This window comes from Equus asinus, chromosome 5 (assembly GCF_041296235.1).
Source record: "Equus asinus isolate D_3611 breed Donkey chromosome 5, EquAss-T2T_v2, whole genome shotgun sequence".
NCBI classification, from domain to species: Eukaryota; Metazoa; Chordata; class Mammalia; order Perissodactyla; family Equidae; genus Equus; species Equus asinus.
The window spans coordinates 13,663,267-13,951,624 of NC_091794.1; the positions used below are offsets into that span (position 1 = coordinate 13,663,267).

Here is a 288,358-nt window from a genome sequence, read left to right on the forward strand (position 1 = left end):
CCATCTCCTCGCCCGGCTCCGCTGACCCTTCCACCAAGCTGCCCTCCCAGAGAAGGGGGCAAGAAAAGCGCCCGTGCAAACGTGCCTCGGCGGGCTGGGGAGTGGCGCCGGGGAGAAGGGCGGCCTTCGGAGAGCACAGCCGTCCCGGGAAGAGGAAGGAGGAGAAAGCCCTCCTTTCAGCCCCCCGCGCCCCGGGCGAGGAGGGAGGCGACGAGTCTAGCAGGCTGCGTCCCAGAGCCTCCTAGACCTTTAGCATGGGCGACGGAAGGGCAGCCCCATCCGGCCTTCCCCTCCCCATCCCCCTGCCCGTCCCGGGCCCACGCCAGAGGGACAGAGCCCGCCCGGCGAGGCGAGCGGCAAGCACGCCGGGCCCGCCGCCCTCCGCCTCCGTCTGCGCCGGAGCCGCGGTGGACCCGCGAGGGGCGGAGTGGGCGAGACCATTGGAAGCGCTCGGGAGGGGGGACGAGGCAGGAACGAGGGGCGGGGCCTCCTAACCTATTCCAGATTTCCCCGTGCTGTCTAAAGCCCTGCGTTGGGAGAAACCCCGTTATCAAAGTGGAGAGAAGAGATTTCTTTTTGGAAAGGGGAGGAGCGTGTGTAGGAGGGCGGAGGGTGGGGGGTTGCCGCGGCCGGCACGCCGGGCTCAGACCGGAGCAGGGAGTTGCGTGGGGAGGGCGGGCGAGTCCCGGCGCCCGCTCGGAGGGTCGGCTGCCTCTCCCCCTCCCGCGCGGGCCGGGGTGGTGCGTTCCGAGTTCCCAGGAGTTCGAGGAGGGCGGGTGCCGGGGGGAGGGGAGTGGCGGCGGCGGCGGGCGGCTCCCGCCTCAGCCTCGGCAGTGGCGTCGGCGGCGGCGGAGTCGAGGCAGCCGCGAGTGCTCGGCTGAGAGGCAGCCGGCGGCGACGGCTCGAGAACTGGGAGTTGAGGGCGCGCGCGCCGGACCTTCCGCCGCCGCCGCGCTGCGGCCGCTTCTGCCGCCGCCCAGAGCCTGAGGCGCGGGGGCCGGCGGAGCCGGGGGAGCCGGGGGCGGGCGAGCGGGCCGGGGGGAGGGTGGGGGATGGCGCGGACCCCGGGGCCGGCTCCGCTGTGGCCCGGAGGCGGCAAAGCCCAACTTTCCTCCGCCGCTCCCCCCGGGGCCGGGCTCCTGCTGCCGCCCCCGACGCCGCCGCCGCTGCTGCTGCTGCTCTTCCCTCTGCTGCTCGTCTCCCGGCTCTGTGGTAGGTGCCCGCGGGCGGAGGGCGGCGCGGCCGGGGGGCCCGGGCGGCGCGGCGGCCGTGTTCGGCGGTTGGCTGCGCGAGCGGGCGCCGCGCACTTGGGGTGGAAACTTTTCGCCGCGCCCGGGGCGAGGCCGGGAGGGCCGGGGCCGCCGAGTGCGGGGCCGCCCGCTCCCGCCCCGCCCCTCCCCTCCGGCGCCGCGGGCCGAGCGGACGGCCGGGTTCGGCGGCGGTGCTTTCTGCCCGGACGCCGGCAGCTGCCTGCGCGGGCTCCTCCGGGGACCGTTACTTGTTCGCGGTGTCGCGGAGGCAGCCGAGAGCGCGGACTCGTGGGCCAGGGCCGAGGTGCCGGGATGCCCGGTGGCCGCCTCCTTTTTCCCCGGTGAAACTTGAGCTGTGAGCCCGGACACCTTTCGGGAGCGGAGCCCCAAGAACGAAGCCTTCGGGTCCCCGCCCCTCTTCGTCTGCCACCCGGGACAAGGCACCATGTTAGCCCCCTCCGCAGCATCCCCTCCGGCTCGCTTTGCTCGGTCCTCCGGCCCCGTCCGCCCGGGCAGCCCCGGATCGCTTTGCGTCGCTGCCTTCCAGTTTGCGGGACGTCTCTCCCCCTGCCCGTGTTTATTTTAGCGATCCCTGTTTGTCCTCAGGGCTTCGATTTCTGGGTGAAATACCTGATTGCATCGACTGTGCCCCGGCTGTTCTCGTCAAGACAAACCCCACGCCTCTTCCCCATCTCTTTCTTCCCTCCTGTTAGGTTACAGTTTTCCTGTCGCATTTGGGAGCTAGTCTGTAAGTTCTGTTCCTAGATACTTGAGACCTTGTTAAGGGTCGTATAAAAAAAATCTGCTTTTCGTGCAAGAGAGGTGTGGACGTAAGGGATCGTTAATGGAAGGCAGCGGTTTGGGAAAGTAAGACGGCCAGGCTTTGGGGCTTAGCTGTTTTTTGGTAACACCGAGAAACTGCAGGATATTAGTCATTTGGAGACTCTTTGGTGAGGAAGGTGGAGAAGCAAAACTTAAGCTCGCTCAAAGATTGGTTTGCTGCGACGTTTTTCTAGTACGTACAGCTGCTGTTGGATCTCAGTGTTTAGGGAAATCTTAAATGAAACCAGAAGTTTTCCCAGTATTTATTATAAAGAGAGGTGTGTGCGGATTTCTTGGATACTGTGGTTTAGAAGAAAGAGAATCCTGTTCCGGGTAGGTGTGTCAGCGTAGTTGGTTATGAGGGAGGCAAAGTTTTCAAGAGATTGAGTGCCCCTTGCAGGTTGAGAATTTCCACTTGCAGTTCGCCACCACGTTTCAAGCACTGTAATGAAAGTTTCTGATTTACGGAGTATAGAAGGATAAGTGGCATGTTATCTCATCTGCATTGTTTCTGCAGCGGCACTCCCCAGATGTTTGGTTCCACGGCACAGTTTTTAATGCTGTTACCTCTTTCAATTGATGCAGGATTCTGGACTGAATTTGTGTACTGTTCTTTTCCATTGGAGAGGATTGTGGATTACACTTGGGTGGGAGGAAAGATGGAGGGGGTGTTAACAAATTTACTATCCTGATTTAGATTGTGTTAAGGACTGAGAGAATATTATTTGTACCTCCAATAAGTACTTACTGGATAAGGCTTATCTAGCTAGGCAAAGCCCTATGGAAGACTGAAGCTTGGTAAGAAGGACAGCTCATACAGGGAACTCGAATTTGGGTAATGATTTCACAGTGATTGTGCACGTGAAGTGTTGATTACTTTTTGAAGGAAAACATTGGTTTTAACGTGGAAGAAGAAAAGAGTTTTATTTCAAGTAAAATTTCTTTAATATAATGTGCTGTTGGAGGGATGGACTTGATATTTTATTTTAGAGTCCTAAAAATTCAGTCAGTATAGGCAAATAGACTGCTTTAAAGAAGGTGTAAGTTGAAGTTATTAGGGTCAATTCTGCTTGTAGTTGTAGAGACAGACGCTAGCTTTGTGTTGCTGTGCACTGCTCGTTTGAAGAGCTTCCTTTTTTGGCGTGTAGTGTTATAACACCCTAATTTGTGAATCCTTATGACAAGTTTTTTTTCATGAACTTTTCTGTATTTTAGAATTCAGTCTTTGAGTAGGGTACAGTTGCGACTTATGGGTGCTTAGTAAGTGCGGAGACAGAGTTTTCTTCTTGTAACCTGTTTGTTGATCTAGTGTTCATAGCACTCGTTACACACCAAACTTACAAGGTTTGGCATGTACTAATGCTTGATTGAGTAGTCAGTTTTAGAGTCGAAGAGATTTTTAGGCTTCAAAGAGATGACTGTCTGATGATATGTTAATCAGAATGCTTTACTTCTTGTATCACATTCGGATTTTGTTTCTTTTTGCTTCTATTTTTGATATGCTGCTTACATTTAGCATTGCTTTAACTATGCTCCACTTCTACAATATCATCTGTTAGCACTGGATAATTTTTATATCATGTTAATTTGACTGTTAAAAAAAACCCCTCGCAACAGGTAGACTTGATATTCTGAAAGCTATAAAAAAATTACATAAGATTTGCTGTTTTGAGGGTGTATGTTATCTGCCTTATTTGAAGAACAGAACTTTTAAAATGAGAATTTTCCAGGTCAGTTTTTTTAAAAAAGTCTAAGAAATCCCTAGGTATAAAGGTCAGGGGGACTAGATTTACAATACCATGTGACTTGATAAACTTTTTTTAATTCTGGGATTCCATATTTCTTTATGATGGCAATAATCAATTCGTAAGTGATCAGATTTATCTCACTTTTCCTGTCATCGTTTTTCTTGAAGTAGAGCGTATTAGCAGGAATGTGGTATTGATGTAAGAGAAGATAGACTATTTGACCTGTGCAAGTTCCTGTTTGAATCTGGGATTCTACAACTCTTTCCATTTTTTCAGCAAGGTTTTTGTCTTAAGATGGATGTTTAGAAGATGATAGGAAAGAAGAGCTAGTATGATATTGAATCTTCGACAGCACTGTCAGTACTTTATCCCTACTACTGGATAGGCACTTTGGGACATGAAATGTAAATAAGGCAGAGTCCTGGCTTCAAGGAGCTTACAGCATTGTGCTAGACATAAAGGCAATAGATGACTATAGGACAGTTTGGTGTTTATGATAGACATCTGCTTGAGGTACTGTGGGTTGCCCCAAAGAGGGATGCATAACCTGTAAGGTAAAGATGTGAATGTGAACTGAGAAAAAAAATTACTTTTTAAAATAGGAATTGAGTCAGATCTTATTGAGATTAGACGTTGTGGTAGGTAGTACAAGTGTGTTCTCTCTCTCTCTGCCGTTTACCGTTTGATTCTGAAAAGACTGCCACTTAACTAGTTGTGTGGTGTTGGTGAGCAAACTTAAAGGTTCTCATCTTTTAAAAAACAGACAATATTATCATCTTGCCTATAGAGTTCTTGTGAGGATTAAATGAAAGAATAAAATATAAACATGTAGCAGAGTGCATGGAATATAGTAAATGTTCAAATGTTAGCATTTGTTATATTACACATTATAAATCAACCAGCCTTGTATTCATCATTCTTAAATTCTACCCTGATGTCTTGAATAATTGAATTTTCAAGTTTGAGTCTATAGCCCAGTCAGTACTCTTTAAATATTTGTTAAATTTACTTCAGCTAAATATACAGATGACTAGTTTTCAGGATATTAGGATACAGTGAAATTAACTCAATTGTGTAATTGTATAGGACCTAGTTGAATCTTCTCTTAATAAAGTAAAATGCATTTTAGGACTTGGCAGTGCCATAAGGTCGCTTAGAACACTAGTGATTATATTGAAAATATGGAATTGGAGAGGGGAGTCACAATTTTGCTTCTACTTTATCAAGTTACTCATAGTATCAGGTTGGGGCCTATAATATATTGCTCATATGAATCTTCTGCATCCTAAACAGATATGATTGGAAAGTGAACCAGATTTAAAAGCAAGCCAAAAATATCAAATCATCCTTTCTTGCATTTAGCTACAGCATCAGAAATAGGAATTGGAAAAAGCTGGGCAATTATATATTTGTGGTGTGTGTGTCTATTTATTGTCTTAGCTTGTTTATCTCCCTTCTGCTTACATGTATTTATATGTATTTAGTTTAGTGATTCAACAACTCTGATGCACATTTTGCATCTGTATAGTTAAGAAATAAAACTTATGGCTTATTACCTACTTTTTGAGATTATTTGAAGAGAAGCTGGCTGTGATACCCTTGTTAAAAAATAGAGTATTTTGATATTCGGTAATTTACCCCTTAAAAATTAGCGAATAAATAATATATTGCTATACCATATTCTCTAAGTCCTTGTAAAAATTGACAGTGAGGACTATATGATTTGCAAAAGATATGGCCTTCAATTAATAATGGCTATTAATATGTACTTGTAGGATAAAATCAAATAACCCTTAAGTCAGTAATGGAATGAATACTAAAGATGATTTTGTGTGCCAAGCACTCAGATCCAAAAGTCTAAGTGCCATTAATGTCATTCTTTTGATTACCTTTTATATGTTTACCTAAAATTGTCCGTAAAGTCTTAAACCTGTATCTTTTCCTGAATTTCATAAAACTTATGATTTTTATTTACAATAGGCTCTGAAATAGTTTAATCATTTATTTACATAAAATTTGTTGTGAATCTTTATCAAGGATGAGCTTTTTTTCCTAAATGACTCACTTGTTATAGCGTACGTCATTAATTTAAAATTTTAGTGAGAGCCTCCTCCTCTGAGTTTAGATACAGCCATATTGTAGGTACCATAGTGGTTTTAGAAAGGATATTGTACTGCGTACTTAAATTGTGAATTTTACACATGCTCTTTAATATAGCCTCCAGGGAGATTGTTTTTTCACCTGTCTGTTGACTGCCTGACATTCATTCTGCTTGTTGAGTAGGAAAGAACTGTTGCTTTGTGAGTAGATATTCATAAACTGGAATTTGAGGCTTCTGTAAAAACATACCAGCTCGTAACTGGATTAAGTGGCTAAGAATTAACAGTCTGCTTTTCAACACTTCAGATTGTTATTTTGTAGGTATAAGATAGTAAATTATACATGTGACTCTGTAGATAGGAGAGGTTATAATAGTTTTTCTTTTTTTTGTTAACTTTACTTCATTTTCTTTAACTTTAATGGTTAAAAAAAATCATACGTGTTCTTATTTTAAATAGGTTGCTGTTGTACACAGTAGAGGCTCTTTAGTTTCTCAGCCTAGGTTTCTTCAGAAGAAATAAAATTTAGAAGCGGGGAGGGGCTATAAATCATTATTCTCAGTTGGCCAGGATCAGGAAAGTAGGGTGTGTGGTAGATTCAGATCCTAGTTACCAGAGAATCTTTGTCAAAACAACATTCCACACCCCACTGTGGACTTACTGGATCAACAGTTTTTGAAACAGGAGTGGGGGGTGGAGCCTTGAGATTGGGGCATTGTGTTTTGAGAGACATCTTCAGATCAGGCTTTCTTTCCTTGACAGGTGCTATTTATTACAGCATTTTTAGTTCAAGAGCTTAGCAGCAAAATCAAATTTAGTCTAAACCAGCATTGTCCAATAGAAATATGGTGTGAGCCATTAACATAATTTTAAGTTACCTGATGTCACATTAAAAAAGTAATAAAAGAAGTGAAATTAATCTTAGCATATTTTACTTCAACACAGTGTATCCAAAATATTATAATTTCAGCATGCAATTGATATTAATGAACTATTTTACATTTTCTTTTTTAGTTAGTAAGTCTTCAAAATCTGGTGTATGTGTTTTACACTTACATATGGTTATTTGTACTAGCTATATTTCATGTGCTCAGTAGTCAAGTGGGGCTGGTGGCTGCCATATTGGACAATGCAGGTCTAAGCTAGTCATTGTCTCTGATAGCTTCTGCCCTTCTCTGGTCCTTACTCATAAGGCCTAAAATGACATTACTTTTCCTTCCTACCTAGTCCAAATCTGAAGTGCCCAGTTTAAGATTAATTTTCTCTTTGAAGCCCTCCCTCACCATTTCTTGCATACAGTGAGTGAGCTTTTCTTCTTTCTAAAGTAATTACTCTTTATATTTGTTATTTAGTATTTAATTATTAGTTTTTTCGTGATGTGTGCTCTTTGCGGTAAAGACCTTGCCTCAGGCTTCATTGTATGTATCATAGCATGTATCACAGAATAAACACAAATTATTTTTAAAGATATATAGATTTTAACATTGGCTTTCCTTCCCCACCCCCATTAATAACTATTTAAGGAATTGACCAAATTTGCTATACCATAAAATAATATCAAGAAATACTGGGTTTATGATTTTGTCTTCCAGATTGTAATAAAATAATAAAATAGAATAATAGCTGTAATAAATAAATACTAAAACTTTTCTGAGTTTGACTTCATTTACTGTCTGTTCATAGATATCTTTCAAATCCTTCGTCCCTGGAAGCCTACCCTTGTCTGTGTTTAACAATGTGACATGTAGTCATTAGTGGGAAAAACATGCAAATTCTATTCATTTTTGTGTTTTTAGGTTTAGAGCAGTTTGCCAAAGTGGTTCAATGGAAGACCAGTCTCAGAAAATTTGTTTTTTGAAGAAAGTACCATGGTTGAATACATTTACGAAGGGGAAAAAACTAACCATATAACCCCCTCATGGAAAGTCACTATGTATATTAGTTTTATTAGTGGTCTAAGAAATTCTGAAGTAAAATATCCTGTTTCACTAACTAATTAAATGCTTCTTTGTGTAATACCTGTTATATTGCAGAGGCTATGTTGTGCAGAACATACTATAGGAAATATATCCTTAGAGACATTTGTATACTTGGTATTATTTCTATCTTGACATTATTCCTATTTCTGCCTTCCAAAATAGGGGAAAATAAATATATTAAATAAATAGGTATATTTAATAAACTAGAGTAGGTTGACAGTTTTAAAAATGTTGTTTGATGAGATAGTTCTTCACTGGTTTTTCTTAAAATTATTTTTGCTGTCTTTAGTTCTGTCTCTTTATTCCCCATTGTCTTAATCATTTTGAATCTGAGGTATTTGCAAAATTGACTTTCTAGGAGGAATACAGTTCTTCCTCTTTGGTATTGCAGACTAGGCTATGTATCAGTCACCCCAAGATATGTGTAGTTTAAGCAGCTTCTTTGGGAAGTACCTCACTTTATGTAAAACACATCTCATTCTGGGTTTGAGTTTTAGGAACAAAGTGCGTAAATTTAAGATTTTTTGTAAGTTTGGTAAATTTTGTAATGGAAATATGTCACTGGTGTTATTGAGAAGGCATGAAAAAAACCAAGAGGCCAATATAAAAATAGATACACTCGGCTAGGACTCCAACTCAGCCTTTGAAAACATTGTATATAATTAAGAGTGTGCTTGACCCTTCTAATGGCTTCAATTCAGACAAAAAACAAAATTATCAATGAAACGTTAGCATTGATATACTGTGGTAAGATCAGTTTCATGTAGTAACAATTTTTGTGAGTTATCGGTGATAGACAAGGTTGTCGTTACTAAAACATCTTAGGCCACCACTTTTGAAACAAATTTGTATGATTTCTAATTTAGTCATATATACTGTGGGCTAGATTAAGATTCATTTCACAAGTGTCCTGTCACCGTGAACTCCAGACTCCCTTCTAATTTGATTTAGATTAGAAGTAATCATTCATGGTTGTAAGTTCAATTTAATACTAAGACAGTAAACTATCTAGTTTTTAAACTGCCTAGAGATTACCCCGGTTCCGGTATTTTAAATGCAAAATTTAAAAACTTCTTAATTTTTTTATATTTATTTTTTAGTTGAAGAGATTCAAGTGGGAGAAGGTACATAGGTAGAAGTTCCGTCCTCATTAAGGACACAGGGCTAGAACACCATAGCATTTTTCACTAAACCATGAGTCTGCTGTGCATGTGTTCATGGCTGTAGCATCTACTCTAAATCTCTGATTTCTGCTTGTTAAAAGAGGTGAAAAATTACTACCAACATAACATCCTTGGGGAACATATGCAAATACTGCAGTTATATTGAATATCAACTTTTATAGTAGTTTCCTTATTCCTATAAGCAATTCTGAGATTATAAACATGTAATTATTTTGATGATAGTTTCATTTGCCTAGTTCGTATTAAAACCTGAATGAACTTTAATATTGAAATAACAGTAAGGAACTCCTATTCTCTTTCAAGTTGTTATCTTCTGTTTGTTGTATTCGAGTAAAATGTCAAAAGATTTATTATTTTTTCTTTTAAAGCTAGGATAGCCCTTACAGTTGACTGACTGATTTTGAATAACAAAAAGAAGACATATCAACACTAGAATTAGTAATACTAATGAAAGCGTCTATTCTTTCTTAGCAAGAAATGAGTGTTGAATTAGACTGTTGACATTCTTTTCTGTATTTAAGTAGATTATTTTTACACTTTTCAATGAGAAAATGTTTTCAACTTCTAGATTAGTAAGAGTCAGCAATTACGGTGGCTATTTTGAAGCCATGCATTGTTTATCAAACTTATTTTTCCATTTGTATATGAAAGAATCTGAGCCTTAATACTTTTATTATTTTTATAACTGATAGTGAAAATGTTTGAATATATAAGTAGCTGGTGAAATTTGTATATAGCGTGCCCAAAAGTCTCTTGTCTTCTAAAAGCTTTAATCCTAACAGCATCTGTTAAAATATAAAAGCAAATCTGAAGTTCCCTAAGAGAAATAACACATTTGTCTTTGAGGATACTACTGTTGCTTTGCTGCCCTCTACCGTCTTCTAAAATAGTTACTCTAGATTTTTTTTCCCATCAGATGATTAAAATACTTCCTTGACCTGTGAGTGTTAAATTTCAGGAATGGGTTGAGTACTATTTATTGTTAAAATATGGTAGTGTTTTATTAGTCGTAACAGTTGATCTATCCTTGTAATGCAAAAAATAAAACGCTTAGAAATTGAAGCAGGGGATAGATTGGGGACTATTGAGTGTCAATCAGGAAACACGTTCCCTCTACATAGTGTATTTTTCATGTCTTTGATGATGTCTATGGGTTTATTGCTGTGGACCCTAAAACTGGGGGAGAAAGACCCAACATCCTCTCTGATTTGCTGAACTTGAAGCAGCCAACCAAGTGCTAGGTAGTATTGAAGGTACCACAGTGGAAAAAGACATGGTGGCTGCTCCCAAGCTTATAAACCCATTAGTAAGACTAGCTGCATGTTAGAATATATACGTAAAAAAAGATATTTGTAACAACATACCAAGTGATATGATTCAGCCTGTAAAAATCAGTGAGGCCTGGAAGAATCAAGGAGAGCTAATTAGAAGAGGTGAAACTTTTGAGCTATGTCTTAAAGAATAGATTAGAGTTCAGATAGGTAAAACAGGGTTATTGCAAAAGAGAAGAAAATGTTTATTAAAACACAAAGCCTCTGTTGTACAGAAGGGACTGTGCTCGGCCCCGTGGAGTCTTTGCCCTTAAGAAATGTACAATTTAATTGTTAGGAGATTGAAATTAGAAAATTGTGTATATGTGTGTTTGTTCTAAACCCAGTTTCTTAACCTCTCTGCCTGTTTTGTTTCCTATACAGTTGGCTAAATAATACTTCTTTTACAGAGTTGCTGTGAAAATGAAGTGAAGTACTAATTAAACTGCAATAAAGTGCTTTACAAATACAACTAACAATAATGCAAGGGAAATGAATTGTCTTAGAAATATAGACAAAGTTGTGGGATTATAGAAGAAGGAGCACTTTAACTGGGAATGGAGGAAGACTTGACACAGGACCTAATTTTCTAGCTGAACCTTGAAGGAAGAGTTTAGATTTCCACTTATGAGGGAAGGTCAATGACAAAGAAGGCATTCCAGGCTGAAAAGATCACTGACCTAAGGACTCTGTGGAAGGAATTAATGTTCCCAAATGGTTTAAGCATGAGCTTTATGGAAGGAACTCATGGATTTTTAAATACTTTGCTGATGCTGAGATTACACTGTGTGTGGTAGGCAGTGAGGAGCTTTTGAAGGCAGGTAACTAGTGAGTCTGTGATTTGAGAATATTGTATAGCTCTGACAGCAGTGTAAAAGATATATTGGAGATATGAGAAACAAGCAAAAGGGAAAACCATTGCAGTCATCCATGGGAAGAGTGGATTGTGGAGATAAATGGCAATTTGGCAGAAGAATTTGAAGAGAGGGTTGGATCTGAGAAGGAGATTACATGGTATTTGAATATTATTGTGGGTGGGGAAGGAAGATTGGATATGAACTTATGTTTCTCTGTTAAATGACTAGGAAAGGACAGTAAAAGGATTGATAAATCAATTCAGTAACTTTTTGGAGATATTTTAATTGCAGTGCTTCTGGGGCATATTTTAGATTTATGGTTGGAAATTTGTTATGAGAAAGTAGGGGATAAGATTTGGAATTGGGAATTAGGAGGATTTAGGTATTTGAATTAGATGAGCTGTTTGAGAGAGATAGGAGGCAGATGGGAAGGAGAGAAAGAAGGAGGGAGGAAGGGGAAGTGGAAAGGGGACTGGGAAAAATTTTCAAAGTTGAGGCATTTTGATTGGATAAGAGGGTGGGAAGAAGGGAAGAGAGAATCTGGGGAAAAAATCTTGGTAAAGAGACCACTACATTTAGTAGTGAAGAGGAGTGCCTTGATGACTCAGTAATTTGGTAAAAGTTGTTAGGAGAAAGAAGTCAAATTCCAACAAATTTACAAATGAGGGGATAGTGAAGAAGTAGTAGGGTAGAGCCTACTCTTGGGTAAGATGAGAGAGAGAAAGATGAGAGATTAATTTGAAGGGAAAGAATAATGTATCAGTTGTTATAGACTGAGTGTTTGTGCCGTGCCACAATCTGTATGTTGAAGTCCTAACTCTCAATGTGATGGTATTAAAAAGGGTTCTTTGGGAGGTAATTAGATTTAGATGAGGTCATGAGATTGGAACCCCCTTGATGGGGTTAGTGCCTTTATAAGAAGAGGAAGTGACACCAGAGCTTCCTCTCTCCACCATGTTGAGCACACAGCCAGAAGGCTGCCATCTGCAAGCCAGGAAGAGTTCTCACCAGAACCTGACCATGCTAGCACCCTGATCTTGGACTTCCTATCCTTTAAAACTGTGGGAAATAAATGTTTGTTGTTTAAGCCACCATAACAGCCTGAGCTAAGACATCCATCAAGGTACTTAATTACAAACATCAGAAACTTAACTTTGGTTAAAACAAAGCTTACTGAAGGATATTGGGTGGTTCAGGTAAAAATCAAGAACCAAAGAAGGGTAGGCATCTGGAACCATATCCAGAACCAAAGCCAAGATAATGTCAAAGGGCAGTCTGTCAAGGTCATTGCTTGCTGCCTGTTGAGACTGGGTATTATAGCTTTGCCTCTTACACTGGCATTGCTGCTCTTAGAAAATGGATATTATTGTTGTCGCCCAAGAGGATATATTTTCCCTGGGTGTCCACTAAAGAAAGTTGGAGAAAAGCTTTTCAAAAAATTTTTGTGGTGAGACTTCTCTGTCTTTGAGAGAGGAGTGGGAGAAGCACGTTGATATGGCAAGGTCCAGGAACAGAAAGTAAGTAGAAACATTAAAAACACAGCTGAGAGCTAGTCTTGGAAGAGCTGAGAGGCTCTTTTACTGGACAGAGAAAAAGAAAATGATAGGTGAAGATATAGAGATACTTCCATGTATAAGAGGGGAAGTTATGGAGAGGCTTTGATCTTTAGTGATTTAAGTGTTATATTTTCAGAATAAATGAATGTAGGGTGATGTTGAGACTCACTAGTAGAACCTTTGGGCAAAAATGGGGTAAGATATCAACTAAGAATGAATAAAATGATGGATCAGTATTGAAGGCATAAGATGAACTTGTAAAATATGAATGATGGTGTGGAGGTAGTAATAAGGTTTATATTGGTGGTGGTTAGTATTTAATTGAGCGCTGTGTCTGCCAGAGTTATCCTAAGTACTGTGAAAAACTATCTGATAAAAGAATAAAGTGTGTTTTTGGGGACCAGTTGTATTTATGTATTGAAAGAAATAGCATAGTGCCAAACTATGGAATGTCTTTGAATATGATGTAATAGCGTGTTATAGGAAGTTTGGGAAGAGAGAAATGATATAGAGAAAGTAGTATTTAGGAACTACTGATTTATCATAAGCAGGATAGTCTAGATGTAGAGTTATAAAAGCCTGAATTAGGATGGTAATGGTAAAAATGAAAGGGAAAAGTTTGAAAATGAGATAATTGAAAGGCAAAATAATACCTCTTGATCCCAGGATATGAGGAGTGGGGAAAATGAGTGTATTTGGAGTTTTTGCATTAGACAGATGGGAGAATAGTGTAAATACTGCTGAACATGAGGTTTAGGTAAGAATTAGTTATCACATGAAGGGTGTATTAATTTCCTAGGGCTACCATAACAAGATACCAAAAGCCGGGTGGCTTACACAACAACGGAAATTTCTCTCTCATAGTTCTGGAACCCAGAAGTCTGAAATCAAGGTGTCAGCAGGACCATGCTACCTCTGAGACTCTGGGTAGAATCCTTCTTTGCCTTATCCTAGCTTCTGGTGGTGGCCGTCAATCCATGGCAGTCCTTGGATTGCAGCTGCATCACTCCCATCTTTGCCTCTGTCATCACATGATGTTCTCCCTGTGTGTTTGTCATGACATGTTCATCATCTTATAAGGACAGCAGTCATATAGGATTAAGGCCACCCAACTCCAGAATAACTTCATCTTAACTCAGATCTTAATTATATCTGCAAAGACCATATTTCCAAATAAGTTCACAGGTGCTTAGAGTTAGGGCTTCAACATGTCTTTTAAGGGGGACACAACTCAACTCATAACAAAGGGATAATGATTTTGGTTTTGACTGTTGACTGTGAGATTTGAGGCTTAATGTAACTCAAAGTGCCAGGTAAATACAGCATTTGAAGATGTGAGGTATGAGCTGGTTTGAACAAGACTTGCGATATATATTCATGAAATACTGAAATTTTTTATTGACGTATATGCACACAAAAGTTTGTGTGCAGTAGTGTGCAGTCGCATGAACTATTATTAAATGAGCATATCCATGAACCGTCACGGAAATCTTTACCAGCACTCCAGAAGCCCCTCTTACACTCCTTCCAATCACAAATCCTTCTCTCTTCCTCACTAATAACTGCAATTCTGACTTCTAGCATCATAAATTAGTTTTACCTGTTTTTGATCTTTACCTAGTACGTCTTTGCTGATATTGTGAAATTCATCCATGTTGTTGCATGTGACAAACAGTAGCTTGTTCTTTTTTTTTATAGCACTTTGCAGCATTCTGTTTTATGACTGATCCATAATTTATCAGTTTTAATGTTGGGCGGACATTTGGGTTGTTTTCACTCTGAGGCTTTTATGAATAGTACTGCTATGAGTATCACTGTACCTCTCTTTTGGTGGTGAAATTGCTGGTTTATTTTTTGCATGTTTTTGTTGAAAAAGTTTTCCATCTATGCAGTCATGCCATCTGTGAATAACGAAAGCCTTTTTTCTCTCCAATCCTTGTGCTTTTCTTTTCTTTCCTTTGCTTATTTCACTGGGTAGGACCTCCACTATGATATTGAATTAAAGTGGTGACTGCAGGCATTGTTATCTCATTCCTGATCCCAGAGGTAAAAAGTGTTCAGCATTTCAAAATTAAGTGTGATGTTTGCTGTAGTTTTTTTTTTTTAATAGAACTCTTTTTTATCAGATTAGGAAAGTTTCTATTTCTGCTTTGCTAAGAATTTTTAGTATGAATGGTATTTAATTTTATCGAATATTTTATCTAAGTTTTGAGATGATCATATGATTTTTTTTCATTTTTTTATAATGTGAATTACATTTTAAAAAATGTTAAACCATCTTTGTGTTTCTGGAGTAATTCCAGTTTATTTTTGATGAATATTTCCTTTATTATATCACTGGATTCAGTTGACTGTTGTTTTCTTTATTTTTTCCCCATCTATGTTTATCAATTAAATTTGCCTGTAGTTTTCCTTTCTTATAATGCTCTTGCCAAGTTTTGGTATCAAGGTTATGCTGGACTTACAAAAAAAATTGAGAAATGTTTCATCTTTTTCTATCCAGTGCAAGAGTTTAAGATTGGTACTATTTTTCTTCTTTAACTGTTTGGTAGAATTCATAGATGTAAAGCCATCTGGGCCTGGAGTATTTTTTTTATGTATTTAAAAAAAATTCTTTGCTAAAGAATTTTTAGTTACAGATTGTTTTTTAATAAGTATGGTACTATTTAGATTTTCTTTCTTCTTGTGTCAGTTTTGGCACATCATGCTTTTGTAGGAATTTGTCAATTTTATGCTTTCAAATCTATTGACATCAACTTGTTCTTAATGTCCTATTACCTTTTCAAAGCCTGGAGGATCTCTAGTGATTCCCCCCCCTTTTCATTCCTTATATTCATATTTTGTGTCTTTGGTTTTTGGATTAGTCTTGCCAGGAGAACCCACCTTTGACTCCTTGTTAATCCTCTCTATTTTATGTTTGTTTTCTATTTCATTATTTTCTGTTCTATGTTTTCTTCTACTCTTTTTGGAGGGTTTATTTCCTATTTATTTTCTGTTTCTTGTGATGGTTAGATTATTGATTTTCAGCCTTTCTCTTTTTCTTATATATGCATTTAAGCCCATATATTTCCCTCTAATTGTGTAACTGCATTGCATGAGATAAATGTTCACAACATTCTTAAATTTCCATGTAATCTTTTTTTACTCTCGGATTATTTTGAAATTTATCACTTAACTAAATGTATGGAAATATTTTAGTTACCTTAGTTATGGATTTTTAGCTTAATTACATGGGTCAAAAAACTTGTGTCTGATTTCAGTTTTTGGATACAGCATGCAGTTAATTTTGATAATTCATGTATACTTAAAAAGAATGTACATTGCCCTTTTTGGGTTAATTGTTCTCTCTCTATATATATATCACATAGGTCAAGTTGGTTGCATTGTTCAAATCTTCTTTATCTCTTCTGATTTTTTTCCTGCTTTTTCAGTTAATAACTGAGAGGTGTATTAAAGTCATATACTATGATGTGGACTTGTCTGTTTTTTCTTTTGATTCTGTGAAGTTTTTTTTTAAAGATTGGCACCTGAGCCAACAACTGTTGCCAGTCATCTTTTTTTTAATTCTTCTCCCCAAAGCCTCCCAGTACATAGTTGTTTTTTCTAATTGTGAGTGCCTCTGGCTGTGCTATGTAGGATGTCGCCTCAGCGTGGCGTGCTGAGCGGTGCCATGTCGTCGTCCAGGATCTGAACCAGTGAAACCCCGGGCCGCAGAAGCAGAGCACATGAGCTTAACCACTGGGCCACAGGAGCGGCCCCAAGTGTGAAGTTTTGCCCTGTACATTTTAAGGCTAGGTTGTGAGATACAATCAAATTTGGAATTGGTATATCTTTCTGGGACTTGACCCTTTTATCATTATTAAATAGCCCTCTATCTCTAGTGGTACTTGTTGCCTTAAAGTCTAATTGTCTGCCTTTAGTATAGCTACATTAGGTTTATTTTGGTTAGTGTTTGCATTTCATCTTTTTCCCAACCTTCACTTTCAACCTTTCTGTGTCCTTAAATGTAAGATGTGTCTCTTGTAAGCAGCATGTAATTTTTAAATCCAGCCTGCTAAGTTTGTCTTTTATTTGACGTTTAGTTATCTATAATTAATTTAATCACTTTCATATTTGTTTGAATCCGCTATCTTACATTTTGCTTTCTGCTTGTCCCTATGTTCTTTGTTTTATTCATTGATTCGTTACTTTCCTTTGTATTAGTTATTTTTAATTCCATTTTTTCCCCTTTTTGAATTGTTAGTGTTATAGTCTTTTACTATTTATTTAGTGGCCACCTTAGAAATTATAAAATACATCCTTGACTTATTAAACACCGAATACAAATTAATAAATATATAATTTCTTCCCTGACAACGCATGGACCATCAAACCCTTCAGCTCTGTCCCCATTCTGCCATTAATGCGAGTGTGTTTGTGTGTGTGTGTATTCCTTAATACATTATTATTGTTTTATACAATAAATGTTCATTTAGTTTTCCCTATGTGTATTTACCTTTTCTGTAGTTCTTCATTTCTTTCTGCATCTTATAGTTTCCATCTGGAATCCTTTTTCTTCTGCCTGAAGAGCATCCTTTGTATTTTCTTTCTTTATTTTCTTTATTTTATTTTCATTATTTATTTTCATGAATCTGTTCATTAAAATTCTCTGAGTTTCTTTGCCTGAAATTTTTCTGTTTTCTTTTGAAATATATAACAGCTTTATTGATATAACTCACATACTGTACCCTTCACTGACTTAAAGTGTAAAATTCAGTGGTTTTTAGTATATTCACAGAATTGTGCAACCATCACTACAGTCAATTTTAAAACATTTTCCCCACTTCTACCCCCACAAAAGTAATTATTCTCCCATTTCCCCTCACTCCTCCCAATACCAGGCAACCATTAATTTACTTCATGTCTTTATAGATTTACCTGTTCTGTACCTTTCAAATAAATGTGTAGTCTTTTATGTCTGGTTTATTTCATTTAGCACAATGATTTCAAGGTTCATCCATGTTGTACATATGTTAGTACTTCATTCCTTTTTATTGCCAAACTATTCTGTTTTGTGGATATATCATGTTTTATTTATCTGTTCCTCAGTTGGTGGACATTTGGATTATTTCCACTTTTTGCCTATTATGAATAATGTTGCCATGTACGTTCATGTACAAGTTTTTTTGTGTGGACGTGTATTTTTTACTTCACTTGGGTATTTAACTAAGAGTGTAATTGCTGAGTCTTATGGTAGTTGTAACCTTTTGAGGGACTCGCAGTTTGTTTTCCAAAGTGGCCGTACTGTTATACGTTCCCACTGGCATTATAGGAGGCTTCTCCACATCCTTACAAATACTTCTTATTATCTGACTTTTTGATTGTAGCCATCCTGCTGGGTGTGAGGTGGTATGTCATTGTTGTTTTGATTTGCATTTCCCTAATGGCTAATAATGTTGAGCAAATTTTCATGTGCTTCTCGGCCATTTATATATCTTCTTTCCAGACATGTCTATTCAGATCCTTTACTCATTATTTAATTGTTTTATTTGTGTTTTTACTGAGTTGTAGAAGTTCTTTTTATAGTCTAGATACAAATACCTTAGATATATGACCTATAATATTTCCTTTCTGTCTGTAGCTGTATTTTCATTCTCTTCATGTCCATTTTAGCACAAAAGTTTTTAATTTTAATGAAGTCCAGTTTATTTCTTTTTTATCCTTTTGTTGCTTTTGGTGCCATATCTAAGAAGGCTTTGCCTAACATAAGTTCGTGAAAATTTGCTGCTGTATTTTCTTTTGGGGTCTTATAGTTTTAGCTCTTACATTTAGGTTTATGATCTATTTTGAATTAATTTTTGCACATGCTATGAGGAAGGAGTACAACTCGTTTTTTTAAATGTTGATACCCAGTTTTCCTAAGACCATTTGTTGAAAAGACTGTTCCTCCCCCGTTGAATTGTCTTGGCAGCCTTGTTGAAAATTAGTTGACCATAAATGTGATGGTTTATAACTGAACTCTCCGTACTGTTCCATTGATCTATATGTCTATCTTACGCTAGTTTCACACAGTTTTGGTTACTGTAGTTTAGCCACATATTTTTTATTACTGTAGTTTTGCAGAGTCTTGAAATTTGGAAGTGTTAGTCTTCCAACTTTGTTCTTTCTCTTGTTTGGTTATTCCTAAACCCTTTAATATTTGTATGAGTTTAAAGTGAACTTGTTATTTTCACCAATGATGCCACCTGGGATTTGGAGATTGTGTTGAATCTGTAGATCAATTTGGGGAATATTGTCATTTTAACAGTATTGAGTATTCTGATGCATGAACATGGGATGATTTCCCCTTACTTTAGATTTTCTTTAATTTCTTTCAATGTTTTATAATATACCGAGGATAATTTTTGTACTTCATTAAGTTTATTCATACTTATTTCTTTATGATGCTATTGTCAATAGAATTGTTTTCTTAATTTCATTTTCAATTGTTCATTGCTAATTTATTGACATATAGTTGAATTCTGTGTATTGGTCTTATATCCTGATAATTTGATAAACTCTTTTATTAACTCTAATGGTTTTTGTGGATGAATCTCTTAAGATTTTCTATATATAATATCATATTCTGTAAATAGAGATAGTTTTATTTCTTATCAATTTGGAAGCTTTTAATTTCACTATTAAGTATGATGCTAGCTCTGGATTTTTGTAGATACCATTTATTGGGTTGAGAGATCATTTGAATTGCTTTTTCTAATTGCCACGTGTTATATTAGGTACTATATTTCTTTGTGCTTTTAAACACATTCAGTTATGAATGTTTCCTGTAGCTTCCCATTAGCTTCACTTGTTACTTTCTAGAAGAGCTTAATTTCATGGGTAGAATTGGAGATTTTCCTGTGTACTTCCATTTCAGAATTATAAAAATCTTAAATAATGCTCTAACATCTGTGATTTGAGTGCTATATTATTATTAATAACTTCAAGATAAATCCCTGTTTATATTCAAAAGTAGTTTGGGTCTGTTCAGGAGACAAAAACTATGCAATAGGTTAATTAGGGAAAGTTTAACTTAAAGAATTATTAACTTTAGTAAGAGAAAAACTATACAGTATAAGGAGACTCTATGGTATGCTAGAGCTGAGGGAGTGTACCCAAGGGAGGACAAACTTGGAAGGGGCTCAGACTTTGTTGAGAAGGTGTAGTTTACCCCACCTGATAGTGGAGCAGGCTGGAACTCGTCTGGAGATATTAGGCAAGAAATAAGTTATCTTCTGGGAGTGCAGGTGGTGGTGAGTGTTTAGTGGGAGTTCTAGTGCTCGTGGGGGCATTAGACTTTTGAGAACATTTGAGCTGCCTGGGGTCTCTGGTTTCTGTGTTGTGAGGACTGAGGAATGGTTGTTGCCAGGCTGAGGCTACAAAGCTGTGGAGGGACTGAGTTCTGGGCTCATGGCTGGGGCTGGTTCTACCTGATATCCTTACACCTGCACTGGCTCTACCCAATGTCCTCACATCCAAACTGCCAACTGCTAATCTGCACTGGATGTGGCAGGAGAGCCTCTTCCTCCTGCAGTATCCTTTTAGCACCATCGTCTGAGAAAGTTTAACACCATGTTCACATTAAGTGGAAGTACTTAAAGGAATTTCGTTTATCACAGAGCATGTATGGAAGATGCATTTGGAATTGAGAGGCAATAAATCGATAACACGTGTACCTGCATAGCATAAAGGTACTTAATAGGAGTTCCTGCATAAGATTAGAAGCTAAGTATTATGTGTTTTGTTTATCTCTTAGGCTAATTGAAGTGGAAAATGTCTCTATTAATGCTTTTCTAGAAACTTTGAGAATTATAGATTCATGTAAATAAAACATTTTGATTTAAATATCTAGAAAGTATGTGGAATAAACAAAATATATGTAATTCTTTTCATATCTCTTCTAATCTGTTTTTTTGAGTGTTGTAACTTGCGTTAACATCTGACTTATATGAAATACTTATTTTTTAGGATGCTGATGTACTGCTTTAGGCTATCAAATTTTGATAATTACTATATTTCATCAAAATAAGAAGTTATTGATTAAGAGATACATTATGATTTTATATACCATTAAGGAATTAAAAAAGAAACTATGACAGTACTTTTCTATCACTTAGAATTTTTATTTTGTGTGTATTGCTTCTACTTATTGGGCTTTTATTTCATACTTATCAATATTTATAGGCATAGTTTTTTAAAATCATCATAACTTGTATGCATGCATGAAAAGCACAGTATAAGTGGAAAATCTGTTTAACGTATTCCTGTTGCTGCTTCACATTCAGAGTCCTACTTTGTATTGATTTTTGCCTCCGTGCCATGAACAGCTTTTCGATGCTGTCTTTCTTCAAAGATGTGTTATAGGGTCCCCAAGAACACTGTTAGATTCAGTAATTCTCTAAGAAGTAAGACTCACAGGACTCGGCATATAGTTGTACTCAAGGCTATGATATTATAGCAAAAGTTCCCACAGACAGCAAAGGGGCATAATGCAAAGTCTGGGGAAAACAGAGTCCCAGTTGAGTTAATAGGGTACTCTTAATTCCCCCAAGAATGACTTGCAACAATATGGATGAAATGTTGCCAACCGTGGAAGCTCATTAGAGACTCAGTGCATAGAATTTTATTGGACACTGATCACCTGATTACATAGGCACTCCCTCCCTAGCACATATGCAAATTCCAGATTCCCAGAAGGAAAGTAGATGTTCATCATAAACCATAGTGTTTATACAAACAGTTTAGGCACAGTGAGCCACTATTATCAATTAATGATGGGAACTTTCCCAAAATCTGAGTTCCTCACCAGCAGCCAAAGCCCATCCTTGCAGAAAGGCCTTTTCAAGGATAGCAGTTTATGGTTTCTGTGTTAACCCTTTAATACACAAAAGACCATCATCTCTGAGATTTTTTTTTTTTTTTTACAAGCCTCTAATATCCAGCCTGCAAGTTTCCATTTTGGTGCTTTCCTGATCTTACCAGAAGGAATTAGTGGAACATACAGTTCTTGTTGTGTTAAAGCTCATATCATAGGCTCCACACCATCAGCCATGCTGTCAGGAATTATAACCAAGTTTGCATATGCACAGGCCACCTGTACCCCAATTTTAGAGATGTGGAAAAAATCTGCATCTTGGAGTCAGTGGAAAAAAGTAACCTAAAATTTTCTTTTTTTGAGATTGCTTGCTGTATTGAAGAATTTAACCAGATTCAAAGAACAGTAAATGTTTACTGCTGAGAAGATTTTTATGGAAATTTTGGTGGAAGAGAGTAGCGTGGTTAGATTATAGTATAAATTTTGGGAGTCTAGCTTTGACCATCTTTTGTCCAGAATGTACAAGGACAAACTGTGCTGAAAACGACTCGAGACGTCTAGTCTGGCAACATTCAGACCCCGTCCTCTTCCACTTCCTCTTCCCCCTTCAACAATTTTACATGTATAAAAGTGAAACTGCTCAGAAGTTCTAAGCCCTGTACTTTGAAATTGTATTATAGTGCTTTCTCCCCACCCACTCCTCACTCTTTCAGTCAACGTTACTAGAATTGGACCTGGAGAACAGTTTGAAACCACTTTGCTAGTCCAGATTCTTCCTTTTCTAGATGAGGAGTCCGAGACCTATCAAGGTTATAATTGTGGTTTTTGTCCGTCTTAATTTGTAAAATTCTTCTCTAGATTTGGAACAGAGAAGAAAAATACAGTGATTCTGGGACTTTTGAGTGGTCTCTAAGTCTGAACATCTTCCCTGTTTCTGAATGTATTGTTACTACTCTTATTTTGGGCAGTTATTCTCTCATGCCTAGTTCAGTGCGGTAGCCTTCTCTCTATATTAGTTTCCTAGGGCTGCCATAACAAATTACCATAAACTTGGTGGCTTAAAACAACAAATTTATTCTCTCACACTTCTGGAGTACAGAAGTCCAAAATCCAGATGTCTGCAGGGTCAGTTTCCTTCCAGAAAGCTCTAGGGGAGATTCTGTTCCTTGCTTCTTCCATCTTCTGGTGGCTACAGATGTTCTTTGTCCTGTGGCTGCGTAACTCCAGTCTCTGTCTTTACATGGCCTTCTCTTCTGTCTTTCCTTTGTGTGTCACTTATAAGGATCTTTGTCATTGGATTTGGGGCCCACCTAGATGATCCAGGATATTCTCATCCTGAGATCTTCAATTTGATTACATCTGCAAAGACCGTTTTTTCAAATAAGGTCACATTCACAGGTTCACACTTCCTAATTGTTTTTTCTGTATCTGTGCTTTTTTCCACTGTCATATGTGAACCTTTGCTAGATAAATTTTCCTAGCTAATTTTTTGGCTTCTTATATTTTCACACTATGATATTCCTTATTTTTTCCCTCCTGCTTATTTACACTTTCCCTGACTTGGCTTTAAGCTCTTGAAGGGTAAGGAATGTTGCTTCCTCCTTGTCCTTCCTCAGCATAAAGCCTGGTCAGTATAGGGAGGTGTTAAATAAGTGTTAGTGAAAAAAATGGATGTGCAAACAAAGTGAATTAAGAATTTGCCTTTCTGGCTTCATCTCTTTTATTTTGTTACCAATTCTGGGATTTTTCTGACTTCTCCAAACTGTCCTTGCACTTTCTGTTTCTGTGAATCTCTTTGCTTTTGTTCTTTTTCCTACAGTGCCCTTTCTCTGCTTGGAAAAAACTTGCCTTGCCTAAGATCCAGCTTAAATTCCACTGTTCTTCCACAAATTTACCCAAATAAAATTAGAATCACTGGGTTAGGCTTAGCTGAAGGAAAATTTCCCTTTCAGAAGGAGCTTTTCTCACTTTACAACTCCTCTCATTCCTTCTCCCAAATCTCTGTAAGTTTGCACCTTTAACTAGCATGGCTCTTGGAAAGGTGATATATCCCAGTTTAGCTTGGAATGTCTAGGTTTGCAACTGTTATTCTGGCAATACTATCAGTAATGCTCCTGCACTTCCCTTTCACTCTAAAGAATATTTTGGCTTGGATAACAAATGATAGAATCACTCTACCCATAACATTCACTGCCTTGTGTGTCTTATTTTCTCTTCCAGATTCTCAGCTCTTGGAAGTCTCAGGCTATACTATTTTCTACCTTATGGTACCTAGTGCTTAATATTCAGTGAATGAAACTCAGTAAATATTTGAGGACTTACTATGTGCCATACATACTGTATTTTGTCCATATTAGCTCACTTCTTTTTTCAACCTAGACTTGTTTTGTAATATCTAATCCCTTCCCCCAGATGTTTTTCACTTAGACCGGCCTTGGGAAATCTTAACTCCAAATCAGTTCAGGTCTACACATTCCTTATGCTTCTCTCTTGACTACTCGTGGTGCTTGGGTAGAAAAAACCCGTATAACCACACAGATTGGTGCCACTTTGGAGTCAGGCTTTAACTTGAAATGGACCTCCAACAATCCTTCTAGCAATTCTTCCTTTGGTGTTTAATCAGTGCGTGCTCCCGTATTTGAATTTTTTCTTTTAAATTTTACTGAAACCTTGTTAATTAGCTGATAATAGTCCCATTTTATAGGTGATAAAACAGGCTCTCAAGTACCCAGGGTTACACTGCTAATAATTTAGACGTCTGTGTGTTCTTGAATCTAGGTTAGTCTGGCTCCAAAGTTCTTGCTTTTTTATTCCACCATGTTAGAGTTCACAATTTTAAGCCTCATTCTTGGGTCTGAGAAGTATTGTACTGCTGAACCATAAGCTCCATGTACTTGTTTAGAGATGTCTCTTTTAAAACAGTAAGTTTGAAATTTTTGGATTATTAATGCATATTGTATAAATTTTTATGTGGATCATTATAGAAGGCTTTCATTTATGAGAATAATAGATCAATGTCTTCGAAGCACTAGTTCTGTACAATGGCTACTTCATCTGAGAATATTTACATATTCATAGGCCTTCTGTTTTTATGTATCACTTGTAATAAGGTAAAAGTAAATTAAAGAATCAGAAGTAAATTCATTGTATGGTTAAAAAAATAATTCCATTGGTTGAAAATTGTTTACTGTTGATTGTAAATTTTACTGCTGAATAACAGTAAAGCCTAGGAGAATACAATTACTAGAGTATTTTGGGGAATAAATTTTATGATGGTGATTAAAACTCATAATTTTATTAGTGTTTAAAAATTGCCACAATTTCACAGGTTGAAATGGAATTCAAAGAGCAATTTGTTAGTAATTGTTAGGAAAACCCATTCTCCCAAGCATTTCACGTTTGGTGGAAGTAGTGCTAATTTGAGAACTACAGCTCCCCTTCACCTTTTATTTTGAAAATCACTAAGCTTTTGAATGTCTTCACTAATAAGGCTTCTAGGTTTTCTTTCTGTGAAACGTTTAGTATTTATTCATAATGTGCTCAGCATAATGAAGTTGGAAAGATTACTTTTCAAAACCAGGAGGCTTCTTTTCTGTGTTTTGCCACTAGCTATAGGATAAGGGCAGTTCACTTCACTGTGACTCTGTAAAATGAGGTAGATCAGATGTCCTGTAAGTTTTCCTCCTGATAGAAGATTTTGTGCTTCTGTTCTGAAAATTTGAAGGAATTGTGCTTTTAAGCATAAATTCAGCTAAAGAAGACCTTTATTGATGTTGGTTGGTTAAACCAAGATGTTTTCTTTATTTGAAATTAAAAGGTAGCGACTGAGAATATATAGTGGAAATGACATTTTAGAGCATTTTCTAAAGGCTGAAATTGATACTTAAAAATTAGTAAAGATGATATGTTACAGTGGGATGAAATTTATGGTTAGTGTTAATGTATAGGAAATACTGTAGTAGAAGTTTGCTATCTCTTGCATCTGTCATGCCCTGTATTGGTTTCATGTAAATCATTATTATAGAAAGCCTCTAGAACCTCCTCTCCTCTTATTCTCACATGAAATCCTTGCTTCCTATTTTAAGGAGCAAATAGAAGTAGGCAGAAAAGAACTTTCACTACCATATCTACCAACCTACCTATCTACTGGTAGACTCTGCCTGCTACAACTGATGCACAATGAACGGCCAATGGTATCCTTTCCAGTCCTGTCCCCTACTGTCTGTTCTCAAAGATACCACTTCAACAATTGTCCCCCCTTCTCCTGTAAACTTTCCTTTTCAATCAGCATAAAAATATGCTGTAATATCTCCCATTAAAAAAATACTCTCCCTGAGCCATCGTCTCTTTTGAGCTACTTTAATCAGCAAGTCTGATCTCTTTGCCTGCCTTTATAGTAAAAATCCTCACAAAAGTTACTTATGTGTTAAATGTTCTCTAATCCCTCTCCTACTCTCATTTTTTAATAAAACAGCTTTACTGAGTATAAGTGACATATAATAAGTTGCACATATTTAAGGTATACAATTTGGTAAATTTTAACAAAGGTATGCACCTGTTAAATCATCACTACAATGAAGGTAGTGAATGTTATCCATCACCCCTAAAAGTTTCCTTGTAAGTCCTCTGTAAATCATCTATCTCATCCCTTCTACCCCTCTTCCCTCAGGCAGGCACTGATTTGCTTTCTGTCACTATAAAGTAGTTTTTATTTTCTAGAGCTTTCTGTAAATGGACTCATACTCTATGTACTCTTTTTCTGTCTTTTTTTAATCATAAAATATTTTGAAATTCATCCATGTTGTTGCATGTGTAAGTTTATTTCCTTTTATTTCTGTGTAGCATTTGGGTTTATAAGTATTCCTTTCTAAATTTTTAAGTAGACTTTATTTTTTCAGAGCAGTTTTAGTTCACAGCAAAATTGAATGGAAAGTATGGAGAGTTCCCATATATACCATGGATCCCCTTCCCCACAGTGCCCCCCCTAAAATCCCCCACAGGAGTGGTACATTTGTTACAATCAGTGAACCTACCTTAACACATCATAATCATCCAAAGGACGTAGTTTACTTTAGGGTTCACTCTTGGTTTTGTACATTCTATTGGTTTTGACAAATGCATCTACCATTATAGTATCATACAGAGTAGTTTCATTCCCCTAAAAATTTTCTATTTTCCACCTATTCATTCCTCTTTGCCCTCTCACCCCTGGCAACCACTGATCTTTTTGCTATATCCATAGTTTTACCTTTTCCTCAGTATCATATTCAGTATATATAGATATATAGTCATTCAGTATATAGCCTTTACAGATTGGCTTTTTTAACTTAACCCTATGCATTTAAGGTTCCTCCATGTCTTTTCATGGCTTGATAGCTCATTTCTTTTTAGCACTGAATAATATTCCATTGTCTGGATGTACTACAATTTATTTATCCATTTGCCTGCTGAAGGACACCTTGGTTGCTTCCAAGTTTTGGCACTTAACGAGTAAAGCTGCTGTAAACATCCATGTGCAGATTTCTGTGTGGACATAAGTTTTCTGTTCATTTGGGTAAATAGAAGAGCACAATTGCTGAGCATAGGGTAAGAGTACATTTAGTTTTATAAGAAGCTGCCAAACTGTCTTCCTAAGTGAATGTACCGTTTTTCATTCCCACAGCAATGAATGGGAGTTCCTGTTGCTCCACATTCTTGTCAGCATTTGGTGTTGGTCAGTGTTTGGATTTTGGCTATTCTGATAGGTGTGTAATGGTATCTCATTGCTCTTTTACTTGTCACTTCCTTAATGGTATGATGTTAAGCATATTTCATACGCTTATTTACCATCTGTGTATCTTCTTTGGTGAGGTGCCTGTTAAGGTCTTTGACCCGTTTTTTAATCGAGTTGTTTTCTTTCTTATTGTTTAGTTTTAAAAGTTCTTTGTATATTTTGGGCAGTGGTCCTTTGCAAACATTTTCTCCCAGGCTGTGACTTGACTTCTCATTCCCTTGATGGTGTCTTTTGGAGAGGAGAAATTTTAATTTTGATGATGTCCAGGTTATCCATTATTTCTTTTGTGGATCCTGTCTTTGGTATTGTATTTAAAAAGTCATAATCATACCCAAGGTCATCTAGATTTTTTCCAATGTTATCTTCTAGGAGTTTTATAGTTTTGCATTTTACATTTTGGTCTGTGATCCATTTTGAGTTAATTTTTGTGAAGGGTGTAAAGTATGTGTCTAGATTCATATTTTTGCCCGTTGCTGTTGAGTTATTCCAACACCATTTGTTGAAAAGACTCTCTTTGCTCCATTTTATTGCCTTTGTCAAAGATCACTTGACTATAGTTGTATGAATCTATTTCTGGGCTCTCTATTCTGTTCTGTTGGTCTATTTGTTTATTCTTTTGCGAATGCCACACTGTCTTGATTATGTAGATTTATAGTTAAGTCTCGAAGTCATGTAGTGTGACTACTCTGACTTTGTTCTTCTTCTTCAATATTGTGTTGGCTATCCTGGGTGTTTTATTTCTCCGTATACCTTTTAGAATCAGTTTGTCGATATCCACAAAGTAACTTGCTGGTAATGTGTTGAATCTATAGATGGAGCTGGGAAGAACTGACATCTTGACAATATTCAGTCTTCTTATCTATGAACATGGAATATCTTACATTTATTTAGTTCTTTGATTTCTTTGATCAGTTCTGTAGTTTTACTCATATAGATCTTGTACATATTTTGTTTGATTTATACCTAAATATTTCATTTTTTGGGTGTTAATGTAAATGATGTTTTTAATTTTGAATTCTAGTTGTTCATTCCTAGTATATAGGAAAGTGATTATATCCTGCACCTTTGCTATAAGTGCTTATTAGTTTGAGCAGTTTTTCGTCAGTTGTCTTTGATTTTCTACATAGACAATCATGTCATCTGTGAACAAAGTTTTATTTCTCCCTTTCCAATCAGTATACCTTTTATTTCCTTTTCTTCTTTTTTCTTTAAGATTGGCACGTGAGCCATCTGTTGCCAATCTTCTTTTTTTTTTTCTTTCTTTTTCTCCCCAAACCCCCCCCAGTACATCAGTACATAGCTGTATATTCTAGACGTAGGTCCTTCTGGTTGTACTATGTGGGATGCCACCTCAGTGTGGCCTGATGAGCAGGGCCATGTCTGTACCCAGGATCTGAACTGGTGAAACCCTGGGCTGCTGAAGTGGAGCACACAAACTTAACCATTTGGCCATGGAGCTGACCCCTATTTCCTTTGCTTATCTTACTGCTTTAGCTTGAACTTCTATGATGTTGAAAAGATAGCATAGAGAGGACATCCCTGCCTTGTTCCTGATCTTATCACGAAGGCTTCTAGTTTCTCACCATTAAGTATGATGTTAGCTGTAGGTTTTTTTAAATAGATGTTCTTTATCAAATTGAAGAAGATCCCTTCTATTCCTGGTTGCATATTTTTTTTTATTGCTGAGTAGTATTTCATTGTATGGGTATGCCACAATTTATTTATTCATTCACCTGTTAATGGACATTTGGGTGGGTTCTGGTTTTTGGCTGTTACAATTAAAGCTGTTATGAACATTTGTGTACAAATCTTTATATAGACACACACTTTCTTTTTTAATGAGTAAAGACATAGGAGTGAAATGGGTGGTTGATACGGTGCTTGTATGAACTTGAAGAAATTGCCAAAGTGTCTTCCAATGTGGTGGTACCATTTTACAGTTCAGCCAGCAGTGTAGGAGAATTTTAGTTCCTCCACATTCTCTCCAACATTTGGTATTGTCAGCCTTTTTAATTTTAGCCACTCTATTGGATGTGTAGTGGTACCTTGTTTTGGTCTTAATTTGCAGTTCTCTAATGATGTTGAACATCTTTTCATGTATGATTTGGTGATGTATCTGTTCAGATCTTTTGCCCATTTTTTTTTTATTGGCTGTTTGTTTTCTTTTAATGAAGTTTTGAAAGTTCTTTATGTATTTTGGTTTCCAGTTCTTTATCAGATATAAATCCTTTATTAAATACATTTTGCAAAGATTTTTTTCCCATTAAGCAGCTTAAGTATATCTTTTTTTTTTTTTTTTGAGCAAGATTAGCCCTGAGCTAACATCTGCCGCCAGTCCTTCTCTTTTTGCTGAGGAAGATTGGCTCTGAACTAACAGCCAAGCCCATCTTCCTCTACTTTATATGTGGAATGCCTGCCACAGCATGGCTTGATAAGTCATGCACAGGTCCGTGCCTGGTATCTGAAATGGCGAACCCTGGGCTGCTGAAGTAGAGCACGTGAACTTAACCTCTACACCACCGGGCCGGCCCCTCTCAGCAAGTTGTATAGTTTTAACTGTACGGGTTTTTCATAGCTTGTATCAGATTTGTCTCTATTTCGTCTTTTTAAATTTTTGATGCTATTCTAAACAGCAGTGTTTTAAATTTCTTTCTCCAATTTGTTGCTACTAATACATAGAAATACAATTGATTTCTGTATTTTGATGTTAGGTCCTACGTAAGGACTACTTAGTGTTCTTGCTGAATACCCTTGTGTAGCTTTTTTATAGATTCTGTCATGTTTTCTACACAGATGAGTGTGTTTTATGCAAATAAAGACAATTTTATTCTTTTCTAATTGGATGCGTTTTATTTCTTTTTCTTGCCTCATTGTACTGGCTAGTACCAATGTTGGACAGAACTCAGGGAGACTGGCTGGCTGTTTAGGTTCTCTTTCCCTATGTTGAGGCTTTGGAATTGATTCCAGGTGGTAGGCTGAGGCTATTCATCAAGCTCACCTTGTGTGTTTACTGTCTCTCAGGGATCAGTATCCTTTTGTGCCTGTTGATCATTGTCTTGAAATGGTTGTTTCAAGCAGGAGGGTGAATCCTGTTACTCCTCCTTGGCTAGAAGTTGAAGTCTTTATAGGATTATAAATTCATTCCAATCAGACTTTTATCCTCACCACTCACTGAGACAGTTGTTAAATTTATTGATTACTTATCACTCCTTCTCTTTTTTGGCTTATTGGCAGCATTTGGAATAATTGATCACACTTTTTCTAGGTAGTTGCTTCACTGACTGTGCAGGATGCTTCTTGGTATTCTTCCTTCTTCCCTGGCTACTCTTTTGCTATCTTTTTTTTTGAATTTTACCCAACTTCCAAACCTTTAAATGTTTGAATGTGCACCATGGGTGCTTGTTCTTTATGCCATTAATACCTTGTAGATGGTTTCATTCAGTCTCATGACTATTATATGTTGGTTACTCTAAATTTGTATCTCTAGTCCGTCTCTTTCTCCAGAAGAGCATACTTTTACATATCTAGCTGCTTCTTCAGCGTATCCATATGGTTGTGCAATAGGCGTCACAAATTTAACAAGTCCAAAACTGTAAAACTGCACTTCTGAGCTCCTCTCTACCTCCACTTCTGAGCTCTACCGTCTGAGCTACCTCTAATCCTTAAAAATGCTCCATTTGCTAGTTGTCATTTTGGTAAGTGGTAACTCCATCATTCCACTTGCTCACACCAAAAACTTTGGAGTAATTTTGGCTTCTCTCTTTCTCTCTGACTCAATTTTTTGTTCCATCAACAAATCCTGTTTGCTCTGCTTTCAAAATATAGTTTAAACACTGTCACTTTGATTACCCTGGTGCAAAGCCCATCTCTCTCCTCCATTAACAAAATAGGTTCCTAACTGGTATCCTTTGTTTAGTACTTGCCTCCCTGTCATCTGTTCCCAACATAGCAGAGTGATCCTTTTAAAAGTTAGAATATGTCACGTTTCTGCTAAAAATTTTCTAGTGGTTTCTCATTTAGGATTAAAGTAAAATCTTACAATGACCTGTATAGGTCTGGTTCCCTCCTACCTCTGTGGCCTCATCTCCTATCATTCTTCCTCTCCTTTCACTCTAGGGACACTGAAAGGTTCTTTCCTCTCTCTCCCTCACTTGAAAAAAGTGCTTTAATGTCTTCTCAAAAAGGCCTTGTTTTATCACTTCTAGATCTAAAAGCTATGGTGCTACCCTAAGCAATTAGCGTCCCTCTTACCTTCCGTACTTTCCTCCATAGTTCTTACTTTCTGAGATGTCTTTTTATTTTCTTGTTAGTTCTTTTTCTCTGATTAAAATGTAAAGGAAATAAAGACAGGGACATCTGTTCAGTACTCTTCCCAGCACCTAGAACAGTGCCTGGCTCAAAGTACCCACCTAATACATACTGAGAAATGAATGCCCTGGGTTCTCTGAACCATTTTTGGTATGTGATTCAGGTTTCTCCTTAGAATATAGGATGTCCTATGATCCCAGACTTATCTTTTCTAGTTATAACATGACAGGAAGTTAGAGATTCTTTCATAGAACCCTAATAGAATTTGAATTTGCAGCTTATAAATAGTTTCACATTTTATTCTTTAATTCACTTGGCTCTGCTCTTCTATGCTTTTGTGTTTTGGGAATTTTGTTGAAAAGACTTTTTCAGTACATTTTCAAAGTTGACATGACGTAAACATTTATCAGTTTAAAACAGTTCAGATTAATTATTGAATGTGCTGGTGATAAATTTGATTCATCTAAAATGTGTTTATGCTGAAGTTGTTGAGGATACCTAGATGCTGTGATTTTACTAATTTTTTGAGAATGTATGCTTCAATTGTTGCTTCAAAAAGCTGTTTTAAATTCAGAGGGGTCTGAAAGGATCCATACCTCAGAGATCCTTGGAGGTTTCTAGTTGCACATAGAGTACAATAAATGTTTCATTTGTAGTATATTTGAATGTACCTCTTTGTAGATCCTGACATTTGAAAGATCCTTGGACCTAAAATGTCCAAGATGTCTGCCATTTCCTGTAGGTTGAGAAATCAAAGGTGATAAAAGATGGTATCAAAGTGTCAGAAAGGATAGTTTTAAAGATAGATTTGTGATGACTTCAACTACTTCTTGGTTCGTTCCTGGGAGTGAGAGAGGTAAGAAAGTTAACTGTTGCCACTTTATTCATACTTCCATTTCAAACACTTTAATATCATCTCTAATAGGAATCTCAAGTCTTTTTGTTTATTTTTGTTTTTAAATAACTCATAGAAGTTATAGTACATGAGTCATTATATTTTCTTTTTCTGACACAAGCTTCTTGTTGGATATATATTTCCAAATGATTTGTATCGTCTGGGCACTCTAAATCCTGACTGAGTGACTACTCAGATACACATGAAAGCTCCAAAGAGTTGTATTTTTGTAGTTGTAGTGTTTTCATGGGAGCTACAGTTAGGGGAACTTTCTCTCTGAAAGGATAATAAATTGGATTTAATTAATTAGTTAATGATACAAAACTTATGAATCAGATAGACACACAGAGCAGAAACAGAGCATCATATCTTATCATGTTTTTCCTTGGCCCCTTGAGTGTTCAGTAGCTGGGAACACGTTATGACAAAGTTAGGGTTTTGCCAGATATGATGGTTCAAGTCTTTGCTCTTCCTTAGACTCTTTATATTCTAGGCTTCTATCACCATTAATGAAGAACTTACTTCACATAATTTAGGTCTTTAGTAATAAACATTTATGTTTCCCCGAGACATGCTTCTGCTCTGCAGTCATACTCAGCTTCATATGGGAAAGTTCGGAGTGAGAGTAGGCGCAGTGTTTGGGATGCCTTGAGTAGTGAGGCATTCTAAGATTCTTTGGTCTAAGAACCACAATGGAAAATCCGTTATTCCACAGGGAAAATCATCTTCAGAAGTGATTTTTAACTTTTGAGTTTAGTTTAGGATTAGAAATGTATTAGACACTTTGTTTGCAAGCAACTGAAACCAACTCTGGCTTAACTAAAACACAGAAAAGGAGATAAATCATTAAAAGCTAATAGAATCTAACAGAGAACCAGACTATCAATATTTGAAGGGTAGTGTAAAGCCTTGCTCAGAGGTTTAAGGATTGAAACAACAAAAAACATTACACCAAAATTTACCTTTGCAATAAGCAAAAACTACTCAGAATATTTTTGTAGAAAGTAAAAAATCACTCATTACTTCCTAGAAATTAAAACAAAAAGTGAGTGTGAAAAACCTGATAGTTACATTAATATTTATTTGTTTACTAGTATAGTTGAACACATTAAAAATAACCATTTATAGTTTTTTGTAAATATCTAGTCAAACTCTTTGTTTACTAAGGGGTTAGTTTTTCTGGTCAAATCTGTCAACCTTTTGCTTGGTGTTTTTTCTGTCTTTGCTGATATGCTGAGAGAGTGGCTTTCACCATTTAAATGTTGCAGAATATTTTTTGTGTATTTTTGATTCAGTGGATCTGTTTTTTTCTCCTATCTCTAAATACTCCCTTGAGTAATAGTGGCCCACGAGGCCATGGTTTTCATAGGTGGAAAGGAGATAGAATTAGCACTATCCCTCCCGGGTTATTCTGATACTTAATGTCTTAGATCAGATTGCTATAACAAAAAACACTATAGTCTGGTTTAAACAACAGACATTTATGTCTCACTGTCCTGGAGGCTGAGAAGTTCAAGATCAAGGCATGAGCAGATTCAGTTTCTGGTAAGGACCCTCTTCCTGACTTGTAGGCATCCACCTTCTCACTTAATCCTCCCATGGTGGAGAGAAAGAGAGAAACAGTGAGAGAGTTCTAGTCTCCCTTTTCTTATAAGGACATTAATGCCGCCTGGGGGCCCCATTCTCATGACCTCATATAAACCTAATTGCCACATAAAGGCCCGTCTCCCAGATACCATCACTTCAGAGGTTTGGGCTTCAATATCTAAATTTTGGAGGGATACATTCAGTTCATAACACTATCCTTATCCTACCTCTTCTCCACTTCCACCTCAGGAGGAGAATTCTGTTTATTTTTGATTTGCTTTTATTACTAATATTACTTATTATAAATGATTCTCATGTCAAAGAATAGCACAAAGTAATAACTAAAAGTTCTTTTTTTAATCCTTAGTAATCCCACACCATAGGAGTAACTAATATTATCTGCCAGAATATGCAAAAAGTAACTGTCAGTATATGCACAGGTGTATGTGACTAATTTTTTACGTTTAGATCTTCAGTCAGTCCATCAGGATTTGTGTGTGTGTTAGTATAAAGCGAGGATCCATCTATTTCCAAATATTTAGCTGTTGTCCTTTCAGCATGTTTTGACTAATTCATTTTCCCACACATATAAAATACTAACTTTATACTATATGCCAGTATATGTGTTGATGTATTTGTGTACTTTCAGTTGTTTTAAGATACTAATAGTAAGCTTTTTATTATTTTTACTTTAGTATTTCCACTCCCTCCTTCTGGGCCATTGTTTTTGAATATTTCTTAGCTATTGTCCTTAGTCTAATTTAAAAAATTTTTATCAATTTTCACTGCAGTTACATTGAATTTGTTAATATGGGGAGATCTGATGTCTATGTGGTATTAAGTTTTCCTGTCCAGGAACATGACATATCTTCCATCCATTCAAGTCAGTTGCTTAGGTTTATAGGTTCTTTACAACTCTATTCATAGATGTTTTGAATAGTAATATTTTGCAAATATTGTCTTTTTCTGCAATAAATTTATAGACGTTATCACCTGTTATGATGTGTTAATTATATATTTTCTATACATTTTGCGTGTCTTCTAAGCAACTCTATTATTTCTTTTAATAGCCCTTTACCTGACCTTATTAGGGTTTTCAGGTAATAGGTTTTTCAAATAATAATTCTGTCTGTTCCTTTCTAATACTTATCCTTCCATTTCTCTCTTATCTCATTACACTAGAATGTCCAGTCTCAGTTGAACAATGATAATGATACTGCACCATCTTGTCTTGATCTTTCTTTAATAGCCATGCCTCCTTTTTCTGTTTTAGTGTTGTAATGGCCACTGATTTGAGAAGAATCTGTTATTAAGAAAGCTTTTCTTAGTTGTTAGGTTTTGTTTTTAAAAATCAGATAGTGAATGTTAAACTTTATTAAATGCCTTTTCAGCATCAAATGAGAAAGTCTTGTGAGCTTACAGTGTGATAAATAGTGTAAAACTATTCTTAAGTTCTTGGAATATCCTACTTGGTCATTGTGTCTTTTTCTTTAAATACAGACCTCAGTGTTATTTCATAATATTACATGCAATTTATAATTAATACTCATAAACTGCTCTTTCATTTGTGTATTTTCTGTTTTATTAGTAGGCTTATGATAACTTGCTAGAATAATTTAGAATACTTATGTATATATTTTATGTATCTTGGATTAATTTTAAAACAGTAATTATCTATACTTGAGAGCATGATGGTACATATTTTGGGCTTGATACTTTTGGGGGGCAATGATTCAAAAAAATATTTTTCTTCCATAGCTGTTAAATTTAGTAAGTGTGAATTGTCATTTTTTGTAATATCCTCAGTCATCTCTTGAATGGTAAAGTTTTCCCTCTTATTTATTTATTTATTTATTTTGTTGTGGTTTTTTTCCCTCCCAAAAAAGGTTCATGGAATAATATTGTATAGTATTTGTCATTGTTTAGAACTGTTTGAACATGTTTAAACATATTTTTCTTGATTATCTTTTAAGCGATACCCTTCTGCATTTTTGTATTTATTTAAAAATGTTATTACATAACTCTAAATTTTAAAGGTATTGTTTATGCAATTTCCATTTTTGGGTGTTTATATCAGTTGGCTTCTTAATCTGAGTATTTATTTTGTCAGGACACATATGTGAGTCATAAACTCTTCAAGAACTTGTTATGTATGTTCTAATATTGTCAGTGAGCAGCATCTTGCTTGACTTTAGTATTCATAAATGTTAGTCTTCTTTCCCTTAAAATGATTTAGATTTTGTCTGTTGCTTTTAGGAAGGAAATCAGTATTATAAGAGAATTTGATGTCATTTCATTTTAACTTTTGTTTGTGAAATTCTTTTTTTCTTCATGATGAAAAATGGAAAAAATTGATTTCACATTTATATATGTTTTTAAATTTTAATTAATTAATTAATTTATTTTTAATGAGGCTTCTTTGGGACTGCCATGCTTTTAGTCTCTTTTTCCCATACCATTTTGTCCAACTGGAGAGCACCTTAATTCAATGGGAGGTGGTGTTTTGGGTTTTTTTTAAAAGGTATGCTTTTTTTTTGGCGAGGAAGATTGGCTCTGAGTTAACATCTTTTGCCAGTCTTCCTCTTTTCTTCCCCCTTCCCACAGCACTAGCACATAGTTGTATATCTAGTTGTAACTCCTCCTAGTTCTTCTATGTGAGATACCACCACAGCATGGCCTGATGAGTGGTGTGTAGGTCACACCCAGGATATGAACTGGCAAACTCTTGGCTTCCGAAGTGGAACGTGGGAATTTAACCACTATGCCACCAGGCCAGTGCCAAGTGTTTTTTTAATTAATTATTTTTTGGCAGTTGATCTATCTTAAAGTTTTTTATAGAGATTTTTGGTAGAGGAATCCTCTAAAAGAGGATACTTTGGACAGATCCTACATGTATTAGTTATCTTTTGCTGAGTAAAAATTACTCTAAAACTCAGCAGCTTTAAAACTACTGTTTGTTATCTCTCAGTTTCTTTGGGTCAGGAATCCAGGCATGGCTCAGCTGGTCCTTTGCTTCAGTCTCTCACAAGGCTGCAGTCAAGGTGTCAGTAGGGCTGGGATCTCATCTGAAGACTTGACTGGGGAAGGATCTGCTTCCAGTCTTACTCTTGGTCCAGTCTAGTACTTTTCCCACTGCAGCAATATTGGCGGGTATTTGATCTATTTGAGAGTCACTCTTTGGGTCTTATATCTAGCCCCAGGAATATCTAGCATTTTTCAGTCCTTCTTGTTATTCAGTCATAAGTGTGTGTGTGTGTGTGTGTGTGCCCCTATAGGAGGGGAAAGGGAGGGAGGGGGGAAACAGTAAAGGAAGGAGAATGGTCATATGTTAGCATAACTTTTTTCCATTTTAAGACCTATACTTTTTTTTTTCCCATAGGTGCCTTAGCTGGACCAATTATTGTGGAGCCACATGTTACAGCAGTGTGGGGAAAGAATGTTTCATTGAAGTGTTTAATTGAAGTAAATGAGACTATAACGCAAATTTCATGGGAGAAGATACATGGCAAAAGTTCACAGACTGTTGCAGTTCATCATCCTCAATATGGATTCTCTGTTCAAGGAGAGTATCAGGGAAGAGTCTTGTTTAAAAACTATTCACTTAATGATGCAACAATTACTCTACATAACATAGGATTCTCTGATTCTGGAAAATACATATGCAAAGCTGTTACATTCCCCCTTGGAAATGCTCAGTCCTCTACAGTTGTAACTGTGTTAGGTAGGTATGCTTGAATTGTATGTTTTGGTGGTATTGGTGAGGATTATAATAAAAGTATTTTCAAGAATTTAAAATGATTGAAATTATATATAAATTTATGTTTAAAAGAATTCATATATGATTTTTCAAGTTGTCTTAAAATTCTGTGATTCTAGGCTCTCTTAAACAATGTCTGTATCTACCTGCCTATCTATATAATGCTATGTAGTTTTTAGCTATTTTTTCTTCATGAAAGATTGCTTTTTATTTTTAATAACTGCTGAGTTTCTTTGACATATTTATTTTCATTATTTTCTCTCAAATTTTCAACCTTTAAATAATCTTTCTCCTTTTTTTTTGAGGAAGATTAGCCCTGAGCTAACTGCTGCCAATCCTCCTCTTTTCTCTGAGGAAGACTGGCCCTGAGCTAACATCCGTGCCCATCTTCCTCTATTTTATATGTGGGACACCTACCACAGCATGACATGCGAAGTGGTGCCATCTCTGCACCCAGGATCCGAACTGGTGAACCCCGGGCCGCCGAAGTGGAACGTGTGCACTTAACTGCTGCGCCACTGGGCCTGCCCCACCCATTTTTTTTAAATGACTGTTGTCTTGGAGCCATTGACTCCTTCTGTTTGGTTTTTAAATCAATTTTATTTCTGCTGTTGTGGATTTGCATAGCTGTTTGAATCTTGGTCTCCTGCTCATAATGAGTGATCTTTTACCTCTTCCTCTCTGATAACTGTTAAAGTTTATGGTGGAATTTAAAATGAGCTTATTAGCATTAAGATAGCCTCTTGCAGTGAAAGGTAAACCAATTTGGAAATGCTGGTGAATACTTTTGGAATATTAGAACAAGAATTAAGGAGTAATAGCAATGTTAGCCATTTCCACCCGAAGTGAGACTCCTTTAGTGGGCAGGAGGAGGAAGATTGTGCCGAGTCTTCCTGTTGCCTGTCAGGGACTTTGTCAGGTCTGCTGATAGATCCCCATACTCAGTCCTTCTCCAGTTTTCTCCCAGATGTTATTCTCTAATGAACCTTTGTGATCCTCACATAGTCTCAGTGTCTGCTTCCAGAGAACCAAACAAGTACACAGCTCCTATCATCTAATGGTTTAATTTCCTGAAATGCAGGAAAGCAATTTTGTCCAAATTTGTTATGTTTTTTCATGTTGAGAGATATAATATAAAAATAGAAATAAAATTAAATATTTGAGGACTTTATATGTTTAAGACACTGCCCTAAGAGCTGTGGGGAAATATAACTTAATTTACGAATTTGGTACTTCTGAGAAACATTTTGATTGGAAAGCAAGGCATAAATATCTGAAATATCAAGTGCAGGCCATCAGGTTTTTTACCTGAGGTCGCAAAGTTCAGTGTCAAGAAAATAAAAGATAAATAGTTTGCATGTGGAAGAGAGCTCATGGGAATGAACTTATTTTTTGCTTTAAATTTTAGTAATTTTTCCTAAATTAATACAGTAACAATGGTTTAAAACTCGACTGTTTATAGTATAAGACGTCATGATTTTATCAGCACCTACTTCTCTAGCTTGATCCATTCCGTCCCTTGCTCCACCTCTCCTAACAACCAAAATTTTATGCTCATAACAGACTATTTGTAGTTCTCTTAACACCTGTCTGTGTTTTTACGTGTATTTTTCCTCCTACCTAGATTGCCACCTTTTCCTCCTGTCTCTCCCTGCATTCTTCTATTTAACTACTATTCATCAAACCACATCCTTTTGGAAACCATACTGGAAATATCTAGCCCCCACACAATTTGATGTTGTTTTGCTCTTTTGCTGTTGTATCTTGAGCATATTTTTGTTGCAGCAGTTACCATACTGTCTATTATGTTTTCTCCAGTATAAACACATGGTGGACTGCAACTCTGAGCTTTAAAACTTAACTTTATATTTCTAAAGCCTATGAGAGTTCCTGGTATGTAGCAGTCATACACTAAATGTTAAGTAGGGTGTAGGAATGGATTGGCAAACTTGGTAGTCTGGAAGTGTTTTCTAAAAAAACAGTTGAGCCAGTCCTTGAAAGGTGGGTAATTTTTGGGTAGGCACAAAGGAAGCAAGCATAGGGAGAGTAAGTGAGCCAATGCAGGGAGGCAGAAAACATTTATTAGGGCAGAATTTCTTCAGTGTTGGCATAGTTGAAATTTTGGTCTGGAATTCTTTGTGATGGTAAGCTGTTCTGTCCATTGTAGACTGTTTAGCAGTATCCATGGCCTCTACCCACTAGATGCTAGTAGCAATCCCATGGTTTTGACAACTTAGAATGTCTTCAGACATTGCTAAGTGTCCTCTGGGGGAGGGTGGAAGAGATCTTTAACTGTTGAGAAGCTTCGTTGGTGGAACTACTGAATAATTTGTTGATGGTTTAAAGGATTTATATAGAGTACAAGACTTGAAGGCTAGAAATGTAGAGTAGGACCACATTAAAGGAACTTGAATGTTAGGATGGGGAATTTGAGCTTTATGTTATGCAAACTTAGTATACAGTGTTGTGTTTCTTCTCACTTCCCTGCTTCTGCTCTCAGACTCTTGCTGTTTAAAATGTGGTTCATGAACAGCAGCGTTGGCATCACTTGGGAGCTTGTTAGAAATACAAAATTTCAGACTCCTCCTAGACTTATTAAATGATAAATCTACATTTTAGCAGGATCCCCACGTGATTTATATACACAGTAAAGCTTGAGAAACACTGCTTTGACCACCTTCTCACCTTGCTTAGAGGGATGCCTAACTCATAGTAGACCTGATTTAGGAAGTATTGAGATGAGAGTTGTGATTTAGGAAGATCAGTCTGATGTTTGGGTTTTTTTTGGTGAGGAAGATTGTCCTTGAGCTAATAACATCTGTTGCCAGTCTTCCTCTATTTTGTATGTGGGATGCTGCCACAGCATGGCTTGATGAGCAGTGTGTAGGTCCATGCTCCAAATTCAAAACTGTGAACCCTGGGCCTCCGAAGGAGAGCATGCGAACTTAACCCCTATGTCACTGGGCCAGCCCCCCAGTCTGGTGTTTCTGATGGATTGAAATGAAGAGGTCCTGAAATCATGATGTCTCAGCCATGAGGCCATGAAGGCTTGAAATTTTCTAATTTCTGCCACTTGAGTGAAGAAAGAAGCTATTACAAAGGAATAACTAGCAGGACTTTATAACTGACTGGATATAAGAAACAAGGGAAGTTTGAACAATAACAGGTTTTGAACCTTGGTGATTGAGTAAATCTTATTACCATTAATTTAAATAGGCCTGTCTGAATGAAAAACAGGTGTTGGGGATTGGGAGGATGAGATGGTGATGTTCAGCATTTGGTTTTTTAGTTTGAGGATATATAGGCAAAAAATACGAGGCAGGTGGTTAGAAACTGTGGAGTCAAGCCTTGTTTCAGAATTGGAGAAAATTAGGGATCATCAGGGAAGTAGTGTTTATCAGATAAAGGTTTTTAAGGGAGATACAAAAAGTAACTGAAGGCCTAGGGCTGAGTATTTTATTATGGAGAAGGTTGGAAGAAATAGAGATGAAGAGCTCAAAGAGAGCTTTCAGGAAACTTGGGCAAAGTCATATTATTTCTATCAAGAGAAAAAGTTTTTAAGATTACTCTAGCAGCTTTTTTCCACAGTGAGAGTTAAATGTTAGAGAAATTGAAGTGAGTGACCGTTTTTTCATTTCTCCTATGGATGATGCACATAGTATCATTCTAAATGCATAGCCCAGAAGTTAGCTCCTTACACCCTTAGGGAGTTAGTGCTTAATTCTTCTGGAACTGATTGGGAAGAACTGCGCTGAAGTAGCAAATTCTACCAAGTTAGTCAAAGACAATAGCAAGGAAAAGTATTGAGCCTGTAGATTAGGTGGTGATGTTAAAGTTTCAATGGAGTAGTAGTAATAGAAACCAAATTAAGGGAATGTGATTTAACAAAGAACTTTGGGAAAATTGAAGAACAAATGCCCCATAGTAAAAGAGTTGTTACACGATTGGTTACTTCCTCTTGATGGGATATTACATAGTTGTTAAAATTATGATTGAGAGGTATTGCTGCTTGAAAAACAAAGCCTCAAAGTTGTAGGCATGCCATGATTACATCTGTATAGAGACTAGAAATAGAAAAAGAGAAGGAAATGGAAGAATATGATGACTGCATTAGCATATCGGAGCTGTGGATAATTTTTCTCTGTTTTCCCAAATTTTAGTAATGTTACTTTTTCAATTAAAAAATAGACTTCTGTTGCTGGACGTGCTGGAGTAACTGGGATTGGACTTAGCCTCTCTCTCTAGGAACAAGACTACCAGGCAAATAAGAAACTTTTTGTTTTGAGGAAGATTAGCCCTGAGCTAACATCTGCTGCCAATCCTCCTCTTTTTGCTGAGGAAGACTGGCCCTGAGCTAACATCCGTGCCCATCTTCCCCTACTTTATACGTGGGACCCCTACCACAGTATGGCTTGACAAGTGTGCTTAGGTCTGCACCCGGAATCTAAACTGGAGAATCCTGGGCCGCCGAAGAAGTTAACCGAACTTAACTGCTGCACCACCAGGCCAGACCCAGCAGTTTTTAGTTGTTGGACAATAGGCACTGTAGGATTATGATCTCAAACAAGGTGAGTCCTACAGTTGCTTCAGCTCTCTCCTTAGCAGTTTCCAGGCTACTGCTCAGTGACAAGGAATTGGAGCAGCGCTTGGGGCCTCACTGAATTTAAGAGATTGGACTTCAGGAAGGACAGGTGATTAGAATTTGTGGCGTAGAATACTGGAAAGAGGGAGCATCAGAGAGATGGGGAGAGTGAGAGTGAGCGAGTGCTTTAGAGACATATAGAAGGGCTCTCTGAAGTCTTTAGTACTGATGTGTGTACATGTGAGAGGAGACTTTTGAGGTGGAAGAAGGAAGCAACGGAAAGCAGAAGACCTAACAATATCCTGGCGTTCATATAGGGCTGGGGAAACTTCGTGTTCCCTCCAATGAGAGTACACAGGGCATTGGATAGCATCTTAAGGGGAGGCAACAGCAAAACTGCTGGACAAGGAAGGGGGTGCAGAGAAGTTAACGAAATACTGAGGTATTTGAGAAAAGTAACTTTAGAAAGCCAATAAAATTGATAACCAGGAGATTGAGTCCCTTCAGAGGAAATAGGAATAATGTAATTTAAAATTGACTTGAAAATAAATTTTTAAGTTCCTCAAAGATAAAAGTTTCTATTACTAATGGCATAATTCGTTCAAACCAACTCACCCACAGGGGTTGAAATATTAAAAAACACCATTGAAAGCTTCAAAGAAATAACAACATAATAAGGAATATAACTAGAGCAAAATCTAAGGAGAGGATGAAAACGTAGAAATCAGCCTAGCACTGAAAGCTGAAAGGTGCATTCAACCTGAGGACATTTGACAATTCAGAAGAAACACTGGAGATGCTGAGCTAAGATTTTGGGAGCCTTGAGAAGTGAGAGAGGAAAATAAGTGCAATTCAGCTCAAGATGGGATTTCTAATAACCATTCTCATATTCACCTGGTACCTAAACGCTTATATTTTCAGAACAGTAGTAAACCAGAAGTAAATCAGCCTTCTCATGACTTCTAGGCCTAGTTTATACGACCCAACTAATCTGAACTTAAATTAAGGAGATGCTGGACTGGTTAGTGTTTTCAAGAGCTTGGCAGAAGAAAACACATCTTTTCTGAAGGAAAGGTACCTTTGTTCTAGACCTCAAATTTACTTCTACCTTAATTAGTCAAACATGGGCATGTAGTCTGCTTGAATAGCAGGCATACAAGTAAGGCATACCCCAGAAACAGTAGCCAGCACAAACAAGACAACACAAACAGACGTGCAAAGATATAAGATGTTGGAATTATCAGACACAGACTGTTAAACAACAATACTTGCCATTTGAATAAATAAGTCAATCTGTAAAATTTCTGTAGAGAACAAGAAACTATATACAAAAACATCACACAGCAGTTGGCCTCAAGTATTTCTTAGTATATGAAAGCAGTTAACATAAAAGGAAAATAAAAATTGATATGTTTCACTACATTTGAATTAAAAACTTCTGCTCATCAAAATATACCAGAGGGGCCTGGCCTGGTGGTGCAGCGGTTAAGTTTGCACATTCCGCCTTGGTGGCCCAGGGTTCACTGGTTCAGATCCCCAATGCGGACCTATGCACTGCTTGTCACACCATGCTGTGGCAGGCATCCCACATATAAGGTAGAGGAAGATGGGTGTGTATGTTAGCTCAGGGCCAGTCTTCCTCAGCAAAAAGAGGAGGATTGGTGGCAGATGTTAGCTCAGGGCTAATCTTTCTCAAAAAGGAACACACCATGGTGTAAAAAGACAAGCCCTAAACTGATAGGAGATACTTGCACCAGTTATAAATCAAAAAAGGACCCTCTTCCCAAATCAGTAAGAAAAAGCAATTGGCTTTAATAGTCATTTTTCTGAAGAAGAAATTCCAAATTGCCCATAAACATGAAAAGATCCTTAACCTCATTCATAATCTGAGAAATGAAAAAGTCTCAGTGATATGCCATTGCGTGCCTGCGAGACTGGCAAACATTGCGAAGTCTGACAATATCAGTTGTAGTGAGTATACAAACTAACAGGAACTCTAAGATTGGGAGTAGAAGGTACTTTGGAAAGCTTTTTGGTATTATCTGGTGAAGCTGAAAATAAACACAATAGTAGCACTGCCACTGCAAGGGATAAACTTGAGAAACTTTTGCTCAGAAGATACCAAGGTAAATGAATGAGAATGCTTTTAAAATTGTTTATACCAAACAGGAAACAACACCAGTATCTAACAGTAAAGAAATCGTACAGCAGTTAAAGCTAAGTGATCTAAAAATAAAAAGTAAAAAAAATGAGTTCCAAAATAAGAGACTAAGGCTAAATGTTGCCACCTAAATGAACTTCAAGAACACAAAGTTGAATCAAAGAAAAACTATACAAAAATACATGTAGTCTAAGTCCATTCATGTTAAGTTTATAAACAGGTAAAATGAAACTTGTTTAGGTTTGCATTTGTTGGTTGTAGAACTATCATGAAAAGTAAGCAAAAATTTATTTCTAACATCAGTAAGAATGGTGTCACACTTGGGCAGATCGGGTGTTAAGATCAAGAAGAGGCATATGAGGGACTTGGGAGGTGCCAGTATTCTTTATTAAGATGTATGGTGGTTACATGGATGTTTGCTGTAAATTATTCATTACATGGGTTGTATGCACTTTTTTTTATTTTATGATCATGCATCTTATAAAAGAGAAAATACATACAGAAAATATTAATATCCCTTCAAGTAAATTGTGAAACAAAAATAGTAGATACAAATCAAGAACACCTGGCATTGAAAGAACCAATTGGAAATCTTGGAAATGAAAAAAAGTCTTTGAGATAAAAACTTAATGCACAGAATAAACTATAGGCTTAAACCAAAGAATTCATGAAGTGAATACCAAGGAATTTATGCAGAAAGAAGCACATAAAATTTGCTAGAAAATGTGAAGAGAGAGCTAGGATATCTGGAGCGTAGATTGAGAGTGTCTAACATTATGGTTACTTTCCCTTGCTGAGGAGCTTTCTTTTACCAGAAAAAGGTAGGTGGCATGTACATTCCAATAAACGTAGCTCTTAATGATGTTACATTTTAACAGTGTAGGTCCATACTGGTAACGTATTTTAAAATGTATTTTTCTTTAAACATTTTTGCTGGAAAATGAAGCATTATATATTAAAGGTCCCCTTTTTTCCAGAGTAATAATATCTTTAATCTCATAATGGAACTTATCATCCAATTCACAGGAATTTTTTTGTATGTATTACTAATTTTGAGGAGAACTCATATATAACTGTAAAGAAAAGCATCTCCTTCCCAGAGAGAGCCGTCTTTGTAATGGTTCTATAGAAAGACGGCTTCTTGTTTGTCCTGGCTTATGATCTCTTGTTCCAAGAATCCAGTTGATGTTGACATTACCTAAAAAGCGTGTGTGTAAATTTTATAGGTAGTTACCTCTAAGTTTATGAAATATGGCTAGATGTGGCTTGGAAGGGTGTAAATATATTCTTAATTGAAATGTAACTAATTTTTTAAAATTTAAACAGTTGAACCCACTGTGAGCCTGATAAAAGGGCCAGATTCTTTAATTGATGGAGGAAACGAAACAGTAGCAGCCATTTGTATCGCAGCCACTGGAAAACCAGTTGCACATATTGACTGGGAAGGTGACCTTGGTGAAATGGAATCCACTACAACTTCTTTTCCAAATGAAACAGCAACAGTTGTCAGCCAATACAAGCTGTTTCCAACCAGATTTGCTAGAGGAAGACGAATTACTTGTGTTGTAAAACATCCAGCCTTGGAAAAGGACATCCGATATTCTTTCATATTAGATATACAGTGTAAGTAATGATAACGTTTGCTTTTTAAACGTCATGCATTTTAATTTTCTTCCTTTGATGTAATTGTATATCATACTTTTTAGTTTGAATATTTAGTATTCAGGTATTCTTATAGCTTTTCCTTGTTGACATTTTTTCTTAATTTTTAAAATATTTTTGTGGAAATTTCATTTAACCAGAACATTTTTTATCAGTTTGTAAAAAGAGAAAATGACTTTAAAACTGCTCTCCAACAAAATTATTTAACCCTATCCTATTTATTTACTTATTTTGGTGAGGAAGACTGGCCCTGAGCTAATATCTGTTGCCAATCCTCCCCTTTTTGCCTGAGGAAGATTGTTGCTGAGCTAACATCTGTGCTAGTCTTCTTCTATTTTGTATGTGGGACGCCACCACAGCATGGCTTGATGAACCATATGTAGGTCCATGCCTGGGATCCGAACCAGCAAACCCTGGGCTGCTGAAGTGCAGTGTGCAAAATCAACCGCTATGCCACTGGGCAGTCCCCAACTTTATCCTTTTTAGATCTTGAAAATAGACTGGACTTAAGTGAATTGTGGAAATTTATGCCTCAAAATGTGCATTACTTAGAGACAAATGACTCCTTCTCCGAGCCAATTAACTCAGCTATTGTTCAGTTATATTGACACTACCCATGAGGTTTTTAGCAAGAATATTTTACTTCCTAGGTGCATTTTAGTTAGTTTGAAAATTTGTAGTTTTTCAGTAATATTTCTAATCTGATTTTATTGACCATGTTATAACATTCTTATATAAGTAAAACAATATTTTAAAGACATCATTGAGATAATAACCATTATAGATAAGGTTCAAAGCTGACCCATCTTGTACTTTTATTTTTTTGTTAAGGGGTACTCTCTCATGTGTATGTGTGTGTATATATACTTTTCCCTTTTCTATAAAGTTTCTCAGTTTTTGATACATTCTTCGTGTAGCATTTTAAAATTTTAAACGAGAAAAAGTGGTGGTGCTGATAGCTTATAGCAAGGATAATGAAAATTAAGCAGATTAGAGAGAAAATTAGAAGTTTTTGGGTTCTGTTGTCATTTCCATCCATGAGCACATCATAAACCTAGGTAGATTTTTATAGGAGATGTTGTATTTTTTGTTGTTATTTGATATGACATGCCTGGAATTTTAAATTATAGATATTCATCACACTTGGTATGATAGTTTCTAAAGCTAATTCTAAGGATCTTTTTCAACATTTATAATGTTAAACCTGAGAAGTGATCTTATGTGAATGTTATTACCATTGTATTCTTCAGTTCAAATACCTTCCTTTCTCTGTACTTCTCTGGAGAATGCAAATTTTTCTTTTTCCTTTTCCTACTTTGCTTTCACAGACTTTTAACTTTTTCCTTTTTCTTGTAAAATTCAGATCCCAATTGTAAGTACTGTTAATATTTTTCTCGTATGTATTTTTTCCTTCCCTGTGTCTAATAATGACTGAAATTTTCAATTTGTATTATGTATATTTTTTGTTTACTTGAGTGCAATCCTAAGTATGTAAAAATATTTCTTCTAATGTAAGACTTTATAATTATGGCTTAGATTTATTGGCTTGCTCTTAAAATATTTTTAGAGTACTCATGACTTCTTTTCCTCTTTGTAATTGGGACCTGTAAAACATGTGAACAAAATTTAAGGTGATAAAATCTTACATCCAAAATTCACATCTCAAAATTTGGAAGTATTGTTTGGGGATACTTTAAAACCTATCCTCTCCTCCTTTTACAAGAAATTAAACTCACAGATATCTGTACTGTTCAGCAACATCTTTTTAGTACCAATTTTAAGTTACAAATGTGTTTAATTCTTGATTTTTATAAGAGGCAGGCATTTCTTTTTAAAATTACTAAGGAACCTTAGTAAAAGTTTAATTCTTTACCACTTTTCTGTAAACCTTGCTTGACAATATGTCAAGCTTCCCTGGCAGAGTTAAAGACTGACCTGGTCTGTCTCTAACTTCACATTTGGCCATGTACTATTATCTAGTTCACTATGTGGCTCGCAGAAAGAAGGAGGGTTCTTGCACCGTGAGTAAGTAACATTTCCTTGGGGAAGTCTTTTATGACTTTCCCCAACCCTATGCCCAGTGTAGATTAGGCTCTTTCTCTTTTTTCTTAACATCCTATTCTTTTCCTTCTTGGCCCTCATAACAGATGTTTAGTTAAATATTTTTAAAATGTCATCTTTCCTATTACTGTTAGAACATAGATTTTATGTTCTAGTCTAGAGTGTATATGTATAGCAAATGCCTAAAACAGTGCCTGTTACTTACTAGGAGCTAAATAATATGATGGTTGAATGAATGATTAGTGTTGGATTTGACAGTTTGAAGGCATAAATTTTTTTCCTGGTAGATATGGATAATTGCTTTTTAACTAGTTGTATTGTAAAAGACCTTTGGGTGCATTGAATGGATAACAGTTCATGTTTTAGAACAGTTGAGGCCTTGGATAATTTACTTTAGTTGTAATTATAGTCTTTGAAAGTTTGTGTCACATCTCTACATGTCCATAGAATATTAACTGTAGTATAAGAAATCTAATCTCTGTAATTGAATTGATATCTCTTAGGGGATATTTCCTTTCAGATTAAACATTTCTTTAAAGACAGTTTTATGTGGTGATTTGGTACTTAAATGCCAAGTCTCATTATCAAATTAAGTACGATAATGTATTTTCATTGTTCATATGTCTCTACATATGTCATAATAGGACTCTCGTTTTTTGCTTTTTCTCATTATAGGTTTGTGAATATTCTTACATTCAGCCTCTAATAACTAGAACTGTGCATGCTTATATAGTTGCCTAGTATTTGGGTACTCATTGTCCATTCATTCACTCATTCTTTTAGTCAACTAATATTTATTGAGTACTGTCTTCCACATTGGTTATGTATATTGAGAGAAGGAAAAATGATTTCTGTTCTTCTAAAGTTTAGTGTATTATGTTAATGCTTTATTATTGTATGTTGCATTTATCATTAACAAAAGATAATCTGCCTTGTCATGAATTTATTTTATAGATGCTCCTGAGGTTTCAGTAACAGGCTATGATGGAAATTGGTTTGTAGGAAGAAAAGGTGTTAATCTCAAGTGTAATGCTGATGCAAATCCACCACCCTTCAAATCTGTGTGGAGCAGGTAACAATGTTAGATACTTCTAAAGATAAATTATTGCAAAGTGAAAAATATTATTAAATCGTATTTAAAGTAATTTTTATCAGTGTAATACATGATAATAGTAATAGCTGAAAATTAAATTAAATGAAGAGTTTCTAAGTGTTCTTCTGTCCCACCTCTCCCCACCATCCTTCTCCCACAGTTCTATTCCTCAGAGGCTACTTTAGCAATTCCTTCTGGTAGTTACCATCATATGTCTTAAACCTAAGATTTACTAATTTTTAACACTATCAACTTATTATGATAAATGAAAATTTAATTTTGTCTCCCCCTTCACACACAAACATGCTCATATATATTCCAATGTTTCATAGCCCCAGTGAAATTAAGCTACTTTTAGTTCAACTCTGTAATCATTGTTTGCCTCCCAATGACAGATGAATATTATTTACTGAGAGCTAAGTAGTATACTGGAATTCTGTTTTCTTTTGTCTAAAGCTATTTGTTTTCCCTGAGGCTAATAATTGCTTCTTTTTACTTGTGTAGTTTACTGTCTGAGTATCCTTAATTCTCTTTACCTATTAAATTTCAAACTTATACTGAAGTTTTCCTTTGTATTTCTCAGTATTGGGGGGCTCTTCTCCAGTATAGAGACTTGTATCTGTCAACTGTGGATAATTTTCTTATTTTTCTTATTCTCTGTTCATTTTTCATAGCATCTTTTTCTTGTTTTATGCATGGTAGTGTCTTCTTGTTCCTTCCTAGGGATACTAGAGTTGTTTCCTCTGCGGAGAGTTTTTTCTGCTTTCTACCTACTGTCTCTTTTGTTCCTCCAAGGTTTTGGTGGTTTTTTGTGTGTGTTTGTTTTTGTTTTTGGTTTTTTTACTGAGGAAGATTGACCCTGAGCTAACATCTGTTGCCAATTTTCCTCTTTTTGCTTGAGGAAGATTGTTGATGAGCTAACATCTGTGCCAGTCTTCCTCTATTTTGTATGTGGGATGCCACAGCATGGCTCAGCAAGTGATGTGTTGGTCTGTGCCTGGGATCTGAACCCACAAACCCTGGGCCACTGAGGTAGAGCATGTGAACTTAACCCCTATGCTACTGGGCCAGCCCCTCAAGTTTTTTTGTTTGGTCTTTTATTTTGTAGATGTTCCTTAATTTCTCAGTGTCCAGTCATTTCACATTGATGTATTAAAATAAAATGCTGAGTGGAAACTGCCTCTATAATGAGGATTACTCATTAGTAGATTCTACTTAGAGTGATCAGGTAGAGAGCTCGTTATTTTCCTGGGGAAGCTTCAGATGGCACTTATGGAAGAGTGGAGGTCTTTTTTTCATGACCGTTCAGTTTATTTATTGAATTAACCTTCATTCTTTTGCTTAAAACATAAATGCCTGGTAACTGTACAGAGTTGGGAGGAGTCTATTGTCTTTTCAACTTTCAGCTAATCTTATTTCTAGCCCTCTGCCTCACTCTGGCCTTCTGCAGTACAGTGAGTCAAATTCCAAATCTTCCTTGTGTTCTTTGGACCAAATTGGCTGCTTTCTCATCTGTTTGCCTCCTGCAAGCACTTCTTCAGCCCAAAGCAGAACTTTTCAGCCTTGGCACTCTTGACATTTTGCACTGGGTAAATGTTTGTTGTGGGAGGCAGTGCTGTGAATTGTAGGACATTTAACAGCATCCCTGGTCTCTTGTTCTCTAGAGCAAGTAGCACTTTGCTCTCCCCGTCTCTCCCCCCGTCTCCCAGTTGTGGCAACCAAAAATGTCCCCAGACATGCTGCCAGCCAACAATGTCTCCAGATGTGCCAAACACCCCTCACAGACAAAATCACTCTTGATTGAGGAACACTGGCCTGAGGCGTAGATTGTTTTCTCCTTCTGCTTTCTGTCTTCTAAAAGTTTGTTGAAGCATCTTGTCTGATGAATCCTGCCTCCTGTTCTGTTTCTCCTCATGAGTTTTTAATAGCTTTTTAATTCCTTTACTCTTGTTTTAGGTGGGATTTTGTGGGAGCAGGGAAACAGTGTATTTGGTCAATCTATTGTCTTTAAGCAAAGGTACAATTTTAAAAATAGAGAGGGCCTTTTTCACTTACATTTTCTTAAAAGTGGGGAGCAGTTATTGGGTAAGATGTGTGATAGGGTATTTCTGAAAGTCTTAGAATTCTGAGTTCTCATCCTAGTGTCTGCAGTTGGAGATGTCTTTTTTGAGTAAGTTATTTAACCTCTCTAATCTTTTGTTCCTATTGATAATAGTACTTTATAGAATTTTTACTAAGGTAGAGAAAGTGGATATAAATCACATAACGTAGGTAAAAGCGTAGATGATGCTTAGCATGTCATTTGTTGTTGAGTTTAATGTGATGTTTAGATTTTTCTGCCTGTGGCTTATTTGAATGAACAACTTTAAAGGATTATAAGCCATGTTTATATTTCTCAGAAAGGGAATAGAATTTTGGGCCCAAAGTATAGAGATAATTGATAAGATATGTATGTTCACTCTTATCCTTCTAGAGAAAGAGTTCACCTTTTGAAAACTAATGCATGTAAAAATGTTCTTTCCAAAGTCCTCTTAAGAAGAAGTTTGTGTGTTTTTGTTTTTAGTTTTTAAACCATGTAAATATTACCTTTATCCTTCAATGCTAAATTAAAGTACTAACAACTGCATGGTAAATAGTAAGTTTCTATTGAATGGACGAGTGGATGAGCTTTTTGAAAACCTACTTATCTCAAACTATAGTAGTAGAGTGCCTGGGTTTACTTGACTTTTTATCCTCTTATCTTAAAAAATAACTTATGGACTTTAAAAACAGTTTCAAAATAAAGACCTGTTGGTGGTGTTTTTTTCTTTTTTCTGTACCCTAAGGTTGCAAAAATGATGTATAACAGTATAGTTAGTTCCATTGCAGTGAATGGCTTTAGAGTTCTTATAGTGAGATTTTATTCCTGTTATGGGTTATAGTAATGTTTATACTAGATAGAACCTCTTAGTAAAATTAGTATAGGCACTGTTTAAACAGAGCTACTATTGATACTAAAAGGTGCCTTGGTTTTTATTATTACAGATGCCCACCTTGCAAATGAAATTCTTTTATAGGAAAACCCTTCTTTGTGCTTTAGAAACTAACAATATTTGGATGGGGCACAGTATAGATTTGCTTAGTATTAAATGGTGCTCTTTAAATATGTTACAGCAGGTGCTAAAACATTATCATTTACTTAGATGACTTTTCTTTAAGAAAATTGTAGATATATCATGAATAGATCTGTAATTCACTGAGGATTATTTTAATTCCTTTGATATTTCAAATAATATACTTTTCTAATTTTCCAAGTTTTCTTTAAAATCACTGTTTTTTTCCTCTCCTTCCTTCCTATTCTAATATATTTGCCTAGCTATACTTAGATGAATGGATATTTTGAAAGAATGGATACTCTTAATGGACTTTATTAGTTCATCTTTATTAAAATGAAAATTCATAACTTATATGCTTTCATTTCATAGTGAATTTTACCTGAATGATGCTGGTTCTTTACTAACACTTCAAAAATATAATATCTTATTTAAATAGCTGTCAATGAATAGAGTCTTAAATATTTAAAATAATTTCATGCTTTTTAAAATCTAGGTTGGATGGACAGTGGCCTGATGGTTTATTGGCTTCAGACAATACTCTTCATTTTGTCCATCCACTGACTTTCAATTATTCCGGTGTTTATGTCTGTAAAGTGACCAATTCTCTTGGTCAAAGAAGTGATCAAAAGGTCATCTACATTTCAGGTAAGTTACTATCTACTTGAAAATGTGTTACTTAAATTATTCCTATAAGGACAATCATGACAATAATACTGTGACCTACGTGGTAATTTATACTTGTGAAGGTACAGATTCCTCAGGTTGGGGTTTTCCAAATAATCTAAAAGAGGTATATTAAAGTGTATATTTTAAGACCTATGTATATAGTTAATTTTTCAGTTAAATAGTATTAACTATTCCTTTTATAGGTAGTGTGTGCACTTTTCTAGGTTCTTTCATCTTTACACCAAGAACAGACATTAGGTTTGTTTGGTTGGTTGGTTGGTTTTGGTGGCTGCTCTACCCACAAGTGTCTGATAAGTAAAATGGGATATCAACTTTGATGACCTGGCTTATTAAATAACATTGTATGTTACTCAATATGGGACTATACCAGAGTAGGTTACTGAGAGGTGAAGTAGGAATGCTACCAAAAATGTTCTAATGAAATAAAATTCAAGCTGTTTCTTATTGTAAGTCCTTAAGCCACTAAGAACTTAGATTTTTCACATTCTGTTTGTTTCATTGTGAACATTTTTGTTAATTTGACTGAGTATAAATTTGGGTAGTCACAAAATTTAGTTAGAGCTAAAAATATTTTTTTTCTGGATGTAGCTATAAATAATAAATTATCAATGGAATGCTTATTTATAAAAATTTATAAAATATTTTGAGCATCTCCTACTGACTCTAAGAATGTAGCAATCTTCTTGTCTAATAAATGGAAAATTAAAGGAAAAAGGAAAAGAACCTTGAGAAATGCAGGTTTGTATGGTAGTTATAAAATAGTTAAGATTTTTATCTCTGTTCAAATCTAAAACTAACTAAACTACAGATTTTAGAGCAGTTTTAGATTTGCTTTAATGTTGTATGCTCAGTCATTATATGGTCACTCACTCTAAAAACAGTCTTCCTTATTCTTTCTTGTGGCACTTACCACCATTGGTAGTTGTGTGCATTTATTTACTTATTATCTCTTCTCATTAAACAGTTTTTGTTTGCTTTATTTACCGTCTTAGACTCAGCACTTACTTAGTACCTGGCACATGATAGGGACTCAAATATTTTTTTGTATGAATCTCACAAGAAGCTTAAAGCTGTCACATCCCAGCCTAGCCGTTTCTTCCAGCAGCAGTGCTTTAGTGGAAATCTGAATGAGATTAAAGAGTAATATATTAGTTTCCCTTTCTTCCCTTAGGAGTCTTTTATTGAAAAAAAGAATCTTAAATCCACAGGAGATGCATATTTAAAATGTAGTTACCTAAAGACTGCTTACTTTTTTGTTTTCTGTAGTACAAAGTTTGGTGTGAGATTTTACTTGTAATTCTTAGGCGCAATGTATTATAATTGTGTAATCATTTAAGTAAAGGCTCAGTTTGGGCATTCTTATATATACCGATTTCATTGGTGATATCCTAAATTTATACCTTTTGACATTCTGGGTCCACATCCCAGTACTCCTGACTTGTGTCTCTAACTGCCTGTTAATGGTCATTAACGCTATGTAGAAATATAATAGGCATTTATAACTTAACATTCAAAACTGAGGTCTTGATCTTTCTCCTGCCCCTTGCCACCAAACATCTTCCTCCAACAGTCTTCCTCCTTTCAGTTATTGGTAGCTCCATCCTTACATGTGCTCAGGGTATAATCCTTAATACTTATCTTTGATTTTTGATTTTTCTTTCATACCCCACCCAATCCATCAACAAATCGATGCCAGCTCTCCCATTATATTATATGCAGAACTTACCAGTTCTCCACTGCTAGCATTTTGGTCCAAGCCATCAGAAACCCTTTCTTCACTATTAGAACAGCCATTTAATCTTCCTACTTTCAGCCTGTTATCAAATGAGCAGGCAGAATGATCCTTTTAAAGCACATGTCAGATCATGTCACTTCTCTCCTCCAAACCTTCCATGGACTTCCCATTTTACCCACAGTGAAAACCGTATCTTTACAATGACTCATAAGGCTCTGTACATGGTCTGGTCCTAGGTTGTCTCTCTGCCCTCATCTCTTAGCTCCCTTGCTCACTTAACTTCCGCCACACCAGCCTCCTTGTTTTTCCTTGAACATAACAGGCACATTCCTACCTCAGAGTCTTTGCACTTGTTGTTTCTACTGTCTGGAATGCTCTTCAGATATCCTCATGGATCTTTCACTCGCTTCCTTTAGATCTTTGCTCACATACCACCTTCACGTCTGTATTTCAAATTCAAAACTTCTCCTTTACTACTTTCTGACCTCTTTCTCTGCCTTATTTTCTCTACAGTACTTATTGCCATGTGGTAGGCTATATATTTTATTTATATGCTTGTCTGTTCTTACCCCCACTAAAACATAAGTCCTAAGAGGACAGGATTATTATCTGCTTTAATTACTATATTCCCACCATCTGCAATAATGTTTAGCATGTAATAGGTATTCAGTAAACTTTTGTTGCATGAATGAATAAATTTGAGAAGAAAACAATCAGAAAAGAATTAAAAATCCGGAGTCTGCTTTTATGTTTATTTTCTTCGACAAAGGAACTAATGTAATACGGGTGGTGAACTTTACACATTTTTTTATCAACCTCTACTGGATCATGTAAGAGGGGAAATCAAATTTTGAGTAAATATGGTTTACTGAGAAAAATTACAGTTAATTACCACTAAGTACTTCAGAAAAAGATAGCATTATATGAGATAGTTTTCTTCAAGTAATCATCAAGAATTAGACTTTACCTTTCTATCCAAAGTCTTTAATATAGTACCTTATGCTGATTTTAGTTAATTTCTCTAAGAGCTTCTTGCAGTATATCAAGTATCCTAGATATAATGTTGCCTTTCTAAAATGACTAGTAAAGCCTCGTAGGCTTTTGTCAGAATAAAAGGCCATATCAAACCATTAGTCTTTTTTTTATTGTAACTTATATGTACTCTTTTTCCTCTAGGAAAAAATTTTACCTTAGTATTAAAATTGATATTTTAAAATTTCAGAAATGATTTTTAAAAATATTTATGAAAAGAATGTATCTTATGACTGGAGATTAAAAGTTCTGCTCAGAACAGAGTAGAGTTGGCAACTCTGTTTGAGAGAAATTGTTCATAATTTTATTACACATTGTCCCATATTGGTATGCATAGGATTTTGGGCAAGAGGTGATTGATTCAAGATTGCAGTACATATTCAACTTTAGTTGTTACTCATGGGTACGGTGGCTCTTTGTCCAGTACTAACCAACTGCTGTAAATTGTCGTTTTCTTGTTGCTTTTGGTATGTCTTTTTTTTCTTAACTGATACTTCTTCTCTTTGAGAATAGAGAAGCAAATTTTTACATATCACATAAGTTCCCCTGTGCCTAAAACTCAAAGTATATTCCTATGAAAATACTGAATTTTACATTGTTGATTTCACATCAAGGATCCAGACATAATATCAGACTTAAGAATCCACACTTACTTAGCAGTCCTTAAACTTTAAAATTCATAGATTTTGTTTATTTAAACAATTCATATAAAGTCTAAAAGAAAAAGAAATAATTGATTTAATTTCTTTCAACATAATATTTATTAGGCTGAAATATACTTTATAGCAACAGAGGCCTTACTGGACTATTTATTTTCCTATTTGACAGACCTCATTAATTTGAAAAAGAAACTTAAGAGTTCTTCATTTGGGTGTGGAGAATGCAGTCTACTAGTTCATTACATTTGTTATATACTCGTTTATCACATATTTAGCAAAGGATGTAAAAAAATATTGTTTGAAAAAATAAGGAATGCTGTTGGGAAGGATTTTAAGTGATGATAATTAAGTAGCTATTAGTGATTACAAAATAGTCCTCCTGCCACTTTACATGAATTGTGACTCTTACTGCAATTATCTTGGAGTACAGCAAGAATTAGAAAACATGAATCATTGTTGTATATGCATTGTTATATGTCCATTGCTTAAAATACAAAATAATAAAGTATTATCAGTAGTCCTTCTTTCATGGAATCATATTAGTAGTGAGGCTGTGCTATTTTTAACACTGGTTGAGAAGGGGATGGTAAGTTAAAAAGTTTCTAGAACCTCTGACAAAATTAAATAACAAGATTTTTAAATAGGTTTTTTTTTTTTTGGTTACTCTTTTTTTAGTTAGATTTTTCTCAAAGCTATACTTTGTTAAATCTGAGTTAAATAGACAGTAGACATCTATCTGTGTTCACATAGAGAACACTGCAAGTAAAAATAAGAAATGTCAGGGATTTTGTGTTTTTTTGAGGAAGATTAGCCTTGGGCTAACATCTGCTGCCAATCCTCCTCTTTTTGTTGCCCATCTCCCTCTATTTTTCTTTTCATTTCTTCTCCCTGAAACCCCCCAGTACATAGTTGGTGTATTTTAGATGTGGGTCCTTCTAGTTGTGGGATGTGGGATGCCACCTCAGCATGGCTTGATGAGCAGTGCTAGGTCCATGCCCAGGATCTAAACTGGTGAAACCCTGGGCCACCGAAGCAGAGTGCATGAACTTAACCACTTGGCCTCGGGGCCAGCCTTGAAATGTCAGTGATTTTTAGTTTTTTTTATTTTTAGGATACTTGGTAAAAATGTTCAGTTAGATATCTTAGACTTGGTGAAAACTCAGATGTATGCAATCTTCTGAGAAAAAATAGCATTTCATTAAGAGCTGTCAAAAACTCTTAAAATCTTATGTTCACAAAAATGTGTGAATTATGACTAATTACTTAGGTGATTTGTAGTTTTGTTTAAGCATGCCGATACCAGTATTGTAATCCTTTCTTCTTTGGGAATCATTGTAAAGTTGACATTTAATACTTAAAACTTGACTTTTCCGTAAGTCCTCTCCTTTCAGAAAATACAAAAATTGTCTTACAAATGATTGATTTTTAGTTTGTTTCCTTAATATTCTGGTTCTGTGAAGTTGGATTATATAAGGCTTTATACTTTTATACTAGAAATGATCCTACAATTCCACAATGGTTTTTTTAAAGATTGGTTTGGTCAGCTAGTGAATGTGTTTTCACAAATTAAAACTCTTCCTTGATTCACTTACTTACATAGAATCTGGTAACTAATATTCACTTCAAGGTGCTTGACAGGATTGCCTGTTATATTGGTTTAAGCTCACAGGAAATTAGTTATGCTGTGCTTGTTAAATTTTATACTGTACTTGCTAAATTTTTACCACATTCTATACATATGGCATTCCGTGATGAAACCTGTTTCAGTAAGTATTTTTCTTTAGCTTGTAATTTTAGAATAACTTACCCCATGTAGATTTAGTATTTTTCTAACAATCATTTTTTAAAAGCTCTATCAGTACCACTCATTTAAAAATTAATTATAGGAGGTTACCATTTGGGTCATTTATTTTTGTCTATGAAGAAATTCAAGATTTTTTAACTCATTCTTTCTTCAAACTCAAGAATTTTGTGTAACATGACCTACAAATACCACTTAATTGACAATTAACCAGTCTTTAATTTTTACTATTTATGTTTAGTTGCTTTTTAATATTAATGGCTATTTACTTTGTAACCTAGTGGCAATACACAGGATCATTTGCATCTAATATTCAAGTATTATTAGAATGTTCTCTCTAAAATATTAGCTACTCTTTTTGGAACTCGGTCCTAAAGCAATGTGACATTAAATTTTGCAAATATGGTTGAAATTCCTCAATTTCCTAAATGTTCATATATCCTGCCCGTGGGGTATAGACATGATGACGTTTTTGTAACACTTTATAACTTGTTTTTACTTTGTGTATTAGTCTCATTTGATAATAATCCATTTGGCTAACACAGTTTAAACATATGCTTTTATTTTGTAAATTGCTAAATAACGGTATGTATTACATATATCCTTTCTAAAAATTGAACAATTCTCTTTATTTAAGGAAAATATTTTTGAGAGAATTATTAAACCAACAGCTTATACTGTGGCCACTTAACAAGACTCTATAGTTTTTCATTCTTTTAAAGATTAAGTTCAGATCTTACAATAAACAATATTAGGTAAAGATGGATATTAAGAAAACATACTTTAATTTTTTCATTCTTTCATTTTATTTCCTAGTGCTACTGGCTAAGAAAATGTATGTTTGCATTATTTCATTTAATTTAGTTTTTTGGTGTGATAATTCTTAAGCCAGCTGTATATAGGACACTTAAGTAATACTCTTCATTAAAAAAAAGTATTCCTTGGAGTACAATATTATGCAAAAACTTGGAGTAGAATAATTTAGGATTTACACTGTAGGTAATTTTTCATTCCTTTTACTTCATTGGTAACTGTCAGTTTTGTTATTTTTAATAAAATGTGTAAGTAGCACTACATTCTAATCTTAAATCAAATTAAGAATGAAAAACTATTGTTACTATGAATATATATTCATTAACTGTGCTGTCTGTTCAACTTGCTCCTGGATCAGCCTGCATTGACATTCTTTGCTTTTCTGTGTCTTGTCTATCTTTACTGTTTCCATTAGATCCTCCTACTACTACCACCCTTCAGCCTACAGTTCAGTGGCATCCCTCAACTGCTGACATCGAGGATCTAGCAACAGAACCAAAAAAATTGCCCTTCCCATTGTCAACTTTGGCAACAATTAAGGATGACACAATTGGCACGATCATTGCTAGTGTAGTGGGTGGGGCTCTCTTCATAGTACTTGTAAGTGTTTTGGCTGGAATATTCTGCTATAGGAGAAGACGGACGTTTCGTGGAGACTATTTTGCCAAGAACTACATTCCACCATCAGATATGCAAAAAGAATCACAAATAGATGTTCTTCAACAAGATGAGCTTGATTCTTACCCAGACAGTGTAAAAAAAGAAAACAAAAATCCAGTGAACAATCTAATACGGAAAGACTATTTAGAAGAGCCTGAAAAAACACAGTGGAACAATGTAGAAAATCTCAATAGGTTTGAAAGACCAATGGGTTATTATGAAGATCAAAAAATGGAAATGAAGTTTGTCAGCGATGGACATTATGACGAAAATGAAGATGATTTAGTTTCACATGTAGATGGTTCCGTAATTTCCAGGAGGGAGTGGTATGTTTAGCAATCACTAAATGTGACTTAACAATGTATAATCTTTCATTCATACTAGTTGATCATTTTCAGATTGTTCATACTTTTTCTTGAGGAAGAATAAGCTTTTTCAACTTGATTTTCAAGCTTACTTTTTATATTCTAATTTGACAAATGAAAATGTAAAATCTGGGTTAAATGTATCTGAGCTGCTTTACAATTTTTTTTCAATGCTGTACTACTGTCTCAAGATTTAAATTTTAATGCAGAGTACTTTATTGGTCTGAGGCACACAGGTAAGAAGAAATGTCAGCATTAAATGTATGACTTTTTTTGGTACAAAAAATTAAAAAACAAAAGGAAACTACCTTGGCATTGTGTATTAAATGTTTACCTAAGACTATAATCTCAAGTATAATGTTTGTTAAACATATACCTCTCAAAATTTATCACCACTGAATACTACATCAAAATTGACTATAAACTAATTCAAGAAATGTTTATATATATTTTTAGTATACAAAAAATATTCAGCCTGGTGAAACACCTTTCCTTTTCAAACATTATTTTCTAAGTTTCTATACAAATGGAATCTTTACCTCTGCATTTTAATGAGCCTTGCCATAATTACTGTAGAGTGGCTTTTCAAAGATATTTTGTTGCACTAAAACTGTGGTAGTAAATGCAGTGAATGTGATGTGTGGAAGAGTATAATTAGCTGATCAATATTTTTGTCCAAAATACATGCAAGAGTAATAAAAATGCCTTTTAAACATAATTATTACAATTTCTTTCATCTCTGGAGGACAATTTTTACATTGTCATGTGAACATGGATTTTGGTGCATTAAGTGGTAATTTTGTTTTAATGCTTTATGTCCTAAATATAAGAATAATATGAAAAGATGGCACACAGTTTAGTACAGACAGGGCATTTCAGTATATGAAAAAACATGGGTAAACATGGGAGTACCAGTTTTAGAAATGAGACATATCAGCCAAGAATCTATACAAAGAATTTTCTAGACCATCTTGTTTTAGTCATTTAATGTTGATGTAGTTCAAACGGGTAAATATGCAGAAAAAAATAGAATAAACTTGGAAATTTGAGGTTTAAGAAGAAAAATCTGAATTATAGAACTCATCACTAACGCTTGCTGATGGATATTGGCAAATCATCCTGGTATTTTTTACTCCTAAGTGTATGTGTGTGTTTCAAGATTTTTGTTTTTCTGATTAAAACTGGAAACATCATGAGGTGTTTTACGTTTTTGCTTTTTACGTAATTAAGTATATCCTTTCCAGAAATCATGTAATTTTTGAGAAAGAAATGTCATCTAAATCTTCAAATGTAGATCTTCTTTGTAACGTAATTAAATTGCTTCTACAGTGAAGTCCCATAAAATTGTAATAATGACAACTATTTTGAAGCCCAAAGAACACCTTTTTTTCTGTAGATGATTCATTTGAAAAAAGGACTGTGTAGAATTGCCTTAGGTGTTTTGCCAGGAAATTGAAGTGGAGGTTAGTAGGAGAATCATAAATTAAATAAATTATTTTGTTAATAAAAAGGCAAAGTAGGTACTTTTTTTTAACCCTCCCAACCACCCCCCTCCTGATCCTTGTCAAAGCTAAAAAAATGTTTTAAAAGGCAAAGTTCTAACATGTTTATAGAATTTTGCGAGTAGTGAAGGCTTTATTCTAAATGATTATGACCTAGTTTTCTTTGTTTTAACTAGCAGTGTTTTGTGGAAATTAGAAACCTATTTTCTTTCTTTTCCCAAACACTTATTGTAAGACTATAATATGGGTTAAGGATACAGTTAAGTAAAGTTCACGATTATCTTGTTAAAAATATCTAGTTTTATATATAATTAACCACTGCTGTACAAATAATAAGACGCTTTGGTCCAAGTCATTGGAAGAAAACTTTCTTGATACTAACCTATGATTTGAAGTGGCTTTATTTTTTAAATTTAAATATCAACAGTAATATGGCCACAAGGAAGATGGGTCTAAAATTTTTTCCCTGAAAGATGTACATTTGTGTCTTTTTGATCAAAATTTCATCTTTAGAGCAATGATTTGAAATGCTATATTAATCCGAGCAGGCTAATCACATTTAGAATAGTATATAAATCTCAACTTGAGTATAATCTGAAGGAAATTAATGTATTTCAAGAATTGTATTTCAAAAATATAAATATTTACTTAGCGATAATGAACTTCCTTGTATATTGTGGTCATTGTGCAGTTAGATTATTTATTTATTTTTTGGTGGGAGAGGCTGACATGGAAAACTGCAAGTGAGTATTTGATGTATTCTGTATCCTTAATCGAAATCATTTGGCAAACTAAATTTCAAATTTTAAGAATCTGATACTGATACTTAAGACTTTCTGAAGCATTGCACTGTTAGAATTTTGTTTACTGTACATAGACTTGTTTGTAAACATCAATAGTCATATTAAATAAACATTTTGTTAATTAATTTTGAATATCAGTGATGTGCACAGCTAATTGATAGGTATATCAATTGTATATCCTGCTCTCAGAAAAGGTGGAAGAATAGTTTCCTTTTACTTTGGCCATGTTTATATTTATTTCTCTCATATTCTTTAAACTTTTTTCATTTTTGTATTCACTTTAGGGCTGTCTTTCACACTGGTTAAAATATTTCAATAATACAATGGAGATGAATGCAACTCTTATTTTTTCCTACCATTTTTAGTGAAATACATTGAAACTTTAATAGGGTAAGGACTAACTTTAAAGTGATACTTGAGAAGTAGTTTATAGTTGAAAGGTTCAGTATTTTACCATGTGCCTAAAAGGTTTCTATTTGATATCTAACATAAAAGAAACCATTAAGGTTTTTCAGTAGTAAATATTACTTTGGATAGCCATTTATAGGGAAGTTTTATAAAGATAACCCTGGCTAAATGTTTAGCATAAGGGGCTTTAGGAAATGCAATGTGTAAGTACAAAATTTGAAAGAAACGTAGCAATTTTATATTCAAAATCGTCTGATTTGAGTTTGATTCTCCTTTGGGTAAATATTGCTAAAACAAAGTATATGAACAAGTAAGAAGTTACTGATATGTGGAAGCAATCAATGTAAAATATAAGAAAGGAAGAAGTAGTACCTATATTGAATTTTTAATTCTAATAGGGGAATGATTTACAGACTGAATTGTTTTTCCTGTTTTCTTGTTAATTAGAAATGTATCATCCTTAAAAAGCTCCTTTCTCAAATTTTTGGTATGTTGAGTTTGAATTTAATTTTAATTTGTACCAGTGTTTTTTTGTTTCATTTTGTTTTTTTCATATTGAGTTACTTATCAGGTGGTAGCCCCAATAGCTGTGCAACAAATCTTTAAATAAAAGTTAAAAAAAATTCTTTAGAGGCATATTTCTGTAACAAGCCTTTGGCTCTGTATTGCCTTATTTGTCTTTGTTACGATATTTGCTGGAGTGGGTGAGTGAGTGAGTGAGTGTGTGTGTGTTTGTGTAAGTAACCTATTTTCATTAATGATGTTTTGTGGGAATTATAAGCCTATTTTATTTCTCTTCCCAAAAAAGACTATAGCAGGTTAAGGATAGAGTTAGATAAATTTTGAGGAAGCATCTAAGTTGACTTTTAGCCATTATAGAATTTGCTTTTAATTAACGGTTTGATTCCCATCTCTTACATACACATCATGAATAACATTCTCCAGAATCATGAATTATCTTGTCTCTCTAGCCCTAGCAGTTAAACCAAATTTTAAATATTTTTGCTGTGACTTTGACATAAGTCAAATTTTATATATTTCAGCCTGGAATTAACACATTTCATAAGATATTTTTTAGGTTGGCATTTAGTGTTTTTCACTTATTGCTTGTGAGCTGCTTTGATTAGAAATGCCATTGTTTGTAATTATGTTTTCCCTGTTTCCTATCTGTGATATTTAAAATTATTAAACATTTTTTCCCTAAACTTTAAATTATTTTAGAGCAAGCAGCAGTTTTTTAAAGTATATATAACGTAATTCGACTGGATTAACTTTGGTGTCTTTCTTGTTATGCCAGTAAAAGTTCATGCATGAAAGAATCACTGGAGTAGTGTACACAGTATACCAACTTTTTAAGGTTTTAAAAAATACTTTGTTTCTATTTTCTATTCCAGTAAACTTCACTTTTGTTTTTTTCAATACATAGCTACTTTGAGTTGAGTAGTGGTAGGTTTCCACCAAGAACTTGAAACAAAACATTGCTTGCAAAAGCTTTTGTGGGATTTACCCTTACACGGAGCATTTCTTTTCTTGAACCTTGATAATTTTTATTTTATCATGTTTATTTCAATTTAGAACGATAAAACTTGATTCAATTTTGAGGGGTCTTATTTCACTTGCCTTTTAGTTAATGGCTGCTGTTTATTCTGGCTGGGCACTATGGATGAAACAGAGTGAAATTGAATTTAGTGGAATAACTTCAAAATATAAATAATCCTAAAAACTTGAGAATAATTCAAGGCCTTATTTCCTTATATGCATAATATTTCTGTTGAGACATGATACCTAATTTCAGTCTCAGTTATGAGAAATATCTCAGGGAAAACCAAGTCTTGAATGGATGGGTTGATCTCAGAGCCAGAGGTTACTAGATCTTGTCCTTGGCCTCTCTTTTTAAAAAACATTCTAGGAGCCGGCTCCTTGGCCGAGTGGTTAAGTTCGTGCGCTCCGCTGCGGCGGCCCAGGGTTCGGATCCTGGGCGCGGACATGGCACCGCTTGTCAGGACACGTTGAGGCAGCGTCCCACGTCCCACAACTAGAAGGACCTGCAACTAAGATATACAACTGTGTACAGGGGGGTTTTGGGGAGATAAAGCATAAAAAAAAAAAAAAAAGATTGGCAACAGTTGTTAGCCCAGGTGCCAATCTTAAAAAAAACCAAAACAAAAAAACATTCTATTATGGAAGATTATACACAAGACAGAATTATGAAATGAACCTCTGTTTACTTCAGTTATTATCAACTCATGGTCAATCTTGTTTCATTTAAACTCGTACCCACATTATCCCTCCTGCCATTAGTTCATCTGTGAGTATATCAGTATGTAGCTCTAAAAGATAGGAAACGTTTAGAAAAAGTAACCACAGATTCATTATTACACCAAAAATTAGTAATTCCTTAACATCAAGTATCTAGTGAGTATTCAAATTTCTAACATACTTTTGCAGTTTTGACTAGAATCCAAATAAGATTCATAGGTTATGATTGGTTGAAATGCCTTAGTTATATGTTCTCCGCACTGCTGCCCCATGCCCCTGTTTTTCCCTTGCAATTTATTTGTTGAAGAAATGGCTTCATTTGTCCTACAGTTTCCCAGTTTCGATTGTGCGAATTGCATGTCTGTATTCTTTGTAAATTGATGGTGAGAGCTAGAGCCTTGACAAGATTAAGGTTTAATTTGGGGGGGCAAGATTACTTCTTAAGCTGAGGTATGTTCTTCCATCAGGAGGCACATAATGCCTGCTTTTCTTTTGTTATGGCAGCCATTTGATGCTCCAAGCCTAGATCTACTAACAGGGAACCTACTTAATGTCTAGATCTGTTAACTTTGTTCTTTTACCATACCATGTGCTTTGATTTCTGAATAATTATGTCCATGCTGGTCCTTTCTGAAATTCCCTTCCGTCCATTTTCCACACTGGGGAACCAGTCTGTATTCAAAATCCAGCTCAAATGGATAGCTTTATGAAACTTACCTTTCTCCTTTAGAATTAATAACTGCTGCCCGTATTCTTTTATGTCAACTTAGATCTACTCTACCATAACTTCACGCTTTATTCTCGTTTTGACTTATCTTCTGTAGGTCAGTGCTCTTCAAAAGTTTTGACTGTACGTATCAGTTAAAAATTAGTATGTACTCCTAATATGTACAAGTTTCTAAATTATATAAATGCTTCTATAGAAGATTGCTATGTACATTGTAAAATATTCAAAAATGAACATTTTAACATCTGATGAAATGCTATTTTAAAAATATTAATTTTTTTCTCACTAAAACAGAATTTGGGAAAACAATGTGATTGTACTTCATTTTAAAAGTTAACTTCTTTTCTCACTAAAACATTTTTGAGAAAACCACATCATCGAATTTGCTTCATTTGGTTTTTTAATTTTGGTTTTATAATTTTTGATTCAGTGATTCAAAGGTGTGATTCTAGTATACTTTGATAGTTGGCTTTTAGGTATGATAGCTACAGTGCTACCTCTCAAAAACAAGTAGATTCAAATGGAAGAAGTCCATTGTGGAGGCCTTAACAGTTTTCGTCCCAACTACTGTTTATAGAGCTTGTCTTCATGTTCAAGATGTTTGGTTTTTCGATATCCTGCTAATCCCAATGACCTCACTTCTCACATTAGCTACAATTTCAGCACAGTATGGGTTTAGCGTGAGGTTTATTGTTAATTAAGAGTGAATGTAAGTCTCTATTTTATTTGGCTTGCTAACGAATTTGAATTTTTTTGGTTGATGTCACATCTGATTAGATTGCCATGGTTTTACTTCATAATGTAACTGATAAAGTTTGTGTATTATTGGTGTTATCTTCATTCTGCCAGTTCTTTGCAAGAATGGTATTTACTAGGAAGGAATCCTTATTAGTATGTAGCACGGATTAGCACGGATACCCTCACTTGGTCCATGTGTCAGATGTTTACCTGTCTCAGGGCACCCATGTCATGCCTCCTTTACATTTTTTACTAAGTCTAGATAAGTTGTTAGTTCATTCAGCTGAGCTCTCATACATCACAATGTGTCACAAGATGCTGACTGTATTGAGAGGGAACAACCAAGTGAATTTGTAACTTTACTGGATTTCATTCTGGAACTATCCCACTCCACACTTCTTGTAGGATATTGTCGGTGTCCTGTGTGGCTGGACAACACCTGACACATGGACCAAGTGGGGCTGACAGTGCCAATCCATGTATTAATACTAGTACAACATTTATTTTTATTAAATGCCCTCTCCCCACCTTTTTTTAGATGTGATAATCTCTTCTTATACTTCATTGGAAAATTATGTATTTTTAAGGATTCTGTGACCCCACTTGGGGATTTTGCTCTTGATTGTGATGACAGGTACGATGTAAAATTCATCCTGCATTCCTAGCCCTTAGCACAAGGCCTGTTACATGTTAGGTTAATATTGGTCGTTTGTTGGATGAGAGGCTGAGGAGACTGACCTGACCCAAATGGAAGACTTTTAGTAAAAATAATGAGGTAAATATTTGGATGGTTATAAATAATTAGCTGTCATATTGAAAAGATAAGCATTAAAAGGGGCTGTTGAAAAATAAAAGATGGGATATATTTATGGGGAAAATTGGTAATACAGTGATATGTATTATGGGAGCAAATAAAAGGTGGGAAGATAAGTTTGTAGAGTGTCACATTAACCTATGAATCACGTGATGGCATCACTGAGGTTTTGGTGAAGGGAATGAAGAGAAAAAAGAGGATGAAACTTAACATTTCAATTAATTATTAAAACTCGTTTCAATGTAAGTGTGAAAAGAGACTGTAGATTTCTATACTCACCCATTTTGAATGATTTTAGCAAATTGATGTAAACAAGTATTTTAGGATATTTAATAGTATTTAATTTTTAAAAATATTGTCATGCCTCAGTTTCAGATATGAATTAGGTGAGCAAATGTTTGAATAGCTTTCACATATTTTTTTATTCATTTGTATCAGAGTAAGACTTTAATTCAGTTTAACATCTGTAATATTTATACATGCAAATATTTTTTAAAAAGTAATGAAAGTTATTTCTTACATCTGTACTGAGTTTTTTGGTATGATTTGTAACTGGTTTTTGAACATTTTCCACATGAGACTTATGCCTGGTACCTTTAATTGTGGTCAGTATACTATTGTATTGAGGAATGCTATTTTTCTGTTTTTGAAGGTGAGTTTCCAAAGTATGTGGGTTAATATAGCTGCTGTGATAACAGGAAGCTGTACTTCTGAGAGACACACACACCAACCCTTTAATGCTAAATATTTTAACGCTTTTGTCTTTTTGTTTTCTTCTGCTTGTAAGCATTTAATTAGATTTAGTAGAACATCTCTTTAGGTGATGATGTTGTTTCATGTCATTCACTCAGTAAACTAGCTTAACATTTAAAAATGCCAAATTTTTATATATTTGCTTACTTAACTTTTTTCTCCTTGTAGTGGTTTTATTGGGATATAGAATCTATGTAGCTTATGTGGACAGGGATGTGGGAAAGGCAATGCTGGGGCTCAATTCTCAATTTTCATCAAAGTTCTTTGACTTGAATGCAGGAAATTTCATCTCTTCCTTTGCGTGCTAGTGTTCATCACTTGTTACTACCCTTAGAATATTAATACTCTTAAGTATATTCTTTTTTATAAATTAGAAGAATCAGAAAAGGAAATATGAAATATATCCCTATATGTATTTAACATAATTAATTTGCCTGTATATAGATTATCCAATTGGTAAATAGATTCATACCTAACTTTTCTTCCAGTTGTTCATTTCAGTACTTTCTAACCTTTTCTGATACTGAGAAATGTGCAAAAAAGAGAGGATAAATAAGAATAAAGATTGAATGGAGCCAGGTGAAATAAATATGCGCAAATTAAGATAGAAGGAAGTGTTATGGGATATATATAGTCAAGTCTCAGTTATAGAATCCCAGAGCTAGGAATTATAAGGCTAACGGTAGTCTGCTGGATAAAGTAGACCATAATTAAATGTTTAAAAATACGTGTTTAGACTTCAGAATTACTTTAGGATATTAAAAATAGTATATATTCAGATTTGGGAATTACTATATTGAAAGCCTGTGATTCAGTTTATTACTTACAAAGCACTAACAAATTTAATATTATTGCTAAGATTAAATCAAAGGCTTTCTTGGAGGGAGTGTGAGATTTGATAAAGAATTTATAGTGATTTTGTACATTGAGGATCTTAATTTGGGCTAATTCAAAGAGCAACCTGAGTTTTTGAAAAATAATTTCACAAGTATTGCTATAAATATGACATTAACTTTGTCATTATCATCAAAAGAAGAACACTAAATTCTGTACACTTAGGCAAAAATGGTAGCTGCTGAGTGTAGAATAGAAGGATTACTCCTAAATCATCCCAGATCTCTTTTTCACATTTACAAGAGCAGAGTAATATTTGACTATCTTGAATTGCAAATCTTTTTGTCATCTATCACATATTCAAATGGAGATAGTAGCGATTAGAGAAATGAGCAAGAACAGGAAGATAAACCAGATGTGTATTGGCAAATGAGGGTACCCTCCTGAGTGACGGAACTGATTATATTGTTTAAAATAATTGTATATTTTACTATTTTTAGATTCTTTCGCTGTTTGAAAGGTTATTGAAATGGGTTACTTGCCATTCATTGGTATAAGATTTTTAGTCTAGAATGAGGCAATAAAATGGCCCATTAATAAACCCAGTATTGTTAGTTTGCTAAAGAATTTTTTTCTTTTTTTGAGGAAGATTGGCGCTGAGCTAACATCTGTGCCAATCCTCTTCCATTTTGTATGTGGGATGCTGCCACAGAGTGGCTTGACAAGCAATGGGTAAGTTTGTGCCCAGGATCTGAACCCACCAACCCCAGGCTGCCAAATCGGAGCACACGAACCTAACCACTGGTCCAACCCCTAAAGAAATTTTTATAATTGGAGAGAAAGTAAAACATTCTTTTAGCAATCTAAAACACCATGTAACTCACATTTTAATAAAAACAAGAGTTGGAGAATATTTCTAAATATGTGTTTAAATGGAAATATTATGATGCTAAGTAGGTGAAACATGTTTCAAAACTGATAGTGCTTTAATTTCGTTTAAATTTGCCACGTCTGGATCCCAACAGTAATTGCAATTATTTAAGAGTATATGTGAATGTCAATCTAAGTGAAAGCTGAGTTCTTTGTTACCAAATAGGGGGCCCAAAAGGAAGAGTCTACGTTAGATGTTGCAAAAAAACATTCTCTCCCAACAAGGGTGTAAGGGCGATGGTTCCTCTCCTACCCAACCTTGCTTTGTTTCACTCTGTGTTCTCCAGTACTCACTGATTGAATGACTGGGAAGAACATGTAGCTTTAGGACTGCAGTGTCTTCATTTAATAGAATGTTATATCTTTCCTATTGGATAGAAAGACAAAACAAAATCGTGTATATTAAAGGTACTTAGTAACTGCTGAGTCACCCCACAAAATTTAATTACTGGATTTAATGTGGCTGAAATTGTCAAAATAATACTTACACAGAAGGGTTGATCATTTTGTCATATCCATATACTTAGATTTGAAAATATATAGTTAGAATTTTAGTCAATTCCCTTATTTGAGGGTTCATAAAATAGGGTGACAGTTTTTCAGAATTGTGAGAATTGCTAACTGCTGAATATCTGTTTAAAATCCTTATAAAATTTGTGGGGCAGACTGGGAAAGAGAATGTGATGTTCAGAAATGATATAGTGTGTCTATAGCCAGGAGAAGGCAAAGAATTTCCATTTAATCTTATAGTAGAGACACTATCTTAAGTATGCTTTGTATCAAATGTGCATGAATTAAGAGAAATTATCTGCAACAAGTACTGTTTTAATACTATTTTTAAACCTCTTAAATTTTACGATGTTACTTTTGACTATATTGATTTGGTCTGGGATATGTTTTGTTTTCTCTTTTGCCCCTTTTTGAAGGTTTTTGGTTTCGGTAAGATAATTTATTTTATATTTAATAGAATAAAAATGGTAAATGTCTATATTGTTGGTTAACTCTATTAAAGAATACTGAAATTTTTTTGTTTGTCTTATCACCTTTTAGAGTAAGAACTTAAAATAGTTTTCTCTATCTCCTTTTCTCCTCCAGGCATTTTTGCCCATAGAGAATAGACTCCCTCATTGATATCTGACTAGGGATATTCTTTTCATAACTTGAAAAAAAGCAAAGCTGGAGTGCTAAGGTGACATCTTACAAGGAAGAAGGGTGTTAAACATAATGCTACAAAAAGTAATGAATCAAATTTGGGGTCCTCTGAACTTGCTGTTGGATAGCATACTTCAGTCAAATAGTCCTTGCACATTGTAGAAATTAGGGTAGCAAATTTAAGAATTCTTCTAAAAATTGTTTGAAAAGCCTAATTTTTGTTACTTTACAGATGTTCCATTTAAGCAGACATCTTCCATAGCCGTAGCTGGAGCTGTAATTGGAGCTGTCCTTGCCCTTTTCATCATTGCTATCTTTGTGACTGTGCTGCTGACTCCTCGAAAAAAGAGGCCATCCTATCTTGACAAAGTGTAGGTAACATTTTTGCCTGTGTTCAACTATGAATATTTAGTATGCATCAGTCTTTACATCTTTACAGCTACTCATATGTAAAGTGTCTGGGAGATAGAAGTAAAGGTACTGTGAGAGCTTTGTGAGATGACCACAGTTTCATCAGAATGTCTCAGACTACATGTAGGTAAATAAATGGTGTCGAGGAGCTACTGGAGACAAATATGGTAGACACCTTTTCCACCTACAGTATATTAGACATCTTTCCAAATGCTAACATAGTGACACTTCGTGTTGTCCTGCCTTCTGAATAAAAATGCTGGTCTTTGATGAAGTAGTTGAAAGATATAAAAAATCTTATAAGTTTAACTCTTCTTCAGATTGTATATGCCTATCTTACATATAGATACAACTTAACTTTCAACTGCTTAGAGTTATTAAATACATCAAGTTTTAAAGCTTTTTCCTTGAAGAATTTTGGTTTTGGTGATTTTTTTTCTGAGGAAGACTGGCCCTGAGTTAATATCTGTGCCAGTCTGCCACCACTTTATATGTGGGTCGCCACTGCACCATGGCTGACAAGTGGTGTGGGTCTGCGCCCAGGATCCAAACCCATGAACCCGGCCGCCGAAGTGGAGTGCACTGAACTTAACCACTATGCCACGGGGCCAGCCCCAAAATGTGCATCTTTTTTATTTAAAGAGAAAGCAATGTTTTTGGCCCAATCATTGAGATAGAATTATAAAGCAGAAATTACTCTTTACTATAGAATCAAAAGACCAAAGTTCCCAGTTCACTTAATTCCATCAACGGCTTTGTTGCTTCATCTGTGAAATGTGAATAGTACTTTTCCTACTTACCTCACATGGTTGTGATGAGAGCAGAATAAGATAATGTTTATGGACAGTGAAGTTCGATACAAATGGCGTTATTTCTTGTGTAGTTATTAATGTTTTTGTGTTAGAAACTAAGGCTGGCTCTCAAAGAATGTATTTCTTCTGTCTTCGTAAATGCTTTATGTGGATCTCTGCCTCCCTAATCTGGCACAGTGACAGCACTAATCTCTTAGGATTGAAGACACCTGAGTGTTATCTTAGCTCTGTCACCATCAAATGAGTGTATGACCTCAAACAAGTCACGTTGCCATAGGCCTCAGTTTTCTCCCCTAAATGACCGATGGCACATTGGAGCTATAAACTTGCTGTGATTTTTGTTCAATGAAAGGAGATAATTACTTTAAATACAAGGACTGTAAAGTGCTCTTTCAGTGCCATACCTGTAAGACTAGGGTGCTTTAATATTTCAAGAGTAAGTAGCATGTGGTTAACTTCATCTTAGTTCTCAAATTATCTCAGGTTTTTCTACAATTTCAAAAACATAATATACTAGTAGGCTAGGAAATCCCTATAATCATTTTATGTACTCTTTGAATTCTATTCATTTAAAATATTATTTCCTGCCCACCTTGAGAAGTTATAAGGCCACAGAGAATTTGTAATTACTTTGGCCTCTGTAGCTTTTATTCTCTTTATCCTTTAACATAGGTAACATTTCTGTTTGATTTACTAATCACAAGTACTAAAAGTTAGTTATATGTGATCTTCGAAAGTATGAGAATACATAAAAAATTATTTTCTAAAATGCAGAGAGCTAAAGGTTATATTTAATTCTTTTGTTGTAACTCAACAATGTTTAAAATATATGAAAATATTGTGTTTTTTAATAGATTAGGTCATTTTGGCAAAAATAAATGTGTTCCCGAAGGATGTAATGGTCCCTGTTTATTTCAAGTGGCAAGATTTATAATAGTCTGTAGATTGAAAATTTTAATTTGCATGATGAATAGTCTGAGAGTGACCATGGCTTTTGAAAATTAGTTTTGGAAGTATTTTCAAAATACAGTATAAACGTTTTTCATTATCTTTTTAAGATATAGCCTTTTAAATTGCTTTTATGACGCTTCGGAGGAAGGTGCCTTCCCTTACTCATTTGACTGTCTTTAAAGTGTTGATAAGCACAGTTAGATTTAAAAATGTGCAATACTGAAGTAAATTAGTATGTGCTAGATTACTTGCTTAATAATTTTCAAAAAATGCTTCTACTTTATTTGCTTCTTTAAAAATGAATCAGTTAGATTGGTCCTAAACACTGGAACCTTTAAAATCAATTTACTTTTTTTTTTCCATCTATGATAGGTTAATGGAAATATAAGAACTGAATTAAACATGTACTAATAAAAATATTAGTATGAGGAAAATGTCCTCAAAACTTGAGAACCTTAATTGTCCCTCCTTTTTTTCTTTTTTGCTAAATGTGGCAGTCACATTTTTTAACCTTTTTAATGCAGGATCGACCTTCCACCCACACATAAACCACCTGCTATGTATGAAGAACGATCCCCCACTTTGCCTCAAAAAGACCTTCTATATCAGGTAAATTTTCGTGAGTACACCTAAAATAGAATGAAATAAAATAGAAAATACTAAGCAATGTATATTATTTAGTCATTTTCCATTAAATATTGCATAATATTATATAATCATTTCTTTGAAACATTTAGGGGATCAAATTTTGTCTACAGATTGCTAAGAAAGGAAGTTATGGTTAATGTAGCTACGATACATCAACAGTGTATTTATTAGTATAATTTTTATTTTTTTGCTGAGGAAGATTGGCCCTGAATGACCATCTGTTGCCAATCTTCCTCTTTTTGCTTGAGGAATATTTGCCCTGAGCTAACATCTGTGCCAGTCTTCCTCTATTTTTTATGTGGGTCACTGCCACAGTATGTCCACCAACAGGTGGTGTAGGTCCATGCCTAAGAACCAAACCCAGGTAGCCGAAGCAGAGTGCACCAAACTTAACCACTAGGCCATGGGAATGGCCCTGGGAGTAGAAATTTTTACTAAAAGCATATGGCTGAAGACTTATTATTTTATTGACATACAGATTCATTGTAAAATATGCATTTTTATATAAAATAAAAGGTAGAAAAATTGAATTATTTTGTAGGGTATAATGAAGAGCTCTTTTTCCCTGGAGTACATATTTTTGTTTCTTTTCAGTATACTCAAGATCTAAATTTTAGCATTCCTTTATTTAGCAACAAAACATTTATATTCCAGTTTAAAAGTCTGGGTATGAATATTGGACCCCATATTAGATTTATGATAACTTTTAAAATTTCTTTTGGAATCATTTCACAGTAATTCATGTAAAAGTATTGTTTTCAAGGCATTTGTCTCATGTTCTACACCTAAAGTAATATGCTCTATTTGGGAAAGCTTAAGCCATCAGAATATTTGAATACTTTTATTAGCTTTTGTTTTTTGGTTTGTTTTTGTTATTTTTTTTCTCTATCACTCATGCAGTCTATTGGGGCTCAACCGTGTACTGGGGTTTATTACCTGTTGGAATATCCTATAATATGTTTCTCCTAAAATATTTCTTATATCTTCACCTTGAGTAAGGCAAATCATTTGCCCACCAATTAATTAATTTAATTTGCTAGAAAGACTCCAGTGGAATTTATCTGTTAAGGTGTTCTCCACTTCTGTTCCTTAGCTGAGCATATAGTCAGTCTACTGCTTGGGCACCGGGCAGGGAGGAGCATTCTCTGGCATGTGCATTCACTGATAATGGGCACCAGTTTTGCATCTTACACAAGTTTGGTGTCTTAGGAGTGAAGATGTACAATCTTTTCAAACCTCTTGTTTTCACCTAAACAGAGTAGACTCACCATCTCTTTTGGCAAATAAATGAGCTTAACAAGTAGTATGAAATGTCAACAAAATAATTAGCTAGAGTGCTTGTTAGTTGCTACAGAAGGATAGCTGGCTTCCTCCCTCCACAAAGCTGGTAATTAACCAGAGGATTTCTAGATTCATTTTTGGGAATTTTGTTAGAATGTTGTTAATAATTTTCTAGGACAACCCTAATTGCATATAATTTTATTCTTGTCTGTAAAATCAGTTGATTTTATAACTTGTTGTTACTTAATATTTTTAAATTAAATATGTATAGAAGCTTATGAATTGGAAAAAAATTATTTGGTCCAGATCAGGTATCCTGGGTTTTAGTTGAGAATATATGATTGCTGTATATGTAGGCACTGCTAAATAAACACAAAAGGAAGATTTTTCTTGAGTGCTTTGAGTTGACAGTGGTACAAACCGCAATTTTTAGTGTTGTTGGAGTCAGAGACGGCTTCCTCGATGGATGGATTTTGCAGGTAGGAATTTTGAAGCATGTGACTAAATTACTCAGTTGTGATTAGAGTAAATTTAATTTGTAGTAAATTGCATAATTGAAAGCATAAACCTAGATGGAAATGAAGAGTTATGTGGAAAAGTAATGGAAATTTTAGAAAGAACCTTGACGAGAGAACCCCTGCAATGGGATAACAGATATTGTTGGACTTTGGGAGTCAGAGACCATTTACTAACATTGTGACTTTTTCCTCATCTGTAAAATTAAGCAGGGGAAACACATAATTGTTTCCCTCTTCTAGCTATAAAACTGATTCTATAAAATGTTGTTAGGGTCAGCTAGTTGCTGTCATTTTCCTTAGGAGAGTCAGAACTTGAGTTGGAGATGAAATAATTCTTAATTCTATAAAGATTTTAAGAATAATTTAGGCTAAAATCATTATCCGTAAGTAAGATAATTTGTTAAGATTCATGCGTTATAATGTCTTATGTTAATATATGGCTGTTTGTGTTTTGATTAATGTTGTGATATAAACATGCAAAATATGTAGAACTGGTTACCAAGAAATCTGTAAGTGTGTAATTACTGTCTAATTAGCTTCATGCAGTGGTAACATGTTGTAATAGTAAATGCCTTCATAATGTTCCAGTTCACTAGAGAGCTTGTCAACTTTAAACTCACGAGGTAATTCCTACTTGAAGTCATCATCAGCCCTCACAGCCAGGCCTAGTGACCTAGTGAGCCAGGCTATGCCCCCAAGTGCCACCGTGGCTGAAAGGAAGACAGAACTACTGTTCTACCCATCAGTGTTCTATTCTTGGGAAACCACAGAAAGAAGCAGTGCCTCATGACCTACGTTTGTCCACCTTGCTTAACCATTGCTTTTATAGTAATAGTGCCAAAACTTATCCCTGAGAATTCTCCCTCTAAATATTAGTCAAGCAAATGAGGCCAGGTATTGTGAAGAGGCGGTTTCCTGGTATGAAACTACTACCATTCAGTTAGATGCATGGAGGCTTGCATACGTGTGAGGGAAATCAAAAGGTATGTCTTGACTGGAGGCAAAGAGTAATTAAGAAATACCACTGTTACTGGAACAAACGTGGGGCCCTTCTTGGGAGTTAAATCAAACTGCTGTAGAAGTAGTTGTCTCACAAAACAGAAATTTTATTTGTGGCATGCAGCAAAGAAAAATGGAGACTATAGGAAATAATTTCACAAAGCTATGGCTCCCCGAGCATGGGGAGGTGGGTACCTGTATCTGGGGTAGGAAATGAATATTCAAAGGGGACGTTTCATCATCGCATATAGAAGTGGGCATAGGCTTACATGCATAGTTTGAAATCATGCTTTTACATACATTGCATGATCTAAAAATGGCTGCTTTGCTCCTCCCACAGGAGGGGAATTTACAGTGTTAATGAGGGCAGATTACTTTGGTACAACTCTCAGCCTATCTGTGCAGGTGCCAGTGCTTGTGGCTGTGGTCTGGGTCGGCCTGATCCAGTTCAGCGCAGCTGGGTCCATGGCAGTTGTTGCTTAGAGCTTCTTCCTGGAATATAGCTGAAAACTGCATAAGCTCAAGGCCCCAAGGTGTTAGATAAAGGAACACCTGCACTTCACAAGAAGACGAGAAAATTAGCTCAAACATAAAAGTGAGATTTTTAAGCAGGGCAAGAGAAGCGATTTTTGAGCAGAGTAAGAGAAGCTGGTTAGGGTCCATGTCTGGTGACACCATTTGCTTGTCACATTACCGATGATAATCCTACAAAAGTGAGTCTTCATTTAGGAAATAAATATTAACTCGTAACATTGAAATGTATTTCACCTTTTTATTATGTTTTATTTTCTTAACATTATATAGGTAATAACATAAGTATATTTTTGGTATTAAAAAATCTAATACTACAGAAATTCATAGAGTTAACTGTGAAAGTCCTCTTTCATTCACCCATCCCCAAATATATCCTTCCCTTCCCCAGAGATCACCATTGTTAGGAGTTTAAATGTCCTCCAAGACTTTTTTCCATGAATTTATTTTCATGTGTACATCATCCATATTTACATTTACAGATATTTTTAAAAAACATAAATGTGTTTATAGAATACATATTGTCCTACAAATTACTTTTTCCTCTCTATTATAGACCAATATTTTTCAGAGTGGCCAGTGTTGCCATCTTTATCAAAATCCTATGGATTATTAAAATGAAGATTCTTGAACACAATTTCAGGTTTACTGAATCAGAATCTCCGGGGTTGGAGACAGTGGGCATTTTACTAGCTCACCAGGTGAATTTTAATGCACATTCAAGTTTTACAAGTGTTGCTGTGTCTCTATCTCATTCTTTTTTTTTTTTTTTTTTAAGATAGGCACCTGGGCACCTGAGCTAACAAGTGTTGCCAATCTTTTTTTTTTTCTGCTTTATCTCCCCAAACTCCGCCTGTACACAGTTGTATATCTTAGTTGCAGATCCTTCTAGTTGTGGGATGTGGGACGCTGCCTCAACGTGGCCTGATGAGCGGTGCCATGTCCGTGCCCAGGATCCCAACCCTAGGCCACCGCAGTGGAGCGCGCGAACTTAACCACTCGGCCATGGAGCCGGCCCCTCTGTCTCATTCTTAATGGCTGTAATAGTATACTATTGTGTTGATATACTACAAATTACCTAATGATTTTGCTAGGTTGTTTCTAATTTTTTCTATTATAATAATTGTTGCAATGAGGGTACTTTTCTATACTTTATTGTACACATGTATTTATAAAATATATGCAAAGAAATAGAATTACTGTGAACATTTTTTACATTTAAATAAGTGCCATATTGCTGGCCAAACTAACTGTATCAATTTGTATTCCCCAAAATAGCATATTAAAACCCATTTCCCTCTCTAATACTGTTTAGTAGAACTTTTTTTTGCCTGTTTGATAAAACTGGAAAAATAGCTCATTTAAAAGCTGTATAGATTCCTGGATGACGTTTCATAAATGATTGCCTATTTGTAGTTCTGTAAACTGCCTATTTACATCATTTTTTATATTTTCAGTTATTCTTTGAACTTGATAACTTTTTAGCAGCTGTTTGATGCGGACAGTAATCTTTTTTTTTTATAACCATCTCTTATTTTTTAACTTTATTGAGTATCTTATACTGAAAGTTTAAGTTTTTATGTAATCCAAATCTGTGTGTCTTTTTCCTTATAGTTTCTGGAAGTTGTATCTTGTCTATAACGACTTCCTCCCATTCCCCCTCTGTCCTTAATCTAGAGTGTTAAAAAAATCATTTAAAACTCTAATAGTTTTATGGGATTTTATTTTAAATAATCTGAAACTTATTTTTGTTTATGATGTAAGGTAATGACTATTTTTTCCCCCAGTGGAATAACCACTTGTCCCAAAACTATTGAATTCTTTCTCCATGATTTGAGAGCACTTTTATCCCAAAATAAATTCCCATATATATTGGGTGTATTTCTGAACTCTTAATTCTGTTACATTGCTCTCTGTTTCTTGTCCTAAACCAAGATACCAGTGCCGTCATTACTGTAGGTTTCTTGTATGGTTTGATATTCAGTGGAGCAAATTCCCTCATCCTCTGCTCTTCGTTTCCAAAATTTTCTTGGCTTTTCTTTTCCCTTTCAGCTTTAGAGCTGACTTCCCAGGTTCCATAAAAATCCTATTGAACTTACTAATTAATTTAGTGAGAATGACAACTTTATAATGTCAATTTTCCCTCTCCAGAAACCAGGTAAGCCTCTATTTCGTCTTTCTTTTATGTACTGGAATAGAGTGTTTTGTTTTTCTTTTTTTTTTTTGGTGTATGTTTTCCACATTTTTTTCTACATTTATTGTAGAATTTTAAGTATTTTAATTTTCAATGGGGTTCTCCCCATGCTACCCCCATGGCTTTTTCTAATGGGCTATTATTAGCATATTGAAATGCTATAGCTTTTTAATATGATCTTGTATCTAGCTTCTTTTCTCAAATTTCTTATTCATTCCAATAGTTTTTCAGTTTGTTTTCTTGAATTTTCTATATACATAATCTACTTGCTGCAAATGACAACAGTTATCTTTTTCATTCCTTGTTTATTGTGATTTTTAAATTTTTTTGCAATGATTGGGACCTCCAGCAGAGTGCTAAATGCTGACAGCTGTAGGGGGCTTCTTTATCTCATTCAGCTTCAAATCCACATGCAATATTCAACACTGATATAAAGTTTCTTTGTATTAAAATTTTGGACAACTTACTCTATGAGTAAGCTATTTGTAGCCTTGTATTGGAGGAGTTGTATACTCTAATGTGAAAAAATATTTACCAAACCAACTAAAATGATATAGAGAACATTTTCAGGAAAAAATATCTAATGAATACAGTTTGATTTCTGATATGAGAAAATCTGGACATAAATGTAAATCTTTTAGAATACCAGTGTTTCAGCCTAAAACAGCATTTATTCTTGGAAAGTCAGGTCTAGTAGATTCCTTGAAAAAGATACTGTTACTTGACTCTACTGAAGATCATAACAGGAATTTTAGTCAAGCAGCAATATCATAGGAAATGTGGCTTTTGAAGTTATTTTTGCAATGCTGACATATCATATTATTCGAAGTTTTGTTGTCTCTTGAAAAATGATGGGATTTTTTTTCCCCTTGATATCCACATTTGCAGAAGCAGTATCACATCTGTCAGATGACTTTTGGTAAATTTTTAATTTTTAGCAACCTTGAAAATGTTTTATGAACAGTATTTCAGATGTTGGAATACATAGATCAATTTTCATGATTTTAAAACATTTGTTTTAAATATATGTAAATATGTGTGTGTATTAATATTCTGTGTGATAAAATGGGATATATGCAAAGGGTGCTTATATGACCGAATTCCAAGCTGAACTAGCTGATTTTTTGAGCAGATACCATTTTTACTTAAAAGAATGGCTAACAAAATGTGGTCATTCAGGCTTGAGTATTTTGCAGACGTTTTCTCAAAAATCAATGAAATGAACCTGTCACTCAAAGCAAACAACTGATAGTATTTGTTGCCAATGAAAAAATTTGAAGTTCCAAGTAAAAATTCTAATTTTTATAAAACTGGCCTCTGCCATCATGAGATTGACATTGGTGGAGAAATTAATGAATATGATGTTTTTTATATTGAATAATGAAAGAAAAGTGCCAGTGTTTGGAAGATCTGCATAACTTAGCGAACCAGTAATTTCCAAATGACCAGTGCATGCTGTTACAAAATCGTGCATGGGTTAAATATCTATTCAAACTACAAGATAGATGTATGGATTTTCACATAACAAATATGAAAAGTTTATTGATATGTTTTCAGATTTCATGTAGCAACTAACCTTAAGAAACTGCCACTTGTCCAGTTTGGATGTAGTATCAAAGGAGAGTTTTCCTGATTATCTGAAAAGACAATTGATATATTCCTCCCTTTTCCAGCTGTGTATCTATATGAGGCCATTTTTTCTTCATATATTTCAACCAAAAAACATATTTCAACAGATTGAATGCTGTAGTAGATATGAAAGTCAAGCTTTCTTTTTTTGACTCAGCTATTAAAAATATTTGCAAAATGTAAAACAAAGCAATATAAGGCCACTCTTGTCACTAATGTTTATTTGGAAAACATGGTTATTGTTTTCATTTAAAAGATGCTATTTATATTACCATATTATGGATTTATTACTCTTTTTAAATGAATTATTTATAAATTCCTTAATTTTAATGTTTAATATGATAAATATAGATAGCTATTACCCACATAAATAAAAGTACTTTGGGTCCTCAAAATTTAAAAGTATGAAGGAGTGCTGAGGCCCCAAATTTGAGAACCTCTGCTGTAGACCATAAGCAGTGTGAAGGCAGGGGTCGTGTCGCCTTACTTAGTTTTGTAGTCCCAGTGAACAGCACAGTGCTTGGCATATTGTAGGCACCTGATAAAGGTTTATTGAATGAATAAGTGAAAGAATCAAGCCCTTCTTTATATTCTCTTTAGTCTGCAATCTGTTAAAATTTCTGCATTTCTTATTCTAGAATATCTATCCCAGAGGCTGTGTTTCAGTATATTTAACGTCAGTATATCTAATATCAGTGTATCAGATACCAATATATCAAGTATGAAAAAGAACAGAGAACAAGAGACTCTATAGAAATATTCCAAAATGTTAGCAATGCTTATCTGTGTATTAGAGTTCTCGGTGAATATTATGTTGTATTTTTCTGTAGTTTCTGACTTTTCTGCAGTGGTTTTTCTGCCCTCTGTCACTGGCCTTTTAGTATAGGAAAATATAGATCTGTTGAAAACCTGAATTATTGGACTGGAATGTTTAATCAGCCATACTGGCTATGGCAGTACTTCAGCAGAATTTACTGTCTGGAAAAATTATGATTTCCCCCCCCCCAATAATTCAGTATCATATAATTACCATCCTTTAATAAATTTTTGCAAGTGTTAATGGTAGAGTGTTGTGGAGGAAGAGTGTTTGTATCTTGAAAGTATAATCTGCCAGATAAATTTTTTTTATTGAGTTCATAGTAGTTTACAACATTGGGAAATTTCAGTTGTACATTATTAGTTGTCTGTCATAGTATAAGCACTCCCCTTCAACCCCTGTGCCCACCCTCCAGCCACCTTCCCCCGTAACCACTGAACTATTCTCTTTGTCCATGTGTTTGTTTCTCTTCCACATATGAGTGAAATCATATGGTATTTGTCTTTGTCTGGCTTATTTCGCTTAACATAATACCCTCCACTTCCATCCATGTTGTTGCTAATGGGACAATTTTGTATATTTATATACTACATCTTCTTTATCCAATGATTGGTCAATGGGCACTTGGGTTGCTTCCATGTCTTGGCTATTGTGAATAATGCTGCAATGAACATAAGGGTGCATAACTCACTTTGAATTGTTGATTTCAAGTTCTTTGGATAGATACCCAGTAGTAGGATAGCTGGGTCATATGGTATTTCTGTTTTTAGTTTTTTGAGGAGTCTCCATACTGTTTTCCATAGTGGCTGTACCAGTTTGCATTCCCAGCAGTTATGGGGGTTCCCTTTTTTCCACCTCTCCAACTTTTGTTATTTTTTGTCTTAGTGATTATAGCCATTTTAATGGGTGTAAGGTGATATCTTAGTGTAGTTTTGATTTGCATTTCCCTGATGATTAATGATGTTGAACATCTTTCCATGTGCCTTTTGGCCATCTGTATATCATCTTTAGAGAAGTGTCTGTTCATATCCTCTGCCCATTTTTTGATCAGGCTGTTTGGTCTTTTGTTGTTCAGTTGTGTGAGTTCTTTGTATATTATGGAGATTAACCCCTTGTTGGCTGTATGATTTGCAAATACTTTTCTCCCAATTGTTGGCTTCTCTTTTTGTTTCAATTCTGGTTTCATTTGCCTTGCAGAAGCTCCTTAATCCAATAAAGTCCCATTTGTTTCTTTTTTCCTTTGTTTCCCTTATCTGAGAAGACATCCTATTTGAAAAGATCCTTTTAAGATGGATGTCAAAGAGTGTACTACCTATATTTTCTTCCAGAAGTTTTATGATTTCAGGTCTTACCTTCAAGTCTGATCATTTTGAGTTTATTTTTGTGTGTGGCATAAGATAGTGGCTTTTGCATGTGACTCTCCAGTTTTCCCAGCACCATTTATTGAAGAGACTATCTTTTCTCCGTTGTATGTTCTTAGCACCTTTGTCAAAGATTAGCTATCCATAAATGTGTTGTTTTATTTCTGTGCTTTCAGTTGTGTTCCATTGATCTGTGTGCCTGTTTTTGTACCAGTACTATGCTGTTTTGATTACTGTAGCTTTGTAATACATTTTAAAGTCAGGGATTGTGATCCCTCCAACTTTGTTCTTTTTTTCTCAGGATTGCTTTAGCTATTGGGGTCTTCTGTTGCCCCATATGAATTTTAGGATTCTTGGTTGTTTCTGTGAAGAATGTCACTGGGATTCTGATTGGGATTGCATTGAATCTGTAGATTGCTTTGAGTAGTATGGATGTTTTAACTATGTTTATTCTTCTGATCCACGTACATGGAATATCTTTCCATTTCTTTATGTTGTCATCGATTTCTCTGAATGATGTATAATTTTAATTGTATAAGACTTTCACCTCCTTGGTTAAATTTATTCCCAGATATTTTATTCTTTTTGTTGTTCTTTTTGTTGTGATTGTAAATGGGATTGTATTCTTGAGTTCTCTTTCTGTTAGTTATTAGAGTATAGAAATGCAACTGATTTTTGTAAGTTGATTTTGTACCCTGCAACTTTACTGTAGATGTTGATTACTTCTAATAGTTTTCTGATGGATTCTTTAGGGTTTTCTATATATAAGCTCATGTCATCTTCAAACAGAAAGAGTTTCACTTCTTCATTTCCCACTGTGATTCTTTTTATTCCTTGTTCTTACCTGATTGCTCTGGCCAAAACCTCCAGTACTGTGTTGAATATGAGTGGTGGTAGTGGGCATCCTTGTCTTGTTCCTGTTGTCAGAGGGATGGCCTTCAGTTTTTGCCCATTGAGTATGATGTTGGCTGTGGGTTTGTCATATGTGGGCTCTATCATGTTGAGGTAATTTCCTTCTATCCCCTTTTTGTTAAGAGTTTTTATCATAAATGGCCTTTAGATCTTGTCAAATGCTTTCTCTCATCTGTTGAGATGATCATGTGGCTTTTACTCCTCATTTTGCTAATGTGGTGTATAACATTGATTGATTTGCAGATGTGGAACCATCCCTGTGTCCCTGGTATAAATCCCACTTGATCATTGTGTATGATCTTTTTGATGTATTGTTGTATTCGGGTTGCCAATATTTTGTTGAGGATTTTTGCACATTTGTTCATCAGCGATATTGGCCTGCTTTTTGGGGTTGTCCTTGTCAGGCTTTGGTATCAGGGTGATGTTGGCCTTGTAGAATGTGTTAGGAAGTGTTCTGTCTTCCCTAATTTTTTTTAATAGTTTGAGAAGGACAGGTATTAAATTCTCTGAATGTTTGGTAGAATTCACCAGGGAAGCTGTCTGGTCCTGGACTTTTATTTTTTGGGATGTTTTTGATTACTGTTTCAACCTCTTTACTTGATCTTGCTACAACAAATAGTAAATGTGATTATACTTTTGATAGATGTTGTTAAATTGTCCTATATCAATACTGTAATTTTTGCACTCCTATGAGTAATGCTTGAAAGTCCTTTTTTCTCCACATCCTCACCAACAGCATATGTATTCCACTTGATTATTGGTAGGATGATTGGTTAAAAACAGTGTATATATATATATTGTGCAATCTCATTATTAGTGAGTTTCAGCATCTTTTCCAGTGTTTAAAAGGCCATTTTTTTCTGCAAGCTGCCATTCTTTTGTGTTCTTACTTGTTGGACAAACTTATGGTGACCATATGAATGTTTTATAAGTGCGTATGAAATTTTTGTTTTGATTCTAGCACAAATAGTATGTACATTGCTCCTTGGTATCCAAATTTGTGGTACAGAAAGTTTAGTAAGATGAATCATATATTCTCATTCCTTTATGTTATAAAATAAGAAGATAAAAAATGGAAAACTGTTTTGTGACTAGAGCTCAAATGTTATCAAACTGTGTGGTTTTAGAAACATATGATGGTCCTACTTGTTATCAAGTTCTAGACGTAGAGATATGTCCTCCAGGTATCTTAATTTCAGTTACCAATCATGCCATATTTCATTTAAGGCTTTCTTGAAGCTGTTCACCCTACTGCTCTTTATAGTTCTGTAGATTCCATTATTTTTTCTCAAAACTCATATTCCAACACTTCACTGCCATTTTCCAATAATATTTTTAGATAAGCTGCTTTTGTTAATTATTACCGATGGCCTCATTTTCCTCCCAGGGTCTGAATATTTTAACATGTTTCCAGATTCTACCTGTAGTTATGGGCTTTGGGGTCAGGGAGAAGGGAGAGAGGAAGATGATAGAAGAGTTAACATTTTTCTCTCAAATTAGAGGAAACTGTATGACTGAGTGGGTTATTCAAGTAAATGAGCACTGAGTATTTCTCGCATGGTTTTGCCCTTGAATAGCAAAAAAGTATTTCAACTTGCATACGACCTCCAGTTGATGGGATGTGGCAATTAATAAGACAAAAAGTGAAAGAATTGTGGGGCTTTATTCTGGTCTGAGGAGGGAAAAAGTTTTGTGATCAACAAAACTTGGATGAAATAATGATTTATAAACTAATAATATTGAAATAATATATTCAACTGAAATATAGATGCAACATTTAAAGTATAAAGGATTGCCGTGTTTACTAAATCAACGTCCTTACTGATGGATCTTATAAAATGAGAAAAAAATAAACCTACTTTATAACGTTTTATAAGGATTAATAAATTACCATATGTTACGTTCTTAGAACAGTGCCTGACACATAGTAAGTACTATGTGTCTGGTGGTGTTATTATTGTTATTAAAAAAGAAGCTGTGTAATTCTTAATAAAAATATTAAAAAGACCAAGCAGTGAAATTATTTCATTAGAAGAATAAAACTGATACTACTTTGACTCACGTAAACTCAGCATGTATTTCTTTTGGAAATTATTGATGCTTTTATTATAAGTAGTGCTTGAAATGAAATTAAAATGTATGAGCCTCCATTTTTTGATTCATAGTGCTGTTTTATTTTTTTCACTGTCATTTATCAAACACATATTTCTTGAGTACTTAATATGTGCCAGTACTGGGAATACATAGTTAATGAAACAGACAAGAAAATATTGTCTTTCGGGAGCTTACATTTTAGTGATGAATAGACAAATGCCTATGATGATATCTTTTTTACTTTTTTAAAAAGAACTTTGTCGAACTATAATTAGCATACAGCAGACTGCATATTTAAAGTGTGAGTTTGATACATTTTACATATGATACACAAACATATGCATACCCTGGAAACAGCACCAAAATCAAGATAATGCACATACCCATCATTTTCAAAAGTTTCCTGGTGCCTCTTTGTAATCTTCCCCTTCCACATCCCCAGGGAACCAACCACTGATCTGCTTTCTGTCTATATGTATTAGTTTACATGTTCTTGAATTTTATATAATAGAGTCATACAATATGTTCTCTTTTTCGGTCTCACTTCTTTCACTCCATATAATGATTTTGAGATTCCTTCATGTTGTGTTGATCAATAGTTCATTCCTTTTAGATAGGTATATCTTGTAGATACGCTACATTTATTTACCTGTTGATGGACGTTTATGTTGTTTCCAGTTTTAAGCTATTGTAAAACAATGCTGCTATGAACATTTATATATAAGCATTTGTGTAAACATATGCTTTCATTTCTCTTGGGTAAATAAGTGAGGACTGGTGAGTCATAGGTAAATGTAACTTAGAAAAGTGTAGCTTTTTGAGAAAAGGCCAAACTGTCATCCTACATGGTTTTATCATTTATGTTCCCACTAGCAATGTATGAATTGCTCCATATCCTCACTACCATTTGTTATGATCGTACTTTTTAAATTTTAGGCACTCTGATAGGTGTGTGGTTGTATTTCATTATATTTTAATTTGCATTCTTTTCCTAGTTGCTAATATGTACAACAATTTTTTCACTTGCTGATTTGTCATCTGTTTATCTTCTTTGGTGAAATCTCTGATCATATATTTCCTGATTTTTTATTGGGTTTTTTTATTGTTGCATTTTGAGGGTTCTTTATGTATTTTGTGTTAGGGACTGCGTGTTTGCGTACCCCCCCAAATTCATATGTTGAAACCCCAATTCCAAGTGTGTTGGTATTTGAGAGGTAATTAGGTCATGAAGGTGGAGCCCTCATGGTAGGATTAGTGCCCTCATAAGAGGAGACAGGGGACAACTTATTTCTTTCTCTGCTCTCTGCCATGTGAGTATACAAAAAGACAGCCATTTGCAAACCAGGAAGAGGGCCCTCACCAAGAACCAAAATCTTAGACAAATATGAGGCTTAGATTTCCCAGCTTCCAGAACTGTAAGAAATAAGAATTTGTTCTTTAAACCACCAGTCCATGGCAATTTGTTATACAGCCCCACAGGAATAAGACATTTTGGATACAAGTCCTTTGTCAGATATGTGACTTGGAAATATTTTCTCCTGTTCTTTTGTTTGTCATTCTCTTAACAGGGATTTTTGAAGAGCAGAAGTTCTTAGTTTTGATGAAGTGCAGTTTGTATGATGACAATGTCATGCCATGCTTTCTTTCTGGAATGGGGGGAGTAATACCTATTTTTGGTAGTTGCTATTAGTGTGGTTAATATATCTTTATGATACATCATTTTCTTTATAAAATTCGTCACTAATTAGGAAATAGTTCAGACAGTATTTTTCTTGCTCACTAGAGTTCCTTTAGTATCTACTATCCTCAGAAGATGTAAAGAGTGTACGTAATTCTCATCTCACCTGAGAAATATAGAGATTAGGAAGACTTGGCCTCTCTAATAGTGTTTTGTGGCCTATGGCACTGAAGTAGCTATTATCTCTTTGTATGTTCTGTTCATCTCTTTATCACACAGTAATTAGCACAGAGAAGATGCTTAATAAAAATTTTAAATAGGACATAAGTAAGCAGTACATGAAGGAAAAATATTTTAGAGTCATGTTGTTAACTCTTGTTTTTAGTAGAATCAAATGAGATCTAACAATCTAGTTATAATTAAGAAGACTGGGATTCATTTATTTTGACTTGCTGTAAATTGTAGGACTACTCTATGAAAGTTTATTTTAGACTTACTGTATACATAAAAACCAGTACTGATCTGGGGAAACTGGAGTGATGATTTCTCGGCAATAAAGATTCTGAGTTTAATTGCATTTCAGTGTTTTTAGTGGTATTGCCTGCATCAGTGCATTAATTATGCGGTTTTTCAGAAGGGGTTTGGAATCCTCTGACCTCAATTCTCATTGCTGTTTCTGATTTGTAGCTGAACTGCTGGAGTGGGAGAGTTAGGACTGTCTTAAGAAAGAAAAAAAACTTAAGTTATGCAGTTGTTCCTTCAGAGCTATTTCTAATACTGATTGATTTATTTTATGCAGATTGAATGAACAAAAAGAGCTGGCTTCACCCTAGTCACAAATCTTCAATAACAAGGACAAAAAAATTAGATGATTAAATAAAAGATTAAATGTTGACCTTTTAAGATGTTCTGAGCAATCCAGAGAGGAGAACATCTTATTCACACCTTTACATAAGGCTTTTATAGTATAATTCCACTTGGTTCTATTTATGTTATAAACATATCGTCTTCTTTCTTCCTTTTGAATCCTTAGCACTAAGTTGTAAGAACTGATTAATTATAAAAATTACATACTATTTTAACTGAGATATGTGTGTTTGTGGTTCTTCTATTTTTCTATTAATTATAAGCTCTTTAGAAATGGAAACTATGACTACTACTGCCTTTGTAATGTTTCTCGGTACCTAATAAACTACCCTGTGTAGAGGCTACTCAGTAATTGTTGTTGAGTTGCAGTGATAATGGAATTAATTATTTATATATCACAGTTTTCCCAAGGTAGCTGAGAGTAATTCCAGGAATTTTGTGGAAGAGGGAAGACAGAATCTATATGCAGTGTCACCTCTTCCTCCTGTCTATATAATGCTTAGAAAATTTATTTTAAACAACTTGGAAATTTTATAGCCAGTCCATCATTGTTTTTGAACCAGATGATGTAACAAGGTGCCAATCTATACTATCTTATCATTTCCAAAGAATTATCACTATCAGCTCATGATAACTGGAAATGAACCTCAGCTCTTTTAACTTTATCACTAAAATATTTTTAAAGCACCTCATAAACCATGTTAAAAGCTGAAGCATTAACTCAGATGTAATGTTAAACTTTGGGGGAAACAACTGTTTTAATGGCTCAGTGCTAGTTGGGAACTCATGCAAAAAGGTATTATCCGAACTGCTAATTTACTTAAATTGTGTTTTTTGCCTTGATTTTTGAAGAGTTAAATTTAGATTATTCATACTTGAGATGCAATCAGAACATTAAATCTTGAGTGGTTTATGAGACCTCTGTTAAATTCACACCACCATCAGGGAACTGTAAGTCTTAATTAGGGGTGACTCTTGATTGACTCATGAGTAAGTAGAAGGAAAAGAAAAGTTAAATACAGTAAGCTAAGCACAGTGAAATTTCCTCCCAGATGTTAGAGGACCTAATAGCTTTCTTCATTTAAAAGTGCTCATGGTTTTCTGTATTGAGAGTGATTCCTTTTTAATACTAAAAGCAGTCTGGACAGAGAGCTGAGTTATTTTAAATGTTCAAAACAAAGCAACTAAATTGTTTTCAGAGAATAGACTGATTATTTGTGAATTAAATTTTACAGACATTATCAGTCTAATTTTACTTTGAATTTGGCTCTTAGTCTTGATTTTAGTCCTGGCAAATTGTTTTTTTGAAGTTCTTTTGACACGTTAAAAATTGGTAAAGGCCACATATAGACTTTTGAGAGAATAATGTAAATAATATATTACTTAAGATAAATGTTACCCATATGTCTAAACTTATAAAGTTCATTCAGTTACTCAGTGAATTGTAGTAAGCGTGACTGAGTGGGTTTTTTTTTTTTTTTTTTAGCCTCTTCTTTTAAAGTATGGAGATCTTCAGTTATAGAGATCTGGTTAAATTAAGCTGATGTAAATGGAGAGTTGCTTTAGGCTGCTACATTCATATTGTGACGTGTGCAATGACAGCGAGGCCTCCATATCTGCCAGTACCAGACTTCCTATCAGAGAATAATAGTAGAGATTAATAACACATTAATTTAGTAATATCATATTACCTGTTAACATGAAAACACTATGGGGAAACTATCTCAAGCTATTGATTATTATCAAAACCCTTATTATATATTGACACAGCAATCTTATATCCGAGAATTTCCAGGATGGTCCTGATTTCATATATTTGTGCCCTAGTGTCAGGATGTATATAAGTGCATCTACCCCAATTTGGAGACTGCTCTTTCTCTAAGAAACTCTCCAGCACTTCCCACTCTTATTCCTGTGCCTTTTCTCCAATTCCTTAATAGCCTCTTTCTCCATTTCTGATCATTCCAATTCAAAGTACTTTCTTCTCATAATTAAAACGGCTCCTATATCTTATCCTCCTTTAAAAAAAATCTCCATAAGGTAATTAGAAGAATATCTAATTAAGAATAAAATGTACCAATGTGAACTCTAGTAAAAGTATTGTTATTGTGATGGTCACTTGCCAAAGTATAAGTGGAAACCATAATCTTACTTGGAGAACTTTAAGAGGTAGAGAGTAACCTGGATTCTAATTTTGTGATTTGCTATGGATTATATGATTTATTTAATATTTCATTTTTATTCTCTGTTTCATAAAATGGTAGAGTAGCTAGAAAACAGCATAAGATTTTTCAGAAGAGCCAGAAAATTGATAATTGATCACTTCATTTAAAACAAGTTCATTTAACGACAGATTTACTGAATACTTACACTTTTGATGGTTTTAAAATCTATTCAGATGTCTTAAAATGAAATTAGAATGAACATTTTCAGTAAAATAAAATTTTAAGTTTGAAACCTTAAATTTGAAGAAAGCATGCTTGAGTGAACTAATTTAAACCTTTCTAAAGAGTGCATTGGTTTAAAAAAAACCTTCAACAATAAAGCACAGGCTGTAATTTTTTTAAATACTAGAAATTAAAAATTGGTTGGAAATACTAAATTAAATTCAAGATGCTTGTGGTTTAGAAATCTTTAAAATACCAAAACCTAAGAAATTTTTAAAAAAATCTAATAGATGGAAAAACATTCAAAAGGGTTTGTTTTGGGTAAAGTAGTTAGGACCACACTTCATCCTTGGTTGAGTTAACCTTAGTGGTTTCACCTAGAACCACTAAATCATTCCGTTTTCTTATACGAGTAGGAGTCTTTCACCCAGTCTGCCTTGGCAACTTGTCAGGTGAATTTCCATAGTTACCAAACTACCACAGTACAAATTTCCTGTTTCTAGCCGTGCTAGTAGACACAGTTACCACTCTCTTTCCCCAGAGACGTGATTTCACCTGGTTAAGTTTGATTGTGGCATGATTCCAAATTTGTTTTGTTGGTTCTTTGACACATACTATTCTCAAACCAAGAAGGTTGTCTCCTCGGTTTTATGTGCAGTAGTCTCCCTTGTTTGCTTTACTGGTATTTGTCTAATTAGGAATATATGCAGGACAAGGAATCAGCCTATTGCTGACTCAATGTTTTTTTTAATATATTGCTTGCTATTTGGGAATCTGATTCTGAAAAGAAATAAGCCCCCAAGTGACATAAGTGTTTCCTTGGGCATGTAAATTGAAAGGTTAATCTTATAATTCACTCTAAACAGCATTTTATTATTGAGGAATTAATAAGACCCATTATTTGGGGGGAAAAAACTTATCTGAAGTGGTACTTTAGTTTGCATCATTGAAGCTGCCTTACAAATATTTTGCAAAAATCGTTAGGCCTGTTAAAATCATTTCCATATTTACAAACATGTCACAACCCACTTTCTTTACCTTTGTGTGCTGATTACTAGCAAATACATGTGTAACACATTCAAGATCATCCTTTATATAAATTCTTTTAGACCTACTTCTTGTTTTTTAAGAGACCCAGCTTGAGATCATTTAGCATTTATGGTTACATAATTGTCTGTTTTTTCCACAAAGCCGAGCTCCATGATGACTTCCTATTGATCCTTGATTTGGGGAGTATGATTTTTCTTTGTAGTTTTAGAAAACAGAGCTAGGAACAGAAGGTGAAGGTCACAGGAATATAGATTTGAATACTCAGTATAAAGAAGACCTTACCAATAATTAGGTCTGTCTCATAATGGAGCTGATACCTCAGGAAGTGATACCTATTTCCTAACTGGCCTTCTTTAAAGGACTCAACTGTTGTCCTTTGTTGTATGTTATAGGAGGCTTTCCACATTGAGAATAAAGCTGAATTTTAAGGTCCCTTCTAGTCCTATCTCTTTTTTTCCCTAAGAGAATAATATAGGTGGTAGATTGAAAAATAACATTGGTGTTACTTGCGAACAATGTTCTACATAGATATCTTAATGTGATTCTGAGTGTAATATTTAACTACATAATTGATTAGATAGCTAATGAGTTACTAAAAACACACACATTAGTTAACTGACTCTTTTCTGTACGTGTTTTCACTGAGTTTAATTTTAAAATCTGTTCCCATTTCCAGATGTTATTGAGTCTTTATAAAAAGCAATTTGACATGAGCAAAAATTACTTTAAAATTTTTTTCACCCTTTTTTAAAGAAGAAAAAGATTTTCTTCTTAAAATGCAAATTATACATTGTTTTATGGTTGGTTTACAATTATCACTGTTTGCTCACATAGATCGTAAAGCTTAAAATACACTTTAAATGATACCTTTACAGTAGCTTTAACTACAATGAATATCAGATGAGATATAAAAGTTGCTAACTTGCAGAATATTTCATGCACATAAGTAACTTTGGAAGAATGAGAATTGTTAAAGTTCTTTAAAAGGAAATACTTAGCTTTATAATGATTCCTATTTTAAATTCATTGGCACTTTACATAAGGTAATAATCTCAGTTTCAAATGTTTGGTGGGCAGTAATTGTTTAGGCTATCAATTGTGTTTATTAAAAGAAATGCCATGTAAATGTATTTGTTTGAAACATTTGAAATTCCTTATTACTGATGTATTTGTTCCCATGGAAACCACCAATACTCCTTTAGAAAAATGATGTGAAACAGTGGCTCTACTTTTAGGTAGAACCTGAGAAATTGCAGGCTATATTCAAGAAACGCTAGTTAGAAAGTTGAAAAGTTTTCCTGTGGTTACTTCTTGCTGAGATATCAACTACATTTGAAATTGTAAAACCACGTGTGTTTGTTCACACACACACACACTCACTCCAAACAGATTAATTATACTAGAACACAAAAATATGGAATAAAAAAGAAAAAGAGTGATAAATTAGATCTCATTAAAGTTAAAAGTGTTTGATCTTCAAAAGACACCATTAAGAAAACAAAAGCAAACCACTGGCTGGGAGAAAATATTTGTAACACATATATCAGACAAAGGAATTGTATCCAGAGCAAATAAAGTAGTCTTACAACTCAGTGATAGGAAGACAGCAACCCAATTTTTAAAAATGGCCATAAGATTTCTATAGACTTTTCATCAAAGAAGATATGCTAATAGGCAATTAGCATATGAAAAGATGTTCAGTATCATTAGTTTTCAGAGAAGTACAGATTAAACCACAATGAAATGCCACTACATGCCCAAATTTGTTTAGTTTATATAAAAGCAATTTATGCTTAAATTTATTTTCCATTTTTGTTCTACTAGGTTAATTTTCATTATTATTTTTTGTCCTTATGCCTCAAAGTACTGTACATAGTTAGAAGTCCAAACATCAAAATTGTTCCCAGAGTGTTCCGTCACCTTCATCCGCATTACAGTTCTTATATACAAGGATTTATAGTGAATATGTGATATGGTTTTTGGCTCACCAACAATTAACTCGTTTATGTTTTTATTTCAAAGTCCTCCACAACTAAGTAGTCCTGTTCTTGATGGTAGTTTTTTTTTCCATAATAAACTATGATCCACAGTACGTAATTTGTTTAAAATGGAGAATGTGCTATTATGGGTTACCTGACTTGCAAAGGGAGAGAGTTGTCAGGGCAGCATATGGCAAATCTGAGTCATTGCCCTGGAGTTGGAAACACCATTTGAGGTTTCATATCCCAGACTCCCACAAAGGCAAAATTTCCTTCAACAATATCCCAAGAAGGCAGTCATCCAGCCTCAACTTAAAACACATGCATTAACAATTTCACTATTTCACAAGGCATTATATTTTATTTTTGATAGCCAAAATTGTAGAAAATTAGAAATCTAGCCTCCTTTCAAGCAAATTAGTCCTGATTCTGACTTCTGTAATTCTTAAAATTCTTTTAAGCTGCAACCATTCAGAACATATTTTTTTTTAAATCCTGATGCTTTTCATACATACCTCAACTGATTACAACAACCCTTCAGGAATTGTGGGGTAGCTTTTCAAATATTTAAAGTTCTCTAACTTGCTGTCACTATCTTTGAAAACCAACTTGAATGTTTTCAACTATTCCTTAGATGATGTAGTTTTATCTTCCCTCCCGGGTCCCTCTCATCTGAGTGAATTCTAGTTTAATATTTCTCATGAAATATGTTTTCTGGAACAAAATATGATACTGCAGAATGGTAAGTGCCAAATGAACTTAGACTGTAACCTCCTCTTGTCTACTCCCTGTACTTCTGTTGAAATGGTCCGCTTCCATTTGTGTATGTGTGCATGTTTGACAGCCAGCTATGAAGGATTGTCCTGTCAATCCAAACATCTTCCTTGCAGTTAAACTGATTTTCTTAACCTAATTATATTTCTCTCCAAAATTTAACCTTTATTTTAGATCAAAATTCCAACCTATTGTAAAGTTCTTGTTTAACTAATACAGTCAAAATTCAGAATTTTTGATTCTTAGTGCCCTGAGCTGGTGTGAGAAATAGGAAGCCAAAGTGATATGACTCCAGACAAGTAAAAGGAGATGGCAAGACCTGGTTGGATTATCAAAGTCAGTTATTGTAACATTCATGCCTCCATATTTCAAGTCAGTCCTGCTATGTTCCCCATGCTCTGCATCGACCCCTTTGTATGTGATTTTTTTTTTTTTACTTTATATAGTTTCCACTACGTAGATTTTTCAAATGATGGGCACATATTTTCTAACTTTAAAATTATTTCTAATCAAGGAATTAGAACTGACAGAAGAGAAAAGTTAGAATGGGGTATAGGGAGGAGCCATTGTTGAAAGGAGAAGTAGAGAAAGAATGAACTTGCATCTCTGGTAATTTTTTTTTTTTTTTAAAGATTGGCACCTGAGCTAACAACTGTTGCCAATCTTTTTATTTATTTATTTTTATTTTTTTCTGCTTTTTCTCCCCAAATCCCCCCATTATGTAGTTGTATATTTTTTTAGTTGTGGGTCTTTCTAGTTGTGGCATGTGGAATGCCACATCCATGTGGTCTGACCAGCAGTGCCGTGTCCGCCCCCAGGGTCCGAACCAGCGAAACCCCGAAACCCCCGGCTGCCAAAGGAGTGTGCGAACTTAATCACTCGGCCAAGGGGCAGCCCTACATCTCTGGTAATCTTGAAAGTGAGATTAACTGTGAGGGTGTGGAGTAAGTGGAGTAGAGAGAAATGTAAAACATTACGGATTCTAAAGTTTTTCAGACACGATCTGATGACATAGGGTATGTTATACTTATGAGCTAATTATAGACTTTCAAACAAAAATTGGTGTCTTAAGAGTTGTTAGTCTGGTACCACACCCACCTTTTTCTAGTGGGTAAGTGCTGCCACATGGCCTCTGCCACCCTAGGATGCCATTTTCTCCAATTCATTCAGAGAGCCCGGTTCATTGACAGCAGCCCCTGCTGTCATTCTTGGCCTGCAGAGAATAGCCACCTGAGAGCTCTTCAAGGATGCCGGAGCTCCCCTGGTGAATGCATTTCATACAGAGTTGGTCAAGAGAATGTTCTCAGGGCTCTTCTGAAGGGCACTATTAAGGAGTGGCTAAACAGGTCTTACATGGTAAATCTACCTTAACATTTGATCTCCTTAAGTCTTCGGATACTTTCCCCTACAGTATACCAAGGAAATTCTAGAATTTCACCTTCATTTAGTGTTGTCCACCTTTGGGCCTAGATTTCAGTCATCTAACCAAACTGTTAGAGCCACTACCAGCCACTCAAATTAGTATATTGAATCCAGAATCTTGAATTAGTACATTTGAATAAACAAATTTTGTTTGATTCAACATTATGTTCCTTCCACCTCATCCAAAACCCTTAGGTTCCCTTAATTCCATGTAGGTTCTTAAGGTTTCTGTTTCTATAGACTGACAAAATCTTGCAATTTTGGGGGCCACATTTCGTAGCCTAGTCTGGGGTAAATTGAAGTAGAAAATTAAACAGTTTCTTTTGTTAAAAAGAAAAAATCTCTCTATATCATGTGCAGCCAAAAGAAAATAGCACTTACAGCATGCTGCCTAGAAGTCTCCTTAGGTAAGTCTACCATTTCATTATGTTCTGATTTTTTTCCACATCATCACAGGCAATGCTGTTGCTAAACTTTATACCACTATGTAAGAGGCTTCAGCTTCAACAGCATTTTCCTAACTGCCCTTTAATCGTGCACCAAAAAGCTACCAAGTTTCTATTAGTTCTCTCTTCAAGGCCCTCCCAACTGTTGTCTGTAGCATGGTCCCAAAGCCACTGCCACGTGTTTTAGGTTTTGTTAACGCAGCATCTGACTTCCAGGTACCAAAACCTCTTGTTTTTCTATTGCTATATAACAGACCACCTAAACTTAGCGGTTTAACAAACAGCAACTATTCTGTTACTATCGTGTCCTGGGATTGACTAGGTGCCACTAGGTGGTTCTTGCTGAGGGTTTCTCACAAAGGTTTCAGTCAGATGGTGGCTGGGACAGTAAACATCTGAAAATTCACTCATTTGTCTGGCTCATGAGCTGGGAAGACTCAAAGAGCTGGTGGCTGAAACAGTTTATATTCCTGCGCACCAAGAATCTCTCTTTGATCTCTGTGCATGGTCTCTATAGCACAGTGGTGTCAGGGTAGCCAGACTTCTTACATGGCAGCTCAAGATCAAGGATGTAAGACAGGGTGACATAGACTCTACCTCTTGTGGGGGGAGTGGCAATGTTCTGGAAAAGCATGTGTGATTAGAAATAACATTGCAGCTATTTTTGGAAAAAAGTTTGCTTTCTCTGTGTGTTCTCTCACATCCAAAGCCTTTTGAAGCATGTAAATATAAAACTAAAAGGGAGGTAGATAGCAATGTAGGTAAGTAAAATTTTTGCAAGACTTGTCACTTTACAGTCTATGTACATTATATTTGCCACACATTGTTGGATGGTCACAACATTTTGTGACCAGTGAAAGACTCAAGGCAAAGATTTATTCCCATCACCCACAAATACTGTGACTGCTATGTAAGTATATGACTGTGTGTGTTAGTTTCTTAGGGCTGCCTTAACAAATTACAGGTGTACGTCATTTTATTACACTTCATTTGTTGGACTTAGATAAAATATTTTTACAAGTTAGTTTGTGGCAACCCTGCATCAAGCAGGTCTGTTGGCACCATTTTTCCAATAGCATTTGCTCACTTTGTGTCTCTATGTCACATTTTGGTAATTCTTGCAATATTTCAAACTTTTTCCTTATTATTATATTTGTTGTGGTGATATGTGATCAGTGATCTTTCATGTTACTATTGTAATTGTTTTGAGGTGCCATAAATGTGCCCATATAAATGCTGAACTAAATGTTGTGTGTATTCTGACTGCTCCACTGACCAGCCATTTGCCTGCCTGTCTCCTTCTCTTTGGGCCTACCTAGTCCCTGAGATGCAACAATATAGAAATTAGGCCAATTAATAACCCTACAATGGGCTCTAAGAGTTCAAGTGAAAGAAAGAGTCACACCTCTCTCACTTTAAAACAAAAGCTAGAAATGGTTGAGCTTAGTGAGGAGGGCATGTCAAAAGCTGAGATAGGCTGAAAGCTAGGCCTCTTGCACCAAAAGTTAGCCAAGTGTGAATGCAAAGGAAAAGTTCTTGAAGGAAATTAAAAGTGCTACTCCAGTGAACACACGGATGATAAGAAAGCACAACAGTCTTATTGCTGATATGGAGAAAGTTTTAGTGGTCTAGATGGAAGATCAAACCAGCCACCACATTCCCTTAAGCCAAAGCCTAATCCAGAGCAAGCCCCAACTTTCTTCAGTTCTTTGAAGGCTCAGAGAGGTGAGGAAGTTGCAGAAGAAAAGTTTGAAGCTAGCAGAGGTTGGTTCATGAGGTTTAAGGAAAGTGTCTCTATGACATAAAAGTGCAAGGTGAAGCAGCAAGTGCTGATGCAGAAGCTGCAGCAAGTTGTCCAGAAGATCTAGCTAAGATAACTGAATAAAGGTGGCTACACAAAAACAATAGATTTTCAGTGTATATTAAACAGGCTTATATTGGAAGAAGATGCCATCTAGGACTTTCATAGCTAGAGAGGACAGGTCAATGCCTGGCTTCAAAGCTTCAAAGGACAAGCTGACTCTCTTGCTAGGGGCTACTGCAGTTGATGACTTTAAGTTGAAGCCAGTGCTCACTTACCATTCCAAAAATCCTAGGGCCCTTAAAAATTATGCTAAATATACTCTGCCTGTGCTCTATATATGGAACAACAAGGCGTGGATGACTGCACATGTGTTTACAACATGGTTTACTGAATATTTTAAGCCCACTGTTGAGACCTATTGCTCAGAAAAAAAACTTCCTTTCAAAATACTACTGCTCATTGACAGTGCAGTTGGTCACCCAGGAGCTCTGATGGAGATGCACAACAAGATTAATGTTGTTTTCATGCTGCTAATGCAGTGTCCATTCTGCAACCCATGGATCATAGAGTAATTTTGACTTTCAAGGCTTATTATTTAAGAAATACATTTTGTAAGTCTATAGCTGCCATAGAGAGTGATTCCTCTGATGGATCTGGGCAAAGTAAATCAAAAACCTTCTGGAAAAGATTCACCATTCTAGATGCCATTAAGAAGATTCATGATTCATCGGAAGAGTTCAAAATATCAACATTAACAGGAGTTTGGGAGAAGTTGATTCCTGTCCTCATGGATGACTTTGAGGCGTACAAAACTTCAATGGAGGAAGTAACTGCAGATGTGGTGGAAATAGCAAGAGAACTAGAATTAGAAGTGGAATCTGAAGATGTGACTGAATTGCTGCAATCTCATAATAAACTTTAATGGATGAGGAATTGCTTCTTATGGATGAGCAAAGAAAGTGGGTTCTAAAGATGGAATCTACTCCTGGTGAAGATGCTATGAAGGTTGTTGAAATGACAAAGGATTTAGAGTATTACGTAACATTAGTTGATAAAACAGTGGCAGGGTTTGAGAGGATTGACTCCAATTTTGAAGGAGTTCTACTGTGGGTAAATGGTATCAAACAGCATCGCCTGCTACAGAGAAATCATACGTGAAAGGAAGAGGCAATTGATGCAAACTTCCTCGTTGTCTTATTTTAACAGCCACTCCAACCTTCAGTAACCATCACCCTGGTCAGGCAGCAGCCATCAACATTGAGGCAAGATCCTCCACCAGCAAAGAGACAACAATTTGGGGAAGGATCAGATGATGGTTAGCATTTTTTAGCAATGAAGTATTTTTTAGTTAAGGTGTGTACATTTTTTTAGACATAATGCTATTACACCATTAGTAGACTACAGTATAGTGTAAACATAACTTTTATATGCACTGGAAAACCAAAAATTCATGTGACTTCATTGTGATATTTGCTTTATTGTGGTGGTCTGGAACTGAACCCAAAATATCTCCAGGGTATGCCTGTACCACAAACTGGGTGACTTAAGACAAGGGAAATTTATTTTCTCACAGTTTTGGAGGCACAAGTCCCAAATTAAGGTGTCTGCGGCTCTGAAGAAGAATCAGTTCCATACCTCTCTCCTAGCTTCCTGTGTTTATCAGCAATACTTGACATTCCTCTTCACGTGAGGTTCTCGTCTCTGTGTCCAAACTTCTGTCTTCTTGCAAGGGTACCAGTCATTGGATTTGGGCCCACCCTAATCCGGTATGACCTCATTTTAACTTGATTACATCAGCAAAGACCCTATTTCCAAATAAAGTCTCATGCAGAGGTACCAGGAATTAAGACTTGAACATATCTTTTTGGGAGACACAATTCAACCCACCACACCATGTCACTCAAGCACTGAACTTATGGCAAAAGAAGATTTAAATGACGGGACGTTTCATGCATATTTCATCTTTTATTGACAACATTTTTACTATTAAAACAATTAAGCTTAACTTTAATCAGGAAGCAGATAACTCTTTTAAAGCATTATTTTTACTGTCCATATGCCAATGGAGTTTTTCAGCCAAAAGGAGCTATTCACATAATTTGTTAGATCTTTACTACTTAGAGAATGATAGAGATTTCTTCAAAATGGCTTTCCTAAAAGACCCTGAATAACATACAATAGAGAAAATGTTTGAAACTAACCCATATTGCCTGTTTATTGTGAAGAATTGACTGACTAGCATGGCAGAGAGCAGAGGAAGCCTTTGAAATTCTGGTTTTTCCAGAGGGCTAATTTGGATGCTTCACACATGCTTGTGAAATTAAAAAAAACTTGCACAAATAAGTAACTTGGCTACTTCGAATGAACATCACTACCTCCTAATCTTGTTAGATGCACAATGGGAGACTTAAGTTATGGAATAATAAATTAGTAATGATTGAGATACTGTATATTTCAGAAACAATATTTGGGAAATTGCCTGGCCTGAGTTATAGACAAAAGTGTTCAATAAAATAATTTTAAAAACTCTTCTGATACTGAAATTAATTCTGTATCTATATCTATATATGTAACTATATGTATCACATGTAAATATATAATTAAAATATGTATGTTCATGTAAGATTTTTTAGGTGGCCTTATTTTCTTTCACATTTATTTATTTTTCAGCTTTATTGAGGTAAAATTGACAAATAAAATTGTAAGATATTTAAAATGTACAACATGATGACTTGATACTCGTGTACATTGTGAGAGGATTTCCCCATGGAGTTAATTAACACATCCGTCACCTCATGTGTTTACCTTTTCTTTTTGTTTGTTTGAACACTTATGTTCTATTCTCTTAGCAAATTTCAATTATTGATAAAATATTATCAACTATAGTCACCATGTTATACATTAGATCCTTAGACCGTATTCATCTTATAACTGAGAGTTTGTACTCTGTTACCCACCCACTCCCCGTTTCCCCCAGACCCCAGCCTTTGGCAACCACTACCATTCTACTGTCTGTTTCTATGAGTTTGACTTTTTAAATTTTTTTTATTTTTTTAGATTCCACATATAAGTGATACCATGCAGTATTTGTCTTTGTCTGTCTGGCTTATTGCATTTTGCTTGATGCCCTCCAGCTTCCTTCATGTTGTCACAGATGACGGAATTTCCTATTTTTTTTTTTTAAAGATTAGCACCTGAGCTAACATCTGTTGCCAATCCTTTTTTTTTTTCTTATTCTTCTCCCAAAAGCCCCCCCAGTACATAGTTGTATATTCTAGTTGCAGGTCCTTCTACTTGTGCCATGTGGGATGCCACCTCAGCATGGCCTGATGAACAATGCTAGGTCTGTGCTCAGGAACTGAACCAGCAAAACCCTGGGCTGCCAAGGCGGAATGGACGCACTTAACCACTTGGCCTGGGGCTAGCCTCCTTTTTGGGGGGGGGGGGGGTAGGGTGTCCTTTTTAAGGGCTGAATAGTATTCCATTGTATATATATACCACATCTTCTTCATTCATCTGTTCATGGGCACTTAGGTTATTTCCTTACCTTGGTTATTATAAATAATGCTGCAGTGAACACAGGAGTACAGGTATCTCTTCAAGATAATGATTTTGTTTCCTTTAGATATAGACGCAGAAGTGGGATTGCTGGATTATATGGTTACCATTCTATTTTTAATTTCTTGAGTAACCTCTAAACTGTTTTCCATAGTAGCTGCACCAGTTTACACTCCCAGGAACAGTACACAAGGGTTCGCTTTTCTCCACATCCTCACCAGCATTTGTTATCTCTTGTCTTTTTTATAATAGCCATGCTAACAGGTGTTGTTTTTTGCTATTGAATTGTATGAATTTCATGTATATTTTAGATATTAACCGCTTGTCAAATATGTGGTTTTCAAATATTTTCTCCCATACCATGCGTTGCCTTTTCATTTTGTTGGTGGTTTCCTTTTCTGTGCAGAAGCTTTTTAGTTTGACGTAGTCCCATTTATTTATTTTTGCTTTAATTCCCTTTGCTTTCGGTGTCAAATCCAAAAAGTTACTGCCAAGACCAATGTCAAGGAGCTTATCCCCTATGTTTTCTTCTGTGAATTTTATTGTTCCAGGTCTTACACTCAAGTCCCTAATCCATTTTGAGTTAATTTTTGTACATGGTGTAAGATAGTGATTCAGTTTCATTCTTTTGTATGTGGCTGGCTAGTTTTCTCAGCATCAACTGTTGAAGAGACTGTCCTTTCCCCACTAGATATTTTTGGTTCCTTTGTTGAAAATTAATTGACCATATATGCACCAATTTATTTCTGGACTCTCTATTCTATTTCATTAATCTGTATGTCTGTTTTTATGCCAGTACCATAATGGTTTGATCACTGCAGCTTTGTAAGATAGTTTGAAATCAGAAAGTGTGATGCCTCCAGCTTTGTTCTTCTTTCTCAAGTTTGCTTTGGCTATTAAGGGTCTTTTGTAGCTCCATTGAAATTTAGAAGCCAGCCCTGGTGGTCTAGTGGTTAAGACTCAGTGCTCTCACTGCCACAGCCCAGGTTTATTTCCCAGTCAGAGAACCACACCACCTATCTTTTGGTTGTCATACTATGGTGGCTGCATGTTGCTGTGATGTTGAAAGTTATTCCACCAGTATTTCAAACACCTGCAGGGTCACCCATGGTGGACAGGTTTCAGCAGGGCTTCCAGACTAGGAAGGACCTGGCCAGCCACTTCCAAAAGAATTGGCCGTGAACACCTTATGAATAGCAGCAGAGCACTGCCTGATATAGCAACTGAAGGTGAGAGAATGGCACAAAAAGACTTGGCAGGGTTCCACTCTGCTGTGTACAGGGTCACCAGGAGTCGGTATTGACTCAATGACTCTAACAGCTATCAAATTTTAGAATTGTTTGCTCTATTTCTGTGAAAAATGTCTTTGGAATTTTGATAGGGATTATTTTTAATCTATGGATGGCTTGGGATAGTAGGAACACCTTAACAATATTAATTCTTCTGATCCGTGAATATGGGATAACTTTCCATTCATGTCTTTAATTTTTTCATCAATATCTTAGTTTTAGGTATATGGACCTTTCACTTCCTTTGTTAAGCTTTTTCCTACAATTTTAATGCTATTGCAAATAGAATTGTTTTCTTTATTTCTTTTTCAGGTCGTTTCTTGTTAGTGTATAGAAATACAGCTGATTTTTATATGTTGTATTTATTAGTTGTAACAGTTTTTTGGTGGCATCTTTAGGATTTTCTATACACAAGATCATGTCATTAGCAAACAGATAGTTTTACCTCTTCCTTTCCAATTTGAATGCCTTTTATTTATTTTTGTTGCCTAAATGCATTGGCTGGGACTTCTCATACACTGTTGAATATGAGTGATGAGAGTGGGTACACTTATCTTGTTCCTGATCTTATTACTTTATGTTTTTTATGTCATGATATACATCTTTTTATATTATGTATCCAGTAAGAAATTATTGTAGCTAAACTATTTTTAATACTTTTATCCTTTAACCTTTATATTGGAGTTAATTGGTTAATATACCACCATATTACAGTAGTAGAGTATTCTGAATCTGACTATATACTTATCTTTACCAGCGTTGTTTATTTTTATATGTTTTCGTGTTGGTAATTAAGATCCTTTCACTTCAACTTGAAAAACTCCTTTTGGCATTTCTTGTGAGGCAGATCTGGTGGTGATGAGCTCCCTGAGTTTTTGTTTGGGAAAGTCTTTATCTCACCTTCATTTCTGAAAGACAACTTTGCTAGCTAAAGTACTCTTGATTGGCATTTTTTTTTCTTTCAGCGCTTTGAATATATCATTCCACTCCTGGCCTGCAAAGGTTCTGCTGAGAAATCCACTCAAGGCATTATGAGAGTCAGCTTGTATGAAAGAAATTTTTTTCTCTGCTGCTTTTTAAATTCTCTCTTTGTCTTTGATTTTAGATAGTTTTATTATAATGTGACATGGAGAAAATTGTTTTGGATTGAAATTATGCAGTGACTTATTACCTTCATGAACTTGGATGTCCAAATCTCTCCCCAGGTTTGGAAAGTTATCAACCATTATTTCTTTAATAAGCTTTCTGCCCCTTTCTCACTATCTTTTCGGTCTGGGACTCAGTGATGCATAGGTTTCTCTTAATGGTGTCTGATAAGTCCCAGAGGCTTTCTCCATTCCTTTTTCTTTTTTATTTTTTTTCTCTTCTGAGTGGATAATTTAAAATTATCTGCCTTCGAGCTCACTAATTCTTTTTTCTGCTTCGTCCAGTCTGTTGTTGAAGCTCTCTTTCAAACTATTCACTTCATTCATTGTATTCTTTAGCTCCAAAATTTCCTTTTGGTTCTTTTTTATGTTTTCTGTCTCTTTCTTGAACTTCTCATTGTGTCTTTGTATTGTTTTCCTGGTGCTGTTAAATTTTTTATCTGTGTTCTATTGTAGCTCTCTATCTTTAGAAGAATTATTTTGAATTCTTTGTCTTGCAATTCCTTGATCTCCATTTCTTTGGGGCCAGTTACTGGAGGTTTGCTTTGCTCCTTTCGTGAGGTCATGTGTCTCTGAATCTTCGTGATCCATGTAGCCTTGCAGAGGTGTCTGCATATTTCAAGAAGCAGTCTCTTCTAGACTTTATGGACTAACTTCAGTAAGGGAAGACTTTCACCTGCAAATGGGGGACATGCTGGAGCATGCTGTGACCCTTAGTCTATGCAGGATGCCAAGTGTGGGGGCATGTGGCAGCATTGGGTCTGGCAATGGCTTCAAGGACTGTTGAGGTCCTCAGCAGCACCTCTAGGTCCAGCAGCTAGGGACCAGAGCAGGCAGCAGTGGTGGCCAGAGACAGTGATGTGCACACACTAGGCTGCAGGGCAAGCTGCAGGTGCCTGTATAGTGGCAGGAGCTGGTCACACACAAACATGGTGGTCAGGGCCAGCTGTAGTCACACTGGGAGCTTCAGGGGCCCTGGCTGTCAGCATGCTTTACGGTGGCTGCTGGGTCTCACTTCAGGCATGCACATGGCAGTGGAGGCTAGTGATGAGAGTTGGGCTGGGAGTTGCAGGTGAGTCCAATGACACAGGCCAGTGATTTGAGATAGAGCTGAATCTGGACCCATAAGCAGCTGTGGGGGCATTGGCTGTCAGCGTTTACTTCCATGACTACAAGGTCTTGGCACAGGCACACACCTAGCAGTGGAGGCTAGTGATGGGTGTCAGGCTGGCTATGTGCAAATGCACAGCTAGAGAGACTAGCCGCAAGTGCACACGTGGTGGTGGGGGTCAACTATGGTGGTCTAGGCTGGTATCTTGCACTTGTGCAGCTGCAGGGCCCTAGGATGGCTGCCAGAGAGGATCCTAGGCTGTGTTGGGGGTAGGGGAGGGTGGGAATGGGAAGGACTCAGGCCACAGTGTCTGCATACCCTAATACTTTGGGTTGAAAACTGGTAAAATCTGCAGGAGTTCTGTGTTGGCTGTTGGTTTCTTCAGTGGCAAAAGCTACTGGGGTCTGCCGCAGAGCAGGTCACTAGGAACTGTGATTGCTCCCACTGCAGGGGTCATATTGTAGCCTCCTGCTCTACTTCCTTGTTCCTGTTCATCTCAATAAGTCTCAGCTTTGCTCCTCCCTGAGTGGGATGAAACCAAAGTAGATCCTTTGTTTAGTGCCCCAAAAGGCTGGGGAAGCTAGTCATTTGCCCCATGCTCCCTTTCCGGGGAAAGGAGCTCTTTCTAGCTGGGAAGTTCCCTCTTAGCCCTGAGTGGTGCTGTCCTGGGGGACCAGACGATGCAGCAAAATGAAGCTGTTCTTCCTTCCCTTTTTGTGCAGTTATTCTCAGGTATTTTGTTCCGCTGTGTGGCTGAAGTTTCTTAAGTGGACCCCCAAGCCCTCCCAGAGCTGTTTTTGTCTGTGGATAGCTGCCTAATTGTGTATCTTTGTTGGGGGGATGGAGGCTGGGCTCTCCTACTTTGCCATCTTGGTGATATCATTCCCCAAAGTGCTTAATTTTTTAAAATCAAAATTTGGCATCAAACATGATACAGCGTGATATTGCAGTATTGTCATAAGCACTTTTTTCTCCTTAGCAAATTGTGCTCTGGACTAAGTAAAATGCACTAACATAGAAAATTAGTAGATTATAAGCATGGTTAACAGAGCCTGTTTTGAAGTTGTTTATGATTTTATATTTGCTTAACTTCTAAGGTATAATGTGAAGCTATTAACGTCTCCATTAAAACCCTCAATAATAGGTGCATGTGGCTAGATACTGGAAAGACGCCTAGAGTCTTGAACTAAGAATTAGGGAGACAGTTTTACATTCAGCTGCAGTGATTAACTTGTAAATACAAATTTTCATACACGTAGAAGCATATCTGTTAGATGCATCCGTAAGAAGTAAAAATTAATGGGGATATGGATTTTTATTTTGATGGTTATTGCCAACAAATTTATGCTTTATACCAATGTACGCTGCCACCAACAGTGTATGAGAGGAAAGCCTGTCTTTTAGTTCATTTATTAGCTAGTTCTGCATTTAACAAAATTACTGCTGTACCGTGTCAGGACCCTAAGTGCTATACTGGTGAGCTGAAAGTGCTCTCCTGCATCCACTTTTTCCTGTCTTCAAAGTGTCAGCTCTTATCCTTTGCTATATTGGATAAATTTGGCTTTGTATATCTTAAATGAAATTGTCTATTTTTTAACTTTTTCGCTTCTTTCCCTTATTTAATATTGAAGAATAAATCCCCACTCTTTTCTTCGTTATTGGGCGTAGGGATGCAGAAAGGGGAAAGGGAGAGGGAGACAGTAGTGAGTAGGGAAGGAGGAGGGAAAGTTTAACTGCATTATTGTTTTTTAATAATATCTACTATTTATTGAGCACCACTTACATGCCAGGTACCATTGTAAGTATTTCACCGGAATTATTTCATTTAATCCCTTATAGTCACCTTCTCAGGCAGGAATTATTATTTTTCCCATTCTATAGATGAGGAAACTAAGGCTTTGAGGAGTTAAGTACTTATTTTCCCAAGGTCATTTCTAGTAAAGGGCTTCTAGGTTTGGGCTCTTCTATTCCCTGCTGCCTCCCAACTGAGAGAACATATATTAACACTAACTAAGTGGAGCTTACATTTAGTTAGCATTTGTTAAATGTGAGGCATTGTCCTAAGTGCTTCGTACATATTAAATCGTGTAGTCCTCATAACAACCTTGTGAGGCACATGCTAGTATTATCTTCATCTTTCACATGAGCAAACTGAAGCTCAGAGCATCAAAATTTTACCATTGTCACCCAGCGATGAGCCAGGATTAGAACCCATGCAGTCTAGCTCGAGAGTCCACACTGTATTGCAAATATTGGAAAGATTGCTGGCCTGAGAGTCAAGAAACGTAGATCTGGATTTGTGTCCCAGCTCTGCCATGAGTGAATCCTTGGGGAGATCCCTTTACCTCTCTGGAACTCTCTTCCTTTATATGAGAAAGAGAGCATTTGTTTCTGGATAATTCCTGAGGCCCTTCTTGCACTAACATTTTAGAATTCCTCAGATGAAAAGGGCTAAGCAAGTCTGCTGCTTCTGATTCATCAATTATTAAGGACCATCTTAGACTTTAGTAGCTGTGTTATCCCACAGCCTCTGGGATTGTACCCAGAAGATGCTCAGCTGCTGAAATTAAATATCTCATCCTTTCCAACACATCAGATGCCTTTGCATCTGTATAGAACAGGGCTCCATACTCCAGTACATATTGCCATTTGAGAGCTATTTATAAGGAGATATCATATGACCCCACTGCGCATGGGTGGAACCTCGTAAGGAAAAATCTCTTAAATTAAAAACAGTTGAAATCTCTATATACATACAAACATATATGTCATCTCCTGGTAAGTTAAAAAAAAAAAGTTTAGCTACAATGTGAAATGCATGTACTTTCTCAGAACAACTCACCTCATCATCCAGCTTGCCCTGTTAAAGGTCTGCTGCACAGATTTGTAGCCAAGTACTTGAGGTAGATTTGTTTTTTCAGCATTTCACAGAATAGGGAAGCATTCAGACGTTTTGCTGGCATTAATCATCAAAATATTCTGAGCCTTCTCTTCTTCTTTTGAACTAAATGCAGATTCAACTAAAATGATATTTTAAAATAAATAAGTTGAGGTCTTTGTACAGTTACACCTTTTTCTTTTGGACAGTTGCCGTATTTTATGACTTTCCTCTTTGAGTTCTGCAAGTTGATTTTCAGCCCTACAGTCTTGGTGCTTACCTTTTTTCCTTGTGTGTGTGGCAGCTGCCTCTTTCCCTGACCCTCGTCCTTCCTTCCTCTAGTGCCTGTTGCCACTGTCCCCCCCCAGCTACACATGCACTCAGGCATGTGCACGCATGCACTCCTACACATAATGTGTCATTCTGGGCCTTTGTTACTTTGTTGCAGAAGACTAAATGATGCTAAGTTAAAATACATATTCATAAATGAACATGAGCTTGAAATGTCACAAACATTTAAATCTAGATGAGGAAAGGTGGAAATAAAAACAAGATCCTTTCCATCTACTTCTACGCATTTAAAAAGCCTAAAGTTAGCCTGGGTTCTATTTCACAGAAAAGAAATTTGTATTACCTAACTTCTTTATGTACTTATTTAAAAAAAATTATGTTTCCCCAAACCATACTAAGTATAAGATGGTGTGGTATTCAGAATTAGTTTTAGAAGGAGGAAATTAAAGTGGGTCTTCAGGTTCAATTACCGAACATGATAAGAAGTAAAATTTTCATCCTTAGTGGTGCTGTGATGTCTGTTAGAGAATTCTCCACCCACAAATTGTTATTAGGAGGATATCGTTCCTGTTGGCCTGTTTTCTTTGATCTGCCATGCACCATGCACATTGGTCAGAGGCCTCATTTGTTTCCTGAACACAGTTGAGCAGCCAGACTTACTGTGAAATCCCGCAGATGTCTTTCTCTGAACCTTTGTCTGTTCTACCTGTATTGCTGAGTTTCCCCAAATCCTTTTGAACTAAAATGAGATTCTAGCAAAGCACTCTGAGCTGCTTTGGAGGAAAAGTGATAGATTTTTGCAGCTTTTGAAGCCACTTACATTGAGTATGTTCTTTCTCTCTTCTCCTCCAAGTAGCCTACACAGAAATGCAATATATTTTTTTTTTACAAACCAGGCTACGATCAAAAGCAAACGTTATGCCTTTTCCTTTAATACACACATGGTGCTCACTCTCTTTGATGTGTTCCCCATTCAGGGTCTGTTAGGAAAACATGACTCCTCGTCCAAGTGCATGCCACTCTTCTTTAATGCAATGTGCTTCATCGCTGGGAACAAGCAAGGGCTATTTCTGAACCTGCAGCTGCTCCTCATCTTCACATGAGCAGCAGTGTTTTCCTCCATGTGATAACATTTAACCCCTCCCGTTGGGTTGCATCTTGTCATTTTCTGGCCTCGAGCAGCTTTCACCTCTTCTGGGTCTTTCACCTGCAATCATGCATGGTCCTTTCAATCAGAATTCCTTGATTCAGCTCTGATTTGCCTTTGTCTTTTATTAGGGCGCATGAAGTCTTACCCAGCTTTCTCCGTGCAGCAGCCTTATCCCTACTCCTCCTCTTCCCCAACCTCACAATTAGTTCAATGTCTGTAACTTGAGCTGCTTACTCACCACCTGGAGATTTTATAGTCTTTGTCTTCTTCTCAAGAACAATCCTTTCCCCCCTTAGCCAGCCCCTATAATATACTCCCTCCTACATTTGAGGCAGTATTCCTTTCTCCTTTCATTGTACTTTTGAAAAATCTACATTCTGTTTTCCTGGATGGAATGTGTCTGTTCTCACGATTCAACTCAATCTATAGTTATAATCTCTGATCCACACTGCTATTCTTTTCACAGACAAATAGATCTTCTGTCCCATAAACCTCTAATGAAGTGTATAGCCTACATTTATTCTTTTTTCCTCTTATTCTCTCTTTGTGTACATGCTTGCATCTGCACACTTGACTTAGGCCTATAGATCTGTTGGTGTTTTCTGTGTTCTCTCATTTTCCCTGCTCTGCTCCCTACTATTGGTAGTCAAATCCTGCATTCTCCTGCACTCTGACAGCCTGGCCACACTTACCATCATCATCATCATCATCATCATTATTGATCAGATTAATATTTCTCAGCCCCTACTTTCACTGCATTGCTCCCATAACCTAGGATCTGGGTGGCTCTGAAGGCTTGGGACTCTCAGCCTGGCGCTCTGTGATCGGACCCCACCACACCTAGCCCAGTACCTCAGTGTGGTCTCGCGAGTCCTCCCATCCCACCAATACGGTCTGGGTCCTCGCTAATATTGTTTAACCTCTGCCTCTCCGTAGCTTATCTTGATTGTTCTAGCCTCTGAACTCTGGTTGTTCGTGTGATATATATTACAGGTCCACAATCTATTGTCTACCTTTCTAAAAATCTCTGAGCACCTGAAGTTTTTCCTAACTCATTTTGCATCAAAATCTGACCTATACTGCTGACTCTCATGTGGTTATACGTAGTCACTTCTTTCTTCACTTAATGTGAATACTCATTTTCCACTGCAGAAGTATTTATATGTTTGATTATGAAGTTGTATACCAGACCCTGCTGGAGATGTTTTATAAATATATGAAATAAGTACCTATCACATTTCTGCAAATCTGAAAAGTTCTGAATTCCAAAATACATCTGTTCCTAAAAGTTTTAGATAAGAAATTGTGGACCTGTAGTGATTTGGGCATATAATCAGATCAGATCACCAGGTGGTTATATGCACACAGTGTGCTGGATACCATGGTAGGAAGGTAGGCTTCCCACTTTTAAGGAGCTTGCATTCAAACTGCCATGCTTTGTTGTTTAACTGTTTGGAAGAGAAGCCATATGAAACAAGACAAAATTGCTGGAGAGAAGGGGCCCCTGAGTTCTTTTGCATCTCCATTAGTAGAGTATTGCTGATGATGAGGTTATTTCAGAAGACAGACTATTAATTTCTGGTCCATTTAGAGGAGATTAAGTTCATCTCTGTAGAGTTCCATTCTCATAGAGAGCAGAACCAAAAAATTTCCCATCAGATCTCAAGCCAGATGTCCCAAGCATGGTGGCACTTCTCAGAAATGCTGTCTGAGCTAACTAACTGCACGGGACTGAGGAAAGGGCTGCTGTGGCTTGAGTGGTACCTTCCAATCGTTCCTAAGGAAGGCTTTCTAGATGTGATCAATTCCAGCCAGGGTCATCCTCAGCCTAAGGCCATTCCAGCTGGGGTAAGGCATAGATAACGTATGTCACCTTAAATACTGTTAATATTTAATTAATCTACATGCTTTTGAATTGATATTTTTAAGATTTTATTCATTTTCTACTGTAGCCCCGAAAGTCCGCATTTAGTTCTTTGTTTTAAATAATAGAAATGTTCATGTCATAGCAGAATGACTGATTCCCCTCACTATCAAGTGAAGGAGTGTCATCTTGCAGTGGCATTTATGAATCCCAGACTAAGTAGATGACCTCTTGTTTATAGTTGTTAGCCAATTGTAGCAGCAAATAGGAAATACCCAACCTCTGTTTGGCCATTTAAATTATGTGTGCATGAAGAGAAAGTGCTATTTTAACTGTTGTTTAGTTTTAGTAAGCCATGTTTCTTGCCTCTTAGAGGAGTAGCATCTAATATGAGCATATCACCATGTAAACATTCAATACTGACACTGTAGGGTAAATTGAAGACATAAAAAAGATCTTTGACTCATTTTATTAGCTAAGCAACTTATCTCCACTGGAAGGATTCCCTTCCTCTTGTATCATCTGCCTCACTTTCCTCCTCAGACCACTGACACTCTGAACCTTCATTCCAGTCCCTGATGCATCCTGGTTGTGCTTAACTTGTGAGCTGGAGTCCAGCCCAAGCTGCCTTCATGCAAGTTGCTTAAGACTTCAGTGTCTGGATGCAGGGAATTGCCAAATGGATTACAGTCACTTCTCTAATTCAAACAAAACTGCCTACTTTGGGGTTTATATTTACAAAATTGGTGTCCCTGAAGGTTAATGTTAGCTTTCCAGAGTGGGTGATTCCTCTTTCTTTCTTTCTGCTTTACTGTTATTAGGTTATCTTCCTTCAGAATGAGAAATAGTGTATGCCGTCTATATTTTCTTTTTTCCCTTCAGAAAAATGGTGAAAAATACCATTCAATTAAATTTAAGACCCCAAAGAAAAATACATGTAATTATTAACTAAATATGTTCAAGGAATTCCTTAGATGGTTTGTGGAATAGTATCCATTAAGCAAATGGATAAAGACCTTTCCATATTTCATTTTCTACCTTTTAGTTACATCCTCAATAGAAAAAGTAGATTATTGGTAAAGGAAATGATTCCTGTATTATCTCATCTTTCAACAGGAAGGAACATAAGGGTAGTGGTGTTCTATGTTTTGTATATTGCCTTTTGTTTCACCATCTAAAATATCTTTAGTATTAAAGATTTTAGGAGGCTCTTTTTAGTTTTTTTTTATCCTTTTTGCTAACAATAACATAAATTATTAACCACAGAGAAATTCTTACCAGAATATCTTTTTCCAGGGCTATGAGTTAAGGAACTTAGATGCTGAATTAAATATGAGATTTGGGAAGGTCCATATTAATAGTATCTAGAGAAATTAGAGGTTGGATCTTATTTTAGCGTGTAAAATTTTGACCGTTGCAACAACTGAGCCAGAAATGGGATGATTTTTGTCATGTTTTCTCCAAGGTAGTACATGGTAGTATGATGAATCATATTTTTGCACGTCTTAGAGTACAATTTTGCATGGCTTGAAGTACAATACTGTGCTTGACACAGAAGAGGCAATTAACATCTTTTTTGAGGGTGTTTGGGTATGTGGATGAAGTTACATTAACAGCTCTGAACTAAAGGTTTACCTTGTGGTCTCTTTTGGAGATAAAGTGGTATGAGTGGGTAATCTGGTACAGGATTAGGACAAGGGGTTGAAGAGCAAAGATGCCCATTGTGACAAGGACAGCATAGCATTCTGATGTTAAAATGTGAAGGTATTTATTAGTTGCATAAAATGGCACCTATGAATGCATAATCATTTGATTTGTGCCCTGGAAATGGGTAGGTTTATGATTGGGGACATCTTAGCATTATATATAGATGTCTAGTTTGCTTGCAAATAATTTTACATCACCTTTATCATCTGTCTGCTTTAACTGGATACTTTGCATATATATTTACAATTTAGGTGAAGTATCACTTTCTTGTGTATTTTAATGTGAGGATTAAGTGAGACCAAAACCAAGATAAGAAATTTCATTAAAACGTGTCATATCAAATTTCACTTTGAAAAATTAAAATGTAGAATGTATACTCAGTAGAAGTAATAAATTTTATTTACCAATGATAGGAAGGAGCACTGTCCTCCTTTGGGATAAGACGTTTTCAGCAACAACTAGGCTGTTGTAATTCTATGGTGACTTGAGAAAAATCCAATGCTACCTTGTGGGATAAAATATCTAATCTTATAAATAAACCATGGTTTAAGCCTACATTTGAAAAGTTTGCATTCAGGGCATTCTGTAGTCATTTCTTCTTGTAACTGTCTCATTGCAATCTTTAATATTATAAATTAGGGGACTAGACATTACATTTTAAGGTACTAACTGTATCACTGCAGGGTATAAACAAACAATAAAACAGGAGGGAAAATGCCCTCTAAATTGATTTTTTTTAAGTATTATCCAATGGCAAATGACCATGTGTTCAGCCCTGGGCTGGGGCAGATAAAAACACTCTGAGAGGCTGAAACTGCTCAAGAAAAGCCTTGCCTTTGTTTTCCTTTAGCTGAGGCTGGAGCTCAAGCAGGAGGTGCAGTAACTTAGGCCATAGCTGCTCTTTGACCAGTTCAGATAACTCAGGGCAGATGGCAAAGCTGGCAAGTGTGGAGTATCACCAGTCTGTCTACTCAGTGTTATGCCTTCTCCCCTCTCAAATGCTCATTGTCTTCCTGCTTTTCAGTCCTCTTGTGCAGTTAAATTAGGAAGAGATTGGATATACTCAAGATAGGCAGTCTTGTGTGATGGTTTAAGGTACAGACTTTGGAATTACATAAACATGAGTTTGAATCTTAGCTCTATGAACTTGGGAACGTTGCTTCTTCCCTCTAAGCCTCAGCTTCCTCATCTTTATTATGTGAACAGCAATAACATTACCTCAAGCAGATAGTATAAGAATATGAGCACATCTAAAGCATCTTGTACAACGCCTACCTTATGGGGCAGGGAGTAGAAGAGTCTGTCCTTACAAGCTACAATTGTTCTTTTGCCTAAGCTGTGCCTAATAATGTCTGTTTTAACCATGTTGGCATTATTGAGCCAGCTTCTATGCTCCCTTTCTCTCTGACTTCCTTTAATCCAGACCCTCTCCTCCAGCCTTTCTTTACAAGATTCCTGAGTAGCAAAGATCTAGAACCTATTTTCATGGTGTTCACTCCCTTCTCAGGAACCATTTCAGATCTAACTGCCTTGTTCCTTACAGTTAGGAATTCAGACTCCAAGGTTTCCAGTCCAACTGTCACAGGTTTTCCAACATACTCCAGCTCCCAAGACCTCTGTGGGGATCACTGACTAAGAGTAGGAGTCAGAACAGGTCCCGTGCATGGATAGTACGTCAGCAAGTGTTCAGTGAGCATCTACTCTGTGATAGCCCATGTGAGGTTTAGGGGAAACCTCCTTGTCACCCTTTTAGGGGTTAACAGGAAAGGATTTTTAGGATGGGATGCACAGGCAGAACACAGAAGTGAACCTCACTTCTCAGACATTGGGAGAGAGCAGTTGGAAGCAAATTAATCTCAAGTCTTGTGAATAAGATCCAGGCAGACCTTATACATTTAACCTGTATAATGTGCTGTGGCAATCTGCATTGATTATGATTGATTGTAGATACCAGAGAACTAAGAATTAACTGAAAAATAATAAGGAAACATTTCTAAATCTAAAAGATAAAGGTTGATTAATAGCATAGTACCTCCCTTGACATTCATAGAGGATACCTATATACCTGTTTTATAAAAGTCATATATAAGAGTTGAGAATAACAATGATACAGTGAAAGGTGGACGTTGAGTGGTTGTTAAGCTCATTAACTAGCTAAATCACACTAGCCCATCACAAAAACCTCCTAGGTCTTGATTCAAAGTTGTGTCTCAAGAAATTACAAAGTACAACCTGTCATAACCTTTTTAAACTCACTCATAAATGGTTAAAACCAGCAGTATTAAATTCATGAATGCCAGTGGTCTACTATAGTAATAAGAGATAGTCATGTGAATAGCTTACCCTTATGGGTAATTATCATGGAGAAATGAAACAATTATGTCATTAAACAAGTACCTAATTAATGTTGTAAATTTTACCTGATTAGAACACGATCTTTATAGTTGTTGCTCAGGCAATGTGGTCGGCCACTCTCACAACTATTTAAAAAAATGAAAGGGAAAATTGACCTTTGGTTCACAGTTTTAATAACGTTTTATAACTTCTTTCAGAGAGGTACTTAATAGATAGGAATGTAATATCTTTATGCCTTGAGGAATCCATACTTTGTGAATTATGTCTGGTAGCCATTTCTTTGTGTTACTCCTTCAGTGTGGTGAAATCATCTCTATAGATTAGGAACTCAGTCACTAGAACACAAATAAGCAGCTGGATTGTATAGCCGAGAAACTCCTGCATCAAGGACAATCTGTCACAAAGTATTTGTAGAGAATTTATATGTGCATCATGACAGGTTCCAGACTATGTCATTGCCTCTCATTCTACGCCACCTCCCCACACATGCTTCTCCAAAAGGGAGTAACTGTGATGAAATGGAAAGGCGTAGTTTTAATAAAACTTCTTTACTCAGGTGAATTTACACAATATTGTGCCCCATTTTAAGTGCACAGTTTGATAAGCTTTGCCAAATGTACACATTGATGTAAACACTACCCCAATCAAAAACATTTCTGTCACCTAACAATTTTCGTACACACTCTCCACCACCACCACTTGCCCCCGGCCCCACGCACCTCTCCTGCCTCAGGCAACCACTTATGTGATTTCTATCACAATGTATTAGTTAGGCCTTTTTTAAAGAACTTCACCTGAAGGGAATCACTGTGTGCTCCTTTGTCTCCAATTTCTTTTGTTTAGCATAATGCTTTTGAGATCCATGTTGTTGTATGAATAAATTTCTTTTCATTGCTGAGTAGTATCCCGTTTTATAAATAGTTTATAATTTGTTTATTCATTCAACTGTAGAGGACTGTTTTGGTTTAATGTTTTGGGATATTATGAATAAAAATCTTTAGTTTTCCTTTTTTATAATATCTTTGTCTGGTTTTGGTATCAGGGTGATGATAGTCTCATAAAAGAAGTTAGAAAATGTTCTCTTTTCTCTCATTTGCTGAAAGAATTTAAGAACACTATTAGTCCTTTAAATGATAGGATTTACTAGTGTTTCCATCTGGGCCTGGAGTTTCTCTGTGGAAAGGATTTTCATTGTGTCTTTCAAGACATTTGTCCGTTTCATCTTGATTGTCAAAATTAATTGGCATCAGATTGTTCATAACACACCTTTTTTATCGTTCCAACTTTTATAAGATCAGTTATAATGTTGCCTTTTTCGTTTTGATATTGGTTTGTGTTTCTCTTTTTTTCTTGCTAGGATGTTTCCAATTTTATTAGCTTTTCAAGAACCAGCTTTTGGTTTCATTAATTTTGTTCAATGTTTGTCCATTATTTATTTATTGATTTTTCACTCTTTATTATTTCTTTCTACTTCCTTTGGATTTAATTTGCTCTTCTTTTTTCAGCTTCTTAAAGAAGAATCTTAGATCCTTAATCTGAGATCTCTCTTCTTTCCTAATACAAGTATTTATAGCTATACATTTTTCTTTAAGTAGTTCTTTGAAATCCTGCAAAGTTTGGTATGTTATAATTTCATTATCATTCAATTCAAAATATTTTCTAAATTCCCGTGTTATTTCTTCTTTGGCCATTGAGTTATTTAGAAGTATGTTGTTTAATTTCCAAACATTTTGCAGTTTTCCAAATATGTTTTTATTATCAATTGCTCACTGATTCTGTTATGGTTAGAAAATATATCTGTAGAATTTAACTCCTTTTAAATATATTGAGATTTCTATTATTGCCCAGCATACACTCTATCTTACTGAATGTTGCGCGTGCACTGGAACCAATCTATGCTCTGCTGTTGTTGAGTGTGGTACTCTGTGAATGTCAGTTAGGTCCCGTTGGTTGATAGTATTTTTACACATAATGATTTTCAGTTTACGTATCTACCAGTTACTGAGACAGGAGTGTTATTTCCAACTATATTTGTGAACGTGCCTATTTCTCCTTTCAGTTAGTTATTCATGTGTTTTTGTAGCTCTCTGAGTGGGTACATAACACATTTAGGATTGTTACGTCCTGTCATTTTGATAAGTAGATCCTTTTATCATTATGAACAATTCTTCTTTATCTCTGGTAATTTTCCTTGTCCTGAAGTCATTCTGTCTGATATTAAGAAAGCTGCTCCAATTTTTAACCATTTTTTTATGATTTGTGTTTTTATGGTACATGTTTTCCATCCTCCGACTTTTAGACCATCTATATCTTTATATTTAAGATGCGTTTCACATAGATAACATCTAGATGAGTATTGCTTTTAAAAAAGACTGGGTAAACCCAATCTGAAAATCCCTGGCTTTAATTCCTATGTTTAGTCTATTCTTATTTATATATTTATTGCTATGGTTGGGCTTAAGTTCACCATCTTGTTATTTGTTTTCTATTTGTTCCGTCAGTTCTTTGTTCCTTTCCTCCTCTTTTCTTGTCTTCTTTTAAATCAACTGAGTATTTTTAGTATTTTTTTATCTCCTCTATTGAATTATTTAGCTATACCTATTTATTCTACTTTTTTAGTGATCTCTCTGGGGTTTAGTATATGCATTGTTAACTTAGCCCTGTCTGCCTTAATATAACATTATACTACTTCATGTATCATGTGAGAACCTTAACGTATACTTCTATTTCTTGCCCCCCTCCTTATTATTCTTATACATTTTATTTATGTCTTAGACTGTAATGTATCTTTTTTAAAACTTTAAAACTTCATGAAGTTTTGTTTGGAATCAATTTTCCTTAACTTGAAGAACTTTCCCATAACATTATTTATGGTATGGGTCGGCTGACAACTTCTCTTAGCTTTTGTTTGTCAGCAAATTTATTTATTTCACCTTAACTTTTGAATATTTTTGTGGGATATAGAATTCTAGTTTGACTTTATTTTTTCATTCAGTGCTTTAAAATTGTAGCTGCATCCTCTTCTGAACTTCTCGTTTTTTCTTTTTTTGTGTGAGGAAGATTGTCACTGAGCTAACATTGGTGCCAGTCTTCCTCTACTTTGTATATGGAATGCCACCACAGCAGGGCTTGATGAGCGGTGTGTAGGTCCACGCCCAGGATCTGAACCCGTGAACCCTGGGCCACCAAAGCAGAGTGCTCAAACTTAACCACTACACCACTGGGCTGGCCCCCTGACCTTCATTTTTTTCAGACGAGGAGCCAGTGATAATTATCTTTGTTTCTCTAATATGTACTCTATCTTATTTTTTCCTCTGGCTACATCTTGGATTTTCTTTATCATTGGTTTTGAGCAATTTGATTTTGAAATGTGTTGGAGTAGTTTTCTTTGTGTTTACCGTGGTTGGGGTTCATTGAGCTTCTTAGAACTATAGGTTTATATTTTACATCAAATTTGGAAAAATTTTAACAATTCTTTGAATATTTTTTCCTACCTTTCCTTCCTTTTGTGATTCCAATTACGCAAAAGGTAGATTTCTGGATATCATCCCACAGATCTCTAAGGCTATATTCAATTTTTTTCAGCCTTTTCCCTTCTGTTCTTTGTATGGATAGTTTCTGTCTTCACGTGCACTGATCTGTTCTTTTGCAGAGTCTATAAAGGCCATGTAGTGACTTTTTTATTTCAGACATTGTATTTTTTCAGTTATAGAAGTTCTCTTTGGTTCTTTCTCATAGTTTTCAATTATCATATTCTCATATTTTCTTTTATATCCTTAAACATGTTTATAATAGCTGTTTCTAAATTCTTGTCTACTAATTCCATCATACTTGTCATTTCAAGGTTTGTTTCTATTGACTTTTTTTTTCCCCTTGTTCAATGCATTTACTTGGATGCTGGGCATTGTGAATGTTACATTGTCAATCATTTGAATTTTGCTATCATTCCTTGGTAAGAGTTTGGTTATTTTCTGGCAGTCAATTAATTTACTTTAAGGTCAACTTGATATTCTGGAAGCTTCTTTTTAAGCTTTGTTAAGGTAGTTCTAGAATATTCTATCCCCTAGAGCTACTTTAGCCTTACTCCTAACGCATGACCCAGGGTCTTTCCTGAATGTCTGGTGTTCAATGAGAATTGTCCTTCTCTTTAGTACCCTGTCCCACAGACTGCAGCCACCTCAGCTTGTTGGAAAGCTGAACTCTGTCTCCTCACCTCAGGCAGACCCTGTGCTCTTCTTGGGTTTTCCTTTTCCTGAATCAGCAGAAAAGTCAGGGCCATCAGAGGATCACTGTGTGTATGTGTGTTTGTGCACGTGTGTATATGTGTGCATGTGTTCCCATTCTCTGAAATCCCACTCCTTTGCAGCACAGTTTTCTAGTGTCTGAAAACAGTTGTTTCATATATTTTGTATAGATTTTGACTAATTTATGTCAGGAGGGCAAGTCTGGTATTAGTTCTCCATCATGACTGGAAGCAGAAGTAAAAATGTATCACTTGTCAGTATAAGGAAGCATCAGAGCAAGATGTGTCAATAGGATGAAACCCTTTAAAATGCCGTGTGGGGGCATAATGGGAAGAAAGAGAGAATGCCAACAGATGCAGATGTTGTATAAAATAGACCAGGAAAAGGACACTGAAGGTTGTGGAGCAAGAACTCAGCTCAGAGAAAATGACTGGGTGTCCTGTGACCCAGTAATTCCAGAAACTTTTCTATTTAGAGTTTAATAGAAAGTAATTTCAACATGATTCCTAGGTATTAAGCTGAAACTCTGATGCAGGGAAAAAACAAAAGAAACATGATTCCCCCAGTCACCCGTGGAATTGAAAGAATAACAAAAGCACAAATAGAAGCAAACTAAAAAGGAAGGAGTCACACCAAGTATTGTATTACCAAGGGTTCAGAGTTTCTTGACAGGTATAAGAGGGCAATGTGTAGTAATTTGCTCCATTTGTAAGAGACTGGCCAAGATTTTAGGTAGAATCAAAGTAATTCAGTAATATATTCATTATTCATGCATTCTTCATATAATCTATACTCTAAGGTTCTCTGGTTCCATAAAAAATAGTGAGCTCACATTAAAATATTTGATTATGTCTGGTATGCAGTGGAAAAGTTACCCAAGGATGTGACAGGGAAGCTTAGCAAATGCTTGAATTGGGAAGGCATCCGTGGAGGAGAGACCAATTACACACTAGGTGTGAGGGTGTAGGGTACTTGGTATATCTTCACTTACAGCCTTAGGCACTGAGGGAAGAGGAGGGCCTTCAGCAAGTAATGAGTTAGAGGTATCTTGTTAAGCTGAGGTTTCAAAAGGTAAGTTAAGGACCTTTTGTAATTTAAGAAATTGAGGTTTTAATAAATATTATCTTTTCATTTCTCTCTTAAGATGACAGATGCTTGAACATGTTTGTATGCCAGGAGGAAGGAATCCATGGCAAAAAAAAAAGTAAGAGAGCAAGAGAGTTGAAAGTGAAGAGAGTAACATGGAAGTTCTTGTAGATGGGGGAGTGATGTGCAGTAATTAAAAGGAGTCTTGCTTTCTCCAGGCTTAAGAAAATTCTGGAAAAGACATATGTCAGTCGGGGCGAGGAATTAGAGGGAACATGTTAGGGAAAAGGTTGGGAAGGCGGGAGAGTATGTTTAAAAAGAACAATGTTTAAGATTTATAAATCACAACAAAAGAGTTGGGGCAAAAGTGATTGCCCCAAAGGTTGCCCCATGGTTCCAAGGAAGGAAGTACAGAGCATTTTGAGGATGAAATCATGAAACAAGATGGAAGACCAAAAGGACTCAGATTTGGTGATGGGGTTAATGGATCCAAATGGAACTCTCATTTGCAGTTTTTACATTGCCAGAGCAAGCAGAGTATCCAGAGTTACTGTAGACCTCCTGACAATAGCCACTTCAAATCTTGCTTCTGTCATCACCGAAAATAAACCTTAACAACTCGGAAAGCTCTGCTTATGGAATTTTAAAATATTATCTAAATGGAAACAGGTTAAGATATAATACATAGTAGAGAGTGGAGGTTTTGGTTTATTTATATGAGTCAGAGAAGGTAAAATATTTGTTAAGATAACATCCAATAACACTTGAAAAGCTAGTGTTGTTAGCACCTTGGAAGCCAGGAGTGAGAGTCTGTGTGACTTTGCTAAGTCAGAAAAGTGAATATGGGTTGTAGCTCAATAGAAATTACTGCAAGATAGGCCCTGAAAGTAGGGAAATTGAAATATGTATTAGAGACTCAGAGCAGCCGGAAACTTTCTAGGAAAAAAATGCAAAAATAGTAGAATAATATATGCCGTGTATCCAAAAAGTATTATAGGTTGATTCAGTATTTATATATTAAGCACCAAACGTGAGGTGTTTATTATGCAAGACACTTTTCTACATACTGTGGTCATTAACTTCTTTTAAAAATCAGAATATGCGTGCTCACTTCGGCAGCACATATACTAAAATTGGAACGATACAGAGACAATTAGCATGGCCCCTGTGCAAGGATGACATGCAAATTCGTGAAGTGTTCCATATTTAAAACAAAAATCAGAATATGCAACACTTTAGGTAGTTTATGGATTAGCAGAAAGAGAGCACGTGTACCCAGTCACTGTTAAATTAAGTTCCTTATGTATCTTGTCAGAAATTGGATGGCCTCACAGTGCAGAGGCAAGCGCAGCACACTTTTCCGTTGCCCCCATCCCTAATGCAGGCCTGTCCCTAGGATATATGGCACTCCTGTGTATCTAAACAATTTGAATAAATGCTCTATTACAAAACTCATGAGGTCTTGTGAGGTATAGTGGTTATAGATGAAGGTTTATGATATTGCATAGAGAAGAGGAACTTAGGCTTTTGCTTGTTGTCCAGTAAGTGCCCGTGAAGATCGTTCATAGTGTCCTGGCACCACTTCTTCCTGTTCAGGTCTAGGAACTCTCTCTTCTTGTCATTATTGTCAAATGTACCACTTTTGGCTAATTTTGTATCTCTTATCATGAGAAAAAGGTAACAATGCTATTATTACTCACAAAGCCATGGCTCTTTGAAGTCTCTTTATATTGAAACAAAATAGATTTTCCTGCCTCTATAATTCCCTGATGCTACTGATTTAATCCTGGTTGTATTGTTACTCATGACGCTGCATCATCCATTGTGTCCTCCCGGAATACTGGCTTCTAAGCACTCAAAGCTTGTTACTGTGTTTCGTTGATAATGATCAAATGCAAATCTTACCTAGAGTGCTCAGAAAAATTTATTTTCTGCTCGTTAAATTTACCATTTGGAATTTTATAGTATAATCATAGGAAAGCACGCATTCCAACCAAGTCTTCTCTTGAACTCTTGAGATCGTAATCACTGTTTCTAGACTGTGATCTCCTTTAGTGTTGCCTGCAACCCTGCTTCCCCCTCACTGCCACAGCGGGGAGGAAGGCAGCAGCTCCTTCTGCAGAGAAGCTTCTCACTGCCCTGCGTCTTGTCAAATTAGCTACAGTGATGCTGTAGCATCCTTCCTTAGTTACCTGTATGAATGGAGAAGGGGAACAGCAGCAGGGGTAATCTAACACGGCAAAGAAACAATGCTAATTTTAATTTTAGGTATTTTTCTTCCAAGTCTGTTTTCCTTAGACCAGGAACAGCTACATAATTTGTGAGGCTCCATGCAAAGTGAAAATGCAGGGCCTCTTGTTTAAAAATTAAGACTGTCAAGATGGCAATACTGGGTTCCTAGATCAGGGGTGAGTGGAAGGCTCGCCCTCACTGAGACGTGTCCTCCAGCCACCTGCCAGCTGTGCCATGATGTACAGGGTACACACTCCTGACCCCAACCTCCTTTGTACCAGTGCTCAGGGCCCTGCCAGGGCAGAGGGCAGCTATAGTCACTGGACAGGGAGGGCGGGGAAGGCCAGGGTGGCCTGGGACACCAGAATGGGGGAGTGGTGGCCAAGAACCAAATCAAAGACAAGCAGCAGGAGGCAGGATGCCCTTGCACTGAGGCTACAAGTTCCCGAGGAATGTTGCATTGTTCCATTATACCACTTTCAAAACACTAATTCACAATAAAATTAAGAAATCTAAGATAGAACCACAGAGCATTAAACCCCAAAGTGCGACCCTTCTTAGCACTAGGTCCTGTGTGACTAGTCACATGTCCATGAAGCTGGCCCTGCCTTGGACTTTTACCATTGGGCACTGTCAGTATCGACTGGTCATGTGGAAAGCACCCTAGAATTAGGCAGAATACAACAGGAGGAATGAATTTCTCACAGGTAATTTATAATTTGGATGATGCTGACGTGGGATATCAAGAATTGGTAATTTAGATTTCAGTAAATTCATTAGTTTACTACTGACTTCTTACTATTGCAGAACCACAGGCTAGGGTATGGGGATGGAGCAGGAGGGCCAAGAAAGGCCCACTGTTTACTGGACTTGAAAGATACAGACATTAGGAGCTATAAAACAGATAGATGATTATGTGTGCTGTAATAGAGGCATAAACAAGAACAATAGGAAAGCTGGGAGTAAAGAAACTGACTTGATGGGCAATGTGGAAAGGCCTCCTGAAGAAAAAAGGACTTTAGTTAGGCCAATATAGATGGATAGATTTCAACTGCCAGAGACTAAGGGACCGACCTTCCAGACCAAAAGGATAGCATAAGCAAAGGCAGTGAAATGGACAGCACGTTGATAGATGTGCCTACATGCTGAGACGTTCCAGCTTTCTTTTATTATATTTATTGAACATCTATTTTCCACACACTGAGCTAGAAGCAGAGGATATAAGAATATAGAATTAGGAATCAGACAAACCCATGTTTGAACCACAAACCACCACTTCGCAGCTGTGTAACTGGAGACATCTTAACCACTCTGAGCCTCAGTTTTAGTCGTCTGTAAAATCGGTTTTATAGAATTATTATAAAGATTGCGTGAGATAATCTTTGTAAAATACCCCAGCCAGCATCCTCAATCTAGTGAAGGAGACAAGCAAATAAGCACATGATTGTGCTAAGACATGCAGTGAAAGCACAGAAAGGAGAGTGGCTAGCTCTGCCTGAGGGTTTTGTGCAAGACTTCCCAGAAGAGGTGATGTTTGACCTGGGGGCTGAAGGGTGAGTATGCCTTTGTATATGAAAGGGAAGCTGAGAAAGATGCTTCCTCTTCATGAACTCTGTGGAGTGGGGGACAGGGAGGAACAGCAGGAAGAGAAGGGTGACCATATATACATCTACAGCTAAAAATAAAAAACAACTTTTCATTTCACCTCAACCACTTTTAGCAGATTTAAAATACCAGACCCTTCCGCTGAGAGAAGGCAAGAGACCCTCTGTGCCGAGTCCTCCCTCCAGTAAGACGTAAACAAGTTTGCATGAGAGATTCTACAGCAGACGTTCTGTATATTTTCTTCCTTCCAGAAGAAGCCTGGAGCCAGGAGAGAGAGAGAGAGACAAACTCAAGAAATGAGGTTGTTTCTCCCATCCTCCTCTGAAACACTTTGCTTAGTTGGCAAACCCTTAACAAGACATGATTGGCTTTTTAAATATAGGCGTCTTCGTGGTCCCGGTTGATCTGTTTTATCATGTGCTTGGTGCTTTAAAGAACGTGTCTTTCTATCTTCCTCCTCCAGACCGAACACGTGCCTTTGCAGACTCAGTTCAAAGAAAGAGAGGTTGGCGGCCTCCAGCACACTGTAAGTAACGCGGTGCTGTTGTGGGGGGTCAGCCTAGGTGTAGTCGTGGCCACCTTGCTTATTAAAATATCATCTGATTTCCATGAAGTTTCATTTTATTCACGTCTCTGCTATTCGAGCATCTTTAGTATGATTTTATGAAGTCCTTGAGCTTGCTTGTCTCTCTTAGAAGTAATCAATTTTTATGAAACGAATAATCAGGAAAGGGGTCAATACCAGAGATACCACAGAGCATCAGGGGAGTTCATTTTATGGTCTCAGCTATGACCCAAGGTCCAGCAAGGAAGAAAGGTCAAGATGAGGATATGTTTGACAGCATTTCTTAGTCTCATTCGGGCATCCAGTCAAATACCTGTTCATTCCACTGTGTCTTTTCCCTCATTCCCCGGTGCTGAATCCCAGGGTTTCTTTTGGTTGTTTGATTTAATCCTCTGTATGTCTCATGGACTCCTTCTGAGCTTGAGCCTTGCTGAGGGACTCCTGAAGTTCACAGCCTTGTTTTTCTCCAGTTTACCTAAACCAATACCAATTCCAAATTTCCAAACCTGAAACTGACTGGAGTCTCCGTTAGTCACAATTTTCTATTTAGGAGCTGCCATCACTCTTGTTCAGGTATTGTAAGCAACCAAATGACTGGAAAATGATAAGTTGTTGAACTCTACCTTGCCATTGAATAGCTCGTGGGATAATGAATCGGGGACACAGACTGTAATGAATTCTGTTCTTGCCTGTTTTTAGCAAGGTGCTAGAGAGATGCAAGCAGCTGCTCTGAGCTAACGCAAGCAATGTTTGAATTTTTAGAATGGACACAATAGCAGGAGATTTGACTACGAAGCCGAGAATCCAGTGGGGGCAGACGGGATTCAGCAGATGTACCCCCTTTACAGTCAGATGTGCCACCGTGACAGGAGCCCCGACAGCTGTCATCAGAGCAGCGGCCCTGAGAGAGTCTACATCAACCCGCGGGAACATTACGTGTGATTGTCCTCTTTTGTCCAGTGGGTGTTCTGACAAATGTTTATTCTTAGACTGGGGAGAGAAACTGAGGCCAATAATTATTATTTTATTCTCTCTCATATAAAACCATCTCAGTCCAAGTGTATTGGAAGTCGTGATGAGTGACTTGGAGCCAATAGCGAATTTCTTTCCTTCATTAAGAGTTTCTTAACTGCCAGCTGTGTTTGTGAACTTGGCTATAGCTTTGTGTGTTTCTGTGACGGTGGTGTTTAACTACTAACGTTTGGCCTACAATGGCATGTTCATTTAAAAGCAGAGCATCTGCCTGTGATGACAGCAGTGATTCTCCAGAAAGAAAGGCCCCAGCTGGGAGTATTGACCTCACTGGGTCTCAGGCAGGCCAACCTGTTCATCTGTAACTCAAACGACCAAAAAAGCACTTCAAAATCCATTTAACTGATTATTTAGTTGGGATTTGGTTTTCCCTGACATGCTTAATACAGCTGTAATACCTGTGTACAAACAAGAGGCCTGAGGAAAGAGGCAAAATTGGTTCTATATCCAAAAACTCCCAACAACACAAGGCAATTTAAAACTTGAAGCCTGTTGGTTGCTTTTAGACTCTTGTGATATTGTAATATATATTCCTTCTTGATCACTAAGTTCCTAAGGGACACCTATTTCTTGCTGTTATCTGCCTTGTCTTGATTAGCTGTGTGCTAACCAGGGTTCTTCCCTTGCTCTGTATTGTTCCCACAGCTCTGTTCTTTACTAGCCAGATGAGCCTATTTCCCACCTATTAAATTCTAAAAGCCCTGTCTAGATGGCAGCCAGCCTTGAACCTGTCCTTCTTTTCTGTAGTATTGTATATGACAAGCTCAGCTTTCACTACTGACATTTCCTTCAAATTAATCCTACCCACACAGGCTTTAGCTACCCTCTGCATTCTTCAGACTACTTATTGTCCGTGTTTTATCTACCTCAGAAAAGCCTGCTGGAAAATCACCATGAAATAACTCCTACTCTTAAAAGCTAGGTGGAAAATTTGAAAACTTAAAAAAAAAGCCCCTTCAGTATGACATGTATACTAAACCTAGGTGTTGTCCCTTATCTCTCTTCCCCTCCTGTGCCTGGTCACCCACAAGAGTCAGGAGGCGCTAAAAAACAAGTAATATAGTGACTGACTTACTAGTGTGTCCTGCTGTACTCTGGTGCCCGCCAACGTCTGCCTTGACTTTTCTCACTTCCCTTTCCAGCTTTTCCTCAGAGACTGAAGGTACTAATTATAGTGGGGTGAGCAGGGGGCTGGGGGGGGGGGAAAGGTACTCGTGCAAATGTCGATCACCCTCCCTCACTTCTTAGGAAAGGTGTTGTTTTACTGCGTGTTCTGGAAGATTAGAGGTATATCACAGGCATAAAAAACACTACAGGCTTGTCATATGTTAGGAAAGAGTGACATGAGCACTAAAATAAAATAGTACACATTTCCAACCTAAGCTTCAAGGGAACAGGAAAATATTAATATGATTTCTAATAAGATACCAAAGATAGGTTATGACTCATGTTGCGCGGGCTCTGGTTCTTGCTTGTGTTTCCTTTTTTTAGTTCCATGCTTTGCCAGACAAGTTATCCAGGTTGTTCTGCAGTAGTGTATTACTACTCCCCATTATCTGGGTGACCAAAAATTCTGGGAGAAACGATGATTAAATTCTAACTCAATGTGTTAGCCAGGTTATTAGCAATTTAAAAGGTGATAGTTATATGGGATCAAAGGGTAAATTCCAAGGACCCTCATTGCTGTATGGCTGTGCTACCTCAGAGTTAGATTACTGCCCTTTGTAGCAAGCTGATGCAGAAAGAAGATATTTGACTTTATTACTTGGAATCCCATTGGTGAGTAACTGAAGGTGCAGGAATTTGCAATTGTTTTCCAACAGAAAGATGACTCTGGTCAGAGCTCTCCTTGACAGGGAAGTGTTTTATAAATGCTGGATGTTACAGAGGAGGAGATGTTGCAGTGCATCACCTCCTTTAGAAAGCTTTAAAAACATCTTACACATGGGGGTTGGTTCCTAGGGTCCTGCTGGGAAGCAGGTTGTTGAATTTGCATCACAAAAGCACACCCTAGATCTAGGGGGGGAGTAGCAATGTCTCCATTTGCACCAGGGAATGAGATTTGGAAGCACTGGGTTTCAGAAGCCCTTTGACTTGTCTTCAGCACCCTCCTTACCAAGAAGAATCCACTATTGCATTTTTAACGTTCTCCGTGTAGTTACGGAAAAGAAATTTCAGGATGTAGACTCCTGTCTCACAGCCTGCTAGCTCAATATCCCTTTTGCCTCTCTGTCATATCTTGTTACAGATATTTCTTTAACAAACTAGTAGATTTCCTAGCTGATGGCCCCTTACATGGGTCACATAAGCTATATGATTGCTTATCCTGGTGCCTCTCATCTGTTCTCTCTAAACACTGAGTGCACTAGAAAGGAGCTTTAAAAGGGTTTGATCAACCAGCCCCCTCAACCAAAAAGTGCCATCCAAAATTAGCCTCTTGATCTCTAAATTTGCAGCCTAGACTACTTGACGATGGCCATTTAAATTTGGAAGTAAGACTGTTAAAGGTCAGCGAGTGAGGCTTAGGAATATAAGCCACAGCTGATACTAGATGCTCTTCCTGTAACTGGCTTACTAAAACACCCCGAAACAGAAATAAATCCCCAGAGCGCTTATCCATTTATGGTTGTGGCTTTGCATTTCAAGGTGGGGTGTGCATGCTCCATCTTAAACACACAGCCTTTATCGCCTATTTTGTAGGCAGCTCAAGCTCCAGGAGTGCACATTGTTGCTGCAGCAGCAGATCACCAGGTTCTTTGCACACCACACGAAAATAAAGCATCCATACCTCTTGGGACTTGTCTGACATAATGGGATAAAAATTTAGATTAATCCTTAAATGGCAGTGATTTATTATCTGTTCTGTGAGGGTTCCCCTATTCCTGGCCTTATGTATCTAAGTTTGTAGAAGTCCATGCTCTTTGGGGGATGTATTATAAAATTCTTACCTGTGCTAGGCTTCCCTGTAACATGAACATAGTAGATACTACAGAAAGGTGCTGTAAACTAAGTGAGCTGGTCCCCTCATTAATTTTTAACGGCCTTGTTTACCCCTTGGGCCAGCAGTTTGACCATCTTTTGAGAGTGATTTCTTAGGTCCTCTTTCACAGTGGTCTGAAATGCACTATTTTCTTTTTCATCATGTGCTGTTCCCCTAGTGCTGTTCTTTGTATGCAATAGAGCTTCCTGCAAGCCTCTGCTTCCCTGGGTGTAGCGGACAGATCCTTAGACCAAGAATCAGAGGAACAGGTTCTACTCCCAGCTCCACCCCTTTCCAGCCGTGGGAACTTAGACAAGTCACTAAACCTGTCTAGTGCATCAGTTGCCCCTATCCATAAAGCAGGGATTAGAACCCCTGCCCGTCAGCCTCTCAGAAATGTAGTGAGCGTTGAACAAGATAGTAATGGATGGGGAATTGTAAGTTCTCTTCAAACTGAAAATGCCTAGGACTCTATGACTGTTGTATGTTGAACCTAAACTCCCAGGACACTGGCCAGCATTTGAGTACCATAGTGTCCTCCTGGAGAGCCAAATGGCAACATGAGAATTTCAGTTAGACCTGATTTGAATATAGTCAAGTGCGAGTGGGAGACATTCCTTTTACCATAATAAACATTTGTCAGATGGAAAGCTTGGTATCTGGATCTTAGCCTTTTAAGCTTTATCTAAAATTGAAAATGCACATTGCCATAATGAGCGGGTGCTCTTATTTCACAGATTACTACGACTAACAGCTACCATTATTGAGTATGTAGAATGGACTGGACTCCAAGGCAGAACACCTTACATGGAATCATCTCTCTGACGAGGGCTACCTCCTATTCTGTCCCCTTTCCAGGAGCCCCTTTAGGGACAAAGGCTCACACTCCTATGCTGCATCCCTACAGATTACGTTAATCATCAGTCAGCTGTTACTTCTTTCAAATCTACTTTTGAGCAGTGGTGTTAAGGAAGAGGTTGTCTTGATTTTTCTTTTTAAGCAGAGGTATAAGGCTACATGGAAGAAAACCATAAGAAATGTTCATTACAATGAGAGCAAGTACATAAGCTTGTTTTAGTTTTTGAATTTCTCAAAATGCTCAGGAAGACTTTCATATCCAATAGATTAATCACAGCTGCAAAAATAACCAACCAAATAATTAAACTACTCCATCCCAGGTGGTTCGGTTTGGGTGGGCACAAACTAATGCCTCTTCCTCAGCTGAGTTCTTTGACATACTCATCGCTCTGTCCAGTTTGCTTCACCTTTATTGAATTCTCGGGGTGGTGGCACTCTTAGAGTGCACAGCTGGAAAGCTGGCTTTGGTAGAAAGCCAGAAGAAGAATAGGAAGGGTGTGAAGTAGAAATGTCAGGGCTCCACCTGTGGCTCAGCTCTGTGCTGCTCTTGTTCCTGTGCTTGACTGACAAGCCTTTTCTTCCTTGGGCTGTTTGCAGACCTTATCAGAGGACGAGGGACTTCCAGTTCTTCTGTTAATCTAGAAACTATTTGCAAGCCTATTCAACTATAGACCATGATTAGATTAATCTTATTACACCTATAAAGGTATTTGTTTTTCCTCCATTAAAGAAAATTGTTGTAAACTGGACTTGGCCTGTTTGGTCACTTGCAATTATTAGGTTGTTTGGTGGCCTTCAGTAGGTGGAGGTGGGTGAGGGCTGTAGCTGTCCTCTCCCCAACTTCACTAGGTGGTACTTTACACTAAAATCAGATTTTGGACCAATTTCTGCGTCATTCCTGTTTACAAACAACTGGGCACCAGAACAGACATCCTTGTAACAATCAACCTGTCTTGTAAGCTTGAAAAAGTCCCAACTCTGTCCTTTCGGGAACCCAACAATACCTTATATGAAAGGGTTATTAGATGTGAATCCAGCAATATTCCAGCATATTCAGTGTCAGATGACCTGATTGTGTTTAACTTGTAGGCACAGAACAGGTTAGTAATCTGGGAATCTCAGGGATAATGGGCTTGCTAGAGTCTTACACCCTGTTCGTGGAAGGGCTCGAGTGCCCTACAGTAGTTGGGTCAATCCACATGCCTTTAACACCACTAATTTGGCTATTGAAAATAGTAGCTTATTAACAAAGTCTCTGATGTTGAGCTACAGATAAAGCTCTTGTGGTAGTAGCCTCTGAAGTGACTCGAGCTTTTCACATGCTAACCATCAAACTTAAATGTTAACTAACCACTCCTAGAGTGTATATTATGACTAATTAACATCTGCCAAAATAATTTAGATTACACTGGATATGACAGAAGTTATTAAGGATTCCTGCACTGGAGTGGGGTAGATGTATTCACTGCTCTGAAGTCAACCCCCCTGCTGAATAGAGTGTGACTGGCATTTCTCCTTGGTGACAGCCTTTACCTTCTGAGTGGGGTGTGTGTATGAGAGAGAGAGAGACAGACATACGGGGATGGAAGTCTACTTAAAATTTGCAGTTGAAAATAATTTTGCAGTTCACACATACAAGAGAACCCTCACATCTGCAAATATCTCACTATTTCAGGCTTATTTCATTAGGTTTGCTTTAACGTTATCTCTGCAAAAATGGTTAGAGGCAGGAACAGAGGGGCCATATTTACCTTGACAGATGAAAGATGTAAAATATTAGGTTTATTTCTACTATATTTCCATTATTAGTTTAGTTATTCTTTATTCAAGTTTCGGCTTGATTGTGGAGATTTGGAGCTGAGTAGACTGGAGTAAAATAAGATGTCAGAAATTCAGATGACACTAAATGTCTTTTTATCATACATTATCAACGGAAACCATGATGTGGAAATTCCTTCTATATGTCACGGAAAAGGAAACGACCAGGGATAAATAAAAGGATTCTCCATTCCGATCTTGGGAATAAATCCCATCAGTCCATTCCCCAGAATTCTCAGCAGTGTGTGGGGGCCAAGTCCATGATGTGTGTCAAAATATACACCCCTCCACACCAAAAGTTTCTAGTTATATTCTGTATTCTTTTCCTCTAGCTGTGAGGTTTAGGGATAAATGCCTGAGTTTCAAGGGAACAGATGTTGTGAATATTTATGGAAAATAGCAATGTCTCCATGAATTGAAAATGGGCAGGCCCTGTCCTCTCAATGCTCCCATTCGAGAGCTACTTTGTTTACAGTTGCCACTTGCACACGATTTACACAGGAGACATGTCAGCTGGAACCAAGGAGATAAATTCTTATACTTAAAATTATTAGTAGATTATAACTGCCATCCCAAACAATCTTCAATAAACAAAACCCAGCTTTCTGAGATAGTTGACTCTTTCGCTCCATCTAGAGGTGGAAGACCAAATGGTTGCCCTCTTGAGGTTTTCCCAGCCCTGCCATTTACCGTTTTATGACCAGGTGCCCTATGGCCCAGGAGGATCCTTGGTAACATGGCCTAAACTGGTTGTATTTATTGTCATGGCATGGGATTGGACTATGAAAGTTGATTAGAGGAGAGCTTGAGGGAAAGCCTCCCTGGGAATCCAGAACATCAGATTTGCTACACTGGCTTAGCACTGGGGCCCATCCCGCTACAAATATGTATGACAGCCAAAAAGAGATGTTTTATGTTTCTCCTCCAGAGGTTAGGAATGTACTTCAAACATTCACAATGTCCTTTAGTAACTCACAGGGGATCTGTGAAGCCCAGGGTTGCACGTGATTTTCTGAGTGAAGGAACACCATTGTTTTGGTTTTCAATATTCTTTCCAATAACGACCGGTATTTCTTTTAATCCGCCCTAACACATTGATCAGGCTAAATTAAATTCCTCTCTTAAGCTGTGTTGACGGCTCAGTATCCATCCTATTTTAACTACAGGCAGCAGTATTTAGTCCTAAATGCATTAGTTTGCACTTGCTCACACTGTGGCTCATTTATGCCTCTGCTTTTTCACGTGGTCCTATGAGAACTTATCATGTATATTCGGCTGAGCACTTCAATACCCAGAAGAGCATTCGGCATCTTAGGTTTCATTGTGTACTTGAAATTCCAAGTCCTTTGTAAAAAAAAATGTTAAGTAGCTGGTGTTGCTACTGGATCCCTAGATTATTCCACTTGTCCATCCCGAAAAGTTCCTGTTTATCCTCTGCCTTCTGTTTCTATTTTTAAGCCAATGCTTTAAGACATAACATCTGCCGCAGCCTGTTCCCTCTCCACGTGGTCTTAACCTCTTAGCTTCTTTACTTCTCACTTTCACCCCTGTAAATTAGTACTCTCTACCTCCCAGGGGTTTTAGGGAGGGAAAAATAGGATGTTTAAGGGTTGTCTTCAAGAGAGGTCCTACTTTTAGAGTGATTTTATAAACGCCTCTTGGCTTAGAAATGAGAAACTCTATAGCTATTATTTTTTTCCTATTCTTGTTTAGCTATTTTTATTTCTGAAATGTGATCTCTGTCTAAATAATGTTTTTACTCTGGTTTTGACTTTCTTCCCATTAACCCTTTTCTCACTAATTCCTACCTTACCCATGCTCTGAACTTTTTACGTACAGAGCCAGAACGAATTCTCTCCCAACAAATCCCACATAGTTTTACTTCCATCATGGAGCAAGTTAATGTCCTCTGTAAAGAGACATCTGGCTAATGATCTCATTTGGCCCTGGCAAGATCTCACCACGTGCCTTGGTTCTCCCTGTATAAACTGAGGTTAGTTCTGCTATTTCACAGCACATGGGTGTTGTGAATCCTGACTAATAAATAGTGAAAAGCATTTTGTAAATGCCCTGTACCATATAAATGCATAGTGAATAATCTGGAGAGTCTTCAAGGAGAAATGTGTTCTTGTGTAGCTCAATTCGCCTATTTTTAAAAGAAATATTTTACTAACCTGTTTTTTTTCTTAAGTGAAAATTAGTTTCTAGTCATTTGAACTATTTTTATTTTGATGTATAGGAATAAATCAATAGTATATATTCTTGCTTGTCAGAAAACACCCAAGTTGTATTTTAAGTGTTAAAACTGAAAGGGTTGCATAACAATGTAGTGGAGCAGGGGGAGGATTCTAGCTCAAATGTGGTGAAATAGAGAACTATGAAGATTAGCTGTGATTTTGAGATTGTATTATAAATAGTAGATGTTAATGCAGTTGTTTTTTAGATATTCTTTATTTTTGAGTTACCAGAAATTGTCTTTTATTTTTGCAGTTTTGAACTATATCGTTCCTGATGTGTTTTGAATAAAGTTTTTATCAACTAAAGTTTTTCATTTACATTATTATCAATAAATCAATTATGATTAAAATACATGTAAAAATTAATAACCTAATTACATAACTATAAAATTCAAGATCTGAAGAACATCTTTTATCAAAAGGGTAAGTTTCTACACTGGAGTCGTTTTATCAAAAAGATTTTAAAAATAGTAACCAAAGTACTTTTATACTTCAAGCAGTATTGGAAATGTTTTTTTAAACATGTAACAAGTTACGTGTTATGATAATTTCTTTGGAAATTGCGTAATAGTTTTTTTTTATGAAGCTAAATTTATTCCACTTAAAGAATTGTTCTTCATGCCTGATTAATCCTTAGGTGTTAAAATGTACTTCCTCGTGAAATGATTTTGGTACTAGATAGTAACTTCTTAAGTGTTATTATGGCATCTATGATGGATCCTTGAATTTTGTTTTAGGAATGGAAGCTTTACTGGTCTGTGAAATCTCAAAGTCTGGGAACCACTTTAATAAAAAAAACCTTTTATTGAGATACCATAAAATTCATCTTTTTAAAGTATAAAACTTACTGGTTTTTAGTGTATTCACAGAGTTGTGCAATCGTCACCCCGCAATCAATTTTAGAATATTTTCTAATTTCTAATTTTAGAATATTTTCAGCCAGAAAGAAACCCACTGCCATCCTCTCCTCACGCCTCCCCCCCGCCCCCCACCCCAACCCCTGGCAACCACCAGTTACTTTGTGTCTCTGTGGATTTGCCTATTCTGGACATTTCATATAAATGGAATCATATGATATGTGTCCTTTGTATCTTGCTTCTTTCATTTAGCATAATGTTTTCAAGGTTCATCCATGCTGTGGCATTTATCATTCATTTCTTTTTATTGCTGAATAATATTCCATTGTAGGGATATACCATATTTTATCCATTCATCAGTTGGTGGACATTCGGGTTGTTTCCACTTTGGGGAAATAATTATGAATGATTATGAACATTCGTGTACAAGTCTTTGCGTGAACATATGTGTCTATTTTTCTTGCATATATATATCTAGAAGTGGAATTGCTGGATGATATGGCAACTCTATGGCTTAACCTTTTGAGGAGCTGCCAAACTGTTTTCCAAAGCTGCTGCACATTTTACATTCCCGCCAACAGTGTATGAGGGTGCCCGTTTCTCCAAATCCTCCCCAACTCTTTTTCTTATCTGTCTTTGTGACTATAGCTATGCTAGTAAGTGTGAAGTGATATCTCACTGTTTTTTATTTGAATTTCCCTGATGACTAACAATGTCTGTTTTCTACAACGCTTTAAGTTTATTTCATGGGCCACATAATAACAGGCTGTAGGCTGGATTTGACCCACAGTTAGCCAGCCTCTGACCTAGAGGATAGAATCAGTAGACAAATACATTAAAATGGCATTATAAATACAATCTGTTGTTCAAGACTATAGAGGAAAGCATAAGCTTGTTAAAGGGAGAGGTGGAATATTAAGAAGAAAACATGTAATAGGGTGCTGATAAATCTGCTTGCTGGATTAAAAAAAAAAACTTGGTTTGCAACATTTGCTGATTCCCACAGTGTAAATACTCCCATAATAGCCAACTCTAAGCTGTTGACCTGACACCACTAAAGTTGGGAAGGGACATGCGCAATTGGCACCTGCAAGCTGATGCCAGCTGACTCTGACACATCGCTGACATAAGCCGTGTCTAACTGTGCACGTACCACATGCGATCGGGAGCTGCAGCTCCATCTTCAAGGCTATCGTCGGTCTTCTCCACTCCTCCAACCGACCAGTAGGAGGGAGACTAGCCATCCCCTCCCAGTGTATTATTAGACTCTCAAATAGCCTTTAGCTCTTTCTCAGTCTTTATTACTCTGGAATCATGGCCACATTTCCACAAGGCCAATAAGTGCAAACACATGCGCACTCCTCAGAATGTCAAAAAAGTGTTGGAATAAAATCAAAGCAACAAAGGTGAACATATTCTGGTCCATCCAAAAAACTTCCTGGAGAATATATTTTACCTGGGTTTTGAAGGAATAGGAAATGGCCAGGTAAACAAAAAGACCAGACATGGTCCAAACATATAGATGGTTTGTGCAGGAGTTCAAAACTGGGAGTCAAAAAAATAAATTGGAAAAGATGTGTCTCGGTGGTGAAATATGAAATCGCGAACTCTTGTGATCAGATATTTTCCCCATGAGTTTCTTCTCCCCAGAGGTTCTGGGAAAAGACTCGAAAGATTTGTGCCTTTATCAAGAAGCACAATATAAGGGAAAGAAATGTCCTTCTACACCCTCTGAAATTGCTTCAAGAAAGCTGTAGAAATTAGATGATGAAACCTCCAGACAATGAGTAGTTCATATCTCAGACTTTCAATAGCTCTTTGACATTCTGGTCTAATGTGTTCCCAGACTGGTGTTAGTTCACGGACTGTGTGTAAGAATAACCTAGCCTTCCTGTCCACTGTCTCCTGGGCTTCCCTGCCTTTTCTAAACACTTCCCTTCCTGCTGATGGTAAAGCCCAAAGGTACAGTGTGGGGTGATGCTTTTGACCCATATTTGTGAGCTCAAACCAAAGTGAAGAAGCACCTGTGCTGGCAGAAGTGGTCCTTATGTTACCTTGCTCCATGTGGCAAGGGTGGAGCTCTTCATTGCTTAGAACTCACAATTGCTAACTCCCCAAATTTGAGATTTCCTAGTAGAAATGTGTAGGGCAGAGAGACCTGAAGAATCTGTGACTTCTCTGTAAACTCTCCTGTTCTTTTGTTGGCTAAAGAGAACACAAAGGCTTTTCTAAAATGCAAAGGACATTCTAGCACAGGGGTCCCCCACTGTGATCTGTGCCACCTTCCTGGGTTTCCTGGCTACAGGGCTCCTTCCCAAAGTCAGGCCTGTTATACCTGTGTTCACTAACTCAGGTTCTCAAACTTTAGCTTACATTAGAAGCACCTGGAGAACTTATTAAAACTCAGATTTCTGGGTCCCACCCAGAGTTTCTGATCCAGGATGTCTGGCAGGGCCCTGAGAAGCTGCATTTCTAGGAAGTTCCCTGGAGCTGCTGCTGGTCCAGGGACCCCTGTAATCTTCTCCAGAACTCTCTGTGGGTCAGGCCCCCGTGGCTGCTACTCTCACCTTGCTGCTCACTAGGATAATTGCATCCGCCTGGCTTGCTTCAGGCAGTTACACATGGCCTCTGTTATTTTGGGGTCCTATCCTTTGGTGTTTGATCCTAGCACCATCCGTGGTCCTTCCATCTCTGCTGAACATTTCAGTGATGCTGGAGCCCCTCTTGCCAGCATGTTCCTGATGGCCTTGATAAAGCGTGTGTCCTCCCAGACTTTCTGTGGAATATAATCCTTTGGTTGGTTTTTGGGCCTCGCATGATATGTAATATATCCACTCTAGCTTGTCCACATTCCTGAGCCTCTTAATTCTTTCTTCCTTAATCTGCCAAGGAAATTTTGGCCTTCCAACTTCATTTAGTAGAGCCATTGCTTTTTCCATGCTTCTAGGAACCATCCTAGTAACAAGGTAACACCATCTCCTAGGGTTCTTGCCAAGATGTAAATCCTGTATCTCTAGAGTCAATGAACTCTCCTTTCTCCAACTTTAATGTTCCAGCTCCTCTTCATCAAGCCGCCTGAGCACCCAGGCCCACTGGTCCTGCCCTGGCATCTGCCAGTATGCGGTGGCCAGGCCTGCAGCAACTTTGGGTTAGGGTCCCTCTTCTCCCTTATCAGGCCCAGCATGTCCCTAGGTGATTATGCTATGACTTAATCCTACTTACAGGCCTAGTAGCCCAGAGGAGAGGTGGGGGTGGATCTTGAGTGGGCACATGCTGTCTCAAAGAGGGGGAAACTGCCTTGTTTTCAAGCAAAAAGAGTGCTAACTCCAAGTAGGGAGAGTAGGCCACTTCTGCAGGCTCAGAGAGTGCAGAGGAGTTCGAGGGTGAACAGCAGGCCGGATTTGCCCAGGATGGTCCCACTTTTAGCATGGAGAGTCCCACATTCCAGGAAACCCCTCAGTCACTGGAAACCGGGACAGCTGATCACCCTAGGATTCTGGGGATTCAACATTTTCAGGGGGATCTTCCCAGATGTTCCTGTCCCAAGTCTCAGGGTCCCATTTTGCCCACCAGGTCTGGGTGACAGGCATGCTCGGCTGGGTGTTTACCATCTCTGGACATCAGCACTCGATTTAGTCCTGGGTTGGGCCTCAGCTGCAGGATATGAGAGCCTCTGTAAACTACCGGGGAGACTGGCTAGTGCATTCACTCCATAGATGTGTGATTCCATTCTACCGGGCCGCAGGATGCCGCGTTCCATCTCTCACCAGTGGGTCCTCATTGACTGCCAGGTGGCTAGTGATTCAGCTCCAAAATCCTATTTTATTGACTCCTTTCTAGGACCACTCCTAGATGAAGGTTGCGCCTTGGGTTCTCTCAAAGCAGAGGCTGAGGTGGATTTTGGTGTGCAGGGTCGTTTTTTAGAGATGAACATCTGTGGAAGGGACAGGGCAGAAGCCATATCGGGCGGAGTGATGGAAGAACAGTGAGGCAGGTCCACAAAGCCTCCCCCACCCTACGGGGAGTTCTGAAGCATACACAGCCCGTCAGAGTTGTCCCACCTTGGGCTGAAATGGCCAAGTTTCCATACCCCTGCCTCGCTCGGTTGGTACACTTGGGCTGCCCCAGGAAGGGTATGTTTTTGGGTGAGGAGGTCCTCTGCAACCATGGAAGCTGAGAGCTGGGGCGACAAGTCCTTCTTCAAAAGGGGATATGGGCAACATGTTTCCACTGCCGATGCCAGGAAGCACATTGAAGGAAGCTGGTTATTATCATTAAATTGGCTACTATTGATTTATTTACAGGCTAGGAAGGCTCTGTAAACAGCAAGATAATATTTAAGTTATGACTTATGTTATCTCCCTATATTTTCCTCCTTCCTCTTCCCCATCGAAGAGGGTAGTGACCTCTTACGTTCCCTCATCTCAGAGGAGGTTCATTCTGTTCTTTTCTGGATTTTTCCCTAGAAGCCTAAAACCATTGTTCTGTGAAGAAAGTGTGAAGAGAAGGCAATTTCTCTCAAACTAAAAAAGATGCTGCGGGCTGGTAGGTCCTACAAGAAATACAGGCATTCAGGTTGCTTCTGGAATTTCCCTGCGTGTGTATCAGAGCCTTAGAGGGGATAGTTAGCCAGTGAATATGGGAGGCAGGACTGGCCTGTGTCCTCATCCCGGCTAGGAGTTAGCACAGTGTAGGCCTGAAGAGACATGTGGGCTGAAGCAGCAGGTGTCTGAGCAATAAGTTCCAACTGCCACTGCCGTCACCACCACCTTGGTGCTGTGCAGGACTCCAGGACTTTGAAACAACCCTGAAATAGAAAAGGTAAGCCAAAGAACGTTGCAAGAAGAGCTTCAAATTTCCAACTCACCTGCTGGGATGGAAACATGGCTTTAGAAGAAGTTGACTAGAAGAAAATAAAGAGATGTGATATTTCTTGCACATCTAAGTGTATGGACTGATTCTCACCTGCTTCACACATGTAAAGGGCTGTCATGCCTGTCTCTCCATCCTTCCCCATCTCTTAATGGCTCAGGTCCTCTAAGCCCCCCAGTTCCTTCCACACATACCTTTTGTGCCCTTCGGCCATCTGGACCACAGATTGCCAGATGGATGCTGAGAGGGTGTTAAGCACTTTATGCAAAGCCTGCCTCCAGCTCTTCTCTTGTCCACCTGAGAGCCCGAGCCGGCCCACGCCGTCCCCCCCACCACCCCACCTGCTCATTCTCGCATCCATCTAACCTCCACTCTGGTCCCACAATGTTTTCCTTACAGCCGCCCTTGAGGAAGAAAACTTGGCTCCACCCCTTTCTTGTTTATATCATCAACTTTTTTTCACTCTCACATTCATGTTCCTTTCCTTTATATTCATATCTTTTTTCTTCCTTGTTTTTGATTTCCACATATGAGAGGTTCTTTGAGATTTCTAATTATAAAACAATGGATTATAGTATTTGTCATAAGAAACCTCAAAATGCTATTTTAAAAATGAGCTTTTGAAGTGAATACAACATACTGATACTGATTTTAGAATTCTGACCAGTATTAAAACGGACTTTTTTTTTTGCAGTAATATCAAGCAGAATTAAAGATAGAAGGGAAAAAGGTACATGTTTCAAAACCTCATTAGGACTATGCTGGGAAGGGAAAGTTGAGACTTATTCATGTGGCAGGTCCCTTCACGGGTCTCATTCAGACGTTCATCATGCTCGTTATAAACCTGGCCATACAGCCCGTGTCTCAGACACTGAGTAACAGCAGGGCTTCTGCAAAAGAGCGTGCATTCCTTAATTCTGCCATCAGTAATGCAAAGGCTCTGGCATCTTTCTACAGTCTCTCCATTGTCACCCTCCTTTTCTCCATTCTTACAGCTGTCCTCCACTTTACACCCTCAGCCCTTCTCAGGTTCCTGTGACATTCACTCACTCACTCATATATCCATTCAATACGTACAACTGAGTGCATGAGTTCTGCTCTAGGTGCTGAGAACGTGGCAATGAACAAGCAAACAAAACCTCTGCCTCCTGGGGATAGGGGAAGAGAGAGACAGTAAATGATTAAGAGTGCTAAGTATGAATGAAAAACATAGTAGGGAAGGGAATTAGTGTTGGGGGCACAGGGTTTATAGTTTTAGGTAGGGTCGCCAGACAAGGCCTCACTCAGAAGGTAATACCTAAGTAGAAGTGTGAAGGGGTGGAGGGCATGCATCTGGGGAAAGAACCGTCCAGGCAGAGGGAGCAGCAAGTGCAAAGGTCCTGAGGCAGGACTGTGGCCACCATGTCTGAGGAACAGCAATAAGCAAGTGATGGAAAGAAGTAGAAGATGAGGTCTGAGAAGGCATGGGAGGGGGTCACTGGATCAGGTATGACTTGGTGAGGCATTGTAACGACTTAGACTTCTCTTTGCATAATTTAGGAGCCATTGGAGGGTTCTCAAAAGAGGAATAATATAATCTGCTTATAGTTAATGGGATCACTCTGGCTGCCGTGTTGAAACTGACCAAGGAGGGCAAGGGCAGCAGCAGGGAGTCTGGCTTAGAGGTCAATTCAAGCGTTTAGCTGAGAGGTTCTGGTGGCTTAGCTCAGGGTGGTGGCAGAAGAAGGACTGTGTATACTGGAGGCATTCCCTCCTAACCATCCGCCCTGCTCTAGTCCTTCCTGCATTCTCCGGGGCTGAACCTCTTTCTAAAAGTCCACTCTTCTCGGGTCGCTCTCTTACTCAAGAACACCCAAATCCCTCCTGGCTGCCCAAACCACGCCCTCATCTTTTCTCTAGTACTCTAACCTTTTGCAACTGGGCATTCTTCCCACCTGCTCTTTCCCTGCCCCCGTCCCAGCATGAGCTCTCTATTCCCACCAGCTGATTTACTATGCCCCCAACATACACGCTTCCTGCTATTCCAACCTTGGCAAGGAGAGCCCACTTCTCTTCTTCCCTAGATCCTTCCCATCCTTCAAGCCCGTCTCACATGCCCCCTTCTGGCCATCTTCCCTAATGTGCAGAGGCCACGTGAGCACCTCTGTTCTCTGGCCTGGACCGTAGGGCCTGCCCCTCACACGCTGACGGTTCAGCTTACACCATTTTGCCTTGTTTTCTCATTTGGCTTTTGGTGCCTCCATGAGTTCATAAGCTCCACAAAGGCAGGGACTGGATATAACATGTGTCTGCGTCCTCCATTCCCACCAGCACAAGTGAGGCATGCCTTTGGCAAATGTTTGCTGGACTGAACAAAATATAACACATGCTTTTTAAAACTAAGGTAGTTCTTTGCAGAAGTGCCTTTCGCAGTGATCTGTCAAACTGTCTTGAACATGTTAAAGACACTCGGGAGAACGTGATGATGTTGACTGCCACCCACAACTCGTTACCTGTGTTCCTAACTACTTGACCGTAACCCGTATTTTCTGGTGTGTAACACACTTTAATGCCTGCTTCCTAGGACTGTAGTGAGGATGTCTTGTGTGTCTCTTAGGTAACGCCTATCTCTTCCAGCTTCCTGCATGCACTCTACTAGGTGCGAAATAGCTGGCTGCCTTCCCTCCTTCCTTTCCCCACTCTTCCTGCTCCCTCCCCGCTCTGCCTACCCCTTCCTTGAATTCTGTGGATTATTTGCAGGCATCACTTCCAGGAGGAATCTCATCAAGACCCACTGAGCTGCAGGTTTATGCAGTCTCCAAGCTTTTCTTACCAGCTGTGGACGTTTTTGCAAACTCCACATTACCACCTAATTGAAATGGCTGCTTGGTTCCATTTCTCTTATTAAAGACAGATTAAGAAAATCAGTTCAATACCTGAGCCATTTGAAAGTCATCATTAATCTCATGATCTTGATTTACAAGCTGGCTTTTAAAAAGAAATGTGTCCCTACAAATTCTTCTGTTGCTTTTTAGTCCCCCCTTGCTGGTATCAAAATACACTTCATTTTGGCTGCTCATTTCATTCCTTTTAGCCTACTTTAACAGTTATGGTTTTTGTTCATTCCCCACTGGGCCTCTTCTAATACATATTTTTTTTCCTTATCCATAAATCTCTTGTAATTTATCATTTGAAGTTTCCAGTTGATCATGAACTTGAATGGTGAGAATGAAATGCAGTATTTCGAGTTTCATTTGGGGTGTCCTCGAGAGCTGTCTGCTGGTTTCTCTGATGACATTCCTGGCTCCTTCCCTCCTCAGTCTGCCAGTCTCCACAGCTGAGACGTCTCAACCCCCATCTGGAGGCAGAATCTGGGCTCTAACCCAGGCTTTGCTGGAAGAATGTACAGAATCGGTGTCAGGGGTCTTGAGGATAGTCTCACCCAGCCCGCACCTTACGTGTAAGATGGGCACGTGACTGGTCTCCTCTTTGGATGTCTGGGCCCAAGGATCTGACCCAACTTGTCCAGATCCTCAGATCGTCCAGGGTTCCCCTTACCCTTGCTAGTCCTTCCATGAACCACAGCTAAGGGCCCGTGGTTTGCCTTTGCATGTTGCGACACCCTGCTCTAGCCTCACGTTTGGGCAGACAATATATTTAGCTCTCAGTGCCCTATCAAGGTCAGGGACACCCACCAGGGATCCCTCAAGGAACTCCTCAATGTCCAGTGCTGTCTGCTTGGGCAACAGCTGCACCTTATCCTCCGGCTGGGTGCTCTGCCTTCCTAGATGGACGTCCTTCCACCACCTGCTGCCTAACAGGAGGCTGCTCACCGATGGGAAGGTCTGACCTATTTTATTCCTAGCAAGCATCTCAGTCTGACCCCCACTGCTGCAGGAGTGTTTAATGCCCATTCCAGTGTCACCTCTATGTTTTCCTCTCAGTGGGAATGTCCTCAGAAAGACGAGCTACCAGACAGTATTTGTCTCAAGACCTTGACATCCTCCAGGACTCCTTTCTACGCCCCAGAATCTCCCTTCCAAGTGTCAAAGTGCCCCTGCTGCAGCACAGCTCTGATGGGGCCTGCCTCCACGGGCTGTGGTCTGTTCCAGGCTCCAGAACCGCCCCCTCCTCACACCTGCCCCTCCTCCTCTCTTTTGGGCACCTCTGACATTTTGATCCCACAAGACACAGCCTCAGTTTCTCTTGAAACTCCACACTGAGACTGTCTTACTTACCAACAAATGGCTCCATTTACGACAGTTAAGGAAGGCCCTTTGGATAGACCTACGATAGATACTGTGAAGAAAATACACCATACATGCAATAATGCTTCTTTTTTTCCTAGAAAAATGAAACCTCTTAAACACTATGAGACTTGAAACAAGAATGAAGTGGCCGTTTTTCACTCCTTATAGTAACAAAGAATTTTTAAATATTATAGTATTCAGTATTGAAAACAGGATAATAAAATAGCTTTCATATCCTGCTTCTAGGAATATAAATTAATGCATCTTTCTAAAAAAAGAAAGCACATTCTCTCTGACCCAATAATTTCCCATTTAGCAACCTACCCTATGAATATAGTAAAACAATCAAACAAAGATCATGTATTAAGATGTTTTTTAAATCATTGTTTAAAAGCACAAGTATTTGGAAAAAATACAAAAACTCATTAATAGAGAAAAGTTAATATATAATGATATATTTCTACTAGGGAACATTATGCATTCATTGAAATGTTTTCAAAGAATATTTTCAATTATTGGAAAATATTAATGATATTAAGTGAAAACAGTAAGATTCAAAATACTGTATTCTGTGACCTCAATTATGTCACAAGTGGTACAGCATGTATATGTGTTTGTGTATGTGTGCTTTGTATAAATAAGGTGGGATGTATGCATTAAAATGTTAACAATGCTCCTTTATGGTGTTAGAATTGCTTTTTGTTTTATGTTTATTTTGTGTTTTATTATATATTTATGTTGTATTTTCTCAGATTTTCTGTAATAAACATGTATTACTTTTATAGTCTCAGAAGCAGCATTAAAAACACATAGATAGTTAGGCTTGAGTTCGATGTAAACGTTTCTAATGACTGGAGCCATTGAGACGTGGGTCCCTCCAGCATCGCTAGGAAAGACATTCAAGTAGAAGAGCAATGTGCCCCCATCGGGGAGTTTTCTTGTTACAATTGCTTGAGAAATTAAGCCCTTTCAGCTTCTGAGCTTACGTGTGTAACTCAGATTTTCTCACGTTCAAGAGGAACAATTAAGGGGTTGAGCATGACAAGCATAATGGCGTAAAACAGCGTTTTATGAACTCCATGCAGCAAAAATGCTGGAAAATCAACTGAGCAGCTAATTTGGCCCGTTGTGTCCTCCTGATTCCTGCCAGAGTCCCAGAGAGAGTGTATAGCTTCGGTCTCCTGTGCTGGGCCCTCCCCAAACACAAAAATGGCGTAAACTGTGGAGATTTTCTCTAACGGAGCCGCAAATAAACTCAGGATGTATACAAGAAAATTGAGAGTAGCTTTGAACTCCTAGAACTATGAGAGTCTTCTGACTATTTAAACAACATTTTCTCTTTCCCTGAAACAAACTTTTTTGAGTAACTTCCTAGAGAAACTGCCCTCCAGCCTTCTGCGTGAGGAGGGAGAGAACGGATGGTTGGATGCAGGAGTCAGGCATGCGAGGAAGGAGGGAAGCCAACCTCAGCGCCTTCCTGGGCTGGGCCCACATGTGGTTTTGGTTTTCTGAGCCACAGTGAAGCTGTGGAATAAAATGCTCTTCAGGATACTACCTCCCTCCCTGTTCCAGCAGATTCACTCCAGTTGGAAGGCCTTGCAGATGGACTTTTTGAACTCCTTGCCTGTCCTGCCCAGATTCTAGTCAGGTGAGGCATCTCTCTGCCCGCAACAACTCCTCACTCGTCTTGGCTTGGTGGCTGTCAGCAACACTTCTCTTCTCTCAGCACCAAGCTGTCCAGCTCTGACTTATGCATTCCTTACTGTAAAGGCTATATTTTCCTAACCTCAAACCAGAACATGCGGGACAGGACACTTTTTTTCAATTTGTCTTGGAAAAGTCTTTTCACTACAAAAATTAGATCATATTTAGTTATATTTAGCAAAATGCTTCTTTTGAGGAAAAAATGCAAGACTTTGAGCTGTCCCAGCACATCTGGTTCTTATGGTCACCGTACTTCTGCTGACTATCCTGAGGAAGCCCTGGAGAATCAGAGACATCTTCCTCGGGACTCCTCCCAACCCAGGCAGACTCCTCTGACCCTAGTGGGCAGCAGCGCCGTCTTCGCTCGAATGTGCCTACTCCCATGAGAACTTTGTGCAGAATTGCTTGGCCATCTGTGAACTAATAGGCTATCAGTTTTCAGCTATCTACAAGCTTATTCCTAAAAGAGCTTTAGTATTTTCACCACTAAGCTTTTAAAATAGTCTATATATTTGATAAGCAGTTAAAAAAATATGAAATTAAATCTACCCTCTCCTATTTTTCAGTGGTACCTTCATTTTCTCGAAGGTCAACTGAAGACAGAAACAATTTATCTCAAATTACAAATTATTTGCAGTGGAAATCTGAATAATCAGTTCTGAGGGGAGTAGGCAGGGAGGGAGGAACTGCAGGGGCTTCTCACAGCCTCGAGAGCCGTCCTGGGTGGGTAAGCACCCCTTCTGTGTAAAGTCGGCTTCACCACGAAGAACTCTTTCTTTGAACTGTAAGCTGTCTTTCGTGAGTCCTAGGAGGGTTTAAATGCCCTCATGGATGTTGTAATGTGACACAGGATCTGAAATAGGATGAGACTTCAGGAATTTTTCTTAGGAAAGAAGGAAAAGTCTCAGGATGTTCTTGTAAAGATAGTTCCCTGTCTTGGTCCCTTTACTTTAGAAGAAAGCCAGACTGAATGAGATGAGTCCCCACCCCTGCCCTCTTTGGCTTATACTGTCTTTGACTCTGTGGCTGGTCAGTAAAGCACAGAACTATCACAAGCAATCAGGGTTTGATGGTGTAGACTGGCACTGTGCTTTGTGCCATGGCTATGGAGAAAACCCACGTTCATAGCCTGAGGTGGCCATCTTGAAAACATATTACCTTGGTCAAATAGAACCAGAGTGTAAGAGTTCAGTGATGGGCCACATAATGACATTTCAGTCAACTACAAACCACATATACAACAGAGGTCCCATAAGATTAGTACCAGATAGCATAGGTGTGCAGTGGACTATACCACCTAGGTTTGTGTAAGTGCTGTAGGGGAGGAAGAAATTTTACTCCACCCTTTTAGGTTCTTCTAGCTGATCTAAGAATTAAATTGACATGAGACAGGTTAGCAAGAGAAGAACAAAAGTTCAGTAACATGTACACATGGCAGAAACCCAGGAAAACTGAGTAACTCACCAAAATGGCCAAAGCCCTCACCTTAAATACCATCCTCAGCTAAAGACAAAAGAGGATGTTGAGGGTGGGAGGTTCAGGGACTTCAAAGGGAAGGAAAGGAATTCACAGGTAGGTGAAAAGGAGCAAACTTTTGGAAAACAAGTGTATGGCCACAAAGAGACAGAAGAACACAGAGAGGAGCCCAACAAACAGGCTTTTCTAGGTTCCTCCCTGTCTACCACCTAGTTCATGTGATGCTGAGGTGATAGCTTGCTTCCTGAGACAGGTTTTTTATCTGAATTCTTGTAGGCAGTTGAAGGGGAGGTAACAAGAAAGATTTTCAGTCTTTCGTTTCTTAAAAACAACCAGCCTAAAATAGTCCTCATGTTAAAGGGACACATTTTGAAGTGGCAAATTTTGTTCCCCTTAAGTACACTCTATAGTGTTCACACAACGACGGAATCGCCGGATGACACATTTCTCAGAACATTTCCAGGGGATCCCGGTCGTTAAGCAACATAAGACTGTACTCAGGAAGAGTGCAAATCTGTTACCCCAAGGTAGAATTCACTCAAAATACTTGTCCTGCACGTGGAAAACAGCAGTGCCACCTTTCTCTCTGCAAAGGAAATCATTGCTATTATTCTGGGTTGTAGAAGTTTTTATTTAATATAATTAAATATGCTGTTTCATAAAAATGGAAAGCCAAAAGGAAGCTTTTTTAAAGCTATTGTGATAGAATGGGCTTGAAATAGATTAATGGACTCATCATTGAAGAAGAGGAGGGAGCAAGGATGTCTTAGTTCCATTTTTATTATTCACTTCTTTTCCCATGGAGATTCAGATAGACCTGTTTCTTTCTCCCTAATCATCTCCAAGAGTGGGAAAGGATTTCCTCACAGAATTTTAATGCAGGAAGGAACCCTAGCGAATGTCAAGCCTGAGGGTAGATTTATCAGGAAAAAAACCCACTTTTCTCAGACATTCAAAAGATGGTCAGAGCTGGCTCCCTCTTCTGAGAGAGACCCCTAAAGATCACTGATTCCCTCATTTGAAGCATAGTTTCACCCAGGAAGACTGGATGAGGCAGGAAGGAGGAGAGCCAGATTTATCCAGGTATTTTTAATATGAAACAGTGGAAAAAGAAACAGTTTTATTAAATGACAGATAGGAAAAAGAAAGTCTTTGAAAGTAATAGATACAAGCCATGAAGTATAAGTTTTCAAACAACACATGGTAGTAATAACACTGATGGCTAACGCATAGCTTGCACTTGCCCCATACCGCGTGTCGCTCTGAGTGCTTCATATTTACATTAACTCATTTCATCCTTATGAAGTATGGGTACTATTATCATCCACACTTTACAGATGAGGACACTGCTGAATGGAGAGATGAAATAACTTTCCCAGCGTTATATAAGTAGAAAGTGCTGGAGCTGGTATTCATAGCTTGGCTGTCTGACTTCAGGATCTGTGCTCTTCCCCACCACACACACGCCGCCTTGAATTGACCGTAGTTCCTGTTCAACGGCTCCACTCTATTACCTGAGAAAATCTCAGTAAATGCCTAGAACAAGCATTTATTGAGTACCTACTGTGTGCCAATTATTGGACCAATTTACCCAACAACGCAAGGAAATCTGTTACTCAAGAAAATCTCAATAAAAGATTTGAATGAGTAGGGGCCTGCCCCATGGCCGAGTGGTTGAGTTCATGCACTCTGCTTCGGCGGCCCAGGGTTTCACTGGTTCGGATCATGAACCGCTCATCAGGCCATGCTGAGGCTACGTCCTACATAGCACAACCAGAAGAAGCTATAACTAGAATATACAACTATGTGCTGGGGGGTTTTGGAGAGAAGAAGAAGAAGAAAAAAAAAGAAGATTGGCAACAGATCTTAGCTCAGGTGCCAACCTCTAAAAAAAGATTTGAGTGAGCATTTATCCAGCACCTATGGTGTACCAGTTTTGGGTCAATTCTTCCAAAACTTTGAGAGGTAGTTTTCCTTAACCCTGTTTTACCAATGAGGAAGTAGATTCAGAGAGGTGAAGATCAGAGAGGTGAAGTAACTTGCCCAAGTTACAGCTGGTCAAGAAAGAGAACGGACATTGGAACATGTGTCTGTTTGATTGCAAATTTGTAATCCTTCCAACCTTCCACCATCCTACACTAAGAAATAGAGGCAAATAATCTAATATCTGAATTTGGTTTGCTCTCTAGATTTTCAGTTTTAAAAATACATATTTATTAAATTTACCACATGAAGTTTTTATTGAACAACATGATCATGACCAGTCAACACTACTCTGTCTTGACCTAAGATCTTAAACACCTTTGCTTTGAAAGCAATAGCATGAGAAATAGCCCAAAGGATAAACAATGTAATTAACTTTCCCAAGGTAATTCCTGGTTGGGTCATACAAGCACCAGAAACATACATGCAATTGTAAGTCTAGTCTAACTTGAAGGACCTTCTAGAAGGAGAGATTTTAGAAATAGAGACCAGAGCCTGCTGTTTCAAATCAGTCCTTTGCTGCTCTACTCTGATTAGGGCTTCTTGTTCGACCAGTGATGAGCAGGAGCTGAATTACAGACTTTGGCCTTCTCTGCAGGCCTCCATTATGCTAAAAAGCCACTGACTGATTTATCTGACAGATCTATGTACCAAATGAATTGCCCAGACAAACAGATGGCCTGGCCGGGGTGGTATTTCACAGCAACATGTGTTTGTTTGAATAACATGGCCATAAACCCTTCACTCTGGGTCTGAAATTAAATTGTGGCTTTTGGAAGTTACCTGGGGCTACTCAGGAGAGAGCATTCAAATGTCAAATTAGTGCAGTTTCATCAGTAAGTCCTACATAATTGTCTATGTTCGTTTAGAAGAACTTAAAATGTGTAAATGTTTTGGATGTGTGTGGTGGGGGGAGTATTGTACATAAAGATCAACTTCTATGGTTCTTGTTTACAGTTAGACAGATTAATGCTTGGGTTTGTGCCTTATCATATGAAAAATATGCTTCGCTCAGTTCTGAGCCTAAAATTTCACTTTCCCACACAACAGCAGGCCAAGACTCTGGGATCCATTCTTCAATAAAGTTACTGATTGTTACTGTATCTTAAAAAATTAAGAAGAGGTAGGGAAAGAAGGCCTCAGTTTGGGTAGCAGTCTGCCCTAAATGATGATACGATGTTATAGCTGTGGCTTTTAACATGACTCTTCTCGGGAGAGCCAAGGGTAAGATGGGTGGAGGATCCACTTGGCAAAGGTGGAGTAGGATGAATAACAGAGAAAGCGGAGTTAGCAATGCAGTTCTGTACTATTTTCTCCTCACATTTTATGTTTACAGAGAGTAAATAAGACTGAAATTTTTTGTCTTTTAGAATCATTCATTATTTGAGGGATGCTAATAAACCCCATCCTATTCTTTGTGTTTATCCAACTACTACCCACAAGAATAAAGGAAATGGGCATTACTGTTTTTTTCTTAATTGAGGTGTAATTGACATATAACATTATATTAGTTTCAGGTGTACAACATAACGATTCCATATTTGTATACATTGCAAAATGATCACAGTAAGTCTAGTTAATATCGGTCACCTTACATAGTTAAAACAATTTTCTTGTGACGAGAACTTTTAAGGGCTACTCTCTTAGCAACCTTCATATATGCAATACAGTATTATTAACTATAGTCACCATAGTGTACATTATATTTCCATGACAACATTTATTTTATAACTGGAAATTTATCTTTATTTATTTATTTTTTTTGGTGAGGAAGATTGGCCCTGAGCTACCATCTGTTGCCAATCTTCCTCTTTTTACTTGTGGAAGATTCTTGCTGAGCTAACATCTGTGCCAGTCTTTCTCTGTTTTATTGGGATGCTGCCACAGCATGGCTTGATGAGTGGTGCTAGGTCCACACCCAGGATCTGAAGCTGTGAACCCTGGGCCACCGAACAGAGAGTGTGAACTTAACCACTACACCATCAGGCCAGCCCTGGGAATTTTACACTTTTTGACCTCCTTCCCTCAATTCTCCCACCCCCTAGCCCTGGCCTCTGGCAACCACCAATCTGTCCTCTATATCTATGAGATTGTTTTTTTCTTTTTCTTAATTTAACATACAAGTGAGATCATACAGTATTTGTCTTTCTGTGTCTGAATTATTTCACTTATCATAATGCCCACAAGATCAATCCAATCGTTGCAAATGGCAAGATTTCACCCTTTTTAATGGTTGAATAATATTCCTCTGTGTGTGTGTGTGTGTGCACACATGCATGTGCATGTATCTCACATTTTTCTTTATCCATTCATCCATCAGTGGACACTTAGGTTGTTTCCATATCTTGGCTATTGCACATAATGCTGCAACAAACATGGTGGTGCCTATCTTTTCAAGTGACTGTTTTTGTTTTCTTTAGAAGTACACCCAGATGCGGAATTGCTAGATCATATGGTAGTCCTATTTTTAATTTTTTGAGGAACTTCCATACTGTTTTCCATAAAGCCTGCACAATTTGCATTCCCACCAACAGTGCACAAGGGCTCCCTTTTCTCCACATCCTTGCCAACACTTGTTAAATCTCATCTTTTTGAAAATAGCCATTCTAACAGATATGAGGTGATATCTCATTGTGGTTTTGATTTGCGTTTCCCTGATGATTAGTGATGTTGAACATCTTTTCATGTACCTATTGGCCATCTGTATATCTTCTTTGGAAAAATGTCTATTCAGATCCTTTGCCCATTTTTTATCGTTTTTTTTTTGTTTTTTTTTTTTTGCTATTGAGCTGTATGAGTTCGTATATATTTTGGATATTAACATCTTATCAGATATATGATTTGCAAATACTTTTTCCCATTCAGTAGATTCCCTTTTCATTTTGTTGATGGTTTCCTTGTGCAGAAGCTTTTCAGTTTGATATAGTTCCACTTGTTTATTTTTGCTTTTGTGGCCTTTGCTTTTGATGTCAGATTAAAAACTATCATTGCCAATACTTGTGTCAAGGAGCTTAGCCCTATGTTTTATTCTAGGAATTTTATGCTTTTAGGTCTTACATTTAAGTCTTTAATTCATTTTGGTTTAATTTCTGTTTATGGTGTAAGATAGTGATCCAGTTTCATTCTTTTGCATGTGGCTGTCCAATTTTCCCAACACCATTGACGGAAGAGACTGTCCTTTCTCCATTGTCTATTCTTAGCTCCTTTGTCATAAATTAATTTACTATGTATGTGTGGGTTTATTTCTTGGCTCTCTATTCTGTCCCATTGATCTACATGTCTGTTTATGTGCCAATACCATACTGTTTTGGTGACTATAGTCTTGTTGTATAATTTGAAATCAGGGAGCATGATGTCTTCCTTTGTTCTTCTTTCTCAAGATTGTTTGGCTATTTGGGGTCTTTTGTGGTTCCATACAAATTTTAGGGTTGTTTGTTCTAGTTCTGTGAAAAATGCCAATGGGCATTATTGCTATAATAGTGTGACAGCATTATGGAGAGAATTTTCTCTTTCCTGTTTACTATTACGTTAGAATTTTTTAATAAATACTTTACTGTGAGATAATTATAGATTCACATACAGTTGGAAGAAACAATATAGAGGGTTCCCTGTATGCCCTTCACCCCAGTGACAAAATCTTGAAGAAACTATAGTACAACGTCACAAACAAGAAATTGACATTGATACAATTCATGGACCTTATTCAGATGTCATCAGTTTTATGCACACGTGTGTGTGTATGTTCTTGCATTTAGTTCTATACAATTTTATCACATGTAAGGAGTAATATGACCACTACCACAGTCAAGATACAAAACAGCTCCATCATGAGGACCCTCATACTATCCTTCTATAGCCAGAGCCACCTCCCTCCTTTCCCCACTCCCCAACTGGTCATAATCACTAATCTGTTCTCCATCTCTCTACTTTCGTCATTTCAAGAATGCTATATAGATAGAATCATACTGTATGTAACCTTTTGAGACTGGCTTTTTAACTCAGCATAATTCCCTTGAGATCTGTTCAAGTCGTATTTCACAGTGTAGAGGTAGCATAGTTTATCAAGTCATTCACTCCAGCGAAGGGTAAATTGTTAAACACACTGTGGTTTGCTTCCGGTTTGGGGCTACTATAAATAAAGCTGCTAGGAACATCTGTGTACAGGTTATTGGGTCAAGACGTTTTCATTTTTCTGGGATACATGCCCATGAGTGCATTGTCGGATTTTATGGTTGGCCATATATTTAGCTTTGTGAGAAATCTACATACTCTCTTCTAGAATGGCTGCACCATCTTACATTCCCACCAGAATATGTTATATTGTTTTTATAATAATAAAATGACATTCCACATACTTTGATAGCCCAGATCAATTCAAGTTCTCAGTAGCATCTTTCCTCCCTCACCATTCTCATCTGTGCTTGCCTCTTTTGTATCTTATATCTCCTAATATTTGAACCTTTCATTAACATTTGTAGCCTTCTAATATTTAAATATTTCTTATTTTAAAGTCTCCTCATTCCAACTAAATTGAAAATTTTCTGAGTCCTAGGATTGTTATTTTCCTTTGGTAGTTCCCTTGCTGAGCTTGGCACGATAATTAGTGATCAGAAAGTAGTTTTTGAATGATTAATGTTGAATAGATAAAAAGTAATATGAATAAAAAAAATGTGTTGTAGTTTTCAAAAAGTACCAACTTTAGAAGTGATGTTATCAGACAGGTAAATTCTAGAACTAATTGTTTTAAGTAACTTATCATAGCTACAGCAAACTAAATGTGTGATTATTCTGTTTTGTCTGCAAAAAACCTTCATACTTTATTAAGATGTTAAACCATTAGAGAAATAGCAAAATACTGTATCAAATTTTTAATTAGAATGGCTTAATTAAATTACTGCTTTTTATTGCCTTACTCCAAGTGTTTCTTGCCGGCCGCCCTGGCATTAGTTGACCATGTGCTGGTAAATCTTTAACACCTGGCTCTCTGGAAGGAACAAAAAGAAAAAGAAGCCCTGATCTGTAGCCCTTGCTAATGTCCATGAAGTAGGTACTCTGACCACAGCCAATTTCAAGCTACCGTTTTGATGTCAATGAGTGCAGGCTCAGGAAGAGATGCTTACAGTAGGTTGTAGTGAGCCGGTACGAGCTAGCTCCAGCACACCAGTGCTAGGAATATATTAAATCTAATGAATGGAAAATGTTCTACAATATATCCCAAAATTCAAATGAGTCATCTGCACATGGACACTGGGAGTTTTTGAATGCCTTCAGTCTTGAAAATCTGTTTTCTCACCAGTAACCTCTAATTTTAATGCTTTCCCAGAAGTAACCCACTCTTCCCCCAGCTAACATCTATTCATTCTTTTCATCTGTGTTCAGACGTCTCTTTCTTAGTTTCCACAGACCACTCCCCCTCCCCTCCACACACCCAGTTTAACACAGGACCACATCATAATTTCTTATCACAGTCTTTACTTTTTCTTCAGAGTACTATATATGTTTTATGGATATATATTTTATTTTGCTTCTATTTAATGTCTGCAACCCTTAACAGACTAGACACCACATGAGGGCAGGGACTGTGTCTATTTTGTTTACCTCTACCCCAGCAGCACAATGAATGAATGGATGAGCAAATTGCACTGCCTGGACGTGTGAAGATGGGTCTTTACTGCAGGACACTCTGCAGACTTTGCTGAAATATCTGAGAACGAGAGGATGGGCAATGAGACCGTCAAAGTCAAGGCCCAGGCACCAGTGTAAAGTTTTTGGGAATCATATGGATAGATAAGATGCACATTGTCCCAGAGGCTGTTAGTGACAAGACACAAGCCCATCCAACCCCTAACAACGTGAAAGGGATGCAAGCCTTTGTGGGGATTTGGGGGGTTTTGAGGACTTTTATTCCCCACCTGACACAGTGCCTCCATCTCTTATACCACCTGGTAAAGAAAGGGCACATGTGGGACTGGGGATCAGAGCAGCCAGCCACCTTTGAGAAGATAAACATACTAGGGAAGCAGATTAAAGCTCTGGGCATCTCCCAAGCAGGGCTACCATTTGAGTTAGATGTGTCTGTGATTCCAGAAGGTATGGGTTGGGCACTGCGGCAGAGACAAAAGAAGGAAAGAGATCCCCTAGGATTTTGGTCCCAGCTATGGAAGGGGGCAGAAACCCGATATACCCATAGAGCAACAGCTCCCAGCTGTGTCCACAGCACTTCTCCAGGTAGAGTGTCTCACAAAGGAGCAGCATATCATGGTAAGAACTTCCCTTCCTATCAAGGAGTGGATTGAGAATATGTTCCATCAACCCACCTCTGCCATGGCTCAAACTCCCACTTTGACTATATAAAGTATGCTTATTTGTAGCAGAGGAGCACCCTGTCCACCACCCCACTGATTCTGGAAATGCGAGTGGAATCAAGATATATGGAAGGGCATTTGAGTTCACCTGTAAGAGCCTGAGGCAGGCCTCACTGTCTTTCATGGCCTGGCTCGTAAGGCACTGATACTCCTTGGCAATCAAGAGGCTAATGCCTTAGCTCACACACAAGTCCTAGCAACTGACTCTTCAGTAGATACAGTAGATTGGGTACATAGAAAGAGAGACCACTGTGGCGCCAAGGATGCCAGATTGCCCTTGAAATACAGTGACTTGTTTAATGTGGTAACAGCATGTCCTGTATGTTCTAAACAACGCCCAAGGCAACTGCCAAAGGAGTCTGGGGTCATCTGGGGAGCCATTGGCAAATTAATTATATTGGCCCTTCTCTGCAAATGAAGGTTCTAAATATGCCTCTAAATACGGACACCACATCTGACTTAACCCAAGCGTTCCCCTGTCATTGTGTAAACCAGACTGCCACCATTAGGAGATTAGAGAAGCTGAGTACAATGTACAAATACCCTTGTGAAACAGTCAGTGACTGGGAGTCATATTTTAAAGGTCATGATGTGCAAGACTGGGCAAAAGAATATGATATTAAATGCAAGCAGTGGGATTGAAAGAAAGGAAGACTGGATATTAAAGCAACAGATTAAATTACTAAGAGGTAAAACCACCTTGGTCGGATGGACTAAAGTACTGTCCCGGGCTTTAATACATTTCAATGATCAACCAGTAGGGCCTGTTGCCCCATATGGCAGACTAGAAACCCCAGCTGAGGCACCCAATACCATAAAGGTATAGAAGTTGTAGGAGACAGCCATGGCCCCGACTCTCAACTGTGGATCAACACGCTGTGCTGCTGAGAACACCGAACCCCATCACACCCGGGAGAGGCTTTATCTCCTGCAATTTGTAATGGGATGTTCCACGGGGATGGGTGAGTTATGATACCCCTGGGTGAAGGGGAGCTACTCAACCTTCACTTGGGTCCCCTTGTCCTGCCGCAAGCTGGACCTGTGGAAATGCACTAGACATGGAATGGAACACGCACCATTGAAAGAGAGGAGAAGGTGGGGGTCCTGCTCTGGCATATCCAGCCCCCAGCCCATCTCTTCACACCTGGCAGTGCCACCTTCCCCAGCCAACAAGTATGGTGTGTACAACCAGGTGGAGTTCCTAAAGCTGTACCTACATTATTATCTAAGGATCAGGCCACAAGCCTAATTCTTCTAAAAGGGGAAGACCTTCCCATACAAGTTACCACTAAATATCTGTCTTTTCAGCCTTAGACTTCTCTGTCCTATGCTGTCTGGTCACAAGGCGGGCACCTGATGGAAACATCTTTCTACAGTGGGCCCACTCGTATGCCTGGCAGAGGAATCAATCCAACTATTGGGTGTGTGGGCAGCTGCCCCTCTCCATCACGATTGCCATGGTGGTATCACCACTCTAGGGAGGGGATTGGAAGGCCCTAAAACAAAGAAGAACAAACTAAGACTAATACTCTGAATTCAACGGATATTACCAGTACTGACCCAGAAACCTGGCCTGTGGCACACACTATGAATAACACTGGGTGTGGGTATTCTTTTTCTGTCAATCAAACACAGGCAGTTTGACCAACTGGAAGTACTAAAAATACAACATCAGAGCCAGATTTGGGATGGGTTTGATGTGACTTACCCCGGGTTGTACACTCATGTACCCCTATGTTGGGAACCAAAAAAATCACTCTAAATAGAAGCACCAGTTGTACCAGGGATATGGGATGGATGTCTCTGGCACAGATCTTTGGCTGTGGTTTCTACCTGGGTGGTGAGGTCCTTACAACCTATGTTTTCCGTAGAGAAAATCTGCCTCACAGTAACAAAAGTTGCCAACCTTCCTTTCCTCAAGACCAGGTGGGTATATTCTGTTTTCCACTAAGGCTACTGTCTTTGACACCCCCGTTGGCCTGGAGGACAGTATAGCACACACAGAAGCCCCTACTAAATTCACCCAGTAAGCTTTAAATGATAGCCAGCTAAGCCTGTCCTTGCTGAACCCTGAAATATCTCTGAGAAAAGCTGTCCTCCAAAATAGGATGGCCTTGGGCATCATCACTGCCTCACAAGGAGCCACCTGTGCCATTATCCAAACAGAAGGTTGTGTGTTCACACCTGATGAGTCTGCTAGCGTATCATCTTTATTAAATCACATGAAAATACAAATGAACGCCCTGAGTGATCCAAACCCCAGCCTATGGGACTAAATAAATCAGTGGTTCGGGTCATGGTGAAAAAAATCATTACTCACTTTGGGAATCGTTATCCTGATCCGTGTTTTCTCTTCCTTGTGCCTCTATTTCTGCTGTGGTATCTGCCTCCAGTGCAGCCAGATATCTGCCAAACGAGCCTCCTCCACATTAGTGAAGCCCTTGCTGGCCACTCAGGACCATTGCAGAAGAGTGGGGCATACAAGATTGTAAATGCTGGATACAAGGGGTGGAGTGTTGGAGGAGGTCATCATGAGGATATGACCCCCAGGTGATCTGAGCAATCAGAGGTCCCTCACCCCCTTCCCTATCCTTGGAAAGTACATTCTGTCCAGCATTCCCACAGCCAGAGCCAATTTCAAGGATGCAGCCTTCAGAGAGCAATGTTGAGACCTCTTGGACCATAATCCATGAACCCAGGTAAGGCCTTCAGATAAACTTTAAGATTCCAGTGGGTGGGTATGGAGATCTACTCTCCTTGTGGCACCCAAGACAAGCCTGGTAAGTACGTTCTCTTGCTTATTAAACCTGCCACCTACCAATCTGGAGCGGCTGCCTCTTTCTTCTGTCTCTCCTTGCCCTCCATGTGTGGGGCCAGTTTCAGCATCCTCACAAGTCACACCCACAACAGTACAACACTCTGCACTATCACCACTGGTTAGGGGTCGTGTACAGGGGAATTTCTTTCTTTCATTAAGGTTTACCAACTCTTTTCTTTTCCTCTATTGTTTTTCCTGTCCTTACCATGAAGTCACTTCCTGTTCAACAGGTTCCTTCAGCTCTGTAAACGTCGTCTCTCTCTCTCTGTGTCTCTTTCTCTCTCTCATCTTTGTTTAACAATCAAGTTATGCTTGTTTTATCATTATAGAAGTAAAGGAACATTGAGTGGTTTTTGTTTGTTTTTTCTTTGTTTTTGCATCACTTGCAGAAATTTCAAAACTAGAAAGAGAAAGATTTTCTTTGCCCTTTGTTCTCTCTCTTCCCCTCTGGAATATAAGCTCCCTGAGCATAGTTTTTTTAATATATATGTTTGGTACTCTCCATTATCTGGGACCTATACCAGTGCCTGCTACACAGTAGGCATTCAATAGACATATGTCAAACGAGTTAATATATTTCTGAATCGTTCAGAATTTATTTCTGAAGCATTTTGATAAACAAGGAGAGCATGCAATGGATTCTAAAAAGAAACCATGAGGACAGATTTTTTACGAAGGTACAACACTTAAATATTTTCAGAAGAAAAGCAATCTGTTAATAGAAATAACTCTACAAAAATCAGCAACCAAATACATCCGAAATTGAAATAACTGTTAATTGAACAGAAAAGAAGTCGTTATATCATGGGATTGATCCTGGTCCTGGTCCTGGTCCAGGTCCAAAACCCCTTTCAGACTCTGTGTGTTGAAAGTACCAATTCCCTGAATTAATAGCTAGTAGATTTTTATCTTCAATGATAATATTTTACATTTATGTGGCACTTCATAGATTACAAAGCTTTTTCTTATATTGTCACACTTGATTATTATTCAAACTAAATGGAGACTTTCCTATGCTTGAAATCAGGCTATATACTACAGAGTATAAAAGAAAAAAGGATAATGTGTTAACTTCTCAGATTCATTTCTTCTTCTTCCTTAGAAATAAGAACACTAAGTTTGAGCTGGACACAGACCACACAGCTAAGAATCTATTTTTCTCAGCTCCTTTGCAACTCAGCGTGAATATGTGGCTAAGTTTTTGTCAATGAGATTTAAGTTATAGTGTAGACAATCCCTCCCTTAAAGGAAGGAGACATGCTCTTCTTTATCCTTCCCTACATCCTAATGCCTGAAATACATTTGTGAAGGCTGGAGCTTTAGCAGTCATTTCAGACCATGAGGAAAAAGGCCACACCATGCCCATCTTATCCAGCATTGTATTCTCAACACTTAGCACAAGATGTAGCATATAATAGATATACAATAAATATTTATTGGATAAATGAATAAATATGATTTCCTTGATCATATTCTCTTCTGCCTCTATTTTTGTCTTGGAGAAGCTTTGGACAACTATATTCCAAGGAAGCAGCTATAATCATAGAGGTATTAAAGGTCCACATTTGCACAGTCCTATGCCATGCCATAAATCATCTCTAGCCGGTTGCACAATTAACTAGTTCTATAGAGCTATAGAATTATTTTGAAGTAGTCCTCATTGTAGTTCTTGGGAGAGTTGCTGAAGATAAGTCTTCACCATAGCATATGGAACTCACGCAAGAGAATTTATATCACACAGGTTGATACCAGATAAGAGATATACAAGATAAGGACTAGATTCTTACAATCTTCAAGAATTTCAATAAGCTAAGTTGGGGGAAAGAAGCAGGAGACTTAAGGAGACGTAAAGTATGATTGGAGCCAGAAGATGAAGGGAGATCAATCTCAGGAAGGAACTGAGGGCAGCGTTGGGGTGGGATTCAGGGTGGGGTTCTGGGGCCAGGGCTGTTGCATATGCAGTAGCTTTTACTCCTAGCGTTCTTACAGTTGTCATTCGGTCACTGATAATTCCTGCAATTTCATGACTACTTTAGTTAAAAGTTCATTTTGGTAGTAGCTGTCTCTGGTTGTCATTACATTATTGCTTTAAGGAGTTTCTTGTTGTTAGTGCCATCAAGTTTCTTTTGTCTCCTAGGGACCCTGTGCACAGCAGAGCGGAACCCTGCCCAGTCTTTCGGTGCCAGCTTCTCCCCTCCCAGCGCCCTATCAGACAATGCTCTGGGGCTATTCACAGGGTTTTCCTGGCCAATTTTTTCAGAAATGGGTGGCCAGTTCCTTCTTCCTAGTCTGTCTGAGTCTGACAGCTGCACTGAAACCTGTTGACCATGGGTGACTCTGATGGTATTTGAAATACCAGTGGCAGAGCCATCAGCATCACAGCAACACACAGCCGCTACAACATGATAACCAACAGACGGGTGGTGTGGCTCCCTGACCGGAAACGAACCCGGGCTGTGGAGATGAGAGCAACAGATCTTAACCACTAGAACACCAGGGCTGGCTGCTTTAAGATGTAAACTATATTAATGCTTTTGAGATAGCAATACTTTATATGGCTATTTAGTATACTTCCAAATGATCATTTAGAATATCCTAAACTCACAAACTTCCAAAATTCCTTAAAAAATTGTTCAGGCAAAATAACGTTAGTACATTATCAAAAAGATTTCATGGCAAGCTTTATACAAAGTGATAGTATATTGTTTCTGCCTAACTGGTTTGAAAGATAATGCTCAACAATGTCCAATAAAATACCTTGAAATGTTATGCATACTCTAAGACTGAGTATGCATAATACTCATACTGGGACTGTATCCCAGATGGACTCATTGCCTAATCTTTATAAAAGATGGATTTTTTTGGTATGTTTAATGGTGGCAGTTTTTGCAGTAGCTAATGCCGAGATTTCAGGAGAGAAATTTGGTGCCGGAAATATTTACTATACTGCTGGCACATAAACCAAGAGCTATTAGACTTTAATGCTTTTTTCCCTAAACTTTTTATAGCCTTTCATTTTTAATCGCTGCCAATCTGCTGATTTTATTTTAGATAGATACTTCAAGACTGTGCTTTGTCAAAACAGACAGATGTATCATTAAATTCCCTCCCAAATTACACATTAGAAATGTCTTTGTTTCGTGCGCTACTGAGGTATTTGAATTTGTTATAATCTGGAGGCCGGAGAGCTGATTTGCAGAGCAAAAAGCTCTATAATTTAGAGCTGATTGTTCTGATTGCATCTGGCTTTGTGAATTGCATGTTGGCCAAAGCGAGGGTGGCCGTGGTTCTTAGCGCTCACACTCGAGGTCATCATGACTCGGCTTCACTGGAAGAGGCTAGAGAAGACTTCACGCCAGAAGTCTCTGGGTTTGCTCTTCCTATCTATCAATCACCTCTTTTTTTTTTTTTAAAGATTTTATTTTTTCCGCTTTTTCTCCCCAAAGCCCCCCAGTACATAGTTGTATATTCTTCGTTGTGGGTCCTTCTAGTTGTGGCATGTGGGACGCTGCCTCAGCGTGGTTTGATGAGCAGTGCCATGTCCGCGCCCAGGATTCGAACCAACGAAACACTGGGTCGCCTGCAGCGGAGCGCCCGAACTTAACCACTCGGCCACAGGGCCAGCCCCTATCAATCACCTCTTTAAAGAAAGGGGTGAGGCATAATTTGACTAATTCTCAAATGTCCCTTTTAAATTAGTTATGTAGTAGCTGCCCTGTTGCTGCTACAACAAATTACCAGATACTGAGTGGCTTACAACAACACTAATTTAGTATCTTACTGTTCTGGAGGTTGGAGTCTGAAATGGGTCTTACGGGGCTGAAATTTAGGTGTCAACAGAGTGGCATTCCCTGGAGGCTTTAAGCAAGATTCTGTTTCCTTGCTTTTTCCAGTTTCTAAAGACCACCTGCATTCCTTGACTCGTGGTCCTTCCTCTAGCTTCAAAACCCGTGATGTAGCATCTTCAAACTTTCCCTCACTCTGACCTGCCTGCCTCGATCTTTCACTTGTAAGAACCATTGTGACTACATAGAACCCACCAAGAAAATACAGAATAATCTCCCCATCACAAGATCCTTAGCAGAGCCACATCTGCGAAGTCCCTTTGGCCGTGTAAGGTTATACCTTCACAGGTTCCAGAGTTGAGGACGTGGGCATCTTTGGGGGAGCCATTCTCCCTTCCACAGATATTTATCTAATGAATACATGTTAAGCAACTTTTGTGTGTAAAGCCCTTTTCTAAAGCCCGTGATAGATTTCCTTTCAGCTGGATAACTCTGTCTGGAAAGTTATCTTTTTACCAAATAACTCTTGTTAACAGTTTTAATAAATGAAAAGAAATAGAGATTATCTTGAGAACAGGAGCCCATCTTCAGATAAGGGAAGCATCTAAGTAAATTGAAGCTATGTGAGAACTAGATGCCTATCTTTGCCCATTGCACCCACCCCATGATACACAGGACAGCGATGCCACAATACTGTCTTTAGTGACCTCTCACTCTCTCATCCCATAAAGAATGTTCAAATTCTTAATCTCAGAATTGGAAGAGAAAACGTTCAAAGAAATGATACCTGGTATTCCACAGCTGTCATGTTCGCATTGCGGTTCACTCGGGTCAAAGATTGAAGTGAAAAAGACAATTCAGAATCTTCAGAAAAGGCATCTCTGGATGGGAAAATCTGAAAACTAGCATTAGAGGCCCACATAATGGGGATGCTGGAAAAATTTCCGTCAACTCCGGCAGCTGCCGTGTTCTACGAGTGCTGTGGCTTACTCAGTTGTGTGAAGTGACTGTGCCTCCCAGGGTGAGCCAAGCTATTGAGGGGGATCTGGTTGATCTGAATGATAGAGAAATGACGGAAGAAAAGCAAGCTCTGCCTTTTGTGCACAGCCTGTCATTGGAAAAGCCTGTGCATTGTTATTAGTAAGCCTTACTAAATCCTGAAAATGTTCTTTTTGCTTCTAAAACTGTCCCTATTTTTAAGACTAAATGTTCTTTCTCTTCCTTTTACTGCCTCCAGGGTGCATTTAAACCTCCGTTTACTACGTGAAGTTTGTCATGTGTTGGCCACTTGGTTTTTGCTGAGCTGGGTGATATCCCATTGGGTTCTGGAGGCTCCTTAATCAATCGCCTACTGGAGCTCCTTTGAGGCCACTGAATTAAGTTTTCTCTTTCCCACTAGGAAGAGATAGACATTTTTACATTTCTTCCGAGTTCTTTGGACCCCTTAAGCCCAAAGAAGGATCTGTGCAGAACTTCCTGTGCATTTCCATCATCAGAGTCATTTTGACTTCCTCTCTGGGGACAAGTCCTGGCACCTGATGCCAAAGTGTGTCACAGACAGTGGTAGATGTTCTACTTTTAAGGTAGTTTTGTCTCTGTTTTTTCTTGTCGTCTATCAAGTTAGGAAAACGGAATTGATGTTTTTTCTAGAGTCTCTTTTTCCCCCATTTAAGGAATTGATCATTAATGTTAAAAACTTTTTGAGTTCATTTTTCTATTCTTCCAACTTCACTTGTTGAGGGTGTACTGTGTACAAGGCTCTGAGCTTGGAGTTCATAAGGATTCTCTATCTGAATCCAGAGAATATGCAGCATGAACACAATGAAAGGAGAGATTCTCTCTGAGATTCTAGCCCAGGGTTTTTTTTTTTGAGGAAGATCAGCCCTGAGCTAACTACTGCCAATCCTCTTTTTGCTGAGGAAGACTGGCCCTGAGCTAACATCCATGCCCATCTTCCTCTACTTTATACGTGGGATGCCTACCACAGTATGGCTTTTGCTAAGCGGTGCCATGTCTGCACCTGGGATCCGAACCAGCGAACCCCGGGCTGCCAAGAAGTGGAACATGCGAACTTAACCACTGTACCACGGGGCCAGCTCCATAGCCCAGAGTTTGTTGTGATGTCACCAATGCATCCTGACCTTGAGTAAATCCCATCTTCTCTCAGGAACTCTGCTTCCTCTACTGAGAAAGAGGGTGGTGCTGGTGCATCACCAAGGTCACTCCAGCTCTGGATTCAAATGAGTATAAGGCCAGGGGTGCAGCTCTCCATGCCTGCCCTGTTTCAGCCAGTGATGGGGAAAGCTCAGGCGAAGGCAAGATGGAAAGACTCCTTCTAAAAGGTGATTCACTTTAAGGGGAAAACTCCCTTTACTTCTCCCAAGATTAAAACTTTCCCCCTCTTAGTATAATGCCTGGAATCAGAGATTAAACCTGTTTAAAATAAACCCAAGGCAAACAAACAAATAAAATGCCTAGTTATAAAACGATTTTATTTACAGTAGCAATTTTTAGAAAATTAACTGTCAAAAATTTAGAAAATAATAAAAAACAAAGAGAGGAGGGATAAAATTGAACAATAATCCCACTGTTCAGAGGTATCCACTATTAACATTCTAGTGTGCTTCCATAGACTGTTAGAGTTCTTTGTAGTCCTGCCATTGACTGAATGTTTGTGTCCCCCCAAAATTTATATGCTGAAGCCTAAGCCACAATTTGATGGTATTAGGAGGTGGGACCTTTGGGAGGTGATTAGATGATGAGGGTGGAGCTCTTATGAATGGGATTAATGCTGGTATGAAAGAGACCCCAGAGAGCTCCCCGTCCCTCCACCGGTGAGGGACACAGTGAGAAAATGCCATCTACGAACAAGAAAGCTGACCTCGCAGACATGGAATCTGCTAGCACCTTGATCTTGAACTTCCAGCCTCCAGAAGTGTACAAAATGAGTTTCTATTGTTTATAAGCTACCCATCCTCTGGTTATGCATTGTAGCCTCCCAAATGAACTAAGACAAGTCCCAAATAAAATTGCGAATACTTTCCATATAAGACGTCTTTTTATATATATATACATAACTGTATTGTCAATAATTATAAAATAGTGCATACCTGCTTTTATAATTTTGGAAACTACTTAATAATACAAAGAAGAAAAAATAATCACCTTAATTCTTCACGTTAATTCTTAAATAGTGGTGAATTTCTGTCTCTTTCCCACTTTGTGCTTCATGCTTTATTTTTCTCAAAGATCTCGTTTGAGACTCGGGACTATTTTCAGGCAGCATTATTTCAGCAGAGAAGCGTGACATTTTCCTCTTTAAACACAGGTAAAACAGCATGTGGCTCCTGCCCTGTGGACACTTCCTTGGCTGGCGCAGTGATTAACCTGGCATCAATTACACTAAGTGCTATTTAAGCAGGGAAGACATGCAGCCTGGAAATTAAAGCATTATCACTAAATTAAGGCCATTGTGAAACAGTCAAGACACCTTTTAGACACAAATGCGCTTTCCTCTCTGCCTTTCTGCTTGACACAGAGACCTGGTAAATTGCTCCAAGTTCAGCAGAGTTGGTCAGGTGGATGTTTGAAGAGGCAGGGTCACAGGACCGCCTTTCCTTCCAAGAGAAGCTTCTGGAACTTTGTGCTGAGGCAGTGGGTGCCATGCTGTTCAGGGTTCACAGAGAATTCACTCCCCCTACGAAAACCACATTTATGGTGCATATTATTTGTCCTCCTTATTAAGCTCTGTGTGTACGCATGTAAATGTGTGCCTGCGAACACATGTGAGAGTTTATAGACACCTAGGCATTTTTAAGTAAATAAGCTCAAGTTACACAATATAGAAGGAATCTAAAGAGGGATTTGAAATCAAAATGCATTTGCTTTTTGTAGTTAATATATGCATCTGTCTGGCCAAATACGTCACACAGTTTACCATCATCATCTATTTACTCATATTTATGGAGGGTCCATCGTATGTTGGGCACTCTACCAGGCACTGGGGCTGCAGCAGAGAGCCAATAGACCAACTCTCTGCTCTCCCAGAATTTTGCGCTCCAGTGGAGAGAGGCAAACATGTAAATAACATAGATGTTAATAACTACTTGGGAAACACACAAAGCAGGAGGAACAATAAAGCCAGGGGATAGGGAGTGTGTGTGAATATTGGTTGGAGGTGGTGGGGAAGGGTTGGAGGGAGGCTATTCTAACTAGTGTGGTTAGGGAAGGTCTGACCATATGTGACAAATCATGTACACCATAAACTTGAGTGATAAGGAGGGATGTGAGTGGAGACCTACAGGATGTGAGAAGAGAGTCATGAAGCCATTCGGAGGAAGAACGATGTAGGCAGAGGGGTCAGCATGTGCAAAGGCCCAGAGGGAGATACATACTTGACATATATGAGGAAAGGCAAGGAGGCCAGAATGGCTAGAACAAGGGAAGTGAGGGGAAAATGGGAAAAGGCGAGATGAAGGGAATCAGGAGTGTTATACCATGGTCCTCAACTTTAATAACATTTCTTCCAGATGCTGTGTACATATCACTTCAGTCCTACTTTGTGCTTCGATTCCTGGGGAAAACTGTACTGGAGAAAGTCCACCAAATGGATTGGGGGTCATTTGTTCTTCAACTTTGGTCATCTGGTGGGTGTTTTCGCATATTCATTTTCCATTGCTGCTTAACAAATTACCACAAATTTGGTGGCTTAACATAATGCCGTTTATCATCTATAATTTCTGTGGGTCAGCAGGCTAGGTGTGGGTTAACTGATCTTCTGCTCAGGGTCTCACTAGCCAAAATCAAGGTGTTGACTGCTCTCTGTTCTTACCCGGAGGCTCTAGGGAGGAATCTGCTTCCGAGCTCATTCAGATGGTTGGCCAAGTTTTGTTCATTGCGGTTGGAGGACTGAGGTCTTTGTTTCCTTGCTGACTGTCAGCCAGGGGCCACTCTCAGTTTCTAGAGTTCCCTACAGTTCTCTGCCACTTGACAGCCTCTAACTTCAAACCCAGGAATAGAGAACTTCCTACCTTCAGCTCCCTCTCACAGGTCCAATCTCTTACGCCAAGAAGGCATAAGAAGAGCTCATCTGACTAGGTCAGGCCCACCAAAGATAATGTCCCTATTTTAAATTCAGTTGATGAGGGAAATTAATTACATCTACAAAATCCTTTCATAGCAGCACCTAGATTAGTGTTTGATTGAATTTCTGGGAGAAGGTGTGTGTACAGCAGGGGCCAGGAATCTCAGGGGCCATCTTAGAGTTCAGCCTACCATGGTGGGAAAAGCTATACCTAGAACACACTGTACATAGGAGAGGAACATTTGTGGTACACTCAGGACTAAATCACCCAAATTTCTGTTGGGTAAGGTTGAGGAGAAGGGGAGATTTAACAGTTATAACTCTGAATCACCACGATGGAGGCGTGGGAAACAAGAAGAGGAAGCTTGCATTTGTTGATCATGATTAGGTGCTACCGTCCTAGAAAGTGTGAGCACCGTATAACTGGAGGGGGCGGGGTGAGAGACAGGAAGGGGCAGAGGCTGCAGAGGGAGACTGAAAATTAGAACATAGAATTATGAGCAGCCTGTGCAATGGGCTTTGTCCTCAAGGACAGCATGGGTAGAGCAAATGAGGAGAGTGAGGCTCAAAGAATCACATCTGGGAAGCGGTGTGGCCAGGATGCTAACTCAGGCCTTCCCAAAGGCTCAGGTGGGGCCACTAGACCAAAGGTATGCAAAGTGTGGCCCATGAACTCACAGCGTCAGTATTACCTGGGAGCTTGTTGGACATGAAGAATCTTGGGCCCCATCTCAGACCTCCTGAGTCATAATTTGCATTTTATCAAAGGCCCCAGGTGACTTGCATGTGCATTAAAGTCGGAGAAGCACTGCTCTACCTTATTGCCCCTGAGGATGACACCTATTGTTGAGGCTTCTTAATATCTGACAAAAGTTCTGCATCCAAGGAAATGCCCTGAGTCTCAGTCAAACCGGGAGAGTTGGTCACCTGGCCTTCCATCATCCAAGGCACAGTGTTACAGTTATAAACACGTGCTAGATGTCACCTCCCTGCTGTGAGCCACTCCCTGCCGTGCTCCCACTGTCACCCGGGGATTATATCCTTCCCTCATAAGGCTCCTCACAAGAGGTAGGCTGCAGAAAGTGATTTGAGGTCCTTGGGGGTAAAAGGACTTCTTGCAAATATCCAGCCAGAATGACAACTCTTGCTATCGTAAGCTCATACAGTGCGTGTCAGATATGAGAACTCAGGAGGCAGGGCTCATTCTGCCCAGGTTGATCAAGCAGAAAGGCTCTCTCCGAGAAGCCAAACGCTGTGAGGGAGGCCCCACAGGAGCCGGCCGGACTGAAGGAGCCATCAATCTTGTGAGCTGCTTCTCTAGCTCTTCAGAAATAACGAGTCTGTCCAGTGAGATGTGACTAAATGGCTTGAAGCTGTGTGCCAGCCGAGGCCCGTCCCCGCTAAACAAACCTGCCAACAGCTGCCACACAAACCCCCCATGCAAGATGAACGGCCAGGCTACTTTGGAACCCCACACAGCTCCTTCCTCTCCTGGGATGACGTGTCTTGCGTCTGGTATGCTGAGATAATGATAAAAACAGTTACAAATTAAGGCGGGTGTACTGTGGGCCAGGTGCGTGCTAAGCGTTTTACTGTATTTTCTCTTATAGACTTTACAACAAGTTTAGGCAGTAGCTTACTTCACAGATGGGGAAACTGGGTTTCAAACAGGAAAATCATTCAAAGAGCACATAGCACTGTCAGTATTCTCACCTGGTTCTTTCTGATTCCAAACCCATGTTCTCAACATGAGTTTGACACATTAACAGTTCTTAACATGACAGCTCACTGTCATAGAGGCAAGTACTATGTGGAACTAGGACCATGATAGGTGGCATAACATGTGATAGACTCAAGTAATCTTTGAATTTATGAGTTCCATCCAAATAACAACATTTAGGGGTTATGAAGTGTGTCTGCATAAATTATCTCATCACACATAGCAATCTTGTGAAAGACATAGGGCAATATGGAAGCCACTAGCCACATGGGGCTACTGAGGACTTGAAATGTGGCTAGCCCCAATTGAGATGTGTTGGAAGAGCAAAATACACACTGAGTTTCAAGGACATAGATATAGAACAAAAGAAAATGTAAAATATTTCTTTAATAAGTTTTTATATTGAATACCCATTGAAATAATTATACTTTGTATATGTTAGGTTAAATAACATACATTATTAAAATTATTTTCACTGTTTCTTTTTACTTTTTAATGGCGCTACTAGAAACTGTAAGATCACATGAGCAGGTTGCCTTTACATCTCTTAGCCTTGCCTGAAGTCCATAATCAGTTGATATCAGAGTGAAAACGTAAAAGAAGACCCCCAGGACTCTTTCCAATTAGAACACTGAAGAGAGTGGTACCTTTATCCAATGATTGACTCTGCATGGCTTAAAATACACATCCTGTGGAACAGCGCTTCTCAGATTTTAGCTGCGTACAGAACACTTGCAGGTCTTGTTAAAATGCCTAATCTGATTCAGTAGGTCTGAGGGTGGGACCTGAGATTCTTTATTTGTAACAAGCCCCAGGTGATGCTGATGCTGCTGGTCCATGTACCTACTCTGAATGCCAAGAATCTCGAGGAGATGAGCAGAATCCATACTTTTGGTCAGGGGGCTTTCAGTGTTTCTCAAATCATGCCGTGAGCACAGTAACTGAGGCAGGAGGTTTCTCCTGATGCTGAACACCCCATTCAACATGTGTCAAGCATTGAAGTAGATGAGGGGAACAAGCTTGTGTGTGTGGAGGTTCAAATATGTGGCACCCAAGGCCAATGGGAGGACTGGAAGGAGAGTGGTGTGCATTGTGTGTATGTGTCAGGGCTGGCAGGAGGGCCTCGACAAGGGGAGCGGTCCGAGCCAGGAGTGCCTTTCTAAAAAGTAGGGTATTTGTGTGTCAACAGGCCTCTGAGTTCTGATGTTTTAAACTATTTTCATGTCTACATAGAGTAGGAAGATTTTTTTTCCAAATGGGGCTTCAGGTGAGTAGCCTGTTGGGGAAAGAGTTTGATTGAACCAAACAGCAAATAGAAGCTCTGATAACCTCTCTCATCCTCTCAGTCAAAAATGTCTCTAGGGGCCAGCAGGGTGGGCAGTGGTTAAGTGCGCACGTTCCACTTCTCGGGGCCTGGGGTTTGCCGGTTCAGATCCCGGGTGCGGACATGGCACCACTTGGCACGCCATGCTGTGGTAGGCGTCCCACATATAAAATAGAGGAAGATGGGCACAGATGTTAGCTCAAGGCCAGTCTTCCTCAGCAAAAAGAGGAGGATTGGCAGTAGTTAGCTCGGGGCTAATCTTCCTCAAAAAAAAAAAGTCTCTAAAGTCAGACTGGAATTGCCCTCTTTGTTAGTTCTGGCTAAAGTCAGATAAGGAAACTCAGATATTTTTCCCTCACGACAACCCCTGTGTGTTACCTGGGACAGTCTAAATTCTCCTTTTCTGCTTCTGTTCTTTTCCTGTTCTCCTCCCCTCACCACTCTTCCCCTCCCCTCCTCTCCTCTTCTTATCATTTCCTTGCAATCTCCTTGGCGTTCCTTGTTTCAGGGGCTTGTTTTTGTGCTGGAGGCCGTGGGCTTGGACAAGTCTTAGCGGAATATTTGTGCGTAGCTCTTCAGAACTGAAGAGAGCTCCTGGGAGGAGTGCCTCCTTATCTGGATGTCTTCCTCAGCGCGGTGGAATCTGGAGCGCAGCTAGGGGAACATGAACCGTTCTCGTGGTGCTGGGGCCTCCTCCAAGGACACATTCTTCAATATCAAGTGGGCATTCTTCCTAGGGAAATCTTCTCAGCCAAATTACGGGCATTTTCTCTCTTAGCATTAAGTTATTATTATGTTTTAGCCTCTTGCCTCTCCTTAAATCCAACATTATCTTGCAGCCATCCAGGGAACTAAGCCTTTATTTTGCAATTTGTGGAACATTCTCGTAAGAGCTTGATGTAGAATTCATAATCACTTTATAAGCCAGGTTGTTAGGATGGCAAAAACTAGTGTTTTCAGACAAACACCAAGAAGCCGATAAATTACATTAGAGCAGAAGTTGGACAGGGGAAAGTATAGTGCAGTGTGGCTTTTGAGGGTAGAATGCTGTGTCTGTGTTTTCTCATGCTCTATTTTTTTTTTAATATATTTTATTTTTTAGAGCAGTCTTAGGTTCACAGCAATACTGAATAGAAAGTTCTGTGATTTCCTTCTATTCCCTGCCCCCACACATGCATGGCTTCACCACCAGAGTAGGTACATTTGATGAACAGACATTGATACATTATCATCACCCAGAGTCTATAGTGTACGTTAGGGTTCACTCTTGGTGCTGAACATTCTATGGGTTTGGACAAATGTATAATGATATGTATCCATCATTATAGTATCATACAGAGTATTTCCACGGCCCTAAAAATCTTCTCTGCTTTGCCTATTAATCTCCCCTCCCCCAACCCCTGACAACTCACTATCTTTTTACTACTCCTACAGTTTTGTCTTTTCCAGAATGTCACATAGTTGTAATCACACAGTATGTAGTCTTTTCAGATTAGCTTCTTTCACTTAGGAAGATGCATTTAAGATTCCTCCATGTCTTTTGTGGCCTGATATTAATTTCTTTTTAGTACTAAATAATATTTCATTGTCAGGCTATGTCATACTCTATTTAGCCATTCACCTACTGAATGACATCTCAGTTGCTTCCACATTGTGGCAATTATGCATAAAGCTGCTTTAAACATCTGTATGCAAATTTTTGTGTGGACATAAATTTTCAGCTCCTTTGGGTAAATCCTAAATAATGTGATTGCTGGATCATATGGTAAGAGTATGTTTAGTTTTGTCATAAATCACCAAACTGCCTTCCAATGTGGCTGTACCATTTTGCATTCCCACCAGCAAGGAACGAGAGTTCCTCTTGTTCCACATCCTTACCAGCATTTGGTGTTGTCAGTGTTTTGGATTTTGGCCGTTCTAATAGGCGTGTAGTGGTATCTTGTTGTTTTAATTTGATTTCCCTGATGGCATACGATGTGGAACATCTTTTCATATATTTATTTGCCATCTATATATCTTCTTTGGTGAGGTGCCAGTTACAGTTCTACTGTTTTAAAAATAAAGTTTTCTTTATTTTCTCCTTAGTACAAAAGCAATACATGCTCGAAAGTATCCAGCAGTTTCCCATCTCACTCAGGGGGAAAGCCAGAAACCTTCCCATGATCTACAAAACACTATGTAATATGGACCCCGTCACTTTTCCAATAGACTTTCTCTCTATTCTCCCCATTTCTCACTCTGCTGCAGGCATGTTGTACTCTCATTCAGGCTAAACATGTTCGTATCTCCAAGACTACATCGAAAGAAAACTCTTCGCCCACATAGCTCCGTGACTAGTCACCATCTTGTATCTTTCAGATCCCTGCTCAAATACCACCTTATCCACGAGGCCTTTCCTGACCACCGTATATTAAAGATCTCCCTCCCTACAAGGACACTGTCCCCTTTACCCTGCCATGTATACATCTGTATATATTCCCTCTCTCTCCTTCTCTCTCTTTCTCTTTCTCATAGCACTCCTCACCATCTTATACATTATACTTTTACTTGTTTATGATTTGTCTCCTCTCCCTGGACTGTAAGCTCCTTGTACCGTTAAAACAGTGTTAGCACCAAGAGGCATTTGATGAATATTCTTTTCATGGATAAAGGCATATATTGTTCATGGATTCTTGAGCTCAAACTGTGCTTTTACAACCCAGATGAGGATGTGGCTTGCTGGGGCCTACTTTGGGTCAAGAACCAGGAGATCCCAATATTTGTAAACATTTTTTAATCAGAAGCATATAGATTGTATATCAGTCAGAGTTTGGTCAATAACAACCACACTAGGTATTTGAAGTAGGGAAAGGTTGAATAAAGGGAATTGGATTCTGCATAAGTGAAGCCTTAGGTTGAGAGGCTGGCGGAGTAAAGGCAAGCCAGATTGCTTCCCAGAAACCAGGAAGAACAGGCTTTCAGGAAGCCATCACTATGGACCCCACTGACTTCTGTATGGAGAAGTGAGTGCCTCCCAGGAGGATGCCTGAAAGCCTCAGGTAGAATTCTCCATGTCTGTCTCTGCTGGTCTGCGCTGCCACGTAGGGAATAAAGGCTCTTCTCTTCTGTCTTTGAAATCTCAAACAACTGCTTCTTATTGACTGAATCTAACGGGGCCTACTGGCAAGGGAGTCTGGGAACTGTGGCTTTTGAGCTCTCATCTCTGCAGTACAGAGGAGAGCTTAGAAAAGTTGGAAGGTTCTGATTGTCAACAAACAGTATCCACACACATTGTTCATTCACTGATTAGGGAACTGTGCTAATTTATGGTGGATGTAGTTTATTCCTGCCAATTATAAGCCACCTGACATACTGTAATGGGAAATTTTAAAATCTAAACCTAGAGTAGCTGGGAGTATCCTAGCTAACATCACTAGGTCCACCTACATGCTTCTTCCCTGCCCTAAGTAGTACTTCCAAGTGTGCCTCTTGAAGGGGCCGGCCCGGTGGCACAGCGGTTAAGTGCGCACGTTCCACTTTGGCGGCCCGAGGTTCCCCGATTCGGATCCAGGGTGCGGAAATGGCACTTCTTAGCACTCCATGCTGTGGTAGGAGTCCCACGTATGAAGTAGAGGAAGATGGGCATGGATGTTAGCTCAAGGCCAGTCTTCCTCAGCAGAAAGAGGAGGATTGGCAGTAGTTACCTCAGGGCTAAGCTTCCTCAAAAAAAAAAAAAAAAAAAAAAACCCAATGTGCCGCTGGAAATAACTGTCTTGGAGCATGCTGGACTACTGTATTCTCATCTCCTCAAATTGCAGTGCATTTGTTTTCCCTTCAGTAGAAAACCCAAAAGATTCTTCCCTGTACCCTCTTGCACTGTCCCATTCCCTAACAAGTGTGCTCCTCCCACCTGACAGGTGCTCTGGAAATAACCTTGGCCTCAATTGCTTGCAGTTGTGGCTGCAGCCAATGGGCCAGTGGCACCAAGCACCCAGGTTTACTTTTCACTGACGATCCAGACACAGCCTGAGAGGGGAGGGCAGGAAGGAGTGCTGTGCCACAGGGAAGACTTCATCATACTCCAGTGGGGTCAGAGCAGGCAAAGTAAATATTGTCCTGACTTCTCATTAGAGCAGAAATGAGGCAGAACGACTTGCCAGTGATGGCATGGTTGCTGTGGTGCTCGCTTTCTCTCCTGGTGTGTCAGCAGCAGCCCTGCCAGGAATAGATCTTTGGAAGATGGCTCCTATTCCATTTTGCACAGACGGCCCTGACACATTGGTCTCAGCTAGTTTTGGGCACAGCACTGCACACCAGTGTTCCAAAGTAGAACTAGCCTCATCTATGAATTGCTCATAGCCATTTTCCATAGTCCTATTTAGTCATTTTAAAAGGCCTTCAGACAGATACACTCACATAGTTGGCTGGAGATTGTGAAGTCAGGCCAACAAAAGAAAACCTCATGAACTCCTGGGTAATAGAACAGAGATAGAGCCACTCTTGTTAGCCTGGAGTGATCCAGTAATAGCTCACAGCATGGGGGCATCATACTTCTCTTCCAACACACCAACGCAACATGCTTCTCTCCTCTCATGGTGACCCTGTGAACTTCCACTTCTCCATTTAACATCACAATTGGTCACTTGGAAACACCCTGAAATACTCAAATCCATGGACTTGAATTTTACGCAGAATGTCAAATTTCTTCTCTCATCACAAAAACTGTATTAGAACTCTTTGCTCTTGATTAGATATTTGATTCTTCAGAATCTTATTCAATGTAGGGAAAACAGAAATTTCACAGACAAGTACGTAATACTCGTTCACACTCCCATAATTGTTATCTACACAATCTGAGGATTTCACCGAAAAAATACCTCTTCCATGAAGCGCGGCCTATTGATTCAGGAACTCACTTCAGTTCCTTCATATGGTGATTGCAGAATCACTTTATTTTGTGCTCTGTGCTGTACCCAACTTTGCTCTGATTTCTGAGGACACTTCTCTTTACACCTAGGCTCTCACGCTCCACAATCTCCAGCCCCGCTAGGCCCTCCACCCCACTGCACCGGCTCCTTCCCTATGCTTCCAAATATGCACAAGACACTTCCATCAGGATATGAGGTTTGGTTATCTTGCTAACAACTCTCCTTTTTACTTTAGCCTCAAGGCTTCTTGACTAAATGATCTCTACTTATGACTGCTTTTCCTGATCCCTCTCGCTGTTCTTAATTCTTTGAAATCTAGTTTTTGCATTTGGAATTTTCCCTGAAACATTATCATTCACTCTTAAAGATCTCTAGTGATTATCCTGTTTCCAAATTCAGTAGTCTTTTTTGCATATCATCTCTGATGTATTTGCCCAAGTCGACTAACCTGAAGCTTAGCTGTAACTGCATAACCCCAAACTCAGTGACAGAAAACAACAACCAGATAGCATTGCTCCCACAGTTTGCAGGTTGTTAGGGGTTCATCTGATATAGGATGGATTTGGCTGCTGGTCCTTTCTTCAGGCTGTGGCTGCTGGGAGTGCTCTGTTGTACACTACGGCCAGCCAGGGAGGCTCTTTTCCACATTTCTTTCACTCCCTTCCTGTGATCACTGGGCAAGCTGGGGCATGTTCTTCTCGTGGTAATGGAAGGGACACAAGAAGCTGAATGGAAACATGTAAAGCTTCTTAAGTCCTAGGTTTGGCACGTTCTTACTTCTTGCCACATGCTATTGGCCAAAACAAGTCACGTGGATAAAGCCAAAGTCTAGGGGTAGAGAAGGGCATTCACTTGCGATGAACCATGGCAAAGGTGGGACTGCAGGGAGTGGTGCAGAATTGAAGTCATTCATTCAGTTGACCATACCTGAGACCCTCTCCTACTTTGGTTTTTGTGACTCTGCACTATTCTGAGACTCATAAGGTTTCTGGTGACCTTTCATTAGAGCCTCTTGTTTGTTTATTTTTATTTTTTTCGGATGTACATCATATTTCAAATTCTGTATACATTACATCATGTTCACCACCCAAAGACTAATTATAGTGCATCCCCTCACATGTGAGCCTAACCACCCCTTTTGCCCTCCTCCCTCCCCCCTTCCCCAATGGTAACCACCAATCCAATCTCCAATGCTATGTGTTTTTTTGTCTTTGTTTTTATCTTCTTCTTATGAGTGAGATCATATGGTATTTGACTTTCTCCCTCTGACTTATTTCACTCAGCATAATACCCTCAAGCTCCATCCATGTTGTCACAAATCGCTGAATTTCATCATTTTTTATGGTTGAGTAGTAGTCCATCATGTATAAATACCACATCTTCTTTATGCATTTGTCCCTTGATGGGCACCTAGGTTGCTTCCATGTCTTGGCTATTGTGTATAACGCTGCAATGAATGTAGGGGTGCAAGTATCTTTATGCCTTTGTGTTTTCAGGTTCTTTGGATAAATACCCAGCAGTGGAATAGCTGGATCATATGGTAGATCTATCCTTAATTTTCTGAGGATACTCCATACTGCTTTCCACAGTGGCTGCACCAGTTTGCACTCCCACCAACAGTGTACGAGGGTTCCCTTCTCTCCACACCCTCTCCAACATTTGTTGTTTCCTGTCTTGTTAATTATAGCCATTCTGACCGGAGTGAAGTGATACCTCATTGTAGTTTTGATTTGCATTTCCCTGATAGCTAATGATGTTGAGCATCTTTTCATATGCCTGTTGGCCGTCCGTATACCTTCTTTGGAGAAATCTCTGTTCAGATCTTTTGCCCATTTTCTAATTGGATTGTTGGTTTTTTTGTTGTTAAGCTGTATTAGGTCTTTGTATATTTTGGATATTAACCCCTTATCTGATATATGGTTTGCAAATATCATCTCCCATTTGTTAGGTTGTCTTTTCATTTTGTTGATGGTTTCCTTTGCTGTGCAGAAGCTTTTTAGTTTGATGTAGTCCCATTTGTTCATTTTCTCCTTTGTTTCCCTTACCCGGTCAGACATGGGACTTGAAAATATGCTGCTCAGACCAATGTCACAGAGCGTACTGCCTATGTTTTCTTCTAGAAGTCTCATGGTTTCGGGTCTTACATTCAAGTCTTTAATCCATTTTGAGTTGATTTTTGTGCATGGTGTAAGAGAATGGTCTACTTTCATTCTTTTGCATGTGGCTGTCCAGTTTTCCCAACACCATTTAATGAAGAGACCCTCCTTTCTCCATCGTATGCTCTTGGCTCCCTTGTCAAATATTAGCTGTCCATAAACATGTGGGTTTACTTCTGGGCTCTCAATTTTGTTCCATTGATCTGTGTGTTTGTTTTTGTGCCAGTACAATGCTGTTTTGGTTACTATGGCTTTGTAGTATAGTTTGAAATCAGGGAGTGTGATACCTCCAGCTTTGTTCTTTTTTCTCAGGAATCCTTTGGCTATTTGGGGTCTTTTGTTGATCCATGTAAATTTTAGGATTCTTTGTTCTATTTCTGTAAAAAATGTTGTTGGAACTTTGATAGGGATTGCATTGAATCTATAGATTGCTTTAGGAAGTATGGACATTTTAACGATGTTAATTCTTCCAATCCAAGAGCACAGAATATATTTCCATTTCTTTGTGTCTTCTTCGATTTCTTTCAACAATGTTTTATAGTTTTCGCTGTACAGATCTTTCACCTCTTTGGTTAAGTTTATTCCTAGGTATTTTATTCTTTTTGTTGCAATTGTAAATGGGATTGTATTCTTAATTTCTCTTTCTGCTACTTCGTTGTTAGTGTATAGAAATGCAACCAATTTTTGTACATTGATTTTGTATCCTGCGACTTGACTGTATTCCTTTATTATTTCTAAAAGTTTTTAGTGGACTCTTTAGGGTTTTCTAGATATAAAATCATGCCGTCTGCAAAGAGTGACAGTTTCACTTCTTCTTTTCCAATGTGATCTCTTTTATTTCTTTTTCTTGCCTGATTGCTCTGCCTAGGACTTCCAATACTATGTTAAATAAGAGTGGTGAAAGTGGGCATCCTTGTCTGGTTCCTGTTCTTAGAGGGACAGCTTTCAGTTTTTTTCCATTGAGAATGATATTTGCTGTGGGTTTGTCGTATATGGCCTTTATTATGTTGAGGTATTTTCCTTCTATATCCATTTTATTTAGAGTTTTTATCATAAATGGATGCTGTATCTTGTCAAATACTTTCTCTGGAACTATTGAGATGATCATGTGATTTTTATTCTTCATTTTGTTAATGTGGTGTATCACATTGATAGATTTGCGGATGTTGAACCATCCCTGCATCCCTTGAATAAAACCCACTTGGTCATAATGTATGATATTTTTAATGTATTGTTGTATCCAATTTGCTAGTATTTTGTTGAGGATTTTTGCATTGATCTTCATCAGTGATATTGGCGTGTAATTTTAGGTTTTTTTGTTGTCCTTGTCTGGTTTTGGTATCAGGATAATGTTGGCTTCATAGAAGGAGTTAGGAAACCTGCCCTCCTCTTCAATTTTTTGGAAGAGTTTGAGAAGGATAGGTATTAAGTTGTCTTTGAATGTTGGGTAGAATTCACCAGCTAAGCCATCTGGTCCTGAACTTTTATTTTTTGGGAGGTTTTTGATTGCTGTTTCGATCTCCTTACTGGTGATCGGTCTATTCAAATTTTCTACATCTTCTTGATCCAGTTTTGGAAGGTTGTATGTTTCTAAGAATTTATCCGTTTCTTCTAGATTATCCAATTTGTTGGCATATGGCTTTTCACAGTATTCTCTTATCTTTTGTATTTCTGAGTTGTCCATTGTAATCTCTCCTCTTTTGTTTCTGATTTTATTTATTTGAGCCTTCTCTCTTTTTTTCTTGGTGAGTCTAGCTAAGGGTTTGTCAATTTTGTTTATCTTTTCAAAGAACCATCTCTTGGTTTCATTAATTTTTTCTATTGTTTTTTAGTCTCTATTTCATTTATTTCTGCTCTGATTTTTATTATTTCCTTCCTTCTGCTGATTTTGGGCTTTGTTTGTTGTTCTTTTTCCAGTACCTTTAGGTGCACTTTTAGATTGTCTATTTGGGATTTTTCTTCTTTGTTGAGGTAGGCCTAAAGTTCTATAAACTTCCCTCGTAGAACCACTTCTGCTGTCTCCCACAGATTTTGGCATGTCGTGTTTTCATTTTCATTTGTCTCCAGGAATTTTTTGATTTCTTCATTGACCCAATCATTGTTCAGTAGCATTTTGTTCGATCTCCACATTTTTGTGGCTTTTCTGGTTTTCTTTCTGTAGTTGATTTCTAGTTTCATACCTTTGTGATCAGAAAAGATGCATGGTATTATTTCCATCTTCTTAAATTTATTGAGACTTGTTTTGTGGCCTAATATGTGATCAATCTGGAGAATGTTCCATGGGTGTTTGAAAAGAATGTGTATTCTGTGGTTTTTGGATGGAATGTTCTGTATATATCTGCTAAGTCCATCTGGTCTAATGTGTACTTTAAGGCCAGTGTTTCCTTATTGATCTTCTGTTTGGATGATCTATCCATTGGTATAAGTGGACTGTTAAAGTACCCTACTATTATTGTGTTACTGTCTATTTCTCCTCTTATGTCTGTTAATAATTGCTTTATATATTTAGGTGCTCCTATGTTGGGTGCGTAGATATTTACAAGTGTTATGTTTTCTTGTTGGATTCTTCCCTTTATCATTATGTAGTGCCCGTCTTTGTCTCTTATTACAGTTTTTGATTTAAAGTCTATTTTTTTCTGATATAAGTATTGCTACCCCCACTTTCTTTTCTTTGCCATTTGCATGGAATATCTTTTTCCGTCCTTTCACTTTCAGTTTGTGAGGGTCTGCAGTGTTTCTCTTGTATGCAGCATATACATGGGTCTTGTTTTTTTATCCACTTGGCCACCCTATGGCATTTGATTGGAGCATTTAGTCCATTGACGTTTAAAGTAGCTATTGATAAATATGTATTTATTGCCATTTTGTCACTTTTTCTTTTTTCTGGGTGTTTCAGTAGTTGTTCTCAGTTCCTTTCTTTTTCTCTTGCTCTCTTCCCTTGTGGTTTGATGGCTATCTTTAGTAATATGTTTGATTTCTTTTGTCTTACTTTTTTTCCTGCTTGTTATAGGTTTCTGATTTGTGGTTACCATGAGGATCCTTTTTAATATACTATGCATATAACAGTCTACATTGAGTAGATAGACTCTTTAGCTTGACCTCTTTGTAAAAGCTCTGCTTTTTCACTCTCGTCCTCCCACATTATGTTTTTCACGTCATATATAGTCTTTTGTTTAGTGTGTGTCTATCCATTACCCTCTTATCATTGAAATAGGTGATTTTAGTACATTTGTCTTTTAACCTTCATATTATCTTCACAGGTAGTTGATCTGCTGCCGTTACTATATTTTTACCTTACAAGTGATTTTATTGCCTGTTTTTTGTTGTTGTTGTTTGATAATTTTTTTTATCTCTATTTGTGATCATTGCTTTCCCACTTAAATAAGTCCCTTCAGCATTTCTTGCAGAACTGGTTTCTTGGTGATAAACTCCTTTAATTTTTGCTTGTCTGGGAAGCTCTTTATCTCTCCTTCCATTCTGAATGACAACCTTGATGGATAGAGTATTCTTGGCTGTAGGTTCTTTCCTTTTAGTACTTTAAATATATTGTGCCATTCTCTTCTCACCTGTAGGGTCTTGACTGAGAAGTCCTCTGATAGCCTGATGGGCATCCCTTTATATGTCACTTGTGGCCTTTCTCTTGCTGCTTTTAGGATTCTCTCTTTGTCTTTAATTTTGGACATTTTGATTATAATATGTCTTAGTGTGGGCCTCTTTGGGCTTCTCTTGTTTGGAGCTCTCTGTGCTTCCTGTACTTGGATGTCTGTTTCCTTCCTCAGGTTAGGAAAATTTTCCTCTGTTATTGCTACAAATAAATTTTCTGCCCCTTTGTCTCTCTCTTCTCCTTCTGGGACCCCTATAATCTGAACGTTAGCACGCTTGATATTGTCCCAGAGTTCCCTTACACTGTTCTCATTCAGTCTAATTCTTTTTTCTCTTTTTTGTTCCGTTTGGGTGATTTCCTCTAGTCTTTTGTCTAGCTCGCTGATCCATTCTTCTGCTTCCTCTGCTCTGCTATTGAGTCCCTTTAGTGAATTTCTCATTTTCAGTATTGTATTCTTCAATTCTGATTGTTTTTTTTTCTATCTTCCAGTTCTTTGCTGATGTGCTCACCGTGTTCATCCATTCTTCTCTGCATATCTGTGAGCATCCTCATGATATTTTGTTTGAATTCTTTGTCAAGTAGCTCGCTAGTTTCTGTTTTACTTAGTTCTTTTTCTGGGGTTTTGTACTGTTCCCTTGCTTGGAAAGTATTCCTTTGCCTCCTCATTATGCCTCTTTCTCTGTGCTATTTTCGTTGTATTAGGTGAGTTGGCTATGTCTCCTGATCTTGGAGAAGTGGCCTTATGTATGAGATGCCTTATGAGGCCCAGCAGTGTGCTTCCCTCTTGTCACCAGTCCATAAGAACCAGGAGTGACCCCTTTGTGGGCTACTTGTGTCCTTCTCCTGTGGCATGGTTGCTCCCACTGCAGGTACCCAGGGAGTCTGATCTTTTCTTCCCTGGCCAGCCGTTTGTAAATCCAGTTTGGGGAGCCTCAGCACTGTTGGCTACAAAGTCTATCAGCACAGTCTTATTGCAATTGTCCTCTTAATTGGGTTGGTACCCAGTGTAGCTGGTTGCTAGGCTCAGGGGCATACAGTTGTGATAGGCCTAAGGCCAACAAGGCTGTTGTCAGTTCTATTAGGAGTGCAGCTGAGTGGGGCTAACCTTTGGCATGGGGGCACACAATTGTTTCAGGCTTTGGAAGGTGGGGCTGATCCTTTTTATGGCTATTTGTGAAGCACAAGTTTTCTGTAGTTGATAAGCCTCACTCGCCACAGGACCACATACACTGTCAACACAGTCCTGGTCCGTGCACACTTGTCAACCCCCTGGAGTGTACCCCAACACCACACTGCAGAGGCTCCCACCTCTCCCCCAATGCCTCCCACAGTTCACCTGGTCCTCACACAGGCCCTGCCCCACAGAGGCAGACACACTCACCTGCCTGTAGAGGATCAAGGCACCCAGTCAATGCAGGCTGAAAAGTAGCCTGAGGGCTTGCTGTTAGGTGGGGCCAGTCCCTAGGGCAGGTTGCCTGCCCTGGCTGAACTGGATTAAATCTGTGCTCTAGTGGGTGTGGCAGATCCCTGGGTTAACAGCCCAAGGGATGCACCTCAATGGCCCCCACCTGTGTCCATATCAGCACGCCTGGACCAGCTCAGAACAATGGCCCCCACCAATGTCTCAGTCTCCGGAGAGGTCTCTCCCCTCACCAACATGTCCCCAGAGCCCACCAGGTGAGTCTCGTTTCACCAAAGGACAGTCAGCCTTCTCTCTGGTGATTTTAGGTTGCTGCAATGAGTGAGTTCATGCATGGGCCCTTTAAGACCTGGGTCTTTTCGGCTTTCAGCCGATTTCTTTTCTGGGGGTATCCTCGCTGCAGTTAATAACCAGCAAAGCCAAACAGTAAGACCCCTGTCTCAGTTTGGCTGAGTCCAAAGGATGTTTATAGCAATATCATCCTCACTCTGGACCTCACTCCTCCAGGGAGGGCTGCATACCTTAGGGTAGCTCCCACCTGGCCAGCTGAGAAGCTCCGCTTCTCCTGAAGGTGGCTTTTTTTCCTCTCTGGCAGGAATTACTGCCTCTTCTGTCTTTGTCAGGACTGTCCCTTGTTGTGGGGGTTCTTTTTATCCAGTTTTCAGTTTTCAATCCAGGGTAATTCTTCCAAAAATTGTTGTAACCTGGTTGTGTTCATGGGAGGAGGCGAGTTCAATGTCTGCTCACAGCGCCATCTTGACGAGATCTCCATTAGAGCCTCTTGTAAGAGGACGTCATAGAGAGGATGTGACTGCCAGTTGACCCATGAGCTGGACCCAGGAATCAGAGGCCCCTCACCTCCTTGTCTATCCGTGGAATGTACTTTCTGCCCACTGTTCTCACAGCCAGACCTGCTTTGAAGGACACAGCCTAGAGAGAGCAACGTGTGGTTGAGAAGACCTCAGCTGTGTACATGACTGAACCCAGGTAAGTTCTCTAGATAAACTTTAAGACTCTGGCAGGCGGGTGTGGAGATCTACTCTTCTTGTGGCCTTCAAGACAAACCTCATACATTCTCTTGTTTATTACACCTGCCACCTACCAATTTGGAGTGGTTGCGTCTTTCTTCGGTATCTCCTTGCCCTCTGCGTATGGGGCCAGTTTATGAACCATCACCTCTAATTACGTAACTCTCGGTTTTCCTCAATACACTCTCATTTATCCTTTGCTCTTCTCTTCATCAATAAGATCCTCAAATTCAATTATTACCTCAATGTTGAAATATCTCTCAGGTCTCTACTCAGCGCTATTTTCTTACCAGTTTTAGTTTGTTTCCTCTACCGAGATTTTAATTGTTGTAATTCACTATCACCCTGGATTCAATAATCCTAAAAATAATTTATTGTCTTTTACCTAAAGCATCTTTTCCCTTTATTTCCTTTGAGCCTTATCAGTGGTACCTCTATTACATTCTAGAGTGGTCATTTTTTCTTTTCTATCCTTGACTCTCCCTATCATGCATCACACTAGGTCTTAACACATTTTCTTAAGAAATGACTCTCTTTATCTTCCTAACAGGGCTTCTGTTTTCCTTACCCATCCCTCACCAGTCAAGTTCTGTACCCATCCTTCAACACAACACATGGTCAACTTTTCAGCAAGGCCACCTTCTCTGACATCTCCAGATCTCCAGATTTCTTTGCTTTTCTTTGCTTTTGAACTCCAAAATTGTTTCTAATCGGTGCTACAAAAATCATCAATATTATAAATTATCAATTTTTCAATTCGCTTCTCTCTGGCGTAATTTATTTTGTCCAATTTGTGTATATTTACTCTCCCTGAATAGACTGTAACTCAAGGAGGCAACCCAAGGAGTGGAAGATTTAGAGGCAGACAAACTGGTTTGAGTCACATTTGGCTTATTAGCTGTGTGCCTTGAGAAAATTACTTAACCTCGTTGAGCATCAGTTTTCTCATCGATAAAAATGGGTTATTTACACTAAAGAATCTTGGCAAGGAATGAAAGAGATCATGCATGGAAAGCACTTAGCACACAGTAGGCTCTCAATAATATTTTGGTTTCCTCCCTGTTTTCCCCTTTTTTTTGGTCTCCCATGGCTTATTGTTGGCTGTTTGGTATTACTAGGCTCCATTTACATCTTTTCACTCTCTCTCCTTAAATCTAAAGCAAATTCTTTAAGGAAAGGAATCTATGTCTTTTATCTCTTAGTTATCGGCATATATGGAAGATGTAAATCATATAGCCCGAAAATCTATATCTAATATGAGATTAAAAAGCCTTTTTCCTCCAACGTTTCTAGGAAAGAAGTCCTGCGTGTATTAGTAGAACACAGTGAATTGTGAACTAACTGGAATTTCTTTTAAACGGTTCCAGTTATCCTATTTTGCAAAACTTTTCTACCCTCTTCAGGAATCCAAACACTTTCCTTGAATAAAACATTTTCTCAGCGAGTATCTGATATTGGGCGTTTCTCACTCAGTGTGAATTTTAGCCTGAGTATTTCTTCTTCCAGGTATCTCCTTAATGAATGATTGATTGACTGATTTTGCATTGATCCATGGCTTTTCTTAGCTTGCAGTGATTACACCTCTCCAGGCAGCACCAGCCACGGGTAAGTTGGGTCCAAAAGATGCTCAACAGCCTCATCCTGTTCCACACACTGAGATGGAGTAGTGCTCCTCTCTTACTATTAGCATTTTAAGAAAATGCTCTTTTCCACATGCCTTGGATGAAAGCTTCTTGTCTGGTTTGTAGCTTTGTAGCTGACACAAAAGTGGGAAAAATAGAATTCAAAGTGCTATTAGTAGGGTAGAACATAGAGAATACTGGAATCAACTAAGAAGGTAAAACCCAAGAGATAAAGGCCTATATTTAGCACCACATATGCTTAATCTTATAATATTACATACAAAAAAAAAAAAAACCCACAAAAACCCTAACACAATGGGATTCTGTGTTGGTAAAGGTACAGAGTCATGAAACTCTAGTCCCATTTTACTCAACCACATCTGGAGAACAAGGTTAATTATGCATGAGACACCCCTGAAAGATCACTGACAAGTTAGGAGCAGTTAGAGGAGAGCAGCCAGGGAATGGAGGGTCTCGAAACCCTTCATGACATGAGGCACGTTCAGAGAGAGGCTCGAGCTGCCGGAGGACCAGGAGGTCTGCCTCGCTGGAGGAAGAGTAGCCTTGCTTCACTCTGTCCCAGAGGACAGAACCAGTGCTATCCAGCAGTGGAAGGCCTGGCTTGTAGGGCACTGAGTTTCTTGAAGTTTCAAGCTAGAGCTCAATGGCCACTTGAAAATGACAGTGGCCACTTACACTTACTCGTTACCAGCCACTTGTATAAAAAAGTATTTTTCATATATATATATTTTCTTTTTTTTAAAAATTCTCACAACAACCCTAGAAATTAGGTATTATAATTATTCCCATTTTACAGATGAGGAGACTGAGGCTCAGAGAGACTTTTGCCCAGGGTCACACAACTAATTAGGGGCAAAGCTGGGATTTGAATCCAGACAGTCCAGTCCATTCTGTCTGTAAAGGGTGTACTTGATGGGCTTTCCCTATGGCGTGTGCATTTAGCCTGGATGTGCTTAAGTTCCCTTTCATCCCTAAGTCTTTTTCACAGAGATAGTCCTTGTTATGTCAGTAACAGTTAAAAATCCATCTATGCTTCTTCTGTGCTTTGGATAATTTTGTTGATTTATCTGAATCCTGTGTATTTTAAGTATTATCTGGAGACAGAGCACAAATAACATGAAAATTAGGGCATCAAATAATTTTCTCTTTCTTGGCAAGTGATTGCACATTCAAAAGAGTTAAAATACACCTCTCCTTCTTAAGTCATAAATAAGCCCTAGAGTTCTCTTTAAATCTCTGTGAGCTATGAGAGTTGCACTGAATGATTCAGATGAAAGAATAGAAAGAGAGGACGTTAATATCTGGTGAGCAGTTTCTAGATACCAGGAGGCATCTAGACGTGTTTGGAGGTTTATGTGCATTATCTTACTTAATGCTTGCAATGAGCTAGATATTATTCCCATTTTATTGATGAGTAAACCAATACTCAGAGGAATTACCCACCCCACACCACTAGTGAGCTGCAGAGAACATATTAGAACTCAGAGGCATCTGGTGCCAGAACACGCTGTTCTGACTCTTTCATATTTCTTCACCATCACAAGCACCTGGAGTCTACTGTGAGTTTGACCAAGTTCGAGCACAGCATGGGAGTAGATATACTGGTACCTTGTTAGCCCCTTCTGCACCAGCATGCCCATATCCTCTCTTCTGTCTAGAGCTTCTAAGAAATTTCAGGAAGAAGGAGTGTCCCCAGAGTCTGAGCATTCAGGGGAATTCTTACATGAGGTTCGGGTACTTAATAAAGGTTTTTACTTTTACATTTACTACTTATCCTACTATTGCCACCACCGCAGCCAAATGTTAAGGAACTCTTAACTTAATTTTAGGCATTCTATACTCATATAGGCCACGTCATATAGCATTCTGAGAAGATTGTGAAGTAACTATTAATAACCTCTTTTTATAGATAAGAAACAAAGGCTCAGTGAGAGAAAAGATCTTTCTCAAAGTCAAATACTATGGAGTGGCAGGATGAGAACCTGAACTCAGGTCTGCCTGACTCCAAAGTCCATGCTATTTCCACTACACAATGCTTTATTTGAAATACCTGCACCACCCCCCAAAAGAATGGAAAAGAAAAGAAAAGAAAAGGAAAAGAAAAGATCTGCACCCAAAACCAATTGTAAAATGCCATATGTGAACAGGTGGCTTTTCCTTATCAGAAGTTCTGTCCAAAAGCATCTTTCACTAATCAAAGTAACCCACTGCCACTAATTTATCAGACTTAAAAGTCAGAGAAATGCAAATGACTTTTATATGTTAATTTTGTATCCTAAAACTTTACTGAATTCATTTATTAGTTCTAATACTTTTTTTCTGGTAGAATCTTTAAAGTTTTCTACATATACGATTATGTCATCTGTAAACAGAGATACAGTTACCTCTTCTTTTCCAATTTGAATCCCTTTAATTTCTTTTTCTTTACTGATTGCTCTGGCTAGGACTTCATGCGTTATGTTGAATAAAAGTAGCAAGAGTGGGCATCCTTGTCTTGTTCCTGATCTTAGAGGAAAATCTTTTAGTTTTAGTTAGCTGTGGGCTTTTCATATGTGGCCTTTATCGTGTTGAGATAAGTTCCTTCTATACCTAGTTTGTTGAGAGCTTTTATCACAAAATAGTGTTGAATTTTGTCAAATGCTTTTTCTGTATCTATTGAGATGATCATGTGGTTTACATCCTTCTTTCTGTTAATGTGGCATATCGCATTATTAGATTTGCATATGTTGAACCATCCTTGCATCCTAGAGATTAATCCCACTTGGTTATGGTGTATGGTCCTAAACTGTTAGAAATAATAAATGCATTCAGACAAGTTGCAATATACAAAATCAACATTAAAAAATCAGTTGCATATCTATACACTAATAATGAGTTCATTATTTCCAAAAAATAAATTCAGAAAACAATTCCATTTACAATAGCATCAAAAAGAATAAAATACTTAGGGGTAAACTTAATCAAAGAGGTGAAAGACTGCAGAGGAAGCAGGAGAAGGGGAGAAGTGAAAGCAGAGATAGATGGGGCAGCTCTGGCAATGTTCTACGACATGAGTCAGCAGTGGGTTCACAGATACTCATTTTATTAACGTATTTTATAAGTGTACGTATGTTGGATTCTTCAGTAAATATCAAATATTGCATAATAAAAGAGTGAATATAAAAAAAGAAAGTCACATCGCTGAGTCTAAGGTTGGGTTAGGCCAGTTGTTGGTCAGCCTGGCCGTACCTCAGAGCCCAGAAGGAAGAGTCAGATCTCCTGAATCAAAATCTCTGATGTAAGCTCTATTCCTGCAGAGATGTTCGATTCATCTGCTTCTGTATCTTTGCACCTATACCAATGCCCGAAACCTTTTGGCTACTATATGTTAAACGGATGAATGTGTGAATAGGTCTGAGCAATCTACATTTTCGTAAAGCTTCCCATGTGATTCTGCTAGTTGGTCCACCAAATAGGACTGGCCTCTTCCTCTCTCACATGCCATGGATCCTTCCTTGTGACTAACAATTTGGGAATCATCGCACAAAAGCTCATTTCATGCATAAGGAACCAAGATGTGTGTCATCACCTCAAAAGAAAGCTGAAGAGAAAGAAGGGAGATGCACACCTTGACAGAGCTTACATGAGGCAGGCAGTCTGACAGAGCAACAGGGAGCCAGGCTGTAGCCTCGGGTGGGTGAGGCCTGAGGAAGAGAGAAGGTGGGACAGAGGGGGCTTCAAAGCCTAACCTGACAGAGGAACAACCCTGGACTCCTGAACAGCACCCCTGTACTTCTCCAGAACCACTGACTCTGCCCAGCAACGCCCCCTATTGGTCCCCAACCCCCATGTGACACTTTTCCTAAAGTGTTGGCTCTCCTCTTTTCTTCCTAGAAACACCCACAACAGGGTGCTCAAGTCACTCTACCTCAGTAAGTCATCTTTGTGTGCTGCTAAATGGCTCTGTCATGTGGGAAAGACCCAAACGTTCTCTATTTGCTATCCATTGCTGCATAACAAATTACCCCAAAACTTAGTGGCTTAAAACTACAAAATATTTGTCTCCCAGTTCCTGTAGGTTGGGAATCCGGGAGCGACTTAGCTGGGTACTTCTAGATCAGTATCTCTCAAAAAGTCACAGCCAAGCAATCAATCAAGTCTGCAGTCTCTGAGGGCTGAACTGGGGCTGAAGGAACCACTGCCATCTCCCTCAGTGGCTCTTCAGTTCCTTACCATGGATGTCTCTGCACAGGGCTGTTACTGTACGGTTTCCCCCAGAGCACGTAACAGGAGAGAGAGAGCGAGAAAGAAACTAAGATGGAAGTTTTTTTTAATGATCTAATCTTAGACGTGACACACCATCACTTCTGTCCTATGCTGGCAATCACCCAGACTAACCCTGGTAAAATGCGTAGAGGATCACACAAGGGTGTGAATACCAGGAGGCGAGGATCATTGGGGCTGTCCTTGAGGCTGGCTCCCACTTTCCATTGATGGGCTCTCAAGTCCTAGGGGCCTTCAGTTAAAATGGAGGTGTTTCCAGAGGGGGTTAGCTTATTACCAGGCCATTAGCTAATTAACCAAGTAGCTGCCACTGCGAAAAGCAGAAAATAGATGGACACACTGTGTGTGGAGGAGGAACAGGAGATGTGAGAAAAATTTCTCCGTGGAGCTTTGGAGGAGGGTCAGTGGGGGGGGGGGATCTGCTATTTGTAGGACGAGGCCTTAGGACAGTACGAGGATAAAGACACCAAAACTCGGGGTCCCTGTCGAAGACGAGGAGATAGAGCGGGAGTGGGGAATGGAGAGACATTCCATTCACCGTCTTTGCAAATGTCACCTACTGAGACCTTGGCGCTGTGCATCCATGGGGTGTGTGCAGAAATGGGGAAGAAATCAAGGCCTCACTGCTGGTTAATTAAATGTTACTTCCAAGGCAGCCGGTGGAGTATGTGCACTGTATACCATGCTCAGTTTGGTTTTTCTCTTTTTTCCTAAATCACACATTTTAATTAACCTGCAAGCCCTTGCTGGAGCTTTGAAAGCACTTAATTGGCCTGCAGGGAGTGGAACGTACAACAGCCAGAGAAAGGCTTCGTCTCAGTTGTTTTCACTCTGAGGACTTATAAAATTGAAATTATTGTTTTATTTCATTCTTTGAAGCCCAGAGCTACATGTGGATTCTTATTGGGTGCTGGCAGAAGCTTCCTTGAATGCTTAAGTGAGGGTTGCAAGAAGTGTTTAAGCAGAGGTTACGTGTGAGTATGTAATACTTGGATCTTCCATCTTGTGCCTTTGGGTTTGCAATAAGAGTTGAACTCTTACTGGCTTTTTTTTTTTTTTTTTTTGGCTTCCTCATTAAGGATGAGAAATATTTTGACCTAAATTTAATACGTAAATTTTCACAGTCAGGTGGGAAATCTCTTGAAATGAAGACCCCTTAAGAGATTTCCAGATATTCAGTTTTGTCAAATGTAGTTCTGAGAATCACAGTCAAGGTACATATTTTATTTTCCATTTGAAAAGCAACTCACAGTACTTATTGAAAACCAATGATCTACAGAGATCAAGGCCACAGGTAAACACTGTGTGTCTTTGGGATGGAGAGCATAATTTTCAGGATGAAGCCACAGAGTGAGTGAGTTCACCGAAGGCATGAGGCAGGGATTGACGAGCAGAGAGGCAAGACCTGGTGTGCTGACAACCTAGAGGAAAAGAAGCTAGCAAAGATGATGGAGAGGGGGGAGACCATGAGGTAGAGGGATGCCCAGCAAAGAACAGTGAGGAAAATCAGGGAGGCAACTGGAAAAGAGACTGGTTAACAGTCTTAAAAGTTGCAGAAATATCCAGGAACAAACGAATAGAGAAAAGGCAGCTAGATCTAACCAAAATGGCAGGTGGGGGTGGCAGGTTTTCCATGTTTCACTTTTATTTTGTATCAAAAGTTTACCAAAGTCCTTTTACCTACTGTGTCAGTTATCTATTGCAGGACAAGAAATTAGTGGCTTAAAACTATAACTGTGTTTTCGGTCACAAGTCTGTGCACTGGCAATTTGGGCTTAGGATTCTGCACCCATTTACAAGGTGTAGGTTTTCTCCCCACACCACCAAGCAATTCTCACACTAGCTGGGTGTCCTACAATTTAACTCAATTCTGACACTATTCACCTGGAGACAACATCAGACCCCCCCCCCCACCCAGGTTAAGGGGTCAGCTCTATAAGACTGTGCACCGTGCTCCCTTCAGATGCCAATTGCAAGGCCCCATTATCACATGGCTATAGATTGGAGGTTCTAACGACCCCCTCCTTGGTTTTGCTTAATTTGGTAGGGCAGCTCAGAGATCTGAGAGAAATATTTTACTTACAAGATTATCAGTTTATTATAAAAGGATATGACTCAGGAACAGCCAAAAGGAAGAGGTGCACAGGGACAGATATGAGGAAAGAGCGAAGAGCTTCCATGCCCTCTCTGAGGGCTGAGAGCGTGCCACTCTCCCAGCACCCCCATGTGTTCACCAACCCAGAAGCTCTCAGAACCTCATCCTTTTGGGTTTTTTGGGAGGCTTCATTACATACGCATGACTGATTAAATCATTGGTCCTTGGTGATGGATTCAACTTCCAGCCTCTTTCCTCTCTTGGGAGGTCAGTGGGGTGGAACTGAAAGTTCCACTCCTCTAACCACATGGCTGTTTCTGCTGGCAGGCAGCCCCTATGCTTAGGTGCAGTCCCAAAGTGACCTCATTAACATAACAAAAGACACTTTTCCGTTCTCATCACTTAGGAGATTCCAAGGGTTTTCAGAGCTCTGTGCCAGAAGTAGGGACAAGACCAATTATATATCTCTTATTATAAATCATGATACCATAAGACTGAACTCAGCTGGAAAATCTGTTGCTTCTCTAGTGTTGGCTGGACTTGTTCGCAGAGAGCTGGTTGATCAGCTCAGGGCTGGCTGCTCCAAGATGACCTCATTTGCATGTCTGGCAGTTGGTGTTGGCTCTTGATGGGCCTCTCTTTCCACAAGCTACAAGGCATCTTCAGGCTTAGCCTTGGAAGTCACACACTATCACTTTATCACACTCTGTTGGTGCAAGGACATCACAAGGCCAGCCCACATTCAAATGATGGGGAAGTAGATTCTACTTCTTGATAGGAGGAGTGGCAAGTCAAATTGCAAAGAGAAGTGGACACAGGGAAACATCATTCATTGGGGACCATTACTGTAACAATCTACCAAATGCACCAGGATGGACAACCAGAAACTTATAAAAGGATCAGAATTTTCTAACCCTGTACTATTTCATGCACATTATTATTAACATTTGTTCATGTCAGAATACATCCTACAATGGTATGTTGTTTCCATTCAATTAGGAAAAAGTTAATCCATAAGTGAAGTAAAGGCATAATGGGTAAATAATCAAAGGGGCATCTGACCTTTGCTTAAACCCAGATTCCTGCTTCTTGACCCGTGAGGGACTCATCTGATTTCTCTCTTTCAATGAGATAACCAATTGGCCACTATCTTTCAATGAGATAACCAATTGGCCATTGAATTTTTGGTGGCTGGGTTAGAAGCAGACCTTTGAGCTTCTGCATCGGTCAGGGACCTTCACTTAGGGTTATAAGGGAGACCATTCACTTTGCGAGGTTATGGGAATGAGCCCATTGATGTATGAAGCTCCTCCTCTCAGTGGATTTGAGCTCTTCTCCAACCTCCATCCCCTTTACCTGTCTCTCCTTTCTCAAATTCCAAACAATGAATGCTATGTGAGTTTTGGTGTGTGTGGGTTGCAATTGATCCAGAGGATTTTCTTTTTGATAATAACCTGGAAATGGAATATCCAGACCTGATGGCATCACATCTTCCTTCAGCATTGCTGTGGAAAGTCAGGGTTTGGTCCTTGAGGAACAGTTTCATAATCAAAGGTGGGGAGTAACCTGGGCCCAATAATAAGCTACGATAACAAGAGAAACAAAAGATACAACAGCAAAGAAAGAAGGGATGGAACACTGCCCTTAGCTCTGTCAGGAGCTAGGCACTTGGTGGGCACATAATTCGTGCGCTCTCACTTGGTCCCAGACCTACCAGCAAGACAGCTACCTTAATCCCAGTTCTACAGATGAAAAAACTACAGCTCAAAGATGTTAATTTGTCTGAAGTCACACAGCAAGTTATTGGTGGAGCTCGGGTTTTTGGCTAAAGTATGTCAATGTGTGTGTTCTGTCCATTTCACCAGGGTATTAGATTCATCTTCAAAAACAGTAAAATATTATTGAGAAAATCATATTCTCCATGTTATATAGGATTCTTTTGTTCTCTGTTTCATAGTTTAATTCTCGTGTTCTATGAATTCTTGAATCCATGTTGGTTTAAAGCACAAAGGATCTCATGGTATCCTCAGTTCTGCAGACTGTTTAAATTTTATCCTGACCTGGAGTGTTTCTTTTCCTCCCTTTTTAGCAATTGGTGATCAGGGAAGAGTAAACATGCAAATGCTAATCAGTCCATTAGGTTGATGGTTAGCTGCTTATTGGGGAAGAAGACAAAAACAATTGCTAAAGCAAATTTACGTTTTTTTTGGAGACTTCAGTTGCCTGTGTTATGCCCATCCACCACTGTTCTGGAAAAGAAATGGTCCACATGCCCTGATGACCCTTCAGCCTCTCCTGATATTGAAAAGAATTCTCCTTAAAAGAAAGCAGTGCAAAAACCTGGGGAATTCAATTTATATAACTGTGAATATCTCAGAAATTTCTTTCCAAGGAAGAGAAAAGTTCATCTTAGGAAAATTTTAATTGATTTTGCTTATTATTGCTAGCAATTTGGGAAACTAGCAAGAAATTATCTTTATCACTTTGTGCCTCTGTTTAATGCTCATTCAGGCTTTCACTCAGGCTGTTCAATTGGTTCCCTGTTTCATAAAAAAAAAGAGGGATTCATAAACCTGGGCAGTGATTTTGTTTCTAGTTCATAAAATTGCTTAGTTTAATTATAAATGCATTTGTCTCATTATAATTTATGCATGTGAGGTATTCACACTAAATCTTTGCCCAGCTTCAGTGTGAAAAACCAAGTCTATTTTTCTTTCTTGTTATTTCTCCCGTATCCCTAAATTGATGATGAGTATGAACTGTATTGAGAGAGAGGAAGTATGAAATAATAATTAAGAATGGCATTCTATGGAGGACTTACCGCGTGCCAGGCACTGGGATAAGAATGCTTGTACCTTAATTCACTGAATCCTTGCCACATCACTATGGGCTAGGTGCTATTATTAACACCATTCAACCAACAAGGGACTTTCAGTTCAGGGAGGTTAAGACTTTGGCCAAAATCAAACAACTACTAATGATGGAATCAGGACTGGAAACTTGTTCTGTCTGACAACAAACTATAATCTCAACTACTATACTTGCCTTTCTAGAGATTTTTTTAAAATTAAACTTTTCATTTGAAATAATCATAGATTCACATACAATTGTAAGAAATAATACAGAGAAGATCCTGTGTTTCATTTCCCCAATATTACCTTGCAAACCATAGCACAATGTCATAACCAGGATATTGACATTGATACACTCAAGATACAAAACAGTTCCATCACAAGGATCCCTCCTGCTACCCTTTATACCATCACTTCCCTCTCACCCCCATCCCTAACTCCTGGAAACTACTAATCTCTTCTCTGTTTGTGTAATTTTGTCAATTCAAGAATGCTGTATAAATGGAATTATCTACTGGCTTTTTAAACTCATAATATATCATAACAAGTATTTTTTCTGACCACAATAGAATGAAACTAGAATTCAATAACAGAAGGAAAACTGGAAAACTTACAATTACGTGGAAATTAAACAGTATACTCTTAAACAACCAAGATGCCAAAGAAGAGATCACAAAAGAAATTAGAAAACATCTTGAGACAAGTAAAAATGAATATACAACATACCAAAACTTATGAGATGCAGTGAAATCAGTAAAAAGAGGTAAGTTTATAGTGGCAAATAAATCCATTAAAAAAGAAGAAATGTCTCAAATCAACAACCTAAGAATTCAAGGAACTAGAAAAAGATGAAGTAAACCCAAAGTTAGCAGAAGGAGGGAAATAATAAAGATTAGATATAAATAAATAAAATAGAGAGTAGAAAAACAATAGAAAGAATTAGCAAAACTAAGAGTTGCTTTTTTGAGAAGATCAATAAAATTGACAAGCCATTAGCTAAATTAAGAAAAAAAGGAGAAGACTCAAATAACTAAAATCAGAAATGAAAGAGGAGACACTGTAACTGATGTCACATGGGGAAAAAGGGGTCATAAGTGAGTACTATGAACAATTACATGCCAACATTAGATAATTTAGAAGGAATGGATAAATTCCTAGAAATATGTAATCTTCCAAGAATGAATCATGAAGAAATAAAAAATCTCAACAGACTTATAACCACTAAGGATTCTGAATAGGTAATCAAAAACCTCCCAACATAAAAAAGCCCAGCATCAGATGGCTTCACTAGAGAATTATTCCAAACATTTAAATAATTAACACCAATCCTCTTCAAACTCTTCCAAAAAATTAGAAGGAGGGGAAGCACTTCCAAATTCATTTTATGAGGCCAGCATTGTCCTGACTCATACAAAAGCCAAACAAAGATATTGCAAGAAAGCTACAGGCCAATATCCCTGATGAAGATTAATGCAAAAATCCTCAGCAAAATAACAGCAAACTGAATTCAACAGCACATTGAAAAGATTATACACCATGACAAAGTGGAATTTATTCTTGGAATGTGAGAATGCTTCAACATACAAAAATCTATCAATGTGATATAGCAGATTAACAGAATAAAGGATAAAAACCACATGATCATTTCAATTGAGACGGAAAAAGCATTGGACAAGATGCAACACCCTTTCATGACAAAAACACTCAACAAACTAGGAATAGAAGAAAACCACCTTAATATAATAAAGGCCCTATATGACAAGCCCACAGCTCACATCACATCCAATGGGGAAAAACTGAAAACTTTTCCTCTAACATCAAGAACAAGGCAAGGATGCTCACTCTCACTACTTCTGTTTAACATAGGACAGGGAGTCCTAACCAGAGCAATTAGACAAGAAAAAGAAATAAAAGCCATCTAAATTGGAAAGGAAGAAGTAAAATTATCTGTGTTTGCAAATAACGTGATTTTATATGTAAAAAGCCCTAAAGATCCCACAAAAAAATTGTTAGAATTAATAAATTCAGCAATGTAGCAGGATATAAAATCAACACACAAAAATCAGATGCATTTCTATATACTAACACTGAACAATCCAAAAAGGAATTGAAGAAAACAATCCCATTTACAGTAGCCTCAAAAAATGCTTATGAATAAGTTTAACCAAGGTAAAAGACATTTGCACTGAAAAGTGCAAAATATTGCTGAAACAAATTAAAGAAGCCACAAATAAATGGAAACGTATCCCCTGCTCATGGATTGAAAGACTTAATATTGTTAAAATATCCATACTACCCCAAGCAGTCCATAGATACAATGCAATCCCTATCAAAATCTCAATGGCAGTTTTTGCAGACATAGAAAAAAACCTCATCCTTAAATTCATATGAAATCTCAAAGGACCCCCATATAGCCAAAACAATCTTGAAAAAGAAGAACAAAGTTGGAGATCTCACATTTCCTGATTTTAAAACATATCACAAAGCTACAGTAATCAAAACAGTATGGTACTGGTATAAAAACATACATTAGACCAATGGAACAGAATAGAGAGCCCAGAAATAAAGTGAACCCCTGTGCATACTGTCAAATGATCTTTGACAAGGGTTCTAAGACTACACAATGGGGAAAGGACATTCCCCCACTTCAACAAATGGGGCTGGGAAAACTGGATAGCCACGTGAAAAAAATGAAGTTGGGAGGCTGGTCCGGTGGCATAGCGGTTAAGTTCACGCACTCTTCTTTGGTAGACTGGGGTTCACCAGTTCAGATCTGGGGTGCGAACTTATTTATGGCTCATAATATAAATGATGACATATATGGTATCCCACATATAAAATAGAGGAAGATGGGCATGGATGTTAGCTCATGGCCAATCTTCCTCAGCAAAAAAGGATTGGTGGCAGATGTTGGGTCTGGGCTAATCTTCCTCAAAAAAAAAAATGAAGTTGGACCCTTACCTTACACTATGTAAAAATATTAACTCAAAATAAATGAAAGACCTAAATGTAAGACCTAAAGCTATGAAACACCTAGAAGAAAACATAGAGGAAAAACTTCATGACATTGGCTTTGGCAATGATTTTTTTTAAGCTTTACTGCAGAGTAATTGACAAAATTGTCAGTTCTAATGTTCCAGCTGAATAAGGTTGAAAGAGGCTTTCTTAAATTAATTTTCTTCATCTCATCTTGAAGACCTTTGTAATAAGGAATATTGAAATGTTTTAGAGACTGATTTTTTGTTTTCTTTTTTCAGCTTTATTGAGGTATAATTGACAAATAAAACTGTAAGATATTTAAACTGTACAACGTGATGATTTGATGTAGGTATACATTTTGAAAAGATTCCTGCCACCGAGTTAATTAACACATCCATCACTTGACATATTTACATTTTTGGTGGGCACATTTATGTTCTACTGTCTTAGCAAATTTCAATTATATAATGAGGTGTTATCAACTATAGTTATACATCAGAGCCTCAGACCTCATTCATCTTATAGCTGAAAGTTTGTACCCTTTAGCAACCTTTCCCTTTTCTCCTCACTCTTCAGCCCCTGGCGACTGCTTTTCTACTCTCCGTTTTTGTGAATTCGACTTTCTTTATTAGATTCCACATATAAGTGATCCACACACTATTTGTTTTTCTGCATCAATTGATATCCTTAGAAATTTTTAAATAGTTCTACACAAGATCAGGATACTTGGAAGTCTAATAGAAATGGGAATTTAGTTTTGATAACTTTCTTCTGTTGGCAACTTTTTAATTCATTTACCCAAGCTCTCCTTCCCCTCATAGAATCATATCATTCTAAGTTTCCCTGCCTGTTAGCTTCTTAGCCTCCTATTATTTTCCCCAGTAATTTTCTAGCACTGCTGCAAATCAGGCTGGTAGACAAATGCCTGTGTTTGGGAAAAATATAAGTCGTTTTAACAGTGGCCTGCTAAAGATTACATATCCAGCATCAACATCTTCCTCACAGTGTCTCAGCAATGGGAGTCCGTCTAGGTGATGGGCCTGCCATGCCTCCTCTGAGCAGAATCTTCACTTTCCTCCAGGGCTAAGGCAGGCCTCACCTTTGTCTTCAAGAATCGGGTGCAATTCTGTTTGAAGGGAGAAGCTGGGTTAAACAACTTCTTAGCATCCATTCTAGGACTATAAATCCACGACATTTTTATTCATCAAATAGAAACATACCATGGTTTTTTAAAAAAATGCTTTCCTACAATGATGCTTAGGCTGTGTTAGCAGCTTAGCAGTTTCGATACTTGCCCAGCAGTGATCACTAACTTTCCCCTTCATAAATAGAAGTGGTACCCTCAGCGAGCGTCATTTGCTTCAAGAAGTAAGTGAATGTCAACTATTCTTCCCTCTCTACTTTCCTTCTTTCCTCTTTTTCTACCTTTAACTAACACTGTGTAAGCACTAGACACTGGAGTGACAGAGAGGTGGGCTTGGGCAATAAAATGGCATATAGTATTTATTTATGTTTTTAAGGCTTTACATTCTATGAAGAGACACATTTGTTCACAAAATAAGAGGATAAAAAGCAAAATCTCAGTGTCATAAAATTGGTAGGTCTGCCTCCTAATACTGGTTAAATCCCAGGACTGTCATGTGCTACTTAACCTACTGGATGCTTTACCGTGTTCTCTCTGTTAATCTCCCCAAAACAAACCTGCAGGGTAGACCTATTTTACAGCTAAGGGACCTGAAGGAGTGGGGCCATAATCACATAACTGATACTGGAAGAGCTGGGGTTTGAAACTAGATCTGTCTGATTTCAAAGCCTGGGTCATTTCTACTTCCACTTGATGCTAAGTTCAGAGAAGGGAGAAATACCCAACTGGGGCAATCATGGAAGTATTCATGAAAGGGGTGATCTAGGACCTTGGCCCTGAAGGATGGCCAGAATCCTTGGTAGATGCAAAGAGCTAGATAGAGAATGTGGAGGCTGTGAGAGGGCATTTCAGCAATGGAAAAGGAAAGAATTCTGGACTTGGCATGCAAATTTGTCTCCAAGTTGAAGCAGATGGCTGTTTTTGCCATTGTAGCATTTCTGTGGGACCCAGTGGGACAACAAAAGGAAACATGATTTGGGATAAGAATACATAGAGCTATGAATGCCAGGCTGAGAAGTCTGTACTTTATTCTACGCTCAACCTCAAATGGAAGTTTGAGTATACCGAGTGAAGTAAGGCTTCTGGAATTTCATGCCTTTGTGTGATTTCTCTCCCACATTGATCTGGGTTTGGCTGTGTGACTTGCCATATTGCTTGGCCAGTGGAAGATCAATAAACCCGATGTAAGCAGAGGCTTACTATGCACTTGAGGACTGAGGTTTGACCTCTGGGAGGACTGCTGCCTCCATGTAAGAAACATGGAAAGATCATCTGGAAAAGAACACAGATGCCCTAGATCTAGTTAAATAAGGCCCTCTGGGCCTTCCACACTGGTCAGGCCACCACAAGCGATTCTAGTCAAGATCAGCAGAACTACCCAAGTGAGCCCAGCCCAGATTGCGAATCTTGAGCCAATAAGTTGCTTTTGTTTTATGTCCCTAAGTTTTGGAATAGTTTGTCAATAGCAATAGAGAACTTATTCACAGACATGAGAACTCATTGAGGATAGTGCTGATCTCCGCCGTGCCTGCATAAGTAACCTCATGGCTGAACCAGTCAATCTGCAGCAAGGAGGGCAGAGCTACAGGACCCACCTACGTGGAGTCAGCGATTTTCTCGGGGGAGGGATAGGCAGAGATCTAACCAGCCTTTGAATTATAATGATGAGTCACTTGGAGAAAATCTCCCTTTGCCCCAAACAATAGATTGTTGGCTAATTCAAAATCCCTCTCAGTTCTGTGATCACTCAGATGCTGAGATTTTATCTTGCATATTATATCTTAATTTAAAAATGCATTTTCATTGAAAGAACGTAGCATTAAAATGAGCAACTTTATGATCCATTTCATTTTGCTCCTTGCAGTCTGGTTAACAATCAATTTTAATAAGCAAGTGACTGTGGAACTACTGTCCGCTCATGTAAATGAGAAGGTGCACTTATCTTTATTCTTCACTGTGATTACCTTTTATTTATTTTTGAAAGCTTCCTGGATTTCAACTCCTTGTTCAATTGGGAATCATATCTGTCCTATTCAGAGCGGTATTTTAATTTTCAGATTCTGAGCGGACATTATTTCTGTGATTCATTTTGCTCTGCATTTTTGCTTTGCTTTTTCTGAATGTAACTTCTGCCTTTTTTTCCCCTGTGCCTGCTAGAAATCACTTTAACTATGAAGTCCTTGTCGTTCCTCTCTCCCTTCTTGCTTCCCATTTTAATTCCCAATAGAAAAACCTCCCTTTGGCATGGAGAAAATGGGAATTTTGTGGGGTAAATTTTTGCTTTCTGATGTTTTATTTTCATGCATGATTACTTTGGGGCTTCAGTGATAGGTACATTTTATGAACCAAAAAAAGAAATATTACAAACCAAGTGAAATTACCAATAGCTAGTAGGAATATGAAGTGATGAGAAAGCATTTTATTCCATACCGTTTTTCAAAATAACTGGTGTCCAAAACAATACAGCGTGTGTCAAGAATGACTCATTGAAAGTCTATAATAGAATGGAAAAAGAGCTTGAAAATGAATACATACTGCATGGTGTAAAATTGTGTGCCATGAGGTACTAACTCCCTTTCGAAAATAGTATGAATCATGTTCCAAACCAGTGGTTCTCAAACATCATCCCTATCTTCCCCTCAGAGCAATCATGCCCTGCTCTGTCCTCGTTAGCCCTCGCTGTCTCTCAAACAGTGCATTCTATCCTCCTAGAATTCAGGCACATCCAAAGATGCGAGATGTGTGAGTAGGAGTCCCCATGTAGGTTTCCAAAAGCTCTGTGATCTGCTCTGTTCATGTGAAGCGGGGCCTTCTACCATCAGCCTGAACTCCTGCTTAGCAGCGTATGAAACTGGGAGAACTTGCATGTTGGACCAACATCTTCCCATGAAACAGAATCAAGGTCCTGCTGATGATGATCTATGCTATAAAGTGCACTTAATTCTTAATATGCATATCCTTGATCTCTGAGCACATAAGCTGACTAAAGTCAAGGTTAATCTGTTTTAATCAGCTCTCTGTCTTTTCTTTGTGCATAAAAGTGTACAAAACAACGCATCATTGGAATTAGCCCATATAATGGGCTAAATTAATGGAACTTGGACTGGAGGATTTCGATTGCCAAAGCTACATACAGCTGACTGTGTTCCTAAGTTATCTCAAATCTCATTGTGTAGCTTAGATTCTTCGTCTGTACACTGGGATGTTTGTATTTCATTCTTCTTCAGTCAGGGATATATCATTTTTAAGGAACAGAGACCCAGTCAGATCAGATCAAGTGAAGGCAGGAGGGCGTTGTAGGGGTACAGAGCTCACACGGGGATCCAGGATTGGAACCACTGTAACTAGGCCATGTGGAAACAAAAGTCAACAGGAATCAAAGCTGCTTTCTCTGCCACTCAGGGCCTGATGAGCGACCAGCTCAGTCCTTCTCTGCACATACTCTCTACTTTCCTTTCTTCAAATACCCGTTTTATTGTATTCATCAGCTTCCCAGTGACCCCTCAAATTGCTAAAACATCTTTAATCTTCATGATCTTCCTACTCTCACATTCACCACCAGCAAAACTTTTTGTATTTTAGCTTGAAATATTAAAAGAGAGAATCTTTTTTTATTGAGGTCACAGAGGTTTACAACGTTATATAAATTTCAGGTGTACATCATTATATTGAGACTTCTGTATAGACTGCATCGTGTTCACCATCCGAAGTCTAGTTGCCATCCATCACCATATACACGTGCCCCTTTATCCCTTTTGTCCTTCTCCCACTCCCTTTCCCCGGTAACCAGCAATCTGTTCTCTGTATCTATGTATTTGTTTCTCCTCTTCATATAAGTGAAATCATACTGTATTTTCTAACAGAGAGAATCTTATTGGACCAGTTCCACTGCTTAAGTCAGAGCACTTGGGTCAGGGATATCCATCCATATTCCAGCCACTCATAGCCCAGGATGGGGTGGAAGCACATAGTGCATTGCCCTGTCCTCTTAGGAACTGTAGGAAGGGCAGGCACACAAACATGCGGATTAAATTCCCAGCACAGAGGAAAGAAGAGAAGCGTTAAGTCACGAGAGAAAAATACCATAATTATGCCATTAACACCATGAAAAGCAATAGTGTCATGCAACAATTTCCGTGTTGAAATAAAACAGGTGCACATCACATCACTAAGGGCAAAGATGAATTTTTGACCCATGGTATAATTAAAATTTCAGTATAGCAGTGGTTTGAAATGGAAGTTTTCTATTTATCGTACACATCCTGCATGAATCAGAGGACAGAAAAAAGAACTGTAGCTAAAAGTTAGGCAGAAGTAAATTTTATAGAAGCACATCGTATAAAAGAACATTCTAGAATTTAGAGTGTTTTAAACCTAGACAAGCTGTCTCCGTTAGTGGTAAGTTACCTGTCACTGGAGGTGTTCGCATTCCAACGTTGAAGGAGTAGCTTCCAATTTTAAGATTCCAATTCTGTGACTGTAACTTGGAGTTATTTGGTTTTTTAAAAAACGAATTATTCATGGAGACTATATGCTTAACAAATATACTATTAAAACTGAAATTTTTATTTTCTTGATGATGTTCATTGTGATGGGTGGGTTAAATCACTCTCTTGGACAGGGCAGCTCATTCTGGTTGTGGCGCCAGAGGAGCAGGGGATGTCAAGGTTAGCATCCTGTAATAAACGTTAGGGAATCTCACCTCTATCTTACTTAGCAAAAATCCATTTATGTCCACATCAAAACCTCAGGACTGTTGGGGCCTGGCCTGGTGGCACAGTGGTTAAGTGTGCACGTTCCACTTAGGTGGCCCGGGGTTCACTGGCCTGGATCCCGGGTGCGGACATGGCACCACTTGTCAAGCCATGCTGTGGCAGGCGTCCCACATATAAAGTAGAGGAAGATGGGCATGGATGTTAGCTCAGGGCCAGTCTTCCTCAGCAAGAAGAGGAGGATTGGTAGCAGATGTTAGCACAGGGCTAATCTTCTCCTTCAAAAAAAATAACCTCAGGACTGTCATCAATCAACAGCACAGAAAATCAACATTTTTAGACACGTTTAAAAGAGCTTGGTCTTGAAGTGGTCCCTATAAAGCATCCACTCAAAGTACAGGTGACAAATTATGATCAAAAGGAACAGGCTGAGAGGCATCTATTTATTTCTCTAGGTTCTTTAAACTCTATCCTTGTATAAAATAAGATTATCAGGATGCTATGTACCAGGACTGCTATCTTAACTTCCCACAAAGCCACTTTCATGTCAAACTTTACTTTATGCTGTTAAATTTTTATTTTGATATAAGGAAGGACTCCTTGGAGACTATTCCATGATCCCCTACAAAACTGTTATTTTTCATTGTGCCTACTCTACAGCTTACTGCTTCTTATACAATGTAGAATGGAAAACCATTGTCCAGGAATTTAGGGCCATGAAAATATCTCCCCAGGTAAAACTGTGGGCTTCCTTTTAACATAACTATGTAATATTGCATTTAATGTTAGCCTTGGCTTCTAGGAAGCTGGGAGATAAAATAAGTGTTTAATTGCAGTAATGATCTCATCCCAGGTATGGATAAAATTATTCTTCCTCCCCTAAACTGTTTCTTTAACCTGTGTTTTAAGTATATGTATTTAAATCATAAAACATTCTTTATAGAAGCTGATAAAATTTAACTGTGTAAAAGGGGAGGAATAAAGGAGAGAGTTCCTGAAGCCCATAGGCTATGAAGTCAGTTAACATAACAAGAAATTCCAGAGAATCCTTGGTATTTGAACTATGGGTGTTTTTGTGAGTCTGACCTGACTCCACCTTCCCTTGATCTGCTAAATGTGCTGCGATAAATTATCAGCAATAAACTTCAAAGGGAATACAACTTGGAAGAAAAATCTCTAGTAATCCCTAGGGTTATCATTGATAACAGATTAATGTATTCATTTACCATCCAGAAGAAAAATCTCCTATTGATGGAATGAAAGCTTTAAATGCAATCTGTGGTGCATTGCCAGGAAGGCTGAAGTTGCCACCCGAGGTACATACCTACTTTATTACAGTTTGAGATTTTATTCCACATCTTCTACTTTATTTGTGTGCTTATAATTAGGGTTCCTGCATGTTTGGTCCTGCCAGGTTTTGCACTTTAATCTAAGCACTGACTCTTCCGCTTGGAAGGTGAGGGGTAAGTGTTTATGGAGGTACCTTGGGCAAGGTGACCACATCCACTCTTTCATTAACCCTGGAGCATAGCCATCCCCAGATGGATAATAAAACAAAAAGCAAAACCACACAATTTTCAATAATAGTAGTGTCTTTGTACAAAACAGGTATATTTTCTTCTATATCATAGTAGGAATGATGACTTTCGCTGCCTTGATCTCTGTTGTAACCTTGGTGCCTAACATGCTACATCTCAATAAATGTTGTAATAGGTCTGCTGACTGAAGGACTGATGAAAAGGCATATTTCAGTTTGCCACAGCAGAAGCAGGACAAGATGAAAGAGAGATTGTGAGTGGATGGGGAGAAAGTCAAGTAATGGTGAAGGGGTTTGCTTAGCTGAGTAGGAAGAAGTGCCAACTGGGGGTAGGCTCTTTCTCGCAGAAAGCAGTTAATTATCTAATTTTCATATACCGTAGGATTGGGGACATAAAAAGCAATAATTGCTTTCTTCCCCATTGATCAAGCATAACCACACAATCATACCTTTAATTACCATAGGCATAACTTAGAAAACACTAGTATATTTTCCACAGCTTTAAGGAAATTTCAGCCACTAAAATGTGCATTGATTAACTTTAGTTGTGAGACTAGGAGTTCTGCCATAACTCCCTGTTTCACGCCCTCCAACAATTTAAAAACAAGGATACCAAGTTATTTTTGAATAAGCAGAGAACTATTTTTCTGATAGTAATTCCCAACATCCCCTTTCTCCCCTGAGGCTCTTGGTTTGGGCTCATGCCTAGGACTAGCAGACTTAATCTCAGCTACATTTCCTACCAATTTTCAAATGAAGACTTTTTCTTGCCTATTATCCAGGCCAAAATGCTGTTTTCAGAGCAGCTTGGTGGGTCTAGTTCAGCCAGGGGTATAATGTGAAGAAACCTGGATTCCTGGCCTCAAACCCCTTAAGCAATTGCGCAATCTTGAGCAAGCCACTTATTATCTCTGAGACTTTCTTCACCTAGAGAGAGCAAAATGGTTAGAAGACCAAGTAAGCTAATACACGTGAATGCACTTTAAGAGCAGAAAGGAGCTATTACAGAGAAAGTTGTAGTTATTGAGGGCTGCAAGGCACGTACCCAGACACCTTGGAGATTCAAAGGAAGATACGGAGAGAACTTGTCCACTCAAGGGTTTGCGAAGGTGCAGTGTTGCTTTCTCCTTGGGTAAAGAGGCAGAATGTAACGGAGTTCAGTGCGCCATTGCCTGAATTGCTCACTTGCCAGTGAGAAGGGCAATTATATTATTGCTTCTTCCCCAGTCCTGTGAATGAGAGAAAATTCCCTGTTACTACGGACTAACCAGTATCGATCACCTGATTATTCCTGCCATTCATTGTGGACCGACTAACAGCCCAGGACAAAAATAAATTAAGAGGAAAGTAGATCAATGTTTCTCAAAGGAAAAAGATGGCAGCAGCCAATGAGACGATTGGAGTTTCCAGGAGTGATAGGTCGTTTTTTCCTATTAGAGATTTTCATGGTTTATGAATATTTTTCAGAAGAAACGGATTCCGCAGAATGACTTAATGAACTGTGGTCGTGTCCCACCACATCGGTCTTTCACGTCCCCGGCCTCCACGGAAGGTGAAGGCACCTTCCCATGCTGCAGGGTTTTCTGTGCACTCACTTTGCGTCTTAAATAATGAATGATGCATGATTTAAGATGACAAATATTCTTTGAGTACAAATCTTAAGACTAACGGTGATAATTATCCAAAAGAACAGGCATGGCAGAGCATATCAAGATAGCAATGTTCTCTTCTTGCCATTTTCCCTCTCGTTGCTTTTTTTTTTTTTTTATGTTTTGTCTGAATCACAGTTTCTTTCTTCAATTTGTAACCTTTGCAAACCGCTAAAAACCGCGGAACCTCAGAGGACCCCTGATGATTTAGGAGAGTTTTTCTATGTGGACACAGGAGAAAAATGGGCCAGGGATTCGGCTTTAAGATAAATTTCTGGGGAATAAAAACCCTCAAGCTATTGAATAAAAGTTCATTTCAAGATTATGCCTTTTTAAATTGATTTTAGAAATTAAATCATGTATTCTGATTGCACACAGAATATATTTCCTTTTATTTAAACTCAATTCTTTCAACAATTATTTGTTGAACACTGCCAGGTGCCCCGTTGGCTCCATGTAGGACCCTTCTTTCATTCACAAATTTCTCGGGAACTGGGTCAGACAGGCTATTGGACTCTCCCACCTGCATTGCCCCGCCCCCTTGGCTTTCACCAGAGCCAGGACTCCGTGCTTTCTCATGGAGATGCATTTATGATAGGATGGGCTCACTTCCCAAGTTGGGGATGCTGGAATACAAGTTTTGGTGGGAAACACGTAGGGAAGTGGATTCTTAATTAGAAAGAAGTCTACTACACTTCCTAATGCTGCTGTCCCCAGACAGACAAACACAGATATGCTGTTCCTTAAAATGACTTCACCATCTCATCTCGCAGACCACCTTCTTGCCCAATCTCCTCTCCCAGTTTTGCCTCTCTTTCTCCAGCCTTCTCTCTCCCCTCTCTCTCCCTCTCACTCTTTCCCTCCCACTGCCTGCTCCCTCCCTCCTTTACACACCATAATATATTTCCTTTTATCAGTATGGAGTATCCTGAAAACTAAGGTGAAACCAAAATCTGGCTCGGAGCCCAGACACTACTTTCTAAAGTGACAGGCTCTGGTAATAGGGGAGGGTTTGCAATTATACAGATCATTGCTCTGACCTGGTGCAAAGTCAACCAGGCCACAATATAAGAACAAAAAGGCTTAATTTCTGCAGCTTGCTGAAGGGCCCCGAGCAGTGCCTGGGTATCCACTGACCTGCCCGCTGTGCTGGCAGCCCCGCTGCTCTCCTCCACTTGCAGCCCCATGATAAACAGCTCAGCTCCTTTGCTCTTTGCCTTGTGATCTTCTGCCTTGTAAAGTAAAAATTAATGTCCTTATTACATATGTTCCTTTTCTCCACAATCTACCCAAAAATGATTTGCACAAATGAAAAAAATACCCTCTTAATGGCGCAAGGCTCTATATTTTAAATATCCAATTAGCTGTACCTTTTGCATCTAGCTTTGGCTTGAACCACATTAGAAAAGGCACTGTCTTATCTTTTTTTGAAATAAAATTTCTCCTTTCAGGCTAGCTTAGCATGTGATCTACATGGAATACAGTGGGGAAGATGCTTTGTTTCAAAATATATTAAGGTCTTCTAATCTCTTTCAAAGTGAAATGAGGGCAGGAGCTCAGATTATATGAGAGTGTTGTCACCCAGATAAGGAGAATGCCTGGTTTGTAACTGAACCCTTATTACTATTCACTTTGACTCTCTCAATTCGGCTTGTCTTGAGGCATCTATTTTTTTTAAGCTTCGGGGAATTAGAAATTTAAATGAGATGCGGGAGAGGGAGGGGAGCCTCTTGTGAGAATGCTCCACATTTCTGGACTCAGCAGTCACAGGGGTGGGGAGAGAGCTGCGGCACGCTGCGGAGTCAAGAGAAAGGAATGAAAGCATCCTTCAAGCCACGAAGGAGCAGACAGCCTTTGGCAGCTTGCACAGTCCTCAGAAGCCAAATTGTGAACTCTTGAATCATTTGCAATTTTAGGATTTACTTATAGATTATTTATGACCTGATTAAATTTATTTTTTTTTAAATTTTTTTCCCAGCTTTTAAGGCGAAAAAACCCCACTCTTTTCTTTTTTTTTCTTTTTGGCTGCATCATTCTATATAGTCTAGCCTTTCTTTTTTCCATGTCTTGAAATACAGATAATTGCATTTCAGCCTTCACTTGTGTCTGCTGGGTTCTGCTTCTCGATGAGTAGACGTTTATGGTGGACATGACTTACACACTTACCTGCGCTGCCCCCTCCCTCCCTTCGAGGCTGCATGAGAGCACATCAGTGTCTTTCTCACACTAGGACTTCGTCACAGCCTCAGCCTCACGGTTTTGCTCACGCCCCAGGAGGACGAGAACAACGAAGCAATGAAAAGCTGACCTGGGTGCGCTAGGGCTTAGATGATGAGGATGCTCCCCTGTGTGTGTCTCTGTTCTTTAATGATGCCTTCTCGTTGCTGCTCCTGGGAGTCACTCATTGCTGGGCAGCAGGTCAGGAGCGGGGAGTCAGGAAGTAACTGGTAACTGAGGCTTGATGTCGGAAAGGAAGAGATGGAAGAAGGTGGTTGTGTTAGTTTCCTAGGGCTGTCACAATAAATTACCACAAACCGAGTGGCTTAAAACACAGATTTATTCTCAGATCGTTCTGGAGGCTAGAAGCTGAAATCAAGGTGTCAGCGAGCCCCGCTCCCTCTGAAGGCTCTAAGGGAGAATCCTTCCTCGCCTCTTTCAGTTTCTGGGAGCTCCAGATATTTCTTCGCTTCTGGCAACATAACACCAATCTCTGCCTCTGTCTTCACATGGCCTTCTTCAATGTGTCCCTCTGTGTTCTCTCCTCTGCTTATAAGGATACCTATCATTGTATGTAAGCCCCATCCTAAATCTAGGATAAATTAATCTTGAGATCTTTAACTAACTACATCTACAAAAACGCTATTACCAAATAGGGTCACATTGAGGGTGGACATGAATTTTGGATGCCACTATTCAACACACTGCAATAGTGGAAGCATAGACTGTAAAAGCTGGAAGGAAGGGACCTAAAGATCATCAAGCCCAACTCCTTTATCATGCAGATGAAGTAACAAAAGATATTACCCAAACTTACCAGGTTGTGAGTGATAGAACTTTTTTTAACCTTAGTGCTAGATACGCTAGGTTATGTTGAGACAGGAGTAAATTTTAGAGGAAAAGAGAGCATACTAGTTTTTAAAATTGGCTGCAAATTCTTTGACATTCCTCCCATTGAGAGCTGAGGTCCATGTCCCCTCCCCAAATGTGGGGGTGGGATTTTGACTGTTTTGACCGCTGGAGTATGGTGTCAACGATGCTGTGTGACGAATGAGAGGGGCTTGTGAAAGGTGAAGTGGCTCTGCTTTGGTCACTGTAGCACTCTAATTTGGAGCCCTGAACAACCATGTAAGAAGTATGACTACCCCGAGGCCATGAAGCTGTGAGGAAGTCAAATCACAGTGACAGACAACATATCAGGGCTCAGGTTGGCAGTCCAGGCACCAGATATGTAGAACATCCAGATGATTCCAGCCCCAGTCATCAGGTTATCTCCAATCTTTGAGTCTTCTCAGATGAGGTGCCACACATCATGGAGCAAAGACAAGCCATCCCTGCTGTGCCAACTGCTATTGTACTTACTAATCCACGTGCATAATAAAATGGTTGTTTTAAGCCATACATTTTGGGATACATTGTTAGGCAGCAGTAGTACCCAGAAAAAGCCACCTGAGTGATAAATAAATATATACTCACCTCTGTTGTACTAGGCAGAGAAATAAGCACCAAGGTTTAGACCAGCTTAATTCCAACAAGGATAGAACTCCAGGGGTGCGCTCTGGCAAATGCTGACCTCGCTGAGAAAAGGGGCTCACCACATTGACTGTGGGAGAGGCAGGATCGCTTGTCTATTGCCATGTGTAAATTTAGTTGGGAATGTTTCATGGTCCTGGGAATGGCGGCGTGTTAGTTGTTTTTCCCACCACCTGGCTGGAGAGCATGCATACTGAAAGAATTGAGTCCAATATTCAAGAACAATTTAACCTGAAAATTTACAAGCTCTTTTCTCTGGGTTTTCAGTGCTGGAAATAAATGAAATCTGGAGTCTGGTGTGCTACAGCTGTCCTGAATACTTAGGCAGAGATGAAAGTAAAACCAAAGGTTACTGGCTTTTACAGAAAGACAAAAAAAAAATCTATAACTTGAAATTTGTCTCAAAGGATGGATCTGTCTACATTCATCTTTTCAAAGAAGATACCATTAATTAGTCAAAAACTAACAGTACCTGTGGACCAGGCTCTCTTCTAGGTCCCAGGGACACAAGTACTGTGTATACAGGAGTAATTTATATGTGTGACAAAGACAGCACTCCTGTATTATGCAACCTACATTCTGGGTGGGAAGAAATAGGCAGTGAATATACAAATAAATAGTATTTGGGTGATGGGAAGTGCCTTGAAGGCAATTTAATAGAGTGATGTGAAAGACAACATGTATATGTAGGGGTTCTTTGAAAAGAGTGCTTAGGAAGTCCTTTCTTATAAGGTGACATTTGAGTTGAGTCCTCAACAATCTACGGGAAGAGCATGACCCACAGCATCAGCTAGCATGGCTTGCTGTCCACAGGTGGCTGACCTAGATGAAGATCAAATAGATATAAGATTTCCCAATTCCATGAGTATTTGCTGAGCACAGTTGTAAACTTGTCCTGGTTAGGAATCACTGCCGATTCTAGTACTTCTTCGTGCTAAGTACACCAGTAGACTAGAATTTCCCAATTCTATCATGGGTACTTAAATTCTGAGTAGATGAAATGCCAACGTTGGGATTGTACCTAGGAGCTAACATGCCCCAAGATCCATTTTAAACAAAGTTTAAAATGACCTTCTAAATATCATGCTCTATAAAAGGGATGACATTTATAATGCATGTAGGGGGAAAAACCCTACACCAATCACCCTCTATAAAGGGAGCAGACAGCAGGCTGCAAGTAAAAAATAGATGAGCGAGAGAACAAATACAGATACAAATATGACTGGACAGAGACTCCCAGATGGACTTAGGTAAATGTGATAAAACAGAGTTTACATTCTGTGCCTGGTCATTTGGGTGTCTGTATTCTTTGTAGGTCTGATTTTCTAATTAGTCATTTCTGTTGTCACCCACACTGTCTCATTCTTTAGGTGTTAGCGTCCTTTCTTTCTTTCCTTTTTTTTTCTAATTGTGAGCTTACGTTTCTTAGGAATTTATCTGTAGAATTCCTTGAGGTCTGTGTTTGAAGTTTGCTCACCAGAGAGCGTAGGTTTTTGCTTCTCCAGCTAGAGATCTCTTTAAACCAGGAGGCAGCACACTTTTTCGGTAAAGGCCAGAGAGTAAGTATTTTAGGTTGGCGGTCACGGTCTCTGTCACAAGTACTCAACTCTATGCCTGTGGTGGGAAAGGGGCCAAGGACAATATGTAAACAAATGAGCACAACTACATTCCAGTGAAACTTCTTTGGGTGCTGAGATTTGAATTTCATATAATTTTCATGTGTCATGAAATATTTTCTTTTGATTTTCTTTCAACCATTTAGATGTGTAAAAACGATTCTAGCTTATGAACTGTACGAAAGCAGAGGGCAGACTGGATTTGGCCATGGACCATTTTGACAACTCATGTTTTAAACTAAATTTTTACCATGTGGTTTTTTTGAGTCTTCCAATCAATGTGAATTCTAGCCCCAGATTTGTGTGAGGGCAGAATTGTGGTTAAGATTTCAGAGGAATCATTTTCTTTTTTTCCTCTTTTCCCAGAGCCTAGGCCAAGATGGATAAATATCCTTACCATTTGTCTCTGTGAAGCACTTTTCCTCCTAGTTTATTCACAGAGGCTTCCAGGGGCCTAGCTTGATACAGAGGCCCCGATCTAAACTCCTCTGATGGTCATGTCTCAGGGGGTCTCCTCGTGGTCTGCTGAAGCTAAGTTCTAGGCCATTAGGATTGGAAGGGGACAAATGCTGATGTTTCCTTTCTGGATGACAAATTCTGACAGCCCGTTTCTGGATTTGAGATTTCTTTTTTATTCTGACCTCTAAGAACATCTCTTTTTCCAGCCAATTTAGCCATGCATTTAAAAAGAGGTTTTTGCATATTGCCCAGAATTTTTAAGTGTTCGGTATACTAAAAATTGTTGCTGAACACAGAAGCCTCCTTGAAATCTGTGTCTGGTGCTTTCCCAGTATCCACCCTGGTGTGTGTTTCATGCTACTCCAGGAGATTGTCGTGCTGTGGGAAAACGTTGTGGGGGAAACGGGGAACTTTTGGAGAACTGTGCCTTCTAGAGGGTAAGGAGGGATGAAGTCACCCAGGGGTAGAGTGATAAAGAAGTGAGAAACTTGTCAAGAAGAAAAAATTCCTGAGAAGCAGCTGAGGACAAAGATGAGGAGATGAATACTGAAGTGGCTGAAGTTTGTTTCCCAGTGAAGGAGCCTCCAGAAAGAAAGGAAGTGTAATATTTGGGCAGAAGGAGAGGAAAGGTAATTTTGCATCAGGAAACAGAGTAATTAGTAGGCTGGAGGTAAGAAGGAAGGAGGCAAATTCAAGCCACGGTAAGAGGAATGTGCAGTGGAAATAGAACTGTGTGTATTCAAAGATGGAAGGATATGAATATCTACATGGAATAAGAATCATTGTGTCTGCAAACAGGCAGGTGATTCATGAAAATTATGACTTAGGGAAGATTAATCCTGTAGCACAGTGCGAGACAGTTCGGGTCATAAAGAAATTGGTTACAAAGAAGACCAACTAAGAGACTATAGCAATAATTGCAATGTGAATGTTGAGGAATTTTGCCTGTGGTGGTGGTGGACCTGAAAGGTGCCAGGCAGATCTGAGAAACGTGGAAGAGGCAAGTCAGCAGAATGTGACACCCAGCTAGAAGAGGGGGCAGAAGTAGCAGAGGTCCCAGGTGGGAGAGAGCACGTGGATTCTCATGGTGCTCCTAAACTTTCTTTGAGTTCTAGTTCAACCTATAAAGGTATAATTCAAAGCTCATTCAGTGCAAAATTAGATAGATTCCAAGATACAAGGGTCTCAAAAAATCAGTTATTTTTTTCCTTCTGAATTGACAAGAGTTGGGAGTACAGTTTTCTCAGAACATTTCCGTCCTTATATCTGAGCAGCATCGACAATGGTGTGAGCAGGCTCCCTTGGCGTTCTCCATAGTAACCAACCACCGAGCTTCCTTGAAAGACTTATGACAGCTGAGCCAGCTGACGGTCTGTGCACTGCCTTCCCATCAGCACGCTGATTGGTGAGCCAGAGGTGGCAGTTACTCACAGCGACACAGGTCAGATGAGGAAAACTCATTTTGGACGAACCAGGGTCGAAAATTGAAAATGTTTCACGTTAACCGTTTTCATGCTTGACACACTTCAGAAGTTATTCCTTCTGAAACATAATCAAGGTTAGTGGTGGGCTTAGTGTTTTATTTTTCCTTCTTTATTATCAAGATGTTGTTGCTGTTTCTAAATGAATCATCCCAACAATAACCTTTAGGAATGGCAATGTCATTTTTCAGAAGAAGGCAGAATGGCCTGCCCACTTTGTGTTGAGCACCTTTCTGCGCCCTAAGCGTCAATTGCCTTTTCAGAGAGGATAATTAATTTATGGAATAGATGCTCTTTGAGACAGAGGTACAAAGTGTGGCTAACTGTGTAGTTGGGAAGAAAAGAGGCAAGAAATTAGAGGGAGAAGTTATGTCAATGTGGCTTGACTGCAGTGCAGCTGGAATAACCCAAGCATGCCTGTCTTCTCCAGGGAAGTGACCCCACACTTCAGTTTGCTTCTGCTGAGACATTTTGGAAGAGCCACCTTAAAGGAACAATCATTTTTTAACTCACTTCTTCACGGCAGTTTGCATCCACTTGCAAATATAAAGGAAAGGAAACGTTTCTTTCCAGAGCAGAAAGGCCTAAGATTTTGATGGTAGAGCTCTGACAACTGAAAAAGTTGTTCTATGTGACACAAAGGAATGAACCTTGGCCTGAAAGTCAGAATCGTTGGTTCTAGTCTGGCTTCTGTTTGTAATTATAACAGGCACCATTGATCAAGTGCTCACTGTATCAGATACTGGGTTAAGTGCTTTTCACAAATTATCTCATTTGAACCTTTTCACACTTTCAAGAGGAGAGTACTATTCTTATTCCTGTTTTAGCAGATGTGAAAGTTGAGGCTCAGGGAGATTAAGCAGCTTGCCCAAGGTCCCACACCAATAAGTGTTGGTGCTGGTATCTAAACCAGCATGTAGGACTCCAGAGCTGGAGCTGTCCGTCATTGCTTGCCCAAAGAGTATTGGGCCTTGGAAGATCCAGCCAACCACTTTGAGCATCAGTAGTATTAGAAAATAAGGTAATTGGCCTTGATGATTCATAAAGTTGCTTCCAACTTTAAGATCCTATTCAACTCTGTCTCTGAAGGATGGAGAATAAAAAGGTGACACCACATAAAAGATTAAGAATATTAGGTCCCTGGCCTTGGGAAAAGTCAGCATTAGAGTCCAGATGAACTCCTTTGGTGGGGTGGATGTGGACGGGTAATAACAACAACTGAGTAGTTGTGTCCTAGAAGAATCCTGGAAAGATTTCTAAAATACTGAATGTTGAAACAGATGGATCAATCTTAATTTTAGAGAAATGACTCATGGGGGATTGGAACATATTATTTGGTTTCTTTTCCCTCCTTAATAATTGGATGCTCGGAAGACAGAGCTCAAAGCTCTGCAAAAATACAAGAGATTCCATTCTGAGGGATTTCCAGGTAATCTGCCTTAGTTCTGGGACCTTCGGCTTTCTGAAATCCCTTCATCTCATTTTGAGGTGGATTATTAAACTTTTCCTCTCCATACTGAACCTGAGTTGAAAACTAACCAAAAACCATTAAGGCCCATAGGCAGAAAAACTCAGAATTAAATGAAAATCCAGCTGTACTCTCTAAACACGAGTAGAGGTCTTGACATGTTCTCAGTTAATCTTTACAGTGTTAAAGCCATTTTAGTCCTAAAGAAATGCTGTGGGCAGGTATACCATTTAAATTTCCTTTCTCCTCCCCACCCTCTACCTCCCTCACATTGCTTTTGATCATAAGCAACGTTATTACCCTTTAAGCACAAAAATAGATAAGGTAATATTAACAGCCAATCTGATTACAAGTGTCCTCCACTTTTCTTTCATCTTCTGACAGTGATGTAAGGCTGGCTTCTCCACTCCAAAACATTTCCATTCAAATTTTATTATTTGCAGGATTTTTAAAAACATTCCAAGCAATAAAGTTGTTTTAGTGATCCAAAGGCTAATTGTGTACAGGGTAATTACAATTTAGCCAATATGAAAGATTGTTTAGAAGGAGATGACCTCTGTGCTCTTGGTAACTGCAGTTTAGGACCCAACCAGCTGCTGCGATGCATGAAAAACATCTTAGTTCATTAGGATCAAAGGAGTGAGTCACTTGTTCACAGTGCTGATTTCTGCAGCCAAAAAAGTATTTACACCAATTAACAACTTTTTAAGGCCCTCTGCTTGAATTGTTAACCTTCAAATAAGCTATCTCTGGGGAAATCATTGATGATACACCACTTGTCTCAAAATTCATCTGCTTGATCTTTATTGAACTTGATGTGCAAACATTTAAATGATAATTGAAACACTAATTAAATACTGTGTCTGGGCACTGGAGTCAGGAATTCAGAGAGCAGGACCGATTTACTGTTGGCAATTTCAGGAGCCAAAGCCCAAGGTGCTGCCGATTTCAGCAGAAGCAGTTTAGATCATGTTTGGGCTGCCCTGATGTCTACTGATGTGTGCAAGGCTCTTCTAGGTGTGCCATCAAACACAACACAGGGATACACACAGCTTCTAATCCCAACTGATCAGCAAAAAGATTCACCATCCATCCCAGAGAGGACCAGGTAAAATCGTATTTTTGAATGAGGCCATTGTTAGGATTATTATTTCATTGATTTTTGTTTCTTAGTGTCTAGGGTGTACATTTTTCGGTTCAAATTTGGGAGCATTGGATGTGCACCTGTTTACTTTCTTTTCATTCAGTGGCTTAAAGCAGTGGTTCTCAACCCTGACTACATATTAGCATCAACTAGAAAATACTGATATTAGGGCTGCATTTGGTACCAAGTGTATCTCTGGCAATGAGGCCCAGGCATTGGCATTTTAAAGTAGTTCTGCTGGTGATATTAATGTGCGGTCAGAGTTTAGAACCACTACACTAGATGTGAGCTCCATTAGGGTAAGTGTTACCTCTATTTCACTCACTCTTGCATTTCTAGGATGTGGCACAAGGCCTGACACATAATAGCTATTCAATAGATATTTTTGAATGACACGTGCTTTGTAAGAATCCTGGGTAGAGCCGAATTGGCTGGGGCCTCTCTGAGGGTTATGGAGTGTGCCATAATTAGAGAGTAAATTAGAGAGGCAGATAGAGTATTCCTACCCCGATTCTACCATTGCTTCCTGATACCAGAAAGCAACGATCCTGGAGCAAGCCCTTGGAAGCTGAATACCTTCCAAGCTTCAGTCTTTCTTTCAATTCCCACCAGATGTGCCCCCTTCCTATGATTCCTATGACTGACTCCCCATTTTCCCATTGCACTCCAATTTTCTGCTGGCATTGGCACCTCGCCCTGAATCTAACCCTGAAGAGGAGATGGTCCCCAGTCACTGGGAGTGCTGCTGGCAGACACTCCTCAGCTATCAACCACCTATCAACAGAGAATTCCTTCATCTGAGTTCACACCCTCTTTTGGGGGCATCCAATACCGAATGACTGATGTGAAAGTGTAAAGGTGAACACTTTGCCCCAACTCAGGGCCGTTCTCATGGACTATCTCAGCTCCAGAGCTCCTGTGGAACGAGCCGAAGTCTTGTTTGGGACTGTACTGTAGTTTGCTTCTTCCTCTGCCAGCTCTTCTTCCTTCCCCTTCCTCCACAGGTGCTGATAATAAGGGCACTTCCTAATGAACTACTTCACTCGAATCTCCATAGCAGAGTCTGCTTACCAAGCACAAAATGACAATAGCGTGAACTACTTAACCTCAGCTATCCATGCCCCCTCAGACTGAGCCTGGGCTCTTCATACCACTGTCTGCCATGTGCCAGACGCCATGGTAATAATGATCGAGACAGGCAAAATTCCTGCCTTTATTGAGATCACATTCTGGTGGGTGAGACAAGCGATAAACAAAACATTTTGTAATGCTGGGTGATGATGCAAGCCGTTTAGAAAATTTAAGCATGGTAAGAGAATCAAGTGATAGGAGTGAGGTGGGGCAGGGGTGTGCTGGCACAATTTCATGTTGGCTCGTGAGAACTGAGTGTTAAATCCACAGGAATTTTGCAAGCCAGTTGTCAAACAGAATCTTTATTAAAAATTAAATGACATGAACTTAAATCATATTAGAAACTAATACATACTCAAAACTCATCCCTTTCTCCTTTTACTACATTTTGCTTTATATTTGCTCTTGTGGTTATTTACATCTATTATATCTGTGTGGTGGAAATACTTTGTAATGCTGCACAACGGTACGTCTCCTCCTAATTATGGATTCAGTGACGTCAATGGGCCTGAACTGTACTCATTCAGTTGCAGCCATAGGTTGGTTATGGATACAAGAGTTTGGCAAAAATCAGCAAAAGCTTTCTGAGGGAATCAGTTGTGTAGAATCTACAATCAAGAATAATGCACGTGTTATTTTTATTTCTAAATTGTGTGATATACATCTTTTATATCAGTAAAATTTGTAATACGCTTGCATACATATATACATGCATACATTTTCCCCCAGAGATCCAGCTGTGAACATTTACCAACACATCACTGGGTAGCGGCTTCATTTCAGGTACGTTAGGGAAGAAGTGTGTAACATTTGAGCTGATACCTGATTGGACCCAGGGAGCCTGTGTTTATTGCTCTTGGGGAGAAAATATGCTGCCCCAAATCCTTTGTGTTCTCATTTCTTATTCTCAGATGACGGTCTCTAGACAATTTTGTGAGCAGTTCACCCATAGGGATAATTTATCTCTCTCAAATTCTATTGATTTCTTTTAGGATTTTGAGAACTTCTATTATGTCACAGCTCAAGGTCTTAGCTTTCCCAATGAGGATAAACTCAACTTGCTTGTTTCATTATTGTTTACATTCTGATAGCATATTTTGTTTGTAATTGCCTAGCTGTAAATATATTTAGTCATCTTTAGTTGTTTATATGGTAATTACAGATATTTTTGTAAAGAATGCCTCTCAATTATAAATTTTATTCTCTCTGGGAATTTAGATACTTGAGTACTGAACTAATTTCTTGGGAATCACAGTTAAAAGATGCTTAGATATCAACATGCAGGTATTATTATAGAAAAGGCATAAAAAAGAAAAGAAGTTGGGTGTCCTGAACCAATTTTTGGCTTTGTGATCATGAACAAATCACATGATATCCCCAAATCTCAGTTTCCTGATCTGCACAATGGAAATTCAATTTGGCAAACTGATTTATTATTAAGACCGCGCTGAGATTGATTGTTAAGATTGTGTTAACAATTAGCCCTGAAACTATTTCTAATTCAGTGTGATGAACATTAACAACACCTGTAACATGAATATAGAATTGTGCGAAAAATCAAATGAGATAAAGTAAATCAGCACGTTTTATGAACATGGAAAGTACTGAACCATAAATTTGTAACGTTCAGCTGCTCATAGAACTTCTGGGTACTAGGTGCTGAGTGCTTCCTGGCGCTTGATAAATGCCTACCTAAGGAATGAATCTGGTAGTATGCCAACAGGTTGTTCCAGTAAAGACCACCACGCTTCTAGGCAAAGACTGGCTCTGCTGCTGTGTGGTTATGTTTAAGCTGCTTAATCAACACTTGATCATACTGGTCTAAAATAAACGTGTGGTTGCAAAATGTAGTCTAATTATGGTACAAGATGTTAAAGTAAACAAAATGTTTCTTTAATAGAACAAAATCATGCTATTTTATCCTGTGCCTTTTCTGGGCATTTCATCTGAGCACCTGCGGTTGCTGCATATTGGTTCTTTCTAAAGCCTTCAGAGTGGTAGTAACTACCCACCCACCTCATGTTAGAGATGAGGCACCACACAGGGATGTGATCATAGTTTGAGGCCAATATAAGCAATTCTTTCATTGGTCATGAGAAAATGCTTATATATAATTGAGTTTTTTAAAGAAAGAAGAAAAAGCTTTTTCTATGGTAGAGATTATACCTGTTCATCAGAAAAAAAGTTTAGAAAGTACTGAACAGCAGAAATATAATCACCTGCTGTTCCACCACCCAAAGACCATCATTTTAACTTTTTGGTCTCTATTCCTCCAATCTTTGTCTATGCATATTATTATGTGGCTGTAATAATCCTAGATGTATAATTTTATACCTGCTTTTTTTTTGCATTTGACATTATAACAAAAGCATTTTCTGAGCTATGGAACATCTTTTTAAACATCCATTTAAATGACAGCATGTATTTCACGGTGGGAATGTGTCACACTTGTAGCCGGTTTTTGAACCACTGTACCAAAACTTATTTGAAGGAATGAATGCTGACTGATTTAATCATCTGGGAAGGTTATTTTCTTAATCCAATGACATTGCCATTCCTTAGATTATTTTGGAAATGACATTTTTGGAAACACCTTCAAAACAACTCAGAAAATTGGTGTCATCAACCTACAAATTTTTTAACAAAAATAGAATTTCACCTACCTTGTTCCTTCTAATGAGCTATGAGTGACTTTTGGCTATTTCTAATAACCAAATTCACCTTGAAGAAAAAGCATTGACTAACACTGAAGACATTCAAAAGAATACTGCATAGACTTTGATAGCACTTTCCAAAGGGAAGTTGGGAAATATTTTGTGAAATGGCTATAATAAGAGAAACTTATATTTTTTTTTACAGAGTGACTACTTAAGGTAGAAAAGAAAACTAATTTGCATGAGCAAGTTTCATCATGTTTTCTAAAAATCAGGTATTTTTTGTTACAGTCATGCCCTCATTTCCGAAGACCTCAAAATTTTGACATCCCTTAGGACTTTAAATCTCTCTAGCTGATCAGTCCCTCAGGTGTGCCCTTGAGTTTCCAGGTTCCAAATGAAACTGCTATTACACCAGCGCTCTTCAAGATACATCTGCTCTGACGTTAGAAGTAGAGAGTCCTCCAAGGTCTTGACGCAGAAGAGAATCAGTTCCTGGTCAAGAAGAAAAGAAAGCCAAAACTCAAAAACACTGCATTAGGCCTTTTCTTATCCAGGAAACCCATGCTGTTTGGAGTGTCAAATATTTATGAATGACTGCTGAGCAGAACGTCCTGTGCCGGGCATCCAAACTCTGCCTTGATCACTCTGGGGGGATCTCTAGTAGGTTAAGCATCATTTTGCACGGAATGGTGGAAAGCAGAAACTTAGTAGTCAGGGGCCCTAAATATTGATAAACGTTACTTCCACTGTTAACCTAGGCAAATTTTTTCTTTCTGCCTCAGTTTCTCCTTTTATAAAGTGGCAGGAATGGGTGTGGGAGACTTTTTGTGAGATAATCTCCAGATTAAGCTCTATGACTCCTCGGCTCTGCAAACGTGGTTGGCAGTACAGGGGGAGGTCAGGCTGATGTTAGTCATGGTGAGATTTGCTTCACTGAGCAGTGAAGACTCAGGAGTGCTTTAAAATGCACGGGCATGAAAAATGACTACCAATGTTGTACGAAGGGGATAAAAACTCTTCCAAACAAATTCTTATATTCTTGACTTTGCCCCCTGAACTATCAACTGGAATTTTAGCTATTTTGGAAATATTCTTCTACCTTCTGGATGCAGAGTTTGAAAATGTAGAGATTCCCTCTACCCAGTTCTTTCTTTTTCACCAACTCAATGAGGGAGGCTTAGTCTGGGTTGATGGAGGTGGTGAAGGAAGGGCTTGTGATCTCTTGATGGGATTCCCAGGGCCTGATATATACCAGAGTTTTGAGGGATTCAAATGCTCAGCGATGATGAGATTAGGACGGATTGGGACGAGAGGGTAGAGGAGGGAAATTTTAGTAGTTGTCCAGAATAAACAACAGGGAGGAAGTCTCTGGAAGAGTTTAAAAAGCACATTTCAAGAATGAAAGGAGTTTTGACAACTCTGGTCCAGTCTCTGGTTGCCTGGAGATGGAAAGATGTGAGGAGAAGAAGAGGACAGGGCTTTGAATGTGCACTATAGAAACCATGAGTACATCACATGGTGTCACGGTATATTGAGATGGGGCATAATAAAACAAGAAATAGGATTCTAGAGCATGGGACCAGCAGGAATAACGCTGGAAAGCAGTCCCTTATGCCTTACTCTGGCTACGGGGTAGAATTCCCTCAGATAGCAGAGACTCTTGGTTTCCACTGGCTTGGAACAGAAGTAGGACCAATTGCCCTCTGTTCAGGGGTTTCTCATGCACTGTCAACATACCAGAGGGCCAGGTTGACCACCCATTTCAACTCAGAGATCAGTGATAGACTATCATCATATAACTCCATGAGCATGGGGTGAACACCAGTGCCCAGCAGCCTGCAGTGGTGCCAGGCAGAGGTATGGCAGCCAGGAGAGTTCGGTGAAGCCAGCCTTTGGGATAAGGACTGAGACCACATTGTTCAGCCTGACTTTTGGGAAGGTGGTGGTGGAAGAGGGTGGAGGAAGGGATGTTGAAGAAGTAGAAGCCGCAGACTCCTTTCACTGTCTTCTGTTGAACGTCCCAAATGGGGCAGCCTTCCTTTCCTGTTTCTCTACGCCTCAGAGACTCAGTTTCTGTGTGCACATGATGAAAGCCTCAGGGTTTTTGAATTAATAAGCTCCTTTAAAAATGTCAGCCAGGAAGCGCTAAAGACTTTTCACCAGCCACTTTTCAATCTTGTTATTCTAATACTTGCCTATACCCTAGACTTCATAGAAATGTAAAAGGTAATGAAGCGTTTCACAGGCTGTTTTCTGTCTTTTTATTCTAATTTAAATCTATCATTTAGTGCGTGCTTTAAAAACGATGTTTACTTGAGTCAGAGCGCTTATTCCATGCAGCCCAGAAGTGCTCACTGAGCTTGTATGTTAGACACGTCATGCACGTTAACATGGCACACAACCAGCGCTGTGGGAGAAGAAACATATTTTCAAACTTAGCCCTCAGTTTTAATCTGGAAATCTGTGGGGTTTTTGTCATGTACCCTATTGGGGTCAAGTTGGACCTGCTATCATCTAGCGAGCTAGAGAGCAGGATCCTGAGTCAGATACACCCTCCCTCCATCTTGAGGCTGTGACTTCCCCCTCCCTTGCTTTATTCTTTTAGCTATAAAAAACAGAGAGAAAGGACTGCTACTTCTATATCATGTTGTGGGTGAGCTGAGAAGTATTTCATTAGTGCCCAAAAGATTTCTAAACACTCTGATTTATCAAGCATATTCTACATGCGTAATAGTACAAGGTGTGAGGGAGACCAAGTCCCTGCCCTCCAGTGGCTCAGTCGAATTAAACAGGCCAACTGATAAAAAACAATACAACATGATACAGGTGAGCATGAAACAGATCACAGTGCTGTGGACTACCAGAAGACGGAGCAATGGATTCCGCCGAGATATTTCAGGAAAAGAGAAGATTCGTAGGATCCAGTTTGAAAAACGAATAAAGGACAAGGCTGGGACACTGCAGACAAAGGAAGAGTCACGTGACAAAAACCATTAGAGAAAGCTCCATGTGTCTAGGGACCAGTGAGAAATTGAGCATGGCTGGAGCATCAAGCGTAGGGCAGGGCAATGGGAGAGTCGGGTACAAGCCTGGAAACACACGATGAGATCCACTGAGAATACCTTGAACGGCTTTGAAATGCATTTGGACTTCTCCTTTAGCTGCCTGAAAGCCAGCAGAGACCTTAAATCCCGGAAGTCAGACAAGAGTTGATGGGATGTAAGGGAGTGCATTCTGGCGTCAGTGTGGATGGACGGTGAGCGCGAACACAGAGGTGATTACAGCAACTTAGGTGAGAAATGGTGATAGCCTGAATTAAAGTAATGATGGTGGAGATGGAGAAGACGGGCCGCATCCAGGAAACATTTCTCAAGTAGAATTCATAATCTTTAGTGATATTTTTAGGCATGTGGTGAGAATAAGATGTGGCTTTAGAAAAAAAGTGAAAATGGATAAAATTTGTTTTCATTGTTTTGGAATCCACTTTGTGGACTTCGGCTTCTTTCCACAGGACTTTTAATCAATATCTGCTCTTAGGCCCTTAATTCACACTAATATGAATTTAGTGATTACTGACTACAGATGAAATGCTGCTCCTGAATGGGAGGATTTATTTTTGCTCTTTTTTATATGATTTCTATTTCTAGTTTTATTTTTTATATTTTACTATGAACCCAAAGATGTTCATGAGAGTGTTTTTTACGTAACAGAATCATTGAAAAACAGCCTAACAGTGGTATGTCCAAAAATGATCTCTAGAACAGTCATCTAAAAATACGTAGAAACACATTTACTGACTTTAGAAAGTGTTCAAAATATATTAAGAGAAAAAAAGAACAGTTTACAAATAGTATATACAGTATAATCCCATTGTCTAAAAATAGGTATTTTTAAATGTGTTTCTAAGCAAAGGAAGAAGACTGAACAAATATTCACTGTGTGGGAAGTGAAATTATCAGTGACTTTTGTTGTCTTCATCACATGATCCTGCAGCTTCCAAATTTTCAATAATAAGTATACTAAGATGCTGAATTGGAGGTTACCATGGAAGCACCAGGATATCATGGGTATGACATTCCAAAGTGAGATTCTGGACCAAATTGCAAAATTTCAAAAGTAACTTCAAAAATACAGTTTGACAAGTTTTAAACCCCTCATCCACAGTGAGAGTGTGAAGGTGTGAAGCGCCAGGTTGTTCAAGATGAGTCGTGTAGGACTTCCGGAGGGATTTCTTTGAAAACATTTGTACTGTGTGTCCTGTCTCCATCAAGGAGGAGAGGTGGATATGCCAAACCAAAAAAATGGAGCAAGTGAACAAACAAAGCGAAACAAAACCAGACTCACAGATACAGAGAACAGACTGGTGGTTGCGGGGGGCTGTGGGGGTGAAATGGGCGAAGGGAATCAAAGCGTACAAACTTCCAGTTATGAAGTCAATAAGTCACGGGGATGTAATGTACAGCACGGGGAATACAGTCAATCATATGGTAATAACTTTGTAGGGTGACAGATGGGTTCAGTTAGTGCCTTAAAAAAAAAAACAAAAACAAACAAGGAGAAGAGGTGAAATAATGTTTCTTTTTCCTCTCTAGCTAAGAAAAAAAGGATTTTAAGAGGATGAGGTCTTTAAGAATTGGATCTATATCCCCTGCAAATGAAGGAGAATGGGCTTGTGTCTGACCCCCACCTGAAAAATTGAAAGAGAGCGATGGATAGTCTAGATCCTGACAGATGAGCTCAGGTGAAGGTGGCTGCTTTAGCATGAGCTTGCACGACCAGAGCTTGTGAAGGCAAAGAGCAGGCAACTATTTCCTGTGGCCCATGGTCACGTTTGGAATTTTGATAATGTAGGATTAGACATTACTAATACAGCATTGGGACCAGGTTTGGGAATTTTGGGTGAACGAAGGATTATTATCTAAGGGTGACTGAGAAGTTCATGGAACTGTTTGAGTTTTCGTCCACGGGCATGGAAAAGAGCAATCTCCCACCATATATATGAAAACATTTTAAAGAGATAGTTGGAGTAAAAGGGTTACTATATAATTTTATCAACTAAATTCTGTTTATTTAGTATCAGCTTTCAAATACATATTATTTTGCTAACTCTTAGGTCAGGGGTCTCCTTTTAAGGTTGTCCCACTGGTTATCACTCTAATATATTATTGTCATCTTTGTAGGGGCAAAAATCAACCACAGCCTACGTCTAAGTGAGTTTCCCAAAAGCCACACGGTGTTTTGAGAAGTACATTTCTGTGCTAACAGTGATTGCATGCTCATGGACGTGGATTCCATATGCGAACAAGTTAACCGCTCCTCTGTCCGGTTGCAGTGTTTCTCCCACCTTCCTTTAAAGAATATGAGACAAGTTTCCCCCAGAAGACTAACTTGTAACTCTGCAGGAGTTGATGGAACAGACTCCTGCTCAGTGATGCACTTCTAGGAGGCACTGGAGAACATTGCGAATTAAGCACTCGTCTATGAAATGCGCAAACGAATCCAGCACTTGCTATGTATTACAACTGCTTTTGAGAAACTTAAACAAGAACTTTTGTATGGCAAAGGGAGAGGAATGCTTTAAATTATTTGAAAATTTGAATTGGATCACTCATAACCTGAAAATCACTCTGGGCGACAGGATGGATATAAAACTTGAGGGTGCGTGTGTGTCTGTCCGTGTGTGTGTGTGTGTGCGTGTGTGTGTGCGTGTTTGTGCATGTGTGGAGAAGGGAGTGGTCCATAATATATCCTGAAGATTCAACTATCAATTTAATTGGATCTGTTACATTCACCTAAGTTTGCCTCTGCTGCTACTGACTTTTATACTAAGAAAAACGTTTAGCTGAAAGATGATTTTGGACTAGGAAAGGATAAGAAAACCAAGATAGAAAATAAAATCCCAAAAGGTCAAGACGTATTAAGGCTTCTCTTGATGTTGACAATGGTACCATAGTAAGATTACCACTACTGAAAGAACAGAAGTAGCAAGAGAGGAGAGGGTGTGTTTCTCCGAAAAAGGCTGATACATGGAAACCCACCCATTATACTTGTAGGCTCTGTGCCATTGACCAGGCAGAGGCTGTGTCCCTGAATGCTCAGTGCAGACTTTCAGCTCATGGATGAATCTTCTCCTGCTGTGGGTACCGCACACCTCAGGAGGCACACTCTACTCTGGGGTTTGCTAAAGGGATGACCAGAGATGAGAACTTTGAGTTTCAGTGCTCTGTTTGGTAAATGGTTTACACTTGGATTCCTGAACCACCATTCCCAGGTGACCCAAAAAGAGGCACGGAAACCACTGTTCCCCCGAGTATGTGTCTGTTGAGTGGGAAGGGGAGGCCACTTCAGCAAATGTCACAGAGAAGAAAACAGAGACCTGCTCCTGTTTGACTTTCCCTTCAATGCACTCATCAGGCAAGACCAGACAAACAGCTACCCTTGCTTTACCTGTGCAGTTCCAGCAATGAGGAGCTGTGTACATGATGTATTAAGGGGAGGGCATAGAAAACAGAATAAGGCAAGTCTCAAGCAGATTGAAGGAATCAGTGTAGGAGACACGTTACCAGACTCCCTTGGGAGGGATGTTCGCAGAACCTGGAAGGGATACTCTCTGTCCATCTTGCTCGGCCAAATGACTGGACCGGCAGTGGGGACGAGGGCTCTGGAGTCAGACCCCTGCATTTCAATCCATGTACTACTGAGGGTGTGCCTTTGAGTAATCCCTAATTTCCCTGTGCCTTACATCCATCATGAGTGAAGAGGAATAAGAGTAGTTGATACTTTATGAGTGTGTGTGTGTGTATGTATATATAGCACTTAGAGCACCTTGCACACAGTAAGAGCTCAATAGCCACTGCTTATTATTATAGAAAGAAAAAAGGAAGCTAACATGTATTGAATACCTACCATGTGCCAGGAATTGTGCTAAGTACTTTTTCCTCATTTCCTCCTCATAACAACTCTATAAGGTAACTAGTTTAGAGTGATTAAGTGGTTTATCCAAGAATGGTTTGGATTTAAAATCTGGCCTTCTCTGTTTCACAATAGGATACTTCCTATCCTGTGGTGCAGTGTTTGAGACACAGAAAGAAAAGGAAGAATCAATGTTATTTCAGAAGTCCATGTCTCTGAGTGCTAATGAACTGTCAGGGTTCTCCTTCAACTAAAGATGCTCTAAGAATGAGAGATTGGCACTGGCCCACTTGTATTAGTAAGGGAAGGCTTGTTTCTGGACGAAGTAAAATGCAGCTTTCAGCAGCTTTAGGTAGAAGCTCATTGTGCTGGCATCAAGTCCAGTCACTGTTGGTGGATGCGGTGCGGATGGAGTTTCTGCATCGAGGGACTTGGGTTCCTTCCTTTTTGCCAGTCCTGGAGTTCTCTGTTGAATCCTCTGCCTACAGCTGGAAAATGAAGGAGAAGAGTGAGTTTGGCACATTTGGACTACTTACAGGCTGGTCCTGGAAGTGGGCACACCACTTCTGAGCATGCTCCTAACAGCCAGAACTTGACCACATGCAAAAGAGGCTGGAAGAGTAGTTTGGTTGAATACACAGGAAGAAAAGAGTTTTTATAATTAGATAGTCTGTGTCACAGTCTACTCTTCTGATCACTAAGTATTTTCACTCTTCCTTCCATATATAGAACCCATCGTCCCCCTACACAAGAGAGACAACTCTAAGTCCCATCCAGTTCAGAGTCCAGGATCTCTGGGCAATGCAAAGTCCTCCTCAGGCTTGGATGTGCAGCCTCTGGTGATCTATGAAGTGAAAAAATAAGTTATCACTTCCCACTCTCCACCCCCCAACACCATCTCTTTTCCCCTCAGTAGACAATGGTTAAGCAACATACAACTTACACCATTTCTTTGGAAAAGGGCAGAATGGGAGACACAAAGCAGTCACTGATCCACCAAACTTCTGAAATCCTCCTGGCCAGGCAGTCTGAAGGGTCCCTTCCTGGCAGTGGAGGAAGTGACTCGGTCAGACCCCGAGTCTGTGCTCTGCCCCTCACCCTCTGTGACCCTTGATCCACGCACTGGGAGTTTCTTTCTTCTCTATTTTCCTCCATGGTTATATCTGAAGTGGGCCCGGGGAATAAGTTCTCCCTGGGAGCTTTACAGCTTTCACAGCCTGCTTCCTGCTCATGCAAGTTCCGGGGCTCAAGAGTTGTTTTAAGCCTTAAACAATCAGAAGCCTTGTTAGAGCAAGCTTGTGATTAGTTTGGCAATAGAATTTCCTCAGACTCAGTAGGCTTCTCACCTATTTGTTTCTAATGAGTAATCACACCCAGGTTCTTTCATAAACATAATTCTCAAGCCTGATTTCTTTCTTTTCTTTTGCATCTCCATGCATCCCTCTCTCAACTTCCTGGCCACTAACTTGAGGCTCACTGAAACAACAGACTTTGATGCAAGGTGTCCCCCGTATCCTGATGTTGCTGCAAGTCACTGTGTGTCAGCAAGAAGTCATACAGGGTCATCGTAGCTCAGGATTTTCCCAGCCTTATCTCTTACTATTTCAAGTCCAGCCGCAGTTGGCTCTTCCAAATTCGTAAGACCCTTGATCTTTGGATTTTTTCCATTCCCTTCAATCTCTGCCTGAAAAACACTCTTTTCTTGCCTGAGCTCCCGTCCTAAAGGCATTTAAGAGCAATCGACACACTTTTCACTCTACCTCTTTCCAGCCACTTTGCTCACAGCTTCAGGCTCAGAGGCAGGCGGGCGTTTCCCGAGTTGTTACAGATGACACTTGTGTGAAGTGTTTGGCCAGAGAATATCGAGGCTCTCTAACTCCGTACCTTGCCATATTTATCTCCTCACCGCCTGCAATCTGACCACTAAAACAGCACCACACACTTTAGGCTTTCAGTAGGTCAGCATCCCACTTTCTGTCCTGATTTCTGTATTAGACAAAGAAGGCTAAGTGCTAGAACCAGTAATCTCAAAATATCAGTGGCTAACACACTGGAAGTTTATTTCTTCCTTGTGTAGAGTCTAATTGGCAGTAGGCATAGGGCAGGGCTCCTGTCTACCACGCCCTCAGGAATCCAGGCTCCCCGACTCTGGGGGCTTTCATCTCCTAGGTCCCCAGTCCACTGTTGGTTTTTTTATATCAGGTCTGAGACTGCCCGGAAATGACTTGCTTTACCCACATTCTACTGGCCAGAACTCATCAAAGTCCACATCAAACTATAATGCAAGGTAGAAAATGTAGTCTAGCTGTGCGACCAGGGAAAAGTGGCTATGAGTTGGATAAAGGATAATCTTTCTCCACCACACTGCTTCTGCCCTGAGGTGCTGACACCCTCAGCTGTAGCATGTGAGAATACACGAGATGGAGTGTAGCATGGGGAGGGAGTGCCTCTCTCTTGATGGACACAAGTCAGAGATCATGAGATAACAGCTTAACTTTTTCCCTAGATTTCATATTGAGTAAAATCCTTGAATATTGGAGGACCACTAAATGCAAGTATACTGTCATATTTTCAGCGTTCAATAATTGTTCAAGTCTTGTTCTGCAGAAATAGATACGATCGGTTTGGTTTTCTAGAGGGGAACTGACTCTTTGATGGTATTTCCTTCTGGAAAATATCCTCTGCACATACAAATCCCTCCTTGTTGTCTCCATGTCAGAATATTTTACATAAAAGTCATTATTATCTGCTTGTTATTATAGATACTGCAAGAGATAGATAGATATTGCAAGAGATATAGGATTCTAAATAAAGTAAAATCAGTAAGATTATAGCCCACCATCTCTAGAAGATGATTTCAAGCTGACTACATAAGAACCAAGTTACATACTTTGATAAAATACGCAAGCTGAGATCCACTTCTGGAGATAAGACTCCTGATTAAAAAATACCCAGATGACCTTAATTATTGATCTGGTTTGTGGACCACTGTCCAAGAAGACCAGGTTGCGCATATCTGCCCAAATTTTGACTTGGGTTGACTATGTAACGTGAGACTTTGAGGATCCTCGTGCTGTGGGAGTTTAGGGTCTTGTACCTGGTGTTTCCTCCTGGAGCCAGGCAGGAGGACCCTCTCCCTCCTTGTGTCTGATTGAATTACTTCCTTGTTCTTCTCTTATCTGTTACCCAAGCCTGTGAGTTCTCTCATAGCTAAATGATTAAAGGCAACTTTCCATTCTCCTAAAAAAAGAATAAAAGGCTCTTTGTGGTGCTGGCCTGTTTTCAAAAAGTAAAACAGACTTCTGAGGTTTAGGGTTCTCTTTGTGTGAGAGTACAAAGAAGTGTAAGCAACTAACACGTGGAGACAAGTTACAAACTTGAGGTGTTTTGCTAGTGGCACATGCTGGATGAAAAAGAGGGGGATGGCTGTGTTTGCAAGAAACCTGCTCCTTTCTCCTCCAGTGTATACAAGGGCCCACCTGAGATGATAGGATGTTGATGCTTAGTCACCAATGAGCCAGGAAAAGTGGAGCAGGGACGCACACGGCCATTACCCCCAGTTCCAGGAGAGGAAGAAGTCGATTTTGGACCTCACAGGATGTGTGAGCCAGAGATGCCCTCCCATTCTTCGTTTCTCGGGCACGGAAATGATATACAAGCAGCAGTGGTTTTGGGGATTTTTTGTGTGGTAAGAGGACACCACAGCCTCTTCCTTTCTCCTGTCACTTCTCTCCTCTTTGTAACAGAGGAAGGACATTGGACTCTGAGTCAGAAGACCTGAATTCTTATTCTGGCTCTGTGTTTAGCTAGATTTGTGACCTTCAGCAGCTCACTCACTTCTGTGAAAATTTTCTCATCTGTGAAATGAAGAGGAAGGAATCTGGGAGTTTCTGGGATCCCTTGCAACTCTACTTTTGTTGTAAAGGCTAGTGGTGACCTCCCCTGCCTCCAGGAAGTCCCAGTTGGATCTGGAACAATGGATTATCCTGTGGGGAACTGTTAGTTGGGTGATATTTTAGCACACATTTAAAGATGATAGTTTGGAGAAAAGAGTTCTAGGCTCATCTGGGGCATTTTGTGGACGCAAAGCTGTGAAGGTCAATCTACACCAGAGGTATTTGGGAATTTTCCTGATGACCTGTGGAATAATATGCCTCTTTACCAGTGTTCCAGGACACCTGGGAGAGGCAGTCAGGGGCGATTGCTGCGATGCAAGGTGGCACGATTGCTTTTAGAGCAGCAGCTACAGCTATTTGATCTTTCGTCCTCCTACCCCTTGAAAAGCATTAAAACCCCAGGCTATCTTTACTTCCACTAAGTAAGTAATGTTTCAAAGAGAACTGAGGAAATGTCTAGTAGCTCTCAGTTTTCTGATGCTGACTTAGAGTGAAATGCATCCAGAACCCAGAGGCATAAGGTGCAGAATGGGTTATCTAACAGAAGCCTGAGGTGGCACCTAGGTGTGTGTTTACAAACAGGGGCACATTCAAGGCTGCCTGGATCTCATCTGAAAGGCCAAGTTACTGTGGATCATTTTGCTATTTAAAAATTATGTATTTAGTGTGGGTTTTAAGCTGTCAAATAGAGGCTAAGTCAATACAATTACTCAACCAACTGTTTGAGGATGGCTGTGAACGGAGTGGGTCTGGGTTTCAGCCAGGTGTTGGACAAAGTCTTCTGTGTTACCTGTGAGGCAAGATGTGGTGCTGTTGGCCAACAAGAGCATAGGTGGACGATTTACTAACTTGTTGAATGAGACCAAAAGGATTAGTTAATGGATCAGTGTTGATTTAGTCTCCCTGCCACAGAGATTTATTCTTGACCCTGTCCTGTTTGTAATTTTTCTCAACGACTTGAGTGGGAACATTGAATGGCCAACTGAAAATATGGGTCAAATTCAGTGACGTGAAATTTAGCAGAGGTAAATGCAAAGCCCAACACTCGGGATCAGGATATTTGCCGTTCAAGAACAGTGTAAAGGAGGCATCATTTAACAGCAGGATGCTATAAGTACTTTTGCATCCAGTTACAGTTGGATGTAAGTTCAGTCTGAATCAATAGTGTAACATTCCTGACAAAAAGGCTAATGACGTTCTGGTCAGAACCTCAGCTCTCTGCTGGGAAGAGCTCACTTGAGGAAGAGATGGCTTCTTAGGGCCCCAGATGAGTAGCAGAAGCTGGCAAACCACGAATGCATGAGAACAGGCTGAAGGAATTCAGGGGGTTTATGTTGGATTAGGAGAAGACTTGTGGGTGGATAATTGTCTCATCAAATCTGCAACAATCTCCGATGGAAGAAAATTTTCAGATTTATTCTGGGTGGCTCCAAAGTGCAGGACTAAAGCTAATACAGAAAAATATAGTGTGGCAGATTTTAAACCAACACATGGGAGAACTGATTATTGATCTACCTAAACATTAAATGCGCTAGCCTAGAAGACAGTGAATTTTGCATCCCTGGGGTGTCCAAGGAGAAACGGATGAACACCCCATGAGCAAATTGCAGAGGGAATTTAAGCAACATATGGAGAAATGATGTCTGATGTTTAACCCTGGCATTCATTGTTCAATGGATAGGGTATAAGAGTTGCAGAGAAACTTATAGACAGTATAGTCTGAGGTAGTTTTGGACAAAATCAGCCTTCACCTGGTTTCATCTTACCGGATAATCCTTGAATGGTATTATATATTATTGGCTCCTGAGCTGAGGCTGACAAAACCTTTAGAAGGTAGATTAAAGTTTTTAGGAAACTATTGTTAGAACATAGGAAGAGTTCTAGAATAAAAATTAGGAAGCCTGAGAGCATGATTTTTGGTGCCAGAATTGATCTTTGGGAGTCATCGGGCAGGTCGCTATGACTCAGCATCCTTAACTACAGAACAGGATTCCACTTTTATTTATTCTTAGAAGCTTTGGATTATATGTTGTGCTTCTAACCGCCCCAGGGCAGAGAGATAGTAAATTATGAAAACACTTCGCGGGACTGCGATGTGTATTACCAAGGAGGAGTTCCTTCTGAGCTTGAATTCCTTTGCTGAACAGATCTCTGTATGAATACAAATAATCATTAGAGAGACAGCTGGCTGCTGCTGTGCATCACCGATAAAACACTCTTCACACATCCCTGTCTTTTCTTCCTGGGAATTTTGCCAGAAGGGCTGGGAGCAAGTGTTTGGATAAGCAAGTGGGGTCTGCTGTCTGCTTCTGTAAGGCCCCGTGGGACGTATTGATTCCCCTACATCTGTAACATCAGGAATGAACATGAGGCTAACAGACTTGGAGAAATAGACTATGCAGGGCCAGCTCTCCCCAGCTGTTGCTGTTGATAGGGAGGCCAATGAGATTAAAGAGGCAAGGCCATTAGAACTGTCGAGAGTGGAAGGTGTTTGGGACTCGTGCCTGTTGAGAGCGTTGGGAGGAGCAGACACCACAGAGAGGAAGATCCCAGAGGCCAAAGTTGGTCCTTTTCTGTCCTTATGCTACTGCACCTCCCCAAATCTCAGCCATTCCCATGACTTCAGCTGTCACCTATGAGCAAATGACCTCCACCTCTGTATCTCCTGAGCCATGTTTCAGACCTGTGTAACCAAATTCCTATTTGATGTCTCCATCTGAATATCACACAGGAAGCTCAGACTCAACATGTTCAAAGATGAGCTAACCATTCCTCTGAAATTACTCTGCCTTTGCATTTTCTTTACAAGTGAATGACAGCACAATCCACCCAGTCATCCCAGAAAGAATCTTTTATCCTTTCGCTCGTTGATCTGAAAAAATATTTATTTTACTGCATACTCTGTACTAGGCAATCCTTGCTTGTTGTCAATTTAGTAGTTAAAAGACAAAATCGCTGTACTCAAGATAGTGCATTTTAGTGCAAAGAGATTGACTATAAATGTGGTAAGAATAACAATAAAAATCAAATGAAATAGGTACATATATGAGAGAATATCAGGTAATAATAATATCTAAAAGGAGCAATGAATAAATAGGAGGGTGAGGGGTTGGGGGTGGTTGGAAGGTGCTCTCACCAGGGTGCTCAGGGAAAGAAGTTGAGTGAGTGGTGAATTCTGCTGCCATAGGAAGATTTGCAGGAACATTAAATGCAAAAGACTCTCTATATATGTGTGTTTGTGTGCGTGCATACTATGTAGGGGTGTGTGTGTGTGTGTACACATACATACCTATAGATGTGTATATATAGCTGTGTGTGTCTGTGTTCAAACAAGGGTATGCATTGGAAGGATAGTGGTGAATCTGGGGACACAAAGAATGATCGAAAAGCCAGGCTTTGGGAAGAGCAGGAACCAGCGCTCCTTTGGGGATCTCATCAGCAGGAGACTATGGGTCCTTCCCTCCAGATTGCCGCCAGTCATGTGACCTGGCAGGAATAATACCCAGTTTCTATGTCTCTCAAGCTAAAATTCCAAATTCTAGATATAATTCAATCAGTTTGGATCTCATATGCAATACTGCACCAGTTAGTTTTATTCAGAAGGGCAGGATTCCACAGCTTAAATGTGAATATAGGAGACACCAGTGTGTGGGGCAGGTAGTTCCCAGAGATAAGATGTTAGGTAGGCAACTCCATACGTGTCCTTAGGGAGTAATTAGAAATAAGAACAAAGATTTGTAAGATGTTCACACAGCATGATGTATAATAGCAGAGAAAGAGAAACCCCAATGTCCAGTTGGAAGGGAATGTTTCTGTAAATTATGATCAACTATTATTAAGGCAGTTAAAATTGTGTTCATGAAGAGTTCAGTGATGTGAGAAAATTGCAAATGATATAATAATTAAGTAAAACAATTTTTACAAAAGTTTTTAAAATATCATGAAAACATCAAAATATTAATGGAAGTTTAACATGAATAGTAGTGAATAAAATTAGCGCCTGGATTTTAATGTTGTCTTGATTTACGTAAATTCCTTACAATGGTCCTGTATGACTTTTATAATCAGAAAATTAAGCTATTTAAAAAAAGACATACTTAATAAAAGCTGTATTTTGTAGTGTTGAAACTCCAGAAGTAAACCTTCTGTGTTTGTAGTTTGGTTCTGCCATTTACTACCTGAGCCATCTTGGTTACGTGAATTGACCTCTTGTAGCCTGAGTTTTTGTATGTGAAAAATTGAGGAATGATAATTCTTACTGCCTAGGGCTTTGTAGGCATTGAGTGCATGTAAAACACTTAACCTCTGCTGTGTCTATCATCTGATGAAAGGTAACTATTGTTGTAATAACCTAGGAGCACAGATAAGAGCCAACTAATCCTGATTAGGAGAGCAAGAGGTTGTGACATTTAAACTGGGTCTTGTTTCATTCATATTTATTTCTTGAAATAGGGTGCTATTGTGAATTGGATTTTTTTGAAAGAAGATCGGAGACTATTAAATCCATTAATATAAATACTCCCATAATGTATGGATCTTCTTTACCTTACAAACGTAGCAGGTGGCTTCCAAGCTGTACTCACATGGGAAGGTCCATGAGTCGGAGCAATGCAACTGAAAGGCCTAATTGTCCCTGTGTCCTCTGGTCCTTGGGCCTCTGTGGTGGGGCAAGCTAGACCAGCTTCAATAAAGAGTCAGAACAGTGTCACCTCCAGCCTCTGGTGCAGGCAAACCACTAGTCTTTCTTACTCTTGGCACAGGATTGGCCAAGAGGCTGCAAGGCCAGGACCGACTGGTGACTGCCATTTGTACGTAAGCAGTGGGAAAATGGGGCTGGGGGTTGGTGGGAGGGTCCCATTGTCAGCCCTATTTCTGCTTTCGTGCTTCTCTTCTTGTCTCTCCCTCCATAGCTATATCTAGAAATGTGACTAGAGTTCAGAATCTGAAGCTCTCTCACAATACTCTTTTTTTTCAATAGGCAAATAGTTCTAATACATTTTCCACATAAGCCTTACTATCTTATTCTGCTACAGTTTTCCAAGTCTCAAGGTACTTCAGATTATTTGTGGTTAGTGGGAAAAGCAGAGCCATATTAATAATTTAGAGGCCATAAGCTTGGAAAAGAGTAATAATGCCCACTCTCCAATATTTATTTTTTTCAAAAATCCACAGCCTTGAAAAATTATGTTTCAAAGTAACACAAAATTTTCATGTAGGCTGAAATTAAAAGAGCTTTTTTGCCCCACACTTTTCTGACTTTTTTTTTTAAACCACTCCATTAGATATGATTGACATACAAAAAGCTATACATATTTAATGTATACAATTTGGTGAATTTGGAGATAGGTATCCACTCGTGGAATCATCACCACAATCTATGCCACAAACATATCCATTACCTCCAAAAGATTCCTCCACTCTCTTTATTATTATTATATTTGTCTGTGATGAAACACTTAAAATTATCTATGCTTTTAATAAAAATTTAAGTGCTTAATACAGTATTGTAAACTGTAGGCCTATGCTGGACAGTAGATCTCTAGGATGTATTCATCTTGCATAACTGAAACTTTGTACCCTCAGAATAATGCCTTCCAGTTTCCACCTTCCTCCAGGCCCCAGCAACCATCTTTTGCTCTCTGCTTCTATGGGTTTGACTGTTTTAGATTCCTCATGTAGGTAGTATCATGTAGTATTTGTCCTTAATGGAGGCATTTAGCACTATAAACTTCCCTCTTAGTACTGCTTTTCTCATATTCCATAAGTTTTGATATGTTGTGTTTTCATTTTTGTTTGTCTCAGGATATTTTCGAATCTCCCTTTTGATTTCTCCTTTGACCCAATGGTTGTTCAAGAATGTGTTGTTTAATTTCCGTGTATTTGTGAGTTTTCCTTTTTGTATTGATTTCTAGTTTTATTACATTGTGATCAGAAAATATCCTTGGAATTATTTCAGTCCTCTTAAATTTATTGACTTGTTTTGTGACCTAGCATGTGCTCTATCCAAGAGGATGTCTTACGTGCTATTGAGAAGAAGGTGTATTCTGTTGCTGTTGGGTGAAATGTTTTGTGTATGTCTTTTCAGTCTGTTTGGTATAGTGTTGTTCAAGTCTGCTGTTTCCGTATTGATTTTCTGTCTGGATGATCTGTTATTGAAAGTAGGGGATTGACGTCTCCTGCCATTATTGTATTGTACCTGTCAATGCTTGCTTGATATATTTAGGTAATCTGATGTTAGGTGCATAAATATTTATAATTGTTCTGTCTTACTCAATTGACTCTTTTATTATTATGTAATGAGCTTTGTTTCTTGTGACAACTTTTGACTTAAAGTCTCTTTTGTCTGATATAAGTATAGCCACCCCTACTCTCTTTTGGTTAACATTTGCATGGAATATATTTTTTTCCTTTTTTCACTTTCAGCCCATGGGTGTGCTTAAATCTCAAATGAGTCTCTTGTAGTCAATATATAGTTGGATCTTGGTTTTTATGCATTCAACTACACCATATTTTTTGATTTGTGAGTTTAATCCATTTACATTTAAAGTATTGATAGGTAGGGACTTACTATGACCATTTTGTTCATTGTTTTCTGTCTGTCTTGTAGTTCTTTAGTTCCTCTCTTCTCTTGCTGTCTTCCTTTGTTATTTGATATTTTTTGTAGTGATATACTTTGAATCTTTTCTCTTTATCTCTTTTGTATCTACTGTACTTTTTTTGTGGTTTTCATGAGGCTTGCATAAGATTTATAGTTATAACTATCTATTTTAAGCTGATAATAATTTGACTTCAATTGCATGCAAAACTCTGCCCTTTTACTTCCTCACTTACCCTTTATGTTATTGATATCAGCATTTGCTTCTTTTTATCTTGTGTATCCATTAACAAATTTTTGTGGTTATAGTTATTTTTAATACATTTATCTTTTAACAGTTATACTAGGGTTAAAATTGACTTATGCACCACCATTACTGTATTACATTCCGTATTTGTCTATATATTTACCATTACCAGTGATATTCACATGCTTTTCTGTTGCGATTTAGCATCCTTTTATTTCAAATTCAAGAACTTCTTTCAGCATTCTTGTAAGGCAGTTCTAGTAGTGACAAATTCCCTTACTTTTTGTTTGTCTTGGGAAATCTCTCTCCCCTTCATTTTTAAAGGACAGCTTTGCCAGATATAGTATTCTTGGCTGGCAATTTTTTCTTTCAGAAGTTTGAGTATGTCATCCTACTCTTTCCTAGCCTGCAAGGTTTGTGCTGAGTAATTTGCTGATAATCTTCTGGGTTCTTGTCTATGTCATGATTTGCTTTTTCTTTGCTGCTTTCAAAATTTTGTCTTTGAATTTTGGCAATTGAGTTATAATACATCGAGGTGTATACCTCTTTAGGTTCAACCTATTGAAATCTTATGGGTTCCCTCCCCAGATTTTGGAAGTTTTCAGCCATTATTTCTTTAAATAAGCTATTTTCCCCTTTCTCTTCTTATCTCCTTCTGAGATTCCCATAATACACAGTGTCCCATAAATCCTGTAAGCTTTGTTTATGCTTTTCTTTTTTCTTTTCTTTCTGTATACTATCAAATAACCTGTCTTTGGGTTCACTGAAAAAAGTAAAGAAGAATTCTGCTTGATTGAGTCTGGTTTGAAGCTCTCTAATGAAATTTTCAGTTCAGTCATTGTATTATTCAGCTCCAGAATTTATGTTTGGGTGTTTTGTTGTTGTTGTTCTTTTGGTGAGGAAGATTTTTCCTGAGCTAACATCTGTTGCCAATCTTCCTCTGTTTTTGCTAGAGGAAGATTAGCCCTGAGCTACATCTGTGTCAATTTTCGTCTATTTTGTACATGGGTCACTTCCATAGCATGGTCTGACAAGTGGTATAGGTCTGTGACCGGGATCTGAACCCATGAACCTGGGTTGCTGATGGGGAGTGTGTCGAACCCAGCCACTTTACCATGGGGACGGCTCCTTTTTGTTTTTTTCTAATGGTTTCTATCTCTTTGTTGAATTTCTCATTTTGTTTATGTAATGTTTTCCTGGTACTGTTTAGTTGTCATTCTGTGTTCTCTTGTAGCTCACTGCGCTTTTTTAAGAGGAATATTTTGAGATCTCTGTCAGAAGTTTGTAAATCTCCATTTCTTTAGGGTCAGTTACTGAAGCTTTATTTTGTTCCTTTGGTGAAGTCACATTTCCCTGATTCTTTGTGATCCTTGCAGCCTTGTATTGGTGTCTGTGCATTTGAAGAAGCAGTCACTTTTCCCCAAGCAGCCCTGGTGGCAGAGTCCACTGACAGGCCTGATGCTGAGTTTCACAGGTGGGTGGACCTGGTATCAGGGTCCCTGAGTGGGCTTGATCTCTCTTTCTCCCATAGGAGAACTTCTGAACCAATGGAATCTCTCTCAGCTCTGCCCTGTGCCAAGTTGGGGATGCAGTGATGTGGGTAAATGAAACTGTTCTTCTTATCTTTTCAATGAGTCTTTTCTTATTCTGAGCTCCATCAGGGTACTATTATCTCACTTGGATTCCAGGACTCAAATAAGTTATTTTCGCCTGTGGATGTGTTGTTAAATCAGTGTTTCTGGGGGGTGGGGGGGTGAGAGCTGGGACCTCCTATTCTGCCATCTTCTCACATTTTTCTAACTTTTTATATCCATCTCACTCCCTTTTTGTTTTTCCTTAAAATATGTGCTAAATGTGCTCAATGGATCATTCAATACAGGCCTGGGAGAGAGCTGGGATTTTGACTATGATTGTGGTAATGGCCTTAGAAGTCATCTTACCTAAACTTTTCCACTTTGCAAGTATGGAAATAGACCCAGAAATGCTAAGTGATTTGCTTCGGACCTTACAGTTAGTATTAAAACTAGGACTTCTGGCATTTCTTTGTCTAAAAAGTAAACAGCAGCTGAGCTAGGCTTGGTTAATTAACTGATTTACATCTTAAAGATTTCTTGAAGCCTGTAGTCCAAGTGGACCACGAGACTGGACAAAAGTAATTTACCTCATTGCAGCTTCCTCTCCATCTCTCCTGTGTACCTCCAAGATAGCAGTTCTCAGTCCAAACTGCACATTAGAACCACCTGAGAATTTTGTTGTTTTTTAAAAAAATGACAATACCAGGTCTCATTCTAGGCCTTTTAATTCAGAATATCTCGGGATGGGCACAGACGTGAGTACTTTTTAAAAATCTCCCCAGGTGGTTCTGATGTGTAGCTAGCATTGAGACCCACTAGGCTAAAAGATTGTTTCCTTGTTTTTTGTTTGTTTGTTTTGCTTTGCTTTCAGCCTCACATTTTTTCATGTCTGGCTCTCTTTTTTCCTTCTCTCTTCCTTATGCCCATTCTCTTTTCTGATTCCCTTTTAACTGGCTATCATGTGGAATTGAAGTTCATTGTTAAATATTTGTTACATATTTGTTATACGTATTGATTTTTGTTTGCTGCTTGGTCTTAATTTTTAAATCAGGTGATTTGAATATTTTTTCTTCCTTCAGACTATCTTTTCTTCACTCTCCGCTAAACTTAATTAGGCTGTCGTTACACATAGCCTTAAATTAGCCTATTTTGCTGTGTGAAATAGACCTCTATAGAAAAAAAAAAAGTGATGTATTCTATTTGGAGTTTTGGAAGAGGCATTATTTCATAACCACAAAAATATATTTGACATTATTGACTACCTTTTCTTTTCAATTCCCTTGATACTGCATTGTTCTGGGCTCTTACCATGTCCTGACTGATCTCTCCTAGCTCCTATTTCTCTTCCAGATCTAATAACCCACTTGTCTTCTCACTGCACATGTTCTTCCATGGTGGTTTCACTTACTTTACAGCTTAACTGTCTTATCTTTCTCTCATTTTTATTCTTGCTCTCACTCTCTCCAACTTTATAACTATTGGTTGAATAATCCTCACCCTTACCTCCCTTAGTTCTTCAAATCAGCATAAATTCATCTTCTTTTTTCTCTTTCTTTCCCATCTCCACAAAAGGTTCTTTCTCCATTTATTGATGCACATAATTGTTAACTTATGAATTCATTTCTTCAAGTACTAAATAAGTATTGATGAACTTGCTACACTATACCAGACACAGTGATAGCCTGGGGAGAAATCATGGGAAATTATTTTATTGGCAACAATGATTCATTCCTTCCTTCTGCTTGAGAAGGTTATATATCCCCACTCATTTCTATATGATTTATATTGTCTTCTCTGTGGTGAATAGTCCTTCCTTGCTCCATTGACTTTGGGCTTGGTTAGTCATGTAACATATTTTTGCCAAAGGAATATGAGATGTGATGTATACCATAAGTGAGCAAATTTTTTAGGCAACATCACAAGTTTGTCAGTGCTCTGGCCCCTGCCTTCTTCCATGAGAGTAATATTTACAGAGAGAGGCTGCCTCTCAGCCTGGGTTCTTGAGTGAGGGACATATGCAGTGGAGCTGCTGCCTGGAGCAGAGTTGCAACTGACTCACAATCTACTTATAATGTGAGCAAGAAATCAGTGATTGTTGAAAGCAAATGGTACTTGAAAGTTATTGCAGCAGCTAAGTTGGCTAATACAATGATGATGAATGAAACACTGTCCTTGTCATCAAGGGCTCAGAATTCAGTGGAGGATCTCCAGTTCACTAAGATTTGTCTCTTCAGGCATTTTCAATTTTTCCTTTTTCACTGTATCTCACATTCAACAGAATCCAATTCATCCTTTAGATTCAACATCCATGTTGTCAACTCCTTTTCACTATTTGCCATCTTCCTGACTATTGTAATAGCCCCTATTTGGCTTTCCCAGCCTTAACTGTGTTCTTTACTTGGTTTTTCCTGCTGAAATATTGCCACTTTATGTATTGGTTATGAATCCATGTTGCAAGTGATTAAAATCTCAACTTAAATGGACTTAAACAATGGAGAGGTTTATCTAGTTCATGTAACTGAAAGAGTTTGGGTAGGAATGACTCATGCAAAGCATGTTCCAGTGGCTTAAATAGCGCCAAGTTTCTCTGCGTTTTTTTCTTTCTTTCTTTTTTTTTTTTTTAAAGATTTTATTTTTTTCCTGTTTCTCCCCAAAGCCCCCCGGTACATAGTTGTATATTCTTCGTTGTGGGTCCTTCTAGTTGTGGCATGTGGGACTCTGCCTCAGCGTGGTTTGATGAGCAGTGCCATGTCCGCGCCCAGGATTCGAACCAACGAAACACTGGGCCGCCTGCAGCGGAGCGCGCGAACTTAACCACTCGGCCATGGGGCCAGCCCCTTTTTCTGACTTTTTTAAAAGCAACTTTATTGACATATAATTCACATACCATAAAAATTCACCTGCTGAAAATATACAATTAAATGCTTTTAGTACAGTCACAAAGTTGGGCAACCATCTCCACAATCAATTTTGGGCATTTTTAATCACCTGAAAAAAACCTCTATACCCTTTAGCTATTACCCCCTCATATCTCCATACCCTCTCCCCTGTATCCCTAAGCAACCAATAAGTACTTTCTGTGTCTCCATTTGCCTATTCTTGACATTTCATATAAATTGAATCAGGGAATATGTGATCTCTTGAGACTGGCTTCTTAGAATATTCTTAAGATCCATTTATGTTACAGCATATATCAACACTTCATTGCTTTCCACGACTGAATACTCCTCCACTGGATGGATATACTACTTTTTTGTTTATTCATTTATTAGTTATAGACATTTGGGTTGTTTACGCCTTTTGGCTATTATGAATGATGCTGCTATCAACATTTATGTATAAGTTTTTGTGTAAACATATGTTTTCAGTTCTTTTGGGTATATACCTAGGAGTGGAATCATTGGGTCATATCATAACTGTATGTTTAACTTTTTGAGGAAATGCCAGATTGTTGCCAATGTAGCTACATCATTTTACTTTCCCACCAGCAAAGCATAAGGGTTTCAATTTCTCTACATCCTCACTAACAATTATTGTCGTCCTGCTTATAGCCATTTTAGTGGGTGTGAAGTGCTATTTCATTGTGATTTTGATTTGCATTTCCCCAATGGCTAATGATGTGAGCATTTTTCATGGATTTTTGGCTATTTGTATACTTTCTTTATTTTTTTTTTGTTTATCCTTCTAATCTTTTATTTAGGGTTATATGTTTATGTAAACATATTTTCTTTTAGAACAATGGGGTCATATTGCTGATAAGCTGCTGCACAATTTTTTTAATGGCTAAATGCTTATTTTTTTATTGAGGTAACATCGGTTTATAACATTATATGAATTTCAGGTGTACATCATTATATTTTGATTTTTGTGTAGACTACATCGTGTTCACCATCCAAAGACTAATCACATCCATCACCATATACATGTGCCTACCTACCTTTTTTGCCCTCTTCCCTCCCCACTTCCCCTCTGGTAACCATCAATCTAATCTCTGTATCTGTGTGTTTGCTTGTTGTTGTGTTTATCTTCTACTTATGAGTGAGATCATATGTTAGTTGACTTTCTTCATCTGACTTATTGCACTTAGTATAATACCCTCAAGGTCCATCTGTGTTGTCACAAATGGCAAGATTTCATCTTTTTCCATAGCTGAGTAGTATTCCATTGTGTATATATACCACATCTTTAGCCATTCATCTCTTGATGGGCACTTAGGTTGTTTCCAAGTCTAAGCTATTGTGAATAATGCTGCAATAGGGGTGCATATATCTTTACACATTCGTGTTTTTGTGTTCTTTGAATAAATACCCAGCGGGGAATAGCTGGATTGTATGGTAGATCTATTCTTAATTTTTATTTTTTTGTTGAGGAAGATTTGCCCTGAACTAACATCCATTGCCAATCTTCTTTTTTTGCTTGAAGAAGATTAGCTCTGAGCTAACATCCGTGCCAGTCTTCCTCTACTTTGTGTGTGGGATATCTCCAAAGCATGGCTGATGAGTGGAGTAGGTCCACATCTGAGATCCAAATCCACATACCTGGGCCACTGAAGCAGAGTGCATGGAACTTTAACCACTCGGCCATGGGGCCGGCCCCAGTATTCTTAATTTTTTGAGGAATCTCCATACTGTTTTCCACAGTGGCTGCACCAGTTTGCACTCCCACCAGCAATGCATGAGAGTTCCCTTCTCCACATCTTCTCCAACACTTGTTACTTCTTGTCTTGTTAATTATAGCCATTCTGATGTGAGTGAGATGATATCTCATTGTAGTTTTGTTTTACGTTTCCCTAATAATTAGTGGTGCTGAACATCTTTTCATGTGCCTGTTGGCCATCTCTATATCTTCTTTGGAAAAATGTCTAAGATCTTTTGCCTAGTTTTTAATTGGGTTGTATGTTTTCTCTTTATGAGATGTATGAGTTCTTTATCTATTTGGATATTAACCCCTTATCTGGTATATGATTTTCAAATATCTTCTTCCAATTGTTAGGTTGTTTTTTTGTTTTGTTGATGGTTTCCTGTGCTGTTTAGAAGTTTTTAGTTTGGTGTAGTCCCATTTCTTTATTTTTTTCTATTGTTTCCTTGCTTTCTCAGACCTGGTATTTGAAAAGATCCTGTTAAGACCAATGTCAAAGAGCATACTGCCTATGTTTTCTTCTAGAAGTTTGATGATTTCTGGTCTTACATTCAAGTCTTTAATCCATTTTGAGTTAATTTTTTTGTATGGTGTAAGATAATGATTTACTTTCATTCTTTGCAGTGGCTGTCCAGTTTTCCCAACAACGTTGATTGAAGAGACGTTCCTTTCTCCATTGTATGTTTTTGGCTCCCTTGTTGAAAATTATCTGTCCATAGATGTGTGTGTTTATCTCCAGGTTCTCAATTTTGTTCCATTGATCTGTGTGTCTATTTTTGTGCCTGTACCATGCTCTTTTGGTTACTATAGCTTTGCAGTATATTTTGAAATCAGGGAGTGTGATACCTCCAGCTTTGCTCTCTTTTCTCAGGATTTCTTTGGCTATTCATGATCGTTTGTTGATAAGTATAAATTTTAGAATTCTTTGTTCTCTTTCTGTGAAGAATGTTGTTGGAATTTTGATAGGAATTGCATTGAATCTGTAGATTGCTTTAGGAAATATGGACATTTTAACTATAATGATTCTTCCAATGCAAGAACACTGAATTTCTTCCCGTTTCTTTGTGTCTTATTCTATTTCTTTCAACAATGCTTTATAGTATTTGGTGTATAGATCTTTCACCTATCGTTAAGTTTACTCCTAGATATTTTATTGTTTTTATTGAAATTGTAAGGGAGATTGTATTCTTAATTTCTCTTTCTGCTACTTCATTGTTAGTGTAAAGAATCTCAACTGAATTTTTTTTTTTTTTGGTGTCAAAGATTTGCCCTGAGCTGACATCCATTGCCAAGCCTCCTCTTGTTTTTTTTCCTTGAGGAAGATTAGCCCTGAGCTAACATCTGTACCAATCTTTCTCTACTTTGTATGTGGGATGCCTCCACAGCATGGCTGATGAGTGGAAGTAGGTCTGTATCCAGGATCTGATCCAGCAAACCCTGTGCTGCCGAAGCAGAGTGCACGCAACTTTAACCACTCGGCAACAGGGCTGGCCCCTAAACCCAGTTGAGTTTTGTATGTTGATTTTGTATCCTGCAACTTTACTGTATTCATTTCTTATTTCTTAAAGTTTTTTGGTGCTCTCTTTAGGGTTTTCTATATATAAAACCATGTCATCTGCAAGCAATGATGGTTTCACTTCTTCCTTTCCAATTTGGATCCCTTTTCTTTCTTTTTCTTGCCTGATTGCTCTGGCTAGGACTTCCAATAGTGTGTTAAATAAGAGTGGTGAAAGTGGGCATCCTTGTCTGGTTCCTGTTTTTATAGGGATAGCTTTCAGTTTTTCCCCATTGAGGATGATATTAACTGTGAGTTTGTCATATACGGCCTTTATTTTTTGTTGAGGTACTTTCCTTATATACTCATTTTATTCAGAATTTTTCTCAAAATGGGCACTGTATCTTGTCAAATGCTTTCTCTGCATCTATTGAGATGACCATTTGATTTTTATTCTTCATTTTGTTAATGTGGTGTATCATGTTGATAGATTTGTGGATGTCGAACCGTCCCTGCATTCCTGGAATAAATCCCACTTGATCATGATGTATGATCTTTTTAATGTATTGTTGTATTTGATTTGCTAGTATTTTCTCGAGGATTTTTGCATTGATGCTCTTCAGTGATATCAGCCTGTAGTTTTCTTTTTCTGTGTTTTCCTTGTCTGGTTTTGATATCAGGATAATACTGGCCTCATACAATGAGTTAGAAATCTTCCTCTCCTCTTCAGTTTTTTTGGCAGAGTTTGAGAAGGATAGGTATTTACATTCTTTGAATGTTTGGTAGAATTCACCAGGGAAGCCATCTGGTCCTGGACTTTTATTTTTGGGGAGGTTTTTGGTTACTGATTCGATCTCCTTATTGGTGATTGGTCTGTTGAAATTCTCTATTTCTTCTTCATTCAATTTTGGAAGGTTGTATGATTCTAAGAATTTATCCATTTCTTCTAGAGTATCCAATTTTTTGGTGTATATCTTTTCATAGTGTTCTCACAATCTTTTGTATTTCTGAGGTATCTCTTGTAATGTCTCCTGTTTCCTATCTGATTTTATTTCTTTGAGCCTTCTCTATTTTTTTCTTGATGAGTCTAGATAAAGGTTTGTCAATTTTGTTTATCTTTTTAAGGAATCAGCTCTTCATTTTGTTGATGTTTTCTATTTTTTTCTTTTAGTCTCTATTTCATTGATTTCTGCTGATTTTTATTATTTCCTTCCTTCTACTGATTTCGGTCTTTGTTTGTTCTTCTTTTTCCAGTTCCTTTAGGTGCACTGTTAGATTGTTTATTTTAGATTTTTCTTATTTGTTGAGGTAGGCCTGCATTGCTATAAACTTCACTTTTAGATCTGCTTTTGCAGTATTCCATAAATTTTGGCATATTTTCATTTTCATTTGTCTCCATGTATTTTTTTTTTGATTTCTCCTTTGATTTCTTCATTGACCCAATCGTTGTTCAGTAGGATTTTATTTAATCTCCATGTATTTGTGGCTTTTCCAATTTTCTTCCTGTTGTTAATTTCCAGTTTCATACCATTGTCAGAAAAGATGCTTGGTACTATTTCAGTCTTCTTAAATTTATTGAAACTTGATTTGTGGCCTAATATGTGATCTATCCTGGAGAATGTTCCATCTGCATTCAAAAAGAATGTGTATTCTGTGGTTTTGGGACAAGGTTGGACTTGCTGCAAGTGCATGTGGAGGCTAGGCTGTCCCCCTGGCTAGCTGGTTGTAATGCTCAGCTGTCTGTGGCTGCTATGGCCCCTCCAGTCACTTTATCAGGTGTGGGGCTCCCCAGCACAGTTGGCTGCAAGGTCTAAGAGCACATTCCTGTTGCAAACTTTCTGTTAAGTGAGTAGGCCTCCTGTGTGGCTGATTGCTAGGCTCAGGGGCTTGCAATTACTGTAGGCCTCTGGCCTTCAGGCTATTGTCAGCTCTCTCAGTAGTGCAGTTGGGTGGGGCTGGTCCCAGGCGTAGCAGCATACAATTGTTTTAGGCATTGGAAGGTGGTGCTCATCCCCTATGTGGCTGTTTGAGAAGCGCAAGCCTTCTCCAGCTGACGAGCCCCACTGCCCATAGGCCCACACACCCCGTCAATGCAGTCCTGCCCTGTGCACATGACTCAACCCAATGAAGCAGACGCACTCACCCCACTGCAGAGGTCCCACACACCCACCTATGTGGGCCTGCAAGTTGCCTGAGGGCTTGCTGTTGGGTGGGGCTAGTCCCTAGGGCTGGGCTGCCTTCCCTGGCTGAGCTGGATTAAACTGGTGCTCTAGTGGGTGAGGCAGACCCTTGTGCTAATAGGCCAAGGGAAGAACTCCAATGGAATCTGCCACCATCTCTGTCAGCACACCTGTACTAGGTCACAATAATGGCTGCCGCCAGTGTCTCAGTCCCTGGGGAGGTGGTCCCAGCCTGTGGAGGTCTCACTGCTCATTGAGATGTGGTCAGAGTTTATCAAGAGAATCTCTTTTTACCAAAGGACTGTGCATCTCTCTTTCTGGTGATTTTAGGTTGCTTTCTGAAATGGGTGAATTTGTGCATGGGCCCTTTAAGAGTAGACTTTTTCTCTCCCTTATATTCAATGGCTTTTTCTGGGCTATTTCCCATTGCTGTTAATAGCCAGCAAACCCAGGTTTTATGACACTCATCTTGGTTTTGTTGAGTCCAAAAGCTGCTTATTGTGGCAAAGATCTCCCATTGAGATTGCCCCACTCCTCCAGGGAAATCTTCATAAGTTAAGATTTCTCCCAGTTGTGAGCACTGCAGCTGGAATGTGGCTTTTTCCTCTCCAGAAATGAATTTCTGCCTCTTCCACCTCAGTCAGCACTGTGCCTTGTGGGGTTCTTTTTATCCAGTTTTCATTTCTCTCTCAGTGGTGATTGTTCCAAAGGTAGTGGTAAATTTGTTGTGTCTGTGGGAGGAGATGAGTTCAGAGTCCTCCTACACCACCATCTTCCCAGCAATCCCCTGTGTATCTTCTTTGGAGATAGTCTATTCAGATCTTTTGCATATTTCTAAATAGAGTTATTGTTTTATTAGTGAGTCATAGAGTTCTTTATATATTCTTGATACAAGTTCCCTATCAGACATATGATTTGCAAATATTTTCTCGCATTATATTGGTTGTCTTTTAATTTTCTTGATAGTGTCTTTTGAAGCACAAGTTTTTAATTTTGATGAAGACCAATTTATCTATTTTTTCTTCTGTCACTTGCACTTTTGGTGTTGTATCTAAGACTCTGTTGCCAAATATAAGGTCACAAAGATTTACCCCTGTTTTATTCTAAGAATTTCATAGTTTCAGATCTTACAGTTAGGTCTTTGATTGATTTTGAGTTAATTTTTGTAAATTGTGTGAAGCAGGAGTCTGACTTCATTCTTTTGCATGTGGTCATCAGTTGTCCAAACACCATTTGTTGAAAAAGACTATTCTTTCCCCATTGAATGGTCTTGGCATTGCATTGAAACTGTAGATCATTTAAGAGTCTACATAGCATTAATTCTTTTAATCTATTAACATGGAATGCCTTGCCATTTCTTCAGATCTTTTATAATTTCTCTCAGTGACGTTTTATAGTTTTAGTGTACAAGTCTTGCATGTCTTTATTCCTAAGCATTTTATTCTTCTTGATGCTATTATAAGTGAAATACTTTTTAAATTTCAACAGTTGTTAATTGCTAACAAATAGAAATATAATTGCTTTTTGTGTATTGACCTTGTATCCTGAAACATTGCTGAACTCATTGATTAGTTCTAGCATTTTTTTTAAAGTAGATTCTTTAGTATTTTCTAAATAGAAGATGATATCATCAAGGAATAGCGATGGTTTTGCTTTTTTAATTTCTTTTTTCTGAATTCCTTTTTTTCTTTTCTTTCCTTTCTTTTTTCTTTTACTTCTCTTTTTTCTTCTTTTCTTTCTTTTTTTTCCCCCCCAAAAATGACCTGGTTATAACTCCTAGTACAATGTTGAATAGCAGTGTTGAGAGCAGATCTCCTTTTCTTGTTCTTAATCTTGGGGAATAAAGCTTTCAGCCTTTCTCCATTAAGCATAATATTAGTTGTGGGTTTTTGCAGGCACCCTTTATCAGGTTGAGGAAGTTTCCTTCTATTCCTAATTTTGTTGTTTTTCATCATGAAATGGTTTGGATTTTGTCAACCTTCATACATTCTGGTGGGAGTGTTAAATGGTGCAGCCACTTTGGAAAACAGCCTGGTAGTTCCTTAAAAAGTTAAACAGAGAATTACCATATAAGCCAGCAATTCCACTCTTAGGTATATGTTCAAGTCAATTGAAAACATATGTCTACACAAAAACTTGTAAACAAATGTTCATAGCAATGTTATTCATAATACTCAAAAGTGAAAACAATCCTAAAGTCCATCAACTGATAAATAGATTAACAAAATTTGGTATATCCATCCAATGGAATATTATTCAGTCATAAAAAACAATGAAGTACTGATATATGCTACAACATGGATAAATCTTGAAAACATTATACTAAGTGAAAGAAGCCAAATACTAAAGACCATATATTGCATGATTCTATTCATATGAAATATCCAGAACAGGCATATAAAGAGAGACAGAAAGTAGATTAATTGTTTCCAGGGTCTAGGGGAAGGGGGAATGAGGACTGACTCTTAATGGGTATAGGGTTTATTTTGGGGGTCATGAAAATGTTCTGGAATTAAATTGTGGTGATGGTTGCACAACTTTGAGAATATAATAAAAATCACTGAATTGTGTACTTCAAGAGGGTAGATTTTGTGGTGTATGATTTTTCTTTCAACAAAAAAATCTACCCATTCTTTAAGCTTTATTGATCTTCCTCCGTATCCACTCCAATCTGATGTGTTCAATTCTTCCTTTGAACTTTTATCTTTTGGGCAAAACTCTTTTATAGCAACTCCTATGGCCTTGTCGTACAATTATTTGTGTGGCTTTCAAAGGTTTAAAGGGGACATGTCCTGAAATGGACTGAAATGGATATCACCTATAGAGGCTGGTTGGTTATCAACACAGGGACTGTATAGGTAGCTTTATGGTAGAGAATTTGCTGTGGTCCAATCAGTGATTCAACCTCACTGCTCAGAAATTCTCTCTTGACAGTATTCCAGAGTTAATCAGACCTGGACAATTCCTAAACTCAACAGAGTATGAGCATGAGCCTAAAATGCCATTATGTTAATTTTGATTCATATCAACTCTGTAGCGGACTGATCATAGCAGTGTATGTTCTTCCTCTGGGGATATACCAACCGGGATAGCAAAAGCCAGAAATTTGATTGGTGGGCACATAATCAGAACAATACCGTGATTCAAAAGCTTGGTACAAAAGGCACTCTAGTCAAAAGCAGCTTCACAGCAGGGCTAAACCAGACACAAGAACTGAATAGTGTTTATCTCTGTGGCTGTCCTTTATCCAAGAATCGCTTGACTCTTGCCCATCTTGCTTCAAGTCCAGGAAACATTTTATCTCTAAACTGCCTTTTTACAGACTTCTGATTGCGCTTTCTGTGCTGATTTTATAGTTCAAATCCTACAGAGCAGCCTTACAGTAGCACCAGCCAATGCTCAATTTTTCCTATGTGAAACTGTAAGTTCCATAAGACAGAGATTGACTAACTCATCTTTGTGTCTCTTACATCATCTAGCATAGACTTACATGTTATAAGTATAATTGAAATGAACTCTAACTTGAGATAATTTATCTTTAAAACACATTGATAATTTTCTTTTCCTTCATAGTATGGTGTATGATAATTGAAGAAATTTAAAATTTTGTCAATGTGACTGTCATTTTCTGAAATTATATAGCTCCTCTATCTATATATTGAGTAGATTTATTCTGAGGATTATCTACATTGTTTTATGCGAAGTTGCTCAAATAATGATGCCTCAAAAATGGTTATTGCAAGTGTACTGTCTTCTATTTCAGTAGTCCTCAAACTTAGATGTGGACCATAATCACCAGGAGGGCTTGCCAACACACAGAATGCTAGGTCCCAACCCCACAGCTTCTGAGTCAGTAGGTCTGGGGTGGAGACTCAGAATTTGAAATTCTAACAGCCTGTTCTCAGGTGATGCTGATGCTCCTGGTCTAGCACCAACTACACTTTGAGAACCATTGCCTTCCTTCCTATTTCTTGGTCTTCAGTGTTTGAATTGGATCCCCAAAGTGTGGTCTGTGGACCACAGCACTGGCAGCAGCTGAGAACTTTTTAGAAATCGAGGATCTCAGGGCCCATCATGACTTCTGAGTCAGAATCTGCATTTTCACAAGATGCCTCAGGTGATTAGTATGCAGTCATTAAAGTTAGAGAAACACTGACTTGGAGCACTGAGAGAGGTCACTTGTAGAACAGGCCAGAGAGGTATAAAGTGAAAGATGTTCTAACAAAAAGGAACAGGAAACCGTAAGTGTGCTAGATGGTGCATCCTTAAACTAAGCTGAGAGAGCAGAGAAAACAAGATGACTAAATCAGTACGGGTCCTGGCAGGACGCACATGGGACTACTCAAAGAGGAAACTGAAGAAACTTTAATGAAGACACTACTTGCAAAGGTGTAGGCAGGATCAAGTTAACCTATAATGAATGGTGAAGCATTTAGACATTAACAACAGAAAAAGCTGTTACCACCCTTAGGTCTGAAGGGACAAGAGGAGGAGTTGTAGGGGATAGAAGACAGATAAACCTCCAGACCTCCTTTTCTTCTCATCCTTTAGTGTCCTCAGTGTGACTTCCATTGGCCAAATCCACTCCAAGAAGGCAGAAGGCAGGGAAGCCTAGCTGAAGGTCCTTAGAAGTCAGCCTTCTGGGGGCACAGAGGAGAGTTTGGAAGGGCGGACAGCTCTCTCTTAAAAGAATCATTTTTTGTTCAAGTACTGGTCAGAATAGGTCAGGTCGAAAGTTATACTTCTCATTTTTTTTCTTCAAATGAAAATATATGCAGAAAGTGTCAATTGACTTGATGTAGAAAATCCAAATATTCCGCTTCTACCTGCAACCTGATAACTTTCTAATGACTGCCACCAAAAGAGAGCATGGAAGGCAGCATGTAATGGTAAATTAGTGAGCAGTAGATCAACTGGCTCGAATTTGTCCTCAGAGCTTATTTGTAAGTTGAGGCCCTGCAACGGAAAAGTAAACAGGCAGCTGATCATCTCAGTGACTCCAGGAACTATGCAAAGGCTGGGGCAGGAGGTTTGTTGGGACAAGCATGATGATAGAGGGTTCAAGCTGAACTCATGTGGGAACAAGAGGGCATGGAGAAATTATTCTCTTGAGTAATTTTAAAATGTCTTAGTGTTCATTCTCTCTCTTTTTTAACAGCTTTGTTGAGATAAAATTGCTGTATAAAGAACTGCAGGGGCTGGCCCCGTGGCCGAGTGGTTAAGTTCGCGCGCTCCGCTGCAGGCGGCCCAGTGTTTCGTTGGTTCGAATCCTGGGCGCGGACATGGCACTGCTCATCAAACCACGCTGAGGCAGCGTCCCACATGCCACAACTAGAAGAACCCACAACGAAGAATAGACAACTATGTACCGGGGGCTTTGGGGAGAAAAAGGAAAAAATAAAATCTTTAAAAAAAATTAAAAAAAAAAAAAAAAAGAACTGCACATATTTAATGTGTACACTTTGATGAGTGTGGACACATGCACACACCCATGATGCCATCAACACAATCAAGATAATAGACATATTCAACACTTCCCAAAGTTTCCTTGTGTCCTTTTGTTGTTGTTGTTTTGTGTGTGTGTGTGTGTGTGTGTGGTAAGAACACTTAACATGAGATCTACCCTCTTAATAAATTTTGAAATGCACAATAGCATATTGATAACTATAGGCACAATGTTGTACAGCAGATCTCCAGAACTCGTTCGTCTAGTATAAGTTTCAGTTATACTCATTGAACAACACTTCCCCGTTACCCCTACTCCCAGCACCTAGCAACCACTATCGCATTCTCTGCTCCTATGAATTTGACTATTTTAGATGTCTCATTTAAGTGGAATCATGCAGTGTTTGTCCTTCTGTGACTAGCTTATTTCACTGAGCATAAAGTCTTCCAGGGTCATCCATGTTGTCACACATAGTAGAATTTCTTTCTCTTTTCAGGATGAATAATATTCCATTGTACGTCTATGCCACATTTTCTTTATCCATTTATCTGTCAGTGGACACTTGGGTGGTTTCTATATTTGGCTATCGCAAACTAATGTGCATTCTCTTGAAAGCTGGCACTCCAGGTGTTGCTTACCCTATGTCAGAACTTCTCAAAATGTGATAAGTGCATATAAATTGCCCGAGGATCTTGTTAAAAGACAGATTTTTATTCAGTACATCTGGGGTGGGATCTGAGCTTTTTTCCATTTTTAACAAGCTCCCAGGTGATGTCAATGCTGCTGGCCTTAGGAACACATTTTAAGTAGCAAGGTCCTAAGGTACAGAAAATCAAGAGTAATCCTGATTCCATGAAATTGGAATTTTGCTGTCTTTGGCCTTTGAAAAATGGGTGGTAAATTAGAAAAGATCCATGGAAGGAGGAGAGGATAGCTCAGGGAGTCAATCATGGTGAGTTTCTTGTAGCTTATAACTCATTCTCATTTTTCCCACCGGGTCAAAACTATAGAGTTTGTTCTTATTTTCTGCTTCCCCTGTCTTGGCCCTAACATGAATTTCATACTCCTTTGACATATTTACCCTGTCAACAATCCCTTCAATCTTTAAATGGACTTGGTTTCATCCTATTACAGATGTTGATGCAGGAAACACAGTTCTACTTAGTTTGTGTTCCATACTCCCTTGGAATTGGCTTCTTATGTATATGTCTACTATGAGGCAGAGAAAGAGGTAAATTTGATTCCACTTTTTTTTTTAAAGATTGGCCCTGAGCTGACATCTGTTGCTGAGCTTTCTCTCTCTTTCTTTTTTTTTCTTCTTTTCCCCAAAGCCTCCAAGTACATAGTTGTACATTCAGTTGCAGGTCCTTCTAGTTCTGCTATGTCCAATGCCTCCTCAACAGGGTTTGATGCTAGGTCCGCGCCCAGAATCTAACCGACAAAACCCTGGCCCACCAAAGCGGAGCATGTGAACTTACCCACTCAGCCATGGGGCTAGCCTCTGATTCCACTATTTTTGATAATAAAGAAAATTTCTATCCCAAAACATCCTCTGCTCAATGCATATGAGCAGAAGCCATAATGGCATCTATAGAATGATATCAACCAAGATTCCCAAGGGTATAGAATCTTTGGGAGTCAGTCATCACCACTGTCTGACGAAACAAATAAAAAGTAAAAACTATGCTTCAAGGACAAGTCAGAAACCCACACTGCCCCCTTGAAGAAGTTGCAGATCCATTCGCAGTGAATCAACGAACAGATACTCACTGAACACCTACCATGGGCCTTGTATTATGATTGATATTGTGAGAATGTGGAAAAAACAAGGACTCTGGATCTAGAGGATGGCAACGTTAGAGGGAAGACAGAATCAACATGTGAAACAGTAACACCCTGTGCTTGGTCAGGGAGGACTTGGCCATCTCAAGTTGGCTCTATACCATATGCCACATGGAAAAAGGACATCCCAGCCCTGATTCACAATTCAGCCATGAACTACTCACCCTCCAAACTCATCCCATTTGCTCTCAGCTATGATCTTACAACTTACTCTGTTCTCCCTTTGCAATTTGACCTGGTTGTGGGTTACCTGTCAATTCCAACTTTAGATTAATCTGGCTCCTTTAAACACTTTTTGTTCTCCACCCACGTCTACTGCCTCAGGCTGCCTTGACTACTCCTTGTCCCTGAAGACCAGCCCATCTTGAGGTCAGTCCTCCTAGAGGGTAGACCTAAGGCCCATGAATACACTGAATAGAAGTGATATTTAAGTGGTGACTTGAGCAAAAAGTTAGAGTTTATCCAGTGAAAAAAGTTGGTGAAAGTGTTTATAGTGGTGGTAAGTGTGGTTTCCAAGCACGGACAATGAGAAGGAATATGCTGCAAAGACACGTACAGTAGTGCTCCCTTATCCGTGGTTTTGCTTTCCTTAGTTTCAGTTACCCACATTCAACTGCAGTCCAAAAATATTAAATGGAAAATTCCAGAAACAAACAATTCATAAATTTTAAATTGCATGCTGTTGTGAGTAGCAAAATCTCATGCAATCGAGCTCAGTATCACACAGGACGTGAATCATTCCTTTGTCCAGTGTGTCCACACAGTACATGCTACCCACTCCTTAGTCACTTAGTAGCTGTCTCAGTTATGAAATTGACTGTCATGGTATGGCAGTACTTGTGTTCAAGAGACCCTTATTTTACTTAATAATGACCCCAAAGCACACAAGTAGTGATACTGGCAATGCGAATATTCCAATAGAAGCTGTGAAGTACTTCTTTTAACTGAAAGGTAGAAGTTCTTGACTTAAGGAAGGGAAAAATTCCTATGTTGAGGTTTCTAAGATCACAGTAACTTTTATTATAGTATATTGTTATAATTATTCTATTATTAGTTATTTTATTATTAATCACTTCCTGTGCTTAATTTATAAGTTAAACTTTATTGGGTATATATGTATGGGAAAAAATATAGTATTTATAGGGTTAGGTACTCTTTGTGGTTTTAAGCATCCCCTGGGGGTCTTGGAGCATATCCTCTGCAGATAAGGGGGACTACAGTAATAATATCAGATATATGGCTGGAAATAGTGAGAAATAACACTGAAAAGCCATTCACAGAGGACCATGACGTGATTCTCCTACAGTGGAATGATAGCAATTGCTCTTCTATATGCTTTGAGGCCACAGAGTACAATTCAGTTTGCAGTGAAGCTCCATGCATGGGGAACCCTTGATCTTACTGGCACCAGATTCTGCTTTGAAGTGGATGTGACCCTGGCTTTATGTCCTGAAGATTCTCAAGAATGGGAAGGTCCTAGTTAATTCCAAGCTTAACCATTTGCCCAGGCCGTCTACAAGACACCTTGGTCTTATGGTGGTATTAATCACATTTGAGACAGACAAGCAGGCATTGACGAAAAACTAGATTAAATAGCTTGGAAAATATTTTAGTAAAATATTATAATTTTGGTCACAGACTCTCATGTGTTTTTTGACCTTTGTTTGTTTTCTCAAACGCCACTAAGGCCATCATCACTGTCAGTGAAAGAGATTAATAGTCTAGCAATAAGATTCAAATTTAGAATGGAATGCCACTAAAATGTCATGTTGCCCAATACACTAGGGCAAAATAAACCCAGAATATTTGGTTAATATGGAAACCAAAAAAAGAGAGAAATCCATGCAATGACCCGTGGAGAGTTGACACATGTGCTGATGCTCTGCATCCATCATTTTGAGGAGAACTCCCAGGTTGATCCTATACATAGTTCAGCAGAAGCCACATCTGTTCTCTTGCGCCAAGATGTAACTGTGCCCTGGCTTGATCAGCTGTCTCAAGATTTTCAGGCCCTTTTGTCCTTTCCCAGTATAAATAGCAAGGCCAGGCCTTTGACTTCACTTTGGAACACTATCAAAACCCAACAGGTGTTGACCTTTGCTGACCTCTGGGGGCCTTTCTCTTTTCAGGGAGGGAACTGTCTACTCTTCGTGAAAGGGATAGCCCCACAACCTGACACCACAGGATGACAGCTGGTCTCCTCTCACAACACATGCCAGCAAGGAGGAAAGCTCAGAAGCGACAGCCGAGAGTACATGGCACCAGCCGCTCGTCCTTGTAAACCACCCATTAGGACAAGAAGAAAGAGAAACAAAACTGCTGAGAATCTTATGTTTCCTACACATGTAATTACCACAAATGTAAAAGATTTGGGAAGTTACAGGTTGCCATCAGAAAAATCCAATTACTTAGAGGTAAAGGTAATGTCTTTGAAACATGGTAGATAAAAGTGCAAATCAGGTTGTTCAAAAATGTGTCTCAAAGGAAGGACTGAGGACGGTGATGCTGCACAGTTTTGGGTTTTTTTTTTTTGGCTCTGAGGCATTGCTTCCAAATTAGGTTGCCAGATTATGCAAATAAAAGGAGAGGATTCCCAGTTAAATTTTAATTTCAAGAGGACAACAAGAAGAAATTTGTATAAACGTGTTCGAGGCAATATTTGGAGCACACTTATACTAAAAAGTTATTTGTTATGAACCTGAAATGCAAATTTAACTGGGTGTTTTGTATTTTTTCTGATCATTTGACTCCAAATCCAGCAATCTATTGCCCTTTCTAATTCCCAGTTATTCTCCTCCTAAGACCAACAGTGGCACACCCATGCCAATCACCACTTTATTCCAATCTTTTGAGAGAAATGGGAGACCTCAACCACAGGGCCTCAGTTGTGTCTCTGGGTTTGACTCTCTGTGTGATGCTGCTCATTTCTTTCTGCTCACTCCGTTTTTAATGCAAGTTTAAGCATCTGTCTTTTGTTTTATAATACCTTATAAATAACTGCTTTCTCAGAGGAACTGAGACAAGTATATTAAATGAAATTTAATTTACTTTGACTAATATTTGCCCCATGCTGAATCAGGCATGACCTGGAAGCAGAGGGGCTGATGAAGTAGTCTAGAATGTTCTGCCCATCCTGCTTCTGGTGGACTATGGGATTACAACTCATTACAAAAAAGAATAGATCACTGCGGCTTACCATTCAGCACAGTTAAGTAAATACTTAATGCCCACTAGGTACCATCTGCTGTACTAGATGCTGAGGATGTAAAAATGGACAAACCATTGTCCCACAGTGCTGACTCTCTTGTAGGAGATACATAATGGGGCAAACATGAACTTTATATGGCAGCCTCAGGGAAGGCTTCACAGAAGAGAGGATGGAAACAGCAAAGCTCCCTCTTAGGGGAAGTGTATCAGGGACCAGAAGTTCTGGGAAAGAATAAGAGGTAGCCTATTATCAAGGGATTTTTCTCGCCTTTCCAGTCATCCCTTGTACACTTGTGGGATTACTTGCTTCATTCCGTAGGAAATTCTGTTGTATTTCCTGCATGTTAAAGGCATTTATTGGTAAATTTTAGAAAGGCAACATAATGTTGTTACTATAGGGCAGAGAATCCATACATAGCATTGGAGGTTTAAGAACCTCCTGAAATCATATATAAAAATTTATATGTAATAGATAACATGACTTTTTCTAGGGAAGAGGGTTTTATAGTTTTTTAAAAAAAAATTCTCAAAGTGTTCTATGATACCCCTAAAATTAAAAACTCCATCATAAAGAAATCAGAATGTTCATTCAAAATAACATAGCTCATTGTAATCCATAAATATATATTGAGAGTCAACTTCCTGCGGAGCTGTTATTACCAGCTTAGGAGGACACAACAAGAAGAGGCACTACGCCTGTGTAAAAATAATCTCAAGCTTTGGAGAAAATAATGAGAACCCGTGATCAATGTATGTATTATAGACTCATAGTAGAGAAGGGGCACTGAGAGATGGTCTATTCCATTAGAACTGACGTTTCGCTCACCAGTGAGAATCTCCCTGGCTCCACGAGTCTCCAGGTAGAAGAGTTCACAACTGTCTCAACACTGTCTACGTTTATAATATCCATACTTACAAACATCAACTCATGACACCAAGGCTTAATAAAATTCAGAGCAGGTCCACTAAATATACTCAAATCTACCTTCTCTCCTACTTTTTATTTTTTTTTAATTCTCTTTATAATCTGTCTAAAAGGAGAATATTTATTGAGTGACTATTTCATCCTTACAACAACCCTATGAGGCATCATTTATTTTAATTCCCATTTTACACTTGACGTGAAGTTATCGAGACTCAACAAAGTTAAATTGCTTACCCATGATAGGAAAGATAGAAAGGAGATCTGAGTATCGGTTGTCAGAGAGGGTAGAAGCAGGTGAGTACGCAATGAAGAGAAGGGATCCCGGCTGAACAGAGATGTCAAGGAGACTCGTGTTACATTTGATGATGCCACTTACCTGCTCTCTGGATTTGCAGGTCTCCTAACAAGCCCAACCTTATCCCATGATACACTTACTGGAAATTTGCTGTTTTTAATACTTTTAGTTTTACATAAAAAATATGTTAATGAATGTAGAGATTATAATTAAGCACAATATAATTGTATGTACAATGCAATAATGGAACAGATCATCATGGCATTTCCTGGGCTTCAGATATTTGACGAGATAATTGCTCTGTGGAGCAAAGTGAATCAAAGAGGTAATGATTTATTATGGTTGAATAATGTAGTTTAGATTAAAACAAAACTAGCAAATAAAGATGAAACCAATCATTTATCTAACAGATATTGAAATTTGTTATTTTATTCAGGTCCAACATTAGACTTTTATGCAGAGGTTACTAATGCTCACTAACTTCCAGGTTTCTCTGTATTTCCCAGCCTCCCTTGCAGTTAAATTGGAGCCAAATGCCTGGCAACTGTCCTGGGTTGCTTCTATATTGAGGCATTTAGAAGCTACAGTGCCACCTCCAACCCTTTCATCTTCTACTCTGGTATCTTGGAGGCCAAAACTTCCAAAAGACACGCTGTGAGAGCTGGAGGAGGGCCAAGCAATCCATACTGGGCTTTCCATGAGCGAGAAGTAAACACTTAGTGTGTCATATTAGCGTGGTTTTGGGGGGTTAGTCTATCACAGCTGCCCTCAAAGTGTAGTTACAGACCCGCAACATGAGCCTCCTCTGGCAGCTTGTTAGTAATGCAGATGATACCAACCAGAATCTACATGTTAACAAGATCCCTGGGTGCTTGATATACATATTAATTTGAGAAGCTCTGTTACAAACTACACCAGGAATTCTGGTAATTTGGGCTACCAGCAGTGAGATTCTAGTCTGGGGATTCCAAACCTGATTTAACTACCAAAGGCAATAGCCTAGATTTTTAAAAACACGGAGATATGAGACCTACTGGATAAAAATCTCTAGAGGTGAGGTCAGAAATCTCTATTTGTTAACATTTCCCAGTGACTCTGATCATCAGCTAAGTTTAGAATTTTGTCAGTTTTAATTGGGAATACAGGTGAATATACACCATCAGCTTCAGTTTTGCTATGTCGTAATATTTATGAATCGTATAAATCTTCAAAGTTTAGTAAAAAGAGATTCTAGGAGGAGGCCCTAGTACTTTTATGTAGAGTTGATAGAATTGATCATTTTTGTCACTTGTCATCTGATCTTCAGACACAGGGCACTCTCCTGTTTTCTTAGCCTCGGAAACTCTGGGGAACAGAGCAGCCGAGCAGTGGGGAGGGTGCCGAACGCATGGCTTTGATGGGCACTGCATTTTCCAACTAACCGGCTTGCTTCAGCCCTTTCTGGGCAAAACGTGTCCCTGAGTTTAAAAAGCCCCTGCAGCTGTCTCCATTTAGCAGCTTCCTTATCAGAATGAGGCAGCTCCATTTCCCTTTGTGTACAGACATCAAAATACTGCCTCTTCCGTTCTTTATTTCTGCCTCTCTTCCTCGCGGGTCAAACGGCACTGAAAAAGAAGCATTGTAATCCAGTAAGCTCGCTACCACAGAAGGGCAGAGAGCCTGGCTGCTTTAGGAAACAGCCAGTTAGAGCCCCTCTTCTTAAGTTTCTCACTGCGGTGGTTGTTATTTTGCATATCATTTTTAAAACATCCTCTCTCTCTCCTTGAACTAGATCAGCAGCCTTCAGCTCCCTTCGTACCCACCACTTGGCTGCTAGCATTTTGTCTCTGCCTGCTCTTTAAGCATGTAACACAACAGGAGAATCTTTAAACGTGCTTTTGCATAGTCGTTTTCTCATGAAAATCCCAATTTTAAGTTATAAAACCACCCTTCATCTTTTAAAAACATGGTACCTCAAAGACAATCGTGCAAGATGGGCGACACAGCTGAGCGGGCATTTGCCTGATTTCCTAGAGGCTCCCAGCCATGTTTAGAACAGAATATTTCCAACAAGGACAGAAGCTAACGAAGATATGGCACTTATTTCAAGGACTTAGGTGCAGGTAAGGTGACTGGAGAGGAGGAGGCAGAAGTCACCAGGTTCTGTAGAAGCTTTGGACCCCAGGGGAGGGGAGCGAGGACTACAGGGGGTAGGACGTTGGAGGTGGCAAGGAACAGATCCTGAGGAGTACAAAAGGAGAGAATGAGGAAATAGTGTGGACAGCGAGGATATTATTTCTCATGGATTAAGTAGCAAATTCTTTTCATGAAATAAAGCCCTGTGATTTGTTTTTCAGTACCCATAAGAGAAGATAGGTGCAGAGCAGATTGGACTGAAGATAAATAAACAAGTATTTCAATCCAAACAATTGGTCAATAATTGGTTAGTATCTGCGTGGAGTGTTGTTGTTAAGAGGTTTATAAACAGATGACATCTTAAATGATCATATATTCCTCCTACACAGGATAGGCTATTCGAACATGTGAAATATTTAACAAAGGCAGAGTTGTGAGGTAATTTTTTTTTTTTTTTTTAATGCCTCCACAAAGTGTAGCTCTCCATAACTACAGAGATTCTTTGTCTGTCTCTCTGTCTCTCTCTCGTGACTTTGGGGTTTTGTCAGCTCAAGAATCTTCTCTGTCCTGGTCACTCTAAACTGAAACTGCCTTTGTCTCGTTTCTCTTCTCTTTCTTTAAACTGCTTTCTCTCAGTCATCTTTGACCTCCAGTCTGTACTTCCCCTGCTATCATCTGCTCCTCCCTGGAGGCAACATTTCTTGCCTTCTTTGAACATATTTGAAACGGCTGATCCAGAGCTGCCACCTAGTTCTTCTGTGTAAGGCCTTGGAAACGCCGAATAGTTTTGCAGGAAAAAATGTGCAAATGGACTCCCTCCATGAGCGCCACTGAATTCCTTGGAACTCACTGTGGCGTGGATGTGAGTCCTGTGAGCCATCAATGGCAGATACAGAATAGTTCTTCTTCCCTCACAGAGAGATTCCTGGGTTAGAAGTTCCAAAACAGGACTCATCAAAACCTGGAAGTTACCATCATGAGGTTGAGATCCCAGAGAGCTAGAGTCTCAGAATGAAGGATGACCAGAGCTTCATAAGAAAGTCAGCAAGTTCACTAGGAGATGCAAGATGGAAACACATTCCTGACTGGCCTTATGGCATTGGCTCCCATGAGTCACAGGAGTCTTGATTTCTAGTTCTGTGAAGAGAAGGAGGGAAAGAAGGAAAGAAAGATGGATAGAGAGGAAATAAATAAAATCAAAGGACATGACAAACCTACCCTGTGACAGAGAAGAGTTGACGTTAGCAGACCTGAGGCTGCTATCCTGTGAAAGACCTGCTTACAAGGTGGGCCCTTGGCTGGAGTCTGGGAACTTGGGTTTTGGAAGATTCCCGTAGTTTCCTGATAAGAAAGCCTCACTGTGCCTAAACTGTCTGTGAAAATGAGGTAGTTTATGTTGAATGCCTGTGTGCCTTCGGGGAGTCCAGAATTTTGGTACATGCTCAGTGGAGGGGGCCTATGCGACCAGTCCCTGATAAAAAACTTGGACTCTGATGAGCATCTTTGATAAAAAGCACTTCCCAAGTGTTGCCGGAGGAGCTGTGTAATGCTCCACTGCGAGAGGATTCTTAGAAGCTTACACCCAGTTTTCTCTGGACTTCACCCCAGGCAGCTTTGCTCACTCTAATTTTGTTTCGTATCCTTTTGCTGTAAGAAATCATAGGAGCAGGTACAACTATGTGCTGAGCTCTGTGAGTCCCGGCAAATCATTGAACCTGGCAATGGTCTTGAGGACCCATGACATATCACCTTTCTGTCACCATTTAATAGCTTCGATTTTTAAAACTATGTGTTGACTTTATAAACCACCTAGAGAAATTTTGATTCATCTTTTCTGTACCCACTAATTTCAAGTTTGTTTGGAAAATGAGATCAAAATGAATAGTCTTTTGAAATGTTTGGAATGTTAATGTTCTTTAGATTACATAAAACCAATTAAACAATTCACAACTAAAATGTTGGCAGCGTAGAGCCAAGTGAGAAGCAGGTCAGAGCAGAGTCAGAAATTTGAGTCTGAGGCTTGGCTCCTCCACTTAACTGCTCTGTGACTTTGTACAAGTTGACTTTTCTGAGCTTAAGTTTTTAAAAATCTGTAAAAATGGAATGGTAGTACCCACCTACGGATGTAATTTTGGGGATTAACTTGGGACAATTTATGTAATATACTTAACATAGTGCCTGGTACATTCGAAATGCCCAATCAGTGGTGGAGGTAGGTGTTGTTAATGAACAATACAACAGAAACAATTCAAGGATGCCGTCAAGATCATTTCAGGGGTAATCTGAGAAGCAGAAGCCTATAGCCAACTGGCCCTTGGGGGCTCCAGTCACATCTAGAGCAGCCCCAAGAGGCGTCATTTTGAGACCATTATAGCCCACCCAAGGGCGAACCTACACCTCACAGACCTCCACTAAGTTCTCCTTGTGCCCACTCCCTCCCTTGTGACCTCAGTCTCTTGCAGCTCCCTGCAGGGGAAAGGGTCCTTTGGGGGTTTCCTTAAGTCCTTTCTCCTGAACTTCAGTAGTGTAGTCACCTGAGCAGCATAGCGTGATTGAAGAAGAAAGACACACGGTCCCATTTCTGTTTCACCCCATGTGACCTTGGGAAAGTCACTCCTCTGAACCTCAATATGTCTCACTGGAAAACAAAGTAATTAAAAATATCTATTCTTCACCACCTCACTTGACACTTGTGAAGAAAATCTCAGATAATATTGGTAGAAGTGCTTCAGAAATTGTAAAATGCTATACAGAGAATTGCTCTGGGTTTTTTCTAGGGTGGCCTTAAAAACCATTATCCATGGGCGTTGGGCATTTGGCAGAGGAAAGTGACACGAGCCTGGGACTTATTGACAAAGGAGATATCCTGCTATGATATTACTTTAAAAATATAAATTGAGTCCTGGGTATGTATTTAGATGTCACAAAGCCTGACAAAAATTGATCCTCTTCCAGCGTGAGCTGAAGTAATAGATAATGAAGCCACAGCCTTGGTATTTAATTGCAATAACTGGTATCATCCTTTTCTTTGGCTTGACGATGGAGCATGATTATTTGGGATTGATTTATTGCTTTGTTGTGCAAACTTGTTTTTCATTGATTTTTCTGCCTCAGTGCTCTTCCTCACTAATTGATTGATTTGATTGTTAGAGCTTCGACTCCATCTCTGAAGATGGATTGGGATCATTATTGCAGCCTGCTGTTTAATCATTCTGCCACACAATGACGGCTGCTCTTGTGCTCTGCACCAGCACTTTATTAGCTGTAGTAATTGTAGTTGAGTTTAATAATTTAATAACACACTTGGAGATGATAACTTGGTCATTATTCAGGGGCACTTCTGTGGAACCTACAGGCTCCCGGGCGAGTGAAAGGCTCAGTACCCGCTTCTCCTGTTTGGTGACCTTTTAAGAAGTACTTGAACATTCCACCTTGCAGACAACTGTGGCCACGAATGCCCAATTTGGAGAGGTGGAATGGGGCATCTCAGCTCAGGGGATATCAATTGTTTAGGAACCTGAGCCTGCACGTAGTAACACTTACCTTCCTTAAGTGCCACCATCCCCAAGCCTCAGGATATTGTATAGCTATGCACACAGGTGGAACATAATACCGATCTTTGTTAATTGTGTCTCATGATATTTTTTGATAAGCCTGTAAAACTCCTTCCCCAAGGCTCCTTCTTCTCTGAGATCAGAATGAGCAGAGCAGGGTAATCTCCAAAAGTAAAATGTGATGGTTTCACAGCATGAGGTGAAGCATCCTTTTTTCTACCCTCATCTTTTCACCCTGAGTTGGGTGAATTCTCTCTGCCACGCCTGCAACCCTGCACCAAACTTGCCGTCTCCACCTCCCTGGGAAAAGAGACCAGGACAAGAGCCAAAGGCTGCTCTGATTGATCAAACTCTATTTCAAAACTCAAGACAGGGACCTACTCCTAATTCAAGTGTACATGAACCACATACTAAATTATTCACTCGGTGTTTTGCTTCCCACATAATGAAGACAGCCGCACTTGTTTGTGAAGATATTTGAGATTCTCACAAAAGAGCGTTGCTTAGTGTTGAGTTGTATTAATTGTCTGCTCTATCAGTGTCACCTAGATTGGAAGCAAAACCCTTTGGAAGTTGATTCTGATTTCTTCCTTTGTTTTCTATTTTAATCACAATTATGGTGTTCACTAAATCAATGGGGAAGAAAACTTTTTTAAAAAACATTTGTTATTAATAACCCATAATTCTTTCCCCTCCATCTCTTTTTATCTCTCTGTATCTCCGTTTCTTTCTCTCTCTCTCTCTCTCACACACACACACGTGCACACACACCATTGACTTCATTGCTTATTCCTATTATCTCTCATGTCAATATCCTTGATTTTGGAGCTCATAATTTGGAAAAATGGTAATCTACACAGCATGAGAAGGTAAGCTGTCCAGACTTGCTGTGGCACTCAGAACTATACCTGTTTTGCTTATTTGATTTTTTCTGACATTGAGGTAAAAGAAAAATATTGGAATATAGAAATCTTTATGTAGAATTCTCGCTAATGATTTATTGTTCGAGGAAATCTACTTTGCAGAACTTTTTGTAATTACGATTTCTTTTACTGATTTTTGTTAAGCTTAAGAATTCCTTCCCAATCCAACTGCACCTCTATCAAGGAAGATGTGTTGGCTGGACAACAAATTGCTAATTTTGCAAGCAAATGCCATACACAGAGACCTGACAAGGATCCCTAATACAACAGCAAGACTTTCTGCTTCTTTCAATAGAGCATGCTGAGTTAAGGAGAGACACGTAGGTCTGAAAGAAACCTAATGCTTCTCTTTTTCCCTTCAGTGGCAGCTACAGGCACAGGTAGATCTTGCTGCGATTTTGCAAGGTGGAAGAGAGAGAGGATGCAATCCTGTCCTATCACGTCAAATCGAGAATCAATAATAACAGCTAACTTCTGGAAGGTGAGCTACCATAGCCTGACCTTTCTGGGCACTTCTGCTGATCGCCAGAAAATATATCTGACTCAACTTGTTTCTAGGAAAGCATAACGGATTCTTTCTGTTATGAGTTAAGTGGGAGGAATCTAGGATCCTGTAGTCCTTTTAAAGTGAATAACTTTAGTAGAAGCTTAAGATATTAGGCTTTCTTGAGTTGCTGCAATAGATTGCAAGTACTATGCATTTTGCAGAGATACCATACAAAATGTAGAGAATTATCATTTGCTTATATCACTCCATCAGTTCCAACAACAATAATAATAATGGCGTGGTAGGCTGATAATGGCTCCCCAAATTTTCCAGGTCTTAATCCCTGGAACTATGAATCTTACCTTTAATTGCAAAAGAGACTTTGCAGATGTGATTAAGTTAAGGATCTTGAGAATGAGAGACTATTCTGGATTATCCAGGTGGACCCTAAGTGTGATCACAAGTGTCCTTATAAGAAGCAGGCACAGGAAAATTTGACAGAGGAGAAAGCCATGTGAAGGAACCAGAGAGAAGCAGAGCCAGAGAGGGTGCAACATCTCTGGTTTGAAGATGGAGGATGGATCTACAAACCTAGAAACACAGTCAGTCACTAGAATCCGGAAAGGGTAGGGAAATGGATTCTCCACTAGAACGTCCAGAAAGTGTGTGGTTCTACCAACACCTTGATTTCAGCCCAGTGAAATGCATTTTTGGACTTCCAGCTTCCATTTGTAAGAGAATAAATCTGTGTTGCTTTTAGCCACCAAGTCTATGCTAATTTGTTATGGCTGCCATAGGAAACTGATACAAGTGGTACCAATAATAACTAACATGTATTGACCATTTCTTCTTTTACTTACCAGTCGAGAACTGTGCTAAATATTCCAAATGGATTTTTTATAATTTTATACTCACAAAGCAATGTGATGTAGGTATTAAAATTATTCTCATTTTACAGATGAGCAAACTGAGGCTCAGAAAAGAGCTAGGATTAAACCCATATCTGTCTGACCCCAAAACTCCTTCTCTGAACCTGTATGGGGAAGGTGTGTCCCCAAGGGGTCACTATTCCAGGGAGGAACCACTGCTTCTCCCGGAAGTACCTGTACTGTCAGATCCCTGCCAAGCTGTGGGCAAAGCTTCTGGTGTCTGAGACAGCATATCAGAGTGATCATTCATTCATTTTTCAAACATTTTCTGAGTACATAAAGATGACGTAGAGGCCCTATTATCTTGAGGTTCACAATCTTGTGGAAAAAACAAACAGATTCAAAGCTGAGTCATTCATAAGGGTAATCTTAGGCATACTCGCGGTGGTGATGCTAGTAGTGTCAGGTTGGGGTGGGTATCAGAAAAGTCTTCCTGAGGCAGTGACATTGAAGGAGATATAGGAGTTGTCTAGGTAAGAGGAAGTTGAAGGGCCTTCCAGGCAGAGAAAATAGCATACTCTAAGGCCCTGAGTAACGGAGACTGTGGAACCTTGAGCAAATTGCAATTCACTTGCTGTGGCAGTAAGGACTGCATTGGGTGGAGAGAGAGGGTACAAGAGCTAGGGAGGTGACGCAAGAAGAGGCGCCAGGCCCACCACTTGGACCCAGGTTCCAGCGCCACCCCTGTGGGTCCAGGCTCCAGGCTTTCCCAAGTGCCAGACCTCCCTTTGTGGACCCAGGCTTCAGGCCTGCCATAGCACCAGGCCCACCCATGGCCTGGATTCCAGGCCCAGTCCTATGGACCCAGGTTCCAGGCCTGTCCCAGTAATCCCTGGTCCCAGGACAGCTCCCAAATCCAGGCTTCAGGCTTACCCCAGTGCCAAGCCAGCCCCCACAGCCCCAGGCTCCAGGCCTACCCCTGTTATCTGCAGACTCAGGATCCAGGCCCGCATCCATGGACCCAGATTCCAGGCCTGTCCCACTGGACCCTGAAACCAGGCCTGGCTGCCTGCAGACACCAGCAACAGACCCATCTGTGGTTGCTGCCTGCCACTCCACCTAGAATCTCTGGTCAGGGTGACTGGTGAAGGTCGTTCCCTGCTGAAGCCAGTCTGTAAAGATTGGAAGAGGTGATTACATCTTCAAATGCACAGACACCACTGCAAGGAATCCAGGAGCCAGGTCAAAGAGATCCTTGAGAGTTCAGCTCCCACTGCCTCCTTTTCCTCAGATCATAGTCTCTTCTTCACTCATTCCAACTTGTTCATCAGTTCACCTAATCAGTGCTTCCCAAGGTCTCTGATGAGTCCCACGCCACTAGCTCTAAGGGATATTTTGTAGACCTCATCTTATTTGACCTCTAAGAAGAGTTCGACAAAGAGGACAACTCTCTTTGAAATGCTCCCTTCCTTATCACAGCTGTAATACCAAGTGATGCTTTCTGACTGCTCCTTCTCAGGCTTCCTTATAAGTCCACACTCATCTACCCAGCCTTTAAATGTTGAACTTCCCCAAGGCTCAGTCCTAGGTTCCTCTTCTTTTCTCACTTTACTCTCATATTCTCCTGACTAAATCAGGCTTTTCTGCTATCTGCTTTCATAGCACTGAATCATTTTTATCATGACACTCCTGTTTATAATTTTGTTCAGAATCTGTGACGATTAATGTCTCTACCCTACATCCTTCACAAGAGACTGTAAGCACATGAAAGCAGACTGCATTTGATTTTGCTCACCATTTCCTAGGGCAATGTTTGGCTCTGTGTACACACTCATCAAATATTGGTTGAGTAAATGAATGCATGGACATTTATCCTAGTCGAGGAGAACTATTGAGGCATCTCAACTTGATAAGGTTTGAATTTGAGATAGAACACAGGCTGCAGAGTGGAGAACAGATGAGAGAAAACTAAGACTGAAGGCAGTTAGAGCACATTGTAATAAGACAAGTAAGAAACACTGACGAAGTAGATGTGGGGAAGGAGAAAGGAAACATATTTGAGAAATATTTACGAGGGAGGCGTAGAACTTGGTGATCAACTGAGTGTAAGGATCAGAGAAAGAGAGACAACAAGAATTGCACCTAGGTTTATGGCTCAGTGACTGGCTTTGTGGTTATGCAATTCAGTGAGCTAGACACAATATGGGGAAAGGAGCTGTTCATAGGTTAAATATAATGGATTTATATTTAGGTGTATTAAATTTGCAACGCTTATAGTCAACATATCCCCAGGTGTTTGGATGCAGGTCTCACACTCAGAAGAGGAGACTGTAGATATAAATTAAAAAGAAATGTGAATTTGTGCTCACTTTCCCCCTTCACTTATTTCTTCTTTTGTTGTTCCAAAGCAGATATCGAGTAGTTGAAACGAAATGAATGGTTGATTGATTTCACAGTTCCTTTCAAAAAAGAATTGAGGCAACAGTACAGGTCTTATTAAATGCCCTCTGTTGGGAGAGAATTTTCATACTAACACTGTCAGAGAAAAGCCAGTGTGGCCCCTCTGTTCACCGTGAAGGTGATGAGGTCTCAAGGTAAAGGATACTCTACAGTAAGAAGTTCAGCCTTAAGCAGGATGTTGAGACCTGGCTGGAAGAGGTTTATTCATACAATATATGTGAATATTTTCTAAATATGGTATCAGAATACTGTTATTTATAACTTGAGTTTTGCAGTTTTGGCCCTGGCTGTTATGGGGTGGCAGTAATCAACTCTGGGCTGGGCTGGGAGAGAATGAGCTAAGAAAGGAAAAGTTTATATTCTCCCGCTAATGAGCTCCTCCACATTCTGGTGTGATTCACAAATGAGGCTCAGTGGGTCTAGGTACATTTTCAAGAATCTACTGTTGCTGTACAATCTTAAATAGAATTGGAAATGAACTTTAAACAGAAAACTTCAAATCTACTCATCCACACATCCCTGACTACACTCTTCAAGGCAGGATGGTTTTGAAAGATCATATATCTGCACCATGACTTTCTTTTGTCCTCATATCCAGCTAGCAGAGTTATATTGGCTTAGTTAGATCCATGAATGTCCAGATCTTGGTCTCTATTTTAGCCCCCTGAGAATAAATGTCAATATAAAGGTGTTTTCTTCTATCTAGGATATAAGATACAGTGACATAGGATGCCAGGGATTCTAATTATAGAGTAGGTAAATATTAAAGGTAACCATTAGATCCATCAGGATGAAGAGAGAGGTTGAAAATTCTCTCCTCCTCTTTGTTAGGTTCCCTCTACCCCTTCAGCTCTTTAGCCACAGGGATTGAGGTGAGTGGGAAAATGAGATAGGATTTCTGAGAGAAGACTTAAGAAGTTATTACAAATTTTGGAGATCATTAAATTTTGTTTAAGCCTTTCTCTTTCCGTTAAGCTCCATTTGGATCTTTTTTTTATTTACTCTTCCAGCATGGCAGATACCATGTTGCCAATAAAAACTCCTAATATCCTACAGCTCAATAGTTATTCTTTCAATTCATGATACTCCACAATACTGTGAACCATAGCAGCAAGAGACATGATGCATCCTGTCTCTGAAATTGTCATGTCCTTTGAAGAACAGTTGGGTAAATGTAAAAGCCCTTTCTTAAGCTTGCTATGTCTATACATCATTCACCATTACAGCATCTAACGAAGATATATTTGTAAACTGAATTATAAAAACTGGAGTCAAATGACATGAGAAGTCAATACCCTGAAATAAAGGAGTTGATATTTGGTTCCTTTAAAACTATAGTTGGGTTAGATGGAAAGGGTGGAGTTGCTTCACATGAGGGCACTTTGTGACATCTCATGCTCGTGGTGTTGTTCACTGTCATATTCTTTCACTGTCAAAGTATTTGAGATTCAAAATTATCAGCAGTTCTGTGTGCATTGTATTTGGCTGAATTCCTACAATCCTGCTTTGCAAAAGCTTAGGAAATATTGGTGCCTACTGCTTCCCTACACACACCCTAAGCTATAGCCGCAGAGAAATGTGTGGTATTTCCTTGAGTATGTTCTTTCACATAGAGAAATTATCAGCTAACGTTTAGGAAAGACCATCTTCTTCCTAGACCCTAAAGTAATTAATTATTTTAATTTGTAAGACATTGAATAAAGGAGTCAGCACTCCAAAGGTCAACAAATAGAAGATATTTAATAAACTCCTACATATTTTTATACAAGTTTTCATTAAATTAAAAAAATCAGACACTATCCACACTAGTTTCTCAACCCTTTGCTATTGAGATGTCTTTTGCTTCAATCATCTGAACAATGAAGACTTTCCCTATTTTAAGAGGAATAAGATCTTCCACGATCTAGCCCTTTGGAACCCACCTGCTTATATCAGGCGTGGGGTGGGTGACTTCCTTTTATACTGAAAATCGTTTACATGGATAATTTTTCTTTCCCACTTGGGACGTGGGGAAGAGGGTTTCTTCTAATCCTTAGCAAAAATATTACAAAGTTTTCTTGCTGATGTACTGTAAATCCCATTGGCTTTCTTCATTCTTTTTCATTCTTTTTTGTTTTTCTAGCAGGGTAATTTCAAGTGATCTGTCTTTGAGTTTGCTGATTCTTTCTTCTGCTTCATCAGGTCTGACGTTGAAGCTCTCTGTTGAATTTTGTAGTTCAGTCATTGTGTTCTTCAGCTCCAGAATTTCTGGGTTCTTAAAAATGGTTTCTATCTCTTTGTTAAGTTCTCATTATGTTCATGCATTGTTTCCCTGATTTCATTTAGTTGTTTATCTGTGTTCTCTTGTAGCTCTCTGAGATTTTTAAGATGATTATTTTGAATTGTTTTTCAGGTAGTTTGTAGACCAATCTTTAGGATTGGTCACTGGTGCTTATTTTTTGTTCTTTTAATGGTCTCATGTTTATCCGATCCTTCATGATCCTTGCAGCCTTGCATTGTTGTCTGTGCATTTGAAGATGTAATCACCTCTTCCAATCTTTACAGACTGGCTTCAGCAGGGAACGACCTTCACTAGTCACCCTGACCAGAGATTCTAGGTGGAGTGGCAGGCAGCAACCACAGATGGGTCTGTTGCTGGTGTCTGCAGGCAGCCAGGCCTGGTTTCAGGGTCCAGTGGGACAGGCCTGGAATCTGGGTCCACGGATGCAGGCCTGGATCCTGAGTCTGCAGATAACAGGGGTAGGCCTGGAGCCTGGGGCTGTGGGGGCTGGCCTGGCACTGGGGTAAGCCTGAAGCCTGGATTTGGGAGCTGTCCTGGGACCAGGGACTACTGGGACAGGCCTGGAACCTGGGTCCATAGGAGTGGGCCTGGAATCCAGGCCATGGGTGGGCCTGGTGCTATGGCAGGCCTGAAGCCTGGGTCTACAAGGGGAGGTCTGGCACTGGGGAAATCCTGGAGCTTGGATCCACAGAGGTAGTCCAGGAACCTGGTTCTATGTGTTGGGCCTTGTGCTGAGGTGGGCCTGGAGCCTGGGTCTACAGGGTAGGCCTGGCAGTGGGGCAAGCCTGGAGACTGTAGACCTGCTGGTAAGGTGGGCCTAGAGCTCAGATCCATGAAAGCTAGCCTGGATCTGGGGTGGTCCTGGCACCTGGGTTCATCGGGCTGGGCCTAGTGCTGCACCATGCTCGTTGCCTGGATCTGAAAGGGTTGGCTTAGTGTCAGACAGATAAGGTAAGTGGTAAGGTGGGCCTGAAGCCTGGGTCCACTGGGATGGGCCTGACACTGGGATGTGCCTGGAACCTGAATTCAGGGACTGACCTGGAACCAGAAGATACTGAAGGGAAGCTGGAGCCTGGGGTCTGGCCTAGTGCTGAAGTAGGCCTGATGCTTGGGTCCTCTTTCTCCATCTTGTTCTATCTGAATGCACAACTATAATCTGTCTACTAACACCTTTTTAGTAATAATTCTTATCATAGAGACTTGAAAATTTTACACTATAGCTCATTAACATGCATTCTATTTTCCTAAGCAAATTTTTAAATTTTGGTGATAATTTCTACTCAATCCTCAAGTCTAGTGTTTTGAGCAGTTGCAGCTCAGTGGAGGGCTGCTTCCTGCAGAGGCTCATTCTTGTGCACCGTGTGCCCCAGCTTCAGAAATATCATTCAACGTTGGATGGTCTCAGAGCACTTTTGTCTAACCACCCAAAAGCCATTTCAATTTAAGCAGAAACTTAACATGATCCCTCTTTCCACTTTATGCTCTTCACAGTCCTCTGATAAAAAGACTCAAAGGGCCATACCCTAGTCCATGGAGCCCTCCAATTATATTAGATTCATTGTTCTGAACTTGAAGAATGAAAAGGAGTTTCTTTGAGGCCTGTATCGCCCAAGGTAACAGTGAACTGAGTAGACTGCCTGAATACTATTTAAAGATTTATTTTGTGCTCTCTTTTGCTGAAAGTGCTCCATTATACTTTGACTATGCAGCAATCCACATCTAATGTGGACAAATTATATCTACACAACAACTGTCTAGGCTGGCTTAAGGGAGGTATGTACAAATTATTATAGGCATTTGTTTTGTTGTATTGATGGTCTTCTCTGATTACTACATAATAGGATAGTTTGATCTCTTCTGTAGTTGAACTTATTCTCCTGTAGCCTAGCCTCTTTCCACAGATGCTGTCCAAGTGTATATTTTTGTAATTTCTCCATACACACTGCACCATGGCTTGGGGAGATAAGCACCTATTCCAGGAGACTCTGGGTCAAATCCCCTTTATAGGCTGGATAGCCCCATTAATACCATAAATTTAATTATTTTATCAATTTTTGGTGGGATGGAATAACAAAGTATGACTTAAGTAAGTACCACCAAGATCTGTATGCATCTTTCTCAAAAATAGACATGTCACAGAATTGCAGCAGAGAGGACATATATTTAAGTTCCTATGGTAGTTGTTTATCCAAAAAATACGAAAACTTGTGATTTAATGTCCTATTAGAAGGCAGAGAGAGAGAGAGAGAAAGCGGATTATTCCTCCTATCTAAAATGAGATGATGGATCTAGCATGAATGTCATCACTGCCAATTGCACCTACACTCAGAGAAGTTATACCACGGGCCTATGCACTTTCTCCTTTTGAAGCAAGTTTCTGGTTTGGGAAAACCCTGGACTACCCATAAGATTTGGAGGTCCTTCTTCTCCAATACAGAAAAGAGGGGGGCTGAGTAGAAGGTTGGAACCAAAATGTTAATATGTGAATGTAGGGTAATATCGTTTAAAGTTAAGACTGAAAGGGAATAGGGTAACACTGGACTGAGCTCTCATTATCTTGAAAACTTAAAATTTCTGACTCATGGCTTATTTCAAAGACAAAACAAAACAAAAATTAATTCCGAGAGGGAAGCCATCCCAAAATCAGAAGTATTTGCAGCCATGTGCCCAGTGTCATACCCTGTGGCGAACCCTCCTTCTTCCTTCCAGAGCTAGTAGTATCCACATGGCTAATTCCTTCAAGAATCCAGTCACACATCACCCTCACCAAGAAGCATTTTCCAAAGTTAAAATGTTTTCCCATCAGAGTTCTCATCGGATCCTACATGTATCTTTCCAGCAACCTTGGTGGCATTATTTTCATTACAGTGCCTGGCACATGGCTTAACGGTTGTGGTAAATGAATGAGCCAACCTTATCAAGTACCCTTCGAAGGCCTTATGATTGGATGGAGGGTATGAGGGGGCCCTAACTTTAGAATCTGTTAACATTATCACTTGAATCAAGTTACAGAATATTTCAGAGCTTAAAATTTAAACAGATACTAACACTTTCCCCAAAAGTGGGAACCAACAAGACTAAATCTACCAAAGACTTTGTAGGAGCAGAATAGGAAATAAACCCTTCCTTCCCAAGCATGAAGAATGTTATTTGTGGGATGACTATGATGATTTGTTCCATTCATCTACACAACTTGCTGTCTAGCTACACGCTCTCCAATGGGCCTTGACACTGGCTTTTCTGTGTCTCCTCTCTCTAATGTGGTCTCCCCCCAGGTCAAATTATCTGTCCCAGGGAGGCCCTACTGATCTTTATGGCAGCATTTGCATAATTTTTTTCATTTCCATGGAAACCTCTCCACTGACTCAGAACTGCCTCTGTCTTCTTAAGAGAGAGATATTTATCTTCCCAACAGTGAGATACGTGTGATGTAAGACAGACGGGAGTGCTTTCCCTGTAGTCCTCACCTGATAAGACTCTCCTCTTTAAAGGGATTTATGATGGTCTGCCTTTAGGTTATTTATTTATATTTTGCTCCATGACCGCTTTTCCCGTAATGAGTTTAAATATAAGTAACATAAACCCATCTGGAAATAAAATTATACACTAGCTTCACGACAAAAGATAATTACATTATAATCAAGGTGTCATTTTTGGAGATAGTAGGAGATGAAGCGTGCTATAAACTGACATGTAAAGTGTATAGATCGTTCTTTCGAATACCCTCCGCAGTGGCTGTGAGCACAAAGATTCCTAGTGAGTCATACCAGACTCTTTAACTGGAAGTTTTCTGGGAGTGACCAAACATCTAATTTCTGAGAGGAATGGCTACTAATACTCAGAGGACCAAAGGCCGGAACCAGAATTTCTGTGCTCTGGCTTAGAACACAGCTTGGCTACACTGAAACCACCTGGGTTGTGCCCAGTTTCAGAGCATGATTCGAAATTTGATCATTTTTTAAACTTGTCTTTATTCTTAGGTTATTGTTTTACTTAGGTTGGTAGGAGCTTACACTGGGATCTTTCTGATATGTTTAGGCAAAATGTAGAGGGTTGGCTGACATGGCAGAAACTGATAATTTTAGGAAAAAAGAAAAGAGTGTCCTTGAAGTTATTTTTCACCACTCTGGGCTCAGTTTTATCTTGCAGCAATGAGATGGGTCACTGGTTTTTCATGGCTAGGAGGACTTTCCCTTTTCCTTGAGCTCAAGATAGCCACTGTGATAAAGAACATGGTCTACCTCCAACCACATACTTAGCTAGACCATCAGGAAAGGGAGAATGGCATAATTGACACAGGAACAGCACAGAAGACACCAGAAAAGGCACTGCTAACACTGTCCTCTGCCACTGCTTCTGCCACAAAGGAAACCCATCACCTCAGAGAAAATACACTAGCCAAGGAGGCCCAGGAATGCAAGCTTCTGTTGCCCATTTCCTTGACACCATCACTGCCCAGAGTGGTCAGAGAACGCCCATACTAGAGCAGCAGGACCCCACAGACCTCCTGGGATGCTGTAAGCCCTTGGCTGCTACTCACTGCACAGTCACTGACTATAAGTCACTTCTCTGTGTTCCCCAGCTTCTCTGAACTCTAAGCACTGATTTCTTCAATCTGCACTCAACTCCCCCACCTCCAACCCTCACCTTTATTCTTTGGTGAACCCCAAACAAGGCAAGCAGTACACTGTTGCTGAAAGTGTGGTGCTCAGGCTATCACTACCAGCATCATCTGGGAATTTGTTAGAAATGCGGAACATGAACCCAGCCCCACATCTCCCCAGAATCAGAATCTGCATTTTAACAAGATCACTGGGTGACTTATACATACATTAAAGTTTGAGATGCACTGTAATTAGTAAGTTCGAACTACCAACTGGTGTGATTTAGCTTTGGTCTTGCTGCACCCCACCCCCGATAGGCTGAGAATCAGGTACACATGGGATATGACTCTGTACCCTGGATTTCCATTCAGGACTCAAGCTTTCCACTCGCTCCAGAGCCCTGTGCAGAAGCCAGACTCTGGCTAGGATCTGACCTGCTTGGTTCCTACCACTGTTTCTGGTGGTGGGTTCGGAAGTAGAAGGCTGGATCCTGTCTCTGGCCTGTGATTGTGGTTCTTCTTTCAATAGCCAGGTGACCAGAAGCTATGAGTGCCACTAACCTGACTTCTACTAGCTCCTGCCATCTGACCTTCTGTTCTATAATCATCTCCATATTGGACTGCCTTATTTATTGATGATGGCACTTCAAACTAAGACTGACTCCATCATGTTCACAGTACAACAGAGGTAGTAAGAAGGCTATTACTTCTGGTCACCCAATGTTAATGGCCATGTCACCATCCTCTAAATATAATTGTACCATCTTCATTTTTCCTAGAGGCAAGTCAGCTGAGGTCCCAGCAACTCTTACAACTATATTAGTTGAGTTTTGGCAGCTGATCACTGCCATAGCCAAAGGCAGTTCTCTTTAAATAAGAGGTGAGAAGACCTTAAGTCTGAAGCGGAATGATGTACATTTATTCCCTTCCATCATGAAAGGATGGGCTTCCAGTGACCTTTTGTGCAAAATATATGACTCAGTGGATCCTGGAAATGCAATCTATGGGTAATCAATCTATAGGTCCTGTGAGGATTAATGATGGAATGATATACAAAACCTTAACTGAAAACAAAATGAGAAAGAATAAGAATGGCTGTAAAGAGAATGATTGCCTTGTGGTTTCTTTGTCCTGAGGCACAGACCAGGATCCACCAGAAAAGCAGGGTTGACTCCAGATGGAAACTTCTCTTCCAAAATGAAACACCTCTACAAACATCACAGGAGAAAAGTCATGTGCGGGACACCTGATTCTCCTGTGTTTGTTAAAGACCAGAGGTGGGTCTGTCTCAAACTCTGCTAAAGGAATGACATAACATATTAATGTATTATGAGAATCTTTCCTTAAGGTGGCTCCATATGCTGACCTTGAACATGATGTTTCAGAGAGGTAAAATAGGCAGGAAGGACAGAGCCATACATGCTTGCTCTCGGTGGAGAAGCTACTAGAGTTATTCTGGCACAGAGTGGCAAGCAACATTGCTGAGAACAGGATTTTGACTCTGTTTGATCTTCATCAATGTTTTTTCCTACTTTAGCAACCTGTTTTGAGGATGGGTTATGATGAAAAATAAAATGCCATAAGTAAAAACAGAAAGAGAGAGGTTATGCTGGGGGAGGCAAGAATGTGAGATTTGAGGGGCTGGCCCCGTGGCCGAGTGGTTGAGTTCGCGCGCTCCGCTGCAGGCGGCCCAGTGTTTCGTTGGTTCGAATCCTGGGCACGGACATGACACTGCTCGTCAGACCACGCTGAGGCAGCGTCCCACATGCCACAACTAGAAGAACCCATAACGAAGAATATACGACTATGTACCAGGGGGCTTTGGGGAGAAAAAGGAAATAATAAAATCTTTAAAAAAAAAAAAAAAAAAGAATGTGAGATTTGAAAAGCAAAGTCATTTAAACTGAAAGAAATCCAACGGAAAACTCAGTTATTAAGCAATGCCCCCCCCCCACCCCCCACGCACAGACATATTCCAACCTATAGAAATGGATTGCATATTAACGCCATGGATCAGATCGTGGAACACATTGTCGAGTTATGGGCAAGGGTCCCAACCAGAGCATCAGTGCTCCCGTCTAGATTTCTGCTCTGTCACATCTCTTCATTTGGGGAATACTATTGAATAATAATAATATATTATATTTATTGTGCACTTTCTATATTTTAGACCTTGATTTGAACACTTTATGTGTATTAAATCATTTGTACACAACTGCAAAAGAGGTTTCAGAACCCGTGGTCTTAACCACTGATTTGCACAGCTGGTCTATACAAGCTACATTAGAATACATTACAAGATCTGCTTGGGGTCATAGTTATAGTAGAGGAACAACAGGTACTGTAGGTAGTAGAGTATACTAAGAATTGAATTCTTTTTTTTTTTTTTTTTGAGGAAGATTAGCCCTGAGCTAATATCTGCTACCAATCCTCCTCTTTTTGCTGAGGAAGACTGGCCCCGAGCTAACATCTTCCCATCTTCCTCTACTTTATATATGAGATGCCTGCCACAGTATGGCTTGCTGAGAGGTGCCATGTCTGCACCCGGGATCCAAACCTGCGAATCCCAGGCCGCCAAAGTGGAACATGCACACTTAACTGCTGTGCCACCGTGCCAGCCCCAGAATTGGATTCTTAATAAGGTGTAGCCTACTCCCTGGCTATGCCAAGCCAAAATCCCATAAAAACTGACCAGAGGAACTTTTAAAATAACTCAATCTCTGTTTTACTCTGAGTAAGGCCCGGGGAAGCCACATCTTCATTGATGGCTTCAGTAATAGTCAAGCTGGAAGTAAAAAGGTAGAACGATGGCTAAGAGAAATGAAGAAGACCTACATTCAGCTCCATCTCCATCATTGACTATCAGTGGGACTGCTCTGCCTCAGTTTCCTCATTTGTTCAATGCAGCATCCACATCATAAATTTGTTGTAAAGATTTAATTAGTTTATATTCAATTCTTGAAACGTGATGAGTACTTAATAAACGTTAATAGTTAGTATACTAAATATTGTTATTATAAAAATATAGGCAAAGCAGGAAATATGCCAACTTTATGTTTGAATTTGAATTTGGGCTGTTTTCATTTACAAACATAACTCCTAGCTCTACCATGTACTGACAACGTGAACAAGTTACTTTGCTCCCTGGATTTTAGCTTCCCCTTCTTTTAAATGATGATAATAATACGTACTCCATAAGGTAAGAATACAATGAGATAACATATATAAATTACCTGGCACACAAGTGAGCACTTAAATATTATAAAAAGTCAAAGCCTATAACAATAGCTAATGTTCTTCATGTGTCAGCTCCTGATACTCAGCTAATTAGATAAGGCACTTATCAGGATAATTGAATAAATTTTATTTTTGGACCTCATTAAACTAAAAGTCCCTTTCTATCTCAAAAATTGAACTTTTAGAAGATGATCCATTTGAATTGCAATTAAATAGCAGTCATCTAAATAATTAAACAATAGGGTGTCTATGTATAGCAACTATTAGACAGTTTTTCTCTATCTATTTTAAAGACTTGTGGGTGTGTGCTATGCAAATGGATTTTCAGGGATTTTTTATTAACATAAATAGACTGTGAATTTAAGTAATTTAGGCAGCACAGACAGTGTGAGTCATAGTATTTTCATTTTTTTCTCGGATGCCTTGAGTTCTGTGACAGCCATGTTCAGTAACAATGGGGCCTTGTGAAGGATGCAGGAGATCTGAAAACACCTATGGCACAGAGCCTTTGTTGTCACCTCAGGTATTCAGATACGCCCTGAGATACACCCTGTTCGTCCACAGAGTTTAACAGAGACGAAGACGTCTTTCTCTGTTCTGCCTGACACACAGAACAGCAGGTCTGTCTGATGGGCTGGTAACTGCTTTCTGCTTGATACAAAACAAGAGTTGCCTGAGCTTAATTCACTGCGATTTCACAGTTAGTATTTCTCACTTCAGAGTTAAAGTCATGACTGTGGTCAGAATCAGAATCCAAGAACAAATGACTCGATAAATCAAAATATCAACGACCACAAACATACTTTCTGTGCACTATTCAATCCTGTGCACCTTCTCACACAAACCACAATGAAACATTTGGCTTATGTGTTATGAATTTATTTAGAGAAGAAACTTTTCAAAATCTGACATTACTACCCTTAAGGCCTTTTTTTTTTTGTCTTCCATAAAATCAGATGAAGAGAAAGAAGATAGGATTTTGGTATGGATTATTTTGTTTAGTTTGAAGCAGCAGCTGTGAGGAATAAATCTTTCTCAAACTAACTCTCTCTCTCTTTCAAGTGCTCTCTCTCCCACTCCTCTTCTCTGACCTGAAATCTCCCCGTGGACGGCCCATGCTAGGTCACATGCGCAGAGCTCTGGGTCTTTCTCAACTCTCTTCCATTTAATTCACCTCCATTCTGCTCTGGCAAAGGCCAGGACGGCCACACCTTGAAACTTACCTTCAGGCCTAATTGCATCATCTCTCATATCTTGGACTTGAAGCTTTGTCTGTTTAATTGACCTTCTGTCTCTCCACTTTTCTCACTCATGTTGCTCCTTAACTTATCCACCAATGGAGAGTAGAGGAAAGGGTATGGATTGTACTATTAGACCCAAGTGTGAATGCTGGCCCCATATTTCTGTGACTGTACACAAGTTACCCACCCTCTCCAAACCTCCGTTTCTTCCACTGTAAAACAGTGATAGTTACCCCTCTCACAATAGCATGCAATAGATACTAACTTTCTCTGACTGTTCTTGACCCCTATTCCTCACTCCTCCCTTTGTCCTCCCCTCAGAATTTCAGAGCTCCCATTATCTTACACCATACACAAAAATTAACTCAAAATGGATTAAAGACTTGAATGTAAGACCTGAAACCATTCTCTTAGAAGAATATGTACGCCGTATACTTTTTCACATCTGCCTTAGCAACATCTTTTCCAATACCATGTCTACTCTGGCAAGGAAAACAAAGGAAAAAAATGAACAAATGGGACTACATCCGATTAAAAAGCTTCTGCAAAGCAAAGGAAATCATCAACAAAATGAAGAGACAACCCAGACACTGAGAGGAAATATTGGCAAATCACATATAAAATAAGGAGTTAATTTTCAAAACATATAAAGAACTCATACAACTCAACAACAAAAAAATGAACAACTCGATCAAAAAATGCGCAGAGGATAAGAACACATACTTTTCCAAAGAAGATATACAGATGACCAGAAGGCACATGAGGAGATGTTCAACATCATTAATTATTAGGGAAATACAATTTGAAACTACAATGAGACATCATTTCACACCTGTCAGAATGGCTACAATAACAAGACAAGAAATAACAAGTGTTTGAAAGGATGTGGAGAAAAGGGAACCCTCACACCGCTGGTGGGAATGCAAACTGGTGCAGCCACTAAGGAAATCAGTATGGAGATTTCTAAAAAACTAAAAATAGAAATACCATATGATCCAGATATTCCACTATTGGGTATTTATCCAAAGAATATAAAATCAACAATTTGAAAAGATTTATGCATCCCTATGTTCATCACAGCATTATTCACAATAGCCAAGACGTGGAAGCGACACAAGTGCCCATCAATGGATAAATGGTTAAAGAAGATATGGCGTATATATACAATGGAATATTACACAGCCACAAAAAAAAAAAACAGAATCATGCCATTTGTGACAACATGGATGGAACTTGAGGTTATTATGCTAAGCAAAATAAGTCAGACAGTGAAAGACAAATACCATATGATTTGGCTCATATGCAGAAGATGAAAAACAAACACATGGATAAGAAGAACAGATTAGTGGTTTCCAGACAAGAAGGAGGAAGGGGGAAGGCAAAAGGGGAAAAGGGGTACATGTGTATGGTGACATATTAAAAACTAGACCATTGGTGGTGAACATGATGGAATCTATACAGAAACTGAAATATAATAATGTACACGTGACATTTATACAATTTTAAAAGCCAACATGACCTCAATAAAATGATTTTTTTTTAAAGTTCAGAGCTCCCTGACACTTCCCTTTGTCTTGTAGTCATTTCTAGCTTAGTGTCTTTCTCAACCTGGCTGGACTCTGGTTCATGTTTCAAGTCTTCACTCACTAGTTCTCGAGAGTGTGTCCCTCAACCTATGCCACACTAACTCTGATAATCCTTAGCCCTGGATAAATCCAAACATCCATTCACTCTGGGTTATTGAGTGCTGATGGCTGGAATCACAAGGCAATGCATCCGACTGATTTTGGTGGAGATTTCAGAGACCGTTGGATCGTAATCACCTTTTTTATTGCAGGTGAGCCTGACACACTTTGGCTGAAGTAAACTAACATTCCCTTCTTGAATCATTTGTTTTAGTATCTCACAGTGGACATCCAAGTAGCCTAGGAAAAAATATAGGAGACTCAGGAAGAGTATGAGGTTTTCAGTTTATTAAGGATTTCATAGCAGAAATTTGTTTTTTAACAAAAAATCTATTAACCATACTGATGACCCCCGAACTATTCTTTGCTAACCTCAGTAGAGCCCTAAACGTTGCCTGACAGTTCTTTTCAGCTAGCTCATTTCCTTCTCCAGTCCAGCAGCTCTTCTAATCTCCCACTCTTCATCAGCAGCCAACGTCATTCCAACCTGAGTCCCTTCATTTTAGCCATTCTAATAGGTTTGTAATGGTACCTGTATTAGTGCACTAAGGCTGCCATAAGAAAATACCGTAGACTGGATGGTTTAAACAACAGAAATCTATTTTCTCATAGTTCTACAGGCTGGACGTCCCAGATGAAGGTGTCGTCAGGTTTGAGTTCTTCTGAAGGCTCTCTCGTTGACTTGGAGATGGACACCTTCTTGCTGCCTCTTCATATGACTGTCTACATACATGCTTCCCAAGTGCCTCTCTGTATGTCCTAATCTCTTCTTAGAAACTCATCAGATGGATCAGAATAGGGCCCACCCCACCAGCTCATCTTAACTCAATCACCTCTTTAAAGGCCTGTCTTCAAATACAGTCACGGCCTATGGTAATGGGAGTTAGGACTCCAACATATGAATTGCGGGGGTGAGTGCAACACAATTCAACCAATACCAAGCCTCATTTTTGTTTTGTCGTATTTTGGGGGGACAATTCTCCATGGATCTCTCATGTTTCTGAACATTTTGCAAGCAGAGGCACTGCCTGCCGTTTTATTCTGGACTATCTATTTAAGGATGTTTGGACACTGAACAACCTTGAGAAATAGCGACAATCTCTCCTAGTCTGTGATGCGTACTTTCCGGTATAAAAGATTCAAGTTCCCCAAGCTCAGAGTTCCTGAGCTACGATTCAAACAAACTGCATTTGAGACATGTTTCTGATCTTAGGAGAAAACCATTCGGTCTTTCACCGTTAAGTATAACCTTAGTGTAGGCTTTTTGTAGATGCCCTTGATCTAGTTCAGGAATATTCTTTCTATTTCTGGTTTGCTGCGAGGTTTTTGTTTGTTTTTTGTTTTTATCAGAAATGGACTTCGAATTTTGTCAAATAGTTTTTCTACATCCATTGAGATGATCACTAGGTTTTTCTTTTCAAGTCTGTTATTATGATGAACTACATTGACTGACGATCAAATGTTAAAGTAACCCTGCGTTTCTGGGGTAAACCCCACTTGGTCATGTTGTAGTATGCTTTTTATATATTTTAGGGTTAGATAGGCTAAAATTCTTTTAGAAATTTGTGCCTATGCTAATAAGGAATATTATTTTTCTTGTCATGGTTCTGCCTAGTTTGGGGGTCAGGGTAACGGTTTCATAAAATGAGTTGGGAAATATTCCCTCCTTTTCAATATTCTGTAAGAGTATGTGTCAAATTCAAGGTAAAGTACTCTGAGTCTGGAGTTTTCTTTGTAGTAAGATTTTTAACTTTGTTTAGTTGTTTTAATAGATAAATGGCTATTCAAATTATCCATTTCTTCTTGAATAAGCATAGGTAGCATGTGTCTTTCAAGAAATTTATCCATTTCATTTAAGTTGTCAAATTTATTGGCATAAAGTTGTTCATTATATTCTTTTATTATTTTTAATATCTGTAGACTCTCTATTGATGTCACTTCACATTCCTGATATTGGCAATTTGTGTTTTCTTGCTTTTTTCCTGATCATTCTTGTTAAAGGTTGATTAACTTTCTTGATCTGAAAGAACCAGCTTTTGGTTTTACTTACTTTGTGCTATAATTTCCCTTTCAATACCGCGTTAGTGCATCTCACAAATTTCTAAGTTGCTTTCATTTCCTTTCAGTTAAAAGCACTTTCTGACTTTCCTTTAGATGTCTTCTTCGTTTCATGAGTTATTTAGAAGTGAGCCAGTTAGTTTCCAAATATTTGGAGGGATTTTCCAGCTATCTTCTGGTTGTTGATTTCTAATTTAATTCCGTTGCAGTCAGAGAACAAACATTGTATAAATTAAATCTTTTCAGATTTACTAAGACATGTTTTATGGCTCAAAACATAATCTGACTTGGTAAATGTTCCATGTGTACTTGAAAGGAATGTGTACACTTGCTGTTTGTATTTGGCATGTTATGTAAATGACAATTAGTTCATATTGATAGAAAGCACTCTTCAAGTCTTCTGTATCCTTACTAATGTTCTATAACTTATTAAGAGAAGGATATTGACTTTTGTTACTGTAATTGTTGATTTGTTTATTTTCCTTATACTCTCTCAGTTTTGGCTTTACATATTTCAAACTTCTATTATTAGGTGCATAAAAGTTCAGGATCATTATGTCACCTTTATGAAATGACCATGTATCATTAGAAAATAGCCCTCTTTATCCCAGTAATAGTCTTTGCTCTGTTATATACTTTGTTTGATACTAACATAGACACTCCGTTGCAGCTTTCTTTTGATTCTCATTAGCATGGTATGCTTTTTCTCGTATTTCCACTTTTAACCTATTTGTGTCTTCATATTTAGAGTAGGTTTCTCATAAACAGTATGTAGTTGATTATTGCTTTTTTATCCAATCAACAGCATATAATGTGAGTACTGATATGTTTGTGTCTAAATCTACCATGCTATTATTTGTTTTCTATGTGTCCCCTCTGTTCTTTGCTCCTCCTTTCCTCTTTTCTGGCCTTGGTTTTCTATTTAAGTGATCATATGTTATAATTTAATTTTATATCCTTTGTTATTTTATTAGCTATAAATCTTTTTATGTTATTTGAATGGGCACTTTAGGGTTGATAGTATACATCTTTAATATATCATAGTCTACCTTTGAGCGATGTTATACTACTCTGCGTAAATTACAGAACCTTAGTAGTACACTTCTATTTCTCCTCTTGCAGCCTTTGTGACATTGTCAGACCTTTTACTCTTGTATATGCTAAAAACCCTACAATACATTGTTATTACTTTTACCTTAAACAATAATTTTTTAAAGGTGTGAAATAATTAGATGTTTTGTATTTACTTGTGTAGTTCCTATTCTTTTGCTTATATCCAGATTTTCACCTGACATCATTTTCCTTATGCTTGAAGAATTTCTTTTAATATTTACTTTTGTGTGGGTCTGCTGGTGATGAATTCTTTCAGCTTTTGTATCTCCTAAAATGTCTTTATTTGATCTTTAGCTTGGAAAGATATTTTTAGTGAGTATAGAGTTCTATACTCTTTAGAGAGTATAGATGACAGCTTTCTTCTTTCTCTTTACTACTTTAAAAATGCTCCTCCATTGTCCTCTGGCTTACATCGTTTTCAAGGAGAAATCTATCATCCTTATCTTTCTCCTTCTGTACATAATATATACTCTGGCTGCTTTTAAGACTTTTTTTATAACTAATTTTAAGCAAATTTGAAAAATTTTTGGCCATGTTTGTTTCTGTCATTTCTCTCTGTCCCTTACCCTCATCTTCTTCCATGATTCCAAATACTTGTGTATTAGGCATCTTGGAGGTATCCCACAGTTCACTGCTGCTACATTTTCTTCTTTACAGTCTTTTCCTCCTTTTATCCTTTGAGATAATTTCTATTGTTGTGTCTTCAAGTTCACTAATCTTTTCTTCTGCAACGTCTAATCTTTAACTCCACCCAGTAAAGTATCCATCTCAAATATTGTGGTTTTCATCTCTGTTATTTCAATTTTCATCTTTTTTCTATCTCCCATGCTTTTGCTTAACATGTTTATGACTTCCTCTAGCTTCTAAAACATATGAGACACAGTTCTAGAAACTACTTTTAATATCTTTGTCTACGAATTCTATCATTTTTGTAATTTCTATGTCAGTTTTGATTGATTGATTTTTCTTTCTCTAGCCCTGAGTAGTTTCCTCACATAAATGCACTGATCAGAAGACATGAGAAGACACTCTGAACATCTCTGAAGTTCTCTTTCTGTGCAGCTCTCTCCTCTGTAGGTACTTTGCTTTAGTAACATTTGCTGCCTTGCCCTTCCTGGACTCCCAGCTCCATCTCCTTAACCACTGGGAACTGCTGGACTCCACTGCATTCCTCTCCCTGAACTATGGCCCCAAAACGCTTTCCAGGAAGTAAGATGGCAGTCAAATGGCTCACCTCATTTGTTTTCTATCTCTTAGTGATAACCCTCCTTTGTTGCCTAATGTCTCATGGCTTGAAAATCACTTAAAAAATATTTAGTCCAGCTTTCTAGTTGTTTGAGTCAGGAGAATAAATCTAGTCCCTGTTATTTCACCTTAGGTATTATAAAACCCTCCTAATTTGCCATACTCTTCTTATTCATTTTAACAAACAACAATAACAATAAAAACAACAAAATACATATTGAAATCTTACATTGTATCAGGGCGGGTATAGAATATTGGTGAGAAGAAGATGAAGAATTCATGGACTCATACCTTGAAATGCTCAGAATTTATTCTCTTCCAATGTATCTTTGAATGGACAGATTCCCACAAAATAGAATAGGGTAAATAATTTTTTTAAACCCATATAAGATTATGTTCCCTTTTAAAGCCCTACAATGCCTCCCCAAAATATTAAGCTTACTATCCTTCTCATGGTATACAATGTATTC

General features: G+C 38.8%; 1 protein-coding gene and 1 non-coding gene across 3 annotated transcripts; both read left to right on the plus strand.

The window, feature by feature from the left end:
- The first annotated feature begins 645 nt into the window (after positions 1 to 645).
- NECTIN3 (nectin cell adhesion molecule 3) lies at positions 646 to 131,547 on the plus strand. 2 transcript variants are annotated; one of them, XM_044771631.2, is made up of 9 exons: positions 912 to 1,212; positions 37,581 to 37,922; positions 46,028 to 46,324; positions 49,379 to 49,496; positions 53,106 to 53,257; positions 71,517 to 71,655; positions 73,983 to 74,067; positions 125,828 to 125,890; positions 126,692 to 131,547. In XM_044771631.2, the coding sequence occupies exons 1-9, from the start codon at positions 1,053 to 1,055 to the stop codon at positions 126,869 to 126,871; spliced, it is 1,536 nt and encodes a 511-aa protein (XP_044627566.1). In that variant the 5' UTR covers positions 912 to 1,052; the 3' UTR covers positions 126,872 to 131,547. The 2 variants fall into 2 exon arrangements, with proteins under 2 accessions (XP_070364868.1, XP_044627566.1); XM_070508767.1 differs by lacking the exons at positions 71,517 to 71,655; positions 73,983 to 74,067; positions 125,828 to 125,890; positions 126,692 to 131,547 and adding an exon at positions 59,755 to 61,293 and having other exon boundaries at positions 646 to 1,212.
- LOC123286170 (U6 spliceosomal RNA) lies at positions 122,631 to 122,737 on the plus strand. Its single transcript, XR_006528442.2, has one exon. It is a non-coding gene; the product is annotated as a U6 spliceosomal RNA (small nuclear RNA).
- Positions 131,548 to 288,358: the final 156,811 nt, after the last annotated feature.

What these genes read in the sequence shown, in the direction of transcription:
- NECTIN3 (XM_070508767.1), top strand. Translation starts at nt 1,053, where the DNA reads ATGGCGCGGACCCCGGGGCCGGCTCCGCTGTGGCCCGGAGGCGGCAAA. An exon ending in GCTCGTCTCCCGGCTCTGTG is followed by an intron (nt 1,213 to 37,580) that starts GTAGGTGCCCGC and finishes TTTTTCCCATAG; the next exon opens with GTGCCTTAGCTGGACCAATT. An exon ending in TTCAAATCTGTGTGGAGCAG is followed by an intron (nt 49,497 to 53,105) that starts GTAACAATGTTA and finishes TTTAAAATCTAG; the next exon opens with GTTGGATGGACAGTGGCCTG.